This window comes from Dipodomys merriami, unplaced genomic scaffold, assembly GCF_024711535.1.
Source record: "Dipodomys merriami isolate MVZ:Mamm:240054 unplaced genomic scaffold, mDipMer1.0.p SCAF_2, whole genome shotgun sequence".
Lineage (NCBI taxonomy): Eukaryota > Metazoa > Chordata > Mammalia > Rodentia > Heteromyidae > Dipodomys > Dipodomys merriami.
The window spans coordinates 29,705,626-29,993,983 of record NW_027203381.1 but is presented as its reverse complement, the minus strand read 5'-3'; the positions used below and the strand labels follow the sequence as shown (position 1 = coordinate 29,993,983).

At 39.6% G+C, this 288,358-nt stretch overlaps 3 protein-coding genes and 1 pseudogene across 16 annotated transcripts in view; all 4 read left to right on the top strand.

The window, feature by feature from the left end:
• Dtna (dystrobrevin alpha) overlaps nt 1-15,674 on the top strand; it is a 333,587-nt gene extending 317,913 nt beyond the window's left edge. For 5 of the 10 annotated variants that reach the window (XM_070029341.1, XM_070029340.1, XM_070029345.1 and 2 more), the window contains 3 exons: nt 1,184-1,352; nt 5,588-5,720; nt 14,545-15,674. In XM_070029341.1, the coding sequence (XP_069885442.1) occupies nt 1,184-1,352; nt 5,588-5,720; nt 14,545-14,685 (443 nt within the window). In that variant the 3' untranslated portion in view covers nt 14,686-15,674. Of the gene's footprint in view, nt 1-1,183; nt 1,353-5,587; nt 5,721-8,574; nt 8,624-11,961 lie in introns of all 10 variants that reach the window. The other 5 variants (XM_070029343.1, XM_070029346.1, XM_070029347.1 and 2 more) reach the window with 3 other exon arrangements.
• A 51,393-nt stretch (nt 15,675-67,067) lies between these two features.
• On the top strand, nt 67,068-219,808 carry Mapre2 (microtubule associated protein RP/EB family member 2). Of its 4 annotated transcripts, none has more exons than XM_070029338.1 (8): nt 67,068-67,128; nt 93,497-93,558; nt 145,926-146,053; nt 174,231-174,376; nt 179,280-179,493; nt 203,679-203,818; nt 207,675-207,833; nt 216,685-219,808. In XM_070029338.1, the coding sequence occupies exons 3-8, from the start codon at nt 145,933-145,935 to the stop codon at nt 216,757-216,759; spliced, it is 855 nt and encodes a 284-aa protein (XP_069885439.1). In that variant the 5' UTR covers nt 67,068-67,128; nt 93,497-93,558; nt 145,926-145,932; the 3' UTR covers nt 216,760-219,808. The 4 variants fall into 4 exon arrangements, with proteins under 4 accessions (XP_069885439.1, XP_069885437.1, XP_069885438.1 ...); XM_070029336.1 differs by lacking the exon at nt 67,068-67,128 and adding an exon at nt 68,508-68,608; XM_070029337.1 differs by lacking the exon at nt 67,068-67,128 and adding an exon at nt 75,499-75,516.
• A 25,398-nt stretch (nt 219,809-245,206) lies between these two features.
• On the top strand, nt 245,207-245,988 carry LOC138831815 (small ribosomal subunit protein eS1-like; annotated as a pseudogene).
• A 28,080-nt stretch (nt 245,989-274,068) lies between these two features.
• The window catches only part of LOC138832042 (zinc finger protein 271-like), a 23,842-nt gene continuing 9,552 nt past the window's right edge, over nt 274,069-288,358 (top strand). The window contains exons 1-4 of one of the 2 annotated variants that reach the window (XM_070029334.1): nt 274,069-274,145; nt 275,757-276,236; nt 276,542-276,689; nt 278,469-279,521. In XM_070029334.1, coding sequence (XP_069885435.1) covers nt 275,832-276,236; nt 276,542-276,689; nt 278,469-279,521 — 1,606 coding nt within the window. In that variant the 5' untranslated portion in view covers nt 274,069-274,145; nt 275,757-275,831. Of the gene's footprint in view, nt 274,146-275,756; nt 276,237-276,541; nt 276,690-278,468; nt 279,522-283,960; nt 284,050-284,525; nt 284,732-288,358 lie in introns of those variants that run through there. The other variant, XM_070029333.1, reaches the window with a different exon arrangement.

Here is a 288,358-nt window from a genome sequence, read left to right as displayed (position 1 = left end):
TAACCTTATAAATGTGTTAGAAACAATCACATGAAAGAAAAAAAAAACATTTGAATACATATCTTAGGGTTCATTTCCCTAACATCACCTTATCTGACCTTTTCTGCTCAGAGTCAACTTTTTTATTTGTCTGTTTTGACTCTCTTGAGTTGGAAATTCATGATCATTTGAATGAAGCTAAAATGAATTTTAAATTCTGCCCAGAAAATGAATAGGATAAAATTCTGAGAGACTTTTTCTTCTTCTATTACTGTTAGCTAAACTTTAAAACTTTAGCAGGATAAATATGAGGTAAATATCAGTTACAAACACATCTCCATCTATTCTTTCAGTCTGACCTCGCAAGATATTTGTCTGGCAAGATATTTGTCTGGTAGTTGAAGATTATAGAAACTGTAAGATTTAAAACTTCTGGGCCTGGGAATGTGGCTTAGTGGTGGAGTGCTTGCCTAGGGAGTGTGAAGCCCTGGGTTCAATTCCTCAGTAGCACATCTACAGAAAATGGCAGAAGTTGGCACTGTGGCTCAAGTGGTAGAGCACTAGCCTTGAGAAAAAGAAGCTCAGGGACAGTTTTCAAGCCCTGAGTTCAAGCCCCAGGACTGGCAAGAAAAAAAAAAAGAATTGAAACTTCAATATTTAAAAAAAATCTGAGCCAGGCATTGGTAGCTCACCCCTGAAATCCTAGCTACTCTGGAGGCTAAAATCTTAGGATCACAGTTCAAAGCCAGCCCAGACAGGTAAGTCCAGAAGACTCTAATTAATTATAATTAACCAACAGAAAACTGGAAATGGAACTCTAGCTGAAAGTGGTAGATCATTAGCCTTGAACAGAAGTGCTAAGACAGTGCCCAGACCCTTCAATCCCTATGACCAACAAAAATATAAAAACATTAGAGTAATATTAAGTAATTTTAGGGAATACTTTTATGTGTTCCCTAAAAAGTGGAAGTTGTAAGAAGTTAGTAAAACAAAAATTCCTTATTATAATTCTCAGGTGAAAAAGAAAATGCTGTACATTAAATTTTTTATAACAATTCATCAATACCAAGTTGAATATTGTACAGCAGCAGACTAAAGTTAGTACAACACAGGTTGATTCCTATTAAGTGTATCCCTTATTTTGTTGGACATGAACTACCTAATAAGCCATTGTTTATTTTTTCAATTGAATCTGATCTACTAGAGGTGGGGAGTGAAACAGAGAGTAATGTGGATTCTGAATTTGCACGGACACAATTTGAAGATCTGGTTCCATCACCAACCTCTGAAAAGGCTTTTCTAGCCCAAATCCATGCCCGAAAACCCGGGTACATTCATGGTGGAGCTACCACAAGCACCATGCGCAGTGACATGTAAGTACCTTATGCTCAAAAAGAAAACAATCTGTAGGGGGCTATATGGAAATAGAAACATGTTTGTTTAGTTATTTACTTTGGAAGAGTGGTGCAATTTCCTTTCTTCTTAGACAAGGAAGAAGGGCACAGTGTTTAAATTTGTCTCTCCTATACAGTTTCTGGAGAGTAGCAGAATCTAAGCCCAATAGTGCATGCTGAGAACCTGGTTTAGCCAAAAACTGAGCACAGTGTTGTCTTTAGTCTATAATTAAGTTAGAGTCCCAGTAAGTGCCATGTAAGGTTTAAATGTCATGAATTGAAAATACATTTAATCCAATTAACCAATAGACCAACTAGCTTAACCTGGGTGCTGGCGGCTCATACCTATACTCAGGAGGATGAGATCTGAGTGTTCAAAGCCTTGGCAGGAAGTCCCTGAGACTCTACCCAAAACCCAAAATGGAGCTGTCGCTGAAACTGGTAGAGTGCTAGCCCTGAGCAAAAAAGTTTAGAGACAAGGCCCAGGCCCTGAGTTCAAGCTCCACTACTGACAAAAAAAGAAAAAGAAAAAGAACATCTTAGCTTAGCAAAACAGTCTACCACAGGGCATAACTTTCATACCAAACACATGTAAGTTAAAAATCACGTGAAATATAAATTAGTCTTCTTTAAAAAAAAAAAAAAAGCTCTGTTTCTGTGGAGGTGGGAGGAAAGGGATGGTAGGGGAAAAACAAAGGAGGAGGCAAAAATGCTTGATAGGATATGTACTCATTACCTTGCTCATGTAACTATAACCCCTCTATACAGTATTTTTACAATAAAAAAGTATATTTTTTTTTAAAAAGCTCTGTTTCCTAGGACTCGCATGCTAGTTTCAGAGAAGAAGTCATCCTGTCTTCTGAATTTGCCACATTTGCACTTAACAGGCCTCCGTGACACTGGAAAGACCCTTTTTAACAATGAGCAAAGATAACAACATATAAGTATTTGGATTAAAATTAGTAAATAAATAAACACTTGCTTTGCATAAAGCTATAGCTTTAAGCCTCGAGAAATAGAGGCCTATGGATCCAAGCTTTCAAAGCTGGAGGCCCATGGTGCTAGATGCTCAACACAAAGATTTACTTCTCTAGGCTTAGAATACCAATACCCAGTAGCTATATTTATAGCCCCTGAACTCTGGCCATTGAGACTCTCTGCTTTTCACCCCCAACTGGACTTCCAGTCATGTTAGACTCACCTTTCATCTCTTTAGAGCTTCTTACTCCCTTGTCCCAGTTTCTCTACCAAGTCTTTAAATACTTTTGCTTCCTGCCAATCCCATGTTGGCAGCTCTCTGGAACTCTTTAGCTGTCTGGTGTTAACAGCTCAGAGCTTCAGATAGAGATAGCCTTAGCTTCCTCTTGGTGCTACAACTGAGCTCTAGGCATCATCAAGAGTTCCAGCCATCTCCTTGTTGCCCCTGTGGGGGCTAGAATCCTGTTTTTTTGGTTTTTGTTTTTTAATCTTTGTGCAGCCAGTTCAGCCTGCTCTGCCCATGATAAAGACCATAGTAGGCAAAAGGTCATTCAAGAGCAGCCACTACTAAGGCTAAATATGGCAACCCCATGGGATCTATGTACAGGAGAGAGTATACAGACACAGAGAGAGTAAAGTCCACTTGTACTTGGATGGTAGTGCCACCAGAAATGGCCTTGGCATGTGCCTGGGTGACAGTTTCACCACTGGCCCATCTTACATGTGCACCAATCACAAGCCTTCCTTCTGAGCCAATCACAAGTTTTGCATTGCACCAATCACAGGCTCTCTGAGGAGGTATGCTCCTTCCTGTCCTGAGTGAACATAGCTTCAGGATGAGCAGGGTTACCTGGAGTGAGGCTTGCCTTGTTCAAAGCAGATTCTTTCCAAAGTCAGTACAGTAGCCACCCAGAGCGGTTTTGACTGAAGCAAAGTTGTAGCTTCCACAGTAACTGTAGTTGCAATGATTTTTCCAGATGGTATAGAGCTTCCTCAGAAGGTAGAGTGTTCAAAACAATCTAAATGACTAGGCTTGGTGACACACACCTGTGATCTCAACTAGTCAGGAGACAGAGGCAGACTTCAAAGCCAGCTAATACAAATATGAACTCAACTGTCTCAAAAAAAAAAAAAAAAAAGCACAAACAAGTAGTGGAATACTTGTCTGGCACTGGTATGTTCAAGGCCCTCCTGGATTCAGTCACCAGTAAGACACACACACACACACACACACACACACACACACACACACACACACACACACACACACACACACACAATGTTCTCAGTTACCAAAGAGAAGGCTAGTTGACTGACAACTCAAAGCAGCAGGTATTTAGGAACAGTCTATCATCTGTGTCATTCAAGGCACCAAAAAGCCCATTGGGTGTCTTGTTTTGCATATTCTCAAGAATGTTTTACATATGGACAAGAAAAAATGGTTAAAAGGTGCTAATAATAAAGATCTAGGAGGTCAACATTATTAACAATTATTTTAGAATGCTTAGTCCCTAGCTAGATACCTGTAAGGAGAGCCGGGTCCCTCTGATGCGTGTCATTTATCACCCAGTTAGGTCAGCGAGGTCCCAGAATCCTGAGTCAGCAGAAGGAACAAATACTGTGCAACAGCAGCACAATTAGGACTTCAGAGCCCAGCTTGGGAAGGAAAAGGGAAAGAGAAAATAGGGAAGAAAGGGAGGTGTTAGGAGAGTTATGAGAAACCCCCACAAGGGCCGGCAGAGGAGCTAGTGGATCACAAAACTGATGACAGAAAGACAGATGTTTCAGACTACTCTACCAAAACAAACTGGCTGTTTTAAAGACCCACAACAGAAGCTAACCAGAGCCCCTTCCACAGTTTTGGCTTTCAATCCAAGTTGTCAGTAAAAGATCAACAATTATGAAGTTATAGAGCGATCTGGTTTAAAAAGCCAGTTGGGAAGCCACGGCCTGTAAGATCCCAACAATACAGTCAGCATAATTTAAAAGTGTCAGATGACAGTGCTTCTAATCTTAGTTTGCTTGCCTGTCCTTTCCTCTGTAATTTAGCATTGTCTGATTTGTTATTTTTAAAAATGGTGAATTACCATTTGTAGATATATATCTTACCTTGTAAATACATATCCACTGGACTTTTTACTGTTAAGAATTTACATCAAATTTCTTTGTTCCAATTCTAAAATGCAAGAAACCACCACCATCACCACCACCTGTTCTACCTGTGGTGTGAAAAGCAGAAGAAGCTACCAACAAGAGATTTGGAAGTTAAATAGATGCAATTCTGCTGGCCTCAAATCGCAAAATTAAAAAAAAAATAACAAGGACATGTCCTAGAGGCATAAATGACCGTGAACATTTAATGTTTAGCCCAGAAACTTCTCCTGGACCACACTTTTCATTTTAGAGGTTATTTTAACATCTATACTGTATGAACATGTACTGTTTTGCCTGAAGAGTAGCTAGCTACATATAATTTAGATAGGGAATTTGGGTTCAGCTCCATGAAGCACATTGTATATTCTGAATGAGCAGATGGAGACAGAGCCCCACATTTGTGAGTGACAGCATTATTATTTATTTGTTTTATAGTGGAATTAGACACTGTAAATTGATTGCTCCAACTCAAAGCTAATATAAATGTTTATGGTCAAGAAGTAACAGTGAGATGTGCCCTCTGGACCTTGATTTGCTGATGTCATAAGACTTAATTGTACTATAAAGCTAAAGTTTGAATGTGTGTGCAGGTGTGTGTGCTTATGCACATGCCTGTGAGAACAACAAAGTACAACATAAAGAAGGTTAAACTACAGACATATGTTCTTAAGCATTATTTCACTAGAGGGCTCACTCTCCTTACAGATTCTGTTTAAAAAGCTCTGTATTGAGAAAGATTGTCCTTCAAAGCACAAGCTTACCTTTTTTAAGATTATAGAACATTTCAAAAGCCAACTGTTTCTATAAATTCTAGAAGAGCACAGATGGTCGATGATTTCCAGACAGCTCTAGAAAAAGGGTAAGAGCCTTGATCGCACATTTTTCGAAGCCTCTAGATTTGGGGATGGTTTTTGGTCGTTTGTTTTTAAGTTTGCATTTAGGTAAAAGAAGATATGAAACTTAAAAGTGACCTGGAGGATTAAAGAGAAATCAGTATGCCCAACAAACCCACAGCTAATCCATCAGATTCCACTCATCCATCTAAGATTTACTTCAACATGCCTTCTGTGGTTTATTCCCAGAGTTACAGAAGATGGAGATGCCTATGTGAGGCCTGACGATGAGAACTATGAGAATGATTCCGTCCGGCAGCTGGAAAATGAGCTGAAGATGGAGGAGTACCTGAAACAGAAGCTACAGGACGAGGCCTATCAGGTACAGGACTGGACCCATAGTGCACAGCACTCTCCTCTGTCCTTGGTAGCTGGGTCTTTCTCATTACTCACAAAGTTGGTGTTTCCTCCTTCTTTTCAATCTTCCTCTCAATGGCACATCATAAACCATATATCCCAGTCAGTAAAAATGTATTTCTTGTAGGTGCCATTCACTGTGTATTCTTATAAACTCCTGCCTGGAAACTGAAGAGACCTAAATAGAAACATGATGCCTAACAGTTTAAACTCCTCTAGGATCATTCAGAAAAAAATGCCTTTTTTAAAAAATACATAAATTAAAAATTAAGAGCTGAGTATGGTAGCACACTCCTGTAAATCCCAGCACTTAGGAGGCTGATATAAGAGGATTAGCATCAAATGCTCCAGGTCAGCCTGGGCTACAAGTAAAACCTGTTTAAAAAGTGAAATAAAGTGAGGCAGTGGCTCAAGCCTATAATCCTAGCTATTCAGGAGACCGAGATCTGAGGATCATGGTTCAAAGCCAGTCCAGGCAGGAAAGTCCGTGAGACTCTTATCTCCAATTAACCACCAGAAAACAGGAAGTGGTGCTGTGGCTCAAATGGTAGAGCACTTGCTTTATGCTGAAAAGCTCAAGGACAGTGCCCAGGCCCAGAGTTCAAGCCCCATGACTGCCAAAAAAAAAAAAAGTGAAATAAAGTCATAATAATTGGATAAAAAAACATGTATTATATATAATTATACTTTCCCAAATTCTTCATTGAATATGATACTATTTCTCCCTGAATTCCTCATTCTTCTCATTGACTTCCTCATGCTCACCTGATATCTAACATAATCAAACAGGTCGGGGGCAAATATTATTGAGAAATGCAGGGGAAGTGGTTATCTGCAGGTCCTGGTTCACCAGAGTGTGGAGAAGGATGGAGGATATTAACTCCTGAGAATTCACGAAACATAACATGCACTAATCACTTTTTCTAAAGGCAATGCATTTCCCCTATGGGCTTGGTCTACTGCCCTGTTTATCTTTCTGTGTATGCCCTTTCTTTTCTTTTCTTTTCTTTTTTAAATAGGTTTTTTATTACAAAAATACTGTACAGAGGGATTACAGTTAATGAGCAAGGTAATGAGTACATAACAATCTGGAGGTATGTTGGGTCTGAGAGCTCTGGTCTGGTGGGAATTAACTGCCTCCCAGCCCCCATGGCCTGTTGTTTCCCCATCAGCTTCTCTGTCCAGGAGCCACACAGGCTCCCTCCACATTCTATATCAGCAGCCACCCTCTTGCTCTGTCTGGATGACAGAGAAGCAGAGGGCGTAAATTGTCTACTGTTTCTCATATGTTTAGACTAAGCCTCAAAATATTTTCCAAGAAGAATGTAGCAGGATGGAAATTCAAGGGACTGAAATCCAAGAGTACCCCAATAATACAAAACAAAAGTGTTACTTCTCTAGAATGTTCCATTGGCCATGTCAGAAGTAACCAAATGTCATTCTAATCACACACACACACACACACACACACACACACACACACACACACACACACACACACACACAAATATTCTGTGTTGAGTCGTCTTATCTATGCTCCAAAAACTAAGTCACCTGTTTGCAAAATCACAAGTACTCTTTCTTTGCAATTCCTGTGGCTGGTCCACAAAAGGCAGGTCTCCTTGAATGGATACGGTAGGGTGTCTCCAGGACCTCTGATGGCCTTCTTCCACACAGCTCATGTGGTTCTGCACAGAGAGAGAGAGATGTGACTAAATAACCAATATTCTGGTTCCTACTCTTAAAGGAGGCTATTAGACCTCCCTCTTTGAATTCATACCTATTCCTGGATCTTAGTGACAACAGTACTAAAATTCCAGATGTTGCTTTTTTAAATGGAGGCAGCCTTTTACTATTCCACACACATATTAGACTTTTGCTGATTTAATGAATTGAGAATTTAGCCTTGTATGCGTAAAATAAAGGGAAGGAGACTTTCTACCTCATAACAAAACAAGCCATCTCTCTTCCCCAGACCCTCCCTTGTCTCCAAATCATAATGGGAAGTATGAAGAATTTTGAAAATGGGGTTTGTCTTTTGCAAATATTAATGCAAAAGTAAAACAAGATTAATTTTTGATAGCTGAAAACAGCTCAATATGTATTAGGAATTCTTTATTCGAAACCAAGGATAAGACTGATAGAAAGGTTTCTTGTGAAGGTAAAACTCAACCATCTTTTAGTAATAAACTCTTCATAGAAAAAGTAGAACATCCATTCAGCAAAGGAAGGAACAATGATCTATTCTTTTTTATTGTGTTATATGGGTCTAACTTGTTGGGTTCTAAAATTCTGGGATAAAGGAATCATGAAACCATGTTATTTGGTATATTCTGTCTCCTTTAAGAAAAAAAGTTATACAGCTTGGGAAAGAGTTTTGATTCCACAAGTCTGGATGGTTAGTTTGTGAAGAAAAAGCTTAAGAATACTTGGATGGGAATAAAACTTATAATTTTAAAAAAGGGTGATTCTATTGATGTCTTAAGATCCTACTGGAGTTTTTTCTATCTCTGGTAAGAAGTCTTTAGCTCCCTTTCTCTGTCCTTGGCCTTTCTTGTCTGGTGACTTTGAAGGGAAGGGCAGGAAAGGGGCTGAGAGAATATACCGTCCTCACTCAAACTGCATACGCTGGAGAACGATGAAGTGGTTTCCTTCGATGCTGTGGGAACAGATGGTGATTGGCTGGACTGGAATGCTTCTCTCATTCCTCAGGTGCTCTCTGTCCTTGTGCATGGCTTCCGGCCAAATAATTCACCAGCTTGACTGCACCACTGACTTGACATGTCACCTCTCTTGTTTGTGTCCTTTGTCACCCACAGGTCAGCTTGCAAGGTTGAATGCAATGCCCTTTTATCACTCTCCTCTCAAGTAAGTACCCTCTTGTTTAGGCGGCAACATGGTCACTCTCCACTGAATCCTGATAACTTGCAACATCAAGTCACAGCCACTCTCTCGTAGCTGTTTTGTTTTATGTGATAGAAAGTCCTCTTTCTCTGCTGATTGCAAAAGATCAGCTCCCATCCATGGAGCATTTCATGATAATCTCGTGAAGATCTACCATCATGGTATTGACTTGTTCTTTTCGTAGTTAGGGAAACCAGAGATGCCCCACAAGTCCTCTTTGGTTATGTCAGCAATGGCATCGGCGTTGCTGCCTGTTTAGCACTTGAGACGGAAAACCCAGTGAGTTCAGCATCCCTACATGGGTCAGCTTATTAGCAATGCCAGACTCAGGACTCCAACCACCAAATGTGTGTATCTTAACAAGTGTCAGCTAAATCAAGTATTATTTAAAAACTTCCACAAGCTTAGATTTTTGACAGAATTAATTCACACTCCTTGTGGAATTAATAGGATATGGATTAATTTGGAATTGCATTTTAAATTAGATGTTTTCACCCTGGGGAATCTACCTAAATACATGCAAAACCTTCCAGTTTATTTTCAAATATAGAAAAAAAAGTAGCACTTTCTATATATTTTTTTAAAGCTAGCAAAGACTATTAGTCCATTGGCTTGAGACTGGTGGTTTGAAACTTAGGCTTTGGACTCTGTTAGACCCATTTTCAGATGTGGGTTTTACCAGCATAAGTCTCGGCAAATTATTGACATATTCGAATCTCAATTTCCTCTGCACAATATGTCCTAGTATCTACTTCATGGAGAAATTGTACTCCCTAGAATATAGCCTTGAAAAAGCTCAACAGAGTTTCAGACACACTCTATAAATAATTGTGACCATGCACCAATGTGCCTGCCTCTTACTGTGTCCCACACTTCACAAGCAGTTCAACACCTAAGAGCTGCTATAGTATTTGTGTAAGTGTATAGGACCCACTAGGACTCAGAAGCCCTTTGTTCCCTATACTTTTATGAACATGGCCAAGACTCAGCTCTGTTCTATGGCTTGAGGCTACACTGTTCCAGAAGTCTAGATGGGTTTGCTGGCACTAGCTAATAGCCATGTCAGTGTTCCTCATGACAAGGTAAAGCTAATGAATGCACTCCCCACTTCAACCTGATGGTTCTGGCCCAAGGATTTGTGTCCACATTAGTGACTAGACCTTCTAACCTCTTAAGGTTAGAATCCCCAAGTCTATAGCACAGTTGATAGTAAACTCTATTAACCCAGGCTGCCAGTTTTAAAAAATGAAATCTATTTCTTAAGTGACATCTCAGTAATAAATACTATGCTAGTTCCAAGGCTGCTGGTCTGCATCCTATTTTATGCAAATTAAACTGATGGCCCTGGTTGCTGTGATGACACACACTTGCTGATGGACTACATGGACAGGAAGCTCTAACTGACCACCGCGTGTTCTTTATTTGGGTTTGAGAGTGAAACCAACACTGCACGCTCTCTCCATTCACTTTGACTCCAGTGAGAAACATTCCCAGGACCCGTTGCTGAAAATATTCCGTCCAGTTTCAACAAACCTAGCCCCAAGAGAATAGCCTCTTTCCTTTTATAACGTTCTCTTTCTCTTAGCCTGTGTATTATTGTAAGCATTGGTAGCTACCTCTTAGAAAAATATTTCTGTTCAAAAATGGCCTTGATATAAACTCACATTTTTTAAGAAAAAAAATGACAGTGAGTTTTTTTTCTTTTTTTGACCTTTAGAGACTTAATTTTTGGCAGTGAGAAATGACACAGCTGTGAGCTCTTCATTTGTCGCATGAGGGTACTCTGTCTCTCTCTCTTTCGACAGCTCTGTAAACATGAAGCAGCCTGTGGCTAACTCAGCCGCTTAAGCAAAATCCATTTAAAACCTGATGGAACGTTACAAATACTAGTGGCTTTCCATCTTTGTAGGTAGTTGTAGCCTACTGCAGTTTTTCTTTGTGTAGCCAAAAATATGATTCAATTTTTAGAAGTTTATATGATTCAAATAATGTTGTTTGGGCCCCTGACTGTACTCTAAGTCCAAAAATTATAATAAATTCTATATATCTCTTAACCAACTTCACTGGCTTGACATCAACTTGTTAAGCCAGAGCCCTACATAAAACCAAAGGTGGGACCCCAGAAACACAAAGATTCAGTTTCTGCTCTAGTAGGACTTCTGTATGTATTTGGAAATAAATACACATTTACCAGCAGCAGAATAAATGGTTTGTTGCTCTTCTACTAACCTCTGTTGAAGAAACAGTCTATGAAATGGTTAGTGTTCATCTTAGTGTCCTCCAGGACATCATTTTTGACCTGCTCAGATCTTGAATTTGTCCTTTTCCCATCCTCTACTCCATGAAATACTTCCATTATCCAGTTACACCCTAGCTTCGGAATTTAGAGGTTGGAGGCAGGTGTGATAGCTCACACCTATAATCCCAGCTCCTCAAGAGGCGGAAATGGGAAAGATTGTAGTTGGAGACCAGACCAAGATAAAAGCCAGCAAGGCCTCTATCTCAATAGAAAAAAAAAAAAAAAGCTGGATGTGGTGTTGTGCAAATATCACCACAGCTACAGAGGAGGCATAAACATGAGATTCTTGGTCCAGGCTGAAAATAATGAAAGTAAAAATGGCTAAGACTGTGGTTCTTTTTGGTAGAGCTCTTGTCTAAATTCAATCCCCAACACTACCAGATAAAGGAAGGAAGGGAAGGACAGAGGGAAGGAGGAAGGAAGGAAGGAAGGAAGGAAGCAAGGAAGGAAGGAAGGAAGGAAGGAAGGAAGGAAGGAAGGAAGCAAGGAAGGAAAGAAAGAAAGAAAGATTTGGATCATGGAAAGTATATTTTTTAATCAATTTGATCTTCTGAAAATGAATCAGTGGCCTCACCTCCTTTCCAAAAGGCAGCACAAATATTTCTGTTTGTGATGGCTTTAACCATCCAGACCCCTCGAGGATACCTCTAGGTACCCCTTGAGAAAGAAACTTCACAAGGAGGCCTTGCTGTCCTCTCTCCTCCCAGATGCAACAGCAGCACACAATGTCTTAGAATATTCATCCCTAATTTTCATGGGAAGGAAGTTCAGTGTGTGTGTGTGTGTGTGTGTGTGTGTGTGTGTGTGTGTGTGTGTGTGTGTGTGTGTGTGTGTGTGTGTGTGTGTGTGTGTGTGTGTGTGTGTGTGTGTGTGTGTGTGTGTGTGTGTGTGTGTGTGTGTGTGGTGTATGTATTGGGCTAAGAGGGGGAATCCTAAGCTTCATAACCCTGATTTAGAAACAGCTTCTATCTTTAAAAAAAAATTACACATTCCTTATTCCCAGGCAAGCTATAGTCAGACAGATGATGACATAACATGAAAGCTGGAGGTGATGGAGAGCCCTGTATCCACACAGAGGAGGAGGAGACCAGCCTGGCAAAGCCTCACCCTCGCCGGAAAGAGGAGCCACCACACCCCGCAGCTCCTGGCAAACCCCCATCCCTTAAGATGTGTTCTGATGCCTGTAGTGCAGCTAACTTTTTGTTCTCAGATTTGTAGTTCTTCAGTGTGTGTTTTAGAAGGGGGTGGGGGAGGGGAGAACAAGACTTCTGTTCCAAGCTAATGTATCAGCTCCATCTTCTGTAACATGGCTCATTCCTGGTTCAAAACAAACAAACACAGGCTGAGAATCCATGCTGCTGTTATACACGGTGGCAGTATTAACACGCATTTCCAATCTTGTACATGATCGTAAACCTGTCCAGTTTACAAAGACAATATTAACACTGTTTATAGCTAAACATTTGATTTCAGGATACTTTAGAACTGTAGCAAAACAATTTACTAGACTCTGTACAATGGTTTTTCCACAGCAATTGGGGGGGGGGCGGGGGCGGGGAAACAACCATTAGCAATTATTCACTCATCCTGAAAGAGTTGGTTCCTGAGTGTTCAGACTCAGAGCCCAGAAGCCAGGGAGGGAGGGGTCATTGGCCTGAAGTTGACTGCAAGTCTCTGTGAGCAGAGACATGAGCCAACCACCAGGAATAACCCATTCCTTGGGGCCTCTTTCCAATGTAGGGTTGGTTCCTTTCAAGATTCTCTTAACAAGTCAGCCATAGAACTTAGTGTAAATATTTTTTTCCAAATAGATATCATATTCAAAACAAAAAAGAGACAGCATTCAAATTATATAGAATCTAGTTTTTAAAATCAGCACAGATCTTCTTAAAACTGTGAACTATGTTTTGAAATACTCGTTACTAAAGCTGTTTATAAACCACAGGTGCCATAAAATCCCCAAATGGACTAAAGTGATCGATGCTCTTCCATGGTCTTGTTCCTCTCGTGTTAGCTTTAGGAAGCATGTCATTCACCACACTGCTCATTCACAAGTCCCCTCCCCCCTCCACCCCGTCAGGTTGTTCGGAGGCCTTCAGCTTTAAATGTACAGGCTTAAAGTGCGCTTGCAAACCGTTCTCTCTCCTTTTATTTCTGAATGTGGATTGCCTTAGCTGGCCACCTCGTGTTCTGCATGCAGCTTTGTGTGGTCATATGAAAGGAGACAGGCTCTTCTACATTGAGTTGGGAGTCTTGCACTCAATGACAAGCTACTGTCAAGGACAAGAGAATGAAAGACTGGGTGGTCCTTTAGACAGAACCACTAAAGAACCACTCTTAGGGATTCTGGGGAAAATGGAAATGTAATCATTTGTTTCAAGATATGAAAAGGAAGAAAAGCTTGCGACATACTGACATATGGATATATCATAGTTAAATGAGCAGCTTCTCTGGAATTCCCGATGTTCGTTTAAAAAGAATGAACATCACTGGAGAACACTGGTTCTCCAGATATGGTCCCCACACCTGTGCATCAGCGTCATCTGGGCATGTCATACAAATGCAGATTCTTACCCATTAACCCAGGCCTACTGAATCAGAAACTCTGGGACTTGGGCCCAGCCATCTGTGTTTTGTGCTAATCAGCCCTCCCAATGATTCTGAGCCTTGCTAAAAGGTGAAAATGACTGCTTTACAATAAGGGTGTACAATAAAGTCTCTGAAAAGGCTTTATTTGGAATAAGTAAGAGAGAATCTATGTCAACCTTAGAGCTTTAGCCATTTAATTTTGCTTCCATGGCTGTCATGAACCTTCTCCTGTCCCTGACATCTGGCCTACAGTGGAAGGGTGGCAGCTGGGAGCATCTCTCGTTTTCAAATGCTCTCTTCAGGGGGCCATCAGATGTTCATGCCTCTGCATCTGATTAGAAGCCATCTCCTGGGCTTGCCTTTGGAACAAAATCACATGGGGATAGCAAAGTGCTCAATTAGTATCAGGAAGGACCCCATGCCAACCCTGGATCTACTTAATCATACTCCCCTCCAGAGAACCCACCTAACAAATGTCCCTGAGCACAGGCTAGCACCAAAGTGGCACAACTGCACTGTTCTCTGATTTCTTTGCACAGGTGGATTTTATTGCGGGTTTTGTTTGGTATGTCTTAACATTCATCTCTCTTCCACTGCCCATCCTCTGTGAACCCATACCTCTGTAGATGGAGCAGGTGGCCATCGGTGCCTCACATTCAATACTGAAAAACCACTACATCCCAACTACCTTTATTGTTGTCAGCTCAAAATCAGAGCCAGGGAATTCCTGATTTCAGAACTGAGACCCTGTAAGTGGCCCTCAGCCACTGACTGGACTGAGCTGACCTGTGTTGTGTCTTTGTGTTTCTACATCTAGATGTGAGTCTAAGGTTTGAACCAATCTACTGAAAAACCCTCTCCCTAGCCATAGCTTTCATTCAGCCAACTCCACTACTTGGTCATTGGTACGTACCATTGTACAAAACGATTGCCAGGACTCTGAAACTGTCACCAATGACCAGTTTCTCACTAACCAGCCACCTTTTCTTTCTCTTAGCTCCACGTCAGCACAGAGACCAGACTCAAGCACCCTTGCCCTGTAACCGAGACAAAATGGCGTGTGTCGTTTTGGGTTTTTGTGGTTGTGGGTGGTTTCCTTTCATTGGCTCTCCAAATGTACTTTTGGGGATTGTTCTAAGTACAAACCCAGCAGGTTTCATCTGTCTTGTCCATTAGATACAACTTTATCTTACAGGGGTACTTTTTTTTCTTGTTCCACAATAACTGCATATCTGCCTTCATCGGAGCTGATGGCCTATTAATGAGCACTGGTCTAACACAGCCATCCCTCCCCCACAGCACCACATTCATGAAGGAGGGTGGAATCTACTGTATAGGATTCAGGAATCAGTTGTGGTTGGTCAGGACGGAAGTTGGGGTAAGTTGGTGGTTAGAGGGAGATTGCTGGAGATTAAGTAAATGGATTGATGTATGATCTACTATAAGGCAGGGAAGGTTCATTTGTAAGTAGTAATGTGAACTGAATTGCATTAAGAGTGTGGCCTTTGTCGTGATATACTATGTATTTTCTTATATGCATGAGCCAAAGTGTTGCAACATAAGTTAGCACTGATGTCTGCTTTGATTTTGATCATCTTCATCCACTCTTATTAGTTCTTGGCTGTTAACTATAGATAGATCTTGTAAACCTAGCAGCCTTGGGCTGCTGCATTCACCTGGTTCAATTCCACACAAGGAGCCACACAAAAAAAATTAAAATCAATAAATAAAAATTCCACTATGTCCTCAATAGAAAGGACATTTTTACATTGGAACCAAAACGAAGGAAAAAATCAGAAGCATTACATCTTGTTGACTAATTAACTTCAGACATTTGTAATTATGACTACTGTAATTTGACACCATTTGAAACAAGCAATTCAGAAACACTAAAGATTTCACAATATTCATTGGTATTGTAATAAAACTATTGTATGGACTTTTTGTATTGTTGTTAAGTATTGTTTTGTGTGTGTGTGAGTGTGTGTGTTTGTGTGTGTGTGTGTGTATGTGTGTGTATGTTGGAACCTCCTGGGGACATGTTATATTTTGAAGTGATTAAACTATTTAATTGTGTGTCTATATTTTGGAATGGAATTATTTCTTCATTAAAAATGTTTTTTAAAACACTACATCTTGTGCGTTTCATTTCTTGGATTCGATGAGTCTTTTCCTAGACCAACATAGCCACATGGAGGCAAGACAAGCCAGCACTTGCTGTGTGGGGCAGGGCCCATAGCGGGAAGGTCAAGGCAAAAACAACATTTCACCTTCTCTTGACAGCCACCGGTGATTCACACCTGTAGTCATACCTACTCCGAGGCTCTCAGTTCAAAGCCAGTCTGAGCAGAAAAGTCTTTTAGATTCTATTTCCAAAATAACAGCAAACAGCAGGGCTAAGGATGTGGCTCGAGTGGTAGAGAACCAGGCAAGCAAGCAAAGAAAGCAAAGGAAGGAAGGAAGGGAGGAAGGAAGGAAGGAAGGAGGGAAGGAGAGAAGGAAGGAAAGAAGGAAGGAAGGAAGGAAGGAAGGAAGGAAGGAAGGAAGGAAGGAAGGAAAGGAGGGAAGGCAGGGAGGGAAGGAAGGGAGGGAGGGAGGGGGGGAGGGAGGGAAAGAGAGAGGAAAGGAGGGAGGGAGGGAAGAAAGAAGAAGGAAAGGTTTTTTCTTGCTTTATCCCCTGTAAATATTTAAAGTGGTATTTTGTTTTTAAAATATGGAAAAATATACACCAAAATATTAATATTCTAGAATATGGAGTTATGGATGATGATATTATTTTGCTAATTATACTACTTTATCTTCTCCAGGCTTCCTACCATAGATATTTAAAGCTCAGGCTGGCTTTGAATTGCAATCTTCAGATCCCAGCCTCCTAGGTAGCTAGGATTACAGGTGTGAGCCATCAGCACCCAGTCTGCTTTACTCTTTACCATAGCCAAGATACAGAATTAGTCCAGATGCCCCTCAGTGAAAACATAGATCAAGAAAATGTCACACACACACACACACACACACACACACACACACACACACACACACACAATGGAATTCTGGTTATCCATCAGAAAGAATAGTATTATACCATTTGTATGGAAATAGAAAGACTTGAAAAAATTATATTAAGCAAAGTAAGCCAGACCAGAGGTCTATATGGTTTCCTTCATTTGTGGTAGCTAGAACGCACCTATAAATCTGTAAGTGAACACCCTGGTTGCTATATAAGTGGTTACAAATGAATTAACTGAAGTATATGGACTCTGGAGAGCTCAAATAGTACAATTCTTTAGAAAGACTAAGTCAGTGCCCAACAAAATAAATACCAGGAAATGGGTACTTGCAATGTGGGAGGAGGGAAAAGGGGAGAGGGGTAGAAGAACGAAGAGGGAAAGTGAGGGAGAATACAGTCAAGAATTCATTGTATATACCACAGAATTGAGGGAAAATAAGGGAAGGGGTGGGTCGAAGGGAGCTGAACATGTCTCTTTATGGCTTTTCTAGCTTGGAAGCAGTTGTATCAGAGAATATCTGGGTAGTACCTAGTATACAAGCTTTCCAGTCAAGACCTCTAAGATAAATTTATTTTTGCTTATTTTGGAATTGTTTCTTGACAGACATCTTTCCCTCTAGTAGTGGAGTGAGGCTAGGGAGGAAGGCATGGGGGTCAGTATGCCTACCTTAGGCGGAGGAGCCTTTTATACATTCAAGTATCATCTATGTATGTGGACACACACCCCATGAGAATACAGTGTTGATTTACTGAGACATATCTTCCAAATATTATAAATGTATTATTAACGTTATGAATCTTGTTTTCAGAAAATCATATGCTAAACAGTGGCACTACAAACAAAAAATGCAATACGCTCCTTTTTTTCCAGCCCAACGGTTTATACTGCAGTTGAGTTCTCATACTAACTATCCAGGAGTTCCAGCAGATTCCACAAGTGATGAGTAAAATTTTCCTCAAGACTCTTCCCACTTAAGAAGACCATCCTAAGTATATGGGAATGCTCATATTTGCAACTAAGCTATAACTTCAAGCGTTCCCATGATCCCCTCAGGCTAGAGAACTCATTAGAACAACTCACAGAATTCACAGAAAGCAGCATACTATTAGAATTTGATTGTAAAAGACATAGAGCAGGAAGTACCAAATGAAGAAAGAGGGCAAGGTCTGGCTAGTGGGTGAAGTCCTAGAGCTGCCATGCCTTCTCGATGCAGAATCTGGTAGAATCTAGTTATCTCTGTCATTCCGTCACTCTCCCACTCTATGTATTGTGTCCAAAGCGTTTGTGTCTGAAGCTCTGGGGCTTTGCAGTACATAGAGATGATTGATTAAACCAACTGAACTCTAGCCTTCTCTCATGAGGTTGGCCTAGCCCCAGTAATCATTTAATCAAATGATAACATTACTAGTGACCAATATCTATCCTGAAGCTACCTGGAAACCCACAAAGAGTCACCTCAATAAAATAAAAACAACCTTGTCACTTAAGAAATGCCAGCACTTTTTTGAAGCTCAATGCCAGAAGTCAGGTACAAAGACCAGATACATTCTCCATCATTGCATGCAATGATACTTGCTTTTATATTTGCCTACATAGTCATCTTTACTGGGCTCCTTCTTTCTACATATAGCTTTTAGACTGAATGTATATTAGAGAGCAGATTTTTCATCTTCCATAATTGGAAGGCCACACATAATTCCTAAAACTTTACAAATGAGAAAAGAATAAAAGATGTTGAAGAGTAGATAAATGTCAAAAGAATTAACTCAAAGTATTGAAAGCAGTTTGTCTCCTAAGTTTGGAAGAGTGAAAACTTTTGATTGTGGTTTTATTAATTAGCATATATTAGTTGCATAAAATGTTGCTTCAGTGTGACATTCTCCTACATGCATATTACCTACTTTGGTCATCTTCCCTGTATGCCCTCCGGTCTTGTCGGGAATGAGAGGTAGGTCTGGATGAAGAACACTGAAAAAGCTGAGGGTAAGAATTTTTCCGGTCGTAGTGAAGTTGGGAACAATGTTACTCTGAAAATCCAAGTCCTTTCTGGTATTAAATAAAAGAAGAATGTTACCTTTGGGGGTTACTATCTGAAAAATGCCAGATAGTTTCTCTCTGCTGCAAAGAGAACCTTTGATGAAAAGAGAGAAAAAAAAAAACATTTTAACAGGATAAGAGAGAGTCATTATGCAGGAAACTCAATAACAACCACAAAAAAATCATGAAAAGTACACCAGCAAATGGTTAGCCAGATTCAGCACACTAAGATGACCAAATGATTTTTCTTAGACCCCTGACTCTCACTGTTCCCCACAGGATTACTTGTTCAACTGTGAGAACATATGGCTTCCCAGACATAAAGCCTCTAGAAGCATATACCATGAAAGAAAAATGAACACTGGGTAGTGTAAGGGACAATCATCAAGATTTTCCCGAAAAAAGCACCAAATCAGTTTTCCAATGATCATTTAATGCTACATTGCAACTTTGCATGAGTTCTGCAGAGCTACTAAAATGTATCCTAGGACAATAATTTTGGCCTGGCCTGGTCTGATGAAGGGAAAATAACTTCATTGCTTTTGCACATGTACTTGTTTCCCAGATTCTAAACCTATGGTGAACAAGGTCTACCCTCATTTCAGACATCAACCAATCCAATGCCAAGTGCAAAGAGTTGAGCCATAAACACAGAAGGAATGAAGAAATGAAGACAGTATTCCTCAGGCTGCTGTTCTATCAACAATCACAGATAAGATTATTCATGGTGTCTTTGGCATAGACTCTAGCAGAAATAGGAGGTTGCTAAGGCAACCCAGCTTTTCTAGAACTACATGGAAGTGATGGTTTTCCTGGGAAGGGAAGACACACTGAGTTGTTGTCTGACCACTAGGCTGTGAAGCCAGCACTTTTCTCAGAAAGCAATTTGTAGTTTGCCTGACAGTCCCATTTTAGCCCTGAAAATCCCAAGTGCTGAGAACCCGTCCCCATAAACGTGAGCAAGGTTGGTCCCCCTGGAAAAGAAAACAGGTAAGAACACTTCAGCATTCCAGCAGGAAACAATTCTCAACCAAATTCACATCACAGAACATGTAAAACAATGGAGCAGGACATTTTGAGGACAGAAAATGTTTGCCATGAAACAGGTGGTTGTTTCGTGTGGTTTTTTTTTCCATTAAAAGCTTAATGTTACCAAGATTTTATTCTAGTGTCTTGCTAGGGTGTGTTAGTTGCAAAATTCACTTTGAGGTATCTAAAATGAGAATAGCTGTGGTTTCACTTTAGGGTTTACAAAACCTGTGTGTTCTAGTACCTGCCTATATATCTAGATGGTAGAAAACCTGTCAAAATTAAGCTAAATTTTTGCATAACCGATATTGGGCTTTTAAAAAATGTGATACAGTGATTGGCTATAAGAATCAAAGAAAAAAAATCAAAGAATGAGCCAGGCACTGGTAGCTCATGTCTGTAATCCTAGCTACTCAGAAGGCTGAGATTTACCACCAGAAAGCCGGAAGTGGTGCTATGGATCAAAGTGATAGAGCACTAGCCTTGAGCAAGAGATCTCAGGGATAGTGACCAGGCTCTGAGTTAAAAGCCCACAACCAACAAAATCAAAAGAGAGAGAGGGAGAACCAAAAAATGCTCATGAGGATACCTCAGAAACTTTAACCAAATCATTAACTGGCCCTCACATTTCCTTTTAAGGGAAAATGTCATTCAGTCCATCTAGAAGCAGAATCCCAAGCTTTAGACATGCATTTATGCAGGAGTAAGATGGACTCAGCCTTGAGTCTCTCATGGTACTGTTTTATAAAATTCTCCACTGTAATTTCAACGGGCATTGGAGAACTCTGTAAAGAAGCTTATGTTCTTGACATCCAATTGGGGACATGCAATATGACCCTTGGAGATTTTTTTTCATTTATTCAATCAAAGAACAATAAGTACTCAAAGACTTACATCTTTGGTGAAATAAAGAAAAGTTGCCAATTTCTTCTTTCTGGATTAGCTGCTGACACAGTGGGATTTACAGATGACATTACATAATGCCCCCAACCTGTGATTTATGTAGGCAATGGGTTCTTTAATTTTCTTGATAATTCAAGGGTTGAGATAGATAACAAGTAAATTATGATAACTTAGAAAACTAGAACATATCACAAGTTCCGTAAGAGTTCCTTGAGGCTTCCTGGGTGAGCAGATACCTACAGTTCACCTCTGAATGGTTTATTATCACCAGTAGCTGGCCATTCATTCGACTGGAAATACTGTCTGCTCATTGGTAAATCCAATGAAGATTATTTTTGGCTGGAGATTTAAACAAATATACATCTGTCTCCCATCAGTTTTACTCAGCCTTATGCTCCGTACAGTATATATTACTTGAATATGCAAACTTAAGTCACTTTGAAATCTATTCTGCTACCTTTATCATTACGTACCCATTCATTATGGTGACCAAAGGCCATTGTAATGTGACACTCAGAGTTTTTCTTGTTTGTAAGTAAGTTATCCATGAAATTTCTCCTTTTGGCAATTTGTACTGTAATTGTACATTTTTTTTCACTGAAAGATGAGAGACTGGAGTTGATATCTGGATGCTAGACTAACAATCCAGAAATAGTCCTGGAATTTGTAACTTACCCATAGACTGACACCAAAGTCACAGTGGTGCAGGGGAGGGGCTATAAAATTATTGTAAATCAAGATGAGAAAGCCTGTATCATGAAACACAAGATATTCTGGTCAGAAGAAAGAAATGTCTTGGTATAATCATGTTTTATTCTCTTCAAAAGAGTATACCCCTAATAAATTGTTTCTCACCATGATCCAAAGTTTGTATTTCCCAACAATCAGCCTTTACAATAGAAATGCAAGAGTGGATATACTCACCAGCCTCTCTAGGAACATCTGTTTCCAAAAGAATGTTGGCAGGGTTTACATATGATTTCAGATTTCCAGGCACAAAGATTGCAATCTGGTTATTTCTTGCATTGGCATTTTTTCCTCCAGGGAAGACTTGTTGAGAGACATGCAGTCCAGAGTTTGAAACGAGTTACTATACATTCTCACTGGAAAGTAAATAAAAGATTGGAAGCAGAATACACTGATAGACTTTTAACATGTCTCTTACACATGTATTATTCAACATGCACAAAACATCCATTTTGTAAATATGGAAAATAAAATTGCAAAGGGAAATATTTGTATCATGATTTTCATTATTTACAAATATGTATTGAGATAATTATGTTGTTTGGCATAAAGGAAACCACCAAACTCAACCACTTATGGACCTACATACTCTACATTAGTCTTGGAGAAATTTCACTTCACATCACTAGTAGGTTGATTGGGATGCCATAGGCTCTTGCACTGACATTGTGTTTTTCAAGTTTCACTGGGTCTTCAGAAATTTGCCCAAGAAAGAATTTTAAGCAGATTACCAAGATCAGGGTATTGAATAACTATATTTGATTCAGGAAACTCATATTGTGTGCAACTTTAATACTGGTCAAAGGAGATGTCATGTGGGTTTAGTTGTAACCTATAAAACAATGGCCTAAAGAAACATAACTCCTTCAAAGTTGAAATTTATTTGATGGGTAAGAGAGATTTTGCCTTAAGCTAGTTTAATACAGAATTAAATAAAATCTCAGTGATACTGAGAGAAAAACCCATTCTGATGCTCCCTTTCCTGTATGCAAAAAATAATTTTTAAAAGGGATTAGAAAAAACAATAGACTATTGCTTGCTTGTTCTACAGGACGAATTTATTCTTTTTTTCAACAGCTGGATTATTATCTTTGGCTATGTGACAACGTTTCATATAATACACGGGAAAACAAAAAACCCAGTAATCAGAGCCCTGTGTGAAAGTCACCTTATTTCACCTTGGATCAGTCATTTATCTTTTATTTTAACAAAATTCTTACTGAAAGCATACATGCTTATTTTTAAGCTTTTTTTGGTTTATCATGCTAAAGTAAATAAATGTAGTAAAATATAAATATAGGCATTATCATTTACAATATAAATGAAAAACCTTCTGAAGAAATATAATCTACCAATCCAATATAAATTATTGTCATTACACATACACACACTCACACACACACACACACACACACACACACACACACACACACACACACACACACACCAGTTCCAGCAGTTTATCTTGATTAAATTTTATATGCAAAGAAATTTCCTTCAATCAATTCTCTTTTCACAATTTAAGAAGTAAAGTCAAGGGTACTGGCTATTTCAATGAATGACAGTATTTTCAAATTGATCACCACAGAAATATGAGACTGCTCTGCAGGCATCAATTAACACTGTAGTGACCCTTGCTCATGCCCAGGCTACCAGCACCATGGTCTTTCCCTTCAGTTCTCATTCATTCATACTGCAGTTAGAGTAAAGGTTGTACAACTACAGCAGCTCCTCCATTTAAGGTTAGGTTAGCTTTGTTTCCCACCCACCATAGGCCAATGTAACTACTAACCAAGCAGCTAAGGCAAACTCCACACCAATCCCATCTCCTCTCTTCTCAAGAGGTCAGGAACTGTTCAAGTAGAACCTCACACAAAAAATGTTAGAGCACCAGGCAAAGAAATATCCCCCTCCTCCAAGTAAATACAAATGTATATCTCCTTGTGAAAGAATGTCTGGGTGATTTATCAGGCTCTGGTGACAGCATCCTGTTCATCTGTCATTCTCTTCTAGGTTTGGGCAGGAAGTTCAAGAACATGAGAAGAAACTCTGATTTTTTTCTTTTTCTTTTTTAGAAGTGAGATATTGAAAGCTGGTTCCCATTCCATGGCTTTTCTTTTTCATTTTTTAACTTGGTTCTTTTTTAATTTTTATTTTTTATTGTTATTATAAAGCTAATATTGAGAAGAGCTCCAGTTACATAAGTCAGGTAATGAGTACATTTCTTTTTGGACAATGTTACCCCTTCCCTCACTCTCTTATAGTTTTTCCCTTCCATCCATTACCACCTACAAGTTATATAGCTCTTTCTCAACAGTGTCTAGTGAGTACACGTGTTGCATTTGTTCACCCTTTGTCCCTCCATTTCTGTGCCATGGTGTCTTTAAACATAATCAGCAGCAAGAATGGAGAATGTTGGCCACATTTGAATGCCAAATAAACATAAAATGACAAGCCAGATTTTTGGCTTTATATTAAAGCATGGCTTTTCAACAACCTCTTTTGTTGCCCCTGAGACAATGGCCTCAATGTTTCTGAGTTAGATCCTTGGGACCCTGTCTCAGCCTTTCTTGCCATAACCCAACAGAGTTCACTCTAAGAGAAGTGTTAGGGGCCCTTTTGGTTTGAAAGTCAGACATCTCTCCTCTCCTGGCCCATTTCTGAAGAAGTATTTGTTTACTGAAATCAAAGATCAGTAGTATAGGGCTGGGAAGATGGCTCAGTGGTAGAGCGCTTGCCTTGCATGCCTGAGGCCCTGGGTTCAATTCCTCAGCACCACATAAGCAAAAAGAAAAAAGCCGGAGTGGCACTGTGGCTCAAGTGGTAGAGCGCTAGCCTTGAGCTGAAGAGCTGAGGGGCAGCGCCCAGGCCCAGAGTTCAGGCCCCACGGCCGGACAAAAAATAAAAAATAAAAAAAAAAAAAAAGATCAGTAGTATATGAAGCTTAGAATTTAAAGAACAAGCACAGAGAAGTTTGATCAGAGTTGTGTTCTGGTTCTGCTTGGTTTGGAAACAGTAGCTTCAACTTGGGTTCTTCGGTGGACTTGGTGAGAGGGAACTAAGGATTTATCCCCTTCATTAATTCACTGTAGGTTTAATTATGTCATTAGTGTTTATAGTTTTGGCTTAATGATGGACTTTTCTAGATGGAGCGCATGGACTCTTTACCTTGTCTATCAGACCAAAATTTCTCTTACATAGCTACACATCCTTGCCATCTTACACAATTATTTCAGTACCGACATGTGAGCCACTCAAATGAGAGTTCTGGTTATCTATGTCAGTTCTTCCACAGACACTGCCTTTGGTGAAACTCTACACCAGAGGCTCAAAGCTCTCATGTAGAATCATGTAGGTACTGGGGGTACTTGTTTCCTATTCTCTCCCTATAATCTCAGGAGCTCCTCTTTGTAAATTTGTAATCCTAAGAAAGATACATGGGTGCAAAATAGCACATTAATATTTTAATTATCATTCTAAGTTATATTATATAACTAACTTCCCATTCTTTTTGGCATGTCTATTATTTAATAAGTTTAGTTACTTAATAGTTTAATAAGGTTTTAAAAGAATAAAGATTTAATCCTAAACAAAGTGGGATCTATTTACCATGTTTCACCTCTAAAATTTGATAATAACAATCTAATGATCACAAAGCCCATTTAGAGGCATTCTGGTGTTTTATCCAGGAAGAAATTTATGATCTCAGTGCCTGAAAATTCCTCCATTCCATAGCTTTGCTGTCTACAAGTCACCTAAATAATTGTTGTCAAGTTTGATCTTCAAAACCACTCTTATGAGATTATTAATTCTCCATTTTGTTTGTTGGGATTTGGAGGGGAAGGGGAGCATGGTACCAGGTACTCGGAGCCTCAAACTATTTTTTGCTCACAGCTGGCACCCTGCCACTTGAGCCATGCTTCTAATTCTGGCTTTTTGCTGGTTAACTGAAGAAAAGAATCTTTTGAATTTATTTACCTGGGCTGACTTTGAACTGTGATCCCCACATCTCAGCCCCCTGAGCTGTCTCCATTTTTATAAGTGAGAAAACTTAGGTGAGAAAATTAGATGATTTAATGGTCATGCAAATAATGTGGCATAGTGGCATATTAGAATCCAAATCTAGATCTCCTAATGATGAATCTAGTTTTCCTTTGGTTCAGTGTGCCACAAAGAGAACTAATAATATAAATAATAGGATGTTTGTAAGCCAACTGGAGAATAAGGTCATGCTGTTATGTTATTTAGGCTTAAAGAAAAATACATTTATTCTTCACAAATAGAAGAAAGAAAAGAGATATTGATATTGTAAGATATATACTCTTGGCCATACACTCTACTTGTACTATGGAAACCCAAGCTGAGCTCTGGATCTGAATTAACATCAAGGTGAGTTTCAGCATAAACCCAATTAACTGTGGACCAAAATTTCATTAACAACTAAGTTCTTCCTTATGCATTTAAAAAAGTACTCTCAGAATTGTTTCCCTCACAATATTTCCTGAACAAAAGGACATAGTAACTCCCCAAACTACAGTCTTGAGCTAGGAGTCCTCAGATTCAGTCATGTTCTGAAACCTAAGCACAGACAAGTGATTACATGCAGATAAACTTCTCAGTGAATAAAATTAGTTTTTGAAGCAAAATATCAAGAAAGTATAGGAAAGAAAATATTGACTAGATATTGGCTAGATTTCTAATGAAGGTGTGTTACATATTTGTACCTACATTTTTCCTAGATATGGCCTAGATATTAAGACAGTAGAGTAGCAACTCAGAATTTAAGCAATGACATTCGTTTCTGGAATTATGGGCTTTGCCCTTAACTAAGGAAAATACGAAGATGTAAGCAAAGAATACAGGCTACTCTTGGGGAAAATTCCATTCACTTAGGAGATGACTTGCTTAAGTGATAGTCTTGAGATGAAAGTCAACATGTAAGTCTTCCAAAGTTGTTCTCCTAGATCTTATATCCATTTGTTTGTATTAATAACAATGTTTTGATAAAGTAGCATCAGGATTTCCCACAACCTAAATCCTAGGGCAACTGCAGTAAACTTGATTATAAATACTTTTTTTAAAACAAGGGAGAGGAAAGAGATTATATAAGAAAGTAAATTTACCAATGTTCCCTGTTGGCCACTTGTATTTAATCCTTCTGCCCCCAGTAGTGTCTTATTATCTTTCCTTTTTTTCTTTAGAAATTCCTTTCCTAAATCCTTTCATCCCCTTGCCTTCCCCCAAGCCCTTTCAGTGTAGAAGCCCAACCTGTCAGTACCATGTCTTTGAAGTCTGCCTTCTGCTTATTCCAGGAACTGCTCTATCAAGTCTTATCCATTAGTAAACTTTGGGGCAAGAACTAAGAAAACCTAGTGGAGAATTTGTGTAGGGAGGGGGTTCCCCTTTAGTTATTAAAACAGAGAAAAAACATACCTCTCCTGGGAGCCTTGTAGAAATGGGAGAGTTAAACTGATTAAGACAATGATCTTTAAATTTCATTTCTTCCCCACTTTCCCCATACACTTCCCCCAGCAAAGCAGTAATCCTCAAAATCACTCATGTCATCAGACCCAACTCTTTGTAGTCTGCCTGTCTGTCACAGAGGGCTTCAGGCTTCCTACATGGTTTCCCAGGGCTTCCTGGACTGCAGAAAGCATTCCTTTGATCACAATTTGATTTTCAATTCAGCTACCAGCTGGATCCACACTCCCCAAATCCCATGCTTTGCTTGACAGAAGTCCAAACTGATCTCACTACCCAGAGAAGGAATGCAACAATGTCAGAGAAAATCCTGGTCCAATGTGCAACAGAGCGAGAGCTTTCTGGCATCTCACCCTGGAACTCTGATACAATTTCCCCACGGGGAAATAGATTTAAACAGGCGCGCACGTGCGTGCACACACACACACACACACACACACACACACACACACACACACCAACCAGAAAAACTGAAAGAGATTATGAAGTCCAGAGAATTTGCCTAATTAAATAGTTGTCAAAAGTAGGCAGCAAGGATCTTTCGTCTTAAGCACTGACTTAAGTCTCTATCAGACGCCACTTGCGCTGATTTCTCACATCTGGGCACTTTGGCATCAGATGTTAACTGCAATCCACGTCTTTGATCTTCACTTCTGGATTTAAAAAAATAATAATGTTCCTTTCATATTACACATTACTCAACAGAATATTTCACATCTGGTCACCAAAATGTTTGTGGGTTTCTCCCCACACACCAGCAATTCTAGTAGTGTGACCCCCACTACCCTGTTTATGCTAGGTAAAGTGGCTCCCATACCTGAGGCAAACATTACTTACATGTATCTGTGGATTATACAGGAGATTTACAAAGAATACAGACAAATACTCAATGAAAGAGATTCATAGGGTAAAATGTTCAGGAAGGGCTAGGCAGCTTCCAAGTCCTCTCTTGATGCACGACCTCTCTAGAACCTCTAGGTGTTCAGGTACCAAGAAGCTCAACTGAATCTGTCCTTTGGGGTTTTACTGTCTTAATTATGTATAGGCAATTGATTGTATCACTGATCACAGGTGATCAGCCCCTTTCTCCTTCTTGGAGCTCTCCTGTGGAGCTGAAAGGTCCAATCACGTGGTTGGTTTCCCTGGCAACCAGCCTACATCTTAAGGCTATCCAGAAGTGCCCCAGGAGTCAGTTCATTAGAATAAAAAATGTTTCTATCACCTAGAGAATTCCAAGGGACTTAGGAGCTTGCATATCAGGCCCTCTTGTCACACAGGAAATTGCAGTGGCATTAGGAACATGTAAGGAACCCAGATCAAAGACTAAATATTAGAACAAAAGATGTTAGTGGTGCCACTATCTTAAGGGGTATTAGGAGCTCTGCTGAGGAACCAAGCAGAGACCAAATGTATACTTCTTATATCATATCACAGCTTCATTCCGACCCTGGCTTTTACCCAAACTTCTCTGTATTGTCTCTGGCCTGGCCTGGCCCTCCAGTCCTCCAAACTAGATTACCCTGAATATTTCCATTTCTAACCTAGTAGAGACTTATTCGCATCAGGGACCAGATTTGTCTCCATCTCCCCAACCCCTCAGGCAGGGTAGTATGTATTGCCCAACACATGTGCCATCTAGATACCAAGAGAAGGCTTTGGACTGGGACAAGAACATTTCTCACTGGTGCCCTTGACAGGGTTTGCTGCTTCTTAGTCACCCCATTCTTTGTACTGTGGAGAGCTCCCCAAGTCATCAGATGTACCATGAAAGCCCTGCTGAGAGATTGTGTAAATCTTAAAGAAAATTGGAAGGTTTTTGTTTTTGTTTTTGTTTTTAGTTTCAAAGGTCAAGTTTGAGCTTGCAACAGGTTCCCACTATAGGCAAGACCGAAATATAAACTCCAAAAATGGAGCAAGACTAGCTAGCACAGAAGTATTTTTAAATAAAAAATAAGATGGCAAACTACTGAAGGATGATTATTAAAAAGAAAATATTGGAAGGTATGCTAACCAAAATTGAACAAACCAAAAGCCACATCAGAATAAAGTCTTAGTTGTTATCCAAAAATGGGCCATCAGTCCCTGAATAATAAGAGCTAATAGTTTCAGTAGAATGAGGGCTTTTGAAGACTAATTTTACTTAAGAATGGTGCTTGCCTGACACAGATTTCTCTTCTTAGAGAAAAACACAAAAGTGTGTTGTTATGTGAGAACTTTGACCTCCGAAGGGTATTTAGGCATTCTACCAGACAAGCTGTTGATTTCCACATAAAACTGGCAAAAAGAGAAAGCCATCTGGAACAAAATGTTATGTACATTGTTGATGTCCAATTGTTAGATGAGCATCTTAGATTTGTTCTACACAAATCATAATATCCCTATTGCTTGAGGAAGAAGTGCTATACAGAGAAAGATCTCTAACTCTCGGAAACATAAGAGCAAAGGGCAAAAGGAAAGAAAAGAGAAAAATTTAAATCTTCACTAAATTAAACTAAATAAACAAATGGGAAAAACATCACTGAAGAAACACTGGACATATCCACACCATCCTATTCAGCACTCCAGGAGACAATAGAGCTGTCAGCACGGAGAATTAACCAAAGTAGGAACATTAGCCACACAATGCTCAGGAATAGAATTAGATTATACTCATCTAAGACAATAACAACTTTTCAGAAACTAAGAGTTAGGACACATTTTTAGTTAATCAAAATCCCCTCCCCCAAGTCAACCACAAAGCTGAAGAAATTGTGACTCAACACTACAAACTAAATTAAATATTGTAACACCAAATTTGTAAATATGACTCACAAACACAAAATCTAAGAAATGGGAGTGCATATAAATTAGTTAAAGATGGAAAAGAAATTTTTAAAAAGAATTGTATCAGAAATAAGATGAAGCCGCGAGCCAGTGGCTCATGCCTGTAATCTTAGCTACTCAGGAGGCTGAGATCTAAGGATCACGGTTCAAAGCCAGCCCAGTCAGGAAAGGCTGTGAGACTCTTATCTCCAATAAACCACTAGAAAACCGGAAGTGGTGCTGTGGCTCACAAGGTAGAGCTCTCGTTGCCTAGAGCTGAAGAGCACAAGGAGAGCGCCCAAGCCGAGTTCAAGCCCCACAACCAACAAAAACAAACAAACAAACAAAAAAGAAATAAGATAAAATTAGAAAGTACTCAAAATTGGATTCAAGAGAAAGCTTAACAAAATTATCTACAAAGAAATCAAAGAACACAAAGAATAAAGATGAAATAAGGAAGTAAATAAAACTACAAAATGAATAAATGAATAGATGTACTCTAAATGCTAAAAACACAAGAAATCCACACTTACACATCATTGTGGAGAGACATATTCAAGGAGAAAAATCTTGAAAGTTGCCAGAGAAAGATGATTTGTCTCCTACAAGGACACAAATTAACAGCTGACTTCTCATCAGAAGAGATGGAAGCTAGAGACAGTGGGATAGGATGATATATACTTCCACCCAGGAATCTTACATGTAGGAAATCTATAATTTAAAATGAAAATGGGAAGCTGGGAAGGTGGCTCAGTGGTAGAGTGCTTGCCTTATATGCATGAGGCCCTGAGTTCAATTTCTCAACACTACATAAGCAGAAAAAGCTGGAAGTGACACAGTTGCTCAAGTGGTAGAGCTCTAGCCTTGAGCTGAAGAGCTGAGGGACAGAACTCAGGCCCAGAGTTCAGGCCCCACAAGCACAGGGAAAAAAAGAAAGAAAGAAAATTGGGCAGGCACTGGTGGCAGCTACTCAGGAGGCTGAGATTTGAGGATTGCAGGTTTGAAGCCAGCTCAGGCAGGAAAGTAGATGAAACTCTTATTTCTAAATAACCACCAAGAAGCCAGAAATAGATCAAGGTCCAAGTGACAGAGCATAGTCTTCAGTTAGGAAAAAACAAAAAAGCTCAGAGATAGTGCCAGGCCTTGAATTCAAGCCCAGGACAGTCAAGAAAACAAAAATAGCTATTGCAAATAAGGGAAACCATGGAACCTATGTTTCTTTGGGCCTGGCTTACTTCACTTAATATAACTTTTTCCCAAGTCTTTCCATTTCCTAACAAATGGGGCAATGTCATTCTTTCTGATGGAGACATAGAACTCCATTGTATATATTGAACACATTTTCTTGATCCATTCATCTACTGAGGGGCATCTGGGTTGATTCCATATCTTAGCTATGGTAATTAATGCTGCAATAAACAGAGTTGTGCTGGTAGCTTTAGTATGGTCTTGTTTGTGATCATTCGGGTAAATGCCCAAAAGTGGGATTGCTGGGTCATAGGGGAGCTCTATGTGGAGTCTTTTGAGGAACCTCCATACTGCTTTACAAAGTGGTTGAACAAGTTTTACCACCAACAATACATAGGGTTCCCTTCTGGCCACATCTCCTCCAGAATCTGTTGTTATTAGAGCTCTTGATTATAGCCATTCTAACTGGGGTGAGGTGGTATCTCAGGGTTGTTTTGATTTGCATTTCTTTTATGGCTAGGGAGGTTGAGCATTTCTTCATGTGTCTATAGGCCATCCTTCTTTCCTCTTCAGAGAAGTTTCTCTTTAAGTCTTTAGCCCACTTATTTATGTCTTCCCTTATTTGCAATAACTAGTATATGTCTGAGACAAGCAGAAATGATCAGATAAGTTGATGTTAAGCAAAATGAACCCCAAGATAAGGACTCAAATGGTTTTTCTTTCTTGCTATTGTAATTGTAACCCCTCTGTACATATTTTCACAAGAAAGAAAGAAAGAAAGAAAGAAAGAAAGAAAGAAAGAAAGAAAGAAAGAAAGAGAGAAAGAGAGAGAGAAGGAGAGAGGGAGGGAGGGAGGGAGGGAGGGAGGGAGGGAGGAAGAAAGGAAGGAAGGAAGGAAGAAAGGAAGAAAGGAAGAAAGTCTTGACCTAGTAAAGGAAAGGAAAGGTTAACATCATTTTATCTGTATTGGCCTTGAGAAGCAAATAAGCCTGAAAAGAAATACACACAACAAAAAAAAAAAGGAAAAAAATATTTTTTAAAGGAGGATAAAAATGTTCCTAGATTAACAATAACTGAAATTCACTGCTAGATACGCTTTATAAGGAAAATACATTGGCAAATACTTCTCAACAACACACAAATAGGGCAGCGGCAGACCAACACTTTACAAAAACTTAAGGAATTAATGTGTAAATCAAAATATTACTTCCTTGCAAGCTACGCTTCAGCAGCTAGCTAAAGTTGTAAATAAATGCCTTTCGGTAAGCAAGAACTCTCGGGGAATTATTTCCCAGTATTCTCAAGTACCCCTCCTGAGGCATATCCAAACAAGAAAAGATGGCAGAAAGTTTGCTTTTTTAAAGCTGCAGAAGAACAGGTACTAGAATGCACTGGTAGATGCAATAGTTGGTCAAAGTTCGGATAGAATCATTTATGGGAATGTTTTAACTAACTATATAAAAAAAATTTTCAGTGGTATGATATGATTTGTTCCCCTCTTATGAAATAATAAATGGAAACAATGCACACTATTGATCTTAGTGAAGGCAATGAGCGCATTTGCTTTGCCACCAGGAGTTAAAACTTTTGCAGTTTTACTTTTGAGTGATTAGGAGGTCAGTGCTCCCCGCAGGGCAGTTTCCGTCAAGGGCTTGGGCCTGGCTAAAAGCCCCAGGCAATTTCCCCTCCTGTCCCCAAGGGTCGGAAATCTCAAGTTCCAGATCCAAAAGAAAATGCTTTTGGCAAATAAATACTTCTAAGATTCCTGTTTCACTTTCATCTCTTGGATCACAGCTGATTATCCAGGCCAAATACCAGGTTGTCATTTGTTTTGAAATTTCAAAGTAATGGACTCATACCTAAAATCCTAGCTACTCAGAAGGTTGAAACCTGAAGGATCAAGATTTGAAACTAGGCCAGATAAATAAGACTTCAATTCCATAATAATTAGCAAAATGCTGGGCTGAAGGCATAGCTATAGTGGTAGAATGCCAGCCAAGGGACTAATTATGAATTAAGTAGTCAAATAGATATGAATTAACATATTTAAGTAATTAAATAGATATAAGTTAAGTAATTAGATAGACAGAACTTAGGCTCGTGACTGGTGCAAAGCAAATACTATAGAAATGCTGCCAGTTATTACTGGCACTACTATAATCATCTAGTTAATAGAAGACATTACAGCTCCAGTCTCAGGACATGATTATCTAAAATAATTTGTCACTATAATATATTCATTCACATTCTGTATATTCATTTCAAATTCCAAAGGTCCCATTTAAATAAACTCCAGCAACATCAAGGTAAAGCATGAAAATAATCACCTAGCCCATTCACATCTTCATGCTCTATCCAACTAAAGATCTTGAGTCATAAGTAAAAAGCTTGCAATTAGCCAAAAGGATAAAACATCACCCAATGTTTGACTTACAAACTATAGAATCAAAAAATTAGTCTCCAACTATTTCTAAAACACTTTTAGCAAATCTGGGAGATTCATCCCAGGATATCTATTGGCAACTAGCAGGGACATATTAGATGTTGGAAATCTAAGATGATTCACCATGATCTCCAGTGGATTAACACATGGCAGGCCAGTACCTCAAGGAGCTCTTATCAAAGAGCTGCCTTGAACACCAAGTCTAATTCCTCATTGAAGTATGTGGACAGCAATCTAGAACACATAGCTGTCAGCCCACCCCAGTCAGGACAACCCCACCTATTTCTAAGTTCCTTAACCTCGAAGTAATCTGCACAAATTCTACTTCTTCCAGTGCTTTAATGATAGCTAATCATGTGGTTCTATTTAAATACATGGATATTAAGACATTTTTACCTGTTTCTCAGCACTTGATGAACAGTAAGTAGTGTTATAATTTGTCACAATAACTAATTATATAACACTGTGTGTGTGTATGTATGTGTGTGTGTTTTCTGAAAGGACTTTTGGGGAAGAATGCAGTTGCTGTTTTTATCTTTGAATACAGTTTAGATTCACACTGCTAATTAGACTGAAAAACATAATAAATAAAAGAGGATAAGAAAGAATAATAAAGGTAATGAATTTGATCCAAGGACATTATATGTACATACAGAAATATCATAGTGAAACTGTTTCATACAAGTAATATATGCTAAATTGAAAGCAGCTGAAAATAATTTTTTAACTGTACTCCAACAGACTGCTGCTGACAAAATTAGGTACTTAACAAATAAATAAGTAGATAGATAGAATTTTTAGATGAAGCCAATACAGCTTATCAATATTGTTGCCAGAGGGCCCAGAAATCTGCTAGTGAGGTTCTGTTTCTGTGTTTAAATTGATTCCATTATTTAAAATGTAGATTAAATTTATCTTATCCTCTGAAGAGTTACCTGAGGCAATAGCAATCAAATGACTCAGTCCTTCGATTGTGAAAGAAAACGAGCCTGCCTCGTATCTTACCTGTTGTATTAAACTACTTAACACTTCACCTACCATTTCAGCTCTACAAGCTTACTCCTCTCAGTAACCCACCAGGAAGTCTTTGGTTTTTGCCCTAGAAATATTTTTACAGGGAAGAAAAATGGAGTTTACATTATTTCTTCCATTACCATGGCTTCTTATCGTTCTGTAAATTTTATTTCAGATTAAAAGAAAATATTGGATTTAATTCTTCTTCAGAAAAGTAACAATATTCCCTTTTAAACCTTTACTACCATGACTTGTTGTTACTTGTTGTTGGTAATGGTAGTGGTGGTATTTAACTTCTTGTTTCTCCATTAAAACACACACACACACACACACACACACACACACACACACACACACACACACACACACACACACACACAAACTTGAAAGCCATCTGTCTCCAAAGCTTCTCATTTTCCATTTTACAGATCTAATCACTGACACCATAGTGAGAAGCTACAGCCCTACAAGTTTTAAACAGCACCTTAACTGACAAAAACAATTCTTTTTTTTCTATCAAAACTATCATCTTGTCATTACAAGACTTAATGCCTGTTTTATATATATAGTCTTTACTCAAATAGATCAAAATCATGATTCTCCAAAATCTGTGGAAATGTTATCAACCAGAGATCATAGAAAACCCCAATAGATGTAAATGAAGACCAATCATTATTCTTATGCATAATTTACCAACTCATATTCCCACATGGCTTACCATCACCTCCATTAACATAACACATGGTTTAAAATCTAATGCAAATAGATGTATTGATTTCAAAATTCCATCACAACATTTATCTTAGAAGCATAATCAATAGTGCCATTGGTGAACAGCTAAAATCAATAAAATCTCTATGTTGCAATTAACTTAGGTCTTGTAAGTCTCCTTGTAGTAATAGTAACAAAATCTTGATTTATAAGGTTTGGGTGTTCTCCACAGATGGGGTCATGTAAGCCAGACAGAGGTTTTAGACATGCTATCAACACAGACTAGAGTACAATGGTTAAATTTGAAGCATGCTTACGAAATTTGGTACAAATAGCAAGACACTGATGTTTTTAAAATGCATTTTGTTTCTGTTTCTGTTTTGTTTTTGTTGGTCATGGGGCTTGAACTCAGGGCCTGGACGCTGTCTCTGAGCCTCTTTGTGCTCAAGGCTAGCACTCTACCACTTTGAGCCATAGCACTACTTCCCAGTTGGAGATGAGTCTCACAAGGACTTTTCTGCACAGGATGGCTTCAAATAGCAATCCTCAGATCTCAGCATCCTGAGTAGCTAGGATCACAGGCATGAACCACTGGTACCTGGCTTAAATTACATTTTTAAATATGATACATGATGACTTGAAGCAGTCATTTATCACTCTCATTCACTTGCTTCATCTATATGAAACTTGTCTACATATAAAGCTGATCCTTGTGAGGTGTCTCACACCTGTAATCATAGTTACTCAAGAAGCTGAGATCTGAGAATTATGGTTCAAAGACAACCCAAGTAGATAAATTCAAGAGCCTCTTATCTCGAATTAACCAGCAAAAGGCCAGGAGTAAATGTGTGGCTCAAATAGTAGAGGATCAGTCTTGAGCAAAAAAACTAAGCAAGAAGTATGAATCCCTGAGTTCAAGCCCCAATACTGGCATAATAGATGGATGAATACATACATATGTATACATACATGTGTACATATATAGAGATGATAAAAATGTTTATCCTATAATTTACATCAATATCAGATATAATTACAGCAATTACGCACTACAGTGTATGAAAAATACTGAGTTTCTTAAACCTTAAGTATTTACACACAAAAAAAATCTATCACATATACAAATGCCATGGATTTCACAAGAGAAAAGTTTAGAAGTCATTGTTCTACGTCAGCCTCCATGAATATTTTGACATTCATTTCCACTACATCTGGCCTACAGAAAACATAATGGTCCCTGGCAAGATTTTGTGGTATATAACTTCCATATTCAGCCACTTAATAATTCACATCTAAAATGTCAAGTTAATAACTTGGTAGTTTTTCTCTTTTGTCTACTGCAACCATGTCAGTAATCACTTCATTTCTTTCACGAAGGGTACATTCCACTCACCCTCTTCATGAAACCAAGACAGCTAATATACTCAACCAACTGTGCAAAAGCCCCATGTCCATTTCAGATACTAACAGAGAAATAGCATTTCAATTCAAATATATCAACCAAAAGACTTCAAGAAAGATTAACCCAAATGCCCATCATGCCTGTCAGCTGTGTCAATATAAAATTATTTGCTCCGCATCTGGGAAAGATATTGAGATAAACACATTTCTTGCTGGCCAGGCACCAGTGGCTTACACCTGTAATCCTAGCTACTCAGGAGGCTGATACCTGAGGATCATGGTTCAAAGCCAGCCTCGGCAGTTCATGAGACTCTTATCTCCAATGAACTATGCTGAAAAAGCTGGAAGTGATGCTGTGGCTCAAGTGGTAGAGCACTAGCCTTTAGCAAAAGAAGTTCAGAGACAGCACCCAGGACTTCACCAGGACTGGCACGAAAAAAAAAATATCTATATCTTCTTATGAGGTCCAACATTCCTGTGCAGATGTTCTTGAAATTAAAAAAATTATCTTAAAGACATGTGCATGCACACACATGCGCTCACACATACACACAGATATTCCCTAAGCCAAAACTAACAAACTTTCCAAGCTATCTAATACTGAACAAAATTCTTCAGCCATCCCTGATATCTGGCAAGTATAGTTTGACCATATATTTAAAATACGTTTTTCTCCAGGGTTTATGGCAGCAGAATTCCAGGATCTAGGTCAAAGAAAATGGCTAATTTGTTATGCAATATATAACCACACAGCCTAAAGACATTTCCCCAAACTGCTTTCAAACAATAAGCCTATGTGTAGAAATACATTATATATATATATATATATATATATATATATATATATATGCAAGTTTAAACTATCCTAAAGCAGAAAAGACTAGTTGCAAGTAAGTTTTCCATATACAGTGTTTTATCAAAAGCCAATTGATGAATAAAAAGGACTGCCAACACAGTGTATTTCCTGGACCTATCATTGCCATTTGTTGCTAAATAGAAGATGCCAAAAATATTATAAAAGGACTATCACCTGGAAATCACTCAAACAGTTTGTTTCTGGTGTCAAGAACATAGACATTTTACCTAACAACATCAGTTCTATCACCACCCATTCATTTTAGATGCTAGACTAATGGCTTGGGGTCAGCAATAGTTTGTGAGTCTCATGCCTTTTTAAACAAGCTGTACATGGATGTTGGTTGTAACTTGCTTTTCTATGTGATCTTAATGGAAACTAGCTATAAACTAAATTTATGTTGCCTGTTTTTCCATTCTAAGTACCTTTTTTTCAGCCTGAGTTTCCCACAGTGACTGTTCTAAAACACTGTCATTTTCCTGGATCCCATATTAATCCTCACACCATCTTTGATAGTCGTCCTTAATTCCTTAAATCTGGCCTTCTTCATATCAGCCTTTTCCTCCAACCCTCTAATGTTCTTTGCCTTACTACTCCTCTATTTCTTCCCCCTGCCAAGTGTAAGGTGAAAAGACAATCTACCTCCTATATTTTGAGCTCCAACATCTGGCTTTGTTCCAAAAGTCAGGAGTATTTATATTAATCTTACTGGATTCTATGCCTGCTCATTGTTTTTTTTTTTTATTAGATGTTTAGAATCCTGCTAATTACGTTTATTTCAGGCATTTCATGTTGTTGTGTGTGTGTTGTTTTTCTTTTTTACTATAGCTTTATTATCCTTAAGTCATTGTACAAGGTAGTTTATGAATACAACACATCTTGATCAATGTCACCCCTTCCATCATTCTCCCCCATCCCTTTATCAGTCACAATAGTCATATTTCATCATGAGCTGAACTGTTTTTCACAGATGAACTACAGGATGAGGTTTCTGTGAGCTCCTGATCACAAAGTTTCCATCAATTGATCAATATGTAACCATGGTTTATGTTTATGGATCTACTGAAAGACACCTTGTTTGATATACCCTGCTCCTCACAGCCAATAGCACTGTGACTCCTGCCTCGATGAAGTTTATGTAGCAGGTACTTCTCAACTTTTCTGTGTTCAGCAATGGTAAACAGCATTTCAACACTTCACCTAGAGTGGGAGCAGTCTTTTCAAATAGCAAAATTACCAACTAAAAGCACAAAGATAGAAAAAAAGTAACACAAATAGACACAGAAAGGACACTTTCACAGCATGAGAGCTGAAATAGGGAAGCAGATTGCCTTGCTTGTTTCTCAGGGAACACGCAAGTTACGTGGAAAAGTCTCAGCCACTCTGCACATGTTCACAGAGGGCCATGAACTTGCCAATGTTATTATATTGAGGGCTTGCAAATACATTTAAACAAGTAGTCAAATTTGTACAGACAGACTCCAAAAATCAGAGTAGATTGATTGAAATATATGTTTATACCATAGATGGCCAACAGATGCTTCTTCCTTGTAATTCAGATCAATGATTTTGGGAGTTTGCCACACACACACACACACACACACACACACACACACACACACACACACACACACACACACACACACACACACACACACACACACACACACACACACACACACACACACACACACACACACACACACACACACACACAGGGGTTTGAACTCAGAACTTTGCCCTAGCTAGGCAAGCACTCTACCATTGAGCCATGTGTCTCCAGCTCTTTTACGACTCTATTTTTCAGATGGGATCCCGAGTCCTATGTCAACCTAGATCAGCCTCAGACCACAATCTTCCCACCTATCCCTCTTGCTTTGCAGTGCCTGGTGGCTTGTTACTCTAAATGTAACTCCGTCTGCAGCCACAGGCTAGGGATGTCTGGGGGAAAAATATCTGGCTCCAGTAAGAAAAACATAACTGAGGAGACGAAACTTACCTATTGCCCATATCCTTCTTTCCAGTCATCCTCTCCATCCTAGCCCTTTGTTGATACATGTGCCCTATGTTTTGCTCCCAGACTGAAATTTTGCCTGATTTGTTCTTGTGCTATGCCTTCTCTAGTCTCATCTTTAAAACTTGTTAATGATTTGTTTCAACATTAGTCTCCAGTGTCTAATCCGGTGGCCGATGGAAGGGTTAAGGCAAGATGGCTGAAAAAAAGAGCATATTAAAAAGCAACTGATCAGGCCGATTATGTGACTTAGTGGTAGAGTGCTTGCCTAGCATGCATGAAGCCCTGGGTTCAATTCCTCAGTAACATATAAACAGAAAAGGCCAGAAGTGGCACTGTGGCTTCAGTGGTAGAGTGCTGGCCTTCTTCAAAAGCAGCTCAGGGGTAGTACAAGTCCTGAGTTCAAGCCCCAGGACTAGAAAAACAAAAAACAAAAACAAAAAGCAACGGATCCAGCCAGGTGCCGGTATCTCACATCTGTAATCCTAGCTATTCAGGAAACTGAGATCTGAGAACAAGGGTTTAAAATCAGCCAAAGCAGGAAAGTCTGTGAGACTCTTAACTCTAATGAACTACCCCCATTCCCAAAGAAAAGCCAGAAGTGGAGCTGTGGCTCAAGTGGTAGGGTACTAGCCTTGAGGGAAGGGGGGAAGTATCAGGGACAGCACCCAGTCCCTAATTCAAGCCCTAGAACTGGCACAAAAAAAGAAGAAAAGAAAAAAAAAAGGCTAAAAGAAAAAGCAACAGACCCATCAGCAAACCAAACACAGAAAATCTTCTATCAAGTTTATAACTTGACTTTGAAGGGCAATTTCACTTGCTGGATGATAGTTTCCTGTCAGTTCACTTGCTTGCTCATATTACCTTAACACAACAAGAAATTCTCCTAAATTGCTATACAGGTCAGTTAGTAATTCGGTCATATATACCAAAAAATGTTATACCTACAAAGAGAAGTAGGAAAAAATCTCCTTTATCTCCCATCTGTCATTTACCCAGACATCTAGGACAGATGACACTTGTATTTTTCATGTCATGTAATAAAAGCACTGCACATTTTAAACAATCAAGGGTAGCATCTATTGGTGTCGGAGATGGTGGGATCTCTGTGCTTCTTACTTCTTACTTTTGTAGAATATAATAATAGACATTGTAAATGTTTAGTGTCTCTTCATCTGAAAGAAAAGACCTGGAGGGTTTATAGTCATTTTTATTTCTGAAACATTTCAAGCCAATAGCTCAGAACAGAAAAACAATACATTCTCATACTTGTACCACCATGATTACCATGGTGATCTTCTACAATAATTGCTTCAACTTCCATCCATCCTTCTATGTATCTATCTAAGTCTCTGTCTCACTTTCCAAAGGAATAAGGAGAGAAGATGGAAGAGAAGTCATTTTTGAATTTTTCAATATGTTTTCCACTGAGCATATATTATTTTTGTGGTAAGAAAAATACTACTTTAAATAATAATAACTACAAAACTATCTTCTTATTTCTAATTTCTACAAAATAATGCCTTTTCTAATTACTTTTTTTTTGGGGGGTCAGTTATGGGGCTTGAACTCTGGGCCTGGCTGCTGTCCCTTAGGTCTCTAGCTCTAGCTCAAGGCAAGCGTTCTACCACTTGAGCCACAGCGCCACTTCCAGTTTTCTGGTGGTTTATTGGAGATAAGAGTTTCATGGCTTTTCCTGCCCCAGCTGGCTTTGAACCAGAATCCTCAGATCTCAGCCTCCTGAGTAGCTAGGATCACAGGAGTGAGCCACTGGCACCAGGCTTTAATTTCTTTAACACTGTCTTCTGGTTTTTAGGGAACTTCTTCAACGTATACAAGTGAAAAATATTCTTGGAAGATCATTTTCCACCACAGTTTAGGATAGCATGTGTGGGCAGATCTGGTTCCCCCTTCGTGATCAAGTGAGCACATGTTTACATTGCTCCACCACCACTGCATGAGTTCCATTCCTCCAATAAGTGGCTACACGCACAGGTGATAGATTCCTGGTTTCAATGCTGTTAGAAAACACACTGTCTGGATGTATCCCATATTGGTCGAGTGCATTATATGCCATTGTGAAAGCCATTTTAAAAACTGATGGAAAGGAAAGAATGTTTTTTCAAACAAAGAGCACTGGAATATTGTACAATCACAAGAAAAACAATAAATGTTTAAAGCTTTGAATTCAACTTTATATATGAAAAAAATTCTATGACCTGGAGTTAGGTAAAGGATTATTATTTTTTTTAGGTAAAGGATTATTAACATGATATCAAGGACCTGATTCCTATGCAGAAAAAAGTCAACAAATTAAACTTTAGCAAGATTAACTTTTACTCAAGAAAGATGCTATTAAGAAAACTTAAATTGAGCCACAGACTGTGAGAAAATATTTGTGAACTATGTAATCCTTATGGATTTATAAACAACATATGCCAAGAACTCTGCACTCAGGGATTTAAATAAGAAAAAGCAATACATTTAGAAAACAGATGAAAGATTTGTAAAGTGTGCTACTTAGCATAGGAATGCAAATAAGCACATGAGAATACCCTCAATATCTTTATTTATTAAGCTACAAGAAAATACTATTACATTACTGTTAAAATGACTGATTTTTAAACCACTGATATACTAAGTAGGGATGGCAAAGAGCAACTCTGTACTACTTTCGCTAGTACTTGTGAGTCTTAAACCATTTTTAAACATTTTTTAATTCAAAATGGGGATAAAGGGAGCCAGGCTGTAGGATGGATTGGGGGAGAAGAGATGAGCAAAAGAGGTAATGAGAAAAGACTGTGATGAAAAATTATGGATTCAGCACTGTCATTGAAAAAAAGTAGAGTTGTCCAACTCAAGGAAGGCAAAACCAGAGGTCTCCATGTGGCATGGCTTATAGAGAATCTTAGCTCCTGGCCAGCCTGCTTACGTTCACACTGTCTACACATTGAGAGTTGTATGACCCTAACACAACTCCACATCTTGGTTTTCTCATCTGAAATCAGAAAAAAGAAATATAATATCCACTCTTGAATGGAAAAAAAAAATAATTATATTATGAATACTCAAAACATTTTAATTTCTTTTTTTGGGGGGGTCGGTCATGGGGGCCTGAACTCTGGGCTTGGGCGCTGTCCCTCAGCTCTTCAGCTCAAGGCTAGCACTCTACCACTTGAGCCACAGCACTACTTCCGGCTTTTTTCTTTTTTGCTTATGTGGTGCTGAGGAATCAAACCCAGGGCCTCATGCATGCAAGACAAGCACTCTACCACTGAGCCACCTTCCCAGCCCAAAACATGTTAATTTCTTAATTATTGTTATAGCTCATTGAAACCTAGAATTACCAGTTCTAGGCATATCGTAATTTATTTATTTTCTCTTCTGACTACCTAGTTTCCAAAACCCTCTCTTAATACAGCTCAACTGGATCCTATCTGTGCTTTATCTATGTGGAGCATTATCCTATGTAATATATACTTTTTAATGATATTTTTCTTTTTTCTTTAAATGCCTATTTTTATCAGTCATGGTACCAGAGTTTGAACTCAGAGCCTCTCACAATAGGCAAGCAAGCTACCACTTGAACCTTTCAGTTCTAGTTTATTTTTAAGTCAGTTCTCCTGCTTTTGCCCATGGTCAGCCTTGAATCATGATCCTTCTACCATACCTCGGGTATAGGTGGGATTTCATAGAAGTACCTAGCTTGTTTAAAATAGGATCTCACAAATGTTTTTGCCCAGGCTGACCTCAGTCTTCCTATTTATACCTCCTTCTATATCTGAAATTTCTGGTGTGCATCACCATAATAAGCTCTAAGTTTAAGTGCACTCAATTTTTTACATGTATTGATATGAAATTGATTTTTAATAATTGAATTTGAAAATACAATGTCAAACAAATTATATAACCTCATTGCATATCTGTGAGTAAATGTATACAAAAAATTTTATCATTTAAAATTCACTTATAAATACCACCTTTGAAGATATGTTCCCCCAAGACCATTTCACTGTAAAGTAGGTTAATTTTGTGCTGGCTTTTTTCTGAAAGAGGTGAAATTAGCTCTTCAGTCTTTTAAGGGGACACTATTATTCCTAACAAAGAGCATGGTTTGTTTTTTATTCGTCCAAAGTCCACACCCTTAGAAACTTTAAAACTGATTGAAATTATCAGTGGATTAATTCAAATTCTTCACCAATAAATTATTCAAACTTTCTCAAAAAAAAACCCAACTCCCAGAATACGTAGGAAGTGGAGATGTATTTACATTTTGACAGCCCTTTTGATGGGAGTGCCAAAAGCACATCTTCTTAAACATTTTTCACCTTGCTACAGTAAAATTGGCTTGCAGACAAAAGTAAGAAATGAGTGCAGAATCATTATCTATATTCATGAAGTATGTAAAGAAGTGGCTACAGCCTTTAATTAATATAATCCTTTACGTACAGGAAAGTTGACATGTCTGCCTTAGACTGCATGAACTGAGCAAAGTGTTTATTGAATTCGTGAGAACATGAGGTACCTGGGCACCTCTTACCATCTGAGCAGCAATGCTGAATTTCTTGCCTTTCCCTCAGTAAACCAAACCAATTCTCTCTATTGTGTCTGAGATCATGCTCTCTCTGCCTGTATCACATTACCTTCTCTAAGAAACTTTTCCCTGCCAGCCTCTGCTCCATGCTGATAACAATGGGCATTGTCATATTGCTGTAATTATATACTGTTTATATGCATCTTTGAAGAAAGTACTCATATCCCCCAGAGCAATAAATGTATGATGCATGAAGGAAGCAGCCATTTTCTTGCAAATGAGTTCAAAATCATTGCTCCTGTTCCTCACATGTGTATCCTCATCACAAATACATTGCTGAGATGATCAGGCCACCTACCAAGTCATCCTTTTCCTAGATCTACATCCAGCTTAATTTAGTCCCAGAACTGGAGGAAAGTTTTCTTAGGTTCAGATCTAATGTTTACTTTGCCCACCAATCCTGGCCTTGCTACTGTGTCCATCCTCCTGTAACTGATGGAGAAGGTATAGCTACCTCCCATGCAGGTCTAGCATACCCCATTTTCCAAGGACTGAAACCTGCTCATATTCACTTCCAGTTGCTTCAAGCAGGAGCCTTGATATGATTGAAACTTGGATTGGAACTCTCTTATCATTTTATCTCTTTGAGTCCAAAGCTGAGTTTCAGCCCCATGCCTGGTCTAATCAAAGTTTTCTCCTTCTGTACAATAGCCAAAGTGGTCCTAGTTGGTTGTGGCCTTCCTTTCAAGTAGAAGGAATGTACATCTGTTCTCAATGCCCAATATTGCTGCTAGACTTCCTTCCTATAGGCTGGCAGTTAATCCTTTGGTTCCTACTACCCAATATGGCAAACCAACCATCACAACCAAATCATTGCATTTACCAGATGCTTCACACCTCTGGCAATGTGTAGCAGCCCTAGGAGGTAATAATCAACAGTGATGATGTCAGCCCAGAATCAAGGTAAAAGTATTGGTGGAGGTCACTTGCTTCCAACTGTTGAATCCCTGTCTCTTGATTTGAAATTGTAAATGGGCCCCAAAGTCTGATTCCAAATGAAAATTAGAATATACTGGCACGGTTACCACTCCATCCAATGTATTCTAATCTGAATAACAAATTCATCAAGTTCGTAGTTTGGCCCTCTCCTATCTTCAATGGAGTGCTAATAGATATATTTTCATCTAACAGTCAAGGCATAATTACAGATTATGGTTTGGATTTTAATTCTGCCTTTTAAAAAATAGTTCATATTCAGAGGTAACAAAAGGAAAAGGTTGATTTTCAAATCAGGGTTAGCTTTCTTAGTGAATGATTGGTTTTGAGATTTTTTTTTTTTAAGCTTGAGTCCCTTGCGATCCTTTTTCTACACATTTCCAAAGGAGGCAAGAAAGAAGGTAAACCCCAGACCACAGTTCTGTGACAGAGGATTTGGGGAAGCTTGGGTAACAGCAAAGAGACCTTCCCCCAGGCACCTTCCCCCAGGGACACCGTCCAATTGCTTAATGTCATTACATAGCTGGACAAGACTTCCGACTCCGTAGGATTAATTAAGCAAATCTGTGCATTTACCACTGAGCAACTGGGCCAGGACAATCAACTGTAATCACATCTAACGGTTCAAAGAAGTTGGTCCCCTGCATGCCAAGGATCTAGCACAGACTCAACCATTTCATAGAGTTTAGATTTGCCAAAATTTAGTCAGTGCTTATGAGGACTCGTGGGCATCGCCAGCCACTCCACCTACATCTGCAGCCCCTTAGAAACCCCATGGAGACAAAATGAACTCCTTTCCCACAGGAAATGCAGCCAGCCTCAGAGGATTTCCATTTAGAATATATCTAATTACCAAACTTCAAGTTTTAAAAGACCACTCCAAAACCCTTCTCCTGGATCCCCATTCTTGTTTCTAGCTATACATGGTCAATCATTTCTTTCAATAGCTTTAATTTAGCAAATAATTTTGTCAAGAAAACTGTCAATGTCTGAGGAATCCCTGTCACATTATGAACAACTGAGGTGTTGTATTCTCTCATTCTAGCCAGTGGGGTATATTCTCTTCTCTCTCTTCAACTATTGATCTTGACTCAGTATTATCTTTAGTGCCAGCAGAATATTTGGCAGACAATCCATGTTGAATGACAGGAAAGATTTCAGTATAATGCTTGACCTGTGATAGTAAAAATTGCCAAAAGATTTTGAAAATCAAAAGAAGGGATAGCACTTCTTTTGCACACATAGTAACACAAATGATTCATATTGTTACTGCTTTTGCTCAGTAAGAAATCCTTATCATAGTGGATTATGTTTTCTGCATATAGCTTTAGATATATGTGTAATTACACATAAAAGTTACTGGCAACTTTTGTAGCTCTGTATTTTTTATTTTTATTTCCTAACAATATTATACCTCCTACTTAGACTTTGGCATTTATGGTATTTTTAAGAACCAGGTGTTTGCATTCAAGGTTTGAACTTGGAGACTCATACTCTCTTGACTGGCGCTCTTGGCTGGAGACCTACCATTTAAGCCATGCCTCCAGCTCAGCCTTTTTGCTGTGTAATTGGAGATAGAGTCTCAGATTTTTCTGCCAGGTTAGGGTTCAAACTTTGATCCTCTGGATCTCAATCTCCTTAGTACCTCGGATGCTAGATATGAACCTCTGGTATCCAACTAACAGTTAGTTGGATAGTCATTAGCCCAAGACTAGCACTGGCTCATGTAGCATCTGTAAAAAGGTCTCCATAAAACTATCAAATACATGCTTTTAATCATACTAAATATTAAATAAAACATTTATAGCTTCATTGCTATTGTCTTCTGGTATCAAAAGGGTCCTAAGCCAATGTTAATTTACTTTTTTATAAATAGGTATATTAATGCTCACAGTACTGATTCCTTTCTAAACAAATCCCTGTCTGTCTGTATATACATGACTCATGTACTCTCCTTCTCCCTCCCCCCATCCCTCCCACCCTTCTATCCAAGACATTTTTTTGTTTTCTTCCTTCACAGCTACTTCTGGGAGTCTTGGTAGCAGAAGTAAAAATAAGAAATTTAGCTTAAATAGGACAGCTTAGTAAATCTGTCTTCCCTAACAAAGTCCCTCTTGCCACCAGTAATCTGAAAATGTTTCACAGTTATTTTATATGCCTTGGCAATTTTGGAAATTGCAATTAAGTTTATACAAGGGCTACATCATTAGCTCAGTAGTACATCACTTGTTTAGCAATTATGAGGCCCTGAGTTTGATTTTCAGCACTGTCTAAATAAATAAACAAATAAATACAAAGGAAAGAAGAGGGGCTGGGAAGGTGGCTCAGTGGTAGAGCGCTTGCCTTGCATGCCTGAGGCCCTGGGTTCGATTCCTCAGAACCACATAAGCAAAAAGAAAAAAGTCGGAAGTGGCACTGTGGCTCAAGTGGTAGAGCGCTAGCCTTGAGCTGAAGAGCTGAGGGACAGCGCCCAGGCTCAGAGTTCAGGCCCCATGACCGGACCCCCCCAAAAAAAAACCCAAAGGAAAGAAGAAAGAGAGAGAGAGAGAGAGAGAGAGAGAGAGAGAGAGGGGAAGGAAGGAAGGAAGGAAGGAAGGAAGGAAGGAAGGAAGGAAGGAAGGAAGGAAGGAAGGAAGCCATTCAACAACTGAGCGGCATCTGGGTTGGTTCCATATCTTAGCTATGGTTAATAATGCTGGGATTAAACATAGTTGTGCTGGTAGCTTTAGTATGGCTTTGTTTGTGATTGTTCGGATAAATTTCTAGAAGTGGGATTGCTGGGTCATAGGAGAGCTCTATGTGTAGTCTTTTGAGGAGCCTCCATACTGCTTTCCAGAGTGGTTGAACAAGTTCATGCTCCTACTAACAGTGAAGTAGGGCTCCCTTTTGGCCACATTCCCTCCAGCATCTGTTGTTATTAGATGTCTAACTGGGGTGAGGTGGAATCTCAATGTTGTTTTCATTTACATTTCTTTTATGGCTAGAGAAGTTGAACAGTTCTTCATATGTCTATTGGCTGATCAAGAAAATATGATATTGGGCTGGGATGTAGCTCAGTGGCAAAGCACTTACCTAGCAAGTGCAACGTCCTGGGTTTGATCCCTAGAACCAAAAAAGAAAAGTCAAAAAAAAAAGAAAATATGATATATATAGATATAGATATATAGATACACACACACACACACACACACACACACACACACACACACACAATGGAATTCTATGCCTCCATCAGAAAGAATATGACACCACCCTATTTGTTAGGAAATGGAAAGGCTTGGAAAAAATTATATTAAGTGAAGTAGGCCAGACCCAAAGAAATATAGGTCCCATGGTTTCCCTTATATGTAATAACTAGTGTATGTCTAGGATAATCTTACCAGACAAGCAGAAAAGGCCAAACACTATGTACATATGATTATATAAAATGATGCTAAGCAAAATGAACCCCAAGATATGGACAGAAGAGGTTTTTCTTTGTTGCTGTTGTTTTTAATGTACTATGTGATTTTTTTCTTTTGTATGTCTTCCCCCTATGGTATAATCCCTGTTGTCACTATATTTGATTCAGGTGCCCTGCATCTTGTATATACACTTTTCTAATTTGGGGAGGGGAAGGGAAATAACAAAAGGCTGAAACAAGGATACAGGTTGATCCATTGTAACAATGATATGTACAAGACACTATGATGAAACCGAACTTTACAACTTGGAAGAGGGAGGGAGGAGTTGGGGAGGAGGGGAGGGGAGGGATGGTAGGGGGAAACAAAGGAGGGGGTAACAATGTGCTATAGGAAATGTACTCATTACCTTACTCATGTAACTGCAACCCCTCTGTACAGTGTCTTTACAAAAACATTTTTTTAAAGAAAGAACCTATTGAACAAAAAACAGCATTCTCTTTTTGCCTAAATACTTAGCATCATAGTGGAGCAAAATCCTCAGAATGGTCTCAGGTAGGCCATAAGTGTCCTTAACCATCCTCTCACCCGCTCAGTGTACAAGCCCCACTTTCTCCTCCCATCCCATCTCACACCTGTGTTTCTTTCTCTGAGGGCTTTTCTAGCCACTTCCCAATAGCACTAGTGAAGTTTCATCCCTCCGCAGGAGCCAACCACCCATGTGGAAGGAAGTTAATAAATGTCCCAGGTCCCTACTCTCAGGGAGCAAAGGATAATCCTGAGGGGTGTGTTCTGGGTGAGTCGGCAGAGGCCACCTCTCTCCATAGAAGGAAGCCCTCATATCCCACACAGGCAACTGGTCAGACAATGAGTCCCTTCATCTTGGCTGCTTCCCTTCTAGTCTTTCTTTTCAGTTCTGGTGATGTTTGCTCCACCACACAAACAAATTTTCTACATTCTCATTTTTCTCCTAGACCTAACTTCTCTAAAATCTCTGTTTGAGTTTGATGAGAAGACAGGAAATCCTGAGAAGCAGATACTTAGCTCAGGACTATAGCATTGTAGGACTGGGGCTATGGTCATTAAGATAAACGTGTTGTTAAGTGCAATTGATATTCTAAAGAAAAATGACAGCTTCTTCCATTTGCCTGGAAATTCTCTAACCACTTTGCCCTTCTTTGTAGAAGACAGAAAGTGCTTGGAATAGATAGCCTCGCCTGGAATCTCAGGACAACTTGGAAATTCCATGACAACATAAGAATTTTCCTTTTGTGCTTCTTAGCTCTCATACCTGGTTCCTGTTCCTTAATTCTGGGCAGATGAGACCAACTACTTCATCAGGAAAATAGCCATCCTTCATTCAAAAGCTATCCGGCCACCATGTTTGTGCACCTACCTTGTGCCAGACAGTATTCTAGAGAAGAAAAAAAAATTCATGCTTGGGAGAAAAAGTCAAAAGTTGTCTTCACCTTAAAGAAATACCTAGCGTAGCAAAGATGAAGATGTGGAAGTAACACATAATAAAGAACACACAATAAAGCATAACTCTCAATGAGAGATGATGCTAATTCACAAGACAAGCAGAGCTTTTACAAAAACAAGCAAAAGGAAAAGATGTAGTTATCTGGATTTTTCTCCTGAATCTATTCTAACTGCTATCTATGTCCTAATGTATGACTATTTTCTTATCTGCTATGTCATTTCTGCCTAATCTAGTTCAGGAAAATACAAGTGAAATGTGGATCCTTGATAGTAAAGAAGATAAATTACTAGGATTTACAATATGAAAGCACAACTTGGAATTACTAGTTTAAATGTTGCTATCGATTTTTTAAATGTTGCTATTGATTTTAAAGGAAAATTTCCAGTCTTAGTTTTCTTTTTACTGTGAATATGGTTAGATAGAGTGAATAGACACAGATATAAATTAAAAGAAAAAATCTATGCCAAGAACGTATTTTAAATATTAACTGATTTTCCCTCCTTTTACCATCCTCTGCTTCCTGATATCCCATGGTCCTTTCCTTCTTTTTATTTTTCTCTTTTAAAAATTATTTGTAATCAGTTGACACAAATGGGTTTTAATTGGAAATGTCAATTTATGACTTAAAACTTCTATCATTACAAAAGGAAAGACCTGGTCTGGGAAGGTGGCTCAGTGGTGGAGTGCTTGCCTTGCATGCATGAGGCCCTGGGTTCAATTCCTCAGCACCACATAAGCAGAAAAAGCCAGGAGTGGCTCTGTGGCTCAAGTGGTAGAGTGCTAGCTTTGAGCTGAAAAGCTGAGGGGCAGCGCCCAGGGTTCAGGCCCCATGACCTACAAAAAAAAAAAAAAAGAAAGAAAGAAAGTCCTCAAAAAGCTAATATTTTGGTTACCAAAGAAGCAATTTAAAAGCACTTCCAAAACTTAGTGTTCTAAATCAACACTGTAATGTCTTCTTTGACTTGTCTGGGTTCAACTGGACAGGTCTTCTGTTCCACAGAATGGTGACTGGGGTACCCCCTTCTGGAGCCTCACTGAATTAAAACATCCAGCAATAGCTATTTCCATGCCTGATGTTTTAATGGGGGTGACTGGAAGGAAGGCCAGGCTTAGCTGGGACACTAAAATATCAGGAAGTATTTCTGTCTCTGTTTCACATATTTTATAGCCATCACAGAATATTTACTGGGTCTCTGGACACTGATGGTTCATGTCTGTAATCCTAGTTCATCAAAAGGCTAAGATCTGAAAATTGTGGTTTGAAGCCGGCCATTGCAGGAAAGTTCATGAGACTCAGCTCTGCGTAAGCACCAAAAACAAAACAAAACAAAACAGGAAATTGGAGCTGTGGTTCAAATGGTAGAGCACTAGCCTTAAGTCAGAAAACCTCGAGGACAGATCCCAGCCCCTGAGTTCAATCTCCAAGACCAGTATACATACGTACACACGCACAAACACACATATACCACACACACACACATATATTTACATATTTGAACACACACACAAATTTGCTGAGTAGCTTCCATTCCAAACATTGATCTAGGTGTTGACAGTATAGTGGTAACCAAATGAGAAAAATTTCCTGGCTCTTGCATTCACTTTGAATCAGGGCAAAAAATAATAATAAATAATTTTATTATTTTAGATATATAAACATACTGTGAATAATAATATATAACCTATCTGCCATAATATATAGAAAATAGTGTTGTTACAATAATAAGGGAGCAGCATTTAATACGTGTCTTGAACAAATGAAAAAACATTTACCATTGCTCTCAGAAAAATAGCACTATTATCAAATGAAAATACAAAAGGACGGTGTTAATATTTTGCTTCAACAGATAATGTGGTGTATTTCAAAAATGATTCTATATAAACATGTGATTATTGGAACAAAAAATAAAATTTGACAGATTTTGACACTAATAGTTTTATTACAGATATGATTGCTTCTATCACAGCATAACATTGCCAATAAAACTGTAAGAACCATTTTTCATCCATTGTTACTGCTCACATAATTTTTGTCATGACATTAAAAATAAATAGACATAGTAAACCATCTCTGATCAAAGAAATACATCCTAAATAATTTTAATATTCAAATTAAATGACACTTAAGACTTCAGTTCTTGTGTTACTCCATTGCTTACAGTAGAGTATGAGTTAGCACAAAATAAATAGAGCCTTTTAAAATTAATGACTCACAATAACCTCAGTTCTTTTCCAATGACCATTTTAGATGCAAGAATATATTTGTGAACAGAACACAGGCATAAAACAATGATCATAACCTTGAACCAGAGTTCAAAAACTCTAAAATTGTATTCAATCATTGTGAATGACACAGACCATAACTTCATGCTATAAAACTTCATTTGTCAGACCTTTCTTTCCAGTCCACTGCAAGTCTCGCCTCTGCCACTATCTATGATAACAAGCAGATCTCTTGAATGTTAAAGACATCATAAAAGTCAGCACAGTTACAGAAATGTCTTGGGAAATAAACTAAGTAATAGACAGAAAATGTGTCTGAAAGAGTTTTATTTTTCACACTTGATTTAGCCAAAAGGCCAAGAAGCATTGAATAATTTAAGATATAATAAATATATACTATTTAATATTTTACATATACAAGGAATATTATTATTATTAAATATTTCTTATGTAAATGCTTGAAATAATATTATAGGGAAAGCTGATTCTAAACTATTCTGAATTATTTGAAACTCTAAGTAATAAAATACCATGAAGTCCTTAAAAAAAAGAAAACAGACATTTAAAACCCCAGTTACTTCTAGGACATTCTGGACTTCTTTTTTTTTTTTCCACACTCTAGTTTTTTTTTTTTTTTTAATTGTAAAGATACTACACAGAGGGTTACAGTTACATGAGTGAGGTAATGAGTATACTTCCTCTTGAACATTGTTACCCCCTCCATTGTTTTCCCCCTACCATCCCCTCCCTCCCTCCCTTCCCCGAGGTTCTTTTTTTTTTTTTGATTGTGATTAAGTGATTATATAATTTCCGGAAATTCACAGTATTGTGGAATAATGATGCTCATTTAAAGTCACAAGTTCATTCTAACTTTCCTGGAGCAAATTGTCTATCACAGTCTGTAATATATAACGGTGCTCACATGTTATATACCATATATATGATCAGCAGCATGGGGATATTTAGTAGTGGTTCAACCAGATAAGTGGGAGTTCTTTGTTTCTTAAGGCCTGTTAGTTTTGTCATATCACCTAATATTTTGGATTTAGCATCCACTTATCAGGGAGACCATGTACCATTTGTCTCTTCGTCCTTGGCTTACCTCGCTCAACATGATTCCTTCTAGCTCCATCCATTTCCCTGCAAATGCCATTATTTTGTCATTTCTAATGGCTGCATAATATTCCATTGTGTATAGATACCACAATTTTTGGATCTATTCATCTGTGGTGGGGCATCTGGGTTGTTTCCATATCCTAGCTATTGCGAACAGTGCTGCAATAAACATGGAAGTGCACGTGTCCTTGTATATTGGTTCCTGTTGTTCAGGGTAGATGCCTAGAAGTGGTATGACTGGGTCGTAAGGGAGGTCAATCTTTAGCTTTCTAAGGACCCTCCAGATTGCTTTCCAAAGTGGTTGTATAAGTGTACATCCCCACCAGCAGTGTAATAGGGTTCCTCGTTCTCCACATCCCCTCCAGCATTTGTCGTTGGCTGATTTGTGGATGTGGGACATTCTGACTGGGATAAGGTGGTATCTCAGGGTTGTCTTTATTTGCATTTCCTTCACCACCAGGGATGATGAACATTTCCTCATGTGTTTCTTTGCCATTTTTATTTCTTCATTTGAGAAGTCCCTCTTTAGTTCCCTTGCCCATTTAGTAATTAGTTTGTTAGGTTTGGGAGGGATTAGTTTCTTGAGTTCCCTGTATATACAGGATGTTAACCCCTTGTCTGATATATTGCTGGTAAATATTTTTTCCCAATTAGTTGGTTGTCTTTCTAGCTTGGTTGCGATAGCTTTATCTGTGCAGAAGCTTTTTATTTTAAGGTAGTCCCATTTGTCGAGTCTCTCTCCAACTTGTTGTGACCCTGGGACTCTGTTCAGGAAGTTCCTTCCTGTGCCTATTAGTTCAAGTGTCTCTCCTACTCTGTCCTGCAGTATTTTCAGAGATTCAGGTTTAATGTTAAGGTCTTTAATCCATTTTGAGTTGATGTTGGTGCATGGTGATAGGCTGGGGTCCACTTTTAGTTTTCTGCATGTGGCTGCCCAGTTTTCCCAGCACCAGCGGTTGAAGAGGCTGTGTTTCTTCCATTGTATGTCTTTGGCTCCTTTGTCGAATATCAGCTGGCTGTAGGCCTGTGAATTTATTTCTGGATCTTCTATTCTGTTCCATTGGTCTTCGGGTCTGTTTTTGTTCCAGTACCATGCTGTCTTTGTTATTATAGCTCTGTAGTAGAGTTTGAAGTTCGGCATGGATAGCCCTCCCATATTGTCTTTATCCCCTAAAATTGTTTTGGCTATTCTAGGTCTTTTGTTGTTCCATATGAATTTTTGGACTGTTTCCTGTATTTCAGTGATGTACGTCATTGGGATTTTAATAGGAATTGCGTTGAATTGACATTCTGGACTTCTATGAAACTATGCTGTCATGGGTTGTATGACAATGCAAACCCTCCTGCTGGCTTTTCCTCCAATTTTGAATTTATCAGCTTTACAAAACTCACAGGAACCAGTTCTTTTAAATCTCCCTCTCTCCCTTCTTCCACCTTTCTCCCCTTTCTTCTCTTTCCTCCTCCTTCACAAATACAAAAAGCAAACACAAAAGCTAAAAAAATTAAAGAATTAAGTAGTATAAAAGAGAACAGCCTGAGTTTAGAATACCAGTACTACCAGAGAGAAAGAGGTAGGCAGAGAGACAGAGACAGAGAGACAGAATAAAGACAGAGACAGAAACAGAAAACCCCTTTGTGTAATGGTTGGAATATAAAGTATCTTCAATAAATTCACATGTGGAGGGTTTAGTGCCCAGCTGATAGTGCTATTTTAGATGGTCTGGAAAGCTTAGAAGTTGGGAAATGGGTTACTGGTGGGAGGGGTGGACGTCTTTATCTTGTCCCTGGACCCTTCCTCTAAATTTCTCCCCTCTTCATTTTGGTGATAGTAAGGTATAAACTCAGAGTCTCATGCTTACTAGGCAGCTTCTCTACCACATGAACCATGCCTCCAGCCCAACTTTTGGCTGGTTACTTTGGAGGTAGAGTGTCATGAACTTTTCTGCCCAACTCCTTCAGACCTCAGCCTCCTGAGTAGTAGGATTACAGGCTTGAGCCACCAGTGTCAGACTGGACTTAACTTTAATCAAATGGGATCATATGCAACATTCAAATCTTTTGAATATATTATGTATATTCAACATTGTTACATTAGGTTTTATATATTATATTCATTGCATAATATTATTATAATTAAAATGATCATTTTTCCCTGTCATTAAATATTTTTAACATGATTTTTGGGCAGTCATGAAATAAATCATCATACAACAGAAGTACAATCTGTTCAACAATTTGAGTATTTCTGGGCTGTTAAATAAGTTTTTCTTTCTTAAGTACACAGCACTTTCAATTTAAAATAACACTTAGGCACTACTTTTAGCATCTGAAGTCTCCAGAGGTCAGGGCCACAGGTGTTGTACTTGGCCTCACTTCGTGCAATCCAGACATGATTATGAATAAAGGGCACATTACCTCCATGGCCTTTATTTATCTTTAAACCAGTCTGACCTAGCATTAAAACTACCCCTAAATCACAAAAGTCTGTTCCCTTTATGAGGATCTGGTGGCAGTTTTGGAGACCTGATCCTTTCTCCTGGATCATGTTTTGGTGTTCAAGTCACATAGTAATGTGTGTTGATTTGTCCAAAGTATCTTTAACATTATAAAATGCTCATAAGAAAGAAAAAGAAAAAGAAAAACAAAAAGAGAGGAGTTATAAATGGACCTACAGGGAATCTCAGTTCTGCATTCTATCTCATTCATTTACACTCCCAATTAAGAGACAAAACTACCTACGTACTCATAAGTGATGGACACAAGCAATGCTTTGGAAAAACAAAGAAGGGCATGGTAGTGTAGCAAACCATGACAGTTTCTCCAAAGCAAATTGACAACTTGGGAATTTCAGGACCCACCACTGCAATTTTTGATTTCCATCCATTATTCCCATTTCCCGAAGTCCTAATGCAAATCCCAGGAGCCAGTCCACAGCTCCCAGTAGCTGGATCTCTTGAGACAGTGAAGTGGCATCTTTGCTAATTGCCTCATGGTTCTGATGAGGAAAAACATGTTGTGAAAGGTTAATAGTAATGGCAAGAATGAATTTGTAGATGTGGTTAAGTGCTGTTCGATTAACATTATGTTGTAGCAACACCTTGAAGTGTACCTGATGATAAACACTTCACTGGTCATTGTTTTTAAGAAACTGTTTTCATGATCTCTTATTCTAATTTTGTTCTTCATGCTATACTCTTCCTGTTTACTTGATTTATTTGCCATGTTCTAAAGAAAAAAACTCAACAATTTTGGGGATTCATCTTCTGACTAATCACTGTGGGAGATTCAGACAATATGTGTTTGTGGACTTTAAAAGAAAAAGGTTTTTTTTTCCTACATACAGAAAGAGGAAAACTTATAAATATGAAAATTACTGTCTTACTAAACTAATGTTTTAATAAACAAAGTAGCTATGTTACAAAGAATTAATGCAATGTGTCAAAAAATTAGATGGAAAGGGGTACAGAAATAAATCATTCAAACCAAGACACAATTTGTATATTTCCTGTTTCCTGTATTTTTATGGCTTCATCTGTTCATTTACAAGCAATCCATTATCATCTTGCATGTCCCAGAGAGAACTCTGTACAAAAAGTCAAAAATACCAAGTTATCCTCCTAGACTGTATATTCTAGTGCAGAGACCCTGTTACTGAAATAAATTCCAATTTAATAAAGAAAACAGAGCACAAGTGATCGAGGTATTAAATAATAACACATCTCAAAATCACAATGTAAGAAATTCCAAAATTTAAATGAATAGTTGTGTGGCATTACATGGTGCAAAACAGAATTGTACTAAACTTTGCATTTTCACTGCAAAATTAAATGTCTGGTGATCCCAGAAAATATAAGATGATTGTGCAAGAAAAACAAATTCTTCTTCTCATACACAGTTAACACTCACTTCCGGTCCCAATGTGGTGATGGGAAGAGCGCCTATACATCAAGCAGACACCAACTGTGTGTACTATAAGATCTCCCCAGACAGTGACACAGCCCCACCCTCGACTGTCCAACAAGCAAGCAGTCCCCTTTTGGATAATCACCACCAATCCAGGCTTCCAAAAGTTCTGAACAAACAAGTTATGAATGTGAGAGTCCCACAGTCAGTTGAATTCCGTCTCTAAAGAATTTAGAAGAACAACGTACTTATAAGTTCATTGCAAAGGGCATTACCAAAGGTCCAGATGAAAAACCTAGATGGAAGCGGTGCAGAGGGCAAGGTGCAAGGGAAGGAAGGGACTCCGTGCCCTGTCTGAATGGCCACCCTCCTACTGCCACCACAGGCTCAGCAATCTGTCACTCTCTGAATCCTGTAGCTCAGAGATTTTTATGGAGGCTCTGTCTCTTAGGTATGATTGATTATACATTCAAATCTCCAAGAATATGAGGAAGGGGCTGAAAGTTCCCACCTTCCAACCATGGCAAGATCTTTTTAGTTATTAGGTCCCATCTAGGAATCTCCTATCCAAGCGTTCACGGAGTCACCTCATCAGAATAAGTGGACCCAGGAATTCCCAATGATTAGGAGCTTTATGTCAGGAACCTGGACCAAAGAACAAATATTAGAACAAGGGTGCCCTGTTCATCCTGATCACTCAGAATACCATTAGGGTTTTCAGAGCTCTGGGTCAGAAACTGAGAGCAAAGGTCAACTATCCATTTCTTATCATAACTTAATACAATAGTAATGAACTGGGGGGAAAGACATGGCATGAAAGCCAGGGTCTTAACTTGGTAAGAACTTGCCATGACAGGCTGTGTTCAGTAAGTTCAGTTCATTCCTGTGGGCATCATGCCATGAGCTTACCTGAAGCACCTGTGTGGATGAATATCAGAAAACTATTTTTATGATTTATAAAAAGACATGCCTTGAACAATAGGTTTTTAGATGGGAAAAGGCAAAGTAAAGTGGGAGGAAAAGATTATTTTACAATAGACTAGTCTAGAAAGTCCCCAAGGAATAACAAATAGTAAGTGTGGAAAACCAGCACAGGTCCAATACACTTTTACTTCTTCTTATTGACATCCCTCTTTTATGTTTGTCATTAAGTAGTTGGACAAAGAAAGGAGTTTCAATTCAGCATGTTAAATTATGAATATAACACACTTTTAATGAGGTCACATAGGAAGTGGAGCTGTGGCTCCAGTGGTATTGTGGTAAAGCGGTAGCCTTGAGCAAATTGCTCGGAGACAATGCTAAGGCCCCAAGTTCAAGCTTCACAACACACACACACACACACACACACACACACACACACACACACAAAATAGGAGGTCACACAGAGTTCAAACCTGGCCCAGGTGCCCAATTAAAATTCTAGAATTATCTATTCCGCAAGGATCCATCACCATTACCATTAGTCAGGACACTAGAGATTCTTAATCTTTTTGTGTGTGTGCTCCAATTACAAATGTTAAACTGTTAGCTAGGTCATCTTTACAGGAAGGGGTTTTTGTAAAGCTAGCTGCTATAAAAAGAGCTGCAGACTGAGAACAGAAAGCTACTGGAAAACGGGTATCTGTGGGCTCTCCCAATCTTCAGGATTTTATTTAAACCACCTTGTCAATCTCTTCCTGGACTCCCTTTAACACGGCTGGCTTAATATGTCCTAAGATGAACTGTGTATCTTGATTGGTATCCTGTTTCATCAACTCCAGTTCCATCATCCACTCAGACTGGCAAGCTGCAAACCTGGATTTAATATAATAATCAATCTCCCTCTCTCTCTCTCTTTCTTTTCCTCTCTCCCCCCTCCCTTTTACTCTTCCTCTCCCCCTCCTTTCCCTCCATCCAGGAAATTACTAAAGACTGCATGCCTTGATGATCTTTTACTGTTTGAGATCAGACCTCATCAGTTTCCATGTGGCTCACTTGCCCTCAACTGATCTTCTGCACTCTACTCTCTCACCAACTCCATAGTGATGCTGAAGTCATCTTTCTAAAAACAAGCTAGATCACAGATGCCTTTTCTCTGATGGTGTTTTTGGTTCCCTTCTGACCACACACACACACACACACACACACACACACACAACTTCTATAAAACATTTCCTCTCTCTTTCTCTCCTTCACATACCCATATTCATTTGTAAATAACACAGGCACACAATCATTGTACTAATATATTATACATATAAGAAAACAACATAAACTTTTTGCATGTAAGCATGAGCTAAAAATGTAGTAAACCCTAGGTTACGTTCTGCTTATTAATGATAGCTGAAATCCTTTGCTCTATTATGGAACTGTTGTTTGGTAAGAACAGCATTTCTCTCATGGAAGAAGAACTGTTCTTTGGTGATTAAATATGTTTCATTGTTTTGGGAGACATTTATTGTAATGAAGATACTTATTCATTTGGTCTGAGCATAGTTCATTTTCATGTTTAGTCATACTACCCCATATTACCCCCAAAATGTTTTTCCAATTAAACTATCCTTCCTCATTCTTCAACTTCTTAAATAATAATAATTTCATCTTTAGTTTGATTGCTATCAGAGCCACTGACTACATTTTACTGGGTTTTAGGAACTGATTACTCTGAAAAAGCATTTGCCAATTTTTCAGGGAGCTTTTGTGAAATTTTACTATTGCTTGTATTGTATATATTGTGTTTGCTCTTTTTAAATCGTATATTCTTTTTGTGAGGCTAGAAAACATAATTCACAAAGCCACTCAAGCATTATACAGAAATAGCTGATACATTGTAGTTTAAGAATGTAAGAGCATTTGAGGTTGGAGGTATGGCTCAGTTAGTTGACTGCTAGCCAAACTGTCAGGTTCTGGTTCCAATCCTTAAAAAAACAAAAGTAAAAGTATTACGGAATCTCCCTTAATGCTGTGAGTTCCAAGTCTTCCCTCAGTCTTGCACCTGGAAAACACCTCTGTTTCCCAGGTGGACCATGTAAGGGTATCAATATCACTCCATGTGACTTATCAATAAAGTCTAAGTCATTTCAACAAATTAACTAATTAATCAATCTGTCTTCAAAAGGAAACATAATAAAAACAAGTAAGTGTGGAAAAGGTTGATTCCTCTCACTTACACCTGTTCCAATCAGCACGTGAAAATACATACATTTAAATTATTTACTTATATGTGAGCTTATTTTCATGAGCTTTATATCCACCTTGGTACCATTTTGCTTCTTTTAATGTACATTGGACAAGGCTATGATGTATACGCCAAAGTATATTCCATGATAAGCTTATCTAAGCTTTCCATTCTATGTTACCTTATGAAGGAAGCAGTTTTTGTTAATGATTTAGGATAAAAAGCAAATCTTGGGGGAGTTAACATGAATTTCACCTATAAAATGACACTTTCAGAGATGCTCTAAAAGTGGACATGTGTTTGTTTTTATCTATTACTCCAAGAATAGATACTAGAGTCATCACTAGGCAGTGATCCCTGAAGCTGTCATCTGAGGCCATCTTGGCTCTCCATCTTAATCAACACTATCATATCTTGATAATGAACACTTCCAGCTCAGCCATGGTATTACCAATGTATTGATAAGTGGTTCATTGGACCATATCCCTTGTGGTATGATTTATACCTAGAATAGCATTGCAACATAGCAAGGGCTCAAGATAAAAATCAGTCAGATAAAAGGAAAATACATTTTAAGAATTCTTTTTTATTAGCATATATTCATGATACAAAGTGAGTGGCTTCATTGTGATATTTCTGTACATGTATATTTTGGTTATACTCACCCTTCCTACTACTTTCATTCCCCTTCCCAACAACCTTTTTTGTTAAGCTTTCTTGCAAATATTTTAATAGGTGTCATTATGTCCTTTTCATGTCTGCACAACACTGTATTCTTGCCACTCCTTCCTTCCCCTCCCATCTCCCACTGGCTCCTCCAAAGAGTCACCTTGTTATATTCAGGTCTTTTTCTCTCTCTTATTTTAAGATCTAGATTCCAGCTAACAGTTTGCAACACTAACTGATAAGGTTCTGCCTTTCCTTTTTTGTCCCTTACTTGAGGTAATTTTGGAAAGCTCTCTGAATATTAGCTTTAGGAAAATGATGTTATTATACAAAAGAATTTATAAGGAAATGTCACAGATGATTGTGGGCAGAAACAACACAAAATTGTTGAGATCAAAAAAATGATTCAAACTGAACAACAGTGACTAACACCTATAATCCCAAGGATTCAGTAGGCTAAGATCTGAGAGTCTTGGTTCAAAGCCAAATCTATGAGATTCTTATCCCAAATAACCAGAAGAGGAAAAAAGCCTGGAAATAAAGGTATATTCAAATATTGAGAGTGCTAGCCATGAATAGAGAAAGCTAAGGGCCTGAGTTCAAATCTGGTCAAAAATATAATTATCTGTATCATATTTTAGAGTTTACTGCATTGACTGATACTTTTTTCTTTGTAAGTATATGTTGACATGATCTCAGCCCTTTGGATAAGAGCTCTAAGTTTATTGAAAGTCATGATTATATTTTCTTATAGTGTTATCAGCAATTTTCCTTCTTTTGTATGGCCTGATTTTTACTTACAAGTTATATATCAACATTCCCACCAACATGACAAAAATTATTTGTTGAAGGCATAATTCAGACTATCACATGGGAAATACAAGAAAATTAGGCCGTGCTGAAGTACTCACTCTTCATATACACACATATACTCATACCTTATATAGAAGATGAATACCAGTGTCATCAAAATTCAAAAACTTTTCTTGTGTTGCTGTACCCTTACTTGTTTAATGGTTGTTGTGTTTCTCGTGGAATAATGGATAGGAAATCTTTCCCAACTGCTGTGTCCATGAGAATTGGTATCATCTATGCCTGGCATAGATAAACAAGATCACTTAGGCAGAGACAGAATTTTCTACATTCCAATGTTCTTCTACATAATCATATTATATCACAATAAAAATATTAATGCTTCCTCAAAGAAGCCATCTATAAGTGAATCCCTTCCTTAAATCCATGCACTCTTCTTAATAGATAAATTGTTTTGCTTAATACTTTCCCTACTGTTTTTACAGGAAATGGATTTCTGTGGAAGGCATTAGTTACACTCACTAAACTTCCTACTTTCCCATTCTTTTTTTTATTAATAAGTTTTATTATTGTGAAAATACCATTCATAGGAGTTAGAATTACATAAGCAATGTAATGATTACATTTCTTATCAAGCATTGATTGTTGCCTCCTTCTTTGTTTCCCATTACCACCCCTGCCCTCCCATCTTCCCCCCACCACGCTCCAACCACCCCACCCTCCCCACCCCCACCAAAGTTGTAAAGTTCATTTTTCAACATAATGTCTTGTACACCTCATGTTGCAATAGGTCCACCTGTATTCCTATTTAAACAATTTGTTTTTACCCTCCCCCTCCCCAAATTATACCAACATCAAATACAGTGAAAACAGGGATTATATATACCGTGGGGGAGGAACATACAAAGCAACAAAGACATCATCTTATAAATATGTTAGAAACAATGGCAAGAAAGAAAAGACATTTGAGTCTTTATCTTGGAGTTCATTTTGCCTAACATTAACTTGTCTGACCATTTCTGCTTGTCTCAGACATATACTAGTTATTGCAAATAAGGGAAACCATGGGACTTATGTTTTGGGGGGCCTGGCTTACTTCACTTAATATAATTTTTTCCAAGCGTTTCCATTTCCTAACAAATGGGGCAGTGTCATTCTTTCTGATGGAGGCATAGAATTCCATTGTGTTTACATACCACATTTTCTTGATCCATTCATCTACTGAGAGGCATCTGGGTTGGTTCCATATCTTAGCTATGGTAACTAATGCTGCAATAAACATAGTTGTGCTGGTAGCTTTAATATGGTCTTGTTTGTGATCATTTGGGTAAATTCCCAAAAGTGGGATTGCTGAGTCATAGGGGAGCTCTATGTGGAGTCTTTTAGGAAACTCCATACTACTTTCCAAAGTGGTTGAACAAGTTTACACTCCCACCAACAATGCAATAGGGTTCCCTTCTGTCCACATCCCCTCCAGCATCTGTTGTTATTAGAGTTCTTGATACTAGTCATTCTAACAGGGGTGAGGTGGAATCTCACCCCCGTTTTGTTTTGCATTTCTTTTATGGCTAGGGAGGTTGAGCATTTCTTCATGTGTCTATTGGCCTTTCTTCTTTCCTCTTCAGAGAAGTTTCTCTTTAAGTCTTTAGCCCACTTATTTATTGGGCAGTTGTTTCTCTGAGGAATTGTTGTTGGGGAATTTAATATTTTGAGTTCCAGATATATTTTAGATATGAGACCCTTGTCCATTGTATGGCTAGTGAAGATCTTCTCCCGATCTGTGGGTTTTCTATTGATCTTCTAGTTATGTCCTTTGCAATGCAGAAGTTCTGCAACTTCATGTAATCCCATTTTTCCAACCTTTCTTTGATTTGTTGTGTTTCTGGGTCTCTTGAATTAGAATCCAAAAAACATAGAAAGATTCAACAAAACAAAGAGTTGGCTCTTCGAAAAAATTAACAAAATTGACAGACCCTTAGCAAATCCTATCAGAAAAAGAAGAGAACACACCCAAATAAACAAACTCAGATGAGAATGGAAACATCACCACAGAAACAACCAAGATTCAGAACATTATAAGGGAATACTTCTCAAACCTTTATGCTAGTAAGTTTGAGAACCTGGCAGAAATGGACCTTTTCCTAGCAAATATTGACATGCCAAAACTAAATCAAGATGAGTTAAACCAACTTAGCAGGCCCATATCAAGCATTGAAATAGAAACAGCAATAAGAGACTTCCCATCTAAGAAAAGCCCAGGACCAGATGGATTTACAGCGGAATTCTACAAGGCCTTCAAAGCAGAGCTCACAGCATACTCCTCCAACTCTTCAATGAAATTGAAAGAGAAAGTTCACTACCAAATGTATTCTATGAAGCCATCATAACCCTCATCCCAAAACCAGGCAGGGATTCATCAAAGAAAGAGAACTATAGACCCATTTCTTTCCCATTCTTTTTGTGTGTATGCTTTCTTAAACTCTGGCAATGGTCATGTGACTTCCATTTGATAAACAAAATTTCAGAGGCTATCAATGTCAGTTTTAGGTAAAAAAAATAAAACAAACAAACAAACAAAAAACCATGTAGGTTTAATGTGCAATTCTCCCTACTCTCTTTCCCTGATACGGTTATGGTGAATAAGGAGAAATACCCAAAGAATGAAATAGGTTAAATTGATGATGTCATGAGGGTTGCTTTTCTGGAGATTTAAAGCAGGAAATTAACTTCCATATATTAAGCCAAGAGGTTTGTTTGGCATTTGTTACAACAGCCTAATCTAGCCTATCCTGACTGATACAATCTCTTACTAGCTCAATGCAATTTTATCATCATTTATACAACAGCCCACAGCTGCACATGTGGCTGTTATACCACATGTTTATATATGAGTTGATTCTTGTCACTGTGGAGGGGAAATCTCTGGGAATGGTACAAAGAAAGCCAGGATAAATCATGTTGCCTGTTCTATATTCTGGATTAGCACAGGGCTACTAAACACAGAAGGCCATCTTGATTTAGAATCAAGGAGCTATCGGTTTTATGGAAGGAATAAGTTTAATTTAGAACACAGTAGAGGCTAGCAGGAAATTCAGTGCAAATGAATAACAAGGCATTGGAAATGCAGAAATGGCACTTTGAAGCAAACTAAGAATGGGATATGGATTCAGAAGTAATGTCAACACACTTGAAAGTTGAAGATAAAACATGAATAAAATTTCTGAGGCAAATGGTAAGAATGAAAAAGCTAAGAGACAAGTCTTAGCACTTACATTTGGAGGACAAAGAGAGGAAGAGACATAAGGAAGGAAGAGAAATGTGATGACAATACCCATTCATTTTGAGCGCTAAGAATATCATAGCTTCATTAATAAATTCATTTAAATTTAAATTTCAAGGTTTTTAATGAGAATAAAAAATGCACGACTCCTTAAGAATCCATTTGCTCGCTCCAGTATGAAAATAGATTACCCATCTAGCAGGCAGCTGGACATTATCTGTAATAAAAAGAATTATTTTTTTAATTCAATGTCTCAGTCAATTTATCAAGAATTCTTTTTATGTGTGTTTCAGTACTGAAGCTTGAACTCAAGGCCTGGGCTCTGTCCCTTAACTTTCTCACTCAAGGCTGGCACTCTACCACTTGAATTCCAGCCTTTTGCTGGTTAACTGGAGATAAACGTCTCACAGACTTTCCTTCCCTCAGCTGGCTTTAAACTGTGATCCTCAAGTCTCAGTCTTCTGAGTAGCTAGGATTACAGGTGTGAGCCACTGACACCTGGCTCCAGCGTGAAGTAGAAACCAAAGAACTTTATTTTTTTTAGCACATTATGATTTGTTCTGTATTATAACCCTATTCATTTATTCAAGAAACATATCTTACATGGTGGTATGATGTAGGACACAGGCATTGTCCTGGGGCTGGCTACTTCAGCCCTTGCCCATTTTGCACACTGAGTTATATGCCAGCTTTGCTCCTGCAATGATGACATCACTATGTAATTAGCTTATATTTGGTGAACCCTTGTAAATGTGTCCAACACTATGCTGGGTTACTTTATATGGATATTCTCATTTAATCTGCATGATACTTTATTAGGTGGGTATTTGAATATCTTAGTATCACAATTTGGGATACTTCAATGTTTAAAAAAAAAAAAAAGCAACTTCCTACACAACTAGCAAGTGGTGCTGTAAGGACCCAGAATAGTCTGGCCAATGCCAAATCTGGTGCTCAGTATGTGCTAAGCCCTGCTGTTAGCAGTGTAGTGTAGTCCTTGGCCAGCTGTCAATGCCTCACAACTCCTAGCTACTCAGGAGGCTAAGTTGAGGAACATGGTTCAAAGCAAGCCCTTGGCAATATCTGACTCATCTACAATTAACCATCACAAAGCCAAAACTGCAGGTGTGACTCAAGTGGTGGAGTGTCAGCCTTGAGCGAAAAAGCCAAGTAAGAGCACGAGGTACTGAATTCAAAACTTAGTACTTGGCACCAAAATAAACAAATTAATTAATGGGATCCTCAAATGAACAGCACTGACATCCACCAGGAATTTGCTAGAAACCCAGAAAATCAAGCCCAAATCCAGACGGGTTCAACTCAGAATTTGGTTTTAGCAAGATCCCCAGGGAATCTCTCTGCACATTAAAGTTTGGGAAGCACAATGATTTCTCCACTACGAAGACACCTAATGTAATGAATACTAGGAGACTGCGATCTTTCCCCCTGAGTAGCAATCGGAGTGGGGGTAAATATGTAGTCTCCATGGGCTAAAGGAAGGATTCTGACAACAGTTTCTTACGATTTTAAGTACTGGAGAGTATTGTGATCCACAAGGGTCGGGAACACATCCAAAAACAGCAGATACCGAGCTGGATCTTGAAGCCAGCACATTTTCTCAATTCATTTCATTAAAAATAGGTGCTGTTCCAAATGGACAAATGCCCACATCAATAATCTTCTGGCATTTGCTTCTTCCAGCCTGGATCCCATTTCCCAAATATCAACAGCAGCAAGCAGATCTGAAATCCCAGTTTAAAAAAAAATTCCGTTATTAAATCATTAGTAGTGTGACTCGGCTCAGAAGGGTTTCATTTAATTAATAATGTTCAGGATGAAAACAGGTCAGACCCCTCTGCCCCCCTCCCCCAGGTTGGAGTAAGAACAGCTGGTGTGACCAGCAGAAGCATTTCTATTGAAGTGCAGATCACCCCCTCTGTCTTGGGGCTCAGGTACTTTATTCAGGGTGTGGCGTCGCTTTTCCCAGCCCCTTTTAACGAGCCACGCCCGCCTCCTCCTTCGCCAAGGCCCATCAGCACAGTTCATTTCCCTGGCTGGCACTTTTCCCTGGCATCCATCCATCCTGGCTTTCTAGGGCAGGGACCAGTGGATCCCCTGCGGGTCACCTGGGACCTGCCACTCCCCCCCCCACCACTACCACTGGGGTCTCCACCTGCACCCCCAGCCGCCCCCCCCCCCCCCGCCCCGGGAAGAGGCGGCGCCCGGCCGGCTCTCCGGAGTGGACGGCGCGCGGAGCGGCGGTGGCAGACGGCGCGTCACGTGCGCCCGCGGGGGCGGAGCGCGGCCGGCCAGGGGGTGGAGAAAACAAAGCCCCCAGCTGTCAGCGGAGCCCGCGGACCGGCGCCCCGGAGCAGGTGAGCCCAGTGCATTGAAAGCGGTCCCGCCCGGGCGCACCCCAACACCCTTCCTTGGCTTGAATCCCTCCCCGGCTCCGCTTTGGCCGGCACCTCCTCCCGCCGCCGGGTTTGCAGAACTGCGGGTCGGGGAGCCAACCGAACCGGGGGCGGGATTCTCTCTTGCCCAACCAGAAGTTATGGGGGCGTCCACGCCGCAGATTCCCCCCCTCCCCTGCACCCACACCCTCCTACGAGGTGTGCACCCCGCCGCGCTCCGCCTGCGGGCAGCAGCATCTCTCCTTCGGAGCCCCCGGCGTCGCGCACCCCGAGAAAGGGGAGGGAGTTGGGGTTGCCACGCTGGCAGAAGCCGTGTGGACCGGCGGAGGGGGTGAAGGCTGAGGCCAACTAGGAGAGGGGGGGAGTTGGGATCGGAGAGAGAGAGGGGAGGGGAGGGGGTCTGGCAGGTGCGGGGGGTCCTGGCGCACCCGCGGGGCTGGAGCCCGGGGCGCAGACGCTGCGCGCTCGGGGCAGGCAGAGCAGGAAGTGTGTGGCGCGCTCAGCCCGCGGGCACCTCCTGGAACTCGGGGCTCTCACGTACCGCCCCCTCCGCTTCCCTTCCCACTTCCCTCCACTTCCAGGGCCGCCTCTGGAGTCTGGTGGGTGGGAAAGCGAGCGGACGGTGAATGCGCGCTCAGGTGGAGCACCCTGCGCTCAGGGCCTGTGCTTCTCAGCCACCCTGCACTCGGGGTGGGTAGAGATTCTTCCCACTACCCTCGCCAACCCAGAAGTCCCACAAAGACCCAAAGGAGGTGTGTGTGGGGGGGGGAGGGGGGTCCTGAACGACCCGCCCCCTCTGAACCTGGAGACTTTCAGCTGCTCGTAAGGACGAGTTTGATCACGGCTTTTGAGGCGTTTTTGCTAGTCCAGTGCCCGAGGCGGAACTGCAACGTCGAAGAAAGGGGGCTTTGTAGCCATTTGATCTGGAGGAGTCTTTGTCTTAACCTCTCGTCCCCTCCGGCTCGTCCTCGCCAGCCCAGCAGCGCGTGAAGTGATTAATATTCCCAACGTTCCCCTCCCTTCACCTCTGCGCCAGCGGACCCGGCCTCCCCCCGTCCCCCACCCAGATGCCACCCAACTATCCAGTCTTCTCCATCTACTGTCCTTGCCCATCCTGCCCCCCACCCCCAATAAAGAAAGAAAAAGAAAGTGGTCCAGGCCCACTAGGCAAGAGGAAGTCACTAAATGCACCACTGGGGAGACTGTAAAACCAAGGGTTAAGTGTTCAAACTTGCACCCGCCCTTACTAAGTCGGAAGCACTTTCTTAATTAGCATAGTATCTGCCCCGGGGCCAGGCTGCGAGGCGGAGGTTCTGGGCGAGTAGGTGAAGCTTGTAGTAACGTCTCGACCGTGGTCAGAGCAGCACTTTATAGTCTGGAAGGAACCGCGGTTCACAACTTGTCGGAACATTGCAGGATGAAACAAATCCGAGATCAAAAGGTAATCAGAGGATTCTTCTTACACGTGGTATTCCTGTCTTGGGACCTCGATTGCTAAGGGTGTTTTGTTTGGTTTTGTTTTCCAAGAGGAGGGAGGAATGGACAGTGTGTGGTCAGAGTTCTTCCTGGAAATGCTCCCTTACTTTGCTGTCATTCTTTTCTGCCAAACTACCACCAGTTGGGACTGAATGTTTATACATCTCGAGAGTCTATCAGGTGGACCTGAGGAAAGCTTACTGGATAAGTTTTCCATGCATGGGGAAAAGCAATGCTTTTTTTCCCACCCCAAACTGTGTTCCAGAGTCACCTGGGAAGATGTGCAATTTCCTGCAATCTACTTCATATCCCCAAAACGGTTAAAGATTGTTGTTTGGAGTAGGGGAGGTATGGTGGCAACTGGGTAATTTAAAAAAAAAAGCTTCAGTTAATTCTATTATTCAAAGAGTTCAGTGGCCCCACCAACAGGCGTTGCTGGACCAGATAACTACTTGAGTGGGTGAGCAAAATGACACTGAAACTGGGATGTGCTCATGACTAACAGCCTGGGCATGGGACTGGACTGTCTGTCCTCTGGTAGCCTAGCTGGTAGTGATACCTACCACATCTCTTCCCCTTCCCTGCCTAGAGTCTGGTGGTTGGGAAGATGGAGTTCCCCCATCCGATCTTGACTTCAGCACTGTTGTTAAGGGAGACTTTTTTCCTGTGCTGATTCATGTTTAGCAGGCAGCAGGGAAACCCAGCAGAAGCATACTTGGAGCTGCCTGGTGAGTCAGCAGGCTGCACTCCAAATCGAGCCCTGTGAATAGGAAGTAATAGCGAGTACCTTATTGACACACACAGGCACCAGTCTTTTGAAAGCACATTTTAATATCTAATCAGGATCTGTCTGCTTGGAAGAGCTGTGCCTTTTCCCACACCCTACCTATTTCCTACACTCTACCTATTTCCTATAATGCTTGCTGCTGTTAGAAGAGAAACAAGCCAACTAGACGTCATGCGATTTTCATGGTGACAAGCATATTTAATAAAACTACTGAGAAAGTCTAAGCTGATTTGGGTTTTGTGAAGTAGAACAGAGAATTTTGCTATGCATACAATTTGAATACAAAAAGTCAGATACTGTTTGCTTATACATTTAAAGATGAGTTAAAAGAGCTATTTAAATAGAAATGGAGTCATGTAACATTTCATATGAAATTTTTGTTTGCTATTTTGCTTGGTATATTCATACCCCAAGGATGACTGTAAGATAACTCATTTGCAGATGCATGCCATTGAGTAAATTTATTTTTTCTATTTTTGTTGCTATTACTTTCAGTTTCTGTTCTGCTTCCTCTTTTCATTTTGCTTTCTTTTTCCTTTTTCTTTTTTAAATTTTATTTTATTGTACAGATGCTTTATATCACCATTGTTCTGGTCTACAATTGCCCAATTGCTGTCTTTTCCAGCTTCTGTTTCTTTAAAGAGATGAACAATGTCTGGTGTTTAACAAGCTCTCAATGTGGGCAGCTTCTGAACTTGTTCTGTACCTGTACTGCAGCATTTATTTACCCTACTTGGAATTCTATCTCCTAAGGGCCTTGTGTCTGCAGTGCCCATAGTAAAGTGCACAAGACCCTTCCTGCCATAAACATTACTCAGTTGTACTGAAGTTTATCAGAAGGTGGGGAGAACATGGGAAGACAAAGCCTCTTAAGGACATTCTGTTTTATTAACAGACCTTTCAGGTATGTAGAAGCTAACATTCAGCTGTTACAATTCTGAAGTACTGAAAAATGATAGGTAATTTGTTTAATTGCATTTAACTTACACAAAAAGAACTTTAGCATTTTGAACATAACTATTATGATGTTTAAGCACACTTTTTCAAAGATTCATCTCATACAAGTTTACTTTCCTACTCCTCATTATATAAAAGGCATTTATCTATGCAAATGCTTTAAGGTAATTGTTTAATCCAGGAGATATTTTATAATCGGTTAATAGTTTTTATTGCCCTCTATGAACTGTTCTGATTAAAAATAGTACATGTGGGATTTTTTTTTTATTATAGCACAATGGTAAAGCACTTACCCAGAATGTACAACGTCCTGGGAATTCCCAGGACCATAATAAATAAAACAATAGATAAAGAAAGTGAGAAAATATATTCCAATATCCAGCATATTTAAAAGTAAGAAGCTGGATGTGCATTTTGGCAGATCACAACAAAAATAAATAGTAATAAAAACTTCCAAAGGGCAAAATCATGTATATGCTTTTTTCTAAAATTTTGGGATGTCCTTCTAAAATTGTGATTCCATTTTGGCATTGAAAGACTGAAATGTAGTCTAGAAAAAATAGGACTAGCGAGATAAATGCATTATTGAACTTTTTTAAATCAGAGGATGGTATGAGCCTAACTCTTGAATGTTTACAAGAATAAAAAGGGGTTATTGAGAGGAAGAGTGTCCTCTCATTTTTTTTTTTTGAAGTTTTTGAGAACAAATGAAAACCACTCAGTCTAGTTACTCAAACTTTATAGAACTCCTTAGTCTTATTCATGTTTCTGGACCTAAGCATGGTGGGCAAATGATATTCCAATAATCTAAATAGCACAAGTATATCCATGGTGGCAATGCCAGAGCCAGAACACTGGGTTGTTGACTTTTCCAGTATCTGTTACATCATAGAAGTTTGGTAGCATCTGACCCAGACACTTAGGCTAGAAAAGATCAGATCATATCTATGCCCATCCTGCTCTAGCTGTCTTGATCCTTAACCTAGCCATGCCAACCCCAGACAATCTGAACCATCTTTAGCTTGCTATCTAAGTAACCAAAGTAGTATTTTACATCTTTCCCAAGTCATAGAAACATAAACGGTCTCATTTTTAGGGGCCCTTATAGATTATTCCCAGCATTCAGTGAAGCTTAAATTCCCTACCTAGCATCTTCATTCAGAAGTCTCCAACACACGCTTGAATGTCTCTCTCAAAGCACATGCTACTCATGGCAAGCACTCCTTGCCTCATTCATCTATTGGAGCCCCAAAGAATAATCTAAATCTCTTGCAAAATTCACATCAGGAATAACTGAGACATTTAACGATCTGAGGGGTCTGTTGTAAGGCACTAAACTTACATGAGGGCATGCATGAGGGCCTTGGTTCAAAACCCAGCACCATAAAATAGTAAAAGAGGGGGCTGGGAACGTGGCTTAGTGGTAGAGTGCTTGCCTTGCATGCCTGAGGCCCTGGGTTCGATTCCTCAGCACCACATAAGCAAAAAGAAAAAAACCGGAAGTGGCGCTGTGGCTCAAGTCGTAGAGTGCTAGCCTTGAGCTAAAGAGCTGAGGGACAGCGCCCAGGCCCAGAGTTCATGCCCCATGACCGGACCAAAAAAAAAACAAAAAAAAAAAAAAAAAAAAAAAACATAAAATAGTAAAAGAAACTTATTCTTAATTTGGGATAACCATAAAACATAGAGTACTTCTAAACCACTCTAGTTGTTTGGTTTGGGGTGTGTTGTTGTTTTTTTTTTCCTCCAAATTTATAACATTTGAGAAGTATTAAAAATTCAAATACAAGACCCTTTTCAAAACACAGCAAAAACAAAAAATGATTGGAAACCTGGCTCCAGTGGTAGAATGCCTGCCTAGCAAGTATAAGATCCTGAGTTTAAATCGAAGTGTCTCTCTCTCTTTCTCTCTCACACTCACACAGAGTGACTAGTGATTGATTTTTAATAACTGAAAAAAATCAAAGAAAACTAAGGATCTTTGAAAATCATAGGAAATTTTAATTTATGGGTCCAAAATAATGTTTTGTTGGACTGGAATCATACCTATCTGTGGCTGCTTCTGTGCACCTTAGCAAAGCAGAATAGTTGTACCAAGGTCCACAGGCCTAAAATATTTTCTGAATACTTGTGGAAAAAATTTGCAGACCTTGAGTTTGCTCGAACTCTGCATCTCCAATTTATGGGATTTTGTGTGTGTGTGTGTGTGTGTGTGTGTGTGTGTGTGTGTGTGTGTGTGTGTGTGTGTGTGTGTGTGTGTGTGCATGCAAACCTGTACTGGGCTTGAACTCAAGGTTTTGTACTTTTTTTCCCCCAGTCCTGGGGCTTGAACTCAGAGCCTGGACGCTGTCCCTGAGCCTCTGTGCTCAAGGCTAGCATTCTACCACTTATGCCACAGCACCACTTCCAGCTTTTTCTAAGTAGTTTATTGGAGATAAGAGTTTCATGGACTTTCCTGTCTAGGCTGACTTCTAACTGCAGTCCTCAGATCTTAGCCTCCTGAGTAGCTAGGATTCCAAATATGAACCACTTGCACCCAGCTTGGTCTTGCACCCTTGCTTAGGATTTTTACTCTAAGAGCTGGCACTCTGTCACTTGAACAACAACTCCATTTCCTGCTTTTTGCTGGTTAATTGGAGAGAAGAGTTGTTTGGGTATGTATGTCCAAAGCTCAGTCCTCAAATATCAGCCTTCTTAGTAGCTAGGATTACAAGTATGAGCACCAGCACCTGACTTCAATATACACCAATTTAAAGTGAGCATTTGCTCACTTAAAGCCTTCATCTTTTTTTCCAACATTTTTCCCTGTAGAGTAGGTAAACAAAATTTATTATCAAGCATAGGTTAACTAATCACTAAACATGGAAGAGAGTCCTTTAGCATGTAATTCTTGTGCATGTTTTTATTTTACAAAAACACACCTTCCTAAATAATACATTTTAGTGATAAGGTCAACTGTTCCCAAATAGTGTAGTACTAACTAGCTATTGTTTCCAGAGCTCTAGGAGATATTAAGCATGATTCTACTATGAACCTGCCTTTGCTGTTCAGCACTGGGAACTTTCTTTCTCTCCAAACCATGAGAAATTCACCTGTGTCAGTTCGTGAAGGCGGAATCTATCACTTTATACACTTAAAACATGTAAACACTTGTTGCTTTGGAGCATAGCACTTTCTTTTAAAGTATCCATTAAAAATAAATAGTAAGCATATCCAAATAGAATTGCTCACACTGCTAAAGGCTGACTTTATAGCACAATTTGCTTTAGAATTTCCATATCCAAAAGTTGATCAGATTCTGATCAAGAAATTCAAATGAGTTTATCTTCTGCTCAAGGCTCTAAGGATTACTATTAATTAAGATTCTAGCAGGAATATCTAAGCATACAACTACATTGATGGGAACTTGTTTCAGACTTTTGTTGTAAGTACTGCCACGTATAAAACTTTTTTCTGTTAATAAAATCTCCTTTTACATGGCTTGTTACTGCCATGGATGACTGCAAATGAGTGTGCAATGAGTCTGCATGCAAATGAGTTTCATGTAGTCTAGCAGAATAACCTTGTTATCTGTGGTCCTCTTTTCCCCTTCCAGAATGAAGCCACTTCCGCTTTATAGACTGAAAACACCCATAAAGAGTTTCTTTCCTCACTTTAGGAAACACACATTAGTATTATAAATTGTTAGCTAAGTCATTTCTAAAAGTGGTCTTATATGTGTTTAGTTCCATCCTAGGACTATTGATTATAATTGCACATAAATTACTGACTCCCAAGGCAACATAACCAACTAGCATTCCCTGTGACATAATTGATGGAAAAGGAAGAGTGAATCACACCTGTGCTGATTGGTAAAGGAACCAGACCACATTCAGTTAACTGTGCTCCTTCCTAATCTAGCTCTTATATACCTACCAAATAGATGGTGTTTAATATAAACTATGCCAGACTTATACTGCTAGGAATTCTCTCCAAATTAGTTCCTAAACTTATTAAATAATTTGACTTACTGAATTTTTCTTATTAAAACAGGGAATTCAAAATTGTTGATTGCTTACCTTTCAACTGTTAGCTAAAATTATCTTTTAGCTATATTCCCACCTTATTTTTGTTGTTGTTGTTGGGGGGATTTTTTTTTTATCATTTTCACTCAGTTTAGTGACTATTTGTAAGCATACAGTCTCAAAATGGCTATCTTTGCTGAAATGTAGAATATCTGATCTCAGGTTACATTTCTTGAATTGTAAAATTTCTGAGCTGCCTTTACTTTCTGGATAAATGAAGCCAATTGTGTTTTAAGCTGAAGTTTTCTGTCCAACTTGTTTAATTTTAAAGGGCAATAGATAATAAGGCCAGAACTAGAAAATTAGCAGTCTTTTCATTTTTTCAGGTATATTTGAAGTTTTTTCACAAATCTTTTAGTACAATAGATATTTCCATAGGTAAATTGTTAGCTCAAGTGAGGCTAACATAAAACTCCACTAACCATTCCAATGCTGTGTTATATATCCAAGAGCAAGTCCAAGTGAATGTAATGGTACATTGCTACCCAACTGCATCCTATTCCTATTAACATCACATGTCTTCACATGTAAAATTTGGACAGGCTGTAGTCATATCTCAGGGGTAGTGCTTGCCTACCATATGTAAGGCCCTAGGTTCACTCCCCAGTCCTGAGGGTAAAAAAGAAAAATCTGGGTCTATACTCTAAAATTTCTAACAAAGTCTTCACTGTCACAAAAGACTCCTAGGTCATTAATTTATACAGTAAAGTTTAAGAAGCATTAAACCAGAGGATTCACTTCTCCATACATTAAATCTTTTTTATTATTTTAGGACATACTCCCTAATAGACAGTCTCTACTAACATCTAAAGAAAGAATTTTCTTTAATCAAGTATCCTCAACATAGGCAACATTGTATTTCTATTTTATCCATATGAAGATTCAAAATGAACTTTTTTTTTTTTACAGTACTGGAGTTTGAACTCAGGGCTTTGTGCTTTCCAGGCAGATGCTCTACCATTTGAGCTGTGTTCTAAGCCTTTTTGCTGTTATTTTTCAAATAGGGCCTTGCATTTATGTCCAGACCAGCATGAACCTTGTGTACTTCCCAAATAACTGGGATGAAAGGTATGTACCACTGTGAATATTTTTTTTTTGGCTTCAAACCATAATCCTTGTGATCTCAGCATCCCTGGTAGCTAGAATTATAGACCTGGGTCACCACACCCAGCTAAAATGACCATTCATAATGTTTTATGAAGCCTATCTGGGAAAAAATGATATAAATGTAGTTATGAAAGAAACTTATGGACCAACTTGACAGACTGTTATAAATAGCATCCTGAAAACTGGGAGAGAGTGAGGGAAGAGGTGACCTTGCCCAAAAAGAAATATACTCATTATCTCACTTATGTAACTGTGATCCCTCTGTATATATCACCTTTATAATAGCAATTTTTATAAAAGAAAAATAAATAAATAGCATTCTGGGTTGTCCTTAATTAGTAGCCTATAAATTAGGTAGAGTATACTTTGTGCACCTCAGACCTCCAGCAAATCTTTATGCTTCTTTCTTTCATATATTGCAAGTTACATTGGAATATTTACAGATCAGGGCCTCATATTTATATGCTTGTACTTCTAGGAAATTCTAAAACTAGGCAAAGATTATCTAGTTTGGGCCACCTAAAATGACAAGCAGGCAGGGAAATGGAAGAAGAGTTTTTGAACTCAGAAAGAATGACCTCAGAACTTACTTTTATTGCTTTTTAATCTTCCAGTGGCTTTTGAAAATGACAGGCAGGGAAATGGGAGTGAAGTTTTTGAATTCAAAAGCCATGATTGACTGTTATGGAAAGAATCTAGGAATTTGAGCAAGGTCGTTAAACGGCCTAGAGCTTCAGACTGGTTCTAAGCTATCCTGGTGATTTCAGAGGTATTACTTAGGATCTTTCACTAACAATTATTTAAACTGGATTTTCTCATGTATCAAATAGAGGCAGCATAGTTGTTGCCTTTCAGGATACTTGTCCAGATCAAGTCAGATAATGTGTGTATTGTCCTACACTAAACAAATGTTTAGTGATCTGCTTCACAGTGTGCTGGCATCTTAAATAGTCACAGGATAAAGGTTTCTGCAATTTGCCTAATATGGAAGAAAGGTGATGTTCATCTTTTTTTCCTTATGTCTTTTATTTGCAATAGAATTAAATCACAGTATTTGCAACATTAGCAAAAAAAAGTCCAATGATATTTGTTTTATGATTATCTTTCACTTGCTTGTATATCTTTTATTTTATTTTTTAATTTAAATTTTATTGTAAACATGATATGCAGAGGGGTTATAGTTACATAAGTTGGGTAATGAGTCCATTTGTTTTTGAACAGTGTTATCCCCTCCCTCATTTTCTCCCACTTTTTCCTATCCTGTCCCCACTCCCCCCAAGTTGTAAAGTTTGTTTCCAATGTAATATTTAGTGAGTATCACTGCTGCACTGGTTTACCTTTGTGCCACCATTTCTGTGATTCTCCTTCCTTTCCCCAAATCAGATAAACTTATATAGAAGACAAAGGATACAAAAATTAAAAAAAAAACAGTGACAACACGAAATAAACCAAGGGAAAAAGAAAAAAGAAATAACTACAAACAGTACCCCCGAAAAAGCTCTTGTTTCCATTTTTTGGAGTTCACTTCAAAAAGCATCATTTCATATGGTCATATGCACATAGCTATTGAGCTATTGTGATCCTCTTTTAAGAATATCTTAGACATATCCTAGTTATTACACTGAGGGAAACCATACAGCCTATGTTTCTTTGGGTCTAGCTAACTTTGCTTAGTATAACTGTTTCAGTTTTTCCATTTCTTTACAAATGGGGCAATGTCATTCTTTCTGATGGAAGCATAGAATTCCATTGTACATATATATATACCACAGTTTCTTGAACCATTCATCCACTGAGGGACATCTGGGTTGATTCCATATCTTAGCTACAGTAAATAATGCTTCATTGAATGTGGTTGTGATAGTGGTTTTAGTGCAGGCTGGTTTGTGATCATTTGGGTAAATGCCCAGGAGTGGGATTGCTGGGTCATAGGGAAGCTCTATGTTTAGTGTTTTGAGGAACCTCCATACTGCTTTCCAGAGTGGTTGAACAAGTTTACATTCCCACCAGTGATGTTCATCTTAACAAGGGTGTCTGTGCCTTGGGAATCGAATTATGGGGCAGGAACTAGGTATGTGGCCCAGTGGTAAAATACTTTGCGTAGCATGGATGAGGCCTTGGATTGGAACCAGACATTACAAAACAAACAAAATCAAATATTTCCCAGGCATGGAAAATTTGTCGACCATAGATTCTCCCTTCTGCACCCCAGAAATTTCAAGTTCTTCCCATGTCTGGGGAGCAATGACATTCTCCAAGGCACCATACAATGTTGTCCTTATCAGTCATCAAGACTGTGTGTGTGTGTGTGTGTGTGTGTGTGTGTGTGTGTGTTCATGCAACTGTGCACAATTGTATAATCTGTCACAACTGTATAATCACTTCTGTATGCTCTCTAAGGAAAAGCTTATTCATGGATTATAGGAATATACTTCAGTATTTTTACTCCGCTCTGTTTCTTCATTGAGACAGAGATTAAAAACATAGTACAAGGAAGAATTTAAAAATAGAACATTCCTTCAAAGAACCCCTGTTTAGGTAGTCATCATAATCACATTATATAATTATAGTCAAGAAGCTTTGTATCTTATCTAATCATACAAATTGAAAGTGACTACACGATCATTTTATTTTAAGAAAAGAAAAGAAAAACACCTCAGGATAGAATTTTTCCCATCAGCACCCAGAGGATAAACTCATGTATCTGATTGTAATAAACAGGTTTATTCACAAGTGCTAGTTTGAAAAAGGTGAGGGAGGGCTAATCTTAACATTCCAGTACAACTATTCTTATTTTTACATAGAGCATTCTTGTTTGTATTTACATTCAGCAATATTCTTCCTAAAATGTTCCCTTAATATTTTTTAGCACTTCCTGGTTTCCTGTATCCAGCAGAATGTTTCTAGTGTTGACTCTGTCTGGGTCTTCGATAACCTGGGATGCCTTTCCCTGGGTAATTCAAGCTCAGTCTGGATCTGATCTCTGGTATTGATTCTTCTGAGTACATGCTACTCAAAAAGTATGGCCTACTGGCCAGTGACATGAACATGATGGAGGAAGCCTCTTATAAATATAGAAACTGGGCTCTGAGAAACCTTTCTTTACCTTCCTGACTATTTCCTTGCCTACTAACAATAAATAGTTCACTTATCCTGATGGAGTTGGGTAGGTGGCATGTGTTGGTTTGATCTTTACCAGTTGGTTGAAAGTTGTAATGTACCCTACTCATCTCCACACCCTAGACCTTGCATGGTGCTTGCACAAGTGACAGTTGGGTTTGGGGAATTATTTCTTCATGTTCTGACAGGACTGTTTTGAAGGTGAATTGAAAGTGAGAGTCATCTTGGGTGCTGGGAAATGGGGGCACTTCAGTAGCATTTTGTCAAAGTATGCATTTTTGTTGCTGCCTTTACTGTGGAAAATATGCTTGGTGGAAAAATGCTTCTCTGAGAATAACTTGTGAACATCACTGCTAGAACTTTATCCCTTCTGCTTAAATGTTAATCCCTGTTAAATACCAATATCCCTGGGAGGTATCCTACTTTAGGTGTGGTGTAGAGGTTGATCAGATGGCAGGTTTGGGTAAACGTTTAGAGAAGGGATGTAGAAATAATGGTTTTCTAAGAGGAGAAGGAATCATTAGTAGATACTAGTCAAGATAAATGGTGGAAAGTCTTGAAGCAGCTTCTAGTTCTGAGAGATGTTAGGTTGTTTATTTCTTGAATCAATAGGTAGCTCACATTTTCATTTTTTAAAGAAAGCAACAGCAACACATTTCATATCTATTAAGTCTCAGGATATGAACACACCTCCCCCCACACACTTATGACTTTTCTTTCATCTGTGACAAATTTCATCCAGGCCTATATTCAAAGCAACCCATCCTGATGATCTCCTTCGGGATCTTTACCCCAGATGTTTATTGTAAAATTCTAGGCAGTCAAATGTGCAGGTACTCCTCCACTGATGTTTCTAAACTGACATTACAATTTAACAAGAACTGAACTATAGGGAGCTTACTTTTTTGTTGTGGAAAGAATGTTTTGTGAACTCAGGGACAGGCTATGCGAGAGAGGGAGGGAGGCTGTGCCCTTAGTTCCTGTTTTAGTTAGAGGCTGGTTAGAGCTTTGGAATCAGGTCGTGCCCAGAAACAAGAAATGTCTGTCCAGCAGGGCTATTGTTTGTCTCATGTGAAAGGAACTTGAGGCTCCTGGTACTGCTTACCAACAACTCTTACAATAAGCCACACAGACTGCAAGACTGAAAGGAGTAGAATTATATTCAAGAGTGTGTCTCCCTCTTTCCCTGTTTTAGAGTCTACCACTGTACTTGCCCTTTGCCATGGATGCCTACTCTGGCCAAATTATGGATTCAGATAAAGTGCACCTCTTTTATATAATAAATTGTCTTTCTCCTGACCCTGTACTGTTTTATCTGAATGTCTGTGATCATAGTATTCATGGTAATTTGCCCAGACATGGGACTTTGGGTGGAGTTTGTAAAAGTCATCTGAACACCTTTCGAGAGAACCTTGTTGGGCAATTTGACGCAAGTGAGCCAGGCAGGGAGGGTAGAACAATTATGGTGCTCCATGCCCTGCAATACTGAGCCAAGCTTCAGTTGAGTCATGTTTGCCCATGGGTTGGTGGCCCATCCCAACTGAAAAAGAATTTTAACAATATATTCTTGTGAAATGAGTGCTGGATTAAGGGTTACTTGTGGAATCTAAAAGCTGTGTGGATTTTCTTGTGTGTGGGGGGGGAATGTATGTTTTCACATTTGGTAAGTTTAAGTTTAAATCTTAAAGAAGGGATAATAGTATTGGGTTTGGTTACTACCCTGTTAACTATTAACCTACTAATAATATATTCTGACTTCAGTTGATACTTTGTACCTTTCTTTTCTTTCTTTTTTTTTTTTTTTTTTTTTTTTTGTCAGTTGTGGGGCTTGAACTCTGGGCCTGGGCAATGTCCCTGAGCGCTTCAGCTCAAAGTGAGCACTCTACCACCACTTCCGGTTTTCTCATGGTTAATTGGAGATAAGAGTCTCATGGACTTTCCTGCCTGAGCTGGCTTTGAACCGTGATTCTCAGATCTCAGCATCCTGAGTAGCTAGGATTACAGGTGTAAGCCACTGGTGCCTGGATACCTTTATTTCTTTATCTGAAAAATGCATGCAACACCAGGCCAGGCACCAGCTGCTCATGCCTGTAATCCCAGGTGCTCAGGAGGCTTGGATCTGGGGGTCACAGTTCAAAGCCAGCCCAGGAAGGAAAGTCTATGAGACGCTTATATCCAATAAACTACCCCCCCACTCAAATAAAAGGCCAGGGCTGGGAATGTGGCTTAGTGGTAGAGTGCTTACCTCACATGCATGAAGCCCTGGTTCAATTCCTCAGCACCACATAAGCAGAAAATGCCAGAAATGGAGCTGTGGCTCAGGGGTAAAGTGCTAGTCTTGAGCCAAAGAAACTCAGGGACAGCATTCAGGCCCCAAGTTCAAACCCTAGGACCAGAACAAAAACAAAACTAAGTATTTGCTATTATTGATCCTAAGCAGAAGCTCCAGAGATTAGGAAAAAGTTCAAGCACCAAAAGTATCAGGAAATAAGGAAAACTAGAGAAGAGATTGCCAAAGAGAAAGAGCATTCAGAAGAAAACAGGAGGAAAGACCAGAATGGCTGTTCCTATCTTCTTTGATTCATAATTCATCACTTAACTCTAAGTAATGACCTTCAGCATTTTCCAAGTGAGGCACACCACCATTCTTATTGCCAATTCTTAAAGACCATTTGAACTCTTACCCTGATTCTTGTTTCCATTGTACATGAAGTGCAATTCAAGACTACACAGCTCCCATTTATGGCTTCCAGTATTATCAGTAAAGTGAGGTTATCATGCCTTTATATTGTCTTCCCTACAGAACACCTCAAGTGCTCCAGAAAGTTGTTATTAATTGTTGATAGAACCAAACGGAATGGGAAATGAATGTGAGCTGTATGTTTTTCTTTGGAGAAGCCATAAATAACTTCTGATGCATAGGGAAAATATATAGTTCTAATGATCCATTTGCACTGTGAATTATTTAGCTAAATGAGAATAGGCAGAGGCACTGGCAAGCTTAAATGTCCATTTCCCTCAACATATGGAGAATGCCATTATAGCTTCTCAAAATCCCAAAACAGTGCAACTTCTGGCAGAGCAGAAACGTTCTTTAAAAGCATCTGCTGCAACACTTCCTAGAGTTCACACTTTCCTGTCCACGTGGTGGTAGTTAACATTGGGTCCTTTCTCCATTAGTCATCTGGGCTGAGAAAGAAAGAAGCCATCTCTTATATCCTGTTGTAGACAAGGAAAAATCAGGACAGGTCCAGCAACAAGTTGTATTGTGCTACCTCAAAATGTATGGATGGAAATGCATACATGATCTCCAGTTCCTCTCAATTGCTTGTCTCTGATAGAGTCTAAAGGCGGTAGATTGAAGGAGAATAAGAAGACAATCAATTTTAAACATGGGGAGTGACAATTAGGACAAGGCTTCTCTGTTAGCCTTTTTAAGGCTGGAGTTGAGTTCTAGTAAATATAGAAAAGTCCCAACCAACAGTTGTGACCAAAGAGAGGTGAGAGTCATTGCTTCTTTTGTGTCTTCACAACCTGAAACTTCATGCCCAGTGGTGCTCAAAGAAAGATTTATGATAAGGAAAACCTTACCCTGCCCAGGCTGCACTCTGAACTGTAGTGACACAACCCTATGACACTTTTCTGGTAGGGATGATTAGAAGTAGTTGTGTTCTACCTGATTTGAATGTCTGGCATAATCACTGTGTTCCAACAGAGAAGATCTCATAAAGTTAGTGCACAGTTCTCTGAACTATATGGTCCATTCATTTTTATACCACATAGGGTCATCTCACAATCTTATTTTTTTCTAACTGAAAATCTCAGCCATGGAGATTTTCCTACTAAAATGACACAGTAGCTTACTACAGTCATGTTATAAGTTTATGATGTGTGTATATGTGTGTGTGTGTGTGTGTGTGTGTGTGTGCACATGTGCCAGTACTGGGGCTTGAACTCAGGGCCTTGTGCACTCACTTGGCTTTTCCACACAAGACTGGTGTTCTTTCACTTGAACCATACCTCCACTTCTGGCTTTTTGCTGATTCATTGGAGGTAAGAGTCTCACAGAGTTTTCTGCCTGGGCTGGCTTCAACCATGATCCTCAGATCTAGCCTCCAGAGCATCTAGGATTACAGACATGAGCCACTGGCACCTGGCCATGATTTGCTTTTGCTAGTGTTCAGTGTATTATTTGAGCTTCTTCCTGGCTCTGAAGCACATAGAGAAAAGCCAGGGAGGGTTGTACTCCAGAGATTCATTGGGGCCTCTTTTATCAAGGCCACATCTACAATATCCCTCTCAATGTAGGAATTCCCTCCCATTTTTTGCCTAGAGTTGATTCCATTTTATTACTTCCTGACCCTGTCACATTCTGATCCAAGCAGATGCCCAAGCAGATGTGCTCACATTCAGTTATTTAATAGTGATGATGAATTGCAGTGTTGCCCATTTGTGTAGAAATTTACAATTGCAAAAGAATTTTTATATACAGCAACAACTTGCTAAGTAGACAAGCTTTACAGAAAACCATAAAAAGCCAGAGCCTAGAGTTTAAAAGATAAGGCCCAGGTCACATAATTGGGAAAGCCACAAACCCAGGGAATTTTACTGCTGGTCCCAATGCTCTTTACAGCAGAGTTGCTTACAAATGATAGTTGGCTTATCACCTGTTGATTATCACTTTTTATTACCTTTTGAGGGTAGTTCTCAAAAGAGCTTGTAGCCCATAAAAATACTGAGTGACAGCATCTTAACTTCCAACTACCTCATATTGTCCATGGAAAGAGGTATAAGGTTTTTTAAATGAAGTAAACAATAGTATTGGGGTCACAGCCTACCTCAGATGAGAGATATGGATATTCTGACATTCATAGTCACATTTTTTCTCTTAGTTTGAAACTCCTGGTATTGCCAAGAAAGGTCATGATGAGTATGTTGTTTGGAAATGTGGCTGGAAAGTTAAGGTCATCTCAAAAGTTACTTTGAACCTCACACTTTTAGTCAGAGTGATTGTCCAAGTACACTGTACAGTTGTAGAAACAAGAATGCCAAGTTGTTGTTGTTGTTTTAAAGTCATTTGACTGTCCAATCTCTAAAGTACACTGGGTGTAGATGTAGCTTCTGCTGACTCAGATCAAGCAGTCAAGGTTTTATTAAAGATGCTCAGAGTATTACAAAATCTAGGCAGATGCTGGTAGCTCACACACGTAATCTTAATCTTCAACACTGGCCCAAGCAGAAAAATCCCTGATATTTTCATCTCCAGTGAACCAGCAGAAATCTAGACCTAGAGGTGAGGCTCATGTGGTAGAGCACCAGCCTTGAGCACCTAGAGCACCAACCTTAAAAAGTTAAGCAAGACTCTGAGGCCCTGACTTCAAGTCCCAGTATGAGTGCACACACACCAAAACAAAGACAAGATCCAGAACATCTCGTCAGGATGGTTTTGTTATAAGTGCTCTCTACAAAGTAATTAAGTACATCCCTAGGGATGTTGAATACTGCATGAACATCTTATCATTGAAGGGAGAAGAAAACAGAGTAACAATTAGGTGCCACAAGGGTGGACTTTTCCTCTTAGTTTATTTAGTTTTGGTCCCTTGATGGTAACAAGATTTGAAGTATAAATGTCTTTATTTGACTTGGGATCAGTAGAGGGAGCCGCCTGTCTGAGAAACTACATCTCAGTTTCTCAAGTAGCAGATTTCTTTGGAAAGAGATCTGTTGTAGGGATTTTGTGCTTTGTAACTCAAGGTGTGGTTCCTAAGAACTTTTAGGTTCCACCCTGGTCCTATTGAATCATAATCAACATTTGTACAAGATTGTCAACTGAATCATATCATCTGAAGAGCATTGCTGTGGAGGAACCTGACAAAGAAAATGCCTTTTTGCTTCCAAGTATCAGAGTGGAAAACACATAAATGGATTTTCAATTCTGCATGCTATCCAGGAAAGCAATAGTCATCAGTCTTTCCCTTTTGTTTTCTTCCATTCTCTCTTTTCATCATCCTGGCATTTATGATCCTTGGTTATTGTCATTACTAATTCTGTGTCTTGTTCATCCCTAGAGCTTCCACTCCGAGCACATGCCTGTAAATGACAGGTGGTACTAAGAGCTCCAACTACAAAGTTGAACAAATGTGTTTTGTCCCAGCTCTGTCACAGGCTTCCTTTCAGTTTTGCCTCTGTAAGATAGAAATGGAAAAGAGCGCCCTCCTGAGGTCATTGGAAGCAAGTAGATGAACTGATGTATGAAATATGCACCTGTCCTGAGTAGTATATTTGCCAATGATAATAAGTAACTGTTGTTATTCTTTATTGTCATATTAGGGCTTATTAGTGCTAGGCAAGCACTCAGCTATGTGAGCCATACCTCCAGGCCTTTTGATTATATTTTGTTTCTAAGATTTGAGTCTAGAGCTAACTTTGCCTAGGCTGGCTTCAAACTCAAATTCTTCCTGCCTGTCTCATGACTAGCTGGTATTTCTGCTATGCGCTGCCAAACCCCACTAATTGCTGTCATTCTTAGGTGCTCAGAAAGTGTGGAACACATGAAGAGATTGAAGCTTCACATACATATTTCATGAAGACCAGAACTTGATGTCCTCTAATAATATAAGAACTTATTGTTACATCAATAATCTAAGAAATTAAAGTCAAGGGTGGTGGTAAATGCCTGTAATCCAGCCTACTTTGGAGGTGGAACATTAGGATGATATTGTTTAAAGGCAAGACTACATTAAAAATAGCAGGACCTCATGTTCAACAAAAATAAGCTAAGTGTGATAGTTTCTACCTGTAATCCCAACTATACAAGAGGCATAGGTAGGAATATCACAGTCCTTGGCCAGCTCTGTCAAAAAAAAAGTGAGACCCTATCTGAAAAGAAGCTGAAGTAAAAATAAAAAAGTGCTATGAATATGGATCAAGTGGTTGAGTGCCTATCTAGCAAGCCCATGATCCTGAGTGCAGACACTCCTACCGCCAAAATAATAGTATGATATGGAATTCAGTTTTAAGTAATAATATACAAAGCAAATCCAACATGAGAGATGTACAAGGGTAGAATGGCGCAGAATGAATGCATTAGAAAAGCATGTGATTTGAAATCAGAAGGTCAGTGTTTTGGGCATCTCTAGTTGGGCTTTCTATGAGTGAGCTTCAGATCCTTCACCTGAAAGATTGGAGCCCCAATCCTCTCAATTTCCTAGAGTTATACAGGACGTGGTTTACTTGCTTACAGTGTTGGAAAGGCAGGACTATCTGTATTCATTTTGAATCCCTACCAAGTAGTGTAGTTCCTGACACACATGAGGTGCTCTAAGATAAAGTATATCCAGTGCTGTTAAAGCATACACTCCCAGTTAGCACATAAAGTATATATTGCAATGGTTTGCATCTCTCCATAGCTCACCATAACAGACAAAATCTTATCTCTTAGCAGTCAATTTCCTGAGGGTGGGAGATGTGCTGACAGATATCTGAAAAGACTTCCAGTGGGTGAGGGGTGGGTAATAGGAAATGCTGAAAACATCAACTCAAGATCTGTTTCTGCAACTTGTACCCCTAAGAGTTCCCAAGGAAGACTAATAAAGACAGCTTAAAGGCAAGCAGAACAAACCACTAAAGGATGTAGCAAAGAATTACAACTTGGGGATCTGGATGAGCTGACTTACATAATTTTTGCAAAACCAAGAGGCATAGACATATGTAATAATGGAAGGAAAAACCTTTAAGAAATCTTTTTGAGGTGGGTATTCCAGTTGCATTTTCAATCATGTATTGATTTCCCTCCTTACTACCTTAACCTTGACAACATAAATAGAGCAACATCTCTGTAACTTCAAGAGATCTTCCATTTGAATGGAATTCTGCATGTTTTTTTTTTACATCAAGGAACATAGTTATTGATATGGCTCCCTTTTGGGAAGTGGATTTCTCCACCAGGAAAAGTCTACAGTGGAGCTGCCAAATGTAATGCTGTCCAATGTTGTCACTTGGGCTGCAACAGAGAACTTGCAGACAAAGGTTCCAAGAACATTCCTAAACGTTCCTACAAGTTCTGTCCAGTTACCAATATGTTTAACAGACCCTACTGAAGATATGAAAGTAAAATGCACTTTGGAAGGATGTTCACAGTGTACAAGGTGTAAGGTTATCCATCTCTAGAAAGAGGTCATCACACTCCTCAACACCCAGTGCTCTACCAACCCAGTTACCGTGATCAGCCCCTTAGTGTCGTCCTGGTATCAGCTGTAATATGTTACTCAGTTGCCTCTTTAGATGGCCCAAGGGATAACAGACTACTAAGAGAGGACACATGGGAAGCAGGCCTTTCATTTCCACTGTGACCCAAACATAAAATTTTAAATCCCAACCACAGAAATTGAATCTGTAAAGGAACCTCTCTGTGTACGTGCTTACTGAGCGAGCATTCTGCTGCAGTCAAATGTCAGCTACCACATGAGCACATTACCCTGTTCATTTATTAAAAATAAACAAGAGTAAGCATGTAACTATGAAACTATTTCCCCAGAATTAATGCACCTGGTATTTCTTATACATGTAGGGCACCTCATCAGTTTTAAAAAGAATTTTATGTCCCCACCTTTAGCACAATAGTTTCAAAAATTAATTCTAGAATAGAAAGGGAAATCTTCAATATTATTTTTAACACTGTTCACATGAGAAGCAAGAGATGAGTAAAAGAGGATTCCAAGAAGGGAAGGTTGTACTGTGATTTTAGAAGAACTGGATTTCTGAGTTCATGTAGCTATCATTTTAGGACATTTCTGGGGATTATCTTTTATATTTATAGAAATCCAAATCACAGCCATAAGAAGTTTATACCATCATTACTATTCTTAATGTATGCCACCCAAATCCCTTTATCAGCTAATAACTTTTTTTTAAGTCCTTAAATATACAACCCGGATCATTTGGCAATTTGTCTTTCTTAAGGAGAATGAGTCATACCAGACTTAATATCCAAGATTCAGTGTAACTTGACCTCCCTTGCCTGCCAGATAGTCTCTGTTGGTTTTTGGTTTCCCTGGTGTGTGCTCTGTGTTTCCTGGCAGTGAGGCCCTGGGCGTCCCTCAGCTGCCCCTGGGGAAGGCCACGAGCCCAACCCAAGACCACTAATTGATGTGGCGCTTGCTAGAGACTGGTATTGAGTAGGATCAGCCTCAGGATTAATAGCCAGTGACTTTCTGTTAATGCTTATAAGCTGCTTTATTCCTCGAAAGTCCTGGACCTCCCACATTATAGAATATGATCTCCAACTGGAAAGATTCAGTATCCCAAAAGGGCTGCGAGGAGTTTGGAATTCAGGAGGCAGTTTGTTCTGAACATCCATAGATAACTCTGTCAAATCCTGAGAGGAAAAACTAAGGCTCAGACCCCAGCAGCATTTTCTTTCTGGAAAAGCTGTAAACAGCTTGGCTGCTCTCTGTGAACAGAATGCTTTGCCCTTTGCAAAGATTAGAAGCCTTATTGTCTAACAGCACAGCAAGGGAGAAAGAAGGAAATCTTTCAATGGAATGATATGTTTGGAAATATTTCTACAGCCATTTTTTAAAATTTTGACATATCTTTTTATCTTTCTGTAGTTTTATGGCCAGGTACAGTCATGGCAAAGGAGCAGAAGTGTCAAAGGCATGCCCTTCACCAGGGCAGATGACCTGATGCTGTGCTTTGAACATGGAATTCTAGAATCCTGAGTTTGTTCAAAGAAAGAGGATTTGGAATTTCTAGTGGCTGGACTTGAAGAAACCAAGGAAGTTTTTTGTTTGTTTGTTTGTTTTTGTCAGTTGTAGGGCCTGAACTCTGGGCCTGGGCCCTGTCCCTCAGCTCTTCAGCTCCAGGCTAGCGCTCTCCCACTTGAGCCACAGAGCCACTTCTGGCTTTTTCTGCTTATGTGGTGCTAAGGAATGGAACCCAGGGCCTCATGCATGCAAGGCAGCACTCTACCATTGAGACACCTTCCCAGCCCTAAGAAGATTTTTTTTGTTAAAGAGTTTGACCATGACAGGGCTCTTATCCTAACAAAAATATCTGGCCTTTTCAATGCAAACAAAATCAACAAACAAGTCAGGGAAAGCAGCTGGCTTACACAGCTCATTTCTAAGGAGCTGCCTAAGACTCAGACTGATGAAAGAGTGCAAGTCAACTTGAAGGGACACCCTGTGAGTTCCCAGTTGTGTGCTTGTTTAGAACACAGAATATTTGTTATCCACAAAAAGCCACAAAGAATGAAATTTGATTCCTGTGTTAATTGATGTGGAAATTTTAGGTAATCCTGAGTAGTATGAGCCTAAAGATATAAAATATTTGATTTAAAAATGCAGGATGTGGGGCTGGGAAGGTGGCTCAGTGGTAGAGCACTTACCTTGCATGCATGAGGCCCTGGGTTCAATTCCTCAGTAACACATAAGCAGAAAAAGCCAGAAGTGGCGCTGTGCCTCAAATGGTAGAGCGCTAGTCTTGAGCTGAAGAGCTCAGGGACAGTGCCCAGGCCCCGAGTTCAAGCCCCACGACTGACAAAAAATTAAAAAAACAAACAAACAATGCAGGATGTACCAAACTGATGTTTTCAACTCACATGTGCTTTGGGATGTGTGCATTTAGATCACTATTTTGACTTTTGATGGAAGTTTGAAAAGGTAAATATAGTAGAAAATGGTGGTAATTATAAGCTAGACAAGGTTGGACAGTGCTGGGCAGTCACCCTTGATTGATTTCTGAGTGTTAGAGTCATGAGTGACATTTTTCTTCTTGAGCTTGGACAAAGTAGAATCAGTTCCTGCCTCCTTATCTACTACCTTGGAACTTTTGTTTTCCTTAGAAAAAGGTAATAAAATTAAAACTAAGTCATCTTGCTCAATTCTAGTTACTATCTCATCTCCTGATTTTTTTTTAAAGTTATTACATTTTGAGATCATTGTGCACTAACACATCGTTATAAGAAATAATATATGGAGAGTCTCTATATTTGTTACCCAAAACCATACTACCACCATTACCTGGTAACATCTCAGAAAATTATACTCCAAGGCCACATTGATATTGTCAAGGACCAGAACGTTTCTGTCACCAATGCTCACTTCCTTTCAGCATTACCCTTTATAACCAATGGCAGCAAGTATTCCATTTCTGTCTGTTTTTTATATAATGCTGTAAAAATGGAATCATATAGCATGTATCCTATGGGAATTGGTTTCTTCATTCAATATTATTCTATGGAGGTTTATCCAGGTTGTTGCTTGTATCAAGAGTTAATCTTTCAAGGCAGGTGTCAGTGGCTCAAACCTGTAATCCTAGTTACCCAAGAGGCTGAGATCTGAGGACTGTAGTTCAAAGCCAGCCTGGGTAGGAAAGGCAATCAAACATTATCTCCAAACCCAAAAGCTGGAGATAGAACTGTGGCTCAAGGTGTAGAGTGCTAGCCTTCAATGAAAATGCTCAGGGACAAAGATCAGAGCTTGGTTTAAGCTCCAGTACCAGCCCCAAAATAAACAAACAAATAAATGCATAAATAAAGTTCATAGTACTAGGTTCTTTGTCATTTTGTGTAAGTCCAAGAATGGAAGGGATTCAGGAGATCCCAGTAGTTATTTTTAATCTGCACTGAGAGATTAGCTTTTAAGGTATAGTACTGGCAGGAAAGAAAGAGCAGCTATCAGAGCCTGTGAGATTCAGTTAAAATCTGTCACTTCCTAGCTGCCTGGGATTGGGCAGATGGTTCTGAAGGCCAGTTTCTTTGTATTTGTAATAGGATGGTTTTGAGAGTCAAATTAGATAAAATATGTGAAATGATTGACACACACAGTGTCCCATAAATGGTCACATTCTTCTCCAAACTGGTCCCTTGCAGCTGCTGAAAAATTACCAATGGGTAATTGGTGATTTCTCTGTTGTGAGAAAACAGAGCAAAGCCAATTGTATACAGATAAGAATGAATCATCTAACTGCTAATTATCCGGTTTGTAGATTAACTAGGAAGTGTTACTCCTGCTTCCTAGCTGGTAGCAGTACTTTGTATATAGCATAGCTGTATAATATCATAACTAAATTAACTAATCTTATTTTGATTTAGTTAAAATTTCTGAAAGATTGGAGGACTTAAGGATGGAAATGGACTCATTTTTTTTTAAGAATCTGATTTTTAGTTTATCAGCTGTTGTTAAATTATGGGATGATATGATGCCCATAAGATTAAATTTGGCAGTATAATGAATATGTAAAGAAATCCATCCTGTCTATTCTAGCTGATGGAAAAGATTAAAATTGTAGTTCAGTTCTTAAAGACAGTGATGTTAAATTGTGTAGTTAATAAATAAACCCAGGCATGTAAATAAATAATTTGTTAATTCTTTGAAGAGTATGGGTTGAGGATCCTTTATTTGAAAAGCTTGGGACTAAGAGTGCTTGACTTTTCAGGTTTTTAAAAGTACTTTTAGAGCTGGGTGCTGGTGGCTCACACCTATAATCCTACCAACACAGAAGGCTGAGATCTGAGGATCGTGGATCCAAGTCAGCCTGAGCAGAGAAGTCTGTGAAACTCTTATATATAGCCTTGAGCAAAATGGCTCAGGGACAGCACCCAGCACCCAGGTCCCGAATTCAAGCCCCACTAACGACTAAAAAAAAAGCAAAAACAAACAAAAAGCACTTATTAGAATATTTTCACAGACATAGTAAACTAGGAAGGGGAACTAAGCTTAAAGGTGAAATTCATATTTCATATACAAACATATACATAGACAAAGGTAATTTTATACAATATTTTAAGTGATTTTTGTGCATGAAACCATGTTTCATGGTTTGAAGATTTCTACTTGTGGTGTCAGCTCTCTCAGAGTTTCAGATTTGTAAGATTTTGGATTTCAGATGTTCACGTTAAAAATGCTTACCCTGTATGAAATAAACAATTCGTTATCACCTTTCCTTTTTGTCTCTTACACTTAACATTTTTAAAAATCACGTCTTTCTCTTATACAAAAGGTATAAAATCTATTCCTAATTCTCTTTTAATAAAGAAAAATTACTAGTGCCACCCTCACTATCTGCTAGAAATGTGTTATTTTAATATAGTTGATTTCAAATAAGCACCAAAGGCATTTCTCAAATGGCCATAGTCAGAAGCTAGAGAGGAGCAAGGTGCAGGGTGAGGGTTCAGATGGAAGGTGAGAGAAGGCTTTATGTGTGTGTGGTGATCCTGGGGTTGTTGAACCCAGGGTCTCATACTTGCTAGGCAGGCATTCTACCACAGAGCTATAGCTCTGTTTTTCATTGATTACTTTTTAAGACTGAGTCTCATTTCTCGCACAGGTATTTGCTGGGATGGAGATCTGCCTGTGTTTAGGCTCCCCATTGTTGCTGGGATGAGAGATGTGTGCCACCATGTTTAGCTTCCTTCTACTGAGATGGAATCTCATGGACGTTCTGCTTGTACTAGCCACCAGCAGTGATCCTCCCAATCTCTGTCCTAAGTCACTAGTATTATAGTCATGAACTACAGCACTCTGAAGGAGGGATCATTTCTAAGGCATTCCTTAGGGTGGTGCAAAAAGTAGGTAAGACATGTGCATCTATGTGCCTCGTCATTCTTAGCACCTGGTTGAGCCATAAACAGCCTTCCAGATTCTATTTCTCTCTCCCAGCTGGGCCCTAAAGCTTATGCATTTCTAACTCTCTAGAATTAGATCTAGAGACTTTGTCATTTAGTCAGAACATATTTTGGAGAAAAATAAATTATTCATATAAAGTAAGGAAATTTCTGCTTGCTGGGTATATATTTTGAAGTTGGATTCCTGCATTGTTTATAATGCTCATTTTGTCAAAAAATGTCTGTAATAAATTAAACCTGTATTAACACTAAATATCAAACCTGCAATTTAGGGCTGGACATGGTGGCTTATATCTGTAATCCCAGCTACTCAGAGATGGAGATAAATGAGCAGATTCTGAGGCTAGACCAGACAAAACATTAGTGAGAACTTATCTAAAAAAATTAAAGCCAAAAGGCCTGAGACTGTGGCTGAAGTAGAAGACAGCTTGCTTAGCAAGCATGAGGCCCTCCTGAGTCCAACTCCAACACTACAAAAACAAACAAGCAAAATAAACCCCTGCAAATTAGCCTACATTTGGAGAAGTCAACACCCTTAACTACTGTGAGCATTTGCTACCCCACTGGAGGCACTGCTTCCTGTGCTAATACATATGCTATCAGCCTATGCAGGGTGGGAGGTGAGAGGTGACATATATATATATATATATACACATATACATATATACATATATGTTATATATATACACACACACATCTATACATACTGACATTATACTAAGCCTTCACAAATTATAGCAAATCAACCAAGCTAGGAATTGATCTAATAGGTCATAATTCTATTGTTATCTGGTAACTTAATCATTCTCATATGAGAAAATCAGCTGACAGGGACTGGTAACTCATGCCTATAATCCTAGCGGCTCAGTAGGCTAAAATCTGAAAATTGTAGTTCAAAGCTAGCCCAGGCATACAAATCTGCAAAAGATATAGCTCAAGTGTTTCAGTCCCAGCCTTGAGCCTTGGTATTAGGTTCAGCCCAAAGCCCCCTCCCCCCCCACACACACCTACTGACATTGAGTATATTTTTTTCTTTAATTTTCTTTCCCATTGCTGGTCACACCCAATGAATTAAATCATAATTATGCTTCTGTGTTGTCATTATATTAAATGTATTCAATGTGGGTTTTTTTTTCTCTCTCTCCTTGCTTCCCTTCCTTTCCCCTTCCCTTCCCCTTCCTCCTGTCTCAGGGTCCCATTTCCCAGAGGAACAATTTATCTCGACAGCCAGGGAGGGTGACTGGATGCTCAAGGTAAGGTTTAAATATATATTACTTTCCATGACTCCTTGTTTACAGATTATATTGAACTAAGCAGCACTACTACCTTTGTAGCAGCTTTATTTTAAATATTCCATTATATTCTACTTCTCAAGTGTACTACAGGCTAACTAGCTGTAATTAGAAATTCCTCTAAAAATGGTAATGCCAATTAAAATTTCATTTTGGAGATCTTATTGGTGACAAATAGAGGGGTATCAAGATTATCAATATGGTCAAGAGGATCATGACATTTCTAGTTATTTGTAAATAAATGACTTATACCTGTTATTGTTAAAAGGCAAGATAGCCATTCTGTTGAGGGGTGGGAGAAGAGAAAGTGTGAGAGAGAAATGAATTTCTTGTGGCAATGACAAAGTCCTAGAAAGCTCCATTTTTTTCAGGTTATTTTTGAGAAGTAATCATTTTGAACCTTCAGTGAGTTCCCATTGGTACCCTGAATCTCTAATAACATATTCCAGGCTCACCTCTAGGAGCTCTATAGAACAAAGGAACAATTAACCACAATGCCACCAGATGGCAACCTTTAGAAAGCCATTGAGAGATATGTTCAGAACTCTGAACTATTATTGTTCAGAGTCTGCTCTCCCTGCAACCTCCTAGATTTCATCAAATGTGCTTGAACAATCTTTAGTTCCACTCTTTTTCCTCCAAAACATTTTTAATTTTTAAAAGAGATCATGTGTATATGATGTTTATATCATTGTGAATTTTCTTCTTTTGTTTTGAATTTTAGAATTAGAATTTTCGCTTTTAAATAATAGTTTTACAGGCAGTTTTGGTGAGTATCAAGGCTCCAATATGCTAATTTAATCTGCTAATATGTGTTGGTGTCTCATTGTAGGAAATGCTCGAGGCAATGGTTATTGTTAAGTAGTTTATTTGAGAAGAGGAATCTGCAGTTCTTCTTCTGTAGAAGAGAAGCCTTGTTAAATTGCCTTAATATGTACTACCAATTTTTTCAAATATGTTTTCATGATATTAAGCCAAGAGCAATTGGTATATTGAACCCTTATGTGTACCAATTTGGAATAATTAGAGGTTATTTGGATGAGATGAACATACTCTTCCCCTTTCACTCCAGTGGAAGTAGAAATCTGGAACCTGAGTACTGTTCCTGCCCCCTGATTCTCCAGGGCCCACAGCAGGCTTTAGAACAGGATGGGTGGCCCTGGAAGGAACTTGAGAAGGCAATGAAGCACTTTGGGCCTGCTCTACAAGAGACGTGGCATGTTATTAGCAGAGAAGTAAAGTTACCAGCCTTGGGTCTTAGAACAGCCACACTGGCAGCTGTGCAGGGACTGGATCAGAAGGAAAAGCAAGAGTAGAAATACAGAGTTCAGATGAAATTTGATGAGCCTCCAGGTAAGGGGGTGAGCAGCTGAAGAAAAGAGAACTGGGTGTGTTTGAGTACAATTAGGTGGTAAAATAGACAGGATTTGGTTAGGAAGAGGTCAAGGGATTCATTTTCAACAAATGTCTTGAGTGTGCTTCCTATGTGGTATGTATTAGTTCATGGCTAAGAAAATTGAGGGCAAGAGGAAATACAGTGTAAGATGTTGCTAATTGATAATAAAAAGGTGGGTGAGGGGGAGTAATGGAGAGAGAGAGAGGGAGCTTTCTTATGAGCACACATTGATTGCATGAGTAATGAGGTTATACTGATATTATTTACTGAGAATGAATAAGTGTAAGGCAAGAAGCTCAGCATGGCAGCATGTAAATTGCTAGTGATATCCCAGAGAAGGTACCTAGGGAATAGGAATCTGAAGCCAAAGAGAAAAACACAAGGGCAGTTTTGAGAATCACTAAAATGCAAGTCCTAAGTCTGGGTAAGATTGCCCAAGAGAATCCAGACAAGCATCTTGCAGACACTAATATCTCAAAGGACATGGCAAAGAAAAACTACAACACTAGTGTTCACATCACATTGTTCACAATACTCGTAGTAGCAACCCAATTCTCCATGGAAGATGATTGGAAAAATTAAGTGTTACATGTATTACAGTGGAATGTTATTCAGCCCTTAAAAGGAAGAAACTTTGCCATATTCATACCACATTATAAATGAACATCAAGGGTAATATGCTAAATGAATTTGCCAGTTGCCAATCCTTCCAAAAGACAAAATACTATGTATTCCACAAATATGAGGAAGCTAAAGGTGCCAAATCCATAGAGACAGAAAGTAAGGTTGGGAATGTGGCTCAAGTGGTCAAAACAGAAAGAAAATGGTGGTTTCCAGGGACTGTAGGAGAAGGGGAATGGAAAGAGAGAAAAAGAGATAGAGAGACAGAATGATAGAGATTAGCTAGAAACAGAGTAAAGACCAGAATCAAGCATGCCATCATGGAAGCCAAGGGAAAATAGCATGCAAAAATGAGCAAAAGGTTAATAAGTCTAAATGGTCCACAGAGGTTAAGTAAAATAATCACTAAAAAGTGCTCATTGATTTAGCAACAAATAGGTGGTTAGTGATCTGCGGAAGATAACTTCAATACCATGATCAAAGTGGAAGCCAGATGCAAGAAGTTCAGGAGAGAGAAAGAATAGCTTTAAGTAACCCTTAAAACACTTGATTTTAAAGATGGGAACAGCAAGCAAGGCTGTGGGAGAAGAACTGATCTGAGATGGAGACTGGAGTTACTGACATGCTAGTAGGAGAAACTAGTAGAATGAGTATAAAAGAATCTGGTAGAAAATCACAGACCAAGGAGTGAGCCATGCTAGCTCCTGCCTCATATGTCCCATGTGAATCTTTTCTTACATTTTTTTCCAAAGGAAGAAATTGAGTTTCAGACAGATAATATAACATGCTCAAGTCATGTAGTTTAGTGATTCATAGAGCCAAGATTAGAACCCAAGTAGGAATGAATCCAAACTGTGTTATTTCCACAGTAGTCTTATGCTTCGAACTACCTAAGAGATAGAGACCTCCAGGGCAGAACTGGAGGTAAGGCAGAGGTGATGCTATGCAAGGGACTTTAAGTGAGTGAGTGTGTGTGTGTGTGTGTGTGTGTGTGTGTGTGTGTGTGTGTGTGTGTGTGTATTGAATGAGTACATCCCACTTTTCAACTTTTTTCAACTTCCACTTTTCAACACTTCAGTTATATTGATTATGTGATTCCTTAATAGGAATATAGCCCGTGGTATCATAAGAATATGTACAATTGATTGGTTCAAATTACTCAAGAAACAAAAGACATTCTATCATCTTAGTTACCATTAGAGAAAAATATCCAACTACTTAGTACTTAGATATTATATATTCTATCATAAGTATGTCATCTACGATTGATTAATTAAATAACTCACAGAATTTAACCACTTCCTGCCTTCTTCATGTCTCTTATATATATCATATAGTCTTCTATTTCTACACTGTTTCCAAAATTTCCACTGTTAAAAATAATGCAGAATGTGGGTAGTATCACAATATCAGACTTCATGCTCTACTGCAGAGCCATAATAACAAAAACAACTTGGTATTGGCACAGAAGTAGCTCCAAAAATCAATGGAACAGATTAGAAAACCCAGACATAAAACCATACACTTACAGTTATCTAATATTTGATAAGGGAGCCAATGACATACAGTGGGAAGAAAATAGCCTCTTCATTATGTGTTAGGAAAACTGTGCATCTGTATTTAGAAAACTAAAAGTGGCTCCCTATTTGCCACCATGCACTAATATCAATTCAAGGTGGATCAAAGATTTCAACATCAGACCTAAAACTTTGGAATTATTGCGAGAGTAGGAGAAACATTAGAACTTATAGGTAGAAGCTTCTTGAAAATAATTCTAGGGGCACAACAGAGAGGAGAGAGACTTGATAAGTGAAACTATATCAAAATAAAAAGTTTCTGCACAGCTAAGAACATAGTTACTAAACTAGAAAGACATCCAACAGACTAGGAGAGGATATTCACCGGCAATATATCAGACAAGTGCCCTATATATACAAAGCTCAAGAAACTAACCTTTCCCAAACTCAATAAACCAATCACTAAATGTACAAGGGAGTTAAGGAGAGACTTCTCAGAAGAAGAGGTAAGGAAGTCAAAGAAACACGTGAGGAAATGCTCATTATCCCTGGCCACATACGAAATGCAAATCAAAACAACTGAAATTCCATCTCATCCCAGTTAGACTAGCCAACATTGTGAATTCAAACAACAAATGTTGGCAGGGATGTGGTAAAAAAGGAACCCTACTGCACTGTTGGTGGGAATGTAAACTAATACAATCACTCTGGACAGCAGTCTGGAGGTTCCTCCAAAAAAACTAAACATAGATCTTCCCCACAACCCAGCCATACCACTCCTGGGCATCTACCCCGAACACTATGCGCTAGGATATGATAAGGACACCTGCACATCCATGTTCATCGCTGCACTATTCACAAAAGCTAAGATATGGTAACAGCCCAGATGCCCCACAATACATGAGTGGATCCAGAAAATGTGGTATCGATACACAATGAAATTTTACACAGCCATTAGAAAGAATAAAATAATGTTATTTGCAGAGAAATGGATGGAACTAGAATAAATTATGTTAAATGAGGTAAGCAAAACTCAGAGAGAAATGGTACGTGTTCTCTCTGATATGTGGAAATTAAATATAAAATACACTGGGATATGACAAATTATACAGGATTTTAGATACCCAAAAGAGAGTAAAAGAGACCAAAAGAAAATAACCCTAGGAGAGAAACACAAAGGCACAATGCCTGCATGCCTCTTTATATTTATATAAAGTAATATAAAAATAATGCAGAAATCATGAAAAGCAGATCACTAGTTAATTCTATTCTAACAAATAATTTGTGGGTTTTTGTTGGCTTTTTAAAATAAATTTTATTTTGAATATTTTAGATATACAACATATTATAAGAGATGGATAGACTGATGGATAGATACACTGATAAATAGTAAACAGCATATCCATTATTTCATAGTTACTCATTTCTTCTTGTGGTTTTTGAGATCAAACTAGTGAAAAAATCTTACATAGAGTGATGCCCATGTTCAGCAACTTTTATTACCTCACTGCTCTTGAAACTTTCATCCTTATATACCTGCTACTTTATACATGTTTTATGTCTCTTTTTTTCCCCTGGGCCTCATTCTCACAGTTTCACATGGTTGTTAGCAGAGCTTATACACCTTTTAGCATTCTGCTTTTTTATTTCATTTTACCTAATAAGCAGTTTCCATGCTTCTGTACAAGTTATGATTGTATGTTTAGTATCTGTAATATCTGTACATACCATTATTTATATAGCCTGCCATTGTTAGCTGTATGGAGTCTATTAACTAGCTTGTTATGTTTCAAACACACAGATCAGAACTGGCTAAATACTGCCTGCAGAGTGGCTGTCTCCTATTCACCTCCCCTGTGAATATGGTTTTTATTACACTATGTAATACCTGATTGGATATTACCTCCGATATCTAAGATTTCTTTGTATCTATAATTTTTACTTTTCAAATATAATATTCTCTCCTAGGCAATAGGTATTGATAAATAGTTTCTCGGTTCAATAGATTGTCTAAACTGGCGCTGCACCAAGGTGTATGGCCACTTGTACTATGGATAGCACAGACTGTCAGCATCCCTTGCCCCCCAAAATACCATTCTGCTTAAATTGTGTGCATTTGCCATTTTCTCTGTTCAGGAGAACAGCTCACAGGAATCACAAGGTTCTCAGATAAATGTCCAGCTATACTGGGGAACTTGAAAGTAAATATGAAGATAAGCCGTTCTAATGGGCTCCATTCTGACCTGTGGAGATATTTTATCTTGGGGATGGATTCTAAATCTTCCTGTGGATGTGACTTGTTATTCAGTGACAATGGTGATACTCTGTATCTGCTCGTTAGAGTTTCTCTCATGGAATTCTTGTGTCTTTATCATTATGTTTGCTCTTGGTGAATGATAGGTTTCTGGCCTCTGTCAGCTAATACCAATCATGCAACATACATCCTTTTCTGGTATTTTCAGAGATCAGCTTTCCTTGGTTTGTCAGAAAATATGGATTAAGGGCTAGGAACATGGTGTAATGGCATCATTGTCTCTACAGGAGCAGCCTATTTATATAGTGGTATCTCGGAATGAGAATACACAGCTTAAGAAAACATGTTTAGGCCAGGCGCCAGTGGTTCATGCCTGTAATCCTAGCTACTCAGGAGGCTGAGATCTGAGGATCAAAGTTCAAAGCCAGCGGGGCAGGAAAGTCCATGAGACTCTTAACTCCAATAAACCACTAGAAAACCGGAAGTGGCGCCATGGCTTAAGCGGTAGAATGCTTGCCTTGAGCTAAAGAGCCCAGAGATAGCACTCGAGCCCAGAGTTCAAGCCCCACGGCTGACCAAAAAAAAAAAAAAAAAAGAAAAAGAAAAAAGAAAACATGTTATTTTCCTACAACGTACCAAGTTCAAAATTACTATTTTATTTATTTAAAAGACTGCATCTCAAAAAGTGACTATTTTCATTGCCTACTGAGATACTGAAACATGAGACAATTGTTTTAAAATCTTGATTTTATTCAGGTAAATTTTTTTTTATTACATGGTGAGAATGAGAGAGGAGATTCTGATAGGAAAATCTGGCACTGTGGACATAAAACCCAGCATCATTCACCTGTATGGTCACACTGCTGATAGAGAATTTGGAATTTTTTTGTTGTTGTTGGTCATAGGGCCTGAACTCTAGGCCTGGGCACTGTCCTTCAGCTCTTCAGCTCAAGGCTAGTGCTCTACCATTTGAACCACAGAGCCACTTCTGGCTTTCTCTGCTTATGAGGTGCTGAGGAATCAAACCCAGGGCCTCATGCATGCAAGACAAACTTTACCATTGAGCCACCTTCCCAGCCCCAAGAACTTGGAATAGTTTACAGTGGAAATAAAAATCTTCAAAAGAAATGAATTTGAAGCTGAGCACTGGTGACTCATACCTATAAGCCTAACTACTCAGAAGGCTAAAATCTAAGGATTATTGTTCTCCAATTAGCCAGAAAAATGCCAGAAATGGAGGTATGTTTCAAGTAGTAGAACATACCATTGAGCAAAAAAAGCCAAGCAAGAGTGCATGACCCTGAGTTTAAATTCAGACATCAGTACACTCTCAATCTCTCTGTCTCTGTCTCTTTTTGTGTCTCTCTCTCTTTCTCACACACACAATGGGTTAGAGTTAAGTCTATCTTTATAAAATGGCAGGTGAAAAGGAGAAAGAATGGAGGCAAAGTACATATAAACAATCTCAAGGGCTGGGAAAGACTAATTTTAATGTAAATGATGGCATGATGGAGGATTAAGGGAGAAAGATAAACTAGGGTAAAACTTCAGTCCAATGCTACATCATATTAAACTTTATGTTGTGGAGAAAATGTTGAGCAAGATGCAAGTATCCTAAAAGAATTAGTGTTTTTGTTTTAATATGACAACCTAAACATAGTTCCTTTCTACTCTTCTATTGGCTTTGATCAGATCACACACTATATACACATTTGGATATACCACCTGAAGCATAATTAATATATGCAATTAATGAATGTTCATCAAAATGAAATAATTATTGAAACATAAAAAAGGAGCAAATCCATGGCAGTATTAGAAACATGAATTTAAATTGATGCTATTAACAAAATATTACCCAGGATAATGTGTTTTTTTTTTTAAGTTTTTATTTTTTTGCTGGTCCTGGAGTTTCAACTCTGGGCCTGGATCCTGTCCATGAGCTTCTTTTTGCTCAAGGTGAGTGTTGTGTCACTTGAGCCACAGTGCTACTTCTGGCTTTTTTGAGTGGTTTATTGGAGATAAGCATCTAATGGAGTTTCCTGCCAGGGCTGGCTTTAAACCTTGATTCTCAGATCTTAGCATCTTGAATGGTATGAGTCACCAGTGCTCAGCATAGATTTTAAACATTACAACCCCTTCCAGGTATTTTTCAGATTGTTTTTCTCTCTTAAGCCTAAGCTTGTCTTTTAAACCTCAGTTCTTAGCATTCTGTTATTATCAAAAGCTTCACTGTGATATTTTTAACTTTACTGATGTCTTGCTTGCTGCTGCTTCTGCTGTGTGTGTGTGTGTGTTGTTGTTGTTGTTGTTGTTGTTGTTGTTGTTGCTGTTGTTATTCTTGGATCTTGAAATCAGGGCCTCTACCACTTGAGCCACTCCTCCAGTGTAGGTGTTTGGGTAGTTAATTGGAGATAAAAGTCTTATTCATGGACTTTACTGCACAGACTGGCTTTGAACAGTGATCCTCAGATCTTAGGATTACAGGTGTGAGCCACCAACACTGGACTTTTGCTGCTTATTACTCATTAGTATTTCTTTAACATAGCTGAAAATAAAAATGTATCCATATCTTTAAGTAATTTTTGTAACATAGTCTAACATTGTTATAGTAAGAATGTAAGAAACTAAATATTTGTTTTCTTTTTAGTCATAAGTACATTTTACATAATTATATAAACATATTATGTTAAAGAACAACCATAGGCCACAAAGAAGGAAATGTCAAATAACATACTTGTTTTGTTCATTTACAGTCTTCCCCATGTGGTGGGATTGCAGACAGACTTACATGTATGTGCCATCATGCCTGGTTATAATACCATTCTTTTGTTAACATTTTCATATAAATGACAAAGCATTGATACTTGAGGCCTATTGGCTCTATTCCATAGCTGTGAATGGTTTGATTTATGGCATGGTAGAAGTTCCCTAGTTGGGTTGTACTCAAAACACTCAGAGTTCCAGGGCTATGGTTATTTGTTGAGCTTTTATGATCTTTTGTCCTCTTCACTACCTTGAGGTAGGATATTGGAAACTTCTTGGTCTTGGTACTATTTACTTAAGGTTCTTAAAATCCTAATTGGAACCTGGGAAGAACAGAAAGAACTTTACCAACCCCTTCATCAGTCATGAGCTCTGTCCTTTCTTTCACATCCAGACAATCTTTTTCCTTTTGTGGAATATCTATTGCAAATATTTGCTGAAAGCCTTTGAGTATAAATACCTTTTTTTTCTAGCTGGTGTCAGTGGCTCATGCCTATAATCCTAGTTATTCAGATGGTGAGATCTGAGCATCACAGTTCAAAGTTAGCCTAGTCAAGAAAATCTGTGAGACTCTTATCTCCAATTAATCCCCCAAAGGCCAGCAGTGGAACTGTGGCTCAAATAGTAGAGCCCCAACCTTAAACAAAAGAGCTAAGGGATACTTCCTAGGCCCTGAGTTCCAATACCAGTCCAATAACACAAGAGAAAAAAAACTTTTTCCTCCAAACTGAAACAGAACAAAGTCTTTCATATAAATAAATATATTTCAGTGCTAGTGACATCTATGTATAACTTACTTTTCTTCAGAAAACAGAAATAACCCTGAGATTACTAAAATTTGCTACGAGTATCTACAGAACAAGTTCCAATAGTTCCCTTAACCTTCTTTCTTCATTTTAGGAAGATTATAATCATGTAAAAAGAAAACCATGCAGGAACTTGGCTCTCACATCTGCCTACTGATATTCAAGAGAGGTCATAAATAGGTCTTTTCAATGAATGTAGTATCTTCCTTTATCCAACAGAAAATATTATGGATGGCACCATCTTTTATTGCCATAAGGCATGGTTTTTTGCCAGGCAAAATCAATGCTAAGAAGTAGAAACACTGGTTGTTTGGTTTGTTTGTTGCTACTTTGGCCCTCCATGTTGTGAATAGCTACAGTGATCGATTTAAAGGGTTGGAAATAAATGCTGCTTGTGCTTGAAAGAAAAGAAATGAGAAAAATAAAATAGAAAAAATGATAAAGGCTAACTATAAAACTTAGATTCATATAATTGGGAAACACCAGAGAGTTATTCTGAAGTCTTTAGTGAAATCTAGCCTCTCACCTTGATTAGTACTAGCAAAGCTGTATTTTTCCCCCTCTTAATTGGAATGTGTCCTTTATGGAGTATTTGCACAATGTATGACATAAGCATGGAGTTGCAGCTGTTTCATAATGACTGTGAAGTTTGCTGGCTCTGCTCCATAGCACCATGTCCAAACTTCTAGAACTCCTCTCAAGGGCTATGAATGTGGGTGGAGACCTCTTGCAGAATCATTTATCCGGAGTTGAGTGTTTTGCGTGCAGAATGAGAGGCTGCTGTTCCACTGGTTGTGTCCAAGGTGACTAGCCAAAAACAATTTTTTTAACTTGTCATCCAGCCTCAGAACTTACCCTCTGTGGAACTTTGAATGTCCTCCATCACTAGGAAATAGCAACACTCTAACTCTTTATTTCTTCAAGCCAACAATTCTCTATGAATTTTTAAATGATTTTGAGCCTGTTAAAAACGTTGTGATTCTGCTTTTAATGATGTAATCTGATTACAGTGAAAGCTGTTGTAAAGATGAGTCTGTGGTGGCAGAATGTTCCAAACTATCTTCCTCATCTTGAATCAATAGGGACTCTCAAGAGGTAACAACTCAGATATTGATATATGTGTGTGTATGTGTATATCCTACTGAGATACATCTCTCACTATACATATATACCATATTGACATATAACCATATTGAAATATATATCAATATGTCTATATATATCACATTGTGATTAATGTGACTAAGTTGCTATCATTTGGTTTTAGTTTTGATGATCTGGAGTTTGAACCCAGGGACTTTCTAGGCTGGTACTCTACCACTTGAGCCATGCCTCCAGCCCTGCTTTTTATTGGTTAGTTTGGAGTTAGAGTATCAAGGACTTTCTGCCCAGGCTGATTATGAATCTCAATCTTCCAAGTCTCACCCTCCTGAGAAGCTAGGATTACAGGCATGTGCCACAAGTGCTCTCATCCTAACTTTTTAGTGAAGTGAGCTAAAGTTATTTCCAAATGGAACTTTGAAGGCTAGCAGTTTCACTGGACCTGGTTTAATAGAATATTTAGGTGAAGAATCTATTGCTATAAGAACATGCATCAGGGTTCAACTAGAGAAGCCTTTGCTTCTGCTGATACCAGGAAATAGAACTAACAAACCCAGCAGTATGGAGGTTCCTCAAAAGACTATACATAGAGCTCCCCTATGACCCAGCAATCCCACTTTTGGGCATTTACCCAAATGATCACAAACAAGGCCATACTAAAGCTACCAGCACAACTATGTTCATCACAGCATTAACCATTGCTAAGATATGGAACCAACCCAGATGAATATATATGTATATATATATATATATATATATATACATATATATATATACATGTATATATAGGCATTCTATGCCTCCATCAGAAAGAATGACACTGCCCCATTTGTTAGGAAATGAAAAGACTTGGAAAAAATTATATTAAGTGAAGTAAGCCAGGCCTAAAGAAACATAGGTGCCATGGTTTCCCTTATTTGCAATAACTAGTATAAGTCTAGGACAAACATAAAAGGTCAAACGCTATATACATATGACCATATAAGATGATGCTAAGCAAAATCAACCCCAAGATAGGGACACAAGTGGTTTTATATTTCTTGCTGTTGTTTTTAATGTATTTATAATGTACTGGGTGATTTTTTTTGTTTCTTTTGTATGTTCTTCCCCCCATGGTATAACCCCTGTTTTCACTGTATTTGATTCCAGTGCCCTACATCTTGTATATACATTTTTCTAATTTGGGGAGGGGAAGGGAAATACCAAAATGCTGAAATAAGGATACAGGTTGACCCATTGTAACAATGAGACACTATGTTGAAAACAAGCTTTACAACTTTGGGGGAGGGAGGAGGAGGAGTTAAAGAGGTAGGGAGGGAAGGGATGGTAAGGGGAAAACAAAGGAGGAGGTAACAATGCTCAATAGGAAATGTACTCATTACCTTACTCATGTAATTGTAACCCCTCTGTACAGTATCTTTACAATTAAAAAATATACAAAAAAATAAGTTGAGAAACCATTAAAAAAAAAAAAAAAGAACTAACATTTCCAAAAGTGAGTAGTAACCAAATGACATCTCACCTTTACTAAAGTTCTAATGTAATTTGCAGTATCATAAATACTAAAAGTGCAACTTGAATTTTTATCTTGGAAGCAATCAGGACACACCAAAAAAGTCAGGAGGAGGGGCTGGGAAGGTGGCTCAGTGGTAGCGCGCTTGCCTTGCATGCCTGAGGCCCTGGGTTCGATTCCTCAGCACCACATAAGCAAAAAGAAAAAAGCTGGAAGTGGCGCTGTGGCTCAAGTGGTAAAGTGCTAGCCTTGAGCTGAAGAGCTGAGGGACAGCGCCCAGGCCCAAACTTCAGGCCCCACGACCGGACCCCCCCCCCCAAAAAAAAAAAAAAGTCAGGAGGAAAGGTAGATCTAGTGATGATGTGTAGGCTTAATAAGTAGTTAAAGAGGAAGTGAGGAACTCTGCCGAGAGACTGGTGAGTTAGGCAGCCATGAAAAGGAGGTCTGAAGCAGACTGAGTCGTGGGAGGGTAAATGGAGGGACACATTCAAGATCATTGTGAAGGGGACAAGTTTGGAGACTGTGTCAGAGAGACAAGAGGGAAGAATGGATTCTGAGTGTTCAAAACTGAGTGCTTGTCTTCGTTGAAGCTCAGATCTGAAAAGGGTCCAGCAAGGGAAAGGCAACCTTGTTAAATGAACTGGGTGTTGTCCAAGCCATTGCTGCCAACCCAACTCCAGCTTCTGCCTCTGGTCTGCTTATTCAGTAAGGGAAAGAGTACAGTGGGCCACAGGCCCACATTTTTTTTTACAAGGTGCTTCTGGAGAGCTGAATGGAGCCTTGATTTTTCAATTTTCTCTCCTGGCAACTCTCCCCCAAAGAAATGGGCATAGTCTACAAAAGCCTATTCTTTTTGCTTAAGTTTCTGTTCCCTACCACAGAGAGTCAGGTTTGTTCTTCCTCCTCCCCAATACTCAGTACCTCTGCAGAAAAATTGCTGTCACCTAAAGTCCTTCTTCTGCACCTTGGCATTGCTGTTGCTGTCCTCCTGCCAAGTGACTCAGGAATCCCCATGGGGCTTTGGCATTCCGAAGTAAGCAGAGGTTAGGTTCATTCTGCTCTGAAAGTCCCAAGCTGACTTTGGGTGTGGCTGGGGAACATGAGAGGGAGCAGAGTTCCTTCTCAAAGACACTTACCAGACTCTCTCCCAGAAGTCTCCCACCAATCATAAAGTCTCATGGCTATGATGTGAACTTTCAAGGGGAAGAACTTGAGGCTGAGAAAAGTTCAGTAACTTGACCAAGGTTCCACAGTTTTTAAATACCAGCACCTGGATTCAAATTCAAGTCTGTATTTATCGAAATTGCAAACTCTTTCTACTTTACTATTCTTTTGTTCTGTGTAAAACATGGCAAAATATACAATACACTGTATTTTCTGAATACTATCTTTAAAAAAGAAGATTCCACTACCATCCCCAGTACATAGCACACACAAATAGTACAGCTCTGTAATTTTATGTACATATAAGATGATGCTAAGCAAAATGAACCCCAAGGTAGAGACATAAGTGGTTTTATCTTTCTTGCTGTTGTTTTCAATGTACTTATAATGTACCATGTGTTTTTTTTGTTTCTTTTGTATGTTCCTCCCCCATGGTATAATCCCTGTTTTCACTGTATTTGATTCTGGTGCCCTGCATCTTGTATATACATTTTTCTAATTTGGGGAAATAACAAAAGGCTGAAATAAGGATATAGGTTGACCCATTGTAACAATGAGATGTATAAGATACTCTGTTGAAAATGAACTTTACAACTTGGGTAGAGGAGGGATTGGAGAGGTGGAAAGAAAAGGGATGATAGGAGAAAAACAAAGGAGGAGGTAACAATGCTCAATAGGAAATGTACACATTACTTTACTCATATAACTGTAACCCCTCTATACAGTATCTTTACAATAAATAAAAAATACATACAAAAAAGAAGATTCCAGAAAATATTTTAAAGGACTCAGCTTAGATTAGGAGTTGTGCTCTAAACCAACTCTGAGCGTTAGGAGGAGGAATATTCTAATTCACAATCTCTGATAGAACCAAGAGGTTTGAAGATCTATACTCCAGGAAGAAGAGCAGACAAGTAATAGTCATTGTAGCTGCTCTCTGCACTTCGTGTCATTACTTCTCATTTATGATGACTTGGTTGCATCTTTGAGCACTAATGATATTCTCCCTGAAGACACTGGAATTGTGGCCTGGAGAAAAGAATAAGCAGACAAGTTGTGTTAAGAGTTAATAGCTAGAATTGATTCTAGATCTGCCAGGTGACATAAACTCCTTAAGATTAAGATCTGTACTAGGATTGCTTGTGGTTCAAAACTAGGTAGGGAAGGAAAGTCCATGAGAGGTTTATCTCTCGTTAACCAGCACAAAGCTAGAAGTGGAGCTCTGATTTGAGAGGTAGAGTGCTAGCCTTATGCACAAAAGCTCAGGGATAGTGCCCAGGCTCTGAGTTCAAGTCCCAAGAAGGCACAAAGGAAGAAAAAAAAAGATTAAGCTCTGTAGATCCCTTTGAATCTGACCCAGGGTCTGATTATTTTACATGGAAATTCAATGGAAGCTTCTGGAAGGTAACCCATTATGTTTTTGTGTGCTGTGCTCTGTAGTTGAAACCCTCATTTATGTCCATGTTGTATACATTTTGAGTGAGCGCGAATTGACAACAAGCAGATACTTGGCACTCTTGAGCTCTAATTGAAACATTTCTGATGGGGAAATGAAATATAAACTCTAATTAAAACATTTCTGATGGAAACTTAGGCTTCATAATTTCCAGTTGGATTGCCTCCCACCCTACTCCCCCCCACCCCCCATGAAGTAAGCTGCTTTAATTTCTTTTTAAAAATTTTATTTGGGTGAGGTCAGAAATTGGGAGATTTCTCTTCTATTACTCACATTGCTTCCAGCTGCCAGCCTCATGTTCCCTCTACACTCTGTAGGGGAGTCATGGAGAGCCATAGCTCTGACTTGACAGCTCAAGTCAGGAGAATCCTCTCTCTTCCAGTGTCCCTCATTGTTACTGGATGGCCTAGGTTCTGAGGGTCTCAGAAACTCTGTGTGTGTAGTGAGGGTCCGGGGTGTTGTATTCTGATAGAGCAACTGTTCCCCTACTTTCTCCAGGCCACCGTGTTGATACTAAGACATCTCTTCTTTGGGCTTCTTGCTATTAAAGTCAGCAAAAAATAAAAATAAAATAAAAAACAAAAACAAAAACCAATGGGTTGGCTGACATTTGAGATTCCCTAAGGAAATCTCTTGAAAGCCTCTAACTCTTCTGGAAGGTTATTGATTTGGTAGTGGTATTTAGAGTCTCCTCCCTTGCCACCCCCAACTGAGCCTGACATGCCTTTTATCCCATGTAAATTGTTCTACCTAGTCACTTCATGAAGATATGTTTTATTTTCACATGGAAATAAAACAGGAGAAGGAAATAAAGGAATTTTCATAAATTTGGGCACAGTTACATTTCAATGAGAGCCTTCAAATAGCCATGTCTAGAGCTAGATGGTTGAATTATAACATCTTGGCAAGAGTGAAAATGAAAACAGATTTGAGCTTTGAATACAAATACCAAAAAAATGCCTGCGGTCTCCTTTTCTCCAGAAGGCATTCAAGACATGGACATTGCTAGTTGAGGCTTACTCAGAAACAAAATCATTTGTCACTATAAATAAGAATAAGAAAAGTCTTTCTCTCACTATCAATCACATACTCTGCTAACTCCAAATCCTAGTATTTCTTCTTCCAGCCCTCTCCTTTTTCCTTAGCTGAAACTTAAAATTCCTATCCTCTAGTACTTCTAATCCTTCACCCATAAATACCACTGTATACCACTGTATAGCTGCCTATGCCTCCTTTATTTTTCTTGGCCATTCAACCTTGTACTGGCTATACCCACTGGTTGCCAATACAGAATTACCTCTGTCCTGCTGTTCTCCTCTATCCGGATTCTGCGTTTCTCTTCCCAGATTCATCAGCTCCTAGTGAAAAGCACGCATAGGAGCGAAGAAGAATACTGACCTTGACATCCGGCAAGTGTGTTCATGCCCTGCTCAGCCACTTCCTGGATGATCTGGCTATCGTTGAGCTGTAAAATTGGACTTAGAATTGCCCCCTTCTCTTACATTTCTTGAGGATTAGAATACCCACTTGTCAAGCATAGTATTTGGCCCCCAAAAGGAACTCAAATATTAGGTGTTGCTCTTCCTGTGAATAGACACTGTTCCACATCTGTGCTGACATTGCTAAAACAAATACAGAAATATTATTTCTAACTCTGATTTTTAAGCCAAAGTCTTTACAAAGGGGTTCCAACGTTCTGAATAATTTGGTCTCTCTGTGGTCCATCTAATCTTATCCCCCACACTTACCTCCCTGCTCCTTACAACATGCATATACACACATAATCAATCTGCTGTAGACATACATTTTTGTTTCTTAAACAAGTCATTCTCTCATACCAGGGCCTTTGCATTTGCTGTTATCTCATCCTGAAACATTCTTCTTTCTAAGATCCATGTGACTGCTTCCTTTACCTCTTTCAGGTCATTGATTAAATGTCACCATCACAGGAATACAAACACTGGCCACTGCATTTAAAATTATAAGCAGATGTGAATGGCTCATGTCTGTAATCCTAGCTACTCAAGAGGTTGAGATCTGAGGATCATGGTTAAAAGCCAGCCCTGGCAGAAAAGTTCATGAGACTATATTCAGTTAACCAGCAGAGCACCCTGACCCTAAGTTCAACCCTAATACCAGCACACACTGAAAAGAAAAATTGTGACACTCTTCCCCTAAACTCTTAGTGACTCTTCATTGCTGTTTCACTGTGACATTGAACACTGTCTCACAAACTAGACATTGTGCTTATTGTCTGTCTCTACTAAATACACATGCTCATATACTCAATAAAAAGTTCCATGGAAGCAGTAAGATTTGTTTTTTTCAGTAAATTTCTGTATCTCCAATGCATAGAATATTGCAAAAAAAAAAAATCCCCAACACATAGTAAGTGCTTAGTAAAAGAATCTCTGAGTGAATATCTGAATATTCACATATTAGTTGGATAGTAATATTTTGTTTTTTTTAGTTTCTCCAGGTATGGCTGCTTTGTTTTCTACATTCCTGTGCTAACAATATATTCTTCAATTTGCAACATTTATCACATTATATTTTTAGAGAAACATTTTTAAAGCTCATAAATTCAACCAGATACCATAATTCAATCCCCCTCCCCCTTTTTTTGGTCAGTCATGGGGGCTGAATTCTGGGCCTGGGCACTGTCCCTCAGCTCTTCAGCTCAAGTCTAGCGCCCTACCACTTGAGCCACAGTGCCACTTCTGGCTTTTTTCTGCTTATGTGGTGCTGAGGAATCAAACCCAGGGCCTCATGCATGTGAGGCAAGCACTCTACCACTGAGTCAACTTCCCAGCCCCAACCCTACCCCCTTTTATTAGTAGACTGAAATGTCACATTGCACAGATTTGATCAAATGGTTACGAGATCATCATGGTCTCTTGTGTTCTTCAGTCCCATTCATATTGCATTCTGTGAGTCCTGCAAAATTAAACCCAAGGCTGTGTAAAGCTAAGAAAAAAAAAAGATGTTTTTTAAAAGCTTAGAAAAATCAACCTCAACCCACAGAGACATCCTGTGCGAGGAATGTTCTGTGTTTGGCCATTCCAGAAACCTTGCTATTTTGTTACCAAACCAGAGGGAGACCTGAAAAGCTATGCTTACTGAACATATCAGCAAAACTAATCACTGTGGCTAATAAATAATCTGTCAAGAGAAATTATCCCAAAAGTCAGCATTGAAGACTATACCTATATAGATTGGCTCTGAGGAGGGTATCCTTTATCTGGAAGAAAATACTATTCATCACCTTTCTGCAAATGAATTTTGTACCTTAATACCAGGAGCATATGTGTGTACACACACACACACACACACACACACACACACACACACACACACGTATGTTTATACATATATATCACAAAATTGTCATATCTAGGAAAAAGATCTAGAAAATCTTCCTGTGCCTCTGGCTTAAAGGTAGTGAGCTTAAAGCAGTCTCAAATATATTTCTATGCCATCAATATGATTTCAGAGCCAATACCGATGGCTGGCCCATCTTGCATTTATTCACTGCTACTATTTTGGTGTAGAGCATAGTTTAAGGTACTAGTTGATAACCCATACCTCCATTCCCCACTAGAAAGTATCTTAGGAAATCCACATAAGAGAAACAATTGTCCCAGGACAACAGAGGCAACTAAGTGGAATCTTTGGTCTGTATTCTGGAGGTAATAATGATATAAAGATGCCCAGCTTCAGTAAAAACGTTTTATCCTGAAAAAAGTGACCAGGATGAGCAGGTAGTTCTGGAATGGACTCAGTCTTGACTAATACATCCATACCTTCTCTGCTATTATGCTATGAGGCCAAAGCAATGCAGAAATCTCTCTTCTAGATGAACAGAAAAACCATTTTTATACTGCCTGGCCTAAGTCCTAAGAGGAATATGATTGTGAAAAGAAAAAAACCATGGATTGGTGTTCAGTTCAGTCTTTCTTGATTGGATCTCTTAGCTGATGATGGTTTCTTTTTTTAATTATTTAATTTTTTTTTTTTTTTTTTGGTGCTAGCCTTGGGGCTGGAACTCAGGATCTGGGTGATATTCAGAGCTTTGAAGGGTTTGTTCGTTTGTTTTTCCTTTTATTTATTTTCTTCTTGTTGTTCTTGTTCTTGTTCTTTTTTTTTTCTTCTAAAGGATAACCCTCTACCACTTCCAGCTTTTTGGTTAATTGGAGATAAGTGTCTTGTGGACTTTTCTGCCCCAGCTGGCTTTGAACCATGATCCTCAGACATCAGCCTCCCGAGTAGCTAGGATTACAGACATGAACCACTGTTAACCAGCAATGGTTTCCTTTTAGTTTATGTTTTTTGTCCTTTTTTTTTTTTAATGGATCCTGACCCCAGTAGAATGGGAATTCCCCAATAGAATCAACTCACAGAAAGTCTAACAGGTGTTCATTAATTAACAGCTTGGCTTCAATACTGAAAATGTTGATGAAAGTTCTCAGTGCAAATACTTGTTCATGCCTATTAGTTGCTGATTTCACACACACACACACACACACACACACACACACACACACACACACATGAATGGTTTGGTTTAGTGTTCCCTTCTTTCTTGAGCATCTTGGTTTAGTCAGAAAATTAACAATTTTGCAAAGAGTTGTGTTTCCTACTAATAGAAAGATTTCTTCATTTCCTTCAGTAGTTGATGGCTTTAATCTGAAGTCAACCCTTTCAAATATGTTCCTTGAGAACAACTTATTAAATTGAGTAAATACTTCTCTGTCTTTATTGGATCTAAACTTTCTGTGACATTTGGCCCTGGAGACCTTTCTTTTCCTATGAAACCTCTTTCTCTCCTGGGCTTACTAAACACCACTCCCTCCTGTGACTGGATGCCCACCCCCATCACAGCAAAATCCTTCATAATTCCTTTTTGCACATTATACTCCTTTTTTAAATCACCCAGTCTCAAAAGAATCCCACCCCTATCCTTGTTTTTCTCCCTGAATGACAGCAGTCAAAAGTTCCATAAAAACTTAGGAGTGCTGGGTGCTGGTGGCTCATGCCTGTAATCCAAGCTATGTAGGAGGCTGAGATCTGAGGATTGAGGTTCAAAGCCAACCCAGGCAGGAAAATCTGTGAGATTCTTATCACCAGAAAACCAGAAGTGGTGCTGTGGCTCAAGTGGTAGAGCGCTAGCCTTGAGCTGAAGAGCTCAGGGACAGTGCCCAGGCCCACAATTCAAGCCCATGACAGACAAAAAGCAAAAAAAAAAAAACAAAAAAAACCAACAAAAAAGCCTTAGGAATTAATTACCTTCAAATAATGTGGATCCCCTAGTCAAACATATCTCATAAGATAGAGGGCCATATATTATTTCCTTGTTTGACAAAAACTTAATGCTCACTATACATAAAGCCCACTGATAACTAATATGATGTGCTGTCACTATTTCTCAAAATGTATCATGAGAACCTTTCTTTCAAAGAACAATTTAATCTGTACTCCCAAGTGAGATAAATGATACTATCATCCACTTGGTCACACCAGCCATAAATTTGGAATCCATTTGAGATATCTATTTCTCCTTCACTACCTATCCATAACACTTCCCCCAGCCATGTTTATATTTAGAGAATCACCAGATCCTCACAGTTATCCCTCAGAATATTTCCAATTTGTGTGCTCTTCCTCAATGCTTTGACTTCTTGCTTAACTTTTTAGTTTGTATATTTTGTGCCCACACTGGGGCCCATACAGGACCTGGGCACTGACTGTGAGCTTTGGTGTTCCAAGCTAATGCTCTTGAGCCACAGCTCCACTTCTGGCTTTTTTTTTTTTTTTTTTTTTTTTTTGTGATTAACTGGAGAGAAGGAAGAGTCCTATAGATTTTTTTGTCTGGCTTGGCTTTGAATCACAATCTTCAGATCTCAGTCTCCTGAATGTCTAGGATTATAGGCATGAGCCACTGGCACTCAGCTTTATTGCTTGTTTTTTTGTTTTTAAATCTTTTGTTGACTTACGTTAGCTACACACAAGGGGGCAGTGGGACAGGGGGAGGGAGGATTTCACTGTTATCTCCACATATTTACACTGTTATTCCAATCTCTTACTCCACCTGTCAAAATTTCTACTTCCTGCCACCCAAAAATTGTATCCCCAACTTTTTTCTTGTTTCATTTTCATAGCTCCAGATAACCTATGTGGACAGCATTCAACTTCCTTTATCCTCATTGTCTTCATTTAGCTCAGTACTTTTGGACTCATTTTGACCCATTATGTCATCCATACTGTTGTCAGCATGTCATGTACAAGTTTTAGCATTAATTTTCCCTTCTACAGCACTTCAAGTTTTCAGACAGTCTTCAGAATTGAGGTCAAGCTCTTTAGTGTGGCCCAAGAAACCCTGATATCCAATTCTGGACAAATTTCTTCTCTTTGAGCCAATAATTTTCTGATTATGGTTATTGCAAGGATCAAATTAGACATATGCTGAATAAATGAAAGTATTGTATATTCATTTAGTGCCTATCTGCAAAGGCTGTTCTAGGAACTGTAGGTATAGCAGTGAATGAAACAGTTAAGGCCCATTTCTCAGGAGAACTTGTATTCTCTCTGTTGCATAGAAAGAAGAAAGGTTTCTATTGTTATCATCCAAGACCAGGTACCAGCTCCTTGGGAACTTTCTAGGCTTACTTCTCAGTGATCATTCTGAGACCAATGCTATCTACATAGTCCCATACCACCCTATATGATATCATTATTACAGTGTTTCTAATTATCAATATTTTTACTTTGTTGATTCACACCCCAATTCCTTCATGTCAGAAGCTGAGACTTATCTTATTGGCCTCTGGTATACAAGAAAGCCAGATGTGTTAAACGAATGAATATTTTAGAGTATGCCTAATAAGTTTAGTACTTTAATATATTATGTCCTTGAATTCCATAGTAATATTATGAAATCAGTATTATCGCACCCACCTTATAGGAAAATAAATCTTGAGATGCAAAATGACTTGCCACATTACATAGCTTTATGAATAAAGTCAAGCCCAGCATCCTGGCTTGCTTGTCTCAACAGTCCCTATTTGAATCACGATTCTTGATGAGAAGAACCGTTTTTCTTCATGGGAATTTGGAAATGTAGGACAATGTGGTCTGTGTACAATTTTAGGTATTATCTATATGCAAAGGCAAAACTTTAGCCCACAGACAGATGTACAAAGACACTGTCAGATTTTTTTTTTTCTCTAGAATCTGTGTAATTCTCCCCACTCTGCTGGGGGCTAAACTCCGGGAAGTTTTGAACTTGCTCATAATATTATAGCCTCTTCCAATTTAGGCCATCTTTGGATAGCTCTACCTCTTGGCTGAATATGCAGCTTCTTAGATGGTCTCTTTTCCTCTGCAAGATAGCATTCAGAGCACTGAATTGGTGAGTGTAGCTTGTAGAAGGAACCCAAGGGTAGGAGAGAGTAGCTTCCCTTGTGATAAAGCTGTGCCTTGCTAGAGAAAGGAGTTGCTGTGATGGGCAGCACCTTACTCAGGTAGGAAAAGACTTCTTGAGCTGTTGTTTCAACATTGTGGCCTATAGCATCAAATATGAGATGAGGCAAAAGCACGTCTTCAGCTTCCCTTCTAGGATATAAGTTTGAAAACCTGTGGATGGGAGGCCCTGCTCTCTCCCACCTTCACTCCCTTCTTCCTACACTTAAGTGGGACTGGAAAAGTTGGGGTGGGGGGAGGGAATCTCCCCTCCCTCTTCCTATCTTTCATGCATTTCTCTATATTGTTATCATCTCTCTTCCCAAAGTGGAATTTACCCTTTCCTTTTCCCCAAAGCTTGACCTAAGGAATGGCTGCCAGGTAACCTGATTTATGGGGAGAAGAATAAAAACACATCTGTTTAATATTTTCAAATTATTACCCCTGTTACCCCTGCATCTCAGAGGGTAATCACTGGTCTCAGGAGCTCTCTGGATCCCTTTATAGTAGTGTGGCTCACAGCAGTCGTAGAGGAAGATTTACAAGGGCTCTTCCATACCTCCTTCACCTGACTTACTACCCTTCCCTTTCAGCCCATCAACCAAATTCTTGGCTCTTACCCCTCCTTTGTGGGTAGCCTAGAAACAAAGTGGTAGTATTTTCTTGAGAAAAAAATATTTGTAGAATGTATGAACTACATGTTCAAATTCTGACCATTTGAGTTCTCATGATGACACTGGTTATGGCTTACATATTTACATATGGAATTATGGGAAAGTAAGCTGTTATAAAGGACCCTAATATAGGGGACCTACTCTGGAAACATTGAACATTTTATTTGTATACTGAGTCTAATTCAGTCTGTCTCCAAAGAAAGGGAAAGCTTTTGTGAAAGTAAGCAAATTAGTAGAGAACTGACAACAGTGAGTCAAGCAACAGAAATGTTAAGAGGAAGCATGGATTTTGTGACAGTGACTCTAGTTTCATGTCTCTATAGCTCACTGTGCAATGTGAAGCTCGGTGTGTGTCTCTTGCTCTTCTTTATCTGTATGTCTTATTAAGTTTCAAGTTAGAATTAGACCGGATTTTATGAGAAAAACATTCTCATGTAAACAAATGTAAATGAAGGAATCCACTTGTGCACTGTGAATTGAATGGCTAAGCAGAAAATAAAATTGTTAAAGTAATAGCCCAAAAGGAGAGTACAAAATAGAAAGAATAAAAAAAGGGCTTCTTGTTTGAGGTTATCATTACCATCTGGGTTGTGAAACATTTGATTCCAATTCCAGAAGCCTGATACCAGAAATAACTTATAACCAAGGACATATGCTGGAGAATTGTCAAGAATGACAGAGTTTTTACTTGTTTTTAATATCTGTATCACAAAAAAATGAAGCTGATAAACTATACAATGATCTGAAGGGGTGAGCCATAGCTGAGAACTTTCTATCACATATATTTATGCTATGTCTTTTATACTCCAAATCTGCTTCCTTTCCTACCCCATGAAAATTCAGAGACCACCTCTGATACGTAGAGAATCTTTCTTTTTTTTCCCCCTTTGGAAAAGAGGATCAGACATACTTGGGGTCTCTCGAGCGAGACTCTATAATCTAATCCGTTGATTTTGCACAGCATTTGCAGTTCTACTCACAGTCATCTTTTCCCAGGGGTCATGGCTGATACTTTGCTAGGCTTATGCTCTACCAGGAGAGCCACACCCCAGCCCTTCACAACGGTCATGTTGGAAGTATGCCTAAATATTCTTACATACATTATAGACAAATGACCACTTTCAAGTTTCTTACCTATGTCGAATTTTACTTAAACCTTTACATTTTACATAAACCTCATTTTAAAAAAATGGAGATAAAAATACCACCCCATTTGTTCTGGGTTAGAACTAATTTGTTGGAAAACTGCGATGCTATAAAACAGTTTGAAGGCTGAGAGATTCCAAATATGAAAGGAGCTGGTCACTTGTTTCATTCACATGCCAATAAATGATTAGTATCAGGAGGCAGTATAAAGTCTGGAGTTGTGGTGTACTCCTGTAATCCCAGCCCTCAGGAGGCTGAGGCAAGAGAAAGACTAGTTTTAGACCAGCCTAGACTATAAGGGGGGAGGGGTACAGGGGGGAGGGGAGAATTGGAGTGGAGGATGCCCAATAGTTAATAATTTTAAGATCCTCCGGGATTTCTTTTCTACATAAAATCTCTTAACTCACAATCTTTAATCCTCACATTATTAAAGGCTTTATTGGGTAGAAGGGAATACAGCTTCCTTCCAGGTTTTTGGTTATTTGCTTTTAAAAAGGTGCTATTATTCGAGCAGGAGAGGAATCTGGAGAATTTAACTCCTTTGGTCAGACACTAGGAACTGGCCATCGGGTCTTGTAGATGTATTTTTAACTTTCCTTAAACCTGGCCAGGTTTCATTTTCACGGCCTAAGAAGTTGGTACTGAAGGGGTTAAAGGGTCCTCCACACCCCGGTACTCGAATCCTTCTTTTGTGTACACAGCTGCAGTCGGAGCACGGGTCGGGAAGGAAATGGTTAGAGGAAGAGCTGGTTTTCAGACCAGGCGGGTGTGCGAGGGGGGCTGTGTGTGTGTGTGTGGTGGGGCTGGGGGGGGGGGTGGCCTGGGGTTTTTACATGCCAGATGTAGGCCTGCCCGGTGCCTGCCTGGAGCCGCTGGCGTGCTCACGACGCGGCCCTGGGCGAATGGAGGCGAGGTGATGAGTTAGCGCGTTGCCATGGTGACGGGCCGGCCACGTGACCCGGGTGCCGCGGCTGGTACCGGACTGCTGCTGGCGTTTTGACGTCAGCGGCCGGGTGGGCGGGGCGCGAGAGGGCGGGGCGGGGCGGGGCGGGAGCCGAGCTGGGCGCAGGGAGCGAGCGAGCGAGCGCGAGCGGGCGGGCGGCAGCTCGAGGGACGTGCGCGGAATCGGCGGAGCGAGCGGGAAGACGCAGCCACCTTCCTGGTCAGCCAGCCCCCAGCGGTTTGTTCCCTCTCTCGGGAGTGCGCCAATGCCCGGGCCGACCCAAACCCTGTCCCCAAATGGCGAGAACAACAACGACATCATCCAGGATAACGGGACCATCATTCCTTTCCGGAAGCACACCGTGCGCGGGGAGCGTTCCTACAGGTAATGGGGGCGGCGCGGGGCCCGGCGCGCGGGGCCCCGCGCGGGGGGAGCCGGCGCGTTCGATCGTGGAGCGGCCCCTGCCCGCCGCCCGGGCTGGTGGCGATCCTCGGGCATCGGTGTCCCTGTGTGTCACGCTGGCCGTGCGGGGCGGCTTGGCGATCGCGGAGGGAAGGGCGTTTTGGGGGAATCGGTTTCGCCGCCTGCAGACGCGGGGGTCTCCCTCCACCCCTTTTCCTTCCACACTGGTCCAAAAATAAGAAATAAAAATGTAGGCTCTCCCCCCCCTCCCCGACGGGAGGCAGGCGGTGGCACTTCCTCTCCTCCGTCCCTGGTAGATTGCAAAGGGCCTTTTAGGTAGCGGTGCCTCGCGGCAGAAAACCAGCGCGAGGATGGCGAGGAGCGAGACGGGGAGGAAACCCACACGCGTTTGCGCTTAACCTGGAGAGGGTGCGGGAAAGATGGAATCCTCGAGATTGAGCTGCAGTCTGGGATGTGAGACCGCCAGATTGATGGAGCTTTGTACGAATTCTGCTCTCTGATTGGTGCGAGGATTGACAGCAGAGGTCACGATGTTAGACATTCACCCCCCCCCCCACCTTTTCTCCACCAAACCTGGGGTTTATTAGAAGAGACTGGACTGCCACCGACCTGAAAGAGGGTGTGTGTGTTGGGGGGGGACCGGGGCGTTGTTAAGCATTTTATTAGGAGTTTTATGGCCTTGCCATGGGCGGGGGAGCCCCTCCTTCGTATTTACAGTCGAAGGTAATTCCTGGTATTTTGCTGAGGTCTGATGTTCAGGATGGCAACGATCCTGGTCATTGTATTGTGAGCCTTTTGATTAATGAGGTGCCTGCACGGTTAGCATCATTTAGCATGAACCTATCTGGCAATATGTTCCCGAAGATAAGCTCATTAAAATTGTTTGCATTGTTTGATAAGGATAACAATGTAATGGAGACTGCAGCTAGGATCTTAGACAGCTCAAGGCCAGACTTAAAGGGAAGACTGATAGCTCCGGTCATATTTCCTCTGAAGTTCTTTTGTACTAGGGTAGTTATTTTTAAATGTTACCTTGATAAACCACAAACAATGCGTTTGCTTTGAAGCAGACCATGCGTACCTCTAAAGGGCATCCTTTTAGCTAGTTAGCAACAGGAAATAAAACCTCCTTGTAAAAAAAATGTGAAAAGCATTCATCTAAACATTCAGATGGTATTATGAGTAGAATAGTCTATGTGGATGAATGTTGGATATCATAAAATAAGACCCAAAGTACCCCCACACCCCCACTTCCTTTCTCTTTCCCACTTCCAGACACACACTATTTGTTAATTCAAAAAAAAGAAGAAGAAAAAGGCAACCTTCATCCTGTCTTCTCTGGCAGTTACATAAATACTTGGAGTTAATTTTGGCTGTGCCCAGGAGGTCACCTTATGGTTCCAATGAAATGTGTTGACATGGTATTCTTACAGACTTGAAGTGTTTGTTATTTTCTTAATGTAAACCAAAATAGAACCACAACTTCGGGGACTCTCCTTTTGGAGACCCTGTTATTATTAGAAAGTTGGGCCTTTTCTCTCCTTATTCATCCACCTTTTTTTTTGTCTGTAAATATCCCTAAACAACAAAAAAAACATAGCATTTAAATCAAAGAGTTTTGAGTTCCAAACTTATCAGAACTGCTCTTCTAAATAGTAAATTTGAGGCCATCCTTTCCTAAGTGACTTTAGTCACCTGCATTGTAAGTGGCAGTTGCTTTTTAGGTTGGAGTACAAATTTTAGCACATGGGCCCAAAGAAGTTGCCTTCTTCGGTTTTATTACTCATATGAACCAACTTGAGATGGCAATGGAAAAAATAATTGACTGAAAAGGTTAAATGTTACCTTCTCCTGAGAAAGTATTACTTTATAATGAAGTTTTATTCACTGCAACCCAAGTTATTATTTTCATTTCCTGAATTATTTCTAGTTTGCTTCTGAGTCTCTATAATGGTACTTGAAATTATGTAAAAACACAAACTGAATTTTTTTTAAAAATGATCTGATTGAAAAAAATTGTAAGCCACTCAGATCATCATTGCATTTGTATTTTTATGTAATAGGATTATTGGAGGCTACAGTGAAAAGCGCCATAGGTTAAATAGAGAAAGAATCTCCAGAAATGCATTTATATTGTTCTACAAAGGCTGCACTTGGAGAACTTGGAGATAGACACACTAGGTGTTTTCACTGGTCATCTCCTCCTTCAATGTGGACTAGTAATGTAATACAACTACTACTTGGGGGTGGGGGGACGGGGATAGGGAAAGGAAAAGCGGAACACATTTTTCTGTCCAGGAAGCATTCCATCATGATTTGGTATTCCAAGATTGGAATAAAATAGCTATTTAATTGCTGGGGAAATTTGGAAGGCAGTTTGAAAGCCACAGTAGAGATTTAACTTAGTAAAAATTTGACCTTGACTGTAGGTTTTGGGTAGCCCTCAACAATGAGATATACTTGGAAGTTCTCTGAGGAATCCCTTGAGAGAAGCAATTTTGTCTTGCTTACTTCACTGACTCCTAGGAAGACCTTATGCAGGCCTTTATCAAAGGCCAATTTTCTGCCTTTGCTTGTTACATATGAAGATAGATAATGTCATTTTTTAATTTTAATTTTAATTTTTTGTCGGTCATGGGGCCTGAACTCTGGGCCTGGGCGCTGTCCCTCAGCTCTTCAGCTTAAGGCTAGCACTTTACCACTTGAGCCCCAACACCACAGACTTTTTTTTTCTGCTTATGTGGTGCTGAGGAATTGAACCCAGGGCCTCATATATGTGAGACAAGCACTCTACCACTGAGCCATCTTCCCAGCCCAATAATATCATTTTAATAGAGATATTGTAAGTTTAACTTCAAACACTGAAAAAAAGAATGTCTTATAAGAGTTGTGGGCCATCAGTGTAGTAGGTCAATGGTGGAGCACTTGCCTAGCATGTGTGGAACATTGGGTTTGGTCCTCAGGAGCACAGAAAAGAAAGAAATGCTATGTAAATAGAAGAATGATGTTACTATTATGGAAAGGGGTTTCTTTTGGGAGCTGATGGACAGGAGTGCACCCCACCTTGTTGACAGTACTGGTGAGAGGGAGTTGAGGGTACCCAGAGAGCTAGACAGTACACCTGAACATTGCTAATGACGTGCAATCACTTTTCTATTTTTGTATTGTTTGTACCTTACTGTTCATGAATAAAAGTCAGACATGGTTCTCAACATAGATGTCACAATCTAGGTATCTGTTAGTGTAAACAGCACCTAATTTTAGCATCTAGAGAATAGGTGAGAAGTCATCATTGAAACTAGTGTGCACTTTTATTAGAAAAGCAAGTTTCTTTCAGCAAATTACCCCTGATTAGTAATTTCAATTGAAAATAGCAAGTGACCACAGCCATGTAAGTAAATACATTTTCCCCAGTCCACTGACTGATATGAGATGGCTTCTCCAGCCTCTGCTTCTTCAGTGCCTTAGAAGTGCTAGAAATCCATATATTTTAAATGCTGCTTAAAAAATAACGTGAAGGCCATCTGAGGTGACACTGTTTAATTCACAGCAAATGAGTTGTGCTCCGGTGCTCCCTCGGGAGAATACTCCCCATAGCTCTGCCTTGTGCATGTGCTAGTCGGAAATGAGATTTATTAACTGGCCCTCTGCCCATCTCATCGTTGTTTGCATACTCCAGGATTTTGAGAACGAATATATAAAGCCAGAGGTCTAGTTCAAAATGGGTGTTTGAATATGCAGCCACAATAGTATGTTTCTAAATACTTAAAAACAAAAATTCTTGACCCCAGGAAATGAACTTCCAGGCAAAGCAAAATGAAAATGTTAAGTCTAACATATTAACCTAAAACATCCAACTTTTCTAGGCTTTTAAAAAATGCACTGATGTTAATAATAACAAAAAGAAATCCCATGTGTTGACACATAAAAGATGTACTTATGAAGTGTGTTCCATTCATTCGAAGCTATTATAATATGGCTCACTTTTGCCAGAATGTAAATTTCAGATTACAGCACCCAAAACAGGCTGTAAGCAGCAAAACTCTAGATTCACCTGTCTCTATTATGTATTAGTGTCATCTAGGCTTAATTCTGTCAAAGATGGTTTTCGAAAATTTGATTTGATCATCAATATCTTCTTCAGTGTTGGTGAAGTCAGAATGGCTTGATGGTTTGTTAGGCTTTCAGTTCTGGAACTTGTTTTGTGTCCTTTCTGTAAATGGGATGGTCTTCTGGGTGTTCCTGTCCTTGGAGAGAGGCTCACCCCTGCCCTGCTGCTGGCTTTGCTGTCTGTTCACAAGGCAGGATCTTAGCAGAACGTGGGTATGAGATTGTCCTCTGGAATTTAGAGATTTGATTTCCTTATGTAGCATATTTTCTGTGTTTATAGGGACCTCTTGAAATTGCAGTGACTAATCACTTAGAAGAATTGAGGGATATATTAGGGTTAATGTTAAGTGTTCCATTTGGATTTGAGAATTCATTAATTCAATAAATATTTGAGAGTCTATTCTGGCCAAGGTCTGTGCTTTCTCCCTTTGGGGACCTTGAGTTCTAGCAAAGTGAGAGATATAAACAGCTCATTTTGTAGCAGGTTTACATTGCTGTCAATATTTTGCTCAGTCTGATAGCATAGTGGTTTACATTTCCTGAGCCCACAGTGACTCAAAGGAAAGATAACCTCAAGGCCAGTATGCTGCAGGAAGCTAAAAGACATTGTGGAAAAACATATGCACTGTTCAAAAGGCTCTAGAATCAAACAGAATTTTCATTGGCCTGGCTAGGTGCATAATGAAAAGGGGTAGAAAATAAGGTACAAACATTGAAGAGTAGGCAGAGGTAAGGGTAGGAAATGGAAATAGGAAACCACTGGAAGCCATTACCTGACAGGCAGCATTATAAAGCTGGTGCATGCTAGAATGGATCTCCTGTTTAGAAATGAGAGCTGAAAAGAAAATGGTCTCCTCAGTGCCCCACCGTGTAGGAACTAAAATATTAGAGAATACTTAATGTGCTGTGGAGACCTCTAATGTGTGGTGATTAGCACATATTCCTTGACTGAGACCATCTTTCCCTATGTAGAAGCAATGAGTGCAACTTTGCCTTATAGTGAAACTAGTTCCTGAATCAGACAGTGGTTTTAAGATTTCCAGAAGCCCAGTTCCTAGCTAGCAGTCTGACTTAAGAGGAAGTTAGTATGGAACACTGTTCTGTCTGATCTCCCCAAACTCAGAAGTGAGGTGTCCAGTACTTCAGGGTGAAGGATATTTCCTTGTTATTTAATGCCATGAGATGTACATATGTGTACAGAAGTCTAATTCCCAGAGATATCACCTGGACAGAGGCCCTAAAGTGGACTGAGAATTTTCCTTGCATATGTGTTTTATTCTTGAGTTTTCTGTTTCACTTTCAAGGACAAATGATGAGCACCATTCCTAAGTAAAGTATCATTTCCCACAATGCAATATGTCTGTAGCAGTTCATTCTTGAATTCAGGATGTCTTTTCACTGTCTGTCTCTGTGGTAAGCACTATTCTGACAGCCCTTTACCTATAACACTCATTGTGACCTTGAATCTTGTTTTATAGCTCATTTAAAAAACATGATTGTTTATGTTTCTGTCCTTTGGTATTTTTTTTACTACATTGAAAGATCTCTTCCTAAATGAAAGCTTATAATTCATACTTCTTACAGGCAACAGGGGAGAGGGTAGGGATGGGGAGAAGAGGAAGAGGAGAAATAGTAATATGTTGACATTTTGCTTTAATTAATCAAAGAAATTCTTCTAGATATTTTTGTTAACTGTATCTCCAAAGATTATTTAGATGAAAATGATTTATCAATGAGGCAAGACTAAGCAAAGTTTTATAGGTCACTAAGAAATAATTCCTTAGTTGGTTACAAAAACAAAACAAAAAACCTTTTTAGTGTCAGATCTCCCCAGGCCAGTTAGGATTTTATTCCATTGAACAGCAATGGACTTTTTTTCTAAAAGGGTAGAAATTGGTGACACATATATGGGATGATGAAATTGATGTCAGCTTTTAAGGCTTGGATAGTTAAGAAAATATGGTAAGAACTCAGTCCTTCTGTGCCTGGCTTGGTTCTAGCAGGAAAAATGACTGCCAAAAGACTCTCATTTGGGTCATGACTCTGGAGCAGAAAAGTAATAGGGCTTAAGAAGGAAGAGTAAGTTTTCTGTGTAGGAGGTTTGTAAGTATAGACACTGGTGGATCTCTGTAAACTTGTGCCCTTTTATAACATTGAGAAAATTCAGTACTCTCTGAAGTTATTTTGGCCATCTTTAACATTTATATTTCCTTGTGGAAATACAGTTGTTAATTACACACAGAGAGTCAAATGTGGTACACAGTTAAATCCCAGAGCTGAAAAGGCTGAGGCAGGAGGATCTCCAGTTAAAGACTAGCCTAGACTAGATAGTGATATTCTGTCTAAAAAAAATAAATGTACAAAGACTTTATCCAGAAGGTTAGAGTTAATGTTTGTTGTTGTCTAAGTCCAAATGAATGACATTGCCTTTCATGAGAACAACATGACCGATTTCTATGATGCCATTTTATTTTTTCCTAGAAGTATTTGTTTTGTTTTACTTTACTTTAGACATCAATTCCCCTTCTGTATTTCATGTCAGCCTACCCTGGCAAACTCTTGGGAGGTAATTCATCAAAAGTGCCAGAGGCATTGACATCTCTCGGAGGCTTTCTTGTGTTCACAGTTATACTTTGATTATAAACAGTGGTATCCTTCATTTAAGAGCTCTCTATGATTCACTGCAAGGTTTTCATTTGGTGCTTCATGAGTCAAGAAGTGGAGCTGCTAAAATCAGCTCCTCTATTCTTTCTGCTTACCATCTACCATTTTTGAGATGCACAAACATGGTTTCAGTTTGTTAAGAATGTAATTTCTTAAGTTCCCACTGTGCAATTTTACACAGCTATTGTATTCTTCAGCAAATGTACTGAGTTCCTTCTATATGTCAATCTCTGGCATATAATCTGCGTGCCTGGAAACAAAGATAAGTCGTGCATAGCCCTTTCTTGGAAGAGTCTCCAGAGCCCTCTGGGAAGAATCAGGAAGTGAGTTCCTGGTAGGCAGCATCGGGAATGGGCAGGTGCACACACCTGGCCCTGAAGAGTCCCCAGAGTAGTATGTGTCTGCCTGTTGTAGAGTATGGCTCTTAGTTAGAATTCTTCAGTTGTTTCAGTTGTCTTAATAAGATATTTATGATTATTGTGCAAAGATATCCTCCTCTAATTTTCAAAAGCTTTCTTCTCTGTGTTTACCCCACCTAAGGTGACTCCTCAGATCTCAGCCTGTTGGGTAGTTAGGATTACAGGAGTCTTGCTGAGTTTTTTGTTCCCGCAATGTGGGGGGGGGGGAGAGGGGGGGACTGGTACTGAGACCTGAACTCCAGACCAGGTTACTGTTCCTGAGCTTTTTGCTCAAGACTAGTGTTCTACCACTTGAGCCACAGCTGTCTGTGAGTGTGTATGTATGTGCATGTGTGGCATGGGGTTAATTGGAGATGAGTCTCACAGACTTTTCCTGCCCAGGCTGGCTTTGAACCACCATCCTCTACTTAGCCTCCCAGGTAGCTCGGATTATAGGCATGAGCCACCAGCACCAGGCTAATCCCTCAATTTTTATGGTATATGTTTTGGTCATCACTAAGCTTAAAACACTACAGTACTGCTTACTAATGTTTATGTAATAGTGAAAAAATGAAACCTTATATTCATATTTACTTGATATGCAAGAGAAATGCAAAGAATAGAAAATATGGATGGGAACTGAGCAGATTAGTTACAACATACCTTTTTATGTTTTTTACTAATTGAAAGTAGGTAAATTCATTACCTAGCCAATCTGTGTTGTATCATTGAGCACTGTAAGAGCATGGATTTTAATTTGTTTAATGTTTGCTTATTTCATTGTGCTGAGGATGGAATCCAGAGTCTCACCTTGCAGTGCAAGCATTGTACCATTTGGAGTTTTAAAAATTTAAATGAATTTGACTTTATACTTAATGAGTTTTACAAGTGGAATTACGTTAGAAAACGTTTCAAGATATTCACTAAAGTGACCCTGAGAATATTAAACCTGGGCCTGATCCAAGCCCCATTCTTACATTAGAGCATCATAAGTTACAGGTTTATTAACTGCTCATCCAACAACTGCCTTGTGTTGCCCTTTGAGGCCTTATGCAGCAATCCCTCCTCCACGTTTCCTTTTGTTTTCTGCAGTACACACTGGAGCCACCAATGTGGTTTTGGTGATGTGTCCAGCTTGATTAGTATGCTCTATGCATCTTGCAGTGACTGCAGAATAATCCCCACTGAGGATTATTTTTTAATATCCTCTTTGCAGTTTTTTTCTCATGTACTGAACACCTGCTGTTTGTCAGGAACTGTGTGGGGCCCTGACATCATGAGATGACAGGCAAATGCCATTTTTTAGCACTCTGACCACAGCCCTCTGTCTTCCTTCAGTCCACCTAACTTCCATCTTTGGGCAGTTAAGGAGCACTATTTGCCCTTTATGTAACCCTAGAGATCCTTGGATGATGGTCAGGATAAACAAGCCATCTGCATCGCCAGGCCTCACTGCAGCCTGCATCTAACATCCTTCTCACCCATCAGTAAGCCTGAGTGGACCCCAGGGACACTGACCAATTAGGAAAAGACAGAGAGGAGGAAAATTTGGCAGACATGATTCTTGCCACAGGGACTTCTTCACTGTCCCCGGCCATGAAGTCAAGAGACTGTGGAGCTTATGACACGTGTCTCTGCTAGAAAAAGAGGAAGCGGAAAACAGTCACCACTGGTAGACGGGCATATGTGTGCAGCATGGAGAAGGGCGAGAATTTCTTGGGATATGTTACCCCAACTGTGTCTATCTATCTGTGTGGGCAGAGTAACCTATCCCTTCAGCAGCTCTGAGGACAGAAGAATATTCTGAATGCTGGGCCAGCCGAGGCAAAGAACCTGATCACAGGAGGGGATGGGGACCAGAAAGGATCTCCAAGCCCTTTTACTGGTGGCCTGGAATGCACAGTAATCAGGAAGCAGACATGGTGTTGGCGAAGTGGAGTTTTCTCTCCCTGGAATTTCTGACAGGCACATTAACATTGTCATAGCACTGACTAAGATATCCCCATGAATAAGAGTGAATCCATTCCAGCCTGGGGTGATGGGTGCTGCTTCTTTCTCAGCTGCAGACTCAAAGTGGGTCAAGTGAAAAGATGGCCTAGGCCTTCCAGCAACTCTTTCCTACTCCACATGACCAGTGAGGGTTGATCTAGATGCCCAGTGGGGCAGTTGCTTGAATAGGTAGTGAGGTATCATAAGCAAAGCTTGGCTTTGGCATGAAATGTCTTTTCTATTCTAGCTCCACCCTTTCCTAACAGTATGATCTAGGGCAAAGTTCTTAGTCTCTCCGAGATTCTCTCTTGATGAAAATAATAATAGGAGTGCACCCTCATGGAGCTCTTATACACATTAAATGAGATACACAACAAAGTATAGCAAGTGGTGCCTGGCATTGCTCTACCACTAAGAAATTTTGCTCAGAGCTGACACTCTACCAACTTGATCTACACCCCATTTCTGGCCTTTTGTTAGTTGATTGGAAATATGAGTCTCTAATAAAATTTGCCTGCCTAACCTGGCTCTAAACCAGATTTCAGCCTTCTGAGGTATGATAGTGAACTGCTGGCACCTGGCTTACACACTGGTTGTTTTTAGACAAGGTCTTACTTCCTGCTCCAGACTGACCTGGACCAAGCTCATTCTGTTCACACGTCCTGCCATAACTGGTATGACAGGCACTTGCTACCACACTTAGCTTTGTCTGTTGAGATGCGGGTCTGGTGAACTTATTGCCTGGGCTGGTCTGGGACTATGATCTTCCTCTTCTAGGCCTGCCAAGTAGCTAGGATTACAGTCATTCACCACTAGCACCCAACTAAAACCCAGTTTCTCAACCACATATGTTTCAAAATCCAAAGATGTTATCAAATGTTAAGTTTGCCTGTGATTTCACAAATGCTCGAAGCCCACTGCATAGTTTTTTTCCAACTGTAAATCAAAAAATTTTTGATTCCCTTATCATCTCTTTGTTATATTGCCCAGACTTTAAGGCTGAGTTTTAATGGAAAGAATTTCAGGTAATATTTCTGAATGCAGCAGTACCTCACTGTGGTAGGAGATAATAATTCTCTATGTTGTGTTTGAACTGAGCAGGTCACAGCCATTCAAGTTCAGTGAGGAGTTGAGGCTCTTCTTTTGTTTTGATTTTGAATGTTCCTTGAAATGAAGCCAAATACTATTAGACAGGACATCCTGTGATTCCCCTAGTTTACGATGGCCAAGGACGGGACCTTTTTTTTTTTTTTTAATAATATGATCCTATGCTTCCTTTCCTGTGGAGTAAATAGCCACACTTCTGATGTTTGTTTGAATTTAGGACTCGCAAACAACTCCATCTCCAGAAATCACCTTGAAGATTCATGGAGTAAAACAAAAAAGTCCATGTCTTTTTTGGGGAATCAATGGCTTGGTCACTGTTTGCATTTAAGTTACCACCAGTTAGTTGCATTGTCTTGAAATAATAGTTAACTGGAAAGTAGGGGAAATGAGCAGAGTAGAAGTTCTGGGAATTAAACATGTTAAAATTCTGGAATCAGATAGGTTGTGGCATACTTACGCAATTACATACAATGCAAACATTATATGTGAGGTTAGGAAAGATGTTTGTAAATATTAACAGATACAAGCCAATTATTACAAAAGTCAAAGTAGATTGTCTTTGTGCCCTGGGCTTCCATAAAGAAATTATGACAAACTAGATGGCTTAAAGGATATTTTCAATTGGTGAAAGCCAAAGTCTGAAATCAAGGTGGTGCCGAGGGCCATGCTCCCTCTCACGTATCTAGGGGTGAATCTTTCTGGTCTTCCAGCTTCTGATGGTTTGTCTGACTCTCCCTCTCTTCCTCTCTCTTGTCCTTCCCCCCATTTCTCCTTCTTTTTGTGGGGCTGGGGTCTAAACTCATGATCTCATACTTGAGCTATACCCCCAGCTTTTGCTTTATTTTCCAGATAGAGGTTTACTGTGTCCAGAGTTAGGAGTTCCTCCTGCCTGTCCCTCCTAAGGCTGGGACCACAGTGCCTAGCTTATTGAGTTGAGGATCTTGAATTTGTCCAGACAGGCCTCAAACCATGATCCTTGTGTATCTGCATTGCTGGGATTACATGTGTAAACCACTGCACCTAGCTTCCCCATTTGTTTCTTAGTGGCTCAAGCCTGTAATTCCAGGTACTTAGAAGGCAAAAATCAAAAGGATTGTGGTTTGAGGGCAGCCTGAGCAAAAACTGAGCAAGGTCCTATCTCAAAACAATAGCTTGGTACAATGGCTCACATCTATGAAGGAAGAATAAAAAGGAGGATCACAGTCATAACTTGCCTGTGCATACACTTGAGACTCTGTATGGAAAGTAATGAAAACAAAAAGGAATGTGCCTGAAGTGGAACAATACCTACCTAGGAATTGGAAGGCCCTGAGTTCCACTCCCAGTACCATGATGATGCTGCTGCTGATAACAATGATGATGTAAAATAAAAAGTAGCACTTTGACATCTTTTTTTTTTTTTTTTTTTTTGGTCCGGTAGTGGGGTCTGAACTCTGGGCCTGGGCGCTGTCCCTCAGCTCTTCAGCTCAAGGCTAGCGCTCTACCACTTGAGCCACAGCACCACTTCCGGCTTTTTTCTTTTTGCTTATGTGGGGCTGAGGAATCGAACCCAGGGCCTCGAGCATGCAAGGCAAGCGCTCTACCACTGAGCTACCTTCCCAGCCCCACTTTGACATCTTTTTAAAAAAATAGTTGTTTTCTTTTTACCAGCATTCTTGAGTTTGTTGTTTTTTCCTCATTAAGCTATTATGAGATATTTTAAAATAAGAATCCTTTGTAATACATATGTATACATATATGTGTTTTATATATATATATATATATATATATATATATATATATATACACACATATATAATGAGGGCATTGATGTTTATGGTAATATGTGTTTGTCAGGTTGATTATAAAAGTAACTAAGACTGAAATAATGTAAAATAGTCTTTGAGACATTGAGTCAACACAGCTCTTTAGTTTAAGTCTAGAAGGCCAAGAAAATTTAAAAAAATATTATTTAGTCACTGAATTCAAACCTAATTTTTAAAACATTTAAAATCTGAGTCATTCTAACTCTAGGAACCTAGAAGCCAGGCATGGCAAGCAAAATAGGACATTTTCCCCAGTTTATACATTTCATCTGTCTGAACATACATGCTCCTTGCAGCTGACCTCATCCTCTTACCCTGCTTATTCTTCAGATAGTTTGTGTGTAATAACATGTGTAGTTGTATATTTATATTGTTTATAATCTCATCAGTCATATGCTATCTCTTGTCTTTGGATACTTGCTAATCAATTAATTGTCTTTTAGAATCTCAAGTTTAGTAAAGCAGTCTTTAAGTTCAGTAGAGACCACTGACCGCCCGCCTCCATTTGTTAAACTACTACAGTTTGGTTCCTAATACCACAGAATCAGAGTCCCAATGGAGGCCATGATTCAAGTTCTGCTCCTTCCACTCTCTTCTCTAAACCAATGATCTTATCCTGTGTCTCATCACTGTTACTTCTGTACCTGATCCAGTTAGAATGTGCCACCTACTTTTTAGTAGTGCTCAAGTTTCTGCACTTCCCTTTGATAACTGTAGTGCTAATACACTAATGCTGGAAGTATTTGGACCATTTTATGTTTCCTGTACCAGGGTTTGAACTTAGGACCTTGAACTTGGTAGGCTGGAGTTCTGCCACTTGAGCCATACCTTCAACGCTACTTTTTGTTGGTTATTTTGGAGATGGAATCTAGCAAACTCTTGTGCCCAAGCTGGCCTTGAACCTCAGTTCTTCAGATCTGAGTGTTCTGAATACCTAGGATTACTTGCATAGGAAAGAGAATAGAGCAATACAAGCTAAGTGTCTTTCCCTTCTCCCTTCATTCCTCCCCCCTCCACCTCTCTCGACTCTCTCTCTCTCTCTCTCTCTCTCTCTCTCTCTCTCTCTCTCTCTCTCTCTCTCTCTCTCTCTCTCTCTCGTGTGTGTGTGTGTGTGTGTGTGTGTGTGTGTGTGTGTGTGTGTGTATCTACCTAGCAACTGTTAGGTACTTATAATGCAAAAATCTATTTGACTGTTCTTTCTACATTTAATAATTTAGATTATTGATGATTTTAAAAGTGCTCTTTTTCTATTCCCATTTACATGATGGTATCTAGCTTCCTACATGAGAATACAAGGAAATGACTGCTGGAGAAAGAAGAGTGAACTCTGGTCTTAGAGAGGACATGTAGGAAGCTACAGGGAAATTTCTGGCTGCAATCAGAATTGTTCTACTTGGAAAAAGAAGTTATATGATCTGTCTGGGTAAATTAGTAATTAAATAAAATGCTCCTAGTTTCCATATTTCTCCTTAACTACACCCATTTGGCAAAATATCACTCATTTTGGTGCAGCATTAGCATATTTCTCCTTAACTACACCCATTTGGCAAAATATCACTCATTTTGGTGCAGCATTAGCAATGACCAAAATTCCCCTTTATGCTCCACTGAGTAACAGGAGGACCTCGCATCTTGAGACTTGCAAGATGTTCTCTGGGGTTGGGAAGTGAATTTAATGTAGAAGTTGATCAGTACCTTGCCAGCTGAGGTCAGAGTTGAAAAGGTTAATGGTAAACTGTTTTCTGATTTGAACATACCCATTGTGATTGTATGTCTGAGTGTATTTAGAGAAGAATTTAGGTGGGTACAAATACGATATGGATGTATGTTATCCAATTTGGTGTCAAAGCCTATAGAATGTTCTTTTAATGCAGGTTCACATTTTTTTCATCGTAATAGGCTTAATTTTACTGCTATTTTATTTTTATTGCCATTTTAACACCTTCTCATGATTTTAAAACTGAATTTTACCCAAGTATCAGTACAGATCTTTGGATAGGCACCAGTCCTTAAGAATAAGATACCAGGATTTTTGTTTTGTTTTGTTTTTTGGGTCCAGTCGTGGGGCCTGAACTCTGGGCTTAGGCTCTGTCCCTCAGCTCTTCAGCTCAAGGCTAGTGCTCTACCACTTAAGCCACAGCACCACTTCCGGCTTCTTTCTTTTTGCTTATGTGGTGCTGAGGAATCCAACCCAGGGCCTCAGGCATGCAAGGCAAGCACTCTACCACTGAGCCACCTTCCCAGCCCCAGGATTTCTGTTGAAGAATAGATTTTTCTAAAGACAGTCAATTAAGACCTTAATTACAATGAAGACCTTAATTTTCCTTTGAAAAAAAATACAATAATAAGCAATAATGTTCGTTGTGACAAATCTACCATAAATATAAAAGTAAATAAGAGGATTTGGATCCAAATTATATAGTAACTAGAAATGTAAAATGTGATGATTCCTTAAATGTTACCATTACCATGGTTTACATCTGACAGCTGGCAGGTTTTCCCGCCAGAAAAACATTCCCAATAATAACCCAAGTTAAGTAATCACTTAGATCAAGAGATTTGGGGATTTTCTTATCAGAAATGTACATGTAAAATGATGCCTTGGTACCATATAGATGAGAAAAATGATTTTCTTAGGGACCATAGTTGTGTCCTCATTTAGAGTTCTTTTTCTTTCCACTTACTCCCATGACATAGTCAAAACAGAAAGCAAAGAGGGATTTGGTTGAGGACAAGAATCCTAAACTCAGCCCCAGGTCCAGATTCCAACTCTGCTACTTAATAGTCATGACTAGGCAAGTCACTGAGCTCTCGAGGCTGTATCATTTCCAGCATCTCGACATAAAAGCAGCTGCACATGGCATTGTTGGGAGGATAATGTGAGTAAACTGACATTAATGATACAGCCTTATAATGGATATGTGGAACGTTTTTGCTAAGTGGTAGTCATCACGTATCATTTAATCTATCCCCCTCTGCTTTGCCAGTGAAGAAAAGGAGAGCTCTTAGAGGTGAGACACGTGTGCTCAGGTTAACCCAAATGGAATCTCTGGATCCAGAAGCTGATACCCCCAACAATCTCAGGACTTTGTAGAGCAACTACTGACCTTTTCTATCGGTGTTCCACCCCCGCAGTTGCATATTGCCAGGACACTAGTTCAACCCTGATTTATTCCCTCCTGGCTATCTTACATAGTGTTGGGGGACTCATAGGAACAATTGCCTGTGTAGTATGATTCACATGCCCTAATGTCCCTCACAAGACTCTCCTCAGACACATTCATTCAACATTATGTGTTGCCACACATTGCCCTGTACCCAAAAGTAGATAAAATGTCAGCTATTAAAGTACCTGCCTTCATAGAGCTTGTATTCTGGGGATAGGAGTGGTAGGCAGACAACAACAGGATGATTACAGATAGTGTTAGGGTCAGAAAAGATAAGCATCATGAGGTGGGAGTAACTGGAGGAGGCCTCTTCAGCCAATTGACAGGACAGGCTTGCTGAGAAGTTGACATTCAAGCCAAACCTGAAGCATGAGTTGCTGCTTGGGGGTCAAGTGCCAGAAGGAGCTTCTCATCCTTTACCTGAGTCCTGGAGTCCCAGTTATCCCTGAGGATTAGCCTTGAAGCTGCCATCCATCATTTGTTCCTCTTGATAGGAATGTGTAGAGAAGGTGGGCCCCGAAGATGCTGAATACCCATGGGGAACCCCGTATCACCAAGTGCACCACGGGGCTCAGAGCCAGAAGGTGGGGAACACTCCCATCAAAGTGGACCTGCTGGAGGACCTTGTGTGCTGGCAGCATGTGCCCTTGACCCCCACACACTCTTCTCTGTTTTATGCACCTAATTTAACTTAGCATGGACAACTGAACATGACCAAGGTAAGCACCTTGGTGCCAGTGGCCCCCAAGGTCCTGAAAGGCTGACTCATGACCATGCTGGGTGGGGCAGCTTGAGGCCTGACTGGAAATGTCTTGAGATCCTGGGAGAGAGCAAAGGTCAGAGTGAGAGGGAACAAGGCCAAATAGGGCTGGGAAAATAAACAGAAGGCATATGGTAGGGAAGGGATGAAGGTACTCAGAGCCAAGAGGGGCAGGCGGGGTGCTGAGTAAAAGTTGGTGCCCTAAGGAGACTAGCCAAGCCTGTGGCATGGGAACAAGCTCTGGGTCATTGGAATTATTTTCAGTCCCTGGATAAAGCCACCCACTGTTTGAAACAGATGGACATTTAGACCAATATAATCTCAGGCATTTTTGTGCATATGAAGAAACATATGCCCATTGTGTGTGTGTGTGTCCATGTATATTTGTGCACCCGTGTGTGTCTGTGTATATATGTGTGTGTCTGTGTGTGTATGTGTGTGTCTGTGTGTACATATGTGGATGGCTTTAGCCTTTTACTCATTACATGCAGTTAAGTTTCATTCACATCCCTGGACATTATGAATGCCACAAACAACTTTTTTTGAATCTCCAAATTTCCCTCATTTCTTGTAGAAGAGCCAAGTTTCCAATTCATGGGCCATAGCTATTGAGTTAATTCTCAGTGGAAACTCAAAACAGGTTAAAAAAAAAACAATCAAACAAATAACCACATATATGCTGTTCTGAAAGTTTCCTTATTATTTTTTGTTTCATTTAATTGGTGGGTAGTCTGACTAAGGAATATATATGGAAGGAACCACCTAAGAAAAGTGTTTCAAGAAGGCATGCAGGTTGTGCAATAAAGCCATTAAAAATGGAGGTGCAGTCTCATGGCAGCTTTCTCTTTCTGTAGACAGTTGGAGAACTTTATGTCTGTTAGTTATCAATCTTTTTTTTTCACATGCTAGAATATTTGGTGATACGATAAGAAAGGCCTTAATTCATCTATTGTAAAACAAATTATAAAAAGGCAGAAATCCTAAAAAAGAATTTTGATGTCTATGGTTTTTAAAAACGTGTGTATGGCCTCATTGTGGGTAGTATCCTAATGCTTCTTTGCCGTTCTTGTGTGAAATCATCACTGTGCTCAGATAGAAAGCCCTGCCTGGAGGAGTTGGTCCTGCATTGTCTGCCTAATCCCATCCCAGAGCCTTGAGCCCTGTAAAAATGAAACAGATGCGTCTGCCCACAGCAGCTTATGTGTGTCATTACTTGGAGACAGTGTGACCTCTTACATTTGCAGCCCTAGGATCCATGCATACATCAATTAGTCCACCCAGCTAAACAGAAGCTTCAGTGCCTGTTTTTATATGAAACTCCCTAGTTTCTGTAATCTTTCTCTAGGGACATTCTGTCTTGTCCACATTTGTCTTTCAGCAATACTTTGTTGGATTTGCTGTGTTCCTTCCTGATCACTGTCCTCAAATTCTTTCTCCCTGCCCCCACATTTGGGTCACAGATAAACAGAAAGTGATGAATTGAGAATAATCTGGCAATATTCTTTCCTGGGTGAAATGTTTAAATCTTACCCCTTATGGCATTGAGTTTAGAGAATGAATTATGCACAGCTGAAAAGCAGGGATGTTTCTGGTTCAGGGGACACATTTATACTCTCATTCCCTGCTGATGCCCAGTTCATTATTAGGGATGACCACGGAAGATTAAACATCAGTCTTTTGTGATGGGGAAGGGGGAGGGACCGGAACACCAGCAGGACCTATCTGTGTTGTCACAAGCTTTACAGTGGAAAACTCAACAGATTTGTGTGAGACTGGGTCTCTTCATTCCAAGGAACTAATATAATTGGAAAGCAGGACAGCAACTTTGGAGGTTTCTCCCTTTAGCTTAGTATTTTGCTGTATGGGAATAAAAGTATCTTTGTTTTTTTCCTTCAGAATATTTACTTTTTAGATTATTTTAAGAAATGTCACATAAGAAATATTTACATTGAAATTTTGGTAAATTTCTTTTAAACTCAGTGATATTTGTGGATTCTTAGAAGTGTTTGCAAAATGGCTCTTTTTGTTAGAATAACACTAAAAGGTTTTTTTCTTAGTACAAAGTCAGGTTTACAAGTACATTTAAAATAATGCACCTCCCCTTACCTGATATGTTGGAATGGCCAGCTTTGACAATTCTAAAACATTTGACCAAAGAATATGAGTTGGAATTAACAGTGTGACTTTGACTTAGATCAAGTATAAGTCCAGTAGCTGGTGAAGAAAGGAGTTAGCTGAGTGTGGTGGCTAAGATAAACTAATCCTACTTACTCTGTGGTGGAGAGCGCTAGGGTAGTCCCCATGTAAGGTAACAAGACGACCTTTACATGCAAAAGGGAATGGGGGAGTGGTATAGATCCTGAGTTCAAATCTCAGTACTGCCAAAATGAAGTAATAAATAAAAATAAAAACAAAAGGTCTGAAGGCTTAGCTCAAACTATAGAATACTTGCCTAGCTTTTGAGAGGCAGTGCCAGAAAGAAGTTTTACTTCTGAGACCCTTTGAAAAGATTTCTAGTGCCTGGTCAGTTTGATGTGGCTTCCAGTGAAACACAGATACTATTTTGTTTTGTTTTGTTTTGTTTTGCCAGTCCTGGGGCTTGAACTCAGGGCCTGAACACTGTCCTTTTTTGCTCAAGGCTAGCACTCTACCACTTGAGCCACAGTGCTACTTCCAGCTTTTTCTGTTTATGTGGTACTGAGGAATCGAACCCAGGGCCTCATGCATGCAAGGCAAGCACTCTACCACTGAGCCACCTTCCCAGCCCAAACACTGACACTTTTAACATTAACTAAGAAGGGCCTCCCAAGTTATCATGTGTTGAAATTCAATAACTTTCTCAAGTGAAAGAAAAATGATATTTCTTTTTCTCTCTCTTTTCCAGTCTGCTCTTCATTTTATTTGTGTGACGTTAGGGGGGAAAAGTGTATTGCCTGAATTTTTCTTAGTTTTGTTGTGGTGGGTTACTTCTCCCAAGAATGGAAAAATTGCTTAAAATAGATGGTTATGAGAGAGAAGAAAGATGGTCACAAATATGGATATTGTCAGTACAAAATACGTGAATAGAGCATATTGGTGTGGAATGGGTGAATTTTCTGAATGCTTTATATTGAACATGAAGTTTCCCCTTCTTAAGGGAATGACATAAAGTAACTTAAGTCCAAAGTGACTTTTAAAGGTTCATTTTCAAAGTGGGCTTAGGGTAAACTAAACCAAAGGGGGTCTCCACACAGAGCAGCTGACAAAAGTCAGCCTCTTTGGAGGGCTGTTCTTCTGCAGATGGTCAAGTCTAAACTTGGGAAGCCTGGAAAACTCACACTTTAGTTGTTTAAAAAAAAATCAAAGTCAAAATAAGTTCCACATGCCTCATTCCCAAAATTAATTTCTCAAATCCTTTCTTCTTATATTCACATGCCCAGGGCTGGACCAGATCATGGGCTATGTAGCCTGTCATGAACCATGCTGCGAGGAAAAAACCCAAATACAGAGTTACCCTGTAAGAATGTATACAGGGAAGAAATAGGAGAAACTTGCTCCTCCCTTGAAGTATGGCTGTGATAGTCTTTTTGTGTGTGGTAGGGTGGAGAAACAAAATAAATTACATAAGAAACAATTCCAGTGAGCACACATAATGTTAGCTGTGACACTGCACATATTTGTTAAATTTTGAAGAGACACTCCTCTGGAATACTTTAGAAATCTGCCAAATTTTTCTTGGTCAAAACTATGAAATATTTTTCAAATGGGTTTTGGGCCCATGAATGGTAAGGTAGTCAAATTCATACTTTGGTTTCCACAGCTTGGGGCTTGCCAAGCCTTTATCTAGGCTTTGCTCAGTAGGTTAAATTCTCATTGACTCACATGAAATTCCATTTGTTTTAGTAAGCAGAAATGCAATGTCTAATTTGTATGGCTCAAGAATTGCTTTAAAGCATAAACTCCCAGTGCTTCTCCACCCAGCACTACTACCATTGTCAAGTATAGAATGAAACTGAGCAAACTCAGCAGCACAGCAGTCCCTAAGGCCGACCTTTTCCTCAAGCCACATATGTTAGTAGTCACTGTCCAGACAGACCAGAATCTTGATTCTGCTTGTTGGAGATGTGAAGGGGTTTCTGTTTGTCTGTGTACTTTTTCCCCCTCTTGGTTGAAAACAAACAAAACCAGAAAACATTGACAACCTTCTTACAGAGACATTCCAACATTCACCCAAGCAGCATTTAAATATATTGTGACTTCTCATTTATTTTAAGGTAGGATAAAGATATGTACCTTCCTTGTATAATGACATTTAAATAAGATATTAAAATATTTTCAATCTTCTCATTTATCATGTTTGCCAGCAGTGTTTGTAGAGCTATTTGGGAACTCTCCTTTAGATTATTCATTATCTGTTCTGTCCCCTGATTATCATGAGTAGGAGTGGAGATACCCGGACTTGCCATTTTTCTTGTGGTTTTCTGGCTTACTCTGCCCATTTGGGATGAAAATAACACCAGTTTTGTGCTAGAACACTAACTTAAGGCAAGCATCAACCAAAGTCTGAATCTGCACAGTCAGTAGTCTGCAGATACAATCTAGTTCAACAGATACCTCTATTCAACATCAAACAACTATATATTAATGGGCTATGAACCGCAAAGAAGAATTTGGTAAACCAGAAATTATTAGGGTTAGGGATTATATTAAGTGAAGTAAGCCAAGCCCAAAGAAACATAGGTCCCATGGTTTCCCTTATTTGCAATATCTAGTAAATGTATGAGTCAAGCAGAAAAGGTCAGATAATGTGATGTTAGGAAAATGAACCCTTAGATATGTATTTAAATGTTTTTTTCTTTCATGCATTTGTTTCTAATGCATTTATAAGATTATTTCTTTGTTGCTTTGTATGTCCCTCCCCGACAGTATAACCCCCGCTTTCACTATATTTGATGTCGGTATAATTTGTGGAGGAGATGGGGAAAAACAAGTCGTTTAAGGATACAGGTGGACCTGTTGCAACTATGAGAAGTACAAGTTGTCATGTCAAAAACGAACTTTACAACTTTGGTGCGGGGAGGGGGGAAGATGGGGGGGATTGGGGGGAGGGGGGGAGGCTGGGAAGGGATGTGAAGGGTAAACAAAGGAGGAGGCTGCAATGCTTGATAAGAAATGTACTCATTATCTTGCCCATGTAATTGTAACCCCTCTGTACAAAAAATTAAAATTAAAATTAAAAAAAAATATGTAGCACAGGGATTATAAAGCTGAGACACTGTCCCTCAGATAACTACTTTTGGGCTGCTTCCCAGGTCTTCAATACAACAATCTAGTTGAGGTTCTGGCCAAAAACTACAATGGTAGGGGGACAGTGTTTTGAACCCTCTTCTTCTTAAGGTTGGTATGGAGAGAAATGATTTTGTCCCAGAAGCCACATGATAGGTCACCTAAGCATGAACTTGTTTCCATGTTAAAGATACACTAAAAAATGAAAACAGAAGACTAATCTCTACACAGTGCATTGACTCATTGTTCTGTAGCATTTAATATGACCTTTCTTTTCATAACCATTCATTTGTCTTGATCATTGGAAATTATTAAATGAAAAATAATACATATTAGATTATTATAATTTCTATCTTCAGTGGATCTACCCATTAATTGACTTTTCCAAAAGGCCCTTAATATAGAGTTGCTCTCCTTGCAGTATTCCCAGATCAGCAGCTCTGTTGGTTGGAGAGCAAGGATAATGGAAATTAAGAGTGGTGAGTTCAACTAGGCACTGGGAGCTCTCGCCTGTTATCCTAGCTACTGAGGAAGCTGAGATCTGAGGATCGAGATTTGAAGCCAGCCCAAGCCATAAAATCTGTGGGACTTTTACTTCCAGCTATCCAGCAAAAATCTGGAAGTGGAGTTATGGCTCAAGTGGTAGAAGCACCAGCCTTGAGCAAAAGTAAATATCAAGCAAGAGTTGAAGGCCTTGAGCACACACACAAACACACAAAAGCAGTGAGTCCAGTAACTAGATAACTGGAGTTTACCTAAAACACAAATTCAGTTCTATTTTCATTGTTTACCGTGTCTTCCTAATGAACTCCTTGAAGGTCCATATTGCTTTTACTTGGCTTTTGTAGCTATATGTGTATTTAGATTCTGAAAAGACTATTGTCCTTAGGTGACTGTTATTGATCAAGTCTTGGAGGAAAGTGTGATTTGTTGACAGATGGAGGCAATCCACTAAATCATGGAATTTTTAAAAACTACCATAACTCTTCTGTCTGGTCACTCGTTGTCCTATGTCTTTAGGTAGCCAAAACATTTTTACTTACTTAGATATGGATTATCTTTCTAAAATACAGGGCCATTTATGTCCTCCTTGCTTTGTGTTTAGTTGTATTTTTCAATCATCTGGAACAAAAATTTCCATCTCTAACTTGGTACCATCTAGAATCATTCTGGCCCTTGACACTGTATCCTCTGTTAGTGCATTGCCTAGAAATGCAAAAGCCCTGTGCTCATATGAAGAAGCCACCCTTAGAAAAGAGCATCAGCTGCCTTCAGAAGTTACTTTGGTATATGAAAATGACAAGCAGTCCAAAATATTTAAAAATTTTTAAATTTAAAGCTTAGTAGGTTGGGGTAATAATGTTCAAAAAGAAATGTACTCATTACCTTCCTCATGTAACTGTAACCCCTCTGTACAGCATCTTTACAATAAAATAAAATTTAAAATTTCATTTTAAATTGTTTTAATTTTTAATGTTTTAACTTATCCTTAGTGAAATTTTATATATTTTATGCAAGTGATCAAAGATTGATTAGATTTAAAGGCAAATGGTTTTGTTAATTAAATGGTAAAGAAAACAAGGGAAAATATTAACCAAAAAATAAAAGAATCTTTAGTAATGAATGGTATAGGAAAGTAGTTGTCATAGTCACTCAATCTGGGATTCCATTGTCATTGGTTTTTCAGATCTTCAGGAGAAGCATTTAGCATGAAGGGTGCTTCTGCCAACGGAGGGATAATTATTTACAAGTGAAATAGTCAGTTGACACTTTGAAGTGGAAGACTTTTACTGCTTTTATGAAACTAAGAATCTCAAGCACAACTGTCTCATAAAACCTACAAACTGCAGATTTTGCTATACTATCTGGTCACACTTATATCTCTTAAATACTATACACCAGTGCAAGGAGTCAGAGCCCTCAGAGAAACAACTAGTTTTTAGATCAGAAGAAGGAAAGATAAAATTTGAGCATGGCTGGGAATGTGGCTTAGTAATAGAGTGCTTGCCTAGCATGCATGAGACCCTGGGTTCAATTCCTCAGTACTGCCAAAAAAAAAAAAAAAAAAAAATCTCAGGGACAGCACCCAAACCCTGTGTTCCAGCCCCAGGACCAACACTGAGAGGGGTAGGGAGAACAAAAAAACAAAATCTTGAGCCTGAAACTCTTGTCTTGTCACACCAGCTAGCAAAGAAATTATCAAAGACTGCTAAGATCTACTTTGTAGACATCAAGAATGCATATATGTCTATACCAAATATGCTTAAATCCATGAGTTCATAATTATGCTTCTAAAACTAAAAATATAAACCTCATTGAGTATACTTGGAGAGTATGAGGAGCTACCTCATGGTTTTAAGAACTAGTAAATGAGGAATCAGACATCTTCCCTGCCTTGTGTATAAGCTCTGAGCCTCAAGGTACCTCAGAAGGGAATTTCACTTTGTAAAATTATTTCAGCTAAAAATCAAGCGTGAATAACAAGAGTATCACTGAAGTTTCTCAGGAGTAACTGGAGCCAGGCAAATGTCATCAGTGGCTCACAATATGATGAAAAGAGTCAGACATTCCATTCTTCCCAATGGGAATTGAGACACTGCATGAAGTAGATTGGTCTTTTCACTGTCCTCCCAACTGAAGCTTGAATCAGCTGAAACCTCTACATCAATTACAGTTTATAGGAAAAGGATGTACAGAATGAAATGTTAAACCACAGCTATGAGATGGTGTGTGCCAAATCACCAAAGAGCATAGTTTGCTCAACAACAATAAAAATTACAAGGCAAGACTAACAATGAAGACAAATCCTATAAACAATAGAAATTCAAAAGAGCCTATCAAATAATGGTAGTATTTGAGCCTTTGTTGCATCCATAGTCAAACAAACCTTAAAATTGTAAGGCATCATAATGCATATGTAATCATATTCAGCAGTTGTTTTAGATGCGATATGGTAATATTTATGGTTTAGCATTTTTCATTGTCATTGTCTTTTAGAGACACACACTGAAATATTTATGTGAAATGATGTAATATTTGGTCTTTGCTCCAAAACACTCTGGCCTGAGGGGCCCTCATAAGATTGGCTGAGGACAGTGGATAGAAGTATAAAGATAGAAGTATAAGTAGAAGAAACAGAATTGGTCAAGTATTGATTGTTTTTGAAACCAGGAAGTAGACACTAGTTTGTTGTCATATTTTCTTTCCTTTTGCATGTATTTGAACACTTCCAAACTAAATTAAAAGTTTATGCGTACATACTGGGCGTGGTGGTGCATGCTTGCAAGCCCAGCGCCTGGGAGGTTGAAGCAGCAGGATTTTGCAGTTGAGGCCAGCCTGAGTGGCATAGGGAAACCTTATAGGAAAGACAGAAAAGGAGATGGAGATAGAAGTAGAGAAGAGAAGGAAGGAAGGAAAGAAGGAAGGAAAGGAAGGAAGGAGGGAGGGAAGGGAAGGAAGGGAGGAAGAAGGCAGAGAGGGAAGGAAGGAAGGAAAGAGAGAAAGAAGGAAAGGAAGGGAGGAAAGAAGGAAGGGAGGGAGGGAGGGAGGAAGGAAGGAAGGAAGGGAGGGAGGGAGGGAGGAAGGAAAGAAGGAAGGAGGAAGGAAGGGAGGGAGGGAAGGAGGGAGGGGGAAGGGAAGGAAGGAAGGAAGGGAGTAGGGAGGGAAGGAAGGAAGGAAGGGAAGAAGGGAGTCTAAACTGACATATTTAAGGGACAGTTTGTCTAGAGATATGTAGGTATACATATGCTATGAAATTATTAAAATTGCAGTTTTTTCCACCAAAGTTTAAATGTTTAAAAAAGAATCCTTAACATTTGCAAGCTGTGACAATGAAAGTGCTGTGAAACATTTATGTGTAAAGCTGTAACCCAGTGGCATTCTATTCCTCCATCACAAAGAATGACATCGCCCCATTTGTTAGGAAATGGAAAGCCTTGGAAAAAATTATATTAAGTGAAGTAAGCCAGGCCCAAAGAAACATAAGTCCCATGGTTTCCCTTACTTGCAATATCTAGTATATGTCTGAGTCAAGCAGAAAAGGTCAGATAAGTTGGTGTTAGGGAAATGAACCCTAAGATATGTATTCAAATGTTTTTTTTCTTTCATGCAATTGTTTCTAACACATTTATAAGATTATTTCTTTGTTGCTTTGTATGTCCCTCCCCCACAGTATAACCCCTGCTTTCACTGTATTTGATGTCGGTATAATTTGTGGAGGGGAAGGGGAAAAACAGATCGTTTAAATAGGGTTACAGGTGGACCCATTGTAACAATGAGATGTACAAGTCGTTATGTTGAAAGTCGAAAACGAACTTTACAACTTTGGTGGGGGGGTGGGGGGGAGGATTAGGTGGGGGGTGGGGGGGATGTTTGGGTGGAGGGATGGGGGGGAGGATGGGAAGGGATGGGAAGAGGAAACAAAGGAGGAGGCTACAATGCTTGATAAGAAATGTACTCATTATCTTGCCCATGTAATTGTAACCCCTCTGTACAGTATTTTCACAATAAAAAAAAGAACTAAAAAAAAATAACTAGTATATGTCTGAGACGAGCAGAAACAGTCAGATAAGTTGACGTTAGGCGAAATGAACCCCAAGATAAGGGCTCAAATGTTTTTTCTTGCTTTCAATTGTTTCTAACATATTTATAAGATGATTTCTTTGTTGCTTTGTATGTCCCTTCCCCATGGTATAACCCCTGTTTGCACTGTATTTGATGTTGGTATAATTTGTGGAGGGGAAGGGAAAAAAACAAATGGTTTAAATAGGGATACAGGTGGACCCATTGCAACAATGAGATGTACAAGATGTTATGTTGAAAAACGAACTTTACAACTTTGGCGTGGGGCCGGATGGGAAGGGATGGTAAGGGGAAACAAAGGAGGCAACAATGCTTGGTAAGAAATGTACTCATTACCTTGTAATTGTAACCCCTCTGTACGGTATTTTCACAATAAAAAAAAAAGATTGCTGTGGTACAGAATAGTGTACACCCAAGTACCCTCTTTTTTGTCATTGTTATTCTACATTTGTTTTAGTGTCAATCAGGTGTACAAGGAGGTTTCATTTTGACCAATTGATAGATGCATACCATGTACCTTGATCAGACCCTCAGTGACTGCCTCCTTCCTGCTCCTCCCTTCCTAAGCTACTCTCAGCAAGCTTCATTGTTCCACTCTCACATAATGCACATAAAGTATATTGACTATTATCACTCTCCTTTGCCCTTTCCTCTCACCCACCCTTCCCATTAGCACTCCCTCCATAGGACTTGTTTTACATTCCTGTCATTTTTACCTCTCCACGCCCCCCACCCTGCCGTGTATATGCCTGATGATTGTTCCAAATGGTTTCACCATGGTATTCCACATTTGTAATCAGATTGACCCTGTCATTTACCCTCACTTTCCCCATCCCCACTACCCCTAGTATTCAACAACTTTCAATGAGTTTCACTGTAGTATCTCCATTCACATGTGCAAAGTATTTAGGTATTGTTTGCTCTATAATCTCTTATTACTAACACCTAGACTTACAGTCAAAAGTGAGACTCCAAGTTGTGTATTCAATCAGTTATTTCCATTTCAGAACCCGGAGTTTTGAGTCTAACGTAAAGGATGTAAATGGTCCTGCATGACATGTCCTAATTTGGCAAATGTCAGGGCCAAAGGGAGAGAAAGAGAGTGAAAAGGCTTTATTAGAAAAGGACTTAAACATCCTAGAACTCTGTCAAGGGTTCTCTCCTTCAATAGAAGTTTTTCATGTTTCTAAGTTATTTTTTATCCTTATGAGTAAATAAATGTATTATTATTTGTTTTCTCCTAGTTGGGGAATGGCGGTCAATGTGTATTCTACCTCGATAACCCAAGAAACTATGAGCAGACATGACATCATTGCATGGGTCAATGACATAGTATCTCTAAACTACACAAAAGTGGAACAGCTTTGTTCAGGTAAGAGATTGTTTGAACTGTTGATTGTCATGAGAGGTGTGATTGATTGATTGATTGATTGATTTTCAGTCCTGGGGCTTGAACTCTGTGCCTGGGTGCCATTCCTCAGCTCTTCAGCTCAAGGCTAGCACTCTACCACTTGAGCCATAGCACCATTTTCTGGGGTGTGATTTTTATAAAATATATGTGATCATATATTTGGGATGAGAAAAAGTATGTATCAGTAATTGATAGATAGTTGAAAGGGGAAATTTGAGGCATAAGTGAGGAATATAAGGGAGAAAAATATCTGTGATTATCTGAGAGGCATATGAGCTCCTCTTGCTTACTCTCTCTAATGCCTCTCTGTAATGCAGTCCTGGCCTCTCCTCCATCATGCCATTTACCACCACTCTTACTGATTAAAACGCAGTAGATCCTTTGTGATCCTCTCCTATGAATATCCACCTTTGGTCTCACTGTGTGACTGTCTAGAAACCCTCTATAATTTATCATGTCCCTGTGTATTTTTTTAACTATCCAGTATGTTTACTTGTAAATTTATAGGCACATTCTAGTTATCGCAAATAAGGGAAACAATCCAACTATGTTTCTTTGGGTCTGGCTACTTTGCTTAATTTAATTTTTTCCAAGTCTTTCCATTTCCTTACAAATGGTACAATATCATTCTTTTTGATGGAAGAATAGAATTCCAATAGATATACAACATTTTCTTGATCCATTCATCCATTTAGGACCATCTGTCAGCTCAATAGCTATGTGCAAAATAATATTTTACAAAATGAACTCCAAGAAATGGAAACAAGAGATGGTTTTTGTTGCTATTTTTGTTGTCTTTTTCCTTTTGTCTTGTTTGCTAGTTTGTTGATCCTTTGGAGGGTAAGGGGGGCACAGAAAAGGTGGGACAAAGAGTAAATAGATGCAGCAATGCTACTCACTAGACGCTATATGGAAAATGAACTCTACAACTTGTGGGTGGGGATGGAAGGGAAAAACTGCAAGAGAGAGAGGGAAGAGGTGACATGGTTCAAAAAGAAATGTGCTCATTGCCTCACTTATGTAGCTGTAACACCTCTGTACATCACCTCTACAATACTAATAAAATATATTTTAAAAAACCACAGTAGATCTTAAACTACACGCCTTTAGGCTTATACCTGTAGTCCTAGCTCACGTATGTAATCCTCAGGAGACTGAGATGTGAAGATCTCAGTGTGAAGTCAGCCCAGGCAAGGAAGTCCATGAGATTCTTATCTCCACTTAACCATCCAAAAGTGAGAAGTGGAGCTGTGGTTCAAGTTGGAGAGCACCAGCCTTGAGTAAAAAAAAACTAAGGGACAGTGTCCAGGCCCTTAGTTCAATCCCCAGTAGTAGTTTGCTTGTACGCGTGCGAGCATACACACACACACACACACACACACACACACACACACACACATCACAGTAGATCTTGAAACAGTCTTTCTTAAAAACTTGTAAGATTCCTTATTGGCCCTCTTATAGGTTAAAATTCAGTACCTACGTAGCTGCTAATGTCCTTTGCCTTCTGGCTGCCTCTTCCCCATTGAGGTTTATCTTCACATTGCTGTCAGTTGTGCCTCAGTTCCACAAAACACCCTAAGTTTCCTAAATCTCCTTCCATTTGGCATCTCATAGTTTTGTTCATGCCTCTTTTGCTAAGAAGGTCTTTCCCCATCTTTGTTTGTGGCAAAATCCTGTTTACAGTTTCAAGTCTGTCTGGCTCACCTCCTACACACTCTTGTGAGGTAGCCTCCAGGCTCCCAGGTTCTGAGATGTTCCTGAAACATCTCCATCCCCCAAGGACAACAGCTGCCATACTGTGTTGTAATGTCTAGCTCCTGCTGCCCCAGAGACACAGAGAGTTCTTAAGAGAGGCATATATTTTACTTTCTGTTGAACACCTGAGGTAGCATTGTATCCACTGAGTACATCTATATATGGAATTAAAAATAGAAATTCAATTTCAATAATAAAGTAGGGACATGTTGTAAAGTAATGCATTCTTTGGTTTAAGCATTTATCAAAAAAATAAATAGGCCTTTCTTGGAAACAAAAAGGTATTTTTCTTCTTGTAAACTAACAAGTAAGAGATTTCCTCTCTGCCTCTGGCTCTAACGTGAAATGGTATTCAGTACAAGATCCACTGCTGTTGAGCATTTTGAGCCTTCCCATTGGGTTATGTTTGAAAAAGATTTATCTTACGCAATGCAACTCAAATTTGGAAAACCCCCAGTAGTCTATCTCAGATCATGTCTGAGTCCAGTATCACCACTTATTCTTTTGTTACGAGGTCTAGAATTTATCAGAATACATTAGAGTGCTTAACTTTCAATGCTATTCACAGCTCTTTCTTCCTAGTTATTTTTTCTCCTGTTTCCAAGAGGTTGGCATGATCCTAATCATTACCTCACCAACCTCACGTGACTAGACCTCAGATGAAGTCCCAGCCCTGTGACTGAGATCAGTAATAGGGGATAACTAATTAGTTCTTTATCTTTCAGAAATAAGCAGTTTTACTCAGGCATGATGGTATATTCTTGTAATCCCAGCACTTGTGAGGCATAGGCAAGGAAATCATGAGTTTTTACCCAGACTAGGCTATATAGTGAATTCCAGAGCTTCAGAGATAACATAACAAGACTCAGTCTGAAACACACACACACACACACACACACACACACACACACACACACACACACACACGAAAAAAGCAGGCTTAGATTATGATGATGATGAATTATTTTTGGCCTATTGAAATGGACCCAGAAGTTACTTTATTAAAACAACCGTATTTTACCTTATTCAACTTCAAATGTATTTTTTTGTACCCTATTCAACTTTTCATGTCTATTCACTTGAATTACTGTACAGTTATTCTTACTATGCATTCTGGAGTTCCCCAACATTTTATTTTTATTTGCTTGTTACAAATGATCAAAAGCATTTCTCTTATTAGCAGTCACTTTTGTTGCATATACCACTCTTTAGGTGCAGTTGTTTGTGAATTTGTCCCTTTTCCCACAGTCCCTGACAGGCAGTGCTTCTCCTCAGCTTCTTCTCATTTTTCAGATGAATGAAAGGCAATGTCAACTGTTAGGAAACAGAGATAACCACAAATTAGGTGTGATCATGTATAGATAAAGAAATAGTGTCAGTTATCAAGAAAAAGAGAAGAAGGAAAGGAATAAGGAAAAGAGTGGTGGAGAACATTTCCAGTCCTGACTTTGCAGTGTTAAAGTAATCCAGACAGTGTCTTAAGGACCCACAAATGTTTTGGTAGCAATAAAATAAAAGAAAATTCTTTAGATACAGTAATGAATGTTTATGAACAATATACATTATATTTACAGATCTTTAGCATTTTCCAGAAGGAATTTCAACAAAATGCTAATCCATAGTAGTGAAGGAGTCTTAATATAATTCACTTCAAACATTGGTCTATATTCACCCATTAGTTTTAATAACATCGCTGTTATCAAATGGGACTTGGTGAAAAGCTGTAGACACCATTTTGATCACTGTTCAAATATAATTTTCATTAGGACAATTTGATGGTTCAGAAGGAGAAAATAGGTTTATAGGTTCTGTTCTGCTCCAAAACATGTTTCTTATTAGAAAACAAGTATGTTTTTCCCTACAGTGGAGAGACAAATATTTTATTTCAGCCAGTTGGTTTCTAAAATGTATAAACTATGATCCAGATATACATATAAACTTTGAAAAAGCAGATACTCGACACCCTTGACCTTCAAAGACAGTACCTCTGGGTGCAAGACCTAGACTGCATCTTTTTTTTTTTAAAGTAACCCAAGTACTTTTATCTGCAGCCCAGAGCTTGCAGCACATTTTTGAGAAACCCCAAACCACTAAAAGGGAAGTTAAGTTATCCCAAACTTTTTTGGCATGGTTTCCTTATTCATAATTTAACCTGTGACTTTTGTCTTCAGCAATGATATTTGGCAGGAGAAGGCTGTCTTTCTATTTATTTATTGATGATCGTATTTATTTAAACCTTTCATTGTTTTAGAAGACATCAGAGCAGCGAGGTTAGTACTGTGAGGACAAGAGCAAATCTAAATATTGTTGGCCTAAGAGACTTATTTTATGCACAGTCAATTTTTTTTACATTTTTTATTGTCTTCACGTATTTGTGCAGTTTCAGTTTACATGTTAATTTATGAGTACAGTGTATCTTCATCAGCATTACCCTTTCCATCATCCTCCCCCCTTCTCCCAATCCCACACATCCCTTTAGTTAAAATTCCCGAAAATTCCTGAGGTTTTTTTCCTCCAACACATACTGTAATTTTATTTTTTTATTTTGTGACATTGTACTTCAGCAGTATGCTTAGGGAAAAAATAATTTACAAAAATACCTTCACATAGTTAAACTAATTCTTTTCTCTGATTCAACGTCCTTTCTTATCTTTTTTTCCCCCAAAAACTTACGCTCTAATCCTGAGGCTCTCATTTTGAATGTTTTTCCCACTTGCATTATTTCCTTTATTTAAAAATAAAATCCAGCGAAGAGATCGATCTCCTTGTAGCCATGTGTTAAAAATAACATTGGGTTTTCTTCAGCTCAGAAAGAGCTCAGAGACTGCTTCAGATTGACATTGCATTTTCTTCATAATTTTTCTCCCTTTACATAACATCCTATTTGTTTCCATGTATGCATTTTTAAAAAGCTCTTCAAAGGAAAGGAAGATGGAGAAAGAAGGTAGGGCACTTGGAAGTATGCTGTTTGAGTTGCAAAACAATGAAAATGACTCACTCTTATCTCCTGTTATTTTACCCCAAGGATGTAACCTTAAGAATGGTTTTCTTTGAACATTAAATCTGGGTCATGTAATTATATACATGTTTTGTAGAAAGCAACTTTTAAGTTTCAAGTGAAAAGTAGGTTGTGGAAATGGCTATCCATGGAGATATATGGATGTGTGTGTCTATATTATATACTGCTTATAATAATATGACAATATGCTGATCACCTAAATCTACTTCAAAAACAAATCATGAATTTTTGACTGTGGAATGGAGTGTGAAAATCATGTCTAATTTCGAATTGGTTGGTCTTAGAAATTTGTTCTATTTTCATTCACTTTTTTCAAAAGAACATGAGGAGTATTATGGTTTTGCTTGAGTACCAGCTCAAACCAGTTTGCTAGATGTTTTATGAGTTTTGAAGAGGGGAAAGGTGTTAAAAAATCCTTACCAACAAATTTTGCAACTGGAGATGATAGGAAAGGAAGCATGACAGGAGTTAGAGGAACACATCTTTTCCTCTTCCTTGCTCTTTACCCTTCATCCCTACCCTAATATGCTAACCTCCTTTGTAACTTAACTTCCAACATCCATTCTCGCCCCTGGGCTAGGTCTACCAGCCCAACCACTAGGACAGACAGCCCTCTTCTGTCTGTACATTTTCCCTCCTTCCTTTGCACTCCCTCCTAGGACAGGGAAGAAGCTGATTTATAGCAAATGCTGAAATCAGTACAAGAGTGTTATGGGGTGTGAGGAGTAGCAGGGAGGTGTCACCAGAATTGTCACTTCTCTGTACTTCACTGTGTTAATTTAGAGCCTAGTCATTTTCCTGAGCATTTTGAATATCTTAATAAAATATCATTTGAATGAAACCATTTTTGATGAAAAATTTAGGTATTTTTCTTGACTGACTTAAAAAAAGGTAGGAAAAATTATTAGAATTTGATTCTGTTTCAGTTTATGCTTCTCTTAAATTAGTTCAAGCTTTGTCTTGGATCAAGTTTCTGGCATTTTCTTCTTCCAGGAAAGCTTCTGATTTTGGCTGATGGTTTTGTAGTTGTATTTATAAATCTGGGTACTTGGTAGCTCTGTAGAAGAGGCTAGGATTTAGAGTATACTCTGTGATTCACACAAGTGTGGCCATCAGGCATTCACTTTACCCTGGTGATAGTCATTCTTGAGCCCAGCAATGTTCTTTGTGACCATTTTTGGCTGGAGATCTGTGCCTGTTAAATAGGTTGATCCCAGCCTAGTGCGATGTCTCTTGTGCCGTTTCTCTTCTCTCCACAGAGACCGCTGTCAGGAGGACAGGTTAGTGATGAAATCAGCTCAGGGGCTAAATTTAGTAGGACTGCTTTTACTGGCTCTCTGGCATTGAAACCAAGTAAGGATATTCCATCAGTGTCTGTAATCTGGAGTTTACTTAGCTTTATAAAATTATAGACGTGTTTTCTGTAAGAAAGTGAAGCCACATCAGACTGCGTTACTATTGTTAGAGAAGTTGTTGTACTCTCATGAGAATAGTCTTCATGCTCAGAGGGATTGTATAAGGGCTTTTTTTTCCTGACAATTTCTCTCCCTAATTTTATTTGACTTAAACTAATTATAAAAATCAGTTTATTTGGGCTCAGCACGGAGAAAAAGCAAAAAATGAGTTAGGTAGTGACAAGGAGGGGTCCAGCCAGAGGTTGAGTTGCTTCAGTGCATACATATTTGTGTTCCCACTGATGAACTGACTGAAAGGGAGTTTGTTTGTTTGTTTGTTTTTGCCAGTCCTGGGGTTTGAACTTAGGGCCTGAGTGCTGTCTCTGAGCTTCTTTTTGCTCAAGGCTAGCACTCTACCACTTGAGCCACAGAGCCACTTCTGGCATTTTCTGTGTATGTGGTACTGAGGAATCGATCCCGGGGCGTCATGCATGCTAGGTGAGCACTCTACCACTGAGCCACCTTACCAGCCCATTTATTTATTTTTTTAGAAGAATATTGTAAGGTTTTTTTTCCCTGAATTTTTTAATACTGATAAAATTTTATATTACATATAGTTAAGATTTAGCTATTACTAAATTAACACATATTTGAATCGCAGTTTATATACTTTTAAAATTTTTTCTTGTAAAGATGCTGTACAAAGAGGTTACAGTTATATCAGTAAGATAATGAGTACACTTCTTGTTGGGCATTGTTATCCCCGCCTTTGTTTCTCTGAGTTTTTACATATACATTATCTTGACACTTTGCTACTGAAGAGAAAATAAATTGGATATTTGTGTACTCAGGATTTTTGTTTATCTGCTTTTGTGATGCTAAATACCATAGCAGGACAGTGTGTGTGTGTGTGTGTGTGTGTGTGTGTGTGTGTGTGTGTGTGTGTGTGTGTGTGTGTGTGTGTGTGTGTGTGTGTGTGTGTGTGTTCTTACCTTCATTTACCAAACTGGCGTATATATTGTTTCTTATATATACGGAAGATGTATCTTTTTTAGCATATATTAGTTGACTAATGTGGGGGGGGTGGGGGGGGCTCATGACATTTCCACACATGTGAACAGTGTATTCTCATCAACCTCTTCCCCCTCTCACTGCCCCTTCTTAAAACAATTTCAACAGATTTCATACTTCTACTTTCATACAGGCAAATAGACTACAACATTCTAATGGTATTTGTGTTCTGATCATCAGCATGGCTTTATTTAGCACACATATTTTGAGCCCTTTGGGTTAGAAACTAGGGGCCAGGGATGTAGCCCTTTATCACTTATTATTTGTCAGAGCTCTATACAACAGAATGCTGTTGTAAAAAAGACTAGAGATCACCTTGTGGTTAGTGATTATTTAAGAGAGCTTGGAGCACACTGTGGAGTAAGTGAAGGGAGGCAGGTATCAAGGGGTGTAGTGCTTGTAAGTGACCTAATGGCCACTGTTCAGGAAACTCCCGAGACATGCTATCCTCCCTCTGACATGAAATGAGGTGTATAGTGTATAGGAGTGTATAGGAGAATGTGTGAGTACTGAGTTTCTTATACGCACAGATTTCTCAGGCTAAGGTAGCTTTTGTCTTGAGACACAAGCACTCTAGTAAAAAAAAACAAAAAAACCCCAAAAAACTAGGCAGGTGCTGTATTAGGTACAGTGCTTAAATGCATGAAGCATGTTGTCTGCTCTAAGAGAAAGGGATTTCCTGATGACCTCATAAGAGGAGGGTGCAAAAATTGGTTTTACTCTTATTCAAAGCAGCTATACATACATGTGGGTTAGCTCAGGAAACCATAAAATAGCTGACCTCATTGGGAGGAATGCAATAGCTATTTTTAAGTTTGATAAAGCCAAACTTCAGGGATAACTGCTTGAGTCTCTTCCTGGTTAAGTGTCACATGACTGTGTTAGCATTTAAGAACAGACCTGCAGATCCACCCCCATACCCCTATTTTTATCAGTTTCTATGAGCACTAAAAAGGACAGGGAAATGTTTTTAAGGCTACAGAAAGAAAGCTGATAGAGAAAATAGATCACCTAGAATGTTGTTATTTTATTGAAAACGGATAGTATATATATGAAGAAAGGTAGGTAGAATCACAATGAACTTAATAAAGTTAACAGGAACTTTTTTAGAAACAAAGAATCCTTAATAAGTTTACAAAAAATAATTTTAGGGATTTGTGCAAAGCATCATCCTTAGTTAAATTCTACACTTTTCCCTCCTATTACTTTACCTTATCTGGGAGAATTCCCAGAGATCACAGATGAGTTTACAAGTCTACTATATCTACTACACTAAGATCCTTTTGAGTTTTGCCTGTCCCTAAACCACAAATGAGTGTGATTGTTAGTTTAGAAATGAGAATTGTGATACTATGGAATAGATGATGAAAACAATAGGATGGGTGCAGATGATACAGATGCTGTAATAAGGTTATTAATGGAAGGATGCTCCAACATTAATTCAATTAGCTTTAGAGCCAGGACCTCTGACTCCAGGCCCAGGGAGCTTAGAAAGGAATATGCAAAATCTTGCTGAAGAAACACACTTGGTTAACTTTCAAGAATTGTACCACATCATTCTAATTACAGAACTATTTAGAGCAGTTTCTCTTCTAATTTTTGTGTTTTTTATGATGATGTGCTTACTTTTAAAGCATGTCATCACATGCTTATTTTGAATCACTTACCAAGGTCTATAAAAGCCATTATCCTAACAAGGAAAAAAAAGGGTGTTCCAACATAGTAAGAGTTGTTTTGCTTTTCCTCAACATGTCATTTACTTTACTTGATACATGTATTCCTTATAAATTATTGTCTGAATTCATATTTCTATTTTTTTCTCTCTCATTTTGCTCTTCCAGTCTATTTGAGGAAAGACTTTAGAACTGGAGATACCTTCATGGGTTTTCAGTAGATAAAATGGAAGATCTTAGGAATGTGTTCAGACCCTCTCTGTGCTGGTGGGAAGCCAAAGACATTATTTTGTTTTGTTATGTTTTAGTCCTTTGAATCTAAAGTATGCTTTTGGGAGATTTTGTATTTCATATCAGAGAAGCCCAATTTAAGAACACTCATTTTTAATAGCTTTGATTATTTTCACTGGGCACATACTTTTATGCTTTAGGGACATAATGATGTCATGGTACATCAGCTTTTTTATCACTCTTTCTACACTTTCAGTATGATATTTATTTATTTTGGTTCTTACAACAACCCTGTAGGGAAGAATAAGGTTTTTTGGTTATGTTTTTATTTTTAAAATGAGGGTACGACAAATGATCACAAACAAGACCATACTAAAGCTACCAGCACAACTATGTTTATTGCAGCATTATTTACCTTAGCTAAGATCTGGAACCAACCCAGATGCCCCTCAGTAGATGAATGGATCAAGAAAATGTGGTATATATACACAATGGAATTCTATGCCTCCATCAGAAAGAATGACACTGCCCCATTTGTTAGGAAATGGAAAGACTTGTAAAAAATTATGTTAAGCCGGGCGCTGGTGGCTCATGCCTGTAATCCTAGCTACTCAGGAGGCTGAGATCTGAGGATCGCGGTTCAAAGCCAGCCTGGGCAAGAAAGACCGTGAGAATCCTATCTCCAATAAACCAGCAGAAAACCGGAAGTGGCGCTGTAGCTCAAGTGGTAGAGCGCTCGCCTTGAGCTGAAGAGCTGAGGGACAACGCCCAGGCCCAGAGTTCAAGCCCCACAACCGACAAAAAAAAAAAAAAAAAAAAAAAAAATTATGTTAAGTGAAGTAAGCCAGGCCCAAAGAAACATAGGTCCCATGGTTCCCCTTATTTGCAATAACTAGTATATGTCTGAGACAAGCAGAAATGGTCAGATAAGTTGATGTTAAGTGAAATGAACCCCAAGATAAGGACTCAAATGTTTTTTCTTTCTTGCTATTGTGTCTAGCATATTTAAATGATGATTTCTTTGTTGCTTTGTATGTCCCTTCCCCATGGTATAACCCCTGTTTTCACTGTATTTGTTGTTGGTATAATCTGTGGAGGGGAAGGGAAAAAACATTGTTTAAATAGGGATACAGGTGGACCCATTGCACCAATGTGATGTACAAGATATTATGTGGAAAATGAACTTTACAACTTCGGCGCGGGAGGCCGGGGGTGGTGAGGGGGGGAGATGGGAAGGGGAAACAAAGGAGGAGGCAACAATGCTTGTAGGAAATGCACTCATTACCTTGCTCATGTAATTGTAACCCCTCTGTATGGTATTTTCACAATAAATTTAAAAAATGAGAGAGTACGAGCTCAGAGAAACCAACCAACTGTTCCCAACTGATCCCTGGGAGCACAGCCTTGCTCTGTACGAATGTATGGCAATGCATGTGGTAGAGTTCTCACTGCATGTGCCCGTGGGGGTGTGTTTCTGACTTTTCCAAATTCATTTATCAGGAATCCACTAAGCATCTCCTCCTTCAAACAGAGGGAAAAGAAAAGAAGTCCATATGCCTACCCTTTTACATTTAGTGGAATAAATGACAAATGTATGTATCTAATGGCAAATCCTAATGACACAGTTACGTCTCAGTAGTGCTACTATCATAGTCCAAATCTATGAAAGAAATATTATGGAACACAATGGTGTTTACCAGGTGGGAAGCAAAACCCTGAACTAAAAAAAGAAAAGTAAAAACCAGAACTGGAGGCATGGCTTAGAGGTATTGTGTCAGCCTAGCAAGCATGAGGCCCAGCGTAAGAATCTCATCTAGAATGATTTTGTCTATGAGCTTGGAGCTCTCCACACACACACATCAAAAACAAAGTAAAGGATTTACTCATCAATAATATTTGTTCCCCAAATACTTATTTCAACTCAGGAAGTCTGTATTCAGTAGCATGTTATGAAGCTTTAGAAGTACTTTTCTTGTTCCTTGTTTAACATGAGAAGTTAATGTTTTCTTCATCTTATGTATTAGATTGGGCTGATGCAACCTGCAAGAGACTCACCTACTTTTCATCATTTCTTTCCTCTTGTTACTGTACCTGTTTCCCAACTTCAGGCAAAGCCTCTTTCCATATATTCATTTTAGAGATGCCAGTGGTTAGCAGATACTCTAGAAAGATGAAAAGTCATCTTTCTGTTATTATAACAAAATGCCTGAGATAATCAACTTATAAAGAGGAAAGGTTTATTCTGACCCACAGTTTTGGTGATTACAGGCCATGATCAGTTGGTCCAATTTTGTGAACTGAGGTGCTATAGTGAGACCACATGCCACGGTGTACATGGCAGAGTAAAACCATTTAACTCATGGCCATATATCAAAGGACAGGAAGAGGAAAGGGTCAGGGTCCTCCATGCCCCCTTAGAATTATATCCCAGTGATCTAAAGACCATCCACAAGGACCTGTTCTCCAAAGGTTTCATTGCCTCCTAAGGTACTCAACACACAACCAGAAAAATTACAAATTAAATTTCAAATTGATCTGCTGTTGGGTTCCCAAAGCCAATATAGTGAAACAGTTCTTCAGTGGGAATAGAAATACTTCATAGACAATGTTATGTGTGACCGATGATTTAAAGAATGAGTAAGTGTTGAGGTAACACAAAAATATTTTATATGGAAAAGGTTTGATCAAGACAGAAGAGGCGCTGGGCGCTGGTGGCTCACGCCTGTAATCCTAGCTACTCAGGAGGCTGAGATCTGAGGATCTCGGTTCAAAGCCAGCCCGGGCAGGAGAGACCGTGAGACTCCTATCTCCAATAAACCACCAGAAAATTGGAAGTGGCGCTGTAGCTCAAGTGGTAGAGCGCTCGCCTTGAGCTGAAGAGCTGAGGGACAGCGCCCAGGCCCAGAGTTCAAGCCCCCACAGCCGACCAAAAAAAAAAAGACAGAAGAGGCACACTGTTTGAGTATGTTAAGACATCTGCAGTATATGTTAGGATTCATGACAGCAAAACAAGAGCAGGAATGCATCAAGTAATAAGCACCCTAATATTTTTTTTTTTTAAAAAGGATTATTTCAGTCCAGGAGAACTTTATGTCTTTGCTTTGTGTGTATTTGGCCTTGCAGGTTTAGTGGATGGCCAATATGTATTATGAAGTTGAATTAAAATTCTGAGGATCATGGTTCAAAGCCAGCCTGGTCAGGAAAGTCCATGAGACTCTTATCTCCAATAAACCACCTGAAAACCAGAAGTGGTGCTGTGGCTCGAGTGGTAGAGCGCTTGCCTTGACCTGAAGAGCTGAGGGACAGCATCCAGGCCCAGAGTTCAAGCCCCATGACCGACAACCCCCCCCCCCCCAGAAAAAAATACTGCTCTCCAAAGTCGATTTTTAATGTATTCAGGATTCAGGCTGAAAAAAGATGTGCATTCCTTTAGTCATTCCTACAGTCAGCAGGTATTTACTGAGTACTTTTAACAAATTTCAGATGATTGATTGGAACCTAAGGACATAGCAAAGGTAAACAACACAGATCGTCACACCCAACTGAGGCCTATTTCTTCACTACCAGAGTTCTCATTGCCATGTATCTATGCAGAGCATTCAGTTGCCCTTTGGTTTTGCTTACCCATATGTAAAGCAAAGGTAGAGCAAGGTCATTGCTCAAAAGCAAGTGCCTGGCATATTTCATTATCGATCTCTATCACTAATGAACAGTGTGCATTGGAATGTCTGAAATATTCAAAGGTCAGTTTCTGCACAATTAAGATGATCAAGCCAGGAAACCCCTAGTTCCACAGTTCTTCAGAAAAGAACATTTTTTTTTCTGATCTAGTTTTTCTAAATTGTATTTTTTTAAAAATTTATAGTTTATAAAACATGTTGACATTATATGGGGAGAATGTGTCAGAAATAAAATGTTTTGGCATGTTGGAACTGCATGAATTCCTTGATGCCTCCTAAAATAACCATCTCCACTCCCCCCCCCCAGTCATTATGTAATTGTGACACATAGCAATTTACCTCTTCAATTGCCCCCTCCCTTCCAAGGGAATTTTCCTTCTCAGGTATGAACACTCAAACTTTTCTGACCAAAATATATGACAATAGGAAACATAGAAATGTAAGACTAATGTTAGCCGTTTCCTGCAGTTTCTCTTCATGGCAATTCCTGGAAGAATGTTAGAAAATTACAGAAGGACCTACATTTGAATGAAAACATGAATGTCAAGTTTAAAATTATACATTATTCCATTAGAATCCACTATTTTAAAAAGACATTCCCTGTTTCTTTGTTGTTTTAAAAAAATTAGCCCGTCTTCTTTCGTTTCTACTATGGTCATCTAATTGAATTGCTGAAGTAAACTGTTTTGAGTTTCTTCTGATATTAGAATTGTACAATGTTCTGGGATTGCCCTGGGAAGTGTAGAGAAACTAATTTATTATAGAACAATATGCTGTTGTGCATAAATGTTTTGTGGTGACTATTCCTAAGTTCTCTGTAATTGCTGGGGACCTCCTTTATTGCCACGCCCAGCTGCTGACTTTCTCTGGTCCCTTTTCAGGGAACTGTGGCAGAAAGGGGTGACTACCCACAGAAAATGGTGAAGCATTACCCAGCTAGCAGACTGGATTGGGGAAAAAATGGTAAAAGTAAGGTGCTCTCACCAGAAAGCTTTGGGGAGAAGGTGAAATCGGGAGGAGTTGTGGAGCTATCAGCCCTAGAGATGTGAACTCTGCTACAGAAAGATCTACTTGTGAAAATGATTTATGGAAGTTGTCTGTGGGTTTGTGTTGGTCCATTCACACTGCAATACTTTATATGTACTAGGAGCTTCTCCATCAAATATGTATCTGAGTTCATTGTAGGTTGGTACATGTAACTATTAGTAGGATGATAGAGGCAATGATTTGGGAGACATTCCCTAAGAAAATGGGAAAGTGTATCAGCTTTGTGTTTCTTACCTTTTAATGAACTCTGAGAACAGATTTGTTCCAAAACTTGGAGCTTAAGATGGCATATTTTTAGGCATTCTCTATAAAGACAGCTGTGTTTAGAAGTTAGCATTGGATCCCCACAGCCTGTAAATTAAGCTTCTTTTCATGGCACCCAAAGTCTTGAGCCATCTAGCTGGAAATCACCTACCTCACGACTACCTTCCCCGTGGCCTGCACTGGCCAAGTGCGCCTTTCATTGTTCCAATTCCCTACTTTTGCTCCAAATGCTTGCATTGGAGGCCTTCTCATATGCTTCCTTCTCCCTCTTCTTCCTGATCTCCCCTCTCCAGATGAAAGCTCTCTCTTTTCAGTTTATGGAGCTTTCAAATTCTTAGGGTCCTAGAGTACCTGCTGTAAGCCTTCAGTATTAGAAGTCAAGCTCCTTAAGGACAGAAAACTATCATACAAGTGTGGCTTGATTTTATCTGCTTGAGAATATATGTTACTCTTTCTTGGGTTTTATTGGAGAACTCTTTAACTCCTTTAAGTTCTCTGCCATATAACTTAGTGCCTGTCGCTTTCTTTTTCTTTCCCTGGCTTTCCATATGTATTTTTCTGATTTCTCTAAATAAAATTACTTGGTTCTTTTTTTTTTTTTTTTAACCAGTTGTGGGGCTTGAACTCTGGGCCTGGGCACTATCCCTCAGCTCTTCAGCTCAAGACTAGCACTCTACCACTTGAGCCACAGCACCACTTCTGGCCTTTTCTGTGTATGTGGTGCTGAGGAATTGAACCCATGCAAGGCAAGGCAAGCACTCTACCACTGAGCCACCTTCCCAATCCCTACTTGGTTCTTTTAGAGTAAAATTATATTCCTTAGTAAGGATTTGTTGGCTTATTGCTTTTTCATTGATTAATGAAAATGGTCACCTACAGATGGGAAGTTCATTTTGTAGTATAGTGAACCATAAAAGTGAGATTAAAACTCTTGTGTCTAGGACTCAGGCATGAAGCTCTTAGTTCAAACCCCAGTACTGCAAATAATAACAATGACAACAACAACAACAATAATAATAAGGGGCTGGGAAGATGGCTCAGTGGTAGAGCACTTGCCTTGCATGCATGAGGCCCTGGGTTCAATTCCTCAGCACCACATAAGCAAAAAGAAAAAAGCCAGAAGTGGCGGTGTGGCTCAAGTGGTAGAGTACTAGCCTTGAGCTGAAGAGCTGAGGGGCAGCGCCTAGGCCCAGAGTTCAGGCCCTACAACTGGACCAAAAATAAATAAATAAATAATAATAATAAAAGCAAAGTACAGGAAATGTGTGTCTTTTCAAACTCAAGCTTTTCATAATTCAATTCTTCTGTTTTGATTTAGTCTTAACCTTTTTTGTCCATTAAAGTATAAAGATAATCCAAACAAATGCAATACTATGTAGAGAAATTTCCCTAATCATACAGTTTTCTGGAACTTTCTTTTTTTTATGACCCTAAGAAGAAAACTGAAATTTTCAGATTAGGTTTCATATGTACCTTTCTAACTTATAACAGGCTTTTTATGTCCCCTTTCCTTCACTGTCTGGAATGCCACATTCTAACTTTAGCTCTATTTTCGGACTCTAGCCTCTGGGACATCTCACTGTGAGTCAATATCAGGCTTCCTAGATGCCAGTAACATTTTGTACCAAGCACCATTCCTGCTCTAAGTGTCATTTCTACTTCTTCTACCTTTACTCCCCCCAACTCCAAAGCCAAATGTAATCACAGGAGATTCCCCATGTCATAGGGCTTGTTTTAGTAAAGTGTGGTGAGTGCATTACCTAGAAGGAAATCACTGGTGTTGGAAACTGGCTAGGAGGCTGAGCACTTAGCAATGGTTTATTGATTAGGAGATGAAAATTTGGCTCATTTTTCAAACCAACAAGGTAATTTCTTCACCTGCCATTTCTTTATTCCTTCAGTTCTCTGAATTGTTTTCTATCTCATTAGGCAAGTTTGTTTTGCACTGTCTTCCTTAAACATTAGAACTCAAATTTAAACCCTGATAAGTTATAGGGTAAGTGTGGTTTGATTAAAAACTGTAAGTGGACAACTTGCACTTGATGATGCCCTAGTTTTGTCCATTAAAGTATAAAAATAATGCAAAGCTGTAATGGTGAATTTCTATGAAAATCATTTTTTGCAAATTACACTCTTAAAAGGTCAGCTTTCAAAGTATATTTTGTATTTCTACATTGATCTCTAATTCTGTCTCTAAAATTTAATTTTTAATAAAAATATTGGTACCTAAATTTTAATCAAGGACTTTGGCATTTCGATTTTACCACATTAAAATTAATTAGGTACCATGTGATTTTTTTGTTTCTTTGTATGCTCCTCCCCCATGGTATAACCGCTGTTCTTACTGTATTTGATGTCAGTGCCCTGCATCTTGTACATACACTTCTCTAATTTTGAGAGGGGAAGGGAAAAACAAAATACTTAAATAGGGATGCAGGTTGACCCATTATAACAATGAGATGTACAAGACACTATGTTGAAAAACGATTTGGGGTGGGGGAGTGTAGTGGAGGTGGGAGGGAAGGGATGATAGGGGAAAAACAAAGGAGGATGCAACAATGCTTGATAGGAAATGTACTCAATACCTTGCTCATATAACTGTAACCTCTCTGTACAGTATTTTTACAATAAAAACATGAAAATTTAATTAGGTATTTACCAAATTAAACTGAACAGTAGAAGAAACAATTCTTCATTCTCCCATATGTTCTGTGAAGAAGCACTTTGCCATGCACTTGGTCAACTGATTTCAACCTGTAATCCGTTTTCAGGATAGTGAGTTGTTCTACAAGTCTTTTAATACAGTTCAGATCTAAAGGTAACATTACATTTTAAAAATACTCTTGGTTCTTCATTGTGGACAAAGAAAGCTGGCACCTTTTACTGCAATCTGCTGCAGTCTTATAAGATTTTTTAAGGACTTTAAAAAAATGTTAGTAAAATACTAGGGGCACTTATCAGATGAAAGATGGGATTTCACGAGGCCTTTTTATTTATCTGCTGCTACTCTTTAAAAACATGCATCTGCCTGAATAATGATTGGTAGTTTATTACTTTTCTTATGAAAGAAGAGAGATGAGAATGTCTCTCGCCAGCTTACTTCATGTTGAAGGAAAGGATGGGGTGCTTTTCAGCACTTTGTGATTCACACAAGCCTGCTTCACATCTGTGGGTGTTGAAATCCTGGTTATGTTCCTTGTCTTCTGTGGTAGAGTCATTAGGAAAGCTACCTGTCTTAAAGACTGACTTCAGGCTGTGAGTAGAAGTTCAGCTGAGGATCATGGGAGCCCAGAGAAACAATCTCTGTTGAAACCAAATTCCTGAGCCTCCTGATTTTTATTTTTGCCTTTGAGACTTGGGACAGGTGAGGTAAACTGTGTCCTAAGTTCACATTAGCAGCGTGAAATAACACTGTGGTAATTGAAGCTGTCAAGCTGCTTTTCATGCCAGGAATGTGAAAGATGACCATGAAAACAATACAGAGCTACAATTTATTTTTATCCTATTTTTGTTGGATTAGAACAATACAGTTGAACTTTGAGATTTTAAATTGCTTTCAGATGTTAATCTTTCAAAGTGTAGGAGAGATTTCTGCTGATGGATTGGACACATATAATCCTGTGTTCACAGCCTCTCGTTAGTAAGCCTCAGTTTTCCAGAGGGATTGCTTCCTTTAGTATGAGATTTGGGTTTTGGTAACAGATGGCATTTTGCAGGGACATCAGTTCCAGGAATGCTAAGGATAAATGCAAAAGGAAAGCTGGAATGATTGTGTGATGATGGTGATGGTGAAAGATATTTTCATTATTAATATTCAGCTGTTGAAGATGGCAGAATAGTTGTGGTATTCTGTATGTAAATGTCAGGTGCTCAAGAGAAGAGTGTGGAAATAGGTCAGCAATACCATGAACTTAATAAGGAGTTGGGATGAGGGGAGTACGCCTTCAGCTGTAAGCACGTGCTAGTGACTCCTTGTATTAACGATGGCTAGAAGCTGGGGAATATCTTAGTCATATGAGAATGAAACAGAACTGTATCATAATTAACAGAAACCTCGAGTATCCCTTAAAAGAGAAGTTGGTGACAGTCTGAGAATTAGAGAGTGGTCTAATTTTAGAGCTTAGAGTTCCATCCAACCCTGACATTTTGCACATAACACTGTTGGCTTAGAGGAGTGTGATGACACGGCATAGCCTATTTAAGTTGATGAACGCTGAGATCCAAGAGCCAACACTTCAGTTCTCTATCTCTCTCCCATCCCTCATTGATATCAGCTTGAGAGAATATGCTTTATTACAAATAGTCTACCTGTTAGAGTTCCTATAATGAAGGAATCCAGTAAATTAAGGGTGTCATTCTTTCTTGTAAACATTCATAGACACCAAACAAGGTCAGAGAAAGTGGAAAGTTGTCACTAAATCCCTCAGTAATACAGACATTGCTGTACAATAGGTCTTTGGCCTGTGAGAAAATCAAATGAGTAATTTGAGTAGCTGTTTGTGGCAGAACCCAATATGGTTAGATGGGTTGCATTTCTGGAAAACTGCTTTGAGATTTTATTTGACAGCAGTAGGACTGCATATTTGTATTTGTGGTATGTGCACGTATAAAAGATATGTATGAGAACAGTAAAATTAGAGATATAAAAAGCTTATTTTATATGTAACATGAAAGTCTTATGAGTATATACATGTATATATGCATGAACAAATATATGTATGCATACACACACACACAAAGACATAAAATCACAGCATGAGCCAAGTCCCAGTGGTGGCTCATACCTGTAATCCTAGCTACTTGGAAGGCTATAATGAGGATCATAGTTCAAAGTCATCCAGGCTAGAAAAATTTGCAAGACCCATTTTCCAGCAATAGCTGGGTACGGTAATATGGACATTTCACTCTGGCTACAGTGGAGGCTGAGATCAGAAGGATTATAGTTATAGGCAGCCCAGGCAAGAAAGTCTGTGACACTACATGCAGGCGTGTCATCCCACCTATGACAGGAAGCCTAAAATAGGTGGATAGTGGTCAAGGCTTGTTCCCAGGAGATTCTTATCTAAAAAATAACCAATGTGAGGAAGAGTTGGAGGCGTGGCTCAGTAATAGAGTGCCTGCCTAGCAAGTGCAAGGCTCTGAAAGCAAGCCCCCAGTACTACCTAAAGAGCAATCACAATATTGAGGCCAATCAGTAGCTGTGTATTCACCCCTAGAGTTTACTAGAGTATTCTGCAGAATATAATTGGTTCCACTAACATCCATCCAAATGCTTCATGTGTTCTTTTGTAGTTTCTTTTGTAATTCCTTTTAGCACTATTGTCTAAAAACAGAACAGAACAAAACAAACACCTTTTTTTAAAAAAATCAGTCTGTTGAATAAGACATTAATAATAAATGCCTCATAAGGATACGTTGGTGTTTAGAATTATAAAAATAGATGTAAATCTTTAACAGATTTTATACAAATGTAGGTATTTTGTTTCTTCTATTTCTTACATGTACAATAAGTGTACTATTAAGTGATATATACTTTGAGAATTTCCTTTTAGAAATATACAATTATTCTGTTATTACTCTTTCTGTTGAACTGCTGAGATCTGGTGAAAATGAGATTGTCATATCATTCTTACCATCTTAGAGATAGTATTCTCCCAAACCATATACTCTCAAAACTTTTGCATGTCATTGTTCATTTTTATCTCTGTCTTCCTCATACAGGACCCCAACTATTCAATTTGGACTCTTGTTTCCAAACTTGTGTCACCTTCATTTATAACAAAAACTTATAAAGTACTTTAATACTTTAGGTGCTATCATAGTACGGCACTGCAGAACACCAGAATCACTTTCTTTATTTTGACTTACTTTCTGCATCTTGTTGACTTCCATAACTGCAGTATCACTTTGAGCTAATAGACTCAGCGTGCCTACTATAATCAACCTCTTGATAAACAGAACCTCCTCCATTTTGGATTGCTTTTATTTGAGCGCAATGTGTTACATTTAGCCTTTTGAACAAGCTTATTCTTTCATTTTCTGCAGATTTGGTCACATGAATGGGACATTAAGCTTTTTAAAAAAATACTTCCACCGAAAATCTTAAAGGAAGATAGAGTTAACACTAATGATAATATTTATTACTTTGGGATTTAGTAATATTAGAATTTAGTAACATTTAATTACTTGCTAATCTTTATTGTAGTGCAGCTGCTACAACCCTCTCACCTTTACTCATTAACCATATATTTACTGAAATCCTCTTATGCCAAGTATTTACTATAGTAAGTACTTAGATACAAAGGGAACCCAGACTGATAAGGTACAAGCATTCTTGGAATACATATTCCATAGAAGATAAGCTACAAGCCAGTCTGTGCATTAACAATAAAATTCTAAGACAAGATGAGGTGATAAAATAAATTTATCTGATTTGGGAATGGGAAGGGGAATAACAAAATGGTGAAATAAGGACAAAGGGTGAACCAATACAGCAGTGATACTCACAAGATACGAGGTTGGAAATGAACTTTACATGGGGGGGGGGTGGGAAGGGATAGTGGGAGAAAAACAAAGGAGTGGGTAACAATGGTGGACAAGAAATGTCCACATTATCTTACTTATGTAACTGTAACCCCTCTGTATAGCACCTTTACAACAAAATAAAATAAAATGTAAAAGAAAAAAAAGTGACTGGAGGGCTACATCAGAGGACATGGGAAGAGAAGTAATATCCAAGGAAGTAATATCTAAGCTTTGATCTGAATGGCAAGAAGAAAGTAGTTATGTGAAGATCCAGGTGACATGCTATGTGTAAAGGTCCTAATGCAGGGGATAGCTGACCAACCTGAAGTAGTCTAACAGGAACAATGAAGCCAGGGTGAAAAGAACTTCCTTAAGTTAAGGTTGGCCAGAGGAGAGGCACACAGAGACCTGGTCACAGGACATTATAAGCCATGGGAGAAGTTTGAATTTTATAGTGGTTTCACAGAAAACAACCCTAATATTCTTTGCAGGAATTTACATGACCTGAATAACAGGAATTTGGGCACCATGTAATAAAAATTGGATAATAGGCAATATGCAGATCACATTATTGCAAGAATAAGAAAATAACCCCAAAGCCATACACCTCTTGATAAACATTCTGATTTGTGACTGGTTGAAACTTCTTGGATGGGGAAAATGATTCCTAAATCTCCTCATGACATCTGTTTTGTTTGATTAAGGAAAAGTGTAGATTTTTAAAAATGAGAGAATGATCAGCAATGTTAAATACAATTAAGAGGTTAAGTAGAATGAGGAAAGAAAAGTAACCAATTTGATAGCAGAAGGTATAGATGATCCTGTGCAGAATATGGTAAACTTGAAAGACTCTTGAATTGACATGGAAATAAATTGTATAGCAGATGAAATAGTGGCAGTAGAGATGGAAGTTTGTTGTGAAGGGATAATGTGGGACCGAGGAATATATTTGTTTTATTTTGTTAGAATCAGATGATTCAAGAGCATATTTGCACGCATTAGATATAATTTATACACAGGGAAATTTACCTAACAAGTGAATAGATATAGTTACAGCTGCCATTCAATAAGAAGACAAGGAGTTGTGATTTACAGCACAAATAGTGGGTTGACCTGTAGTTGCTGTTGTTGTTGCCAAGGATTGAACTGAGCTAGCCAAGTGCTCTACCACCATGCAAGGACTGAGTTTTGATAAGAACCAGAGTATAACAGCCTTGTTCAAGTTATACCCTAAAAAGGTTTGTCCCACTATAGGAACCTTTGAAGACATTCTTAATAGCAGTAATTAATTTCAAAATATTCTTGTGGCTTGTCTCCTAAAAGATGCAGTGAGCCAGAAGTTAAAACATATCCAAGTACACTTACCCAGATGCAACACAAGTCTTCAACATAATCCTACAGGTCAATTCTCAAGGATCTTTGACTCTTGAAACTACTATGACATAACACCTGGACATGTACCACTTACTGGAATGCTAATGTGACACTCTTTCTTAGTGGTTTCTTAGTGGTTATTCCACATATTTGTTGTTCATGTGTTCTGAAATGCATAGGGCAGGTGTGTGAAAAGCTGAGGGTATAAAGGTAGTAAATTAGGTAGTTAGGATTATAACCAAGCCTCTTTTTTAAAAAACAAAACCAAACAAAACTTTTGTGCTCACCCTTTAAAAAAAAGTGGAAAATTTCCCAATTTATTTTTAAAAGCTAAAAGAACTATGCTAAGAAAATAGAACAAAAAAGCACAAAACTACAGACTGTCTTACCAATATGTATTGTAAAAATCATAAGTATTTGTGAATGCAAGCCATCACTGTAGTGGAAACATATACATCACAAAGTAGAACTTATTGGGGAATACAAACATGATTCAGCACTAGGAAATAATGGATATGATTGGGCATGTTAACAAATTAAATGAGAAAACATTTTTATGTTCTCCATGGTCATCAAAAAGGTAGCTGATATAATTTAATATGCTGTCATTGTCTTGGAGGTTCTAGCCAACGATAGAAGGCAAGAAAAAGAAACCAAAAGCATTAGAATAAATTATGCAAGGAAATTTGTAGGATACAAGACTGAAAAACTAACTATATTTCTATATTAATAAGGAACAATCTGAAAAACTATGCATATTAAAAATAACGTATAAAAGCATTAAAAAGACAGCATATAAACCAGGCATTGATGGCTCACAGCGCTAATCCTAGCTTCTCAGGAGACTGAGATCTGAGGATGGTGGTTTGAAGCTAAGCCTGAGCAGGAAGGTTCTTGTGACTTATGTCCATTTAACCACCAGAAAGCTGGATGTGGAGTTTGGGCTCAAATAGTAGAGCACTATCCATGAATGGAAAAACTCAGGGATAGTACATAGGCCCTGAGTTCAAACCCCAGGACCAGTACAAAACAAACACAAAACATATCAAGGAGTAAATATAAGAAAAGAAGTGCAAGCATTATTGCAAGAAATAAATAAAAAGACATGCCATGTTCATGATTGGAAGATCGAATAATATTAATGTACCAGAACTTTCCAAACTGTTAAATAGATTTCAGTGCAGTTCCATCAAAATTTCAACTCCCTTTTAGTACAAGTTGAGAAATCCTAAGATTCATATAAAAATGCAAGGAACACAGAGTAGTTGAAATAATCTTAAGAAAGAAGAACAAAGTTAAAAGACTTCCTTTCCTTTTAAAAAATTACTGTAAAGGCACAGTGATCAAGACAGTGTGTGATTACCATAAGGATAGACACATCGATAGAATAGAATGGAAAGTCTAGCCAGGAAATAAAAAGCATGCATTTATGGCTAATTGATTTTCAGCAGCATGCCAAGATAGTGTAGATAGGGTAGTCTTTTCAGAAATATTACTGAGATAGCAATATTCACATGCAAAATAATGAAGTTGGACTCAACCTTACATTGTCTACAAGAATTAACTCAAAGTGGATCTGGGAGGAGGAGGGAGTCTCTAAAATGTAGCATGTAGCATGTAGTGTGCTTGAGACCCAAGGTCCAATCCCTGATACTGCCCAGGAGCAAAATAAAGGAGGGAGAAAGGAAGAGAATATTCTTAGAACTCAACAATAAAAAGATAGCTCAGTTTGAAAGTGTGCAAAGCTGGAAATCTCTTTGCACAGCTATTTAAAGATAATAAATTTTAAAAATTAAAAGTGTACAAAGGAAGCCAGACACTGGTGGCTCACAGCTGGGGGTTGAGATCTGAGGATTGCAGCTCAAAGCCAGCCCAGGCAGTAACGTCCATGAGACTCTTATCTCCAGTAGAACTACCAAAAAAGCCAAAGTGAAACTGTGTCTCAAGTGATAGAGTGCTAGCCTTGAGCAAAAAAAATCTCAGGGACAGTATCTAGGTCCTGAGTTCAAGTCCCAGGACCGCCACTACCACCAACAAAAAAACAGTGTGTAAAAGATTTACACAGACATTTCTCCAGAGAAGATACACAAATGACCAGAACACATTAAAAAAGATGTTCAGTATCTTTAGTCGTTAGAGAAATCAACCTGGTTTCAATATGAGACTCTGTTTGCATACCCATTAGGAGAGCTAGAATCAAAATATTAGATAATAACAAGTATTGGCAAAGATGTGGAGAAATTGAAGTCCTCATACATAGCTGTGGAAAAGAGTGCACTGCTTTGGAAAATGGTTTGGCAAAATGTTGGACATATGGAAGTACCATATGACCCAGCAATTCCACTTGTAGGTATGTAGCCAAGGGAATTGAAAATGAGTCCACACCAGAATGTGTACAAAAATGTTCATAGCAGCATTACTCAAAATATGCCCATAGTAAAAACCCAGATGTCCACCAACTGAAAATTGGTCAATAAAATGTGGTATATTTGTAGGATGGGATATTATCTATGAAAAGGAATAAAATTCTGATACATACCACAGAATGGATGAACCTTGAAAATACTTTCCTGCATGAAACTATATACAATGGCCACATCTTATATGATTCAATTCATATAAAATGTGCAGAAATGGTAAATACTTAGTATCAGGAAGTAGATTAGTAGATTATATTTGTAGATTGCTAGGGCCTAGGGGAAAAAGAGAATGTGGAGAGAGCATAAAGATTTGGTTTTTTTCTGTGATAATGAAAATCTTCCAGAATTATATAGTGGCAATGGTTGTGCAATTCTGTGAATAAATTAAGAATCATTAAATTGCATATCTTAAAAGATTGGACTTTATAATATATGAATTTTATCCAAAAGTTATTAAATAAAGAGTGAATAAATGACTTTTTAAAAAGCCATTATTTATATGTCATAGACAACAAGCCCCCAAAATGGAAAAAACAATATATTATAATTCTTGAATAAAGAGGAAATTTGCACAATATTTCAGAATACATGGTATAGTGTTTAGATAACTAAGGTTGTGGGACTATTAGAGAGTCAGACAAAAACAATTTAAGGTCTAGAAAGAGATTTAAGCACATGTATTAGGAAAATAATATACTGTGTATTATTTATGTTACCATATATAACATAGTAATATATAAGTAAGGTAAAAAATAGTGCTCCTCAGATCACGATCGAGGCCCAAATTCCCCACCCCCCAAATGTGATAACCTGTCTGAAAAATAAGGAAAAAAGGGTTGGGGGTGTCAATCAAGTGGTCCAGTGCCTTGCTAGCAAGCATAGTCCCTGAGTTCATAACCCAGTATTCCTCCCCCCCCCCCAAAATGGTGTTTATCATGAAGAAATATACCCTGCCAAGCTTTACCAGTTGGCAGTTGTGGTTGAAAACAGCATAAATTACTTCTGGCAATCTGAGTCACAAAGGCATTTACAGTAAAGATACTGAAACCTCAGCATCAATGGAAAACCAAGCTCAGAAGATGAAGGAAGCATAGGCCACTAAGGAGCTAGGAAAACATCCTCCAAAGGTCACTGGAATTAGGGGGATGTCCCCAGTCTGTTGTTGCTGCTGAGGATTGTAGAACTACTACTGACACCATGTTTCTGCGACTCCTCCCTCTCAGAGACTGGGGCAGAGCCCAGTCATGTTCTAGAAAGAGGAGTGTCCACCTTCAGCTACTGGGGTAGAAGGCACACGCTGTAGCATCAATCAGGTAGGAAGAGAAAGAGCCAGAAATGACAGATTTCCACTAACATTTGGAATGATTAAAATTAGAACCATACTTTGTATCATAGACCAAAATAAATTCCACATGGGTTCAGAATTTAAATGTAAAACGTGAGATCATAAAAGTACTTAAAGAAACTACACATGAATATTGATGTGATCTTGGTGAGAGTAAGTTGCTAAGCATGATATAAATATCAGAAAGCCATTAAAATATTGGTAGAGAATTAAACAACTCAGAAAGGAAATCCTGTTCTGTTAAGTTAAAAACAGAAGTTCAGGGCTGGAGGTATAGTTCAGTGGTAGAGTGTTTGCCTCGCATGCTCAGGCCCTGGGTTTGATCTCTAATGTTATCAATTTTTAAAGAAAAAATGTATTTGTATATATACCTCCAAAAAAGACTATAGAGTGTTATAGATAGAAAATAACCAGTGAAGATCTCTTGGATGATGACACTAGAGATGATTTTGCCTTCCTTCTCTCCTATATTGAAATAAATAATTGGCTTGCTAGCTGATTGGTTGGTTGGTTGGTTGGTTGGTTGGTTGGTTGGTGAGAATACAGTGTCAGGCTTCTCACAAGTAAATGTGAACATAACCTCACAGAGCAGGTAATGAGCCAGCATGTTTCCATACCTACCTGTGTAAGTGATGCTTACTAGAATTTGTTCCACTGGGTGACATTTTGTTTTTTTTTTTTGTTTTTTTTTTTTTTCTCTTGAACATTGTTACCCCCTCCATTGTTTTCCCCCTACCATCCCCTCCCTCCCTCCCTTCCCCAAGGTTCTTTTTTTTTTTTTTTTTTTTTTGATCGTGATTAAGTGATTACTTAATTTCCGGAAATTCACAGTATTGTGGAATAATGATGCTCATTTAAAGTCACAAGTTCATTCTAACTTTCCTGGAGCAAATTGTCTATCACAGTCTGTAATATATAACGGTGCTCATATGTTATATACCATATATGTGATCAGCAGCATGGGGATATTTAGTAGTGACATTTTGAAAGGAAGATCGAAATCATTGAATGCCCCCAGTTCATGAGTCTGTATCCCCCCCCCCATGTTTATTTTGTTATACTGTGTTGATTTTAAGAGACCCATCTGCTTCATGAGAAACTTACCGTTTAGGATATTAGCATCTAAGAGGAAGACAGTCACAAAGACTGTAGATTTTTATTATATCTTTTATTATATTTTATTATATCTCATCCTCATACCGCTACCTGTAAAACAGGCATTGTCTGGGATTCCATCTTAGTAAAGTGTGCTCTTCTGTATCTGTTGGGCATAAGGAATAGAGAGAGTCCTTCTGTTGCCCACATAGGAGAAAAATTCACAGAAGCATCAACATAAAGGATGAGGAAAACCTTGCATGTTCCAGAAAGCCCAATCTGCACATGTAGAAACAGACTAAACAAGCCTGACACTGAAAATAATTTTAAAGTGGTCACTTTTTCTTATTTTTGCCACTCAGTTACTTTTCTTCCTTGTTAAAGAAAAAGAATCATTGTGCCTTTGGATTCAGTCTGTCCTGTTAAGATGCAAATCAAGTAAACATGATCTTACTAGAGATTTCTAGTTGAAATGTTCATGTTTTAAAAGGCCTTTTAAAAAAAGTTTTTCTATGACCATTTTCTCAGAGGACTCATTAAACATTCTTTTTCAGTCATAAACAGCATGATTCTGAACTTTTATACGTTTCATATTCTCCTTGTCTTCATGTTTCATGTTAATATCGGAACCCCATTGCTCTGGGCTGGAATTAAATTGCTGTGCCACTGTTTTGGGTATTAGATGGCTTTGTATTACAGTTTTCACTGCAGTTATTTTGCAAGATGGAGTTAAAGTAGCTTGAGAATATGTATGGTGTTGAGCTACATATTTCTTGAGAAGTTTTGCAGTTCTCTCATGTTCTGTACTTTTCCCTTATTTATTTATTTTGATGGCATGGAGCAGAATGATAGATAAGCAGAAGAAAAGCTGTTCCTTTTTTCTAGAAGATGCTTGGAAAAGTTACAATAACTCTTGTTTCCTTGGTATCCCCATATGAAGTTTTGTGCAATGACTGTGGTGCTCCATGCATGTCTTACAAATCACAGTGCTCGGGAATAGGAAGTGGCAGATGCTGCATTGTTGAGCATCCTCTGACACCCAGTCCTTGGGGATGAGGTGAGGTAGCTGGATAGTGGGCAGGTGAGGGGTCAGACTTCAGTGCAGTGCTGAGGGGAGCATGTACAGCCAGAAGGGCTTGGTATCATGGTACCTCCAAGCCTGGTCATTTTCTGCCTAGCTATCCTCCACTGCTTCTGGGCACAGCAAGACTTTATACATGTACTTTTCTTGTCTCTTTCCAGGAGCAGCCTATTGCCAGTTCATGGACATGCTCTTTCCAGGCTGCATTAGTTTGAAGAAAGTAAAATTTCAAGCAAAATTGGAGCATGAGTATATTCATAATTTCAAACTTCTGCAAGCATCATTTAAGCGAATGAACGTTGATAAGGTATGAAATTCCCTTTTATCTCTATAAATCGCACTGTTCAAGCCAGGAGCCAGTGGGTCATGCCTGTAGTCCTGCTTACCCAGGAGGCTGAGATCTGAGGATCATGGTTCAAAGCCAGCCTGGTCAGGAAAGTTGGGGAGGCTCCTTATCACCATTTAATAATAATAATAATAATAATAATAATAATAGGAACTGAAATTGTGGCTCACATGGTAGAGTGCTAGCTTTGTGCATAAAAGCTCAGAGACAGCTCCCCAGGCCCTGAATTCAAGCCCCAGAACTCACACCAAAAAAATTAAATAAATAAAATGCACTTTTCTTTAGAATAGTTTTCTGTCAGAAATCTATAAACTTGTAAATGGGAATATCTCTTGATATCTCAACAAATTGGGGCCTGTAAAGGATCAATCCTAACTTCCCATATTTGGATGAAGTTTTAATTTAAAGAGATTGTCTAAACTTGCAACCATTTGACTAAAAACTTTTAACAGGAATTATAAGTGTTTAAACATTAATAGCTATGTTTACTATTGCAGATGAGAAATTTTTATGTTTTCCAGATGTTTCTGTGGTTCTTTGTATATTTTGTTCCAGGGAAAAACATCTTACTGTGGAACAGCATGGTTCTCAGTCCCAGCTCATTATGGAACAAGTTACTTGAATTCTTTTACCCTGAGTTTACTCATCTATAAAAGAAGTCTAGAAATTTCTTGCTCATAGTTATGAAGTTGAAATGAAGGAATGCATGTAAAACTGTCCAGTACAAGCCAGGCACTGTGGCTTATGTCTGTAATCCTAGCTATTCATGAGGCTGAGATCTAAGGATCACTGTTTGAAGCCAGCCTAAGCAGAAATGTCCATGAGACTCATCTCCAATTAACTACACACAAAGAAAAGATGGAAGTAGAGCTGTAGCTCAAATGGTAAAGTGCAGCCTTGAGGAAAAAAAGCTCAGGGACAGTGCCCAGGTCTTTCTCTCTCTCTCTCTCTCTCTCTCTCTCACACACACACACACACACACACACACACACACACACACACACACACACACACACACACACACACACACACACACACACACACACACACACACACACACACACACACACACACACACACACACACACACACAAAATGACCAGCACAACAGCTGGGCACTAGTAGCTCATGCTGTGATCCTAGCTACTCAGAAGGCTGAAAATTGCTAGGCTCCATCTCTAAACTAACCAGCAAAAAGCTGGGCTGGAGGTATGGCTCAAATAGTAGAATGTTAACTCAGCAAGTAAGCTGAGCAAGCATGAGACCTTGATTCAGGCCCCAGTACTGGAGGAAAATACGTTTCCAGCATTGTAAATGCCCTCAGATTCTCAATATTGGTTCATAAATTTCCCTTTTCCCTCTTTGAATTTTCTTAATTTTATCCTAGAATGATTCACCTGGAGTTAAATGCTGGAGTCTTTTGTCCACTATAAGAAACTATTACCTAAAACTACTCAATCTCTTTTCTGCCTTTGGACTGCTATTCAGATATATGCTTATTAATTCACATTCTTTATTTAGGGTATGTCTCTTTGAATAAACTTTGAAGAGCTTTCTTTGTAATAAATTGATTATAGCGGTAATACATAGAATGCTAGGCTATAAGAGAGAGGCATTAAAGGGAAGAAGAGTTGGTGAAATATCTATATTGAGAGTGGTACGGAGATTTTAACTTAGTCCCTTACACTTGCAAGACAGTTATTCTATCATATGAGTCATACCTAAGCCCTTTTTTAATTCAGTTATTTTTCAGTTTTGTCTTGCTTTTTGCCTGGACTGCACATACTGGTAGGTACATACTACCATACTCAGCCTTTCTGTTGAGATGGGGGTCTCACAAACTATTCCCTCCCTCCTCTGGTTGGAACTGTGATCTTCCTGACATTAGCCTTAGACTCATAAATTGCTAGGATTAAAGGTGTGAGCCACCAGGCACAGCTATATTTTTTATTTAATACAGTTTTTTTCCCTTCTAAGTAAATGCATTCTTATCAAAATATTAAATCTGGCCAAACATTCTCAGAATTTTTATTTCAAATTGTGTAGTCTTGAGCCTGATGGTTTGTACCTGTAGTTCAGCTATTCTAGAGTCTGAGGCAGGATGATCACTAAGCCCACAAGTTTGAGACTAACCTTAGAAGCATAGCAATACTCTAATACAATAAAATATACTTTCTTTGTCACACCTTAGCCTTTACAATGACTAATTTCCAGTTAGCTGTTAAGATATATATTCAAAACCAGATTCTTTCTCATTTTATGAGTTAATAGTACTTCTTTTGTCTTTTTCAATTTCCTATCTATGCTTCTACATTGGAAAAAATGAAACACCTGTCCATAGGTGTATTGAAGGCACTACCATATATCAAATGAATGATTCTGTATGTCTAGTAATATGTATACAAGAGGATGGATGAACAATTGTTAAGCATGTCAAAGAAAAAGTCTTGCAGTGTACGGAGCCTGGCCTCAGTACCCTTGTTGGCTCCTCTTACTTTCAATTGCCATGAGATGATGCTGTGTAGTCCTCTTATATCTGTCACAGCCCGAAGAGTATAACAAGACCCTTTCTGTGCAAAGTTTTGCTTGCCACTTCAGCTTTGGAACTTAGACCCCTGAAACGTAACATTCCTACAGAGAATGTGAGATTAATTCAGCAGAAGCAAGTGCATTTTGCCAGGTGCTGGTGGCTCATATCTATAATCCTAGCTACTCAGGAGGCTGAAAGCAGGATTAAGGTTGGAGGCCAGCCTGAGAGGAAAAGTCCAAAAGATTCTCATCTCCAAAATAACCAGCAAGAAATAGGACTGAACACACAGTTCAAGTGATAGAGCATCAACCTAGCAAGCAAGAGGCCCTGATTCAAACCCTAGTATTGCCAAAAATTTTGAAAAAAAAAAAACAGCCACCTTTTAATTGTTCACATACCACATCATCTAAAACTATGAATTTCCATGCCTTGCAAAAAAAAGTATATTCGGCTGTTTATGCAATCAGAAGCATTATACTGTCACTTTCTAGTAATCATAAATAAACAAAAGTTAGAAGATAAAAAAGTAAGTTAATATTACAATGAAAAGTCAGTTGAGAGCTGGAAAGGTAGTTCAGTGGTAGAGTGCTTGCCTTCATTCATGAAGCCCTGGGGTTCAATTCCTTAGCAACACATAAGCAGAAAAAGCCGGAAGTGGCGCAGTGACTCAAATGGTAGAGCGCTAGCCTTGAGCTGAAGTTCAAGGGACAGCCCCCAGGCCCAGAGTTCAGGCCCCCATGATCGAAAAAACAAACAAACAAAAATCTGTGTCAGAAATTCTTCCAGAGAAAGAAAGGAAATATCAACACCAAAGTCTCCAGTACCAGAAGAACCTTTATGAGAAAAATGGTTCCTTTCAAAAGCTTGCTTCTTTTTATTTTGTTCTGTACTTGGTTTCTTTTCTCTTTTAACTGCAAAAAAAAGAAAAATTTCTTACTAATAATTTAGCTTTATGGCTCACAAAAATGCTTCCATTGCCTTTTCTCTTTCGGTTGACATTGATGTTTACAGTCTTTCTGCAGTTCAAGTGGTTCTGTTGATGCATTTTAGGACATTGATGGCATAGAGATCCAGAGATGGCAAAGCATTGCTGCAAGTGGAATTCATGCAGCTTTCATTCACATGTCACACAGGGATGTCTGGTGCCCAGGGCACTGGGTTTCTCACTAAGTCTCATACTTACACATTTACAACCTCACCCCTTGGTTTGTTCACTTTCTCATGGTAGAATCCCTATCCAGCGATGAAGTAAAATCTAGTAATAGTGCAGTTTGGGGAGTTCATTACCTTTCCATTTTCTTTTGAAAATAGTGGCCTGATCAATTTCAGCTAAGTAATCCAATCCCTTTTTTTTCTTGGTCATAATTCCAATGCCTTCCCATATTAATGTCAGCCACCTATTGGGAATACTTATAGAGCCTACTGGTTCCAGTGGGCAAGGTTGCCCCATGAAATGCTTAGCTTCCTGTCTTGGGAACCCATATGAATGTTGTGTGCCTTGTTTCCCCCCCCCCCCCCCCGCACCTCTCCTCAACCCCTAGATAGCCTGCAGCTCTTTTCCTCTCCATTCTCAGGGAGCTATGTTTCTGGGTGGTCCAAGAATTTCTGGGCTCTGGATTGAGGTTAGTTATTTTCATACTTGTCTTTTTATATTGTAAATGAGCTCTGGGAAAGCTCATTTTGTTTCATAGGAACCATTGGCTTGGTATCCATTTGTATTGACTTGAAGCTTATTCATTGGTGCTCTCTAGTAATTATAATCCTTATAAGCATTTACTCCAATACAACTGAGTCAAGTGTGACTAATAGGAAAAGCCATCAATCTTGAAACAGTATAACCTCCCAGGCCTGTGTCTGTATGGGAGATGCTTTAACAATAAGAATTCTATAAGCTCCTCTTTTATTCTTTTTTCTTTTCTTTTCTAAATGATTTGTTTGATTTTATTTGCTTTATTTTTTTTTTTAATGAGAGAGGACCTCACTGTTTGTAACCCAGGCTGTCCTCAAACTCAAAATCCTCCTGCCTCAGCAGCGTAAGTGTTAGGACTATAGGCGTGTACCACCATACCTGGCACATCAGTCCCTCTCAACAGAAAAGAATATATCATTTTTTAGTTCAGAAGCATCAAATATTCTTAGACACCAAACTATGTAGTTCTTGGATAAGTGCTTTCACCATATTACATGAAAAAGATCATGTTAATTCTAGTGTACACCTCGCTGAGAAGGAGAGCGTGAATTGCAGGCAAGAGGGAATATTTAGAGGGGGCATTAGAGTTGTATTAAATACCAGCAAGCCTGAGGCTCATGGCTCACGCTCATTTCCCATTGCAGGTGATTCCAGTGGAGAAGCTAGTGAAAGGACGTTTCCAGGACAACCTGGATTTTATTCAGTGGTTTAAGAAATTCTACGATGCTAACTACGATGGGAAGGAATATGACCCTGTGGAGGCTCGACAAGGGCAAGATGCAATTCCTCCCCCTGACCCTGGCGAACAGATTTTCAACCTTCCCAAGAAGTCTCACCATGCAAACTCCCCCACAGCAGGTATTGTCACAGTGAAATCAAGGAATCACCTCCATTGTAAAAAATGTGAAACTGGTTCACTTCGCACCCTCCTGCATTTCACTATGTTTGTGATTTGATTCTTCACAGTCGTCAATGTTTTAATGCCTTAGAATAGTTTTTATTATAGTCTGTGTGACCACACTAATCTTCCTATGGCCCGTTTGTCATACATCTAATGATCTTGATTTAAACTACTGAGAAAAAAAGGGAGGAGGGTCAGGAAGGTGGCTCAATGGTAGAGTGCTTGCCTCACATGCATGAGACCCTGGGTTCGATTCCTCAGCACCACATAAACAGAAAAGGCCAGATGTGGCACTGTGAATCAAGTGGTAGAGTACTAGGCTTGAGCTAAAGAGCTGAGGAACAGCACCCAGACCCAGAGTTTAAGCCCCATGACTGACAAAAAAAAAAAAAAAGCAGATATTACAGAAAGTTTACTAAAAAGAATACATATAGTTTCTCTGAGAAAATTCAAGTAGTCTTGTTTAGATTTTGCCTGAAATATTTTTACTGCTGGCATAGCCCATAATATGAATTGATTTATGAAGTTAAATCTCAATCATTACTTCTCATCCGTCAAGGAATTGTATGATCTGTATATCTTGTCTCCAAGTGAAATGGAATGATATCTCATTTAGTGAAGTCATTGAGGAAAAATACCCGGAGCTTCAGTTTTTTTTTTAATTTTTAAATTTTTTTAACTTTAAAAATAGACTCCCTAAAATATATTATAAATATCCTTTCCATAAAAAAGCAGACTTTGCTAAGTAAAACATGTTCTTCTGGAACTGTCACTATTCTAAACACCAGTTGGATTCTGGAAAGTTAAACAGTGAAAGTTCTAGAGCCATTTGTTTCAATTCCAAGTGTAGAGCCCATTGTTCAAACCTATAAAATCAGTTCCCTATTCAAATCTCTTATTTATACCCTACCCAGAATCAGGACAGGAGAGAAATGGTTAATAGCACCACTTGGGTATGAATAACTGTGTAACAGTTGTTTTCCTTACTGTTACTAAACCTTTTTCTGCTAAGTACCAGTTGCTCACACCTGTATTCCTAGCTACTCTCAGACTGACATCTGAGAATCAGAGTTTGAAACCAGAATGAGTGGAAAAGTCTGTGAGACTCTAATCTCCAATTACCCACAAGAAAACCTCAACTGGTCCTGTGGCTCAGGGATAGCACCCAGGTTCTGAGTTCAAGCCCCACAACTGACAAAAAAAAGAAGGAGGAGCCTTTTCCCCCATTTATTTCTGTATTGGTAGGCATCGTTCAGGAAAACTGAGACTACTGTCAATCGGGCATTTTAAAAGTATTAAAATACTTCAAAAGTATTTATTTTAAAATATAGTTTTAAAGATAACAGGATTGATAAATGTATTTGCCGGCATTTTAGATGCATTTTTATTCATTTGGATTAATTAAAATAGGAATAAATAGATAAGCCAGGAAGATATATAAAAGATAAAATAGGTTGGATATTAGTAATGGTAGATTCTGATATGAAAGGGAGGAAAGTGTTAAGAATGACTTCTTGGTTTGTCTCACACACTTGGAAGGATGGGGATATTGTTCAGGAAGTATAAAAGAAAAGCAGATTTGGAAAGAAATCTCAAGTTTGTCTTGACAGATCGAGCTGGAAATTTCTTTGCATCATCTAGGAGGAAATCTAAGTTGACAATTTATGGGTATTGTGCATGTGTGCCCGTGTACACATAGAGGAGTGTGGCTCTGGAAGTGTGGAACTGGAGGGAAAGATTGAATACAGTCTCTAAAAAGGGAGCACCTTAGCTAGGCACCAGTGGAGCATGCCTATGATCTTAGCTACTCAGGAGGCCTCTGAGATCTGGGGATCGTGGGGTTTTTTTTTTTTTTTTTTTGGGGGGGGGGTCCGGTCGTGGGGCCTGAACTCTGGGCCTAGGCGCTGTCCCTCAGCTCTTCAGATCAAGGCTAGTGCTCTACCACTTGAGCCACAGTGCCACTTCTGGCTTTTTTTCTTTTTTGCTTATGTGGTGCTGAGGAATCGAACCCAGGGCCTCATGCATGCAAGGCAAGCGCTCTACCACTGAGCCACCTTCCCAGGGGGATCGTGTTTTGAAGCCAGTTGGGACAGAAAAGTTTGTGAGACTCTTATCTCCAATTAGCCACCAAAAAGCCAGCAGTGGAGCTCTGGCTCAAGTGGTTAAACACAAACCTTGATTTAAAAGGCTTAAAGATCAGACCACCCTAGGCCCTGAGTTTAAGCCCCAAAGTACTGGGGGGCGGGGAGGGGAGGGCTGGGGAGTGGGAATCTTGAACTCTGACTACCATAGCTAACAAGAGAGGGAACAGCTTGTCTGGGAAGATTAGGAAGATTAGAGGAAACTGGGGAGTGATGTGTCAGGAAAGCAAAAAGAAGGAAGCAAAATAATCCTCCAGTCTCTGAATCTACTGAGAATTCATGTACCATGAGGTCTGTTGGAGTCCATTGGATTGCACCGCTTGGAAGTGATTCAGTAGAAAGATTCAGTAGAATGGGTGATCTCTGTAGAAAAGAAAACTAAGATCTTTGAGAATCCATACATACATGTAAGGAGAAAGCAGGGAAAGCAAGGTTAAGAGAAAAGATGAAGATCCAAAAGAAAGCCAGAAAGAAAAGGGAAGAGGAAAGGCAAAGGGCAAGAGAAAAGAGAAGTAAGAAAAACAGGAGACTTCAATCAGAAGACAGAAAAGAAAACCAGAGTGAACAGGAAGGGAAGAGAAGAAGGAAAAAAATGAAAGAAAACCAGGATGTCTCAGTAACAGAGAACAAGTAGTAGAAAACTTCTAGGAAGAGGGTGGCCAACAGTGCTGCATATTAATTATGGAAATATGAAAGTGGATGAATCCTTAAAATAGGTCAAGGAAATCTGATTCCTAAGGGATGATTAATAGTCCTTCAGAGAACTGGTCGAGTAAGATGCTGAGAGCTTACCCCTGGTTGTAACAATTTGCCATGAGGATTACAAAAGTGACAGAGTAGGAGTAGATTCAGCCTTTCACAAATTTGTCATGGAATTATTAAAGAGAGTAAGAACGTTTTACTATAGGAAAAAGAACAAGTTCAGGAACTGAGATTGAGAGGAAAATGGTGTTTATCTGCTTCAGTTTAGTTTTTGGAAAGGAAAAATTATCAGGCTTATAAGATGGGAGAGAAATCCATGGAGAAACAATAATTGAAAATACAAAAAGAAAGAAAGTTGGGGGTGGAGAAACTAGAGCAACATATACTGAAGCAAGAAGGAGAAAATGAGGTCAGAGGGTTAAAGAGAAGATTTTCTTTTGTCCCCAGAGCAGAAGTGATGGGAAATATTTGTTTAAACACACACACACACACACACACACACACACACACACACACCACACACACACACACACACACACACACACACACACACACACACACACACACACACACACACACACACACACACACACACACACACACACACACACACACACACACACACACACACACACACACACACGGGCTGGGAATGTGGCATAGTGGTAGAGTGCTTGCCTCGTATGCATGAAGCCCTGGGTTCAATTCCTCAATACCACATAACCAGAAAAAGCACCACCAGAAGTGGTGCTGTGGCTCAAGTGGTAGAGTGCTAGCCTTGAGCAAAAGAGGCTCAGGGACAGTGCCCAGGCCCTGAGTTCAAGCCCCAAGACTGGCCAGAAAAAAAAACAACTATGACGTTTGGAAAGGAAAAATTCATATAGTCAAGTTGGCCATGTGCTTTAATTACAGTACCTTTTATCAGTCTTGGACCTAGAGCAGAGGAGGATGGTCCTCCCCAGCGTTTGGAATCTAGGAACACATGGCGTGGGAGGACAAGGAGAGGAGAAAATGGTGGCTGACATTTTTCATCTTAATGTCATTTTCTAGAGCTGTTAGAGAAGGACAGATCCATGATAAAACTCAGCTGCTATGTTTCATGTTTTACTAGTGAAATTAGATCTCATAACATGGCCTTAATTTTTTTTTTAACCTTGGCTCTAACATTCCTCCTCCTACAAATGAGGCTGTTGCTCGGCAGCCTGGCCTCATTTGCCTGGAATCCCCTCCTCATCTCACAAAAGCTGCATAGAAACTTGTGCCATTTGAACCTGAAAGAGAAATACATATTTTCCAGAGCTTAAAACTCTCAGGTGACAAAGCTCAAGAAACCCATTAAAGTCAACAGATAATAAATTTTGTTTTTAAAGATCCAGAATGCAGTAATTCCTGAGAGCTATTTTCCTAATTCCTGGACCATGTTTACCTCATTACTTTAATCAAGGAGAAGGGATATTTTCAGAAACCAAATTAACCACTCCCTTCTTAATAAATAATATTTGAGGGGCTGGGAGTTTTAGCTCAGCAGAAGAGCGCCTGCCTGGTGAATGCAAGGCCCTGAGTTCAGTCCTCAGCTCTGGAAAAAATAATAATAATAAATAAATAATGTTTGGTTATTGAACATTGTGAGATAATAAATTTATACTGGAGAACAGTTACAGCAGGATAGACATCACATGTAGAACATTATTATTAAAAGCCCTAATAGGATAAAAAAAAATTAAGGGCTCATTGTTCTAGAAGTCATGTGTCCAGATATTGGGAACACAGCCAAAAAAAAATAAGATAAAATGTCTTCTAGAGTCAGAATACATGTTATAAAGCCTAAGCTATAAAATTAATATACTTTATTCATGAGAGAGTTTCTAGGGTACTTATCCAGAGTTGATGTGCTCTTTCTTAATTTAAACGTAAAGAGGTAGGAACCAAGAGAGTCCAAGCATCAGTTTTTAAAAAAAGAAAAAAGCTGGGCACTAGTGGCTTACTCCTATAATCCCTGCTACTCGAGAAGCTGAGATCTGAGGATCACAGTTAGTAGCCAGCCCAGGCAGGAAAGTCCATGAGACTTGCATCTCCAATTATTAGCCTTAGCTTTTTCTCAGAAGACTAGCACTGTACCACTTGAGCAAAAGAAACTCTAGGACAGCCCCAGGCCCTGAGTTCAAGCCCCAGGGTGCACGCGCACACACAGACGTAAACTTGTTAATATCTTAAGAAAGAACCTAACAGTGTGGACTCCACTTAAAAATTAAAATAGCTCCATTTCTCAGCTGTCCACAACGTGTGTAATACCTGAGACCTTAGGATTTTCATTAGTGCAGGCAGGGCGGGACGGGACGCAGGGGAGGTAGGGGGCAGGGAGGGAAGATGGGATATGCTTTTTGTCAGGCACTAATGGCTCATACCTGTAATCCTAGTTTCTCAAGAGACAGATATGAGGATCATGATTCATAGCCAGCCTGGGCAGGAAAGTCCATGAGACTCTTATCTCCAGTTACCAGCAAACAGCTGGAAGTGGAACTATGACTTGAGTGAAGCACCAGCCTTGAGAGAAAATGCTAAGGACTGGGCCCTGAATCAAACCCCAGTACTGGCACCAAAAAAAAAAAGTGCATTTATATTATCCAGACTACTTAGATTGCATTGCCACATACCCCAGCTGGTTCTTTGTATAAACATAGATACACTCTGTATCCTTGATGTTTTGTGACTACATGCCAGATTTCCCTATCACTTCAATAGCAATTAAAGCTTCTCTTCCGTGGACTCAGAGAAGCCATCAAGTAGTTTGGTGTTTGTGTGTAGTTGACTGACAGGTGAATTTTATTCTGTCTACAGTTTGATGACTTACATCTTGATTTGCTTTTGCCCTGCCAACCAGGGGCGTACATTAAGAACATACATTTCACATGATAGATACACATTAAGTGCATACTTCATTGTGAATCATGACATTTATACATATATTGCTATGAGCCATATCTGCAACTCAAGATAGCTTCCTGGGGAGATCACTTTTTATGTGTGAACACTTACTAAACTTAAAAGGAAATTCAGAGTTATGGTTTCTATAGCAACTATAGCTTAGACATATTGCAAATTCACATATATTAATGCATCTAACTCAAACTCCCATATACAAATATAGTGTGATGGATTTAGAGTTGCTATGGGAATTGAGTCTGAGCTTTCTCTTTTCCTTAGAGACCAATGTTTCCGCCTTCAAATCAGGTTAATAAAAATTCTAGAGAAGTGGTTTCACAAAAGAAGCAACCTAAGAAGTATAATAAAATCAGATATTTGAATAATCATCATTAAATCCCTAGATGTAGATTTAAATAAACCCTAACTTTTATTTTAATCTGTTGAAAATTTGAACACTCACTCAATTATCTTTTATTTTGAATCCTGTAAGACTCTATTAAATATCCTTTTGATGTGACCATGTTTATTTGGTTAGCAGTGTATGAGCATTTGTTTGGTATCTACAATTTAAGTAAACATCACCCCTCACCTTCATATGGGAAAGGAAAATTACTTTTACTTTATTTTTCTGTTTTGTTTTTTAAGAATGATAGTAAAAGATAGCTATGATTTTTATCCTCACTCTGGTTTTTGTTTTGTGGCCCAGAGTATGGGTTCTCTTAGTTCTTGTCCCACATGGATTTGGAAAAAAATGTATATTCTGTAGTTGGTTGCGTTTTAGAAATATCTGTATGTTCCAGGTAATTAATATAATTATTTATATCCTGCATGGGTTTGACAGAGGATTTTTTTGCCTATTTCTAATGGTTGCTGCAAAAAATGTTAAGTTCAGCTGGGCGCTGGTGGCTCACGCCTGTAATCCTAGCTACACAGGAGGCTGAGATCTGAGGATCGAGGTTCAAAGCCAGCCCGGGCAGGAGAGACCGTGAGACTCCTATCTCCAATAAACCACCAGAAAATTGGAAGTGGCGCTGTAGCTCAAGTGGTAGAGCGCTTGCCTTGAGCTGAAGAGCTGAGGGACAGCGCCCAGGCCCAGAGTTCAAGCCCCACGACCAACAAAAAAAAAAAAAAAGTTAAGTTCTCCTAATGCAATTTAAAATTGTCTTTTCTTTTTAATTTTATCTATTTTTGCTTTCTGCTTTATTACTGCTCCATTCTGAGCTACATCCATATTCATTATTGTTGTCATTTTGTTGAGTTGAGCTTATGTTTTTTAAATATTTTTTTGTCTTAAGAATTTATTTTAGCTAGCTGCTGATCACTCACACCTGTAACCTTAGCTACTCAGGAGGCTGAGATCTGAGGATCTTGGTTTGAAGCCAGACGGGGCAGGAAAGGCCATAAGCCTGTTATCTCCAACAAATTTCTCAGAAAAAGCCAGAAGTGGTACTGTGACTCAAGTGGTAGAGTTCTAGCCTTGAGCAAAAGAAGCTCAAGGACAGTTCCCAGGCCCTGAGTTCAACCACCATACATACATATAAAGAGAAGCTATTTTATTTTAATAATATAGCCTTTTTAGCTTTGTTATACCTACTGTTTGCTTCATATAGCCCCATGTGATAAGCTAACTTTCCATTTACCTTTGACTTTACATTTAAATTGTATTTTATGTTAGCATATGATAGTCTTGTATATTCATTTTGGTGATCTGCCTTTTGATTGTTCAGCATACTTATATTTAATGCAATTAAATATAATATGACTGATATGCCTAATCATCATTTAATACACTTCTTGGAACTATAAGTTTATGTCTGCAAGAAGTTTTCTGCAGCATTTTTTCAGATACATTCTCAGTTCCATTCTTTCCATCCAGCTCTCCTACGACTCTGTTTATACATATGCTAGAGCTTTAGAAGCCATGCCATGGATTTTTGATGTGATGTTGATTTCTTCCCAGTGTTTGTTTTCTCTTCTTAGATTAGATGATTTCTGTTCACGTATATTCAAGCTTAACCTCATTTCTTCTCTATGTCAATATATTAGTTGTTGTGTTTTTCAAGTTTGGGTTTGGGGGGAGTTTTGGGAGAGGGGGCAGTACTAGGATTTGGAATATAGGCCCTTATGCATGCTAAGGCAAGTGATCTACCACTTGAGCCATGAACAGCCTTCCTCTTACACCCTTGCTTCTATTTCTTCCTCTTCTTTTTCTTTAGTTATATTTTGGATAATGTCTTGTGTTTTTGTCCATTATTGCTCTTGGTCCAGGATCCTCTGACCTTTACCTCCCATGAAGCTGCACTGTGTTTAGCTTGTTTTTTGAGATAAGGTCTTTTGGGCCCCCAGGCTGACCTTTTACCAAAATATTCCTTTCTCTGCCTCCCAAGTAACTAGGCTAAGAGGTGTGTGTCACAACATCCTGCCTTAGTTCTCAGTCTTTAAACTTTTTTTGTTTGCTTTTACTTTTTCTGCTAAGTCTACCTACCTTTTTAATCATTATGAACATATTTTCCTTTAGTTCACTGAGCATGGTTATGGTAACTGCTTTAAATTACTTATCTCCTCACTCTCCTATCCTAGCCACATCACAGTTATCATCTGCTAATTATCTTTTCCTGTATATAGCAAATAATTTTTGCATTGTATACTAGATATTGTGAAGTTAACATTGTATAGACAGGATTTTGTTATATTGCTACAAAACATGTTGATGCTTTTTTTTTATTGTGAGAGTACTGTACAGAGGAGTTACAATTACATGGGCAAGTAACGAGTACATTTCTTATCAAGCATTGTTGCCTCCTCTTTGTTTCCCCTTCCCATCCTCCTCCCACCTTCCCCTACCCGATCCCCCCCACCAAAGTTGTAAAGTTCATTTTTTGACATAACGACTTGTACATCTCATTGTTGCAATGGGTCCACTTGTATCCCTAGTTAAATGATTTGGTTTTTTCCCTTCCCCTCCACAAATTATACCAACATCAAATACAGTGAAAGCAGGGGTTATATCATGGGGGAGGGATATACAAAGCAACATAGAAATCATCTTATAAATGTGTTAGAAACAATTGCATGAAAGAAAAAAATGTTAGGGTTAATTCCCCTAACATCGACTTATCTGACCTTTTCTGCTTGACTCAAACATATACTAGTTGTTGCAAATAAGGGAAACCATGGGACCTATGTTTCTTTGGCGCTGGCTTACTTCACTTAATATAATTTTTTCCAAGTCTTTCCGTTTCCTAACAAATGGGGCAATGTCATTCTTTCTGATGGAGGCATGATGCTTTTTATTTAGCCAGCACTTAACTAGAATCTGAACAATCAAGAAGTTAAATTACTGCAGAATCCTAACCTTTGCCTGAGGCCTGGGCCTTAATGAAGGATTTCCTTTTCTTTAATATTACTGAGATGCAAATCACCATGTATCTTTTGAGAAAAATCTACCTTTTAACCACAGTACTGATCTCGCCCAAAGCCATAATTTATTCTAAGAAATGTGGTTTTTTTTAATATCTCCTCTTATATGAAAACTGTTTATGGTTGGGTGGTTCATATTGGCTCTTTCTTGTAATCCTAACTACTGTGGATGCTAAGATTTGAGGATTTCAGCCAAGGCTGAGAAAAGAAAGTCCATAAGACTCTTATCTCCAAATAATTATCAAAAAGCCAAAAATGAGCTGGGTGCCAGTGGCTCACACCTATAATCATAGCTACTCAGGAGGCTGAGATTTGAGGCTCACAGTTCAAGCCAGCCTGGGCTAGAAAGTCTGTGAGACTCTTTTATTTTATTTTATTTTATTATAAAGATGTTGTACAGAGGGGTTACAGTTACATGAGTAAGGTAATGAGTACATTTCTTCTCGAGACTCTTATCTTCAATAAACTACTCAAAGTTGGAAGTGGCACTGTGACTCAAGTGGTACAGTGCTAGCCTTGACCACAAAGAAGCTCAAGGATAGTGTCCAGGTCCTAAATTCAAACCCCAGGACCAGCAAAAAAAAAAAAAAAAAAAAAAAAGTCAGCTGTGGCTCAATTAGTAGAATGCTAGGCTGTTAAAAAATGCTCAGGGACAGCACCCAGGCCCTGAGTTTAAGCCCCAGGATCAGCACAAGGGAAAAAAGGTGTTCATGATGGTATTCGTTTTCCCAGACCCCGTAGAGAAGGCACAGGGACCCTTTTGCCCTGTCATGGTTTCCCATCAAGATGAGACATTTTTATTTGTTCTAACAACTTCCCAGCAGGTACCTGCTTGATACCGCTATCTCCACCTCCTCACTCAGTTAGACACAGGCCCTCCATCCGCTACCCATCCCTTCAAGGACCAAGTGGTATTTTCAGAGATCATGAACTATCAGCTGAATACAGGAAGGAAGTCCATTTCTTACCAACATCATAACTGACAAAGCTTCTTTCCCAAAATATGCTAACCATCCTCAATATGATATAGAACAATGTTACCTTTTGCTCAACCTTTATCCCATATTGACATTCTGTGCCTTTGGCTTGTTCATATTAAGAAACTAACTTATCTCTCAGCTACATATCACTTAGTGGCTGCTCCCTTAGGTGCATTGAGACCTGGAAAAATCATAAAGAAACATTTTAATGGCTCAGCCAAGTGAATTCTTAGAGGAGATCTCCTCCCTGGAAGAAGTATAAGTGGGTTTTGCTCTTTCAGTTCTATCATATGTAATATGTAAAACAGACACTGGTTGCCATAAGATACTTTCTTCTTGAAGAACAACTGAATTTCCCTACTTTTTCCAATTTGGCTATATAAACAATAAAAATTTAATCCTCCTAAGTTCTGGGGACTGGCATGTCCACGAACAGAGTGCTGGAAGATTCCATATCTGGAAAAAAAAAAAACATTTCTCATGGGCATTGTTCATATATGGTAGCTACTGTTGGCTCTTCAGGTGATAAAAGCAAGCAGGCTCCCTTGGGCCTCAGCTACAGGTAGGAATTCCATTCCTATCTAGACTGTGCCTTCATGCATAATCGCCTTCTAAATGTGCTCCATGTCTTAATGCAGTCTCATTGGGGATCATGAATTGGGAGGGTAAGGGACACAAAACATCCACACCATAACACCTACCCCTCAGGATGATAAAACTACAACGGAGCATGTGAGTAAAGCTCTGCCTTGCCATGAGACAGAATACCTATAATTGCAAACACAGGGTATAGAGAAGAGCAGAAACACATGAAAATTAAGAGTTTCCAGTGGGAATCTCTTGACAGTGTGTGGAAGAGCCATATATTTTGCATTTCTGTCCTGTTGTTTGCCTACTGAGACACTATTTTTGAAAGATGATACTAATTCAATTTGTATTTCTTAATTATTTTGCCTTTTTAAAATCAAAGCATTTGTATTGTTTTTTTCTAACTACAGTCTTGTAAAGCCTAGAGATTAAAACTATTATTGTATAACTCTGTGTGTGTGTGTGTGTGTGTGTGTGTGTCTGTGTGTGTGTGTGTGTGTGTGTGTGTGCGCACGCGCGCGCACTCGCGCGCACTCGCACCAGGCCTGGATACTGTCCCTGAGCTCCCTGAGTGTTTTTCGTCAAGGCTAGCACTCTGCCACTGGAGTCAGAACTCCACTTCTGGTGATAAATTAGTGATAAGAGTCTCACAGACATTTCTTGTTTCAGCTGGCTTCAAACTGTGATCTTCAGGTCTCAACCTCCTGAGTAGCTAGTATTACAACAAGCAAGAGCCACTAACATCCAGCTTTTGTATATCTTAATAATTAAAATGAATGTGCACAGATTTTTTTCATGAAATTTAAGGGAAATAGAGCATTTTAATGGAGTCAGTGATCCTCATGAATATGTGCTGATATATATAGGCTTAACCTCAGGGCCTTGTGCTTGCACTTTGATTCTCACCTAGTGCTCTACCACTTGAACTTTACCTCCATTCCAGCTTTTTTGCTGACTAATTGGAAATGAAGTCTCTCATACCTTTCTTCCCATGCTTGCTCCAAACCAAGATTCCCAGTTCTCAGCCTCCCAAGTAGCTGGGATTACAGATGTGAACCACTGTCACCTGTGTTTTTAGTGAATATTTATTGAGTACATAGAAAGTACCACCAATGGTTATAAATATTTAGTATGTGTTCAGTTCACCCTCACAACAAACCTAAAAGTTAAATCATTAATGTCCTCATTTTAGAGTTTAAAAAACTACAAGACAGTACTGAACTAAGTACTAAGTCCAGGATAGTGTACTGAGAATCCTGCCAGGATCACCATAAGTAAGGGACTCAGGATTGATACTGACTTTAGAGCCTATACTTTTAAACTTTTTATTAGATTACCTCTCACATATCACAGATGTGCCTTGCACCTTCTGTTCTTATCTCCTCTCTGTGCAATACTGAACCACGGTAGGTTTTCACAAACCAAATTCAGATTGTATAGTATATAGAAGAAATCGAATTTCTTAGTACTGCTAATGCTTAAAACATCAGAATACAGCCTGCAGTTTTCTTTTGCTTAGAAAAGAGCTGCTACATTATGAAAATGTTCCCACTTACAATAGGATTTCAAGTCAGAGAGAGTTGCCATATTATTACTAAATGCAGGAACTGGAAAGCCACTTGTCCCTGGCCTCTTATCAACACCAAAGGAAGCATGTATAATGCCCAAAATCCTGAGCTAGATTAGTAGGATTACTAATCTCTAGTTTCTTAATCCTTCCATTCACATATCTCTCTGGACAAATGGTCTGAGGGATTTGGATGTAAAAAGTAAAACCCCTGAGACAAAATTGGCATGCATTTTCTATTTCCTGTCACAAGGCCCTGTTTTGGAGACTGCACTAAGAAGCCATCATGGTAGCCCCTTTAAAATAGCACTGGAGCTGGGTACCAGTGGCTCATGCCTGTCATCCTAGCTACTGAGGAGGTTGAAATCTGAGAATCACAGTTCAAAGCCAGCCCAGGCAGAAAAGACCCCATGAGATAGTTATCTCCAACTGACCACTCAAAAACTGGAAGTTAGCACTATGGCTTAAGTGGTAGAAAATTAGCCTTGAGCACAAAGAGGCTCAGGGACAGCACCCAGGCCCTGAGTTCAAGCCCCGCAACTAACAAAAACAAAAGCCTAACAAGCATTGAGTTATTCTTAGTAAGCTGTTCCCTGGATTCATTAAGTTGTTTATAAACCATGTTTTACTGGGATAGACTGATATCCCTTTCTCTGGGCATAGGAAAGTGAGTTTTGCTTTTCAGACTAACATTAGACCTTGTTAGTTTTCAAAAGAGAATGATTAGAGCATTCTCTTTCAGTTTCTATAAGCCATATATTACAGGTTACTGGAGACCATTTTTTCTTTTTTAGTAGTACCTTCCTTTAATATTCAGTATGTTGTACAGAATAGACACCAACTTATTTTGCTGATTTTTTAGGGCTTTTGTTGTTTGGTTTGGTTTGGTTGGTACAGGGGTTAAAATTTAGAGCCTCACACTTACTAGACTTTTCCACTTGATCCATGCCTTTACTTCTAGCTTCTTGCTGGTTAATTGGAGATAAGAGAATTGAGGATTTGTCTGCCTAGGCTGACTTCCAACCATGATTCTCAGATCTGAGACTCCTGGGTAGCTAGAATTCTAGACATTTTCTTCTGGCATCGAACAGAAAATATTTCTTATAATAATATATAGCTCCTTGTCCTATTTGTGAATGCTTTACTTGGTAGTCTTTCCTTCCTTTAGTCTCCCAAGTATTTGTTGGGACACTATAAAGGATCTTAAAGATACACAGAGATTCCAACCAGACCCCTGTTTGCAGGAAAGTCACTGCCTCTTGGGAAAAGTTGACAGTGACAGTAAAGCAAAGAGAGGGCTCTAAGGGAAGATAGGAAGGACACTTAAGCTGCTGTTGCATATCCTGTGTAGGTTTCCTGGGAAATTTGAAGTTCAACTGAAACTCAAGGAATGAATAGAAGTCCACCAGATAAAGGGTGTGGTGAAGAGAAGAGCATGCCAGACAGAACAGAATGCTGAATCTAAGAGATAAGGTGCTTAGTTCATTGGAGTGCATGTTTCCTGTGGATGTTTTGAGACATGAGTCTGTAAAGGTACAGGGCCCTTGTTACTGCTTTAAAAAAAAAAAAAAAGGAAAAAGAAAGAAAATCAGAAATTTAGCAGCTTTGAAAAGAATTTCTCATAGACTTTTAACATGCAAGCACAGCTTAGCTAGCTTTCTGCTTTGGGTCTTGCCAGACTTCAATCCAAGTATGTGCTAGGCTGTGATCTCATCAAAGACTCAGCTGGGTAAAGATTCACTTCCAGGCTCTCAAGTTGTTAGCACATTTCTTACATCTGTAGGACTGAGGCTTTGGTTCCTTGCTAGAGGCTTTTCTCTGTTCCTAGGGGCCTCTTGTACCTCCTTGCACGTGGGCCTTACCAACAAGGTACCTACATTCTTTTGTAGCAGCTGCTTCTTTGAGGCCAGTAGAGAAAGTCTGTCTAGATTGTCTGCCAACAAGTCAAAGTCTTGAATATAGTGATGCACTGGAAGGAATAACATCCCTTCACTGTACTTTTTTTGGTTAGAGGCGCGTCATGCACACACACACACACACACACACACACACACACACACACACACACACACACATGCACATTGAAGGGGAGAGTGCTACACAAATATGTGAATACAAGGAAGCAGAAATTATTGGAATTGAAGTGGTTTTTTTTAATCTGTTGCTCACAAAGGTTTAGAGTCTATGCTTTATAATGGAGATTGTTGCAGCCATTGAAAGATTTAAGATTTATTAAAATGTGCTCTGCCTCAAAGAGAACACATTAGAAGATGTATGGTTGAAATTCAGAGGACAGATTGACCACATGGGAGAGAGGGTGATGGTCTAGGTAAAGGCGGCGGTCATGTGGGTTTTGAAAATTTAGGGAGACATGACTGACATACATTGATGACTAGTCAGAAATGGGAAGGAAACGGAAAATAAACCAGTACCCACATATCTGGCTTGCATTTAGAAGCAGAGAACCCTAGGGTAAGAGCCAGTTGAAATAAGTGAGGGAGAGCGGGTGATTGAGTGGGCTGTGCCCGAAGTTCTCACCTCCTTAGCTCTGTGGCCTCTCAGTCCAGGTCTCTTTTCTGGGAAGTCTGGATAAGACAGCATTACTGGAAAAGAACAGGCTTGCCACCATCAGAAAACAGACATTGTATATCAACAGGGATTCTGACTGAAATTAAAGGTAAAACATCAAGCAACTTAGTACTTTTATATCCCAAAATGGCCATCATAGTTTATAAGCTTTTTGCTTAAGTGAGTGTCATATGCTTCAAATACAGAGGCACCGGGATGGTGTCGTCATGGCAACCAAACCCTTCTCTTTCTGGGGCTAGCTCTGCCAGTTGGCTTTTTCAGCCACTCCCTTCTCCTCTTCTGTAACAAATAGGCAAGGGCTGCTGCCCAAAAGGATTGTTGGGGTGAAGGGACACTCAGCATTTCTCTTGTTCTGGGAGCAATTAAAAATCAGAATTGAAACTAAGATGGTGATTGGATTTGATACATGATCTGTTTCAAGATATGAGAGGCATGAAAAAGTCCCAGTTATTACAAGCAAATGCATACCATGGATGAAATAAGTATTTAAAAGTTCACATTTTTAAGATCTGAGCCATTTCAACATGCGAAGTGCTTTACTGCGTTTTTCTTCCCTATGAAAAATTCTCTGAAACAAGAGTGACTCAAGCAGAGCCTGGAAAATACTGGAGAATCACATGATGGCTAAAAATAAGCTCCTCATCTCCAGCAGGGACTGTAAACAGAGCAGAAGAAACTCAGCACACCAGCGCTCCCACTTGCCGGATAGGCTCAATGGAGTATTGCCTCTGCCCACCACAGGGCAGCCCCTATGCCTGCCGCCCTATCAGGAAGGGGTCCTCAGACCCTGCAATGGGAGGTGGCAGCCATGCCCCTGGGGAACCCTTCCCTGCAGCGAGACTCACCGCTGTGCTTTCTCAGGGCAGAGATCTATGGGATAACACCAGAGCAGCCATTGGAAGGGAGGGAGACTGACTCATAGCCCTTGTCCCTGATTTTCTTTTTCCTTTTCTTTCACCCCCTCCCTGAAGAATCAACAGCAGATGCTATCAATCAGAGAATATCTTGTTGTTTCTTTTTGCTTCTGCTAAGATGGCAAAGCACAGGTTATATAACATCACCGGACATAGGATTTATTTGTTAATTAAAACACTTCAAGTACTTTGTCCATCTTGCACTGACTCAGAGGGATGACTGCAGTAGCCTGCTAACTGCCCTTTCGGTGTCCTCTCTCGAAGTCTGCAGGCTCAGGAAGCAAGTGAGCCTTTTAAAACCAGTCAAGGCATGTCAGTCCTCTACTCAGGCTCTGTGTGGCTTGTACCTCCAGTATGTTTCTGATCCTCTGTCTGCAGCATTCCTTGCCCTCTGTTCCGGTTACCTGCCCGAGGCCCTGAACAGGCAAAGTAGGATCCTTACAGTGTCCTTAGGCCTTTATCTCCTGACTGCTCTGCCCCGCTGTCCACATGGCTCCCTTCCTCATCTTGGTTCAGATCTTGGTTCAAAGCTTACTTTCCACTTGAGACTTTGAAGACCTAAGGGTTGCTCCTGCCTCTGTAGTGTCCTTTGCAGGGATCCTAGAAGTTATGTAGGCTGTTGGACTACATGATGAGTAAGACTTGGGAGGAGGTAGTTACTAGGGATTAAACTTGGTCAAGTTCTTGCGCATGCTAGGCAAGTGCTGTACCACTCCTAGCCCTTGTTGTTGTTGTTGTGTTGTTTTTGAGATAAACCCTTGCTGTCTTTTCCTGGGCTGGTCTCAAAGTCACAATTCTATCCCTACCTCCTGGGTAGCTAGAATTACAGGTGTGAGACTTCCAAGCCAGTATGATACCTCACACTTACCTGGTGGCTCTCTTCGGTAGCTTTCTGGCGTAAGGACTCCTGGCGTGGCCTGAGTGGACTCAGCTCAGTGTGGCTTGTGGAAGTCCTGCAGGTCTGAGCGAGGAGTTAGAACCAGAGAAGGTCAAGACCCTATATAAACTTAGCACTTTCTCACCCCAGCCCACCCTCCTTACCCATAATTCCCTCCTTCCTAAAGCACTGACTTTCTAGTTTGCTCTGTTGCATATGCCATATGATGGGTATCTTTTGTGTTTCATGTGCTATTTTTTTTCAAACTGCCTGTTAGCTTTCCAGGTATATATAATAGGGTTCAATAAATATTTATTGCATGGATAAGTGAAGAGGATAACTACGGAGCACAGAGCCTTGTGCTGCAGCACACTGATTTTCATTATGGTTAGAGGGTGGATAGTTGGGGAGGGCGGGGATCCTGTGCCTTGGAGTCCACTGCTGGATTGTAGGCACGCCACTTTTATAGAGCTTTCTTTAAGTAAAAATGCGTTTTCATTTCCTTATTTTTTCAGCACTTTCGTTTTTATTTTGCAATGTGTTTTGGAATCGTTGGTTGAGTCAAGTCTCATTTACTAGATAATGCTGGCAAAGCAGGCTGACACTCATTGAGCACGTATTATATGCCAGGCTATGATGTGAGAGTTTTCTACGTTTGAATCAATGTCCTCCTCCCACCGCTGAGAAGCTGTACTCCTCTTCCTATTTAAACCCAAAACAAGCAGGTTGCAGCAGAGTCACCCCACTTAGCAAGTAGCAGAGCAGGATTCCTTGTGAATACACTAGGCTGAAGAGACTTACTGGTTGTTTTGAGACAGGATCTCCTTAGAAAGCAGAGCTAGCCTGGAACTCATAGGCCTCCTGCCTACATGCTCACAGCATCACAGCTCCTTACCACTCTTACACTGTACCTCACTGCCTCCCTGGGAGCAAGCTGGAGGCTATCCAACTCTATGCCAGTCCCACAAATCCGTGTGCTTCCTGCTCCCAGTGTGGAGCTGCCCCAGGCTGCTCCTAGAGGAGTGGCCCACTTTTATGAGCTGACACTGACAGAGTGAAAAAGGAGAGCAGCCAAACTTTGCCACTGGCTACACTGGGAAGGATGAAGTCATGAGGGTTCTGAACTCATTTCAGAATAAAAGAATCAACCTCTTAATGGGCTGATGAACCTGGGACCCTGAAGCTCTGGAAAAGTTCTAGTGAGGCTGAACTCCGATCTGACTACTAAGGGCCATGTTTTTACCCTTGGAGCAGGACAGATTGCAGGATCCACAAAATAAAAGGATGGAGCAATTTTTAAAAAGAAGAGATCAAGTCTTTATGAATTGAAGTTGCAGAAGTCAGAATTGTGTAGGGGTGGTCCCTCTTACTGCTGTCTGATGGTCCAGGTACCCGGCCCTGAGGACATCCCTGTGGGCGCTCACATGCTTTCCCCCATTAGCAGCTGTTTTCTTTTGCTTGGTTTTATATCACAGTCATTATATGAATTACAAAATTAAATCTGTTTGCCAAGACGGAGGAGATAAGAAAGTAATAACAAATCCATCCACAAACAGTACAGGTGTGGTATGTCTGCCTGCCCTATTTCAATTGTTCTCTAGGGTTTTAAATTAGTGAGAAGGCCTGTGGGGGAGGGGTCGGAAAGAAATGGTCTTTCAAAGTAGGAAAGAAGTTGAGAGTGACCGGAGCAGTAGCTTTCTAAGTGATGGGGGGAGGTGGGGTTGGGGGCAGAGTGTCTGTCTGTCTGTCTGTCTGTCTGCCTGCCTGTGCACTTTCTTTCATGTTTTTAATATCCCTGTGGTCTTTGTCAACAGTATTAATGTCATATTTTTAGCTCCTTTGTTTATGATTTTGGCAAAAGGAGGATAGCAGATTATGTGAGAAGAATTTCTAAATTCTAGCAGAACCCTGGCCACAAAGAGCAAAGCCAAGTACAGGGCTTTTATTTGCTTCTCCCTTCTGAATCCACTGAGCCTCGTATGCCCCAAGTGAAGCATTTTCCATAAACATCAAACAGGCTACTAATTATTGACATTAGACACAGCAATGCTCTGGCTTCACTAAGGCTGTAAATCAGACCACTCACTCTCTTAGGTTTTTTTTTAACAACTATGGTTAAAATGTCCTAGAATCATATTTATACCCCCATCCTAAAGGCTTTAATTAAGATACAACTCAAAGACCAGCATTGTGAATCATGTCCATAATCCAGTGGGCAAATTTTAGAGAATTACAGGGACTTGTACAGAATTTATATGTCTAGTTTCCTTTGCTTCTGAAATTGCTTTTTATTTTGAAAGCAAAAATTAGGGAAGGAGAGAAAAGCTTGAGGGCAAAACAATTGTTTATACACAAAGCTATCATTAATTAGGTTTTCAGGACATCATCAAACGTAGTTTTAAAAAATGAAAATGTTTGATAGGCACAAGAAAGCAATCTCTAACTGTTGTAGCCAAAGAATCTATACCTTCTTTAGAAGTCATTATGTCAGTTGGGCACCGGTGGCTCACGCCTATAATCCTAACTACTAAAAAGGCTGAGATCTGAGGATCATGGTTCAAAGCCAGTGCAATAAGAAACTCTGTGAGACTCATAGGTCCAGTTAACCAACAAAAAGCCACAAGTAGAGCTGTGGCTCAAGTAGTAGAGTGCCAGTTTTGAGCAAAAAAAGGTCAGGGACAGGGCTCAGGTCCTGAGTTGAACCTACAATACTGGCACAAAACAAGGGGTGACATTGCTCAAGATATGTTGCATTCATAAACTGCTTTGTTAATACATCTGCTTAAAAATAATAATAAAAAGAAACATCTCATCATGTCAGTATTTTCCACATAAGCACTGTTGAGCCGTGACACATAGAAGATACAGAATTATGATTACTGGCAGGAAGGGCATGCTGGAAAGCAACAGGATAGCTATTGAGGAACTCAGTATCTAAAGCCAGGATTGGACACTGTACAGGACATGATTTGGTCATCTCACAAGATTAGAAAACAAAAATAGCTTACCTAAAAGTATGATATCAATGTTAACTTTACTGGCATTGCTAATTGCAATTTTCTGATAACACTCTTAATATAGTAGCTCTAGTGAGTGGGGAAAAAAATACCCGATCCCCGAAACTGATTTTTTGGGGATTGTGGTTATTTGGGAAAGGAAAAAAAAAAAGACAGCAAGATCTATAAAGAAACAAAAACCAGACTGTCTAAAGGTTATGCTATCTTTTTGGATATTGTCTATCATTATTTCTCTAAAAAGTAAACCCAGAAGATCATTGAGTATCTGGAGGCTTCTTTTTGTTTTAGTGTTTGATAATTATAAGACAATGCTGAGAGGTAAATGGCTTAAGATCAATTGTTGAAAGAGCTCACTTTACATTGTTCTCAAAATGAGTCTTTAGTTTAACACCGAATTGTGCATAAAAACAACCCAAACCTCTGATAATACTAAGCTCTTTGCAGTATCTTTTGTATACTTTCTGTTTTTCATTAGGACGTGTAAATAATACAGTTAGTTAATGACAGGCTCCAGGTCTTTACTTTCACAAACTCTCTAATTTTTACTAAATACTGAATAATTGATCTGTTACAGAATTTTGCATTTTTTCCATTCCTTCATGGCTCAGCCTAAACCTTGTCTTTCTCAGGGGTGACTAGAGGACAGGGCAGAATCTGTCCCCACCTTCCGGTGTGTGTTGAGCTAATAGAACAACTGAGGACACCAAAGTCTGATTTTTATGCCTTCATCTTTCTCACCTCAGGAGAATCTGTAAGAGGCACTCATGTGGGCCAGTATAAAAGATCTAGGGTCCTCAGGCTCCTCTTGACATTTACGGGGTATAAGAAATGCTATTTTAAGACTAAAACCATGGAAGCACAGTAGCTTTAAGAGTCAGACCTCCATGGGCATATTTAAGTTGGGATCTGGCAACACACAACAGACATGTGTTTTCTCAGAAAAAGCATCTTCCTTATAAGACTATGTGACTTAAACCATGGCCTCTACCATGAGCTATGTAAGAGAGTGTGGCTCCGGTCTCTCTCTCCCAGCCAGCTTCCTCTGTTCCTTCCTACTATGGCTGTGCCCCCATTGTTGGCTTATTAACACCCTTCTCCCTCTTATTAAACAGTTCTTTTTCTATTTCACTTGATGGTATCCTGAAGCGTAAGCCTTGATAGCCCTGTTTTACTGGCAATCATCCTCTGGGGTTTTTTTTTTTTTCTTTTTGATTGTGCAGAGAGTAAAAACAGGCCACTTGTGTTAACCCAGGCCTGGTTATTGCAAGCAGTTACATCATAGTTGTTGACTTGCTGGTTGATGAACAGGCAATGTGTTGTATACTCTCTTGGGAAGTTCCTTTGCGGGGCTGTATGTGACAGATGTGGACAACCCAGTACAAACCACTGGATTCCTCCCCCTCCACTTAGATACTGCCCAACTTTGTTTACTCATGAAGCCCATTGATGAGCCTGGTGCCACATGTAAAGGGGTCTGTGTTATAACTGAAAGTGATCTTGACAGGCAACCAAAGAAGAAATCTGTTTCTAGGAGCATGACACCCTTTGAATGGTTTTCTCCCATGTTGCCTATCCCAGCCATGACTTTGATGCTGGCATGAGGTCCCTGCTGGAGTGATACCTCTGCTAGGACTTGTTTAAAATCTTAAAACCTTACAAAGTGTGTCTGGCCAGGCATTGTACATGGCCGTAAAGGTGTAAAATGACAAACCAAACAGATGCAACCCCTGCACCGTGGAGTCTGGTCTGTCCAGCAGGCAAAGTGAGTTACTCAAGAATAGCTACACCTGCACAGTGGGGTAAGTGTTCAGGGTATGTGGCCACCTACAGGAAGTGACATCTAAGCTCAGATCTGAAGAATAGAAGACCTGCTCTCTCTGAAGAGATAGGAAAGGACAGGAGGGAGTTTAGTGTCAACAGAAGGAAAACAGCCCAAATCACACTAGTGGGTCATGGAGTCATGGAACATGGGTTCATCTCTAAGAAGGTTCAGGGTACCCCAGTTGGGGACTCTTAAGTGACTGTCACTGCCAAGAAACTCAGGTCTTAAAAAGATTCTTAGACATTTTAGGAAGGTATTAATCATAGTTGGATATTGTCCCCCTTTCTATTTGGCATTATAGCAAAAATGTGATGTCGCTTCCCAAAAGGCCTAATGGAACTCAGTTTTGTAATACCCGTCCCATGTCCCCTGCCTCCACAACTTCCAACCAGGTCAGAGTGACCTGCTTCCCATCTGTTCCTCCAGTTTGCTTTACCCAGCAGGTTATAGACTTGCTTAGCAGGACAGAGAAATAATGTTCCTGAAGTGTTCTGTAGGCATCTATAGAGAAGAAGGGTCCTGATGGCCATGACCAAGTCACAACTAAACAAAGCACACCATCCTCACAGATCCCTGAAGACTGACTCTGAATACGCAGCCTATTTTGTCATTCCCAACTGAATGATCTTCAAGTCTATCGAACCTCCTCTTATATTCTTAAAAATCCGCCCCTCTCTCCTTTGCCAGGTGCTGGTGGCTCAAGCCTATGATCCTAGCTACTCAGGAACCTGAGAACTGAGGATCACTGTTCAAAGCCAGCCCAGGCAGGAAAATTTGAGACTATCTCCAATAAACCACCAGACTGGAAGTGGAGCTGTGGCTCAAAGTGGTAGATCACTAGCCCAGAGCAAAAAAAGATCAGGGACAACACCCAGGCCCTGATTTCAAGCCCTGTAAGCAACCAAAAATAGAAAAGAAAAAAGAAAAAAGATTTCCCCCTTTATAACAGAGAGATAAGTATTTTCGAGGCTTCCGCACTGTTCCTGCTTTCCAAGAGTATGTATGACTAGTATCTGTAACTAATGACTACAGACACCTGAGGGTATGTAATGTGTTTTATAGTCTTCCTGTTGGCTGCATTGTAATTAAGGTATTGGTTGAAACTTGTCATTTCTGTCGTATACTGTCTTTAGAATCCCTGCCCTCTTTTTAATGTGTTGGAAAACCAGTGAGGGAGATAAACTATAAAGTTGGAAACTACATAACCAAGGTTTTATTTGCTTGCTCCTGTATTTATTTTGGTATTTGTATTTCAAAAATGACTAAGGTATGTTCCTTGCCCTCCAAGAACCTTCTAGAAAGACATAGGGTGTAGGACCAGTTGGCAATGTAGTTGGCCAGGAAGAATGTGTAGGAGAGAGCTAAGGAAGCCAGAGCTCCCCACTTCCTGCAACTGTGTTCAGAATAAGAGGATCCAGGGCAGTGCCCAATCATGGTCAGACAGTTCTTAACCCATGAAACGCACACACTTCACTGTATATACCCTGTGATTTCTGTCTGTGCTCTGTTCTATACAGTGAGTCTCCATGAGCTGAGTACAAAACAGGTAATGTCTCACCTGAACTCAGTGCTTTTTCTTTTTTTTATATATCCTCATTCATGATACTCAGTGGATCACTTGGTTAAGGTGCTGACTCCCAGACTCCCTGATGTAAAGGGGCATGGATGTAAAGGAGTGATAGAGTAATCAATCCCTTGTCACATAGCAATCTATTTCCTAAAACTCTCTCACCTGCTGCTTCATGTCCACTGACAAGACTTTGCAGGCTCAGCTCCAAGTTTTTAGTTTTGAAAAGCTATGATTTTTTTCCAATTCTAACATTTCTTCCCTAGTAAATGACAATATTTCTGTATTCTTTCTGTCTTTTTCCCCCCATTATGGCCTGGTGGATATTTATATACCAAGTTCATTGCAAGAAATTTACAGCCATTCTTCCTGATAATGCCACTGTCCCAGTGTGGCCAGTTGGGAGTCACTTTTGGCTGTGTCCTTTCCTTTGATAACACATCCTTGCTTTTTCACACAGAATATCCTAGGCTCATCTGGTACATTCCCTACCCACCCCTGAAATCAGCCATGTCTCAAGAAGCTCATTTATTACAGAATGACACTTAGAAATCAAGACTTGAGCATCAGAGGTGCTCAGTGCTAAGGAGATGCCTTTGAAACTGGACTCTTCACTGAAGCTACACAATATGTTGAGTGGGAAAAGAAAAGCATGTTTATTTTTTCTGAAGTATAAATTAGAAACTCAGTTGGGATGATTATTTGAGGCTATCTAAGAGCCTTTCTTCTTAACCATAACAACAGTGAAAACCTTAAGGTTCCTTTATGGCTGTTTCTCTGTCTGGAGGGGAAAGGGACAATTTTATTAATTGTTTGTTTCTTGAGAAAAAAAAGAACTTCCCACAAATATTGCCCATGGACCCTGTAGTTTAATCATTTGTGTTTCTTTTTAAGTGTATTTATGCTCTGTAATGGGTAGGGATCACTGGATCTCATATACTTCTTGGGAAGCCCTTAATATCATACATTTGCTATACATCTAAAAACCATTTTTAAAGTTGCCAGCATTCATCATTTAGTTGGTTGTTTCCAGGTGCAGCTAAATCAAGTCCAGCATCTAAACCGGGATCCACACCTTCTCGTCCCTCTTCTGCCAAAAGGGCTTCATCCAGTGGCTCAGCGTCCAGGTCTGACAAAGATTTAGAAACACAGGTCCTACAGCTTAATGAGCAGGTAAGTCGTTGTCTCTATCCATGTTTCTGTCATCAGTGATGTGTGATGCATAGAAAGGCAAACCCCTGTAAGTCTGAGACAAATGTGTGAAGTTGAGGTAAAAATCAGTAGACTGGTGAATAAAAGGTGTTAGTCATTAATCTTAAAGCAGTACATCAAGATGGGGCAGATAATTTAGTCTTGCAGCAAGTCTTCAGGCCGTACTCAGCCTCCCCCATGGCTCAGTGGCATCCTGAGCTCCAGTCTAGTCTATAACTCATCCTACCCACTCTGGCCAGTCCAAATAATTTTAAAGGGTGCTTTAGGTTAAACTATCTCCCTATCCTTCCCCTTTACCTAGACTCTCTCCTTTTAGCAACTGTCAGTTGAGCCTATTTTATGTGACAGATACTATGCTGAATGCTGGTAATATAATGGTAGCAAGATAGAGACCTTCCTTCCCTTAGAACTTACATCTAACAGTTGAAGTAAAGAGGAGGAACGAAGGGAAAGAAGAGATAAAAGGGGGAGAGAGAGAGAAAGAGAAAAGAAAAGGAAAGGAAGGAGGGAGGAGAGAGAGAAGGGAGAAGGAAGAAGAGGAGAGGGAAGGGGGAGGGAGGGAGGGAAGAGAGAGAAGAAAAGGGAAGGAAGGAGAGAGACAGAGAATGACAGAGAAAGAGAGCATGCAAGTGAGCAAGCCAGCCAGCCAGACATTGGACAAAGACTGCAGCTGTGTTTTAAGTCTGTTTTTAATCTAATATAGTAAGTGTAGCTTTACTGGCTTTTAAATTCCCAATGTAAAATCATAAGTATTCTAACTAGTAATAGCTAATTTTGTGTAAAAATATATACAGCTGTCTCAAGTGATAGAACACTAGCCTTGAGCAAAAAAGCTCAGGGACAGCACCCAAGCCCTGAGTTCAAGCCCCAGAACCAGCCCCCTCCCAAAAAAAAAGTATCTGCAGCTTACTTACAAGTATAAAACAGTGGGATTTGTAGGGACACTGCAGAATTCCCCCCCGCCCCCCGCCAGCCCCAGATACCAAGATATGTCGTTTTGTTTTGTTGTCCTTAAATAGTAGTTCACAGAAGTTGCCATTTAACAAAAGTTTATGGCTACAATGCATCTTGACCAATGACACCCTTTTTGTCATTCTCTTCTATCCCTCTCAACTTACCCCTTCCCTCAACATTCTTAATGTTGTAAAATATGCATTGAATTCTTGACTGCATCTCCCCTCCCCTTCCCCCACAGACTTCTTCTTAGTCTTCTTCTCTACCCTTTCCTTCTTGACCCTCCCCCACCCCTTTGAAGTTCCTGCTTCACATCATTTGAGTTCTTTCTTGAATCTGCCATATTTCAGGTAATACATTTATATACCCTTGCATACCACCCAACATATTTACTTATGTATTTATAACCTAAATCCAGCCTCCACTTAGCAGGGAAAGCATGGAACCTTTTTCTGTCTCAGCTAGATTTACTTAACATAAGTTTGTCTTTACAAAATGCCTTGTTAAACCATCCGGGTGCTGCTACCAGTCTGTGAAGAATGTGGAATCTAAGCCCTCAGGCTGTTCCCAGCCACTCAGCAGGCCAGTCCCAGTGATTAATCTTCTTTCTGCTGAGTCAGCAAGAGTTTGAAAAGTTGCTTTGTTTTAAAAGATAATTGCATATTTGCAATCAAGAATCTAGTTTAAAAAGCAGGCAGCTGGTTTCACAAGGGTGTTTCTTTACAATTCCAATCACTTTAATGAAAAAGCTAAAACCTTAAGTCATCTGGCAGGTAGATCTTTGATTTAGAAATGTGAAGTGTTCCAGTTACCTGCTGGTTCTTAGTTTGAGCTCATGGAGAATTTCTAGTAATGACTTCGCTAATGAAAGACAGTAAGGATAGCAGTAATGAGCTTTAGACCACAAGCCTAAGGCTCCAAGAAAGCCATAGTGAACCTAAAGAGAATCTGACATAAGTCCATAATACTTAGATTTATGCCTACAATCTGCTTTAAAGGCTCAGATCTTTTGATATCATTATACCTCATTTCTTCGTGACTCCTTTCCTCCCTGTCTTCTCCTTCCACCGCGCTTAAGTTTCTAACTACCTGGCCTAAATGCTCACTGAATGGAAGCCTTCTTCCCTTGCTCCCTCTCTTTCTTACAGCCTTGACCAACAAGGCTACTTCCTGTCCTTGTAGTCAGCTCCTAGCTTCCTATTCGCTCTTCAAATCCAACAGAGTCCCCCATCCCAAGACCTCCAAAGCACCATGATTAAACCATCTTGTCATCCTAATGCTACTCTAGAAAGAAAGGCCTTCTCTCCTCTTGTAATTCCTTCATTATTCCCAAGAGGCCCCTCTGACCCCACCCCCACCCCCCAGTCCTTGACACAGAGGAGGAAGTACCTGACCCTACTGTGCCTCCCAGGAGGAAAGACACACTCAAAACTGGGAATGCTTCCTTCAGCAGGTATCTTCTCCCCATCTGCAATTGCCCCTTCTGCTTTCTGACCTTGAAGCCTTCAAGAGTCTCTCTGAGCCTGAGGGGAGGCCACCCAAGCACCACAGTGTTACAGCTGAGAACACAGGGACAGAAGAGGCCAAGTGAATTACAGTGGTAATAGAGAAAGTGACAAGTGCCATAAACTTTCAGGATTTTCATTTACTTGGCCTCCTGCCTTTATTCAGGCAATCTCCCATGATCTGCTATAAAAGTAACACCAGGCTAGACAATCTCAATAATAGAGATGAATCAAAAGATGTAGGGGAGGAAGACATAAATAAAATAATTAGGGATTCTTTCTGGGCAGTGGGTTAGCCAACAGGAAGTGAGTTAGGGCCAAGACTGTGTGCAGGGACCCCTGATGGGGAGGGAAAATAGGCTCTGGGTAACCCAGGCAGAGAGACCGTGGCTGTCATTCATACATCAAGGCCTGGGAAGACCTGCAAGTCTGTGGACACATTGGGAGGAGTTGTGAGCACTGTTGAAAAGGAATATACACTCCATGGTACTATGCCCTTGACTTTTCTTACAGATCCATCAGACATCTGCCATGCCATGTGAGAGATGAGGTTGGCCTCAGTCTTTGTGAATAGGGCCATGAAAATGGAATTACATTTTCCAGTTGATCTTTCATCCACAAACCTCGCTGCTGCCAGTTTTTACTAGAGAATGTTTATAGCTGAGTGCCTCTTGCCTAACACATCTGGAATACCACCAAAACCCATCTTGGGCTGAGTATTTCTACAAAAACCTCAGCTACTTTCTCATTGCACAAACCAAAGCACTCCCAGAAAGCAGCCAAACCTCAATTTTGTGGGTTGATGGTATCCTTGGTTGGGTTGGGAGAGTGGTGGTATATCTAACCAACCAGCCACAGATCCATGCGCTGGCACCAGCTCAGGGTAGACATGGATTGTTTGGCTAAGCCAAGAGATGAGGTTTATTGGTTTCAAGCAGAAAAAGGTCTCTAGAAGAGTTTTCTTTTTTTAGGAAATTCAGTTTTGTTGCCTTGTGTATTTACAAACATTCATGGTCTCATATTAACAACAGAAAGAGTTCAAAGTCAGAGAGGCAGAGATCAAGAGGACCATGGTTTGAGGCTAGTGAGAGCAAATGATTAACCATGCAGGTAGACAGATCGCTCTGACTGGTTAATCAACAGTTGATGGAAAAGAGTGATCGGCATTCTCCTGAGACTGGACGTTTGGTCAAGGCTTAAGTTCAAACAACAGCCTTCTTGATTCTTCCTAAGATTTGCACTTACTTATTTCATCTTCTCTTTTTATGTATTTTAGGTCCTTGTCTACAAGCAATAGGTGAAGTCTTATTTCTTATTCTGTATTTGGGGGATTTCTTCTCTACTTTTACTCTCTGCAGGTACATTCATTAAAACTTGCCCTTGAAGGTGTGGAAAAGGAAAGAGATTTCTACTTTGGGAAGTTGAGAGAGATTGAGCTGCTCTGCCAAGAACATGGGCAGGAAAATGATGACCTTGTGCAGCGACTAATGGAAGTGCTCTATGCTTCAGATGAACAGGTAAGTGTGTGGAGCCATTGGCTCCAGAATTCTAAAACAACTCTTCATCCAAGTGCAGTGGATCCATGGTTCCCTTGGGCTTCAGAACTATAGCTGAATCAATATATTCGACATTCCCAGAGGAATAAACATTGTCATCACCATCATCATCTGTTCACCCAGTTCTGTGGGACATGTATCCATAAATCAGCCTGGAAAGAAATCGGTAGAGGGTAAGGGCTTTACCTGAGAAAGGACAATCCAACCTCAAGTAGTTTTTAACTCTGTGAGCAAATAAGCAGTGAGAATTTCTATAAGAACCCTTCTTTCTTCTGATCTTTCAGTGAGTCTGATTGAAAGAGAAATAATCAAGATACTCATAGCCAGGACAGACCAGCACTGTGGGACAGCCCTTGGTAGAAGGCTTCTTTCATGGGAAGAACTTGACACATTTGCTGCTCATGAGCAAATGAGCTGAGAGCAACTCAGCATGTGTCTGTGTGGGGCAATGAAAAGCAGATGTGAGGAGCAGGGAATGAACCCAGGAGGAAAGTGGGAGGGATAAATAGTAGAAACTGGGGCAAATCATACCAGTCTGCCTGTGCAGGAAGAGAAAGGCCTAACACCCAGAGAAGCAAGAACCTCACCTTCTACAGATTTGAGTGGTCAAAGGCAAGAGCCACAGGCTAGGGTTCAGAGCTGAAGTGTTTAGGTCCATCTGACCAGGAAGCCAGTGGTGCTTAGACAGTGCTGTGGTGGAGTTGCACAGGGCTTAGTATTTCTACTGAAGTAATGAACCACTGGCAAGCTTACTGTCTCTTCTTCCAGCAGAATGCCGGGCCAGTATTCACTTGATTTATGTCTTAACATGATAGCAGTGAAGCTTTCCTAAGCAATAAGGAACTGTGTCTGAGGTTTGGAAGCTCTTCCTTAGTCACTTTTTGTCTTGCCCTTAGTATTTTTTTAGAGTTCTTTCTTGATTACCAGTAGGTCAGAATGTAGATTTGGAAGCCCCTAGGAGTTGGCCTAGTGAAGTCTCAGAAGCTGTTGTGGCTTCCAGTAATGTTAGATCAGATGGTAAATGCTGTGTAGTGTCTGTGACAGTGAATTACACAACGTTCTGTACATACGAAGTGTTTTGCTGTCTGTTGAGCACAGAGTAATTATGGTTATTGCCTTCCCAAACTTGATTTCCCTAAATTGAATGAGGTCTACATGGCCATGGGAGGCATCACTGACCAAGCTGTGTTAATACATGCCAGCCGGAGCAAGGCCAGCACACAGGCCCACAATGGCTTCCCAGCCATGCCCTTGCAGCAGGATGGAAAACTCTAGTCCCAAGAAGGCGACCTTGTGCTGGAGTACCTCCAGATAAACTCCAGTTGAAGAGTAGTGGCAAGCCCATGGATTCCTGCAGAAGGACAGATAGGTAGGCTAGCCAGCCTCTAGCAAGAGCGCTGGCCTCCCTGGTGTGTCTTCAGGGTTCTCTGCCTAGATGTCCGTACTTGGCTTTGTTCAGCCATTTCCATCACACTGTCCAACCTTAACACCCCTAGCTGCCCACAGAGCTGCTCTTGCAGTACATGCACAGCCACAGTGCAGATGCCTGCCCAGGAGCAGTCAGGCTTGGAAGCCTCATTAGTCATAAGACTGAATGAGTTTATCAGGTCCTTTCTCAGTCACCTTGGATGAAACTGGACTGGGAGGAACCTGGGGCTATGGGTGTATTCACTTATTAGCTCCTCCTGTGCTCTTGAGAATTCTAGTAGGTAGTTGTTGTTGCTGTCCCATTTTACAGATGAACAGAAACTAAGAGAGGTTAAATATCTTTCCCAAAATCTTTGACAACTAGTCTGTATCCTGGGTTCATGCTGTCCCTTCTCCAGACCTGACCACATATGGCTTTTGGGAGTTACTTTTTGGTTGGGGTTTAGGGGAGGGGTGCTAGGAATGGAATCCAGAGCCTTGTGCATGCTAACAATATGCTCACCTTCCACCTGTGAGCCAACTTTTAAACAAGATGGAGATAGTAATGGCTAGTATTTATTGAACATTTAGTATATTCTAGAATAAAGCATTCTTGTATAGTGAACATTTTGTTGGCAGTACCGAGATCTGAAAATCAAAGCCTTACACTTGCTAAAGAGGTATTCTACTACTTCAGCTACTCTGCCAGTTTATGTTCATAATAAGGTGTCATTTTATGCCCAAACCAGACTGGACTGTGATCCTTCCTGTTGTCACTGGCATGTCAGGTACATGCCACCATACCCAGCTATTGTTTTCCCCCTGTAGCGAGAATACCAGCCCTTAGTTGAAATGGATTCTCACAAACTTCTGTGCCTAGACTGATCTGATCCCCTAATCTACTCCTTCCAAGTAGGTAGATGGCTGGATCCACCACATTCAGCTTCTGTGTTCATTTCTCACCCTAATCATATCCCTACACAGTGAGTGATGTTCCTTTTCAACATTTACAGATAAAATGACTCTCACAACAATGCATGGTTAATAAACTCCACCATTGTGGTTTGATCCCAGGTTTATTGACTTCCGGCTCCAAATCTCCAGGACTGTGTTACCTCCCTCCTAGCATATTAGGTGCCAGGGGGCAGGAAAAAAAATAAAGAAGATAGATAGATAGAAGATTTTCTTGGAAGTCTTTAGCTGAATATGCTCTTTGTGTGAAGAAGTTAATGCCAATCAAATGCCTACCTGGATTTTCCTCAGATCACTCCCTTGTTTTATTTTGTTGAAATGTCTTAGCATGGCCTCATCTACCTTGGCATTCACCTGGTTGAGTCAGCATCTGTTTTCTGCTAGCTAGTTGGTATATTTTCTAAAGCCAGTTTTATTGTCACTCCTGGCACTGTGCCACTTTGAGCCTTCACATCTGCCTTCCTCCTCGAAGATCGTGAGCCCTGTTTCCGGGGCAGCCTCCAAGCTCTGCACTGGAGAGGGAGCCTTAGAGAACTGCCAGCCCTGTTCCCCACCTCTTTGTCTCGTGGTCTGGAAAGGCATCACTTTTGAGAACATACTCAGTGGCTACAGTGACACACACAATCCCATGCCCAGCTCTCTAAATCCTCCTTTGGTTCCATGGCACTTGGTCCTGACCCTGTGACCCTATATCCTGTTTTCAGGACATTTCCACACTGAATGGTGAGCCTGCACTCATGTGCAAGTCTCATATGCATGGGATCCAGAAAAAAATATATCACTAGTTTGTTCATTATGCTGTTGGTATGACTGTGTATACAAAAAAGTTTGAGATGGCAAATGTTTCTAGACATCTGCCTTTCCCAGAACGCTCCTGGGAATAGCAGAACTACTGGAGAATAAGAGGATAGATTTTCATGGTTGCAATTCAGTTAAAGTACATGACATATCAGGCATGTCACTTATAGGCCATGCACCATTTGTGTCATATGCACCATGTATGTCACGTGTTGTACATGTCATGTATATCATGTGGATCGTGTGTGCTACATATAGTATGTATCGTGTATGTAATGTGTGCCAGGTGTGTCAAATATGTCATTTGTGTCGTGCATGTCGTGAAATGTGTCATGTGCACCACATTATATGGCACAGGTTGCACGTGTGTCATGTCATGCACATCACATGTCATGCATGTCATCTGTATCATGAATGTCATGTGCCGTGGCATCAATTATGTCATGTGTTATGCTATGTGTCATGTATGTCATATGCTATTCATGTCATGTGTGAAATAGGAAATGACCTTTGTGCCTTGTCATTTATGTTGTGTGTCATGTCATTTGTGTCATATGTCATGCATGTCCTTTATGGTATGTGTGCTGTGTATATCATGTCTGATACTTATGCCCTGTGTGTTGCGCATGTCACTTGCATGCACATAATATGCATGTTGTATGTGACATGAATGTCATGTGTGTTATGTGCCATGAATATAAATTATGTCATGGCATTGTGCACGCCTTGCCATGTGTGTTGTATCATACACATTTATGCCATGTCTCACTTATATAATTAATGTTATATGTCATAAGTGACACATTTGTGTCAGACATGTCACTCATGTGTAATGCATATCGTGTGTCATATGCCATGTAATTTGTCATGTCATATATGCTATGCATGACATGTGTCCTTTACATCATGTATGTCATTGTGACATATATGGCATGTGCACCATGTATGTCATATGCCATGTAGGTCAATTATGTCATGTGTGTCTTATGTCAGGTGTCACATGTATGTCATGTGTGTGTTCTGTATGCTGTGTACCATGTCGTGTGTTATGTGCATGACACAATTGACATGCCTAACACATATGATATAAATGACATACACAACACAAATGACATGTATGGCACGCTTGACAATATACAAACATGACACCTATGATATAAACACCATGCATGACAAACCAAATACATGAGATGTGTGACACAAATGACACATGTGTCATTGAAATATAAAATATACCTGGCACATGACATGTTTGACATGTGACACACATGACATTGATGGCACATGACAAATGACATGCATGACATGACAAAAGACAAGTATATGGCATGCATGGCATAAGTGACACAAATGTCAAACATGACAACATAATGTGGATGACTTGCACAACACATGACATGATGAATGAAATGACATGACATAATTGACATGTGTGGTGCATGTGTGACACGTATGAATGACATCTGTGGCACATGTGACATACATGATATGCATGGCATATGTGTTGTAAACCTGACATTCATGATACATGACATGTATGGCATAGTGCAGATGGCATGACACATGGCACAATTGTCATGCATGCATGACAGGTGACATGCATGGCAGGTGACATGGCACTTATGAGATACATGTAGTATGACACATGGCATGTGTGACATGTATGATGTGTGGCATGTGTGACATATAACACATGGTGTGCATGAGACCTGTGGCACATGTAGCAGTATGGGATGTGTGACACAAATGAAATGCGTGACATGTGACACATCTTGCACACATGACACTATACACAGGACGTATGATGAACTATACATGTGACACATGTACATATGGCATGTGACATAAATGACATGCATGAGGCTGAGTGTCCCCCTGTGTTTAAGAAGCAGGAGCCATTGAGCTTCTATGAAGACCCCTTCCTCCATCTTTTGACCCCATCTCTCTCCTGCAATAGCCACAGTCCTTCAGTACTGTCTTCTACCTTGCTTATCTTTTTATTGATTTCCATGAGAATAAAGAGTTATAACATCCCTCAGCACTGAGCATTTAGAGAGATGTAATGGGTTGATATGGAAATACTAAAATTAACCAGCTGGTACTTCAATGCATCCATGCCAATTTCCCTTGGCCTCCTACCTACATGTGAGCTTAATTTCTTCATTCTCACATTGGCTATGAAAAAAAAAAGATTTTTTTTCCCCTGAAAACCTACAATGGCATTGTATGGGCTGGAAACTCTCAGCTGTGATATGTGACATGTCAGAATTTCAGGTATGTTTTCCCAGACTTTCTGACTGCTTTATCTTGCACCCATGCATTAACATCGCATTGATAACTTGGGAGACTTGTTTCTTTAAGTCAGCATTGCTCAGGTCTGCATTTCTGAAGTTAGGTGACATCAATTGCATTTTCCTCCACCTGGGATTTTAGCTCACTGTGTGAGGCTACTGTCCTAAGCCAGTGGAGGCCACAGAGCCTCCACTTGTTCAACATGAGGAAGACCCACCCCTTGTTCTTCATGGGGAAGGGTCTCATCTAATAGATTCCTGATCCTACAGCTTGTTACAGGCTCAACAAGTACTTGAATCTGGGTCTTTCAACTCTCAGTTCTGGGTTAACTCTATTGTCCTATAGTTAACTCCTAGCTTGGATGAGATTCTTTGCAAAATGTAAAACAGATCCCACTTCTGAGACTTTCCCATCAGTCTAACATGCACATAAACAATTATGTAAGAAAGCGCACTTCGGGCCAGCTGAGGGTTGAGGGGAAACACGGAAGACATCACCCTATACTGAAGAGTTAGGGTAATAAATAAAACAACTCTGTCCCACTGGGGGCCTGGAACCTGGCTAAAGAAGTTGTAAAGCCACACAGTAAGGAATGAACCCAGGGGCTACTGTATACTGTGTCTCAGAAGCAAAAATGGGCACAAAGGCTGCAAAACTTAGAGGAACTGTTCATATCCAGAGGAAGCAGAGGCTTCATGGAAGAACCATGCTTTTCCATGAAATGGTCATTGTTTTCATTCCTCTAAACAGAGAGAGAACACCTGCTTTTATGAAGGCCAGTGCCTGTTTCTTGGCTAATGTTACCATGGAGTGAAATGCCCTCTTAGTCCTCATCAGAGTGTCACTGTCAGCTGAAGTGCTAGCTTCCTGAGCTAAGATGACGGCTCTCACATACACCAAGCAATGGGCCAAACAGCTAGCAGAGGATACTACTAAGTGTGTGCAACCTGAGGTACCCAGGACCCAGAGAGCCTGAGGCCAGAGAACATCTGAAGTAGGAATGTTAAGGGTCAGACAGACAGCAGGAAGTGGTCAGAGAAGGTAAACCTTAACCTTTCAAGGTGGAGCAGCCCTATGAGGTAGTAATATGATGTAGTTATAAATATGAGGGGATCACACAATTTCCAAATAATTGGCACAAAATCAGTAAGAGATAGTGCTTGATTTGATCTCAGGTCTTTCAGACAATGTCACTTTCTACTTTGAGTTGTCACATTATTTATACTTCTGGAAAAAATATGCTAAAGAGTTCTTCCAGTAGAATCATAATCACAACTTATACTTAATAGTTACTATATGCCAAAATTCTTTCTAGGTATTTTATTGGTTTTTTAAACTCATTAATTTCTGTATTCATCAGTCAGTTAATCACACTGAAAACCTTATTATATAGATATTCTTACTGTCCCTCATTTTACAGACAAAAACAGTGACAGCATGGAGCAGTTACATTACATGCCCTGACTCTCACAGTTTAAAAATAACAAAGCTGGGACTCCAAAGTCCATGCACGCAACCTTGACATACTACCTCTCAGAAAATACTCATCTTGTGACCTTGACTAATAGTCTGATAGTCTTTGTCATCCATTCTGAGTCCTCCATGGATTCTTCCTCTTGACACATCATGTTGAATCTATAGAGAGAAGAAAAATGAGACCGAGTTGAAGAAAGCTCTGGTCCTGCCTCAAGAACCTCAGAATCCTGTAGATAAAGCCAAAGATTTCAAACAAGATTCCAAGTCAGTTTTATAGTACAATAAAGTATACAATGCTACGGAAAGAGAACAGGTGTGGGTCTGGATCATACCTGTCTAGAATGAGATCTTGACAGCTTTGCCCTGGGCTACAGAGACTAGGAACTTGTTAGAAAGGGGATAGGTTTAAGCAGGTCAGGAGTCTGTGTGATGGGATCTGAGCCCTTTTCTATGCCAGTTTACATGCCTCACTGCATCCCAAAACCCTGTGTCATTACAGGAGGGACAATTAGCTGCACTGGTAATAAGTTAACTTTGCCTCTAGGTCAAAATGAAAGAACTAGCTGGACACTGGAGAGTCATCCCTGTATGTAATCTTAGATACTCAGGAGACTGAGATCTGAGGATAATAGTTTGAATAGTTTGAAAGCAGCCTGGACAGAAAAGTCTGTGGAGGTGCAGCTCAAGTGGTAGAGTATCAACCTTGAACCAAAAAAAAAAAAAAGCCAAGCAAGAGTAACAAGACATTAATTAAGTTTAAGAAAAACAGAAAAAAGGAAGGAAGAAAGGAAGGAAGGAAGGAAGGAAGGAAGGAAGGAAGGAAGGAAGGAAGGAAGGAAGGAAGGGGGAGAGAGAGAGGAAGACAGGAAGGAAGGAGAGGGAGGAAGACATGAAAGGAGAAGGGAAAAGGGAGAGAAAGAGATGGGAGAGAGAAAGGAAAGGAAGGAGGGTGGTAGGAAGGAAAAGAGGGAGGGAGAACAGAGAGGAAGGAAGGCAAGGAGGAAAAGGGGAGGGAGAGAAGGAAAAAGAGAAAGAAGAGAAAAAGTGAGAAAAGTTGCAGCTATAGATATACTTAACTGGGTTAGGCAAGTAATAATTAGGACATTTGGAACCAAATAGAGATATCACACCTACCTAGCTTGGAGTCTGCAAGCAGACAATAAGAAAATAGAGCCTGAAGCAACTTAAACAGATGTCCCAAAACTTTGAGCCACAGCCTGAGTTCTGTGCCAAGAAGGCTCTCCTTCATGAGGACAGCCCATGAATATGGCTATTAGCCTTTCCTTCAGAAACTAGCAGGTGGTTTCCCAGGTATCTAAGCCCACCTGAGATTGGTACAGAAAAACCCTGCTTTAGGCAGACAGCATCAAGGCATGGATGACCACAGTGGAGGAAATAGGAAACAGATCAGAAAAATCACATGGTGGGCTGTTCATGTAGGGATAGTCACCAAGCACATACAGCAGCCTAGACTTGTGTGGTAGAGCTCAGCTTATTTATCTGTGGTTATCACAATGCTGTGGAATCATGTTTGGACTGTTTAACTTTTTGCAGAAGACAGGCAAGTATGGAATATGTTCTATGAAGATACCCTTCCAAAACAGTTGGAAAAAAAAATAAGTTTGGTGCTTATTATGTGATAACTGTTGTTTGCAGAATGATCATTTGATGGCACATGGATGCGAAGGCATCCCTGTGTGCATTAGTCACTAGTAGGAGGGAAATCATTGCAGGGTAAGTCCTGACTAAGCCTGATTCTGTCCACAGACTGGAGATGCCATGCTACCCAGGGATCATAAGCTGGGACTCCCGTGGGGCCTCAGATACAGTAAATTATTTCAACTGAAACTTCTCCCTTGCCCCACAGGAGGGCCACACAGAAGAGGCAGAAGCAGAGGAGCAAACCCATGACCAGCAACCCCAGCAGCAAGAAGAGTACTGAACTGTCTCGGCAGCTCTTGACACTTCCATTGTGCATGGGAACTTTCTTCTGGAGAATTGGAACATGTGTGGCCTCAAGCTCAGCAAAACACCAACTGTTCCCAATCTGCTGTTACCATCAACGCACCATTGCATACGCCAGCCACTGCTCTTGGTTCCCACCTCCTTTGCCAAGATGCATTTGTAGGTGGCCATTTGGGTCACCTACCTGAAAAAGTGTAGTGTTACATACCTTCAGCGTCACCACTTGGCTGCTTGAGATTGGTTCTGCTCTCTCCCTTCCCCAACCCTCCCACCCCCCACCTGTTTCTTTCCAGAACAACTCTTCCCTACCCCAACACCACTACCACTTCCACCCCTTTTTATCTTGGTGTGAAACAATGGTAATTTGGTATATGGTATTTATATTGGCATTTCTTAACCCAGTGTCACTAGATGTCACATGCATTTGTGGTGCTTTGATGTTTGCAAGTTTTAACCTCTGATCATCAATTTGGTCAAGTAATGAATTGGAACAAAGGGAAACAGATACTTGATATGAAAGCCATAACGATAGTGACTTGTGTCATGGGGGGAAAACAAGTCAGTTTCTCCCTCTCTTCACAACAGGAAAGGGAAAGAAATGGATTCAACAGTAGGACTTCAGGGCCCAGCAGTATTTCATAGAGCAGCATGTTAAACAACCACACAGTATGTTGTTAGTTTCAAAAGACATTCACTCGAGGAAAAACACCATCTCAGCTTTGCCCTTTCTCCTCATGCCCCTGCTCTCCCACCCCTGTTCCCAGGTTCTCATGGTATTTTCTTTCTCAGGGTCCTCTTTGGTGGGCATCCATGAACTCCAAGATGTTGTTATCAGCTATCTGCAATCCAAAGGGGGTCTTGATAGGTGCAGGCCCTCCTGCCTCATCCCTTGTCCTTGTGTGGTTTCCGTCCCCTCCCCACCCCCCGGCCTGCCATGCTCACTGGGGAATTCCTACTAAAGGGTAATGTGGGCCTACAGCCTGCGCAGTGATACCCTCTGGTTGGAGGCTGGCAGTGAGGATTCATGGGAGCAAAATTCCCAGAGAATTTTGCAGTCTGGTATTGACTGGGAGAACAGCAATGGAACACCTTTGCCTCCTGGGATCTTCTAGATAAAGAGGAGTCTCCCCTCTTCCAACATAAGGGCCTACCTAGTCACTGACATTTGCTCAACATGGAAATTGATAATAGAGGAAACATCTATTGATGAGTTTAAAGCATTCCTTATAACTAATAGTTGCACATTTTTCTTAGTTTTTTTTCAAATCTCTGCATTTCTCTCCCCGCCTTTTGACAGATGGTATCTCTTCCCAGATCATGCATTCTGCTTGGTTTCCAACATTAAGTTTACCTCCCCTTCCGTATTCGACTTAGCAGGTGCAACAAAAACAGAAACAAATGTGCCCACCCCACTTTCCACCTAAGTGAAAAAGCTTAAAATAAATTTATGAAATATGCATCATAAAAGCTTCGAAATCTCTTTATTAATCGATGAAACACTTGATTCTCAACTCTAGCATTGAAGCTTGGCACCAAAAGAACTCTTTTTCCAAAATAAATCTTCCGCAGCAAAGTGGTATTTATTGAGTTACATGTGGAAAAGATGGTTTGTATATTCTGAGATTCTTACAACACACTGTGCAGACTTGGACAGATAGATGTTCCATGGGGTTTGACTTCCCTTTCTTCTCTCTCCTGCTCACTCTGCACGGCAGCAGCAGCTCATTTCTCTGAGGCTGAAAAGCCTGGCTCCCAGCAGTGACATCCTCCAACGCCTGGTTACAGGTAATGGCTGTGCTATACATAGCACCATGCTTACCAGTGTGTCACCCTGCTGAAGCTGTTGTACTCACCTTATTTTAAAATAGCTCTTGTAAAGAGGCACAATAAATAACTCCCCACAGATACTGCAGTGGTTCCTAGGCCATTCTTCGCCTGCCCTGGGCATCTCAGTAATGTCCAGTACCCAGTGGCTCATAGCTACACTTCTGTCATGTGAATGCACATGAGTGGGTATCAGGGAGTCAGGATCATGTGTTCTTTTATGACACTTGATATATTTAATTTGCATAAGGCTCCCTGGTGACTCTGGCTGGAACCACTGTGTTTAACATCTCAGCTTTCCCATATGGAGAAAGGCTGACCTGCAAAAGGGAGCTTCCCTAGCCTCCCCATTCCATTCTCCTTCCCAGTGGCTTGGAGGAGACTCTCTTCAAGTAAAGAAGAGCTGCACATTTTTCTTCCTATCCCATCATAAACATCTCCTGTGGTGCTGTGCCTCAGTTGATGTCATTAATGCTTTGGAGTATCTTTAACAGCTGGGTTTCAGAGTCCAATAGCTTCTGCCTGTGTACCTACCACTTATCACCCATAGATGGTGGTACCCCATTGTTCTATCATCTTGGTACTCAGAGCACACATTCTTCCATGCCTCAACTTCACTCACATGCCCACTGTTGTGGGCATGTGAGTGAAGGCACTTCCTTCCCTCTGAGAAAGTTGGGTTTCCGTTAGTGCCCCACACACTCACTGTTGGCTGGTTATAGCACTTTCATTGCCACTGTCAGACTGGAAGTGATTGAAGCAGGGGGCAAAGAGAAAGTCCATGTTCATTCTGAGCAGAAAAGCAGGAACAAAAGATAAAATACTTGTTGACCCGAGAGAAGTAAACTCCAGAAGGGAACCAAGAATTCCTTCCTTCCCTGGTGAGTATTTCCATTATTCCGTTAAGGTTTAATATGCATTCAGATTACTTTTACTAAATAGTACACCATAAAGCTTTTGTTATATATTAAATGTAAACTGAAAGGAATGTAAACATATGTATTGTTAATTATAAATATAGATAAGTAATGGCATAATAGAAGAAAGGGTCTTATTCAGATGTATCACATCCATTCCACATTACCCACCTCTTGTCGCATGGTAGAATAGTTTTTTGTCTCTGAATATGTGAATAACTTGACTTGCGTTGATCTTTTTACATATTTAATAAAAAAAAAAGTATATGTTAAAGTCTGTCTGGATTTATCGAGTCTTACAGTTTTTGTTTTTTACACTAAAATTTCCCTTCTCAGTGACCGTGGATGTGATAGGAGGCTTGCATATGCACTCACATTTCCCACATTTTGTTATAATTTATTTGCACAAGGAAGGGGAATGTCTTTGTATTTATTGATAACTGGTGTTTTAACAGGAATTACAAGTTTGGATTTGATAACAAATGTAACAGCTGTAATATCTTTAGAAATACTTTACCAGAAAAAATAGTAATAAAAATAAAACATTCCCTTGGGAAACATTTCACTTGCAAGCAAATAAAATCACAGCTTTTGCAGGTCCAGCCCACTCCATCTGGACAAAACGAAGCTGGGAAAATAGAGACTGTGGAAGCAGCAGGCAGATGTTTCTATAGAAAGCTGACTGAGTGGCAGAAGCTCTGAAATAAGCCTGCTTTGTTTTCTTGGGTTTAAATAGTGATTTATTGGCATGCTCTATAAATGGCATGCAACACACAGGCACTGGAATGATTCAGAATCAATTATGAAAATTGGCTCATATACCACCAGGGGACACTGTACAAGCGGTGACTCCCCTGTAGACTTGACCCTGCAGCCTGCAACTCTGGGGCCATGACCCTTTCACCCTGAAGGGTATCAGCTTTCAGCCTTCTGTAAACTGCTTTCACCACCTGGTGACCAGTTGTGTTTTATACTACCCTTTGGCAACTTTTCCAGTCACTTGTCTCTCAAGAGAAATGAGGAAAATAATCAGGGGCAAACCCACTACTACTTTTACATCCTTTTCCCCCAAGGTGTGTCAGTGGAAGAGTCTGTAGGCCATTGCATAGGTCATGAAATTGCATGCTCAAAGCACATGTGTGTTTCCCATTTAATTCATTAACACTGGAGTAAACACTCAAAGCCTTACAAGTAGACTTTCAACACTATAGGCAAAAATGCATATAATTTATTTCAATTTAAAAGTGCTGATGAACACTAGTAAGGCTATTACCAATGGTTCAGATGTGATAAAATGAGGCTTGTGCCATTTATTATCATTATCATTATCATTATCATTATCATTATTATTATTATTATTATTATTATTATTATTGTCTACAAATCAAGAATTCTTCTACTGGAAGCTTGTGAGTCCAGATAATAGTAGTTAATAATAGTTCATGGAATAGTTACTCTGTTATATTAATATACTTACATGAATAACATTCTATTAACAAATAATAGAATCCCACTTGATTTTAGTTATAAATGCCAGTTCTCTAACACTAAATACATTCAACTAATTCTTCCTTCTAACTATGAAAGTACAACTACTAACCATGGCCATGGTGGCTTCTACAACTAGTAAACATTACTGACCCAGTTTCCAGCACCAAGGCAATGCTACCCAACAGCACAAGTGCTGGATCAGAGCCTCTCTCTGGATGCCTAACAGCTCCTGAACTTATGAAAGATGTTTATTCATTACAAGAGCTCTGGCTGGATGAGCTTAGAGGGAAGTAATGCCAAAAGATAATCCATTGGTGCCTGGAAGATCCCCATCAGTCTATGACCCAACCATTATCTGTGCAGACAGAGCATCCTCAAAATGTGCATGGAACCTGCCTCGAAGGCTTAGAGTGTGAATGGAGCGGAAGCCCAGCCAACGTGAATTTGTCCAGCCTTTCTCTCTTCACTGAAAGAAAATGTGAAACCTTTTCAGCTTGCCAAATTTGAATTTCTTTAACAGGTTTCTTGTGGTATTTTGTAACTCCTTTATCAAGTCTGGGTGCAAAATACGTGTCTTTAAAGGGTAAAAACACATTAATGTTCCCTTCAATGTACGATGTTCAGTGAGAACTAGCCTAGTACCTTCATGTGTTCTTTTCCAGACAATAAAAAGGTTAAGTACACACTTCCTCCTGAGCAACAAATGTTAGGCCTTCATAACCTGGAATGAGGACACCTCACCGTTGTTCACAGGGGAGCTGTGCCCGTAGGCCTTTCTGCCCGTGGTTAACACACACACACACACCCTCCACCTTTGCACTGGGCTCCACTGGTGCCCTGTTGCTAAGTTTTCCTTCTGAAGGAAAGGAGAGAATGGAAAGTATGATAACATTCCCAGTATCCTTCAAGTAAGGTGTTCCTGTTTGAAAATAGCCCAGAAGAGCCCCAGCCGCATTGTGGAGCTCAAACACAGCCCTACAAGGACAGCCATCAGAAAATGCGGTCGTTGGAGGCAGCAACTGCCCTTGAAGGACCGGAAAGGTGAGAGGGAAGGACTTGTGTGGGAAGTTGAAGGCCCCCTGAAGGGGCGAGGCAGAAACCACAAGAGAACATTACAAAGACGGCACTGGCCACGTTTCCCCCATTCATGTTATTCCTCTGGAGAGTCCATGCCTTGGAATTGGTTCCTGCTTCACAGAAGTGCTGCTCATTCATAGGCACATCTTGACGGAACAAATTTTGTCTGTTCAAGTGTCTTACTCAGCCATCAAGTAAGGCAAGTCAATTGTCTCCCAAATGAGAAGTGGGAGGGAAAAGTTACCATCCATAGCATCCCTTGAAATCTAAAACAGATTTGAGAATGCTGCTGACTCTACCTAAGAAATACCTAAAACAAAACCATAAGCTAAAATGTAATAAAATAGGTGGGAGCTGGGAAGAATGGTTGTATTTATATGCCCTCTAATATAATTCGTTTGTGAAAGTTGAGCACTGACTATGGGTGAAGTACTGGGGTCAAAAGCAATTCTTCCTAAAATAGCATATCTCCATCCAAAAGTTACCATTGTGGACACTTACACATAGAGACATATTTAATCCATTCAGTTTAGGTACCTGCTTAGTCCTGCCCCCCCCCTCCAAAATAAAAATGAACACAAGACATTGGTATTGGGTTTTGTTTGTTTTTGTTTTTGCTGGTCCTGGGGCTTGAACTCAGGGTCTGGGTATTGTCCCTGAGGTTTTTGTGCTCAATGCTAGCTGTCTACCACTTGAGCCACAGTTCCACTTTGTATTTTTTTAAGGAATATTATACATAAGTAAAAAAAAATCAGAGAAAAGAGGTGGAAGGGAGGGAAAAGGATAATGAAGAAGGAAGGGAAGAAAAGAGAGAAAGGAGAAAAGAAAGGGAGAGAAAGAAGATTAAGCCAGAGATGAAATAAATAGTTCTATCTTCTAGACTCTTCTAAAACTAAAGGGAACAAAATTACCATGAGCTGGTTCCATATCTTAGCTAGGGTGAATGATGCTGCAATAAACATAATTGTTCTGGTAGCTTTGGGATGGCCTTGTTTTTGATCTCTCATAGATGAATGGATCAAGAAAATGTGATACACACACACACACACACACACACACACACACACACACACATATATATGAATTCTATGCCTCCATCAGAAAGAATGACACTGCCCCATTTGTAAGGAAATGGAAAGACTTGGGAAAAATCATATTAAGTGAAGTAAGCTAGACCCAAAGAAACATAGGTCTCATGATTTCCCTTATTTGCAATAGTTAGTATACATCTAGGATAATCTTAGCAGATGAGCAGAATAGCTCAATAGCTATGTACACATGACCATATAAGATGATGCTAAGCCAAATGAACTCCAGGACATGGATACAAGAGGTTTTTCTTTGTTGTTGTTGTTAATGTACTATGTGATTTTTTTCTTTTTTTTTGTATGTTCTTCCCCCATGGTATATCCCCTGTTGTTACTGCATTTGATTTTGGTACCTGGGTATTGTACATACGTTTATTTGAATTAGGGAAAGGAAGGGGAACAACAGAATGGTGAGACAAAGGATAAGGGGGAACCAATGCAACAGTGATATACACAAGACATGTTTGGAAACAATCTATATAACTTGGGGGGTTGGGGAGGGAAAGTAGGAGAAAATTAAGGAAAGGAGTAATAAGGTTGCCAAGCAATGTATTCATTCCCTTATTTATATAACTGTAACCCCTCTGTACATCACCTTGACCAAAAAAAAGTACATGCAAAACAAAATTACCTGAGCTTCCTAGTATCCAACACAGCAGGCGGAAGCCATCACTCAGTTTAAAGTGTCTGTCAGATGAAAGCAAACCAGTTACTTAGGAGTTCAGACACTTAGCCTGAGAGAAATTCCTCAGGCTAGACTCCTTCTAGAATGATGAGGAATCCTGGCTTTCACGGCATCACACAGCCTTAGAGTGGTGTTCTAATACCCTGCTTCCAGCTTTTCCTACAACGTTATGCCAAGACACAGTTGATGTAAAAAATAAAAATAAAAAAACAGTCTAGCAGGGACCAAAACAACATGAAACAGCTGGTGGGAGCCCACTGCATCCTAGGATCAAGGTTGCGTAATAAAGGCCCAGTAGAAAGACCAGTCCTACTGCTAGCTGCTTGCCCTGTTAGTTCAGGTAAATACACATAGGCAGGGTGTGACCTTATATGGCCTGGCTAGTACTAGAGGGCAGGCACTGAATGCTGCTGGTTAAGTCGTAATCTTTTCCCAAGCACTCTGCTAACCTAGGGGGTGAGGCTACTCTAAGGCTGAGGGCTGAAGAGGAGCCTGGCAGACAGACCAACCCCACTTCATGGGGACCTGAGGAAGGCAGGCCTAGGGCACAGCTTTCCCCCAGAAGCAGGAAGCAAAGAGAAAACTAATATGAGTTTGGTTTTACTTTATTGATGTTTCAATCAGGGAAGTGTGCAGTGTAGTTTATAAAATGATTGGTTTTTACTCCTATATCCCTCAAGTGGCTAGAGACATAGCAACATGGTGGTAGAGCATTTTCCTAACATGTTCAAAGGCCCTGGGCTCAATCCTTAGCACCACACATACAACAAAATTGAGCCTGGAGATGCTGCTGTGTTTTCCAAGTCAAAATATAAATCTGGGAAGGGTGCTGGTGGCTATAATCCTAGCTACTCAGGAGGCTGAGACTTGAGGATTGCAGTCTGGAGCCAGCTCAGGCAAGAAAGACCATGAGACTTTTATCTCCAACTAACTAAAAAAAAAACCTGAAATGGAGCTGTGGCCAAGTGGTAGAGTGCTAGCCTTGAATAACAAAGTACAGGGACAGTGCCCAGCCCCAGGACAGGAGGAAAGGAAGGAAGGAAGCAGGAAGGAGGGGGAGAGAGTGAAAGAAAAGGAAGGAAGGAAGGAAGGAAGGAAGGAAGGAAGGAAGGAAGGAAGGAAGGAAGGAAGGGAAGGAGAGAGGGAGGGAGGGAGGAAGGAACAAACGAATGAAGGAAAATGAAGGAAGAAAGGAAGAAAAAGAAAAGAAGAAAGGAAGGAAAGAAAGAAGGAAATCTGTAGTGGAAAAGAAGATAATGTTTTAATAAAAAAAACTTTACTATACATATAAAAACATTTACAGGTTGCAAAATGGTTTCACAGATGGTAATCATGTACAAGAGAAAGAGAATAGGCCCCCAAAATTATCTGAACCAGATTCAAATCCTGGCAAAACCACATCTAGCTGTGTAATTTTAAACAAATTGCATACCAATTTTCCCTTTCCTCTTTGAGTATATAGATTATACCAACCTTGTCAAGTTGTTTGAAAAAAGATATGAAAATAATGGGTATAGACTATCTGACATCTAGAAGATCTCTGGTAAGTGGCAGCTGTTTATTACTAACTTTTGTCTGGATTACAGTTATGGAAGGGAGGTAATATAGGAATTATAATAAATAGGATGACTAGTATCCTGGCACTAGACACTTTAGTCAGTGTAGGCCTCCCAGCAAGCCCTCGCGGGGGTTATTGAAGACCAAAGGATGAGAGGAAAGAGAGCCAGGAGGAAACAATATAGTCAACAGATGTCTCACCTGCCCTCCAAAACACCTAGCACACTGCCCACAAAATTGCTTCTAAAAATAAGCAAGAGATCATATAGTTACCACGTACACCCTCATGGCCATGACACAGATCTTGAAGCAGTGGCCTGTGACAAATGTCAGTTTCTCTAGTCTGTCTACAAACCCTGTAATAGAGAGGGCCAAGACTGATGTCACATGCTGTGCCCTGATCATTAAACTAGCATGTGTCAAAATGGCCAGGGAGGCAGCACAGACTTAGGGAAGCTCATTAAAAGTCATTCTTACCTATAAAAGTTACCCATTCTTGCTGACCTTCTCACTTCCCCAAACTTCCTTCTCCTGACAAATGCCTTTCTTTATATAAGGAATTGAAAACCTGGACTCTTTCCAAAAAGAAAGTTATGGGAAATGCATCTTTTGGAGCAGATTTCTTCACTGGTTGTGATTTTTAAAAACCAGCCCAGGGATAATTTAAAACACATATTTTACAGGCCCACTATTCATGTTCAGCTTAGAAATCACATTACATGTCTTTCTCTGTATTCCCAACTTCTGGATATTCAAAGATATCCACAATAAGCCATGGCCTCATTCTTCCAGATAATGGTTCCTGATTGTCTGTGAGACATTCCCCCTGTCCCCACGCCCCCCTCCCCCACCACCCACAAAGCACACTGTTCTGTCACCAATGATGAGAACAAGAAGCAAGAAATATAGTCACTGCTATGGCTGAAATGTGTCCCTCAAGAAAGCACATGTTGCCAGGCATGTGACTCATGCCTGTAATCCTAGCTACTCAGGAGGCTGAGATCTGAGGATCGTGGTTCAAAGCCAGCCCAGGCAGTAAAGTCTGTGAGATTCTTATCTCCAATAAACCACCAGAAAAACCGAAGTGGCACTGTGGCTCAAGTGGTAGAGCACTGGCCTTGAGCTGAAATGCTGAGGGACAGCACCTAGGCCCAGAGTTCAAGCCCCAAGACCAAAAAAAAAAAAAAAAGAAAACCAAACCAAACAAAACACGTTGCTTTAGGGCATCTACCCAGCCAGGAAAGCCAGGATAACATAAAGATACTTGAACATCTATGTTCATTGCTGCAGTATTCACAATAGCCAAGGTATGGAAACAGCCCAGGTACCCTACAACAAACGAGTGGATCAATAAAATGTGATACATATACACAAAGGGAATTTTACTCATCCACTAGAAGGAAAAAGATTATGTTATTTGCAGGGAAATGTTTGGACTCAGGACCAATCATGCTAAATGAGGTAAACCATGCTCAGAGAGACAAACAGCACATGTTTTCTGTCAGATGTAGAAGCTAGAATTAAAATATAACTGGACATGATAATCTGTACAGGACTCCAGGCATTCACACACACACCGTCAGACTGAAGGGCATACTAGGGGATGAACACAAAGTTGTAACTTCTCTGAACGTTTAAAATACTATTTATCAAAATGAATTCCAGGAAATGGAAACATGTTTTTGTGGTTGGTGGTGGTGGTGGTGGTGATGGTTGTGTTGGTGGTGGTGGTGGTGGTGATAGTGTGCGTTTTTGCTTTAGGGTTTTTTTTCCTTTTGGGAGGGGCACAGGGGCACAAAAAGGGATAGCAGAAGGGTGAACAAATGGGATCGTGCTGTTCATGTACACTATGTGGAAAATTACCTATATAACTTGTGGGCAGGGATGGGTATGTGGGGGCAGGGGGGGAGAGACTGGGAGAAAGTAAAGAAAGAGGTGACATTGTCCAAAAAAAGAAATGATGTACTCATTACTGACTTATGAAATGGTAATCCTTCTGTGAAACACCTTAATGATAACAATAAAATTATTTTTAAAGCATGTGTTAGAAAACTAATTCCCCACAGCAAAGTGTTGGGAAGTAGGGTCAAAGGGGAGATGCTTAGATTACGATGGATTTATGGCAATCATAAAAGGTTTTGAAGTTGTGTTTGATCTCTTTGCACCTATCTGACACATTCCACTACCTGGGTGCAGTCAGACATGGAGCCTTTCACAAACTGGGCTTCCTAGCTCCCAAAACTATAAGAAATAAATGTCTAATTTTCATAAATCATGCATTCCGAGTTCTTCTATTATAGCAGTACAAACAGACTGAGACAGTGTGTTAGCTTTCTCATCACTGACAAAATTCATGAGTAAAACAATTGATTATAGACTTGTTTGGTCTCAGCTTCAGAGGTTTTAGTCCATCCTGGTAGCAGAGCAGAGCAGCTCATTCTGTGCTAACTAGCTTCCTCCTTTTCCTCCTTGGATCTCACCAAGGACCCCCAGCACATTTGGATGGCACCACTTAACATTCAGGGTGGTCTTTCCTTCTAAGTTACTATGTTTCATGTCAGTGCTCTCTGGAAATGCCCTTGTAGATACACCCAGAGTTGTGATTTCTCAATCTTCAATGCATTTCTAAATCTAAAAGTTGACAAGCAAGATTAACCATTACAGACATTAGCCCAGTAACTACTCTGACACTTCCAACGTGCACTCAAGTAGTTCTCCTATGAGTATGGTAGATAAGAACCCATTTTTGAAGACTGATTTACCTGATTGTTTACTGAAACTTAGTTTCCCTACCTACAACACAAGGATAATGATAGGTGCTCAATAAATAAGAATAATATAAATGAACACTTAGCACAGTGTATAACTCCCTTTCTCTATTTAATGGTGAAATTATCTGGGTTAATTTCTAAACTTTTCCCTAACAAACTCCATGCACTATAAGCACATAGTCTATGTCTGTTAGACTTACAGTTCTAACCATAGCAACCTAGCTAAAGTTTAATATCACAAACTTAAAAAAATAAACTACTAATTTGTCACCTAATAGAGTTTGGGGGGACTGAATTCCACCAATAACTATTAGAATCTGACAGTATGATAGTGCTTGATTTTTAACTTTCCTAATATAGACATCAAAACCAAAATTGAAAAAGACTTAGCAACCCTCTATCACCCATGATTGTCAAAATGGGATCCTATTATTCCAGGGATTCTCAAGATCCTTCCACGGAGTCCTCAGAATCAAAGTCAGCTTCATGATGATTAAGAAGGTGTTATTGTCTTCCTCTTCTACTCTTACCATTCCTATGTAGTGGGTCTTTTTCTAGGTTTGCACACCATGTAATACTACAGCCGTGCAGAGCCAGATGCAAAGAGCAACCTGAAAAAAGTTGTTGGTTGTTGTGAACAAGGTAAGTCAAGATGAGAAAAGCTTGAACCCATCATTGAAAGGCAGATGCTGACAGCCAAGATATCCTGCAGACATCTGGAGATACAGTACTGCAGTGGACGTAAGTGGTCAGCATCATGGGGTGGAAGGTTAGCCCTCTCTAGTGACAGGTAGCATGTGGGAATAACTTCACTTCAGTGAATGTAGAATGTAGAGCTGTTCGAACAAGAACCTAGTGGGGAGTAGGACACATTTTTTAGTAGAAAATGTTAGGAGTGGGTAAGAAGAGGAAAGGATGGACCAAAGAGCTGTCCCCAAGGAAAACATTTCAAGGGAGATCCACTAATCAACAATAACAAAGCCACAGAAAAGACAGAGATGGTGAATTCTGAGAAACCAATGGATTTGACTGAACAGAACTTTTCAAAGGCACAGTTTTAGCAGAGAAGTAGGGTCAAAAATGTTTAAAAACCCACATGAAAACTAGATGGAAATATCTAAAGGCAAAAGGAAGTCAATATAAAAAGGATGAAAGAAAAGAAAACAAACATCTTGCATGGACTTTTGATATTTACGCCAAGAACATGAAGGAAATCTCCAAAGGCCTGAGCCATTGAAGGTGTCAAAGGTAAGGGCCAGAACTCACAAATTCATCTTCAAAATAACTTGTTCATAAGACTAGTTCCTGGTCCATCAAAATGAAATCCTAAATCATCCTGTAACTCAGCCATCAGAAAAAAATAGAGTGATAAGGTTAAAACATATATTCTGGTCAGATGTCATAAAAAGAAATTCTGAGATTTTAATGGATCTGTTCTTGCTACAGTGTGCAAATAATTTAAAAATTCCAAGTAGCAGACGTTCATGTAGAAAAGTTGCTATGACAACCACAATTCAGCCTCCACAGAAAATATAAATAGGAACCAACAGGAGAAAATTACAGAGAAATGTGACTCTCTGATTTGGAAACAATTTCAACTACTATTCTTTAATGTTTCATTCATTTGGTTCTGATAGGAGAACATGAAAACATTTCTCCAGTTCAACATCCTTCTTTGTATTATAAATTAAAACAAGCAGATCATCATTCATTGAAATGAAACCATCCAAAACTCCCTCATTGTCACGTTCTACTATTTAAAAGATCACACAATATCAAAGGGCAGACTACAAGATGTGTTAATATATTCCATTGTAGGACAGAAGTAAAATGACCTTTCAGGAAATGGTAGAATCACTATATCTTTGATTGCCACATAGATTGTAAAAGTTCAATCTGGTTATAAAGGACCAAACTTTTCTTACCTCTTCTCTAGCATTTTCTCTTAACAATGCTAATTCCTACTATGAGGCTTGCTTTTTTAAACTTTTATTGTCAAGATGATGTACAGAGGGGTTACAGTTACATAAGTAAGGTATTGATTACATTTCTTGTTACCTCTTGTTACCTCTTCCCTCATTTTTCTCCCTCTTTCCCTGCCCCTTAATCTCCCCCATACATACACACACACTGTGCAGATCATTTCCAACATATTGTCTTATGAGTGTCGCTGTTGCATTGGTTCCCCCTTTGTCCTTTGTCTCACCATTCTGTTGTTCCCCTTCCCTAGTTCAGATAAACATATATACAATATCCAGGTACCAAAATCGAATGCAATAACAACGGGATAAACCATAGGAGGGAAAGAAAGCACAAAAGAAAAAAAGAAAGCACATAGCACAATAAAAACAATAACAACAAAGAAAAACCTCTTGTATCCAAGTCTTAGAGTTCATTTCGCTTAGCATCATCTTGTATGGTAATATATACATAGCTATTGAGCTAGGCTGATCATCTGCTAGGATTGTCCTCCATGTGTACTAATTATTACAAATAAGGGAGACCATGAGACCTGTTTCTTAGTGTCTGGCTTACTTCACTTTTTTTTTTCCAAGTCCTTCCATTTCCTTACAAATGGGGTGGTATCATTCTTTCTGATGGAAGCATAGAATTCCATTGTGCGTGTGTGTGTGTGTGTGTGTGTGTGTGTGTGTGTGTGTGTGTGTGTGTGTGTGTATATATATATATATATATATATATCACATTTTCTTGATCCATTTATCTACTATGGGGCATCTGGGTTGGTTCCATATCTTAGCTATGGTAAATAAGGCTGCAATAAACATAGTTGTGCTGGTAGCTTTAGCATGATCTTGTTTGTGACCATTTGGGTAAATGTCCAGAAGTGGGATTGCTGGATCATAGGGAAGCTGTATGTGTAGTCCTTTAAGGAACCTCCAAACTGCTTTCCAGAGTGGTTGAACAAGTTTATACTCCCACCAACAGTGTAGTAGTGTTCCCTTTTGGCCACATCCCCTCCAACATCTGTTGTTATTAGACTTCTTGATTATAGCCATTCTAACTGGGGTAAGGTGGACTCTCAATGTTGTTTTGATTTACACTTCTTTTATGGCCAGAAGTTAGATCCTTATATATCACCCTGCACCAGAATCAATTCCAAATGGATCAAAGACCTCAAGGTAAAAGCAGACACTGAAAACATTACAGGATGGAATAGGAGAAAGTCTAGGGTTCCTTGGCACAGGCCAAAATTTTCTTAACAAAGCCCCAGAAACACAACAAATCACAGAAAGGTTGGACAAATGGGATTGCATGAAACTGCAGAGCTCTGTATGGCAAAAGACATAGCTAGCAAGTTCAATAGAAAGCCCACAGATTGGGAGAAGATCTTCACTAGCCAGACAACAGACAAGGGCCTCATATCTAAAACACTTAGAACACAAAAAAATTAAATCCCCAAAAACCAAATCCTCAAAGAAGCAACTGCCCTATTAATCAGTGGGCCAAAGACTTAAAGAGAGACTTTTCTGAAGAGGAAGTAAGAATGTCCAATAGACACATGAACAAATGCTCATGTTCTCTAGCCATGCAAATCAAAACAACATCAAGCCTTGCTTTTAATTTAGATAAGGGTGGGTAGAATAGGACAGGGTTCAACACCCCAGCTTCTCTTGAGATAACCTTGCTCAGTCTCCCCAATGAGACCTGTAAGTCCAGACAAGCACTACCCAGTGATTTGCTCCTACTTTTGCCTTGAGGTATTTTCATTGAGAAATAACTAAGTTCACCAATTAGCCAAGTTATCCTGCCTTTCCCAGGACCCTACAGGGGGTCTACCTCCTACTCTCCCTTGAATACCCATGGTGCCCCATTCAAGCTTTGTCCCTGGAAGTTACCATTTACTTTCCTGTTCTGCAGCCAAGGTCCAAGTCAGTCCCTGCCCTTCCCTTTTTCAATCCTCTTTTTTTTTTTTTTCTATAGTGGAGGACTGAATTCAGTCTTGCTGTTCCACTGAACTAAATGCTTAAGCCCTTTTCAAGCCATTTCTACCTCCAGACACACCAAGTAACTTCCTTGTCAAGTAGTATGACTTGAACATGGAACAGTTCTAACTTCAGGTATTCTCCAACAGTAGTGTGCTTTCTACCATGCTACCCAAGCTACTTTCCAAACAGAAGGAAAATAGCTCACAGATCAGTGTGCCTAATAAAAGGCAATTACACACCTTGGTCCCTTTTTAAATATATATAATTATGTACATATATACTTTATATATTTAAATTATATATAATAATATAAAAATTTATTGTTATCATTAAGGTGTTCTTTAGAGGGGTAATTACCATTTTATAAGTCAGGTAATGAGTGTATTTCTTTTCTTTTTGGAGGGGACAATATCACCCCTTCCTTTATTTTCTCTCTCTTTTAAAAAATTTATTGTAAAGGTGATGAACAAGGGGGTTACAGTTACAAAAGTAAGATAATGAGGACATTTCTTTTTAAACACTTTTACCCCCTCCCTCATTTTCTCCTGATTACCACTCCCTGAAGGATTGACACCCCCCCCCCCCCCCCCCCCCCCGCTATTGTCCCAGGCCCATACAGACTCCAGGCAAAATCCCAGATATGTGTGAACTCGTTTGAAATGCAAGCAGAGCAATCCACCTAAACCCAGCTGTAAACATCCCATTGTGGGCCCAACTGAAAGGCCCCCACCTTCCTTGACCTAGTGGCTTTTTCATTCACCTCTGCCTCCTTGCTGGGACCTCCTATTAAAACCCAGCTCCTGTCCCAACTCTTAGACACAACCTCCAAACCATGGGAATGTCTGTGCCCCTTGGCTGTTCCTCAATAAACAGTCCTTGCCTGTGGATGATGGCCTGTTGATGATCGAGTCCTGCCTATTCCTTTTCTGTTCTCCATTTTCCTAACACTCTCCACACCTCTCCCCACAAGTTGTAAAGTTTATTTCCAACATAGTGTCTAGTGAGTATCATTGTTGCATTAGTTCATTCTTAGTCCTGCTGTTTCTGTGATTCCCTTTCTCTTCTTCAGATCAGATAAGCTTATCTATAAGACAAAGGGTACAGAAAACTAAAACAAAGTAAAAAAGAGAAATAACTGCATATAACCTTCTACCCTGGTCCTTTTGATACCCCTATCAAAATATGAAGTATACCATTTCTTGTATTAGTCAAACCAATTAAAATCTAGAAAAGGCAGAGCAATCAAGAGGATTAATTTGGTTTAAAAAACTATACTATGATAAAGTAATTAAAAATTAGAATACTGACAGTATATTTAGAGTATATTTTGTTAGAACCTCTACAAACTTACACGTCAACTTGTTATAATTAGCAGATGCAAATATCAAAACACCTAAGTGACCTGGATTATAAATCCTAGATTTTTAGTTTTGAGAATTTTCTGTCTATACATTCAATAACTCCAAATCTTTAATAGAAGACCTACAAAGCCTAGGGCATCCTGAGATAAGTTTAACCATCCAAGATCAGTACATCTACATCAAAATCTTGAAATATTAAAAATGCAGTGTAAAAGCCAGGTGCTGATGGCTCATGACTGTAATCTGAACTACTCATGAGATGAGATCTGAAGATTGTGATTCAAAAACCAGTCTAGGCAGAAAAGTGCTTGAGACTCTCATCTCCAATTAACTACTCACAATAAGCCAAAAGTGACACTGTGGCTCAAGCACTACCTTTTAGAAGAAGCTCTCAGAGATAGCACCCAGGACCTGAGTTCAAGCCCCAGGACTGGCATACACAGAAAGAAAGAAAGGAAGGAAGGAAGGAAGAAGGAAGGAAGGAAGGAAGGAAGGAAGGAAGGAAGAAGAAAGAAAGAAAGAAAGAAAGAAAGAAAGAAAGAAAGAAAAAGAAAGAAAGAAAGAAAGAAAGAAAGAGAAAGAGAAAGAAAGAAGGGAGGAAGGGAGGGAGACAGGGAGGGAGGGAGGGAAAGAAGGAAGGAAGGAAGAAAGAAAGAAAGAAAGAAAGAAAGAAAGAAAGAAAGAAAGAAAGAAAGAAAGAAAGAAGAGAAAGAAAGAAGGGAGGAAGGGAGGGAGGGAAAGAAGGAAGGAAGGAAGGAAGGAAGGGAGAGAGAGAGAAAGAAAAAGAAAGAAAGAAAGAGAGAAAGAAAGAAAGAAAGAAAGAAAGAAAGAAAGAAAGAAAGAAAGAAAGAAAGAAAGAAAGGAGAGAAAGAAAGAAGGGAGGAAGGGAGGGAGGGAGGGAAAGAAGGAAGGAAGGATGGAAGGAAGGAAGGAAGGAAGGGAGAGAGAGAGAAAGAAAAAGAAAGAAAGAAAGAGAGAGAAAGAAAGAAAGAAAGAAAGAAAGAAAGAAAGAAAGAAAGAAAGGAGAGAGGGAGAGAAAAAGAGAGGGAGAGAAAAAGAGAGGGAGAGAAAAGGGAGGGAGGGAAGGAAAGAAGAAAGGAAGGAAGGAAGGAAGGAAGGAAGGAAGGAAGGGGAAAGAGAGAGAAAGAGAAAGAAAGAAGGGAGGGAAGGAGAGAGAAAGAGAGGGAGAGAGAGGGAAGGAAAGAAGAAAGGAAGGAAGGAAGGAAGGAAGGAAGGAAGGAAGGAAGAAAGGAGAAAGAAAGAAAGAAAGAAAGAAAGAAAGAAAGAAAGAAAGAAAGAAAGAAAGAAAGAAAGAAAGAAAGAAAGAAAGAAAGAAAGAGAAAATTCAGTGTAAATAAATGCTGTCCAAGACAAGACTGGTTCAAGGATTCACACCATCAGTCTGGAAGAACATTTGTTGAGAAAAGGACATTAATGAGGCCTGTGATCTTTATTCACACTGGAGAAAGCAATGCCCAGTATAGATATAAACCCCACTGAGTGGCCTAGTCAATATGCACAGGGGATAAGGCCACAGGGAGTAAGATTAGAAAACGGGCAGGAGACACCAAAGGAGGTGAAGTTTCATAAAAATGATCTTCCTTTAAAGTCCTCCTCAGATTGGCCTCTCCCATTTTCTAGTGATGTATTCTAATATGCCTTCATTTGGCCACACAGGAGTTGAACACTATCTTCCAAAATTTAATATACTGTACCCCGGTTTTTGTGTCTTGCTGTTCTTTCCTCTCCTACCACTGATCTTCCACTGAACAAAGTACAAACACATAACCAACTAGGGGAAAAAAGAATGCAAGAAATTCTGGCATTACCTTTAACCTACTTTACTGCCTCTTGTTCCTCTCCTGCCCCAGGCCCAGCTGGGAGCAGTGGGAACTCTGAGAAAACATGTCTCTTTCTTGATATAGGAACTATATCTAACAATGTCATGAGGTCTGGGCTGGGTCAGGAGCTCACATCTGTAATCGCAGCTACTTGGGAGTCAGAGATTGAGAAGATCACAATTTTAGGTTAACCAAGTTAGCAAGACACCTTCTCAACCCATAGCTGGGCCTGGCAATGTGTACCTATCATCCCTAGCTATGTGGGAAACATAAATAAGGAAGATCTCAGTCCAGGCCAGCTGAGCAGAAACTTGAGATTCTATCCCCAAAAGAACTAAAGTTAAGTGGTAGAGAACCTGCCTAGCAAACACAAAGCTCTGAGCTCAATCCCCAGCACTTCCAAAAAGAAAAAAGAAACAGAAAATAAACAGAATTTCACAGAGTCTGGGTGTTTATTTCCAAAGGTTCTAAGAAGTTGGAAACAGCTCTCAGGAGAGGAGATCACTCTATCTTCGGACACAGCCAGTGATTTTCACAGCCAAGCTTCAAATTTAGACTTCACTGAACCAAAAAGCCTTTACCTTATCCTCTAGGCCTTCTGCTTGTCCTTCTGTGATTTAACTTCACATGAACCTGCAAGGCAAAGTCTGCATAAAGGCAGGACTATATAAAAATTTACACGTGCCAGACTGCAGGGGATAAAACAGGCATTTGTAAGTAAGGATTTATTATCATTCCATATGACAAGTTGTACCAAAATAAAAGTAAGAGCAATATTTTACTGTCTGCTTATAAAATAATAAGCTTCTTAATCAGATACACTAAATTGATGCCTGCAGGGGCACTAGCACCATGAAGATAATAATTGGTGTTATTATTATAGTGTGTCTACGTTAGTTTAGAAGTCTTGGCTGATACAGGTTGTTTTAAGTTTTTTAAAAGCAGATGCCAAGCATTCCTCATGAGCACACTACATAATAGAAATTTTAAATTTCAAAGAAAATGTCAGCGCCTAAGCAATAAATGATTTTAATGCTCCTCCCACAGAATGCTGGTTCTACACCCTTGGCCAAGTGTACACATATAATCCTTGGCAGGTTCCCTGTCACAAAAGAAACCAGATGTGAGCAGGACTCTAATGGCTGAGTTCATAATCAAGCTCTCCAGACACTTTCTATCCAGAAAGGGCTGGATCAAATGTTCTAATCATGCCTCTAGAAGGGACAAGGGATTCTAGAAGTAAATATAAACCATCCACTCCTGCAGAGCATGAGTCTTTTCCTAACATCCCTGGATACATGCCAGAGTGATGGCCATCACCCAGCGGTGCTAGCCAACGGCCCACTTACCCACTCAGGAGTGGCCACCACTCCATCAGCAAGACAGCTGACTGTGTCGTGATTCATTGTCACTGTCCCAGTAAACACATCAGTGATTGGTCTGGGAATATGGATATGTGTTTACTTTCCTCAGCAACCAAATAAACAAGAATTCTACAATCAAAAGGGGTACCAACATATTTCCTGACACATTTGTTTAGACTAGTTGAAATAGGTTCTATCCCTAGGCCAACAAAGAACAAATACATAGAGCACATATAATTGCCTCACATTATGCATCCATCTCATGCAGTGCTTTTTGCTCTTAAATAATTTTATTGTATGAAATACAATAAAAATTCAGATGGTTGGTTAAGGATTGAAGCTAGTTGTGTTACCAAGTCACCAAACATAACGGGTCCGGTCGTGGGGCCTGAACTCTGGGCTTGGGCGCTGTCCCTCAGCTCTTCAGCCCAAGGCTAGCGCTCTACCACTTGAGCCACAGCGCCACTTCCGGCATTTTTCTTTTTGCTTCTCTGATCGGCTGGCCTCCAGAAGGATACATGCAGCATGGAGTCGAAACTGAGCAGTGGAGAAACTGCTGAGCTATTCAGATGATTTGAAATATTCTCCAGAGAGAAAAAAAATAACCCTGCAATTTAAAGAATTTGATTTTTGGAGGAACGCCAAAGTACTGTGAACTTAGATTGTGTTCAAAAAGTAGCATCTCATCCAAATGACAGACTGTCCAGGTAACAGGCTAATATACTACTCTAGAAAAAGAATACATAAGAAGATGCTTTTTTAAGCTCTTAAATGAACATGTCTTCATTTTCTTCATGTTTTTGTTTTTCTGTGTCTTTTTCTCAGAGGGAAGGGTTTTTTCCCCTCTGAGAAAATAGTGAAACAATTTAAGGGTTTGTAATCTAAGTAAATAGCCTAACTACATCTTCTCTCTATATTCATATTCAAGATTACAACTTGTATTCTCTGAGTTTAATGAACACTGGAGTTAGACTGTTTCCCATTAAAAATAGAAGGGGAGTAGGGAGAAATTCAATAAGTATTCAGTAAAATATAGCCATCCTAACATCTGTGTTATATTAGAGGAGACACAAGACAAAACATTGACTCTTGAGGTTAAATCTAAATTTCCTGCTGCAGTTCTGAAGGAGCTTGAGAGTCTAGATCAAAAAAGCAACAAAGAAAATGGAACCAAAAATCTCTTAAAGCATGTTTCAAAAGCTATTAAATGCCAACACTTAGTTATTTCCTCAAAGTGCCAATTTAGTCAGTAATTACCCAATTCAAGGGGTTTTGCCACAAACAAAAACCATAAAAATCCTGTAATTTACTCAAGCCTTCCTCCAAATTATGAAAGATACACCTGAAGTCTATGTGTTAAAGGAAGTGTCAACACATCCTCCAGTTCTCTTCTCTCTGTAGCATGTTGTTAGAATTCTGTATCTGTTTCTCTAGAATATTCTGACATCACATTTCAATTTCAAAAGTTATTATATCAGTTTGCTTTGAGAATTAATTAGTCCTTAATTTCATAACAAAAAGCCCAAACCTGGTATGGATCAAAAGTCAGCAAGTAAGGCAGATTTTCATTAAAAAAAAAAAGCAACAAGAACAACAACAGCAAAAAATAAAGAGCCCTAGGCCAGAACCAGGAGTCAGGAAACTGTTCTTACAAGCCCCTAAGGAAGTAATTCTGATCTACTATGGGGCTATGTGTAAGGCTTTTCTAGAATCAACCAATAATGGAGCACACACTCCCTAAGAATGGAAGCTTTATGAGGGCAGTGATTTTTTTTCTGTTCACTGATATATTATTCGAAGCATCTATAATACAGAATACTGTCAATATTTAGTGTTGACTGAAGTCTCCCAACCCACCAATTTGCCCATTGTACCATCTAAAGACTTGGGGTTGTTTTTATAGTATAGCTAGCTAGCAACCCTGACCTCTCTAGCAACTTATGTACCTCCTTCTCTCTTCCAGCTCCATGCGAAAACCTTCCTACTCTGCCACCTTTTCTACGTTACCTCTGCTATATTTACCATTTGCGTCTGTGTTTGTTCACTTGTGCATACATACAACTAAACTCTCAGTTCTTTACCTCATAATGAATTTTAGTTTCCTTCGTGATGATTGATGCCTTTGCAAATGTTATACCATCATTAAGGTAAATGCCAGAGTATGAATGCTTAGGGGCTGGGAAGGTGGCTCAGTGGTAGAGCGCTTGCCTTGCATGCCTGAGGCCCTGGGTTCGATTCCTCAGCACCACATAAGCAAAAAAGCCAGAAGTGGTGCTGTGGCTCAAGTGGTAGAGCGTTAGCCTTGAGCTGAAGAGCTGAGGGACAGTGCCCAGGCCCAGAGTTCAAGGCCCCACAACTGGACCCCCCCAAAAAAACAAAACAGAGTATGAATACTTAGCTACTTCTCTCAATGGGTTCTAAAACCAACAAAAATGAAAGAAGTCACCAGGCTCTAGTGCCGCATACCTGTAATCCTAGCAACTCAGAAGTCGGAGTTCTGAGGATCAAGGTTTGAAGCCAGCCCAGGCAGGACAGTTCATAAAACTCTTATCTCCAATTAACCAGCAAAAAAGTCAGAAGTGGAGCTGTGGATCAAAAAAGCTCAGGACAGGGGCTGGGAAGGTGGCTCAGTGGTAGAGCGCTTGCCTTGCATGCATGAGGCCCTGGGTTCGATTCCCCAGCACCGCATAAGCAAAAAGAAAAAAAGCCGAAAGTAGCGCTGTGACTCAAGTGGTAGGGTGCTAGCCTTGAGCTGAAGGACAGCGCCCAGGGCCAGAGTTCAGGCCCCAAGACCGGATCCACACACACACACAAAAAAAAAATGCTCAGGACAGTGCCCAAGCCCGAGGGAGGAAGGGAGGAAGGGAGGAAGGGAGGAAGGGAGGAAGAGAGGAAGAGAGGAAGGAGGAAGGGAGGTAGAGGAGGGAGGAGAAAAGGAAGAAGGGAGGAGGGAGGGAGAGAGGGAGGGGGAGAGAAGGAAGGAAGGAAGGAAGGAAAGAAGGAAGGAAGGAAGGAAGGAAGGAAGGAAGGAAGGAAGGAAGGAAGGAAGGAAGGAAGGAAGGAAGGAATTCAATTAAGGACAAAGTGACACTGTCATTCTAGTTCTGGAGGCTGAAACAAGAGAATCATGAATTTGAGGTCAGCCTGGACTCCATAGCAAGAATCTTGTCTTAAAAAAAAAAAAAGAACATTGTCAGTCTTTGCAAAACTATAGGAATATATAAATATTTCATGTCTTTCAGAGATACATATGATAAAGATAAAGAAGAATATCAGAGTTCCTTGGTTACAGAATAAATAAATACTGAAACATCCATAAGCTTTCTTTAGTAAGAAACTCAAACTTATTGCTTTGGGTTTAACTGAATCCCTCAATAAAGACATATTGAAGTCCTAACACCCAATACCTCAGGAAGGGGCTCTTGGGTAAACAAGGCCTTTATAGAAATAATGACTTGTATTCTTAGGAAAGGGACTTATGGACAGAGAAACAGACTCACACAGAGGGATGATGCTATGAAAACACTCAGGGAAACCTTGTGAAGACAGAACTGAAACCAAGGGCCACATGCGCCCTCAGAAGCGAGCTCCTTCATTAAGAGTGTGGTCTTGTGATACTTTGATTTCAGATTTCTATCTCCAGATGGTAAGACAAGATGTGTGTTATTTTAAACCATTCATTTTGGGTTTCATTACTACAGTTGCCCTAGGAAGCTATTGGACTTATTGTTTGGATATAAAGATTAAGCTAAGACCTGGTTAGATATCCATATTTCAAAATTATTCATATTATAACATATTTAATGAAACTGCGTTTATTCAACTGATTGTCTGGTTTCTAGACTGACTTAGTGACTATTGCTTTACAATTGTTTTGGCTGTGAAATACATCATTGGGAATAAAAAAGTTGTCATTTCCTTGTATTCCAAGAGAGAATTGCTCTTATGTCATTATAACTTCTCCAGGCAAGCTATTCTTCAAAGCTAAAAATCAGAAAACATTCTATACTGTAAATTGTCAAGTATATGTTTGAATTGGATTCACATGAGTAGAAAAATTTGGAAATATTATTCAGATTTTCCAATTTAAAATATCTGGATTCCAAAATACATCTGATTATAGATTTTTAAATATATATTTATATTGTAAAGATATTGTACAGAGGGATTACAGTTACATGAGCAAGGTAATGAGTCCATTTCCTATTGAGCATTGTTATTCCCTCCTTTGTTTTTCCCCTACCATCCTTTCCCTCCCCACCTCCCCAACTCCTCCCCCTCACAAAGTTGTAAAGTTTGTTTTCAACATAGTGTCTTGTACATCTTGTTGTTACAATGGGTCACCCTGTATCCTTATTTCAGCATTTTGTCCCTTCCCCTCCCCAAATTAGAAAAATGTATATATAAGATGTAGGACACTGGAATCAAATACAGTGACAACAGGGGTTGTACCATGGGGGAAGAACATACAAAGAAACAAAAAAAAATCACATAGTACAGTATAAGTATATTTAAAACAACAGCAACAAAGATAAAATCTCTTATGTCCCTATCTTAGGATTCATTTCACTTAGCATCAGGTTATACGGTCATATGTACATAGATTTTGACCTCGTCTGCTTGTCCTAGACATATACTACTTATTGCAGATAAAATGCAATGCCATTTTTCTGATGGAGGTATAGAATTCTGATAGATAGATAGATAGATAGATAGATAGATAGATAGATAGATAGATAGATAGATAGATAGATAGAGCATTTTCTTGGTCCATTCATCTACTGAAGGGCATCTGGGTTGGTTCCATATCTTAGCTATGGTAAATAATGCTGCAATAAACACAGTTGTGCTGGTAGTTTTAGGATGGCCTTGTTTGTGATCATTTGGGTAAATGCCTAAAAGTGGGATTGCTGGGTCATAAGGGAGCTTTATGTGGAGTCTTTTGAGGAACCTCCATACTACTTTCCAAAGTGATTGAACAAGTTTACACTCCCACCAACATTGCAGTAGGGTTTCCTTTTGGCCACATGTACTCCAGCATCTGTTATTAGATTTCTTGATTATAGCCATTCTAACTGGGGTGAGGTGGAATCTCAATGTTGTTTTGATTTGCATTTCTTTTAGGGCTAGAGAAGTTGAACATTTCTTCACGTGTCTATTGGCCATTCTTATTTCCTCTTAAGAGAAGTCTCTCTTTAAGTCTTTAGCCCACTTATAAATTAGGCAGTTGTGATTATAGATTTTAAATATTGCTAGTCTTCAGATGAAGAATTCAGATAGAATACAGTTTTATTCCATGTTCCTCTAGGTCATCAGAGCCCTTTTACTAACATGAATAGTCAATTCCTGAATTTTGGGTTGTCCCAGAATTCATATATTGAAGATGAGCCCCATCCTCCAAGTGACTCTGTTGGGAATTAAGATCTTTGAAAAAGACAACTAATGCTATATGAGGTTGTAAGGGTTGCGTCCTAGCCCTTAGAGCTGATGTCCTTATAAGAAAAGGAAGAAATGTCAAAGGTCTCCTCCTATGCACACAAACACATAACTTCTTATGTGTGAAAGTGGTCATCCACAGTCCAGGAGCTCAATCAACATTAAATCTTGGTAATGTGATTATTTTGTATTTTGTTGGTGGGGGTTGGGGTTGGTTGATTGTTTCTTTTGGCAGAACAAGTGCACTAACACAAAGCTAGCTTTTTTCCCCATCAGATAAAGTATACCTGTTATATCTGCACATACACAAATATTTGTATTAAAAGTGATGCATTTCAATGTGCACCCATTCAAACTATTTGAAAATGTGTTGGATTTGTCTCTGAGCTGAGCTTCCATTTATCATCTCTTGTTCCCTTGTCCTATCTTTAGAGAGGAGAATTCAGCAACTTTGCTCACAAGGACCCCCAACTACATTCCAAACATGGTTCTAAGTGTATAATAACAGTTAACAGGTTCAAATTTCACAATGACCCATCATGATGGCCACTATTATTTCTACATTATAAATAATGAGTATGAACACAGAAAGGTTAAGTACACCGTCTGGCTGCTAAAACTAACAAAGCCAGCATCTGAATCTCAGCAGAAACCAGACCAGAAAAAAAGGCCTCTTCTTCACAGTACTTGTATGAAGAGTTATCACAAGAGGCAAATAAATAAAACAAATAAGCAAATTATATAATATGCCAGAAGGAATGTTGACTATACCCACAGCATCTTCTCCCCAGTGATTCTCCTTGTGAACTAGCCTCCTTTAGGAGCCACCTTTTCCCCACCTAGGATGTATGCTCCTTGTTTGCTCAGACAACTCAGATAACTGCCACAACAGCTATAAAAAAAAATACTTTCCATACAACATCTGGAAAACTTACTTAACAAGTCTTGCAGCCCTTGTGTTCCAGGAAAAAATACCTATTAAAATTTTTGTAGTAAAAGGACTAAAAAAAATGTTATTTTCCAAAATGCATTTAACCAGGAACCAGTTGTTGCTTGAAGTTTTGAATGCTTGTCAAAATTTAATGTTTAGAAGGCTTAGTTTCTGGAAACATATCTTGGCTTGTGTTTCTAAACCAGAGGTGTGTAAAATATTTACTTTCATCTTTACTGGGATTTGAACACAGGGAACTAATATTTGCTAAGCTGGCACTCTACCCCCTGAACCATGTCTCCATCCTGACTTTCTGCTGGTTACTTTAGAGATGGAGTCACAGACTTTTCTGTGTTGTCCTTGAACCATGATCCTCTTGATCAATCTCACACCCTTCTGAGGACTATAGGAATGAGTCGCCTGTTTGCTTATTCTTTTGTTTCTAATACCAAAATCAAGTTAGGGACTTCCTATGGTCAACAAAAGTATGTTGACTGATGTTATTATCAAAATTATGTTGATGGCTGGGTACCAGTGGTTCATGTCTGCAATTCTAACAACTTAAAAGGCTGAGTTTTGGAGAATCTCAGTTTATGGCCAGGTTGGGCAGAAAAGTTTACAAGAGTCCTTGTCAGTAGGGATCTAGGACACAGTGGCCAATGCCTGTTATCCTAGCTAGACAGAAAGCCTGACTCAGGCAAGTAACACCCAGGCATGAACCTAGGCAGGAAGCAACCCTATCTCAAAAAAATAATCAGCCAAGGCTGCAAGTGGGGCCCAGCCATAAGAGGTATTATCTTCCTGTTGGGGACACTAGTTATTAGAGGGAAATGTGACTAGAATGCAGAATAAACATATATGGAGATATAACAATGACATGAACCCCTGGTATAACTGATATAAACCAATTTTTAAAAAGAGCCACCTCCTAGAAACACAAGGCATGGAGTTCAACCCCAAGTTCTGCCAAAACAAAGGTTGTATTGTTTTAAAACTTGATATGAAATCTTAAAGATCACTAAAATGGTTTATTCATGATGTTCTGCATAAGAAGCGGGGAGGCGGGAGGGGGGAGGGGAAGCACTTTTGATTGCGATGCTGTTTAATTCTCATGACCCTTGATGTAGGCACGAATAGACTCCCTTTCAGAGTGGAAGAAAGCAAATTAGATCAATTAGGTCCTGTAAATATTTGTGTGTATATGCTGATTCTAGGGCTTGAACTCAGGGCCTGGGCATTGTCCTTTAGCTCTACCATTCCAGCCATAGCTCTGCTTCTGAGTTTTTGCTAGTTGGAGATAAGAGTCTCACATACTTTCCTGCCTAGGCTAGCTTTGAACCGGGATACTCAGTAGCTGGGACCCCTCATTGCTGGGATTACAGATGTAAGTCACCCACATCTGTCAGTCTTGTAATATTTTTATTCTTAAGAATGAGAGAGGAGGCCTGGGAAGTTGGCTCAGTGGTAGAGCACTTGCCTTGCATGCACGAGGCCCTGGGTTCGATTCCTCTGCACCACATAAGCAAAAAGCCGGAAGTGGAGCTGTGGCTCAAGTGGTAAAGCACTAGCCTTAAGCTGAATAGCTGAGGGATGCCCAGGCCCAGAGTTCAGGCCCCACAACCAACAACAACAACAACAACAAAGAATGAGAGACATCTGATATGAATATGGCAAAATGGTAAGGTTTAGTGAAACAAAATAATAGTGGGTATACTGATGTTTAGTATATAGTCCTCTGTGAGCTTGAGATATTTAATAACAAAAGTAAAGCAATAACTGACGGTAATAATTTACCCATAATGCAATGATAATCAGGGGCAGAACTTCAATTCAAATGCACATGTTTGACTCAAAAAGTTCCTGTTTTTCCCATACTTTGTGCCACCTTCCCAAGATGGAAAATATTAATAGATATGTTACTAGTATATATCCAAGTTAGAATATGTGAAAGTTAGGTGTGACTTGTCATTATGTTGGATTACTAATGTTAGTACTAATAATACAAGTATGAAAAAATATTTTGCCTTTTTAAGCTACCTTTTCTCTCATTTTCTAATATGGTTCAATAACTGTAGGTCAGGAGATTTGGAAGCCTCTTCCCTATTTCCAAAAGGCATTTTAAGATATAGCCTATATGCTTAGAACCAGCCTCACAAAATGCAGCAAAATAGGAGCCAAGAAGAAAGTGCTTGATCCATTTTCTAAGAAAGAATGGTATAATATGAAAGCACTGGCCATGTTCAATATAAGAAATCTTGGGAAAACACTAGTTATGAGGATTCAAGGAACCAAAATCCCATCTGACAGCTTTCAGGGTCGGTGTTTGAAGTGCGCCTACTGATTTATAGAATGATGAAGTTGCATTTAGACATTTCAAGCTAACTACTGAGGATATTCAGGGAAAGAATTGTCTGATCAACATCCATGGCGTGCATCTCACCTGAAACAAAACGAGGTCCATGGTCAAAAAGTGGCACACCATGACTGAAACTCATGTTGATGTCAAGACTACAGGTGGTTATTTGTTTTGTCTGTTCCGTGTTGGAAACAAAAACAAAAACAAAAAAACCTGTAACAATCAGATACAAGACCTCCTGAGCTCAGGTCTGCCAAATCTAGAAAAAGATAGAAATCATGACCAGAGAAGTACAGGCAAATGACTTGAAAGAATTAGTTAATAAATTGATTCCAGTCAGCATTGGAAAAGACCTAGAAAAAGCTTTCCAATCTATTTATCCACTTCATGATGTCTTCATTAGAAAAGCAAAAATGGCGAAGAAACCCAAGTTCGAACTGGGAAAACTCATGAAGCTTTATAATAAAGGAAGTAGTTCTGGAAAAGCTACTGGGGACAAGACTGGTGCTAAAGTTGAATGAGCTGAGAGATACAAACTATCAGGCCAAGAATCTATTTAAAATTCAGATTTTGTTTTTGTTTTTGTGTTTTGGGCCTTGTTTTTGCTTTTTGGCCTGTCCTGGAACTTGAGCTCAGGGCCTGGGAGAGGTCCCTGGGCCTCTTTGTGCTCAAAGTTAACGCTTTACCACTTCCAGCTGTTTTGAGTAGTTTAAGAGAGAAGAGTCTCAAAGGGACTTTTCTGCCTAGGCTGGCTTCGAACTGTGATCCTCAGATTTCAACCTCCTGAGTAGCTAGGATTACAGGCGTGATCCACCAGCACCTGGCAAAAATTCAGATTTTAATAATGACAAGAGAATTTTTGTGAGAAATATTATCGACAAAAAAAGGTAATAAACTACTGAGAGGTAGGTAGGTGGTAGGCGAGGAAATTCCAGGAAAGAAATGAGAGAATTCAGAGACTCAAGGGCTAAGGAGAGGGTAGGAGAGAAAGCCTTATATTGAAAATGGAAGCCAGGTACCAGTGACTCATGCCTATAATCTTGGTTACTCAGCAGACAGATCTGAGAGTTGAGGTTTGGAACCAGCCTTGGCAGAGAAGTCTGAGAGACTCTTGCTTGCAAATAATTTGCAAAAAGCCAGAAACTGACATGGAGACATGGCTCAAGTGGTAGAATGTCATCCATGAGTGAAATAGTCAAGACTACAAGAATGCAAGGTTCTGAGTTTAAACTACAGTCCTGGCACCAATTTTTTAAAATGGAAGCACAAATATAGGCAAGATTGCCAGGCACTGGTGGCTCATACCTATAATCCTCACTACTTCAGTGGCGGAGGTTTGAGGATCAACATTCAAAGCCAGCCTTAGCAAGAAAGTCCATGAGTATCTTATCTCTGATTAATCACCAGAAAATCTGAAGTAGCACTGTGGCTCAAAGTGGTAGAGCACTAGCCTGTGCAAAAGAGATCAGGACCAGTGCCCAAGCCCCGAGTTCAAGCCCCACTACCACCACCTCTACCACCACCAACAGCAAAGGCAAGATGCTAATGAAGAGTAGAGATGGAGAAAGACAAGAATTAGAGAAAATAAATCAATAAAGAAAAAATAAAGAATTAGAGAAAATAAAATGGGGAACAAGAAATAAATACTGAAAAGACAGAGAAAAATATTGAGGCAATATGAATGACATAAAGGAAGACAGTTTTCGGGCTTCTCATAAATTAGTTCCATGTCCTGCCATGTGGGGTTTTCCCCTCCCTTTCCTGACATTAACAGGATCAGCAACTTTGAGCAATACATTCTGCAATAGCAGGGTAATAAATTGAAAGCATCAGTGAGCAAACAGACCCCTCACACTGAAAATTAAGCACGGAGGAATGCAAATTAAATCCCCACATGACATAATGCTGAGAAATGCGGCACATGGCACTAAAACACCACGTTGTTCTGGAACCATTTTCAATTTTGCAGTGAGTCTCCAGACCACAGGCTGCTGTTACAGATTTTATTTCTTCCATCCTTAAGTCCACCAGGCTGTAGATTAGCATTCAACTCCATCTTTATGACTGTACAAGCAGGAGGAATCCCCATGAACATCCGCCTAAACCCACAGGCAACCCTACCAGCATTTCTAACCAGCATGAGGATGGGCTTAGCATCACACCCTAACCTCTACAGGAACACATGTCAGCACGAAGACATGCCATTCTGAAAGAGTCTTTATTTCTCTTTTGCAGGGGACTTAAAAAATAATGTTAGCAATAGGTAAACAATGTCGGTTCCTTATTGAACATGCAGCTGAGATTAATTCCTCATCTATGCTTTTTATTTCCCCTCTTAGAAATAAATATTTCTTTCTGCAAAGGTGGAAACTAAACTCCCTAAAGCTGGTGCGAGGGCTAGGGGTCCATGATAAAGGACTTGCTAGCATGCTTGATACCACAGATTCAATTCCTAAGACAGCAAAAAGACAAAAAATAAAAGGAAAAAAATTACTCTATTGGGCACTTGTTTTTCCAATGAGAATTATTTATTTAAGGAAAAAACAAAAAAGGTATTTTGTCATTATTTCTTCTATTAAAGAGTAATTTTTGCTCAATTCCAGTTAATTCCCTAAGAATTCAATTGAACCAAAAAAAGTATGCTAAGTGAAGTAAATCAAGCTCAGAGAGACAAAGGACACATGCTTTCTCTCATATATGGAAGTCATATCTAAATTATAAGCATATATGAAAACATACAGGTTCATATGCATATACACAAAAACAAATTATTAGTATACTCAGGGGAGGATTCCAGGGATGTAAGTCCTTTGAACAACTAACCTACAGTTTAACAAAATGAATATCAGGAAGCTGAAACATATGTTGTGAAAAAGAGAGAGGTCAAGGGAGGGAGGGAGGCAGACAAATGGAGAAAGGAAGGCTGTGTAAAGGCAGTCATGATATTCAATGTACATATGTGAATAGGGAAGCAGGTAACTGAGGGCATGGGTAGGGTTGGGGGTGGGATGAGGAGGGATCAATGAAAGGGTTAGCATTGGTCAGGATACGCTGCACTCATAAACTGCTATGTCCAATTGAAACTGTTCTGTACATCTACTTAAAGATAATTTTTAAAATTTTAAATATATATTATTGTAAAGATACTGTACAGAGGGGTTACAGTTACACGAGCAAGGTAATGAGTCCATTTCCTATTAAATTTATTTTTTAAAAAGAATTTAAATTAGTGCCTACTTTTAGAAGACATTCGGGAGTGGATCTATACAACATTCTTCTTAAAACACCAGCACTGGCCTCTGACCAGGAAACACTGGATTTGGGTCTCAGGTTCTCCACTTACTGACTGTGTGGAGATAGACAATTTCCCTCCTGGAACTTCCTTTCTTGTATCCCTTAAAGTGGGTTCAAGATATGTCTCATCATCTTCATGAGATTGTTGTGTGAAGATGTTGGGAACACAATATACGGGAAGAGATTTTCTTAGTCTCAAGTGATACATACTTATTCATAAATAACCTTTTTAGAGATATAACGTGATTTGATTGTATAATAATGGTAAGGTCACTGAAACATGGTTGCAAGGACATATGGATCTAGTCTTGGCTGTGCTAGACAATGCTAAGCAAGGGCCTGCCCTCTGACTATTATTATTATTATTATTATTATATAATTTAATGATTTTCCCAACTTGAAGATCTCTGAAGACCCTTCAAGTCCTAGTAAACTGTAAGTTTACACTGTCGTTGTTCAATTGCACATATGTTAAGGAAGCTTTTAGAAGTGAGCTTGGGAATGGAGCAGACCATAAAACACTGCTTACATTTAAAAAAAAAAAAAAAAAAAAAAAGCTCTAAGCATTGACAACTGCTTTACAAGTAGATTCTTGGAACAAATTCTTGGAACCAATTCACAATTTGAATACTATTTGAACCACTGTGAAAGATTTCCATTACGAAGAATCTTTGATGAAATTAGGAAATATCTCCCATGCTCTGCTAGAGTCGATTTTCCACTTTTGTGCTTTGACACTAGATACGATCCAGGATTTTCTTAGGTTTTTTTTAACCAAACCATCACTTTGTTTAAGCACAAAACTTATTTTCCCTTTGATATACAGGGATGTGTGTGTGTGTGTGTGTGTGTGTGTGTGTGTGTGTGTGTGTGTGTGTGTGTGTGTGTGTGTGTGTGTATCAATGTATGTGTGTATGTATGTGTGGGTAGATGTTTGTACGTGTATATATGTGTGTGCTGGAGGAGGAGAAAATGGAACCGACATGAGTTTATTTAGAATCTGATGCTATATAAAGCTATTATATAGTAATAGCACTTCTATTGTGAGTCTGTATTTTCTTTTTCACATTATCTTGACATTCAGTGAAAAGGCGAGTGGGAGGTATGTCTTTAAGATGTTTTAATAAGACAGAAGAATAACTAATCTTCTCCAAGTTTGCAAATAACATAAACCTAAAGACACCCCTGTCAGCTGTTCTCCCTAAATCAGAAAATACATAGGATTCACATAGCCCTAGATCCTGAGAGCAGTGTGTTATAGAAATCTTGAAGTAATATCAAGAAGTATGGACATATCCTGGAATATTTCCATGGAGGCTGGGGTTTGCATAAGAAGTTATATTTGCCAGTATCTGAATGGGCAACAGTTTGGGTGGAGACAAAACCAGTAACTTCAGAACGCTGATTCATAGGGTGGCTCTTATCTAATTTCATAACCCTAGTTCAAATATAGCCTCTGTCCTGCCAAGGTTATGAAAAAGAAAGGAAGTGGGGGGGAGGGAGGGAGGGAGGGAGGGAAGGAAGAAGAGAGGAAGGAAGGAAGGAAGGAAGCAAGGAAGGAAGGAAGGAAGGAAGGGGGTCTCTTGTCCCTCCTCCAGAATCAAGAATCCAAGGAGTAATTAAAGTATCACAAAGGCAATATGAGCACATTTCCATATTACTACACTAGAAAATAATTTTGTTTGCTCCATTTTCAATTTCCTAAAAACCCCAAATTCATTCTAATCACCCTCATAGACACATCCAGAACTATGCTTAGTAAAGCATACTTAAACATAATCAACTAGGCATCTCTGAGTCTAATCAAGTTGATCATCAAGATTCCCTTCACATTCCCTATGCTGGATTATACTCTATCCAAAAAGCATTTGTGAAAATGAGGCTGCTTTACTAGTATCTGTTAAAGGCTGTTTTTCTACTGTGCTATTGAATTGGTTCTTTAGGATGAAGCTACTGTGTCACTGGCATTTCCCAGCACCTCTTATAGTAACCAAAGACAGGCAAATGTGTTGCCCATCCAGGGCTGAGACTCTCTGGACTACCTGCCTCTCCTACAATGATGAACAGGTGAGAATATGTTAGTTCATGTGATTCTAGAACATGGAAAAGGAAGTATCAAACATGTCTTCCTATGTTTGTCAAATTTCAATGTTGGAGGAGAGAGCAGGGATGATTTTCTTACTTGGAGAAGCAATATCAAACTAAAAGCAAACATAGAAAGGCCTGATGTTACTGATGGAAAAACCAAGAAGGTATACAATCTATCGCTAAAATGCCATGCCCACAGCTCATCTTAAATGTTCAGAACCTGCAGTGTTGGTGGATGGTTAAAGTTTTGTTATGGAAAAATTGTCATAGCCAAGAAACCACAATTATGAGGGAAAGCTACTCTTAAAAACTCTCATATATCAGGGCTGGGAAGGTGGCTCAGTGGTAGAGAGCTTGCCTTGCATGCCTGAGGCCTGGGTTCGATTCCTCAGCACCACATAAGCAAAAAAAAAAAAAAAAAAGCCAGGAGTGGCGCTGTGGCTCAAGTGGTAGAGCGCTAGCCTTAAGCTGAAGAGCTGAGGGACAGCGCCCAGGCCCAGAGTTCAGGCCCCACAACCGGACCAAAACGAACAAAACAAAAAACAAAAAACAAAACTCTCATATATCTGCCTTCTACAATGAATTAAGTTGTTGTGCTGCTGAGAAATTAATCCTTTCCCATTCAATGAAATTACCTGTTCCAAGATGGGGGAGAATAGTGGAAGGGGTTACACTGATCAAGACATATTTTACTCATAAACTGACATGTTGAATTGAACTCCTTGAGTAGAACTACTTAAAGATAATGAAAAAAAGAAAGAAGTTATTTGTTATATCCACTTTTTATTTTGTTTTAAGACACACAGAGATGCTTGCTGCAAAACCTTTTTGCTATGTTTTCCTTTGGTTTTTGAGACAAGGTCTCACTGTGTAGGCCAGGCTAGCCTCAAACTTTCAATCCTCTAGTCTCAGCCTTCCAAAAGCATTTTTTCAAACATAGCACTTGCAAAAATTAACCAGTGGTTCATGCCTAGAATTCTAGTTACTCAGGAGGCTGAGATCTGAGGATCTCCATTCAAAGCCAATCCAGGCAAGACAGTCTGTGAGATGCTTAGCTTCAATTAACCACTAAAAAGCTGGAAATAATGCTGTGGCTTAAGTAGTAGAGCACTAGCCTTGAGCTAAAAAAAAAATGCTCAAGAACAGCACCCAGGCCGTGAGTTCAAACCCATAACTGACACAAAAAAGTAATGTAAGGCTGGGAAAGGGAGGAATGGGTGAGAAAGTTGAAAGGGGTGACATTGATCAAGCTACATGGCATTCATCTGTTAGATGGCAGCTCTTTTGTACAACTACTTAAAGATAATTTTAAAAAATAAAATAAATGTGTTGTCCATAGGCAGGGCCCAAATGATGCTTACAGTTTTTCAGAAACTATCTAAGCACACTGACATCTAGTGCATGCATGAAAGTGATGGTCCATGTCCCCACAACGGTGACATGTTGTGCTTCATGGACAGTTATTTTTCCGCACAAGAAAGATGAACGTTATCACTTTCTGACAACATCATCATGTTTTTGTGAAAATTTTTTTAAGTAGAAGAAATCAATGTGTGATACAAATATGTAATTGTCAGCCATCTGATAGAAATCAAATCAGGAGTTCTAAGAGCTAGCTGACTGGAGCAACGCTGAGGGCAGCATCAGCTGCCAGCATGAGCTACTGCTTCTCTCCTGTAGGTCAGAACAGCTCCTGAAAATCTTTGTCAACAGATCCTTGCAAGATCAAGACCTGAGCAAGTCGGGCATTAAAACTTAAGTTTTTGGAGAATTAAATGAGATAACATAAGCAAGTATTTATAGATTATTATCAAGCATCCTACCAAAGGCTTTATATACATTAACTCCTTCAATCTTTATAATAACCCTGGGGCCAGGGGCCAGTGGCTCACGCCTGTCATCCTAGCTACATAGGAGGCTGAGATCTGAAGATTGCAGTTCAAAGCCAGCCCGGGCAGGAAAGTCTATGAGACTCTTATCGCTAATTAACCTCCAGAAAACTGAAAGTGGTGCTGTGGCTCAATATGTAGAGCGCTCGTCTTGAGCTGAAGAGCTGAGGGACAGCACCTGGGCCAAGAGTTTAAGCCCTGCAACTGACAAAAATAAATAAATAAGTAACCCTCTGGGATAGGATTATTAGCCCACTTTTCACTCTGAGGAAATAAGCTTGTAATGACAGAATTACTCATCCAGAGTACATGGCATAGCAAGGCTGTGACTCAAATTCAGAAGAGTCATTGTATTGACCTGGCACTTGGCTCTCCAGATAACCAATCTGAAAACACCAAGCTAAATCATGTCTGCTAGCAAATGGAAAGAATTGGTCCAGAAAAAGTCCTCAAATTAATTTAAATTTACTGAGCGACACATTCTTCTAGCAATGCATGCATAATAAAGGGTATAGTCTCCCTCCACCTTGGTCTTCTCTGGGGGTTGTCTTATATAGAAAGTTGCATCAATGGGCTTTTTTGCTTTCTGGATTCCAGCTGTTTTAACCCATAGGAGCTAAGATGGGAGATGAATCAAAGGTTTGAATGCTATTGCCCAAGAAAGTTCTCCCTGTTGGGTAGTCTATATCCCTCAACAGAAGAACATTGCTCTTCTCAGAATGGGGTTCTCTACCTAAATCTCTCCCACAGCACTCCAGGTTCCCCACCCCTTCATCCCTTCCAGCCAGTGACCATAACAGTTATATCATTGCTAACCCCAGTACTGCACTTTCTGATTTGATTTCTCTCTATCCTTCTAGTATAGTTGTTTTGTTAAACGCCCCCTCCTCCAATCAACTTAATTTGGATGTCTTAGTTGACTCCTACTGAGACTCTTGACTACTATAATCAAATTTCAAAAATCCCATTCTCAACTTCCAGGTTAAGCTACCTCCTAAATTATTTGAGTCTCAGGTTTTTATACTCTAGGATAGCCTTATCTGTGTTAGCTTATTACTGTCTTAAACTCTGCAAGATCCCTGGAATTCAAGTCTCTGTTATATGGTTTTCTTCACTTTCTTCTTTACTAATTTACTCATTTCTTTATCATATTACATTTTATGTATGGTATGGAACTGGTTTAAATATGAATAAATACTTATGAAATCAATCCTTGCCAATGAAATTTGATCTCTCCAAATATTTGCATGATTTTTTTCTTAGGTCCCAATTGTCTAAAGCTAAGTTTTCTTTCTTTTACAAGAATCTAAGCAGTGAGCCACAAACAGCTGTGAATGTTTCTATTCAAGTAAAACACTGAATGGCAAGTTCCCCCAGTGTTTCTCCTTTGTCCTATAAAGGACATCAGTCATACTGGATTGGGGCCTCACACTTGTGGCCTATTTAATTTTATCTCTTTTAAAGGTAATCTCTCCAAATAGAATGATCTGGTAAAATTCTGGTGGGGAAGGAGGACTCAGTATCTGAATCTTAGAGGACACAATTCAATCTATGCAGATGTTATAGGTTTGGCTAGTTCTAGCTTTTTTTTATTATTAAACAATGCTACAATGAGTATCTTTTCACACATGTGAAATGTACATCTGCAAACAGAATTACTGAGTCAAGTGAACACATTAACAAATACATTGTCAAACTGTCCTCCAAAAATTTAAAGTTTCAATATGTTTGACAGGAGTCATTTCTCCTCATACCAAATACACAGCCTAGCATCAAATGTTTCTCATCTTTGTCAACCTGAAATTAAAAGAGTATTTCATTTTAGGTACCAGGGTAAATATTATAAAAGTACATTATAGGGGGGGAGTGTAGTTGTGGAGATGGGAGGGAAGGGATGGTAGGGGAAAACAGGAGGAGGCAACAATGCTTGATAAGAAATGTACTCATTAGCTTGCTCATGTGATTGTAACCCCTCTGTACAGTATTTTCACAACCAAAAATTTATTTTTAAAAAAGTACATTCTGGATTATATCGAAGTATATGCATAAAATAGCATAATTAAACCTACCAAAAAACTGTTTAAAAGGAGGGGTAGGAGGGGCTGGGAAGGTGGTTCAGTGGTAGAGCGCTTGCCTTGCATGCATGAGGCCTAGGTTTGATTTCTCAGCACCACATAAGCAGAAAAGCCAGAAGTGGAGCTGTGGCTCAGTTGGTAGAGCCTTGAGCAGAGGAGTTGGGGGATAGGGCCCAGGCCCAGAGTTCAGGCCCCACAGCCGATACTTGCCTAGCATGCATGAAGCCATAGGTTCAATTCCTCAGTACCACATAAATAGAAAAGTCCAGAAGTGACACTGGGTCTCAATTGGTAGAGTGCTAGCCTTGATCAAAAGAAGCTCAGGGACAGTGCCTAGGCCATGAGCTCAAGCCCCAAGACTGGCAAAAACAAAAAAGAGTAAAATAGATGGAGTGGGTTTGGTCAAAGTACATCATATGCATGTATGGAAATATCAGAATGAAACCTCTCATTTAGTTAATGTGTGAAATTAATACATGCATTATAATACTAATACATTTTAAAAATAAATATAAGCCAAGTGCTGGTAACTCATGCCTGTAATCCTAATCAGGAGGCTACTTAGTAAGAAAGTCCAGAGGACTCATATCTTCAATTAACCAGCAAAAAAAACCCTAAAATGGAGGTGTGGCTCAAATCGTAGAGTACTACTAGCCTTGAGAAAAATGCTAGGGGACAGAGGGCAGACCCTGAGTTCAAGCCCCAGTATGGCACACCCTGAGTTCAAACCCCAGTACTGGGAAACACAACACACACACACACACACACACACACACACACAATTTAAGTCTTATTTTTGATCTGTCTCCTTTATAGATGAAGTTTGACAGAGTATGCCTTTTTAAATTTTTCATGTTCTTCATACATACTCTTACATTTGGCAATTAAGTACTTATATTCTCTCCGTACTTACAGACTAAAAAATAAAAATTGTCAGCTGGATGCTGATGGCTCATGCCTGTAATCCTAGTGACTTAGAAAGGCTGAGATCTGAGGATCACAACTCAAAGTCCAGGCAGGAAAGTCTGTGGCACTTTGATTTCCAATTGGCCACCAAAAAACAAAATGGTGCTGTGACCCAAAAGCAGTAGAGTGCCAACCTTGAGCAAAAAAGCACTCCCAGGCCCTGAGTTCAAGCCCCACAACTGACTATCTATACATATATATGGCTGTGTCTCTCAATGATTTTAAATTAATTGGAATTAATTGGAATTAAATTAATTTTCCTCTACTGATTCTTTTCCAGTTGACATAGGAAGTCTTACTTAGTCTAACATTTTCAAATTATCTTGGAAGAAACAGTTGTCTTTTTGTTCCAAATGTACCTGAAAAAGTTTGGTAAATAGATCAAATACAATGTTTAGTCTCTGTCTAGTGTTTTTATATATCACAGTATATTTAGAGCCTCTATAAGTCTTGGCTTCAGAGCAGCCTCTAGATGGGAAATAGGCAAGCAGTATGAAAATCAGGTTCAAGTAAATAGGCAAGATGCTGGGAAGTGAAGTGTATGCATGCTATGGACTATAAATTTTTAAAAAGATAAATTCCCTGCAGGACTTTGCTTGGAGTATATTTATTAGAATGTAGGCGCTGTAGTGAGGGTGAGGATCACTTGCATACTTAAGAGAACTATCTATACTCCCCAAGTGCCTTCTAATGGCAGCTGTAATATTTACAGACAGATACATTAGTCAATTCTGTTTGCCACATGTAAATCTAAAAGTGCACATGAAGATCACCATGGTTCAGGATTTCATCATGATTTTTGGCAGGGGTGTATCCACATAAGGAGACCTTTTGTCAAACCACATAACTCTGATCTTGTTTATGAGCTCTAAAATTAAATTATCTTGCATAAATGCTCAGAAGGTAATTTTCATATTAGTCTCAATGGTCCACAGTGTCACCACAAAAGATCCAGTCACAATTCATTCTGCAGCACTGGCCAGCCTGTCGGCTCCATTGGTGGTACAATGTGCTGCTTCATGGGAGTTTCATGACCTACAGACTCTCACGCATTTGGGAAGGGAAAGAGTAGCTGGATGCATTTTTGTCAGATAGGGGGCAAAGAGCATTCACTACCTAATAAAGAAAATATATCAATGCAAAAGAATGAAAACTGCAATTGAGAGCCTGAAAATTGTTTCTACAGTAATATTTTAGATTTTATAGGCCATACAGTCTAGGTTTACAGGTAATTTCTGAAATCTAAAGTAACATGAAAATATCCATCTACCCCATATAAGTGAATAGGTTATGGCAGTTACAATAAAACATTTTTTTCATAAAGACCAGACAAGAAATGTACTCATTACCTTACTGATGTAACTAACCTCTCTGTATAGCATCGTTACAAATTTTAAAAAAATACAGTGGACCAGATGTGGCCTTTGGGCCATAATTTATCAAACTCTACTTGACTATAATAGTCTCCCCGCCATTTAGGAGTTGTTTTTTTAAGTACACACAAGTACTATTTGCTTGATCCTATGTTGAGGGTTCTAATACGGGCCTCACATTCACTTAGCTTGATTGCTAGGTTGGTACTCTAGTACTTGAACCAGACCTCTAGCCAAGCTTTTTGCTGATTACTTTGGAGATGAAGTCTCATGAACGTTTTTGCCCAAGCTGGTTTAGAAATATGATCCTCCAGATCTCAGCCCCCTGAATTGCAAGGGTTACAGGAATGAGCCAACAGCACTTTTTTCTGTTTGTTTCCTTCATTGTTTATTGGCCATTTTCTTGCTTCCAGGGGAATGAGAGCCCCTTGTGAGCAGGTAGTTGATATCTCTGGTTCAGCTGTGTGCCTGACGCAGACAGAAGAAACAGAGAGAGAACTAAAAGAAAAAAAATATGTCTTTATATTTAAAAAATTAATTCCTGACTATATCACTTTTGTTTTACATTGATAAGAAACTGAATAGCAGTCCTAAGTTTTCCCTCATTTTATAAATGAGAAAACTAAAGCATGAGAGTTTGAGTAGCTTTTCCAGGATTGTACAACCAGTAAAGGGCTGTATAGTTTTACCACAGAGACTGCTGCTTGCTACCCTCTCTTGTGAGGTTGGTTTCAAGTGGTGCTAGAATTTTCAAAAATGTGTCTGTCTGTCCTTCCAGGAAGGCCTCAGCTCCTCAAGCCTGGCTGATATGCAGAGTAGATTAATATTTATTTTTGAATTCGCTTCCAAGGGGATTTCATTGTGATCAGTCCATATATGTATACAGTGTGCTTTAAACAAGTTCATCCCCTCCTTTATATATGCATTCCCCTTTTTCAAATACTTTTTGGTGAGTTTCATTAGGTTGACAAGATATAAATCTTTATTTATATTTATATATATACACACATATACTCATGTCCTACTATTATTAGTTTTTATATTCATGCCCCATTATCATCATCACCATCATCATCATCATCATCATCATCATCATCATCATCATTATCATTAATGTTTTGGGTCTAGGTTTTGCAAAGAAATGAGAACATATGATATTTCACTTTTTAAGTTTGGTTTATCTCACTCAACATGAGGATCTCCAGCTCTATCCATTTTCCTACATATGACATGATTTCATCTTTCTTTGTGGCTAAATAATATTCCATGGTATATATCTATTATATTTTCCATTTATCCATTCATTGACTGTTGAGTATGCACAGCTGGTTCGTTTGGCTATTGTGAACAGAGATATGCAGGAATCTTTCTTGTATATTTATTTACATTCATTTGAATGTTTCCAATAGTGCTATGGTGGAATCACAAGATAGCTCTATTTTTAGTTCTTTGAAGTGTCTCCACAACAAATGTTGGCATGGACCCTCAGTAGATGAATGGATCAAGAAAATGTGGTTTACATATATAATGGAATTCTATGCCTCCATCAGAAAGAATGACACTGCCCCATTTGTTAGGAAATGGAAAGATTTAGAAAAAAAATTATATTAAGTAAAGTAAGCCAGGCCCAAAGAAACATAGGTCCCATGGTTTCCCTTATGTGCAATAACTAGTATATGTCTAGGACAAGCAGAAGAGGTCAAAAGCTGTGTACATATGACCATATAACCAGATGCTAAGCGAAATGAACCCCAAGATAGGGACACAAGAGATTTTTTTCTTTCTTGCTGTTCTTTTTAATGTACTTATAATGTACTATGTGATTTTTTTTGTTTCTTTGTATGTTCTTCCCCCATGGTATAACCCCAGTTTTCACTATATTTGATTCTGATGTCTTTCATCTTGTATATACATTTTTCTAATTTGGGGAGGGGAAGAGAAATACCAAAATGCTTAATTGAGGATAGAGGATGACCCATTGTAACAATGAGATGTACAAGACACTATGTTCAAAACAAACTTTGTGGAGGGGAGGGAGAAGTAGGGTAGGTGGGGAGGAAGGGATGGTAGGGGAAAAACAAAGGAGGGGGTAACAATGCTATATAGGAAATTGACTAATTGCCTTGCTCATGTAACTGTAATCCTTCTGTACAGTATCTTTACAATAAAATATATTTTAAAAAAGAAATAGAAAAAAAACTCTCTTAAACTGTTGTTTGTTTGCTTGATGATGACCAGTGTGACTGGGATAAGAAGAAATCTTACTGTAGTCTTGATCTGCATTTCTTTTATGGCTAAAGGTGTTGAACATTTCCTCATGTATTTATCAGTTGTTTGTATTTCTTCATTTGAGAATTGTCTGTTTGATGTATTTACCCATTCACTAACTGGATGATATGTTCCTTTGCTGTTCAGTTTTGCTATTATTTGTCATGTGAATTCCAAGTTGGCTCTAACTCTGTGTTTGACTTTTAGACTGGCTTCAAAACAAGATCTTCACATCTCAGCCTCTAGATTATACGAGTGAGCCACTGTTGCCTGGATAAGAATTCCATTTTCTGAAGATGGAATAATATTTCCCTATGTCTATCCATCTCACATTTTCTTGATCTATTCAGTTGCTGACAGATATTTAGATTGTGTCAAATCTCAGTTCCTGTAGATAAGGTAGCAATATACATGACACACCATACCACATATTCTTCTTCATAAATACAAAAGAAGTAGGATCACTGAATCACACAGCATTTCTATTTTTAATACTTTGAAGTAGTTGCATAGCTTTCCATTGGATATGGATTTTTCTTTAGATCAAACCTTATCTTTTTTTGATAGCATTAAAACCACCACCATCTCATACAATTAGGAAGTAAATTGAACATTCCTTTTGGAACATGTTAGCTGCCTACAGTTGCCAAAAAAAAAAAAAAAAAGAATGTGAAATGATTTAAAACTGAGATTATATATTCAGTCGAATCAGCAATTTCAAAACAGCAATTATATCTTTGTACAAAGATTTAGAACATAAGTACAAGTAGAAAAAGAGGTTATTCTCTGAAAAGAACCTCTGGGAAAGGGAAGTGGGTGTTTTCCCATCCCATTTATAAAACCTAAGGACAAGTCCATAATCTTTCCTATGGCTTTTACTGTAGAGAAGAGAAAACTCACTGTTCCATTCTTTCAGAAATGTTCCAGTGTTCATGGACAGAGAATGCCTGACCCTGAAGGGAGCCACAAATCCTATGCAGGACATTTTTTGTAAGATAAAGGGAAAAAAAAAACAAGATATTTTTGTCATGGAAATGTGACTTGTTATTCATTAGGAAACACTACTGTAGTGTTGTAATCTGGGTTCCTAAGAAGCTCTGACGCTTTCATTGAATAGGAAAGGCATTAAAGGGTGGATAGGAGAAAACATGGGAGCTGTATGAGCTACAAATTCTCTGCTCAGAAACGTACGTTGTTGCAGCAGAAACTAACTTTCAATATTCCTCCCTGTCTTCCAGTTTTGAATATTGCTGCTGATCAGTGAAACTCTGGTTTCTTGCTGTGAGTGTTTTGGGGGAAACTGTTGGGTTAGGAAAGCACTTCTTCCTTTTGCATCAATCAAACTGAGAAGTCTTTCTCCTCCTTGAGGTCCAAGATTGCACCTGGCCATCATAACTACGGCAAGAATGGAACCTCCGGAATATTTTCAGTTATCTCTCCCTTTCATGTCCCACTCTCCATCAAAATCGAATGCATTTTTCAATCTGAGGACACTTGTGTGTTCATGATTGTGACAAATGAGGCATGGCTACAGAGGCTCTGCCAGCAGCTGGGTACCCCTTGGAGAAATCATCCGCACAATTAAACTTTGGAGCATCTGAACATTGAACTGTATGGCCTACTGTTACACCTGGGGTACCTACAAAGCCGTGACTGATTTCCTGCAACTGTTCAACTAGTTTGCATCTCAACCTTCACTTCTCCACCAATCATCTGTACACCTGGAAAGCACCTCCCATGCCAGCCCTTGCTGAATACTCCCCATCTTGAGTTTGCTGAAAACTCACTTTCCTGGACTTAACCTAACTTAATCTTTTTGTTTTTTTCTATGTATCTCTCTGGTTTTATTTTCTTGGGAAAAGGGACTAGGTGGTGAGCTATTTTCAGTTTTAAATTAAAAGAATTGGGAACTCTTATCATTTGCCGAGTACCCGTGAAGTACCAGAGTATTAGTTACTCTATTTAAACCATTTGTGTTTTCTTTACACAAAGAATCCCATGTTCCTCATATAATCCTCATGGTAATCCTATGATGTGCATATTTCTATCCTCATTGTACAGAAAAGGAATTGGAGCTTTTGAAATGAAGTTACAAATGGCCAGGATTGTGACAAATGTTCCGATGTATGTTTTAACTCCCAAAATGTAACACTCCTACTGGATAATACTGCCCACTAAGAGGTCAACAAAGAAAAAATCACATACACATATACACACACACACACAATCATAAATTATCTTCAACTGCATCTTTATTTCCTTTTTAAAAATCAATTTGAAAGGCTAAATTAAATTTATTATGAGCTGATTCTAAACATTATTTTGATTGTGAATGCCAGAAAGAATTTGCCAAATGCGCCAGGTGCAGTGGCTCACGCCTGTAATCCTAGCTACTCAGGAGGCTGAGATCTGAGGATCGAAGTTCAAAGCCAGCCTAGGCAGGAAAGTCCATGAGACTCGTATCTCCAATAAACCACTAGAAAACCAGAAGTGGCGCTGTGGATCAAGCGGTAGAGTGCTCGCCTTGAGCTGAAGAGCACAGTGACAGTGCTCAGGCCCAGAGTTCAAGCCCCACAACCAACAACAACAAAAAGAAAAAAAGATTTGCCAAATGCTATGGCTCTTCCACCCAGACAGTTCTACATAGCAACCAGAGATTTCTAGCAGTTCCTCTGGTTCTTTGCTTTTATTTTCTGCTGAAGTGAAAGGAACCATTTCCATCACCGTATTCTGGGCATGCCACTCTCACACTGCTGGCTCCCTTCCATCCCCTCCCCTGCCTCATGCTTGCAATAATAATAACTAAAGTTGATACTTCAACAACCTTAGAGTTGTGATGCTGTTTGACTACCTCTAGTATATTTTTCCTTTTGTTGCAACCCTCTTAGCTTATATTACAATGTATACTGATGAAGCATCGAAATAGAATAGCATAGAAATAGTCAGAGAAAAGGAGTTGGACTGCAAGGCAAAATAAAGACTCTTGGGGGAAGGATGTCTAGCAATGCATGCTAGTTGAGACCAAAGTAGATGAAAGCAGCTACAGCTTCAAGTCCAGCTTCTCCCACTTAGTTCCTATGTGACCTTGAACAATTTACCTCTTCCTTTCTGAGTTGTCTGATCTACAAAATGAGATAATACTACATATTCCAATGGGGTGAGTTAATCTTAATTGAGATTGGATAAGAAATTCTCAGAGCCGGGCACTGGGTGACAGGTGCTATTTTTATGTTATTTTTAATGTTTTCCAGTGCCCTGGTTATCAAGCATGATTATACAAAAAAGATATTTAGGGCAATAGAAGTTCTGTGTGTAGATTTATCATTGTCATTACCTTACTTATATAACTGTGACCCCTCTGTACATCACCTTAACAATAAAGAAAAGATGAAAACCTATGACCGGTACTACTTTTAATCATTTGAAAAGCTTTTAGAGATACACTAATAAATATTAATCCCTATCATACACTAGATATGCAGATGTATAGCATAAAGAGTTATCAAATGATGAAATATCAATTATTCTTTTACTATAATAAACTATTCTTGTTATGTATGCTTTTAGTTAAAAGTCATCTGCAAGATTTATTTTTAAATGTTTGTGTTCAATGAATGCTTTCTTAATTAAAAGCCCAATTGCAAACCATGGTGTCAATCACTGAACATCTTGATCAATCTCTTACTTCCCACAGCCTCTCAGTAGGATAAAGGTTATAAATGAGTCAACTATGTGTTGGAAGCTTAACATCCAATGTATACACCTAGCAAACTATACAAAGCATCTAGTACAAAAGTAATTAGTACATTTAAGATTCCAAATCTTGGCCTAACTTCAAACACCCAGGTTGTTTTCAACTACTCTATAGCCTGCCAAATTTTACAAAGAGAGTTGTATAACTTTTAGTTCAATCCAGTCAGGAATTCTGCCTTCAAATGTTTTACCATCCCCATTATTGGTCCAATTACATTCTAGATGGTGGGATAGAATCTGTTCTCTCTTGAATAAATAGAGAAATTTCAAGTTAAAAAAAAAACAGGTGAAAAATTCAATAAATTGATGATCTGAGACACCATTCAGTTTGAAAACACAACCTGCTTTTTCTGGCTTCTAATGTGGTTTCATATAAATAAGATGCCATCCCAAACTAATTAGAACACCGGTTACAAACATAACTTGGAAACCTGATACTTACTAATTTAAATAAAGTATCACAAAGGGCACGTGAAAACTATATATAAATTGAGAGACTTTCTCCAATTTTAATGAATCATATTTTTAGGAAATAAGCCACAGTTAAAAGTGAGTTTGTATGCCAATTAAGGAAGTTACAATCATAAACAATTGTCAATGGCTGAAATAAAATGTAATCAATCTAGAATCATTTCCTGTTCATCTGTGCAAAGAAAATAGTTCTAACTTACTTGTGTAATTATTATCAAAAAAAGCTAAAAGGCATTAGAATTCAAAGGCTACAGTAGAAACACAACACAGTACTCTAATAGGAGCTAGTAACTGAGACATTTCCATAGAAAATTTCTAATAAGAAATGAATACTAGTTTAACCCTTGGAATTTCACCTGAATAGTCAGCAAGGCCAGTAGAAGATAAACATTTATGAGTTTTTCTAGGTCTCATAGAATACAAAGAAGACACTTAGTAGATTTAATTGATTTTATCACCTTGATAACCTAAAATCATTTGTTGTAGCTGCACCTAACTCCATCTATTTTAATATATATTTTTTATTGTAAAGATACTGTACAGAGGGGTTACAGTTACATGAGTAATGAGTACATTTCCTACTGAGCATTGTTACCCCCTCCTTTGTTTTTCCCCTGCCATCACTTCCCTCCCCACCTCCCCAACTCCTCCCTCCCCCCCAAGTTGTAAAGTTCATTTTCAACATAGTGTCTTGTACATCTCTTTGCTACAATGGCTCAACCTGTATCCTTATTTCAGCATTTTGTTATTTCCCTTCCCCTCCCCAAATTAGAAAAATGTATATACAAGATGCGGGGTACTGGAATCAAATACAGTGAAAAAAGGGGTTATACCATGGGGGGAAGAACATACAAAAGAAACAAAAAAATCACACAGTACATTATAAGTACATTAAAACAACAGCAACAAAGATAAAACCACTTGTGTCCCTATCTTGGGACACATTTTGCTTAGCATCATCTTATACGACCATATGTACATAGCTTTTGACCTTCATCTATTTTAAAATTTATTTTATACTTCTGACCAAGAGTCAGAAGTATAGGTACAGAAGGAAGGACAATATCTAAAGGCAAAATGGTGCAAGGTAGAAAAGCCAAAAAAAATTTAAAAATGTACATCCATGTGCCTTCTTAACTCATAAAGTATATACCAGAAATCACAGACAAAATGCACCACTAAAACCTGCCTCTCACTTGATTCATCTTCATAAGGAGAACACTTCCATTCTGTAACATGTTCCTGATCCCTGAGATCCTGGCATAATAGCGTAGGCAGCAATAACCCCAAGTTCTGGACACATGTGGCCTTATTCCTTGGGTGTCGGAGATGGCTATTTGGAGAGGCTTTTAGCTAGGACTACTTGTCTATTCCCACATGCCCACACCGAAGGCCCTGGCGCCATAGAATTGGGCCAAGATAACAGGAGGAGGGAGCAGTTCTTAGAGTTCCATTCATACTGTCTTACAACGTGTCCCTAAATGGTGGGGGTAGTTCTTCCCTGACCCCGAACTACCTCCTTTACACATATTTAATAGAATTCCCTAAAATAGGACCACTGGATGAAAAGTAAAGCAAGCAAACAAAAAACACAAAAATGTTATTTGTTTTGCAAAATTATATGTAGCCTTATTTCTTCTGCTGCCAGAAGTTATCATGTTCCAAATTAAAGCCTAAAGCCATATGGGTAATATGAAGTTTCCAAAGAGGAGTGGTGTGAGAGCATGTGATGTTGATTCTGTTTCCGTCCTCGCAAAAACCACGAAAGTGTCCCTCCCTTGTCCCCCATCTCACCCCCACCACATTCTACAAGAATTCGACTGTGGTTTTATTTGTTACACTTAGATCTTCCATCACCCCATGTGTAAGTATTCATATAAGTACAGTCAAAGGGATGAACACCACACTGTTAACTTTGGTTACCTAAAATTTGTCATCACATTATAATATATATGTATTGCTTAATAGAGAGAAGGGAAAAAATTCTGTCAATTCTTAAAACCTAGAAAGCTCTCCACTGCCATGCTAAGAAAAGGAATAACGACACAATTTAGCTGCAAGTATACAAACCAACTCAGCAAAAGCCCAATATCAATCCAGCTTCTAAATAACCAGGTCATGTAAACTTTAAAATAACAACCAATTTGTCTCAGATGGTATAACCAAAAGACAAATAAATGAACTAGTCTAGGTAAAATTAACCTTTGATTCACCTAAAGACCAAGTGTAGTCTAATTAGGAAAGAGGACAGAGCAGACAGTGATTATCAGCTAAAGGAAAGGGAAACACATGATTAAGCAAGCAGATGGCCACTTGCAATTTAATGAACAGACACTTTGTGATTTGAATTGATGGGCAACCAGGGAAGGTCTTTAGCTTAAGCTCTTCCCTTGAGAATCCTGGATGGCTGGACTCCAGTGATTTGTTCAGGCTTGAGCCCTTCTCTCAGAAGAGGTGTTGATAATTCATAAAAGTCTCATGTTTACATCACACAAAAACAGACCAGTGATTCATCCTCTCTCAGATAACATGCTAAACTTATTCTTTCATTCTTTTTTTTCAGTATTGAAGTTTGCACTCAGAGCTTTGTGCTTACTAGGTAGGCACTACCATTTGGGCTTTAGCTATTTCTCAAATAGTGTATCATATTTTTGCTAGGGCCAGCCTCAGATGAAGATCCTCCTATCTCCTCATCCCCCATAGCTGGGATTATAGGCATTCACCACCACATCCAGCCACATGCTAACTTACTCTTTAAAGACAAAAGATCAAATCAGGATGAGATATGGGGTGGAAATGGATGAACTCAGGGAAGAAAAACAGATTGACAAAAATGGCAAGAGTATGCCTGCATTGTTTTGGTTTGCTCAAATTTGAGCATATCCTATATTACTCATGAGCAGTTCTAAGAAACCTTCCTCAGTAAACTGTCCACCTGAATCAAGGGTCTGCTTATTAAGTTTCAAGTGATCATCACATATAATAGGAAAAGGTCTCAAATAAAACCATAGATTTTTATCCTCACATAATATAAGTAGAATAAATATATGTTTACACATCTGTAATCCCAGCACTTGGCACAGACAAATTCACAAGAGTATGCGTTTGAGCCCATTTGGGCTGTCTAGTGAAACCCTGTTTTAAAACAAAAATACACCTGTAAGTATTCACATAAATACCTATAAAACAAACAGGTAAAAACAAAAAAAGCAAGATTACAGCTTATTTTAGCTATCAGTTTTTCAAGAAGCTATAGCTCAAGAAGTATTAATACCTAAAACCTCATGAGTTTGGTTGTTGTTATATTTGTATGTTCTTTTTGAAACAAAGGCTGGCCTTGAACTTGTCATCCACCTGCCTTAGCCACCTGTATGCTGATTAAAAAGGAAGAATAATGGGCTGGGAATGTGGCTTTGTGGTAGAGTGCTTGCCTGGTATGCATGAAGCCCTGGGTTCAATTCCTCAGTACCACTTAAACAGAAAAGGCGGGAGATGGCACTGTGGCTCAAGTGGTAGTGCTAGCCTTGAGTAAAAGAAGCTGAAGAAGAAGAAAATGTAGTTGTTTTTAATGTCACTGTAAGGTTATTGTCTTAATCTCTTAGGTTTTACCTTTCTTTTTGTTTGATTGTTTTGCTTTTTTTGATTGGTCATGGGGCTTCAACTCAGGGCCTAGGCACTGTCCCTGAGCTTTTTTGCTCAAGGCTAGTGCTCTACCACTTTGAGTCACAGCTTCACATCTGGATTTTGAGTGGTTAATGAGAGATAGGAGTCTCACGGGACTTTTCTGCCCAGTCTGGCTTCAAACCACTATCCTCAGATCTCAGCCTCCTGAATAGCTAGGATTATAGCCATGAGCCCCCAGAATGAGGCTTTTACCGTTGTTTTATGCTTTCTTTTTCTAGCTTTAAAAGTTAGATCATTATATCTAGGACAAGCAGAAAAGGTCAAAAGCTATATACATATGACCATATAAAATGATGCTAAGTAAAATGAACCCCAAGATAGAGACACAAGAGGTTTTATTTTTCTGGCTGTTGTTTATATACTTATAGCATATAAGTATATACTTATAATACTTATATACTTATAATAGTACTTATAATGTACTATTTGATTTTTTTTGCTACTTTTGTATGTTCTTCCCCCATGGTATAAGCCCCCATTTTCACTGTATTTGATTCCGGTGTCCTGCATCTTGTATATACATTTTTCTAATGTGGGAAGGGGAAAGGAAATAACAAAATGCTGAAATAAGGATACAGGCTGACCCATTGTAGCAATGAGATGTACAAGACGCTATGTCAGAAACAAACTTTACAACTTGGGGGGGAGAGGGAGGAGTTGGGGAGGTGAGGAGGGAAAGGAGGGTAGGAGAAAAACAAAGGTGGGGGTAACAATGCTCGAGAGGAAATGTACTCATTACCTTACTCATGTAACTGTAACCCCTCTTTACAGTATCTTTACGATAAAAATATATATTAACAAATAAACAAAAGCGACATAAGATTCTCTGTATTAAGATCCCTAAAATCAGGAGTCTTCTAAGTAGTATTTTTCCAGGTTCAATATCCTTTTCATTAGCAGAAAATTCTAAATTGGAGATTTACAAATTAAAACCCCAAATCATTTTTATCCAAATAATTTCACAAATATGTTAAACAGGAAAAGGAAGTTAAGAGTTAGAAACTGGAAGGCTTCAAGGATTTTGTTGTTGTTATTGTTGTTTCTAAAAGATTAGATGTGACTGCCAACAATCTTGTGGTTTTAGTTGCTTTCAAAAGGAGGAATGTGATCATAGTTCCTGGGTGGGATAATTTTGGCTGGACTGATTAAATCTAAGCTTAAAACTTATAGACAACAGCCTAAACTGATTTTTTTTAAGAAGCAGCATTGCATTTCATCTTATTGTGGCATTGCTAGATAAGGGCCTTTGGGACTCCAGCCGTAGATGAGAAGCTCAAGAAGCAATTGTGATATTCAGGGTACTATGAATAACAGAGCTTCAATTGACATTTATGAGCATCTCACTAAGGCTGCATGGGAAGAGAGGAAGGGAGGCAGAGGGGAGGGAGGGAGGGAGGGAGGGAGAAAGAGAGAGAGAGAGAGAGAGAGAGAGAGAGAGAGGAGAGAGAGAGAGAGAGAGAGAGAGAGAGAGAGAGAGAGAGAGAGCTTCCTTTTCACAAAGCCCTGGTCCCCAAACCTATTAATCTATGAATCTACAAATGGATCACGGGTCAGTGCTCTCATGGTCCAGTGCCCTCCCCAAGTCTCCTCTTCTGAGCAATGCCACATTGGGTGCCAAGCTTTGGAACAATGAGCTTTAGGGGCTCATCTAAGATGGAAACCATAACATCCACACTGTGCACCAAAACAAATCCTAAATGGTTCAAAGACTTGCATATTAAAAATAATAGACAAACTTTCCTTGAAGAAAAGAGCCGGAAGTGGCACTGTGGCTCAAGTGGTAGAGCGCTAGCCTTGAGCTGAAGAGCTGAGGGACAGCACCCCGGCCCAGAGTTCAGGCCCCACAACCGGACCCAAAAAAATAAAATAAATAAATAAATAAATAAATAAATAAATGAAGGGGGGGAAAGTCATAAAAAATATTTTAAAGGGTCAATAATCCTATTTAAAATGCATATGGCTATCTCTTGTTGCATTGTTTCAAATAGCAAAAAATCAGAAATAACCTCATTTAGAGGCTGATTAACTAAATTATGGTTTTAGAAATGTTGTTTAGTCATTATAACTTCCAGTGAAAGTCATCCTAAGCCGATGTAGTTGTACATACCTGTAGTCATAGCTACTCAGGAGGCAAAGGCAGGAAGATCACTTGAGTCAATAAGTTCAAGAGCAGCCTGGGTAAGGTAGTGACTCATCCATCTTAAGGTTTGGGTTTTGGTTTCTTTTCCCAATTATCCCAATGATTTTTCAAGACTGACTACAGTCTCAGAATGCTACAGAACACCTTGAGTTAACATTCTGACTTATTTCCTATTTGGCAGACTAAGAAATTAGTTAAAAATTTTAAATACAAGAAAGAAAAAACATTTGAATCCTTACCTTGGGGTTCATTTCACCTAACATAAGGATTCAAATGTTTTTTCTTTCTTGCGATTGTTTCTAACATATTTATAAGATGATTTCTTTGTTGCTTTGTATGTACCTCCCCCACGGTATAACCCCTGTTTTCACTGTATTTGATGTTGGTATAATTTGTGGAGGGGAAGGGAAAAAACAAATTGTTTAAATAGTGATACAGGTGGACCCATTGCAACAATGAGATGTACAAGATGTTATGTCGAAAAATGAACTTTACAACTTGGCGGGGGGAAGGGAGGAAGGAATGGGAAGGGGAAACAAAGGAGGAGGCAAAAATGCTTAATAAGAAATGTACTCATTACCTTGCTCATGTAATTATAACCCCTCTATACGCTATTTTCACAATAAAAAAAAATTTTAAATACAAACAGTGGTTTGCAAATGTTAAAAAGCCTTTACAACTAAGCCATATGAAGTTCTGAGATCTAACAAGGTATGCTATATTAAAGGGATGCAAATGGTAAGAAAAACAATGAAAGTAAGAAATTGATAGGAGAGGATGTGGCTTCTGCAATAGAAATATACCAAAATTCACTCAGTACCAATGGCTTACGCCTGTAATCCTGGTTACTTTTGACATGGAAAACTTGAGGATAGACATTCAAAGCCAGCCCTAGTAGGAAAGTTGTGTTTTTTTGTTGTTTTGTTTTGTTGGTTATGGGGCTTGAACTCAGGACCTGGAGCTGTCCCTGAGCTCTTTTTCTCAAGGCTAGTACTCTATCACTTTGGGCCACAGCTCCACTTCCACTTTTCCAGTGATTATTGGAAATAAGAATCTCAAGGACTTTCTTGCACTGTCTTTGAACTGTCATCCTCAGATCTCAGCTTCCTGAGTAGCTAGGATTATAGGTATGAGCCTCCAGCACCTTGCTCCATGAACCTCTTATCTCCAGTTAACCACAAGAAAACTGGAAGTAGAGCTGTAGCTCAAAGTGGTAGAGCTCTAGTCTTGAGCAAAAAGTTCAGGTACAGTACCCAGACCGTGAGTTCAAGCCCTTGACTGACAAAAAGAAAAGAAAGAAAAGAAAAGAAAAATACCAGAGGTCTTCAGCTTATTATAGCAGTAACCTAGAGTTGTAGCAAAAGATTACAACAGCACATGTGGTATGTGTGGACCATATCATATGAGTCTGTATTTGGTTTCTTGCTTGTTGTATACTATATTCACCCATTCAACTTACCTTCTCATTTCAAACAAGATAATTTAAAAGGAGGGAATTATATTGTTTAAACTTAAAGAGCTAGAGGCATGGCTCAAGTGCTAGAGCACCAGCCGTGAAAACGTAATAGACATACAGATATGAAAACCTATTTAAAGAAGTCATTATTCACAGATCATTAAACTCAATTGTAAGATTAGGTAGAGTGTGGTCATAAGTGATTATAAAAGACAAAAGCGATCAATCTTCAAGACACTGAATATTAAATCAAGAGAGCTTATAAATATATACAGTTCCATAAAAACTAGTCATTTCTGCCTAAGCTTTGTTTACTGAATGATTTACATCTGTATTTTTTCTTAAGTATTTTTCCTTAAGAGAAAATGTATAGATAGAAACCTAATAGGATGCACAAATTTAAGTCTATATTTGTCAGCTACAAACTAGTGTGTCTATTAGGGCATATTTTGCTTTGCCTTTTGTTTTCCCTAATCCAAGCTGGGGCTGAGAGTTTTTCTCCAATGTGTGTACCTTTCATTTCCTCTTCACTTTCTACATTTCCATTGCTGTCTATGTCCTACCCTTTGGATGGGTTTTTCAGAGGATCAGCTCTATGACACCTATTCACACAAATAGTCACAGAACTGAGTGCCTGTCTCGTTGATGATTAATAAGTATTTTTATTAAATTAGTTATCAAATATAACAGATACAGCATGTATTTCATATACTAGTAATCTTCTAAACAGCCAACATTTTCATTTTGGCCCGTTACTTAATTTTTTATTACTTATTTAAAAAGCAGATTTGTAAGATAAACATAACAGGAATATAAAAAACAAATTTAGACAGATATTCAATATAAACTTCTAGAAAACAAATTATCCAAGCCTAGATCTCTTTTTCTCATGTAACTCAGAAGTAGGTGTAGTAGAGATAACTCTTTCATGCTGTCTTTGTTTCCAAGTACATAGAAAGTATTCAAGATTATTTGGTTTATTAGGATGCTACATGGTTTGTCTTTATAACTGAAATACTTGATGACTCATTTAGACATCAAAAATCCAAATAACTATATTCTATAAGTGCTATGTATTAAAGGGAATAAGAAATTACTGTGAAAACTCCACCAGGACCTTCTGAAGCTGTTCTGCCTGAAAAGGCCAGGAGGGGGCAACAAATCACCAGGAAATGTTAAAAGACTCCTGATTTGTTCCTATACATCAGAACTTGCATGGACCTACTAGACAGTGGATTAAATATCTGATGACTCCAGACAAGTTGTATTTTCAAAGTAGTGCAAGCCTTGGAATTGTTTAAATCATTTTATTGACTAAATATGTTGTTGCTAATTATAACCTACTGGCTAATAGGTGTAATATATGACAAGTTTTCAGCCAATCACAAAGTAGAGAGGAAAAAGATAAAAGAACAGGGAAAAGTAAAAGCTGAAAAATGCTTAAGTACTGTATAATACCTCACATTTGCATAATTGATAGCTTTCAACCTAATAATGAATAATTTACTGCTTATCATACTAATCATTTAAATACAGCCCTAGAAATTATATTGAAATCAAGTAACTTTTAAGCTAGTGATTTTTTTTAGATCAACTAACTTTACTCATTCTTTGTGTAAGTAAATTATTTTATAAAAATGGAAGAATTTATCCTGTGACACAGGTTCTTCAGCTTAGAGTGATACCCAATTAGGCTTTGAGGTATGGCTCAAGTGGTTGAGCACTTGCCTAGAATGACACCCAGTATCTTCACACAATTGATCAAACCTGTAAGATACTGCTAGTATATAATCCCTTTTCAGACTAATAAAATTATAATGGTATGGAAAAATTAGACTTTTTTAGGGGGGGGTCTGATCGTGGGCCTGAACTCTGGGCCTGGGCGCTGTCCCTCAGCTCTTCACCTCACGACTAGCACTCTACCACTTGAGCCACAGCACCACTTATGACTTTTTTCTGCTTATGTGGTACTGAGGAATCAAACCCAGGGCCTCATGCATGTGAGGCAAGCACTTTACCACTGGGCCATCTTCCCAGCCCTGGAAAAATTAGATTATTTTTTTTTAAAGATGAACAATTTGCTAGGCACCAGTGGCCACACCTATTTATAACCCAACTTCCTTGGGAAAGTAGGATCCAAAGGTCATTGTTTGAAGCCAGCCTAGACAGACAAATCCAAAAAAACTCTTTTATCAAAAAAAAAAAAAAAAAAAAAGACCATAAAGACTCTGCCTAATTTTTTTTTTTTTAGATAGGAAGACTTCTTTCCAAAGTAGCAAGATTAAAGTCAACACACACACACACACACACACACACATACACACACACACATACACACACACACACACACACACACACACACACAAATCAGCTTTGCTACTATCAATCAAGAACAGGTTGGAAAGAAATTGGGAAACCAATCCCATTTACACTAGCCCAGAATAACTCGTGAGCATAAACCCAAGCAAATGAAAGGCCTCTTCATTGAAAACGATAAAACATTAAAGGGATACACTGAACAGGACAGTCAAACTTGGAAAAGGCCTCTCCTCCCATATGCACGGATTGGCACAATTAGTATTGTGCCAGATGGCCATTATTTCCTTGCTTTTTAAGATTAGATGTTATTTCATAAAAAGCTTTACTCATAATGGCTTTACTCGGGAAGGAAGGTAACATCTTCTACATAGCCAAAGACAAATACATGGAAACATATTTGTAACAAATGCGCGTGTAACCTTAACAAGAACCACGCGCGCGCACACACACGCACGCGCACACACACGCACGCGCACACACACGCACGCGCACACACACGCACACACGCGCGCACACACAATTTTTTAAATGGGGAAAGCTATTTCTCCAAAAAGTAGCAAGTGGTCAAATCTAAATCTCAAGCTAAGTTAAAATAGGAGGTTTCCGGTGGGGTCGGGGCAGGAGCCTGGGAGCCCGGGACCAGGGCGTCCCTGAACTCAGGAGCCGGAGGAGGGCCCGTCCTGGAAGGGCGGGTGACGGTGAGACCTGGCCAAAACCAGGAAGGCGGAGAATAGGATCCACGCGCTGATTGGGTGTCTGTGGGGAAAAGGGCAGAGGAAGAATAAAACTCACGGCGCTGATTGGGTGTGTGTGAGTGAGGGGCGGGGAGGACGGAGTCTCCCTGGACTCGCGAGAGGAGAGCGGCGGGGGTACACTTCCGGTCTTTGTGGTTTGCCGCTCGGGGTCGGCGGCTGGCGCCCTGGCAACTCTTGGGTTTCGCGGTGAGGGACGCGGGCCCGGACGCAGAGGGAGGGGACGGCAGGGTGGGTGCCCGACCTGGCGCGGGGTGGAGGAGCCGCACTCCTGGGTCTGCGGTCCATCCCGGCCTCTCGGGCGGGAGCGCGGTCCTCCCCGCCGGGCCCTCCCTGAGAGCTACTGCGCCTAGCCGGGGTGTAAAGTAGGAAGCCCGAGTATGCTAATGAGTATGCTAATGAGTATGCTAATTAGCCCCTGAAGCTCTCCGTGGTGCTGGGAGGCAGTTCCACTGTTTGTCCTGCTGATTACACTGAGGGGCACTTGCTCCTGTGGATAGACCCCCCCCATCCAAAAATTCAGACGTTCGGGCTATATCACAGAATTGAATACAGAACTCTCAAGTGCCGTATTGCGTTTGTGAAATAGTCTCTTCCCAGAATACTCTTCAGCTCTTGAGGACTGAAGTTGGCCCTTTTGCATCTTTTAGTTTTACAATATCTAGCCTGCTTTGAACGGATAGTAGGAGTTTTACAGTTATTTCTTGCTTTATGCCTCAAGCAGGTTCACTCATGAGCAACAAGCATTCTTTTAACCTAATGCACATGCAGGACAGAGCAATACTAAGTTCCTCTGTTTGTTGAAGAAATATTTGGTCACTAAATGTGACCAAATGGCTTATGTTCCACATTACTTCGTTTAAATCAACTCATTTAATTTTAGAGTGTGTGGGGAGGGGGGATTGGGACTTGAACTCAGGTTTTTCAGCTCTTTATTGGCCTTTTCACTCGAGGTTGGCACTCTTAACTTTTAAGCCACATCTCGCTTCCAGCTTTTTGCTGTTTAATTCGAGAAAAGAATCTCATGGACTTTGGTTGGATTCACACTATGATCCCCAAATTCTAACATACTGAGTAGCTAGGAATTAGACACCAGTACCCAGCTAATTTGAGTTTTTAAAAATGTTTTATTACTGCCCTAAGGGAAAATCAATACCTGCTATCAATAGGAGATAACTAAAAATAAGACTTGTAAAGTTGATGTTATTGAATTCTAGCTGGATATCATTATTACCCATGGAAGCCTGGATCAGAGGCCTCTATTTTAAAGTTCTGCAAGTTTTACATATATGTTAAAGGCACATTTTTCTCCTTGATGTGATCAAAATTGAAAGATAATTCACCCTGTGCCTCATGCCTGTAATTCTAGCTACTCAGGAGGCTGAGATCTGAGGATCTTGATTCGAAGCCAGCCCTGGCAAGAAACTCTGTGGGACTCTTATCTCCAATAAACTACTCAGAAAAAGCCAAAAGTGGAGCTCTGACTTAAGTGGCAGGGCATTAGTCTTGAGCAAAAGGCTCAGGGACAGTACCCTGAGTTCAAGCCCCAGGACTGGCACACACACACACCCACCAAAAAAAAAAGAAAGATAATTTAAAAAGGTAATAATCTAGGTGATTCACGTTCATAATTTCTAACAGTGATAGGAATTACAAGTAAGGCGAATGTTTTTAGTTTGACACTAGATTGCTATTTAGTGATAGTCCCAAATTTGCTTCTTTCAATGTTATTGGTTTATTATAAGACTTTTAGAGAATTTTTTTCCTGCCAAAAGTTAACAGAGCTTTTATATTCTACAGGAAAGAAAAGATTACTCAAATCTCCAGCACAGAACCAGTTGTACTGAACTTCTTCTTAAGCTGCTTCAGCCCACAATGGCTGTGGAATCCAGAGCAATTTCAACTCAGGATCATCAGGAACAAGGATTACTACTGGTGAAAATAGAAGATGGCTTTTCCTGGAGCCATACATTTAAACAGAATGGAAGCACCGAATCCTGCCAAGAATTGTTTCGCCGGCAGTTCAGGAAGTTTTGCTACCATGAGACACCTGGGCCTCGGGAGGCTCTGGGCCGACTCCAGGAGCTTTGCTATCAGTGGCTAATGCCAGAGTTGCATACCAAGGAACAGATCCTAGACCTACTGGTGCTAGAGCAGTTTCTGAGCATTCTGCCCGAGGAGCTGCAGATATGGGTACAGCAACATAGTCCAAGAAGTGGAGAGGAAGCTGTGACCCTGTTGGAGGATTTGGAGAGAGAGTTTGATGATCCAGGGCAACAGGTAGGAACAGATTGAAGTGATATAGGAAAAGGAATTTATAGCCGAGAGTGAGCATGTAGTATACCAACAGTAGGTTGCATAGCTATATGTCTGTAATAAACCATATTCCTGGTGTAATGATGGAGACATAGCTGTCTGTGCCCTTAAATGGGTTTTTTTGGTCCCTATCCTTCATTTGTGAAGGTGGCCAATCTAGTTTTTCTTTTTTAAAACTATCTTGTAATTGTACAAAGGAATTTCAGTTTAAGAAATCAGTTTAGGAAGATTTGTAATGCATTTTGATAATCATGTTTTTCTAATTTCAGGTCCCAACTAGTCCACAGGGACCAGCGGTGCCATGGAGGGATTTGACATATCTCAGAGCATCCAAGGAGTCAGAAAATATCCAGCTCCAGCTCCAGCCTCTGAAGACACAGTTGAAGTCCTGGAAACCTTGCCGTTCCTCCAAAAGTGGTGAGGAATAGAAACTTACCAGAGAACTCCTATCACTTAGGGTTCTGGTTTTGAGGATGCAGAATTAATTACATTTGCAAGCTTGCCACATGCGAGCATCACTTTCATTCATCAGAACCAGAGTTGCTTGCTTCAGCAGCTTTGTGTGCAGCAGACCTCTAATGGGTTGCAGCCAGTTGTTCTTGTGACAGTTTCCCCTCTCATTCATTCACTTATTTAATCATCTTTTCCCTAGTTAGTGAGTACTAAAATGTCTAATGCCATGGTAAGCACTGAGACTCCATCCTGAAGAAATTTTCAGTTCGAGGTGAATATATTACAGTAGGCACTAGTTAGTATGAGAACACATAGAGTAGCGCCTAACCCAATCAGAAAGACAAAAGGAAGAGACACCTAAGACTTGGAAGATAAATAGGAAGAAGCCAGATAAATGGGTGGAAGGAATGGCCAAGCAAAGAATGGCCACATAGTTCTAGGAGAGAATATACCCATTCTGGAAATTGTAGGAAATTTTGTTTGAGGTGAGGAGATAATTGATTTAAAAAAAAAAAAAAAAAAGAGTAGTAAGAGAGAAACTAAAGTTGCAAAAATACATTTACTCAATGCAGAGGGGTGCAATTTTGGACAAGGGAGTGATGTGGTTAGATTTTTAGAACTTGGCTGCAGAGTGGAAAGTGGATTTGAGGAAGGCAGGACACTGAGCCACTTGTTATCAAGGTGGCCACAGTGAATAAATCAGCACGTGTTTTGGGGGAGGGTGGGAGAGGTCAAAGCTCAATCCCATTCCTCAGTGGTAAAAGTACATTTCAATATCTAGTCATCGTTAAAAAGCAGAGAGTGAGAAAGGGGTGCCACACTATTGATACCTCAGGTAATAGTGGTACTGTTTTCATGTAAAAGGAGAAACACAAGGACAGACAAAGCATCTGATGATATGTGAGGATGTTTTAGTTTGAAGTATTTTTATGCTTTTAAAATAGTCACAGTAAAATATTAGTCATTATTGAAACTAGTACATTGAAAGTTTGTAAAGTGAGGACATGCGAGAGCCTCGAACAGAATCAGGAACACCTGTGTTCCAAGTGTGATTAGGAACCCAGTCCATGAAGGATCAGCCATAGAAATGAGACAAACATGTGAATATATATAAAGGAAAGTGTGGACCTCACACTTACGGCTTCAAAAGGCCAAATAAGTAAGATCCAGAAGGTATGCATTGGGTTACAAAGTTGTGATGTTAGTGGAAGCAGTGTGGCTTACATGGAGGGTAAGGTAGAAACTAGACTGCAGAATGGGAAGGTGTGCAGATAACCCTTTCTGTTGCACTGAGCTTGATTTTTTTTTAAGGGGGAAATTTGAACTTATTTAAATGCTGAAAAGCAATAATCTAGAAAGAGGTTGAAAATAATAGAAGATACTTAATCAATTGAAGTCTTAAAGGAGGCAAGAAGGATGAAATTCAAAGTTTAGATATAGGTTTTAGTTATAGCATCTATTTTGGCCAGTTGAAGGGAAGATAGTTACACTGACATCTTTATAGGTAAACCTCTGTGTTTTCTACCATGTTGAAAGTGAATACTGAGCCAATCACAGTGTAGACCTGTAATTCCAGCTACTTGAGCAGCTAAGGTAGGAGGATCTCATAAGCCCAGGAGTACCAAAGCCTGGGTACTCATAAGCCTGGGTAACATACTGAGACCTTGTTTAAAAAAAAAAAAAAGAGGTGAATATTGAAAGACAGGAGAAATATAAAATCTGATTTTCCCCCTTTTTTGCTAGTTATCATTTCAGATTGTGAGAAAAATGAAACAGCAAGTAACATCATTTCAGAAGAAAAATCACAGGAACTCTGTCAGGAAGCTTCATTTGGAGGAGGTGATGGGCAGGAAAGCAGTTTAGAGTGGCAGCAAGCAAGTGCTACACGGGAAAAGTTAAGAAGATCCCCTCCCCATGGGGGCAGCTTCAGTCAAGTGATCTTCACACACAAATCTTTAGGAAAGAAAGACCATGATGATGAACCCCAAAGATTCTTGATTCTAAGTGCAAACTCTATAACGTGTCAGAAGGTTCCTGCAGAAGAAAGACCTTATAGATGTGATGTCTGTGGGCACAGCTTCAAGCAGCATTCCTCTCTCACTCAGCATCAAAGAATCCATACTGGAGAAAAGCCCTACAAGTGTAACCAGTGTGGAAAGGCCTTTAGTTTGAGGTCATATCTGATTATTCACCAGCGAATTCATAGTGGTGAGAAAGCATATGAATGCAGTGAATGTGGGAAAGCCTTCAATCAGAGCTCAGCTCTCATTAGACATCGGAAAATTCATACTGGTGAAAAAGCTTGTAAATGTAATGAGTGTGGCAAAGCATTCAGTCAAAGTTCATATCTCATTATACATCAAAGAATTCACACTGGTGAGAAGCCCTACGAATGTAAGGAATGTGGGAAAACTTTTAGCCAGAGCTCAAAGCTTATTAGACATCAGCGAATTCATACAGGAGAGAGACCTTATGAATGTAATGAATGTGGGAAAGCTTTTAGGCAGAGCTCAGAGCTGATTACTCATCAGAGAATACACAGTGGAGAGAAGCCCTATGAATGTAGTGAATGTGGGAAAGCCTTCAGTCTGAGCTCCAACCTCATCAGGCATCAGAGAATTCACAGTGGAGAGGAACCTTACCAGTGTAACGAATGTGGCAAAACCTTCAAAAGGAGCTCAGCCCTCGTTCAGCATCAGAGGATCCATTCTGGGGATGAAGCTTATATATGTAATGAATGTGGGAAGACTTTCAGGCACAGATCAGTTCTCCTGCGCCATCAGAGGGTCCATACTGTAAATAATTTGTGAATATGATGTTTGTTTAAATACTTCTGTCAGATTTTTCTCTTTTAGAGCAGGTGACTTTGGAGCAACAGTTCAAGGTAGTTCACAACTACGACAAGGTAGTTCTTGAGTCACCTAACTTCGTTTACGCATCACTTCCTAATGCTACTACAAATCATCCATTGAAGATTTTCCTTGTGACTTATCAGGATAACATGGGAGACTCTGATCCCAGCTTTCTCTTAACTGTTGGAATACTCAGGAAATAGCAAAAAGCGGTCATGGAACATCAAAACCTCATTTTTTGAGAATGTTATGAAAGGGCATGATGCTATAGGCTCTGTCACTGCATCTGATAGTCTAGTGTGCCAGGTTTGAGAGAGAATGTAGACAGCCGGAGGGACGTTTCCTCAGGAACTCAAAAACAGTGACGCGCAACAAGAAAGATAGGGAAAACGTTTTATCAAGTCTGTTGAGCATGGGGCAAGCTAGAAATAAGGCACAAGAAGAATTTGTCCAGTGATTTTTATTTTGGCCAGCTTTGGGGTTTGAACTAAGTGCCTGGGTACTGTCCCCAAGCTCTTTTGCTTAGCCTAGGCCTCTACAAATTGAGCCACAGCTTCACTTTCAGTTTTTTAGTGGTTAATTGGAGATTAAGAGTCTCCCATACTTTCCTGCTTGGGCTGGCTTTGAACCATGACCCTCAGATCTCTCAGCCTCCTGAGTAGCTAGGATTACAGGCATGAGCCACTGGTGCCTGGCTTCAATGATTCTTTTATTAACACCTGCTTTGCATCAAAGATTAAGGATACAATGGGAAACAAGACCTAATTCTGCAGTCAGGAAATGAACCTAACATGGTCAAGGCTATGTGGCTAAGGGTATTCCTTAAGCACTTTCCTCATTTCCTTATCCAAGAAGTTAAGAAAGAAAATTGCTGAAAGAGGATAGGCCAAAAGACACTGTTCCCAGTGAAGGAATAACAAAGCCCAGGAAGAAAGTTCTGGCCTTTCTAGTTGTTGAAATGGGGGTCATGTTTATAACAAACACGGTTATATCCCTGAGATGGCCAATGTATGGGCATGCACTAACTTAAGAATGGCATGCCGGGTATTGGTGGCTCACCCCTGTAATCCTAGCTACTCAGGAGGCAGAGATCTGAGGATCATAGTTCAGAGCCAGCCCAGGCAAGAAAGTCCATGAAACTCTTACCTCCAATAAACCACCAGAATACCGGAAGTGGCACTGTAGCTCAAGTGGTAGAACACTCACTTTGAGCTGAAGAGTTGAGGGATGGCACCCAGGCCCAGAGTTCAAGACCCATGAACTACGGGGAAAAAAAAGTGGCAGGATATAACTGGATGCTGGTGACTCACACCTGTAATCCTAGCTACTCAGGAGGCTGAGATCCCAGGATCATGGTTCAAAGCCAGCCTGAGTAAGAAAGTCTGTGAGATTCTTATCTCCAGTTAACTACCAGAAAACTGAAAGTGGTGCTGTGGCTCAGAGTGGTAGAGCACTACCCTTGCGCAAAAAAGCTAAGGGATAGCTCCCAGGCCCTGAGTTCAAGCCCCACAACCAACAACAACAAAAAAAGGTGGGAAACCTAAATGTCCAGTGTGGTGAGAATATGAAATAAGAAAAAGTATTATTTGGAAAATATGGCAAAAGATAACAAAATAGAGCTACTCAGCTCATTTTCTTTGTTTTCTACAGGGAAACACCCAAGCTGCAATGAGTAAGGTGTTAATGTAGGAATTGATACATTGTAAAAGGAAAATGGTTTCTATAGAGAGATCTTAGATCAGTAAGAAGTACATGCTAAGGGCTTTGTATATATGCATTAATTATTTCACTACAGTGCATATTTTCTGGATGAGGAAGTAAGGTTAATGGTCATAGCTAAAAGCTACTGTGTGCAAAGCTTCAATTTATAACCCTACTTTGGAACCACTTTATTCAGTTTCCCTGTGAAAAGCTTCCAACAGAAAAACTTGTATTTGGCTTGGAGTATATTTTTCAATCCTCAGTATTGAAAATTTAAGTCTATGAAAGAAAGCCAAGCTCATCATCACAGAAGAGTTACAGGTGTGAACCTCTGGTGCCTGGCTAAAACATATTTAAGATTAGGGAAGTGGGCTGGGGATGTAGCTTAGTGGTATACTAGCATGTGTGATGCACTTGTTTAATTTTCTGAACCAAAAAATAAAGCCCAGGATAGTTGAGGAAATAAAAACACTTGCTTTCCTGAACATCTCTGTCCTTTCCAAGTCTGTGTAGCAAACGAAACTCTGAACCTCAATTTCATCATTGATCAAATGACACTGGCAGACTTAACCCATCTCATGTAGGATTAAGAGAATCCTCTACAAGTGGGGCCATGACTCAAAGTGGTAGAACACTAGCCTTGAGTAAAAAGAGCTCAGAGACAGCAACCAGGCCCTGAGTTCAGGCCCCACAAATGACCAAAAAAAAAAAAAAATCCTGTACAAATTCAAAGATGCATTGTATTTATAAAATGCCATGTTGAATGGAATGGCAACTCCTTTGTACAAGAGATTATACATTTTTTAAATAGGGAAAAAAATCCGCTAAATTCTAAATCCCTGTGCAAAAGTCACAGCCTTGAAGTGGTCAAAACTATAATCTTGAATTGCTTTTCCATAAATTTAGCCAAAGCAAGGCACCTCACAACTCAGGTTAAAGGCTCTCTTACAGTTGCTTCAGAATTCTGCAAGTATGAAATGAAAGGGGCTTCAATATAAGCTGGATATCCAAGGAATTTTTTCTCATTCACTGTGAAAGGATTAAAAAGCATTATGTCAGCCAGGTGCTGGTAGCTCATGCCATAATTGTAGCTACTCAGGAGGCTGAAATCTGAGGATCATGTTTCGAAGCCAGCCAAGGCAGGAAAGTCCATGAGACTTTTATCCAATTAACCTCAGAAAACTAGAAATGGAGGTGTGTCTCAAAGTGCTCTAGCCTTGGGACAGTGCTTGGGCCCTGATTCCAAGCTCTCTCTCTCTCTCTCTCTCTCTCTCTCTCTCTCTCTCTCTCTCTCTCTCTCTCTCTCTCTCTCTCTCTCTCTCTCTCTCTCTCTCTCTCTCTCTCTCTGTCACACACACACACACACACACACAAAGCATTATGTCCATATGAAATCTTGTACCAGAATGTTCATAACAGCTTTATTTGCAATAGTAAGAAAAAGACTGGAAACAACCCAAATTAGTGTTTTGTGAAATGAAAGGTTAGTACAGCTGGAAAAGGCTGTGGACCTGACCACCTGCTAGGGTTAAGGCAATGACAACTTTCTTTGCTACATCCAAGTGTGAAAATGGAACAGTGAAGCTTGTTAAGATTGGTCTGGAGGGAGTGGGAGAGAGGGAGTTTAATCAAGGTACATTTTGTAAGTGAATGAATGGACAAATCAAAATGGGACCCTTGTATACTAATTGATGCTAACCAAAATATAAAATAAAAAATAACCCAAATGCCCATCAACTACCCATCACATTGTGATCACTACACACAAGTTTTTATTCAGCAACCCAAAGGGATGAACTATTGATACAGCAATAATGACAAATCTCAAGGTTTCTCTCAATGAAAGAAGACTGGCCTAAATAAACAAATATGTTTAATTCCACCTCAATAAGTCAACAAGTACAATAGATCACTAGCAGGTGAGAGGGGGAAGGAACTGTATGAGGAAACGTAAGAGTTGATAGATGTGCACACTTCCGTGGTGATGGTTTCATGTCTGAGTGTGAGAACATCAAATTACAGCCTTTAGACATTAGATGTTTATGTCAGGGCTTGGACGCAAGGCCTGAGCACTGTTCCTGAGCTTTTGCGCCTGTCCGGACCCACAGGACTTCAACAAGGGCAGTGAACCTAAGCGAGAAGGAATGAAGGGACAAGAGACACGAAGAAGGACAGCAAGACAAGGATTCTGATCAAGCTGCCAATTTTTATTTTTCACACAAGGGTATTTATATGCTTGGAATAAGGAAGCTTTTTCATTGGCTGAAGCAGCAGCAGGGTGCTTGCTTAGGGCAAGGTGAAAAGGTGGTCGTTAGTAGCTGCAGGGTGTTTACTTGGGGCAAGGTGAAAAGGTGGGATTCTGTAAACTCAGCCTCAAGATGTTCCAGTGAGATAGTTGGCTCCCAACATGGGCCCAGGCCAGGGCTCACAGCTCCACTTACAGTTTTCTGATGATTGATTGCAGATAAGCGTCTCCTAAGCCTCCTGAGCAGCTAGGCACCCAGCTAAAACTTCTTAAAAAATAAAAATAAAAAGCACTCCCATTCGCCAGGACTCCAGAGTCAGCGGGAAGAAAGAATGGAAGCTCAGCTGCCAATCACCCTCCCTGAGGGCCTGCCGCAGCCACCGGCATGGGCAGGGTTAACTCCCCGGGCACACCCCCTCCCTCGCGCATGCGCAGTAACCACCCCAAGCTCAGCGCTGGACCCGAGGCTGCCGAAGCCCGGGCATCCCGCGGGAACGCTGGGCGGGCAGCCGGAGCCCACCTGGAGGTACGCGTGTTGACCCCCGGGGGCGGGGAGGGGGGCGCCGGCCACTTCCCCACGGGCGATCGGTCCTTGGCCTATTGTGCTGGTGGCAGCCGGTCCCCCGCGGCCTAGGCCTTGGGCTGCAGGGGAGGAGGACGGGCGTGTCTGCAGAGGTGCAGGTGGCACCACCCAGTGTGCGCCCGTCCGCGCCGCCGATCGGGCTGCTGGACTGTGGTTTGTGGGTGAGGCGCGGGGAAGGCCGGCGTGCGGGCGCCCCCGGCCGGCAAGCCTGGGAATGACAGACACACCTGCCCGCCCCCCAGCTGCCCCGCCTGGACGTTCCCTCACCCCCTCCCCGCTCCGTCCCTAGCCCCCACACTTTGTCTGAACAACTCTCCACTAGAAAGGAGTTGATGAGGGCAACTCGTGGAGGAGGGGGGGAAAGTTGAGTAACTTGGAAATGAGCCGTTTCGTGTTTTCCCCCTCGCCTTCTTGTGCAGGTGGAGGCCGTCTCTCTGTAAGGAGTCCCGTCTCCAGTCTGCACAGGGATTCTCGTCTGAGCCCACAGATGGCCAGTTGCCTCCAGGTCCCTGGCCCTCTGGTACACAAGGAATTGGAAGTTCTCCAGAGGTGCCCTGAGGCGTCCACCTGCAGCCCATGGAGATCCAGTTCGAGTACGAGTCTCAGGAACACCAACTTCGGACAGGTGAGGAGCAGTGTGTTGTGTACTACTCCAGGGTCTCAGGGAGAGAATGTCTTTGTGTCTTCAAATGATATCAATCTTCTTCATTGCCTATGCACTCACTCTGCTAAGTAGTAGTATTTGTGTAGTGCTTGGAACATAGTTGTATGTCTTTGAATTCTAGCAACCACATTTTTATTCGGTTCCTTCCTCTCCTTCTCCGTCTGTCTTTGGTGATACTGGGGCTTGCTCTCAGGGCCTCACACTTGCTGGCTGGCACTTACAGCCCTGTTTGGTTTTCTGCTAGTTATTTTGGAGATGAAGGCTCCTAGACTTTTCTACCCAGGTTGACTTTGAACTTTGATCCTCAGCTTCCTGACCAAAGCAATCACATGACCAATTCCAGATCATTATAAAAGAGAATGACACAAAGATACTGATATTGAGAGGCTTCTTTTTTTTAATTGTGAAAATACTGTACAGAGGGGTTACAATTACATGGGCAAGATAATGAGTACATTTCTTTTTTTTTTTGTAGTTAAAATACCATCATTTATTTCTAGGGGCAAACACATTTTGTGTGAAACCTAAATGAAAAAAATAACACATTATATACAAAGCTTTGGCTTACAATAGTGAACACTTAAGTTTGCATGTACAGTGGTGTTGCAGGGTTATTCAGGTTTATGGAAGTCCATCTTTTTGATGAACTTGATATGATGAAATTACCTAACCATACATAACCATATATATATATATATATATATATATATATATATATGTACACACGTATGTATTTATATATTAAGTGACATGTAAATAAAAATAAATATTTACACTGAATAAATTTAGTGAACCGATACTTTTCCGAAAGAATTATTTTACCTGAACCAATTCATGTCTTAAAGTCTCCAATGCTATATTACACTTACATGGTTGCTGATCCTCTTCAGCTTTTTTTTTTTATTTTAATAGTTTCATTTTTATTTAATTTTTTGTGTGTGAAAATACTGTACAGAGGGGTTACAATTACATGGGCAAGATAATGAGTACATTTCTTATCAAGCATTGTAGCCTCCTCCTTTGTTTCCCCTTCCCATCCCTTCCCATCCTCCCCGCCCCCCCATCCTCCCCAGCCCCTCCCCCCACCAAAGTTGTGAAGTTCATTTTTGACATAACACTTGTACATCTCATTGTTGCAATGGGTCCACCTGTATCCCTATTTAAATGATTTGTTTTTCCCCTTCCCCTCCACAAATTATACCGACATCCCATACAGTGAAAGCAGGGGTTATACTGTTGGGGAGGGACATACAAAGCAACAAAGAAATCATCTTATAAATGTGTTAGAAACAATCGCATGAAAGAAAAAAAAACATTTGAATACATATCTTAGGGTTCATTTCCCTAACGTCACCTTATCTGACATTTTCTGCTTGACTCAGACATATACTGGATATTACAAATAAGGGAAACCATAGGACCTATGTTTCTTTGGGCCTGGCTTACTTCACTTAATATAATTTTTTCCAAGCCTTTCCATTTCCTAACAAATGGGGCAATGTCATTTTTTTTGATAGAGGCATAGAATTTCATTGTGTAGATAGACCACATTTTCTTGATCGATTCATCTACTGCGGGGCATCTGGGTTGGTTCCATATCTTAGCTATAGTAAATAGTGCTGCAATAAACATAGTCGTGCTGGTAGCTTTAGTGTGGTCTTGTTTGTAAACATTTGGGTAAATGCCCAAAAGTGGGATTGCTGGTCATAGGGGAGCTCTATGTGGAGTCTTTTGAGGAACCTCCATACTACTTTCCAAAGTGGTTGAACAAGTTTACACTCCCACCAACAATGCAATAGGGTTCCCTTCTGTCCACATCCCCTCCAGCATCTGTTGTTATTAGAGTTCTTGAGAGGCTTCTTTGAGGTCCATTCCTTCTATAAGAAATACCACAGGCTTGTCACCTGGGCAGATAGGTTCACATATACCTAAACGCATATACTCAGAAGGCAGAAATGGGGAGGATTGTGATTTGAGGCAAACTTTAGCAAAAAGTCAGCAGTACCCTGACCCTGTCTCAACTAATAAGCCAGACATATGTAGGAGACATAGATAGATGGATTCCAGCCCCAGGCAAAAAGCTGGAGAATACTGGAAAAATCACTAAGGGCTGGGGTGTGCTCAAAATGAAAAGACTAGCAATCAGATTACTATACTCCCAATACATCAGGAAAATCAACATCTGAGACTGCCCTTTCTTTGCTAGTTGATCTAGAGTTACTTCATCTCCTATTAAAACCCTAGAATTGAATTACCTCTGGTGTTCTTCATATTAATTAATTGAATTAATATAGTCTAGCTGTGAGAACCAGAGGCACTGGAAGCCCCCCCCTTGCTGTTGTCACCCCACTGGGGGCGCACCTAGAGAGAGAGAGAAAGAGACTGACTGGGTGTTGCAAGAGAGGTGGGAGAGAAGGAGACACAACAGGAAAGAGATAGCTCCTGGAGCAGAGCAGTGCCCAAAGGAGAACCCAGGCCCACGGAGATGCCTGAGGAGACAGTGCCAACAGAGAGGCCTGCAGAATGCTCTGTGGAGAGCAGAGAGGCCTGTGAAGAGCCAAGAGGCCTACAGACAGTGACAAGGCATATGGAGAGGCCCACAGAGATCTGAAAGGCCTGCGGAGAGGTGGAGAGGCCTGTGGAAACTTGCCCCCTTGAACGTTGCAGCTGTTCCTAGTTCTGAGGTAACCCAGGACAGGACAGTTGCAGACCAACTAATAAAACTCCTTTGTCACCTTTAACCAAGGCTCTGTGGATTTTCTCACTCCCAGGTCATTATATAACTAATAATTAGTACAGTATAACTAAATGTGCTGTAACTAAGGTATTATAATTTACTGACTACATATATTGTATATATATATATATCACTTTTAATTGTGCATTTTAATGAGTTTTAACATATTTAATATGCTCACTATAATCATTTATACTCCCTTCTTCCTCTCCCCCACTCCCCCCCTACACACAAGAGTTCCTTATTAGTCATTCTAGTCTATCTCCATTCCTAGGTACCACTTGATTTCTGTCACCATTTACTTGGTTCAGATTCCCTAACATTTTGTATAGATGGAATCATACTTTTGTATACCAGCAGTCTTCAATCTGATTTTGGGGGGTTTTTTTTGGGGGGGGGGCAGTCATGGAGCCTGAACTCTGGACCTGGGCGCTGTCCCTCAGCTCTTCAGTTCAAGGCTAGCACTCTACCTCTTGAGCCACAGCGCCACTTCTGGCTTTTTTTTTTCTGCTTATGTGGTGCTAAGGAATCGAACCCAGAGCCTCAAGCATGCAAGGCAAGTGCTCTACCACTGAGCCACCTTCCCAGCCCATGTTTTTTTTTTAATATATATTCATCCATATTTTGTTTTTATTTTCTTTTGGCAGTCCTTGATGATTACACTCAAGTCCTCAGCCTTGTACCACTGTACCACTTGAGGTTCACCCACAGTCTTCATGTTGCTTTATCAGTAATTTTTTCTTAATTGTTGACTAATATTCCATTGTTTAGCTCTATAACAACTTTGCTTATTGACTCACCCAGTGATGGACATTCAGATTGTTTTTGTTTGGGCTGTTTTTTACTTGTTT

Coding starts and splice junctions, on each gene's coding strand:
- Mapre2 (XM_070029335.1), top strand. CDS start 118,678: ATGCCCGGGCCGACCCAAACCCTGTCCCCAAATGGCGAGAACAACAAC. Junction 179,494..203,678: donor TGCAAACTCCCCCACAGCAG/GTATTGTCACAG, acceptor GGTTGTTTCCAG/GTGCAGCTAAATCAAGTCCA. Junction 207,834..216,684: donor TCTATGCTTCAGATGAACAG/GTAAGTGTGTGG, acceptor CTTGCCCCACAG/GAGGGCCACACAGAAGAGGC.